The 202,062-nt window shown below is 38.8% G+C and overlaps 4 protein-coding genes and 1 long non-coding RNA gene across 9 annotated transcripts; 2 read left to right on the plus strand and 3 right to left on the minus strand.

Moving 5' to 3' along the window:
• The first annotated feature begins 398 nt into the window (after positions 1-398).
• LOC124216468 (putative leucine-rich repeat-containing protein DDB_G0290503) lies at positions 399-145,794 on the plus strand. Its single transcript, XM_069135272.1, has 12 exons — positions 399-488; positions 1,676-1,761; positions 20,068-21,087; positions 88,715-88,772; positions 130,574-130,646; positions 137,915-138,120; positions 140,186-140,370; positions 141,835-142,030; positions 142,113-142,462; positions 144,357-144,525; positions 145,128-145,289; positions 145,558-145,794. Exons 2-12 carry the CDS (start codon positions 1,679-1,681, stop codon positions 145,657-145,659), a joined length of 2,604 nt encoding a protein of 867 aa, XP_068991373.1. The 5' UTR covers positions 399-488; positions 1,676-1,678; the 3' UTR covers positions 145,660-145,794.
• Positions 119,412-124,479, minus strand: LOC124216470 (glucose dehydrogenase [FAD, quinone]-like). Its single transcript, XM_046621017.2, has 7 exons — positions 124,271-124,479; positions 123,753-123,995; positions 123,489-123,617; positions 122,860-123,416; positions 122,280-122,742; positions 121,802-122,172; positions 119,412-120,879 (listed from the first exon to the last, which is right to left on the minus strand). Exons 2-7 carry the CDS (start codon positions 123,961-123,963, stop codon positions 120,781-120,783), a joined length of 1,830 nt encoding a protein of 609 aa, XP_046476973.1. The 5' UTR covers positions 123,964-123,995; positions 124,271-124,479; the 3' UTR covers positions 119,412-120,780.
• Positions 145,795-146,163: 369 nt separating the features above from the next.
• Positions 146,164-152,691, minus strand: LOC124216471 (uncharacterized). The gene is made up of 3 exons (XM_046621018.2): positions 152,642-152,691; positions 149,369-149,709; positions 146,164-149,286 (listed from the first exon to the last, which is right to left on the minus strand). The coding sequence occupies exons 1-3, from the start codon at positions 152,644-152,646 to the stop codon at positions 148,241-148,243; spliced, it is 1,392 nt and encodes a 463-aa protein (XP_046476974.1). The 5' UTR covers positions 152,647-152,691; the 3' UTR covers positions 146,164-148,240.
• A 3,158-nt stretch (positions 152,692-155,849) lies between these two features.
• LOC124216784 (lachesin) lies at positions 155,850-189,332 on the minus strand. Of its 2 annotated transcripts, none has more exons than XM_046621727.2 (9): positions 188,946-189,332; positions 177,249-177,367; positions 170,859-171,126; positions 166,963-167,133; positions 164,908-165,057; positions 162,468-162,594; positions 159,726-159,874; positions 158,665-158,724; positions 155,850-156,491 (listed from the first exon to the last, which is right to left on the minus strand). In XM_046621727.2, the coding sequence occupies exons 1-9, from the start codon at positions 189,013-189,015 to the stop codon at positions 156,370-156,372; spliced, it is 1,236 nt and encodes a 411-aa protein (XP_046477683.1). In that variant the 5' UTR covers positions 189,016-189,332; the 3' UTR covers positions 155,850-156,369. The 2 variants fall into 2 exon arrangements, with proteins under 2 accessions (XP_046477683.1, XP_046477682.1); XM_046621726.2 differs by having other exon boundaries at positions 162,468-162,606.
• A 3,407-nt stretch (positions 189,333-192,739) lies between these two features.
• LOC138190791 (uncharacterized) lies at positions 192,740-196,727 on the plus strand. 4 transcript variants are annotated; one of them, XR_011176862.1, is made up of 6 exons: positions 192,740-192,922; positions 193,389-193,810; positions 194,168-194,553; positions 194,747-194,875; positions 195,104-195,200; positions 195,617-196,727. It is a non-coding gene; the product is annotated as an uncharacterized lncRNA (long non-coding RNA). The 4 variants fall into 4 exon arrangements; XR_011176863.1 differs by having other exon boundaries at positions 193,389-193,574; XR_011176861.1 differs by having other exon boundaries at positions 193,389-194,553.
• The last annotated feature ends 5,335 nt before the right edge of the window (positions 196,728-202,062 follow it).

Genomic DNA, 202,062 nt, shown 5'->3' on the forward strand with positions numbered 1-202,062 from the left:
CTTCGATTCTGTTGACATAACTTTGACAAAGGCGTTGACAAAGTCTCGGAGACGCGGAGCGCGCGCAGCTTGCAACTTTACGATTTTGGGACCATTAAACGCTGATAAATCTTCGACATACTATTTCAAGATGCTGACTCCCGTTCGCTTTACATGTCGCGTTTACACCGCTGCATCACAGCGTCTCTCCGCAGCTTCGCTGCTTGTCAAAACACCGAGGACGATCTTCGTGCGCGCTCGTGTTTGTCACTCAAGCGTTCCGGGGCAAACAAACGTCTCCTAGGCCAGGCCTTACCGCCAGTGACATGTCCGTATCATCGCCCTGCTTTCAGGCAACTATATTTATAGCCCACCGTGTGAAAACCACGCGTTTGTAAAGGTGCCATCTCGGATTGAACGACAAGGATCAACTCACGATTATACAACCTACACTTCAACGAAGTCAATGATTCGGGGCTGCGTAAATACATCGCGACAAGTTCAATTAGGTTTGAATACATTATGTCTGGTTTTTTTCTTACGTAGTACAAGTAATTCTAAATTAAAGATTAAAGATTCGTTTGCAAAAATGTGACGTTGGTGAAAACTTGGAAAACGAAATGTTTTAAAAAGTAAAGTAATTCTACCAAAATATAAGTAAACGGAATCCTAAAAATTCTATTCGAATAAACATAGTCATATTCTTTCTTTGACTGCGCCATTTTTTTTTTTTTTCGCCTTTACTATATAAATTAGAATTCGTGAACAGTTGTTTGTTTTCGCAAGTTTACGCAACAACAGTTTGTTTGAATTAGGTTCGATTTTAATTCCAAGCGCCGTTTGATTAGTCGGAAATTGTTAAATGCCAGAAAAAATTCTGTTTCAAATTTTCTATACCCAGGCACAGAAACGAGAAATTTTTTTAAATGCAGCACGCCCATTAAACTGCGGTAAGTTTATAGGATCAATAGGATAAGAAAATAAATTGAATATGAGTCATTTTACCTGATGATTTTGCCGCACTTGTAGTTTATGCGAGTTGCTTACATTCATAGAGTGGATGACAAGATCAGACGGACCGGGTATTTTCAAATTGCCATAACCTTTTATGTCAATGTCTAACTCTAAAGAACAAAGCTCTTCGATTTTACACTGTGTTTCACGATTTCACCAAACGGCAAAGGGTCTGAAGTGAAATATGGGCCTGTATCTTGGACCATACTAGTTTCAATTCTTTCGTGATATTCATCTAATTTTTTTTTAGTTCCAAACACAATGTAACGATATTTTAGACGTACTTGTCAGGCTAAACTTGAACAATATTGCACAATTTATTTATTTAGTATGATCAGGATAAAATTGGACCAACATTTTATATTAATATCATTTTACAAACAAAATTATCCGATAGAAATTGGAAAACTGAACGATAACTTCTGAAACCGAGAAAAAAATGTCACTTCACGAATCCATGAAGTATAAGGATGACTTTTAAAGTTATTTGCAACACACTTTTCAGATTTTCAATTTATGTTTAGTCATTTATTATTTGCAGTTTAGTGGGGTAATGATTTTCAGTCCAAGGTGCAACATTCTCCTCTATATAATAGATATAGAGATGTGTCGAAACTCGTGAAGAATTGGTGAAACATTTCAAACGAGTTTATACTTCTTTTACGACTTGTTGTGATTTTAGGTGATGGCTCACGGCAAATCCCATTGTCAGCTGGCGGTGGAATCTCCACGGACAATAACGAAGAGAATCGAGAGTTACGTTACTAGGTGGGTGGAATTCGATGTACATACACGAACTTCTATAGCAATCCATACCGCATCACAACCGTGATATAACGGTGCCTGTGAAGCGTTTTTCTCGACCTGGCGCGTTCAATAAATACGGGATCAGGTACTGTGGTGCGATACAGGTTGCTACACACCTACTTGAACAGCGGGGAGCAAAACGCGTGTGCAAATCGTGAGTACCGGTCCACCAACGGCGATATGCGTGTAGAATCGTAAGATAATTGAACGGTTAATTTGCTGAAATTATCAACTCAGCAGCGAGTCCGTCCAGGTCGCACATATCATCCTGGCAAACGTTGTTGAAATGGGTCGAGGATCGCCTGGTGAATGTTTGCCGTGTTGAGAAGGAAAGCACGAGCTTTGACCCGTCGCACTCTGGCTTCGTGCAGCCTTTGGTTGACCATTTTCAAAGACCAAATCTGCTTGCCCGGCTGATTGCCGGCCGAAGAGGGCGAAAGGATTTTAATTATCGAAGTTTGTTCGATGCAAACAGCTTCTCATCCGCACATGAAAGCTCCGTGAGATTCTACATAATTTGACTGGGTACACGAATACAATTTTTCAGTATTTCATCTTTTTCAACTCCCGCTTTTTTATACAACCACCGTAGAGAGGTTATCGTTCGAAGCTACAGCATTGGTATGCATCGCGTGGTATCCCGTTGGTTTGAAGACATGTGTGTCATATTTCGATTCACTTTCTCCTCAACTTCTTCTGCAGAGTGTCGGTTATCGGAATTAATTCGGATGAAGTACCGTTCGGATAGTTGAAGATTCAGTGAGGCAAAAATACGTAAGAACATGATATTGACGCTTGAAAGTCGAAGGATTGAACGTTGAACTCGTTCATAGTGCGAATTAAGAAAGAAAATGTAACACGTTTGGATAATCGACTTTCTATTGTAGTATGATTTTTGTACAAAAAGAAAAGCAGGATTCGTTAATTGATTGGCACATTCAGGGTCCCTCTTGATCCGCATGTTACTAATAGCCGTGAACGAGACAAGTAAGATCACCTTAGCACAGAATCGTAAAGCTGATGGACAAGTAAGAATGAGTCTAACGGTTGGGCGGATGTCATCCAATTTAGAGTGAGATTTTTTATTTAGAAATTGGAATCCACGAAAGCGCGTGCATGGTATTTTTGGATAATTCAAATGACGCTTCGTGTGTCGAGCAAATGAAAATAGACTCTTTGACACGAAACGCTTATTACGGCTTGGATACCGTTGTCCAAAAAATGCGTCTCTTTATTTTTGTCCGAGCAATACCTACGCCAAAGCTTTCGATGTCACTCGTTGCCCGCGTCACCTCAGTGACAAATGACGACGTTGTCGTCCGTTTGTTCAAATTACTCTAGACATTCCACGCTCCCTTTTGGGGCTTTGAAATATTACGCCTCAAGTGACTGTTTTAACCGTTTCGTAGCTACTCGATTTACTTCAGTTCTAAGAGCGCGGGACAAACGGCTGCTCAACTTGTCTACGACGCAATGTAATACACGGTGTTTACGTTTAATCGTTATCATTAATTAGCACAAGGTGAAAAAGCGAATCTAATTTGTTGTATTGCATCCTAAATTTAGATTCACTCAGATTCTTTTTTCTTTCTGACTGAATGAGCAAAGCGTTTCACAATTTCACTTCATATGTTTTACATTTATAACTCTCACATAATTCCCAGCATACATAGTATGCTTCGGTCAAAAAGTTTCAATGGTTGGTAAAACAAATTAGTTCAATTAGGCTAAAAAAAAATCTATACTGAAAAGCCCGGAAAGAAAGCCTTGTATCGTTGATCCACGATAGTCGATGAAATTCAACCAGCAAAATATGATCTTGTTTTAATCAAACGTCCTTTGGTTCGACAAGTATAGATGATCAAAATGATTTTTCGATCCACTACGTAATGCAGGTCGTTGAACTAAAAATTCTCGTTAACTGAACATCGTTCTGTGTAAATCAACTTCATAGTCATTTATTTAGGAGAACTATTGTTTATTTAGTTGGTGCGACGTATAGTTCGTTGAATTAACGTGATATTTACTTCGAGACCGGTTAGCATTGGCAGTAAATTATTTAATGTTGTTCAAATTTCTCGCTGATAATTGATATGCACTTGTCGAATACGATTGGATTCCGGTACAATGTTGTCAAAAGTTCTAATATAGCGAGGCGATGTTTTTCCCTTGATGTCAAGTAATTCAGAATCAATTACAGACACGTCAGTGTGCCAAAAAAGACGAAGGGAAAGCATGCTTAGTCTAGCGAGACGTTCCTCAAGTCCTAAAATCATTAATCACCTACTTTTTAGGCCTGAACGGGCCCGAACGCTCTTCGCGCCTGCTTTCAGAATGAGGGTCGCTGAAATGCCTCGTCACCAACGACTCATGACAAGGGCTGTTTATTGTTCGGTAAACAGCGAATCAATGCCTTTCGAGAACAAATCAGCTGCCATGATCACTCTCGAAACCTGATGCAGATTTATTGCTATGTATGGTTAAAATAACGTTTGCACAACTTTCTAATAAAATTAAATTAAATTCATTCGATTTGCTATCAATAATTATTTTCTAATGCAGATCAAAGTATGATTCAATTTATTCATCGTCAGCACTCAAAGAACCTAGCTTAATGATGTACAAATCTTTTACAAATGAATTTTTTTCTGAAGTACTCTACTGAAATTCGACGGTTGCCTAAAAGTCAGACGGTATTTGAGTAGTAACTACTTAACATTGAAGTATACATTTTGTCAAATGACTAATCAAATCCGGAAAGGTTTCCGCTTGCTTGACATTCGTAGATCTTGCGAAATTCATTTTTCTCTATCGGATGAATAAATTCACTATTCTTTCACTTCGCGATTAAGATATTCTAGTGTCGTTCGGAATAATGAAGTCCATGAACGTAAATACTATCTTTTAATTGCAGAAATGCATATTCGTGCATACTCGAAGGATGTTCAAAATTTTGTTCGCTGCTCAATAACTACAAATAGGTATTTTATGCAATATTTAAGAAGGTAATGGAAAAAAGTTACTACATGGTTCGCACGATTCACGCTGTTTTGCTCATTTCAAACAAAAAACAAATATAATAATAAAAAAATACACAAATATTCTGAAGTTGTATGAGTTTGATTGTAGCTTACACGAAAATGAGTAAGAAATATTGACAGTTAAAAAAAAATGGCGTAATTCCGAAAATCATGTATACTTTTTTACTACTTTGCTGACAATTTAAGACCTGAAAAAGTAAAAAAAAAATATGTATGGGGTATTCCACGTTGAATCAATGAGTCAAAAACAGTCGGTAATTTTTCTTATCGTATAAGTACTTTCTGTAAAACACTCGTGACTTGTTCCAAAAAAAATAAATAAAATTCCCAATTGTTCGCGAGTTATGATTTTTTCAAGCCGACAATTACTTCCTTACGGAATATCTTGAAAAAATTCACAAGAATTTCATGATCAAAGACAAAGATATTCCAATAAAACTCAGAGTTACAAGACGTTTTTTTTTTCATTTTTTCTGATATATGAATTTTTTTTTCCCATAACGCATTGTTAACGAGCATTTCATGAATTTGAAACATCAATCAGTGATTATCGTACGTACGCGTGGAGGGTGAAGTATATATAGTAGCTGCTCAAAAACAACGTGCATTGCTTATACACAACAATATTAGAATTGGACTCGACCAGCAAGTTATGAAAATTTTATCCCCAATTACCATTGTGAACAAACAATTCCCAGTACGAACATTTCTCCAAAGGATGCATTAATAGTCTAGGAATTACACTAATTCATTATAAAAATGGCGAGGGGTGATGGTTAAATTTACTAGGAATATTTTTTCGTGTAAATTCTCATATCCTGTAATGAATTCAATTAATCCTCCATGAGGTAAAGTCGATAAAGGTATCTTATAACTTTTTAATTTATATGCCTGTAGTAGACACACAGTTTGAGCAAGCCGTTTTTGTCGTAAAAAATTTATTGTTTCGATCGCACTGCAGTAATTTCGACTTCATACAAATGTTTAGATAATCATGATATAAACGTTATCTGCAGGCTTCACCGCCCAAGCGCATAACTATGAGAAGATAACGTACCTACTGTACCTGAAGTTTGTATCCTCTTTTTCTAAAATCATGAATCTAAATTTACCAGCTATCGCCGCACTTTTATTACAGGGTCAAAGAGCATAATTCCTGGAAATTTTTCCAGATAAACTCGACCGTTGAAGCTTGCAGTTAGCTTTCGAAACGTCAAAAAAAGAAATTCCACCCGAACAGTTTTGCATTAACTTCTTAGTTTCTAGAAAGCAAACATTATTCGTTAGAAAATTCATTCATCTTTGATAACTGCGGCAAGCTAATTTTTGTTGTTAAAACATTTAAAAACTCATACATCTGTCAGAATTTTGGTAGAAATTTTCACATTCAGCAGATCATTCATATTTTATGAGAGGAGGTTTGGTGAAAAAGAATTACCGGCTTCTGAAAGATGGACATGAAATGTCTGTGCTGTTTGATGACCTTCACTCATAACCATTGATCGTCTCGGAATCTAAGGAAATTCGTATCTTCTGTTCAAACACATTTGTCAAACGCTGAATCCAAATGTGAGTGAGATGAATTATATAACTAGTTTTTACCACTGAAGACTTACATTCAATTGACAAGTATTATGTAGATCACAAGTCATTGTGTAGATTGTTAACAATCGGTAAGTTGACGGGATGGAGTATTTCCAATTCATAAAAGTAGTCCTAGAACACTGCCATTGGCATCATCAACTCCATGAAAATCAATCAACTTGTTCCGGATATAAACGTACGCAAAAATCGACTTAAGTCGCTTATTGATCCGTGAATTGATGAAGCATTGATCACTCGGTATATCTTTCTGTTGAATAGGAACGTTGCATACACATGTAGGGATACTTTGCAACTGATAGACTTTTCGGTAGTTTTCACATGGGTTTTAAACTTGCGTGGGTTCAGAACCGGCCGAAAAGTCATGGTGTACCTCCAGCAATAGGTGAAGGTGGGATAGAGTGGCATTAGTTTACACTAATCGAGAATCTCTACTAACTTGCTAACTGGCTAACTGCTAACTGCTGGGGATAAGGACTGAAATAACAGAGACGCATTAGCGACGACTCGCGAGGATCAAAGTGAGAGAAGTGAACAGAGTGAGCGAGAGAGACGGCCACAGAAAATAAGAGAAAATAAGAATAAAAACAGAAAAAAACTGACAGAAATAGGAAAGCCACCCAAGCCGACTACCGGCTCGGATGAATCCATGGAGAATGAAGTTGAACCTTCTAACCAAACTTAACTGGTCCTTTTTGCTGGCTGACACATATACGTGTACGCACACACATGGATCCATTCGCTCGAGCGTGTGTCGGGTGCTTTTTGCCCACCCGGTCGTCAACGCCATTTACTACATATAATTAGCCTGTATTGTGTTACTCACGCCTCGGTTATCGCTCTAATAAACAGTTCGTCAACTTTGTTACGTTATTACTCGGAGAATTATTCGCCGTTGGTTCCAAAATTTTTTTAGCGACCGTAGGTCTCATCCTGGTAAACCTTTTTTCAAAACAGGACAACTCAAGCTCCAAGCAAAGTGAATTGGCCCTGTAGATTCATCCGACAGACTTGGTCACGAATAAAATACATTTGCAGTTTGATTAGATTCAACGAGCAATACGTTGAGCTGGTTGGGTAGATTCGGTGTTCGTAGCCTTGTTTATTTTGGCACTACTCGCTGTATCACTCGAACTCGGCGGCACGCGTTCCGCGTTTGACACTGTATCGAGTGAAATAAAACTGAGATTCAAACTTTTCAAAATTGATCCTCTTCCGACGCGTGGCGTAAGGAAATATTAAATCGAAATACTCCATTAATTATCATCCCTACGGCTATACTTTACGATACGAGACATACGTGAGCTTGGAAATGCAGAGCTTGCAGTCCTACCGGCTGGCACACCGTGATTAAGTGAAATGTAGTCAATTGCCAACGACTTATTTACACTAATAGGAAGCTGTAAAATTAGAGGATAGAAACAAGTCTCCGAAGTTTTTAGTATAAAAAGAGAAGAAAAACAGATCCGGCTGCGTCACGTCGAGGACCACGAGCTCTGGTAGCGCGAATGTGAGATTTTTAGGCAGCGTAGGATGTAGCCAGAAAAGACTGCGGTATTATGTCCAAGATACGTTCATTCCAGGAGGGGTATTCGGTGTCCTCAGAAACCGGTGTCCTTTTCTTCGGACGATGACGATGCACGACTCTCGGGGACGTCAGTCACGACCGGGTCCTCCTCGTCGACGCCTATGTCAAAGACGCACACACGTACGCGCGGGCGCTCGCTTCAAATTACTTTTACATTGTCCCCGGTCGAGTGATACTCCGCTAACTAATCTTTTGTGCCACGCGGCGATCGGAGGAATTTCTTTTGAAACGACAGAAGCAGAAAAAAACACCGTCTATGCCGACCACACGGTCCTCTTTCGCTTCTTGGTTTACCAAATAACAACGCCGATTGATCAACGGACGCGACTTAGTCGCTGCTCCACGCATACAACACCGATTTGGCGTTGGGTCTCGGTTGCATTAAATGGAAAAAAATTGAGATACCTGCAGGACCCCTTCGTCTGTGATGATACGGATGGCCAATTCCTAAAGCGTAGATTATCATGGACTGTTGATGTCAATGCTGTTTTTAATGAACAGCCGGTAGGCGGTAAGAGTGGCGGGCTCGGATGGACGAAAACACAATCGTCTAACCGTAATCGTGGTTCAATCTCAAAGTACACGTTGACCGGAACTTAGTGTTGATACTGGTCATTTAGAAACAGCTTAGGATGACAAACTTTTATGTAAAAATGTTCATCGGTTTTTCAGTAGAGATAGAAAATGCGTCAGAAGTATTATCCGTGTATGCAGTGCGTACACTCAATTGCGGTCATGGAATCCATTGCAAAATCTAAACTGACCTAAGATGTAAATGGTTACAATTTTGAGGCACTTGGCTCCTTTGATTTATACATTTTCAAAGGCCGGAGAAGCATCCGGAAAAATACAGCGAACACGGAGAAAAGAAGGCAAGCACTGGTCTTCTCTGTTTTTAGAGCAAATTCTGTATTTTACGATGTATATGTTACCAAAAAACCAGATGCGTTCCTCTTTTTCTGCAGTTTTTAGTACAATCTGATCTTTTGTTCTCTCCGTGAATGACCTCAATTTCAGAGGAGTTTTATTAAAGTCACATTGGATGAATTTATACAATTGAAAGGCAATTCAGTGCTAAGTTTATTATCGATACATGGCGTTATACTTATGCGATATATTGAACATTATTTTTGAAAGTGTATTGATAGACACATAACCAATTAACCATATATAATTTACAAAGTTCTGACACATTTTTGTAATATATTGTGTATTTTTTTCTTGTGTGTTCAACTCGCTCGGAGCATTTTCAAGTCCGTTCGAGAAATGCGGATTTGTAGGGTGTCTTTGTCATGAGTGTAATCAAGTCGCTGAAAACTCATTCATATCAGGTTATTATTAAATGTTGAGAAGAACTGACAGGCATACATGGAACTTCACGATATGGATGAATGTGAATTGATTGAACATTTAGAGAAACGGTATCTGACAATGGCTGCTTCAGTGGTCTCAGGAATCGTCATGACTGTTGCGTACTTGTGTCACCGAGAGAAAAGATGTTTCGGATTGACAAAATATTATATTCAGACAAGTTTAATTTATTTGTGTCAAGAATTTGTTACCTCTTATTCTCTATTTATGCAGGATACAAAAAGAGTTTTTATCGATGCTTCGCTAGATGATTCTTCAGCTTAAAATCGATAAATATTGCTGCCGTGTATTGTCGACTCAAAATTTACGCCCTTGTTAATATTTAAAGACAGTTCTGGAAAAATTGTGTACACATTATCTTGAAAAATTTTTGTTGTTAAGGTAAACAAAAATCAAAGAAGCTTACAAGTGAACCAGTCTGATCCAGAAAGATTTGTTGAAGTTGAAAAACAAACCGTAAAAATCACACCTTCCTTACAAATCGGATATTTATCCGATTACAGAATTATATGAAGATTTCATTGGTCAATATCTAGTGACTGACAAATACGTATTCAAATTTCAACCATTAATATCTTTAAAGTTGGTGAAATTATTTTAGGATGAATTTGTAATTGATTTTCTAAACTCGCATACTTTAAATGATTATATTTTCAACTTAAAAGGTCTCTTTAAATATTAAAAATTCACTTGCGACACATGGCTATCTGACAGGTTCGATTCGTTTCGAGGAATAGGATTTTATGCGTCAACTAAAAACGTTCAAATATGACCTTAAATTATATACATCAGCTTCAAGAGCAGATTAGCGTTGACGTTATATCTGAAGTGAATCTCTACTGACCACAAACTAAATGATCATAGTTTCGTTCCCTGTATTTTTCGTTCACGCGTTTCGTTATCCAACTTTTTCATCGAGTTATCAGCTCCCGCTTGCCTTGTTTTCTCAGACATGTACATCGACTCTCTGACCTAATATCAAATGGTGTCGTAGTCCTGGCCGTGTCACCTCTCAGAGGATGGACGCCTACTTGGAGTCTGTGAGTAACGAAGAAATTGCTGTTTATTACCGCAACTTGAATAGTTCGTTACGGTTGAACTGATCCGGTGCTATGCGTTGGACTAACGATGCATTGATAAGTTACAGCGACTGTCTCTCATATTCGCTATATACTCTCCACTCGTCCCGATGAACGTTATCGCGTATATCATTTGACCTTTACCCATGTCAGTTGTCCACATTGGAGAGAAGGTAAAACTGACTTCATGAAGATGTTTGAATTGAATTAAGTGAACCTACATCCTGATTTGCAGTGCCTAAAAAAGTGTTGCAGTATTGGTTACATCGGTTCAAATACGAAACTGAACTTGACGTTTAATAGAAGTCATAATACTCTGATCAGTTATTCACTTCTGTTCGACTAGGTCCGAATAACTGTAATGTTATACATTAAATTCTATTGTGATGCACAAGCGTAAAATGTGATTAGCTCCGCGATTTGATCGCTCTTTGCAGAGACAGTTTTTCGAGGTTGTTGAATCGTAAGACTACTTACATCGTTTTTTTCCCACGTCACAGAAGCCGAATTGATCTGTGAGTGTGTAATTGGCAAAGTTCATACCCAGTACGAAAAGTAAATTGCAGAAGGGAAGCTAAACTTGGAACAGCATTGGGACCTACCTACTTAAAGCAAGTAAAAGGTTGGAGAGGAAGGTCGAGCGAAGTGGTACATCTTGAGGGTCGATTTAAGGTGGTGTGTTTTCCGGTAATAAAGCCAGCTTGACCCGCGAAGTGGGTTTTGTCCTCCGCCGATAATGGGCACACTTCATCAACGTCTTTCGCCTCGCTCTTCCTGTGGGATACACGGACGTGACGTAAGAACCAAGACTAGGACCTCGTGGGAGGCCATCTGTTTCGTCATTACCGGTGAGCAGTAAACCACCTTCCTCCTATCGTGTCTTGTCCACTCCCCGGGTGATACATTAGATTGCCCCATTTCTCGGACGTGTGCCGAGAAAATCGTCCGCGAAAATCGAGTGATTTGTCCAGAAGGTGTTAACAGCGGCTGCTTCGTCCTCGCTTTCCTTTTGTTCGAAGGAATACGTCCCCCCTCAGAAAATGCTCTGACAGAACGTCGTGAAAAATATTCGTCACGCTCGGAAAAGACACTTTTATGTTTTATAAGAAAATTTGAAAAAATTTTTACACGTCAGAAACGGTATTTTTCCGTAAAAAATCCTACCTCATGTAATTAGTAGCTTGTCGTTGAAGTTTCGAATGTCGTTTTGTTTCGTTCAATCAGATTTTTGCCTCATTGTGAGAATAATTCTTCAAATGAACACAACGAGCTACGCATGAGCTAATAACGAACAATTAGATCGTTTTAATAAAAACAGCTAATTATTACAGTTTCGAAAATAAATATTGAATCATAGTATGGAATCCGCAGTTCAATCAAGAAAAAATGATCTCAGCACTCTTAGTTCCAGTGCGGATGTGGATATTCGACCGTTAAATATCTATGGATACGAGTAAGGACGTGAAAATTACTTTTCTGGATTGAAATTATACAGACGGAAAAGTTTCATCGTTTCGTAACCTGTAGTGGGTGGGTGTGAGTCTTAAGACCACGTACGTAACATGATTTCAAGGAACCCCTCCGAAGAGCTTGTTGAGCGAAGAATCAGTAGGGAATCTTCAGAAGCTGTGAACCTGTCAATGAGGTTCGATTCGTGGAGGCCTGGGCGCAAAAGAGCAAAGATGGCTCCCCGCCCTCCAAGTCCCTGGAGTCAACGGTGCATCTCCAACGTCTGGAACCCGTCCCTAACCTCAGAAGCCTGGATCGCCCCATCGGCGTGACTTGCACCTTAATTCCTGCTTAGGGGATCCGTCACACACGCATCACGCACACCAACACGGGCACACATCGGGAAGTTTATCTAACGCCACGTGAGCGCGTACGATCATCGAGGCATCGGACTTCCAAACCGGAGCTGCTTAGAGCAGTTGAACGATTCGTAGTTAGTTGTGTTTCGTATGGAACTATACCTAACGGTGATGATATTCGTATTTACACCGACATAACCATGGTGAGAAGAAAAACAATCACCGCGGAGGGAAGTGGTTGACACGTTGAACAATGAGAACCTTACATGGTCCACGGAGCCATCTAGAACGACAATTTCGTGACTAAACTGGAGCGGCTCGACCATGAAGGATTTGCTGGAGGGCTGCACTTTCGTAGCATTAGGCTCAGGGTTCCATTGCCACATTTACAATCGTTAGCTACTTGAATGTGGTTGGAGATCGTTTAGTGTAATTATGGCCCTTGTCGCGACCAGGCGCCTTCTCCGCAGTTGTAATTCGACTGTTTATTTTTCAACGCCCGGCCGGTGGGAACCACTGCTGATGGATACTCGATGGATGACTCTTCACCATTTCCTTTGACGGCGGCTTCGACTTCTGACGTTGACGGCACCGAGCTCACTCCGCGCGCCGCTCTGATCCTAGCAACGTTCTCCTAACCCTTTGCCTCCTCGCTACCAGAAATGGTGGGTGTATTGTACTCACCTTCTCACCTCCTTCCTCACCCTTCCCTTCGCGTGTTTAATAAGCTCGGAGGACGAGTGTTCGTTGGTTATTTACGCGCCTAGCTGCATTACCTGGCTGTTAGCACCGCGGGGACAAGGATGCAATCAGCGCTGTCCGTACCGGCTCGTAAACTTATAAGTGAGCACAGGTTGAACGTGACATTACCAAAGGAGCTGCGAAGTAGATCAGCCAGAGTGAAAAGCGCATTAAAGGTCGTTGGAATCAGTCGAGGCAATCAAATCTTATTAATAAACCAGCGTAGACGTCCGATGGAAGATACGGTCCCCTGTTGAGCAAGGCGGCTTGTCCTTATAGAGCGTCATTAGTCGACTCTAATTACTAGGAGACGAAGATCGTTGTCGCGAATGGAATAGAATAGAATTTAATGGTGGAGAGCACGGCGCTCCTTGCTCGGACGACACGCCGGATCATTCATCATCTGAGACGCAATTATTGTTATTAATATTGGTGGCAAGCGATTTTATCTGCTCTCTTGACTCGGTACCAAGGCCTGAGTATTCCTATTCTTATTATTCACTTTAGCCAACAGTACGTAGGTCTGCCGTGATATTAAACTGACTGACACTTCTCTAGTAATGAGCCAATTCGATCTGCACTTACATACATACATATATGCATACATATATATTATATATACCTACATATATAGACATAATATATGTGTATATATATATTGTGGATAATAATCCTTTCCACTATGCTTTATTTATATTCGTGATATAAATGAAGCGTGGGGAAGGATCGTGTAATTGGTGAGGTTATCGAGGTATTCTGTTCCTGGCAGACCATTTTTGGACGCATAGTTACAAAATTCGGTGTCAGTATCGAATTCGGTTCCTAGCTATCGATTGAAGAACTAATTCGCAATTGTAAACCTTGACATTGAAGAATTTGAGAGGTATTGGAATTTCAAATATTGCGGAAAACATTTTTTTCACAATGTTTATTTCAATATAATGCGAGTTCTAATCGCTCGAAAATCAAAAAATAAGTAATACGACTTAATCATCAGAATGTCACTTTTCCAGTGGTGTTAATACGAATCGTCTTCAAATATCACTTACAATTAATCTTTATATGCACAAAAATATTTTTGCATCAAGTTCTCATTGAATATCCCTCCACCTACGAGATCATTTTCTGTAGATGTTTGTTTAAAGAACCGGGTACTCAAAGTTTTTTTTCGTTTTTCTTTCTCATTTCTATCTTTTATTTGACATTTTTCAAATCAGCGATAAAAGTAACGTTTGTTTGATTACAGTTATAAGATTATTTCGCATTGCCGGTTAATGTCATTAGATCTTCAACTCCTCCAAACAGTGCTGAACTCATACAAACTTACGTGCAGCGCAGACAAATTTTATTACGAGAAGAAATTATTTCAACGAAACATTAGATGGTTGAAATTTGAATGTCAACTCTATGTAAAGAAAAGGAGGAAACTAGAGTTAAGTAAGGCAGGTCTGAAAATTAATGACAAAAAATATTCTTGCAACATTTTATTTCAATCATCAATTTCGATTTAACATTTTTTTTGCCAATTGCAATTAATGACATAATTCGTCCTCTACGCTCCTACGATAATAATAATAATTATCACCAACACCTGCTATACCTAATAGGGTAAATCCACATGAGCCGTTAGGCTTGTGCGGTACAAGGGAACTTAGCTCACCGATTCGGTGCCTGAACGAAGTGACTCGTCTTATAATTTTCGCGAATTATTGCTCAAGTCCTTATCGTCAACCCGGTGATTTCCTGCGGGAGTTTTTCGATTTCACAGTCTCTCACACTAGGTATGATACGATTACGGTCACTATTTTGCAAAGTTTTTTACGACAAAAATTGTACTGCAAGGGGCTTTACGAAAAGCACCACTCTTTGACGTTACTTGAAATCGTATTTGGACACATATGGAACATAATCGATTAAAACTGGGTGAAATCTTCTTATTTTATGCTTTAATATGAGTTTAAATTTTGAGTAAAACAAAAAATTATAAAGATTCACTGATGTGTCTCTTTTAAGGTGAAGGTACTCTTTATAATTCAATTTTAATGGTTAAAGCTTGCGTTAGAGTAACTTTTCATCGCGAGACAAAGAGAAGGAAAACATATTGGTTCATTCAGGGTTATGGCTGTTTAGCGAAGGAGGGAATACGGGAATCGTTACAACCTGTACGAAATTCACTCAAGAGACGCAGAATTTTGCGCGCTATTCGTACTACCTTCTTCATATTTTCTGTTCCTAAGATCTCTGGTACAGTGTAGTTACGTCGGTGCTCCATATTGCATACATAATCCTTTTGCGATAATTGAAACGTTTGATGGCTCGTCGTATTGTTAATTTGGGTTGTCATTGTCCCATTCTTATTCAGTAACGCAGGTTCTTATGCCCCATTGCAGTACGTATGAAGATTATTAATAGTCGGTGTGATATGACTTGTATTTTTTAAAAGTTAGGTTACGTCAGAAGGATGAAATAATCCTGGATGTCGAAGTTTACTTAGTACAACAATAAATTATTACCATAGCTGACTGATTTGTTACTTTTCAATGTTACGCCGTGACCTAATGACAGAACTCAGTTCTTCATTTCACTATCATTATTCGCATCACGAGAGGTTCGATGCTTTGTGCCAATGTGTTTCCGAAAAGGTCTGATCACAAGCGTTAACGGACTGTATCATGGTGTTCGGTTAAAAATCCGTAACAAATTCGAGAATATTTCCAGAACATTTTTAGGTTATTCAAAGGCAGTGAAAATAGAATATTTACAGGACACAAGAAAAATTGACGGATATTTTCCGGACCGCTGGACGCCGTTTGCATAACTACGTCGTGTAGCAAAGCCGTCTCGTGTACAGTATAAAGATGCAATAGTTGGACTTCGGATGCGTTTGAGTTTGTAATCCGTCACCTGAGACTAAATTACTTAGCTTACGTATTCTGAGAAGCCTAGGTTCCCGAGGCTTTTACAGGGACGAAATGGCTAGAGAGCTAGCAAAACAATAACATTAATTCAGTTCAGTGTTCGGCGAGCAGGTAAGGAAGCTACGGAAGGGCCTCGCAGCTATCTCGCGGTCAGCCAAAGGTCTCCCAGAGTAATCTCCGGCGGTCAACGGTCAAAATGTTGGCATAAAGCGCGTAACAGAAGTCGAGTCACCAAGGAAATCCATCCCATTCCCACTGTCCCAAGTACGTTGCGGCTTGTCCCTAGACGGGGCTGCGGTTGACGTTCGGACCCTTCAGGCAGCCCATTTGTAATTTTAATAAGCCGTATTATGAAGATGTACGCCTGGGTTCAATTTCTCCTCTACAGTCATGCCGAAACTGCCCTCCTCGGTAACGAATTACTCAACTCGACCATGTTCCCATTTCCGTGTGTGCGTCCGAGACGATTGTCTTAAAGGAAATGTGTCCTGTCAGAATTCCGTAGGGTGTATGATTGAAGATTTGAGGGTATCGTGTAATTAGTAGTTCTGGGACGGCGCGTTCGTCACACGTGAAATTTCGTTCCACTTTTCTTTTTTTTTTTTATATCCCTGTTCGCGTCGTGACAGAGAATGATGACGTGACAATTTTATGACCGATGGCTGGGACACGCGGAGGAACAAAGCGGCTGCAAGCACTAGCCATGTGCACACATACTGGACTATAAAAAGTTTATAGCAATCGTTAAAGTGGTTTCATTGGAGTTAGTCAGCTACGGAATGAATTTTTCGACATTATGTGTTTGAACTTGACAAACAGGAGCATCGTTCTCAATGCCAATGTCGGCTATTTTTGATTTTTGACCGAGAGGAATTTGGCAATGAGACAATGAATGATAAAACGTCTGCAACTGGGAAAAGCAGTAGGTTAATAAAAATTTGCGACAACACTTTTTAGAAATATTTTCCGTATCATATAATTTCTGTGTATTATTATAAAATACTGTTTGGATTTGGAAGTAAACTCAGTCCACGTCAAGGCCTTTGCTTCCGAATCCATGTATCAGAGACGAGCTGACCACCCGGCCATAACAACTCTCTAACGACCACCAACATCTATCGCACGACAACAATCGGTAATCCGGCTTTTGAACAACGAAACACAGCTCAGATATGATTCTGTATTCGGTGGTCGGCGAGTGCGGTTGTACGATCTGGAGCTACACTAGATTTGATATCCGCGTTTACCATTCTATTCAATCCCGGCTATCTTTTGGTTACCCTTGTTTTCAATTACAAGCTTGTCATTCCCTTTCGACTGTGAGTTCAACCCAGATAATTTACGTTATTTTCATTTAGTTGCATTATTTCTGTCCACTTTCATTTGGTTTTAGAGCCCAGTTCTCTCCTTGGAGTTAAGAGCCCGGTGCTCTCGATGCGTGTTATTACTTACACTAAAGCTTATCTTGCTATTATCATAATAAGTATTATATTCACCCTTCAATACAATGTAATTCCAGTCTCAATCGTTGCCATGCCAACACCAGAAATAAAATTTATCTTCTATCCAAACAGACAAATACGTATAATAAAAGCAGTACGAGTTCTAACATAAAAATTCCTTCAATGTCAAACTAAATATGGTCAGTGTGGAAATTTTCTTGAACAAAAGGAGAGATCACTAATTTAAAACTTGAAAGTATTATTATACTACGTTTCTAATTTACTTGCTATATTCAATAATATCTTCTAACAATAAATAATTGATGGGGCTAAAAATCATATTGATAATACTTTCTGCAACGGAACAATCATAAGCCTGGGTGCAAGTGATTTCTAACGAGGACAAATTGGTGTAGCTGAGCATAAGAAAATCTGAATAAGGGGGTCGTGAAACTTCTCGGTCTTGGTTCGGTAGGACACCACTCCGGTCCCAATTTGTGGAGAGGGGTCGCACCATTTAATTGCCACCTTGTACATTTATTATTTTATTTAATTAGAATCTTGAGGGTGTCGTGAACAAATGCGGGAACCTATTTAATGAATTCCTCGCAGGACGTCGCTAGGCGTCAGAAGGCGTCACGGAGCAGTCGCCCTCAACGACGCCCTCGCCCGCAGATTAAGACAGTAATCTGCGAAATTTTTTTTCACAACGACGGGCCTTTCACAGCTAACTAATTGCCATAAATCTGGGGGATTATACTCGTGACTAACCTAAGCCAAACATCTAATAGGCTATTACAGAAATTTGTTAAAGTTTGCTAACAAGTCTTCTGTCTCGGGTGAATATTGGACCGTTGATGGAATTTTGAAGAAGAAACAAGACTGGATACTTTTTCAGATTTTACATTGATTGAAAGGTTAGTGATTGTCCGTCTTTCGGGCTAATACGTCACACGGGAATACGTCTACGCATTTGCCTGTTATTCGACAGGTCGAATCCATTTTCCAAATATTTCACTGCGCGATGACAATGAACGTAAGGATGATGGTGGTGGGTGTGGGTTGCGACGAAGTCCACCGGCCAGGCTCATCGCGCGAGGAGCTCAAGGAAGCCGAAATAAATTACCGCGTACCAGAGAGGTGCATATTTAATTTGAGCAATTAATGCCGTCTTGTAAAACATGCCGCTGGGGTAGCAGCCCTCCGCCTTAACCCCTACTTTCGTCTCCACCCCGAGCGTAATGAGCCCGATAAATCAACTGCTTCCGCACTCGAAAGTTCGAATAACTCTAGAATTCTGTAGCTTCTGTAACTTTGAAGATGAGATGGAGATAGTTTCATCGCATAATGTACCAGAGTGGAAAAACAGCAAAAAGGTCTCGGATGTCAATCAAATACTTGCTCTTAGATTATTTGAGACGCGCTGATGTTTCTGAGATCCTCGAAATTAAAAAAAACGTGGGTCACGCCCTTCTGGTTCTTAGCCTTGATATAAATTCTCTGTTAATACTATTGATGAGTGTTGATTTTACAATGGATATCAAACATCTCAAAAACACAACGACTTGTTATCGAACAGTTTCAGCCCGAAAGAAGACCTTCTTCAACGACTGGAAACAATTTTTAAAGTAACCACAAATTTTGTTTCTAAATAAAATTCGTGACTGCATATAAATTTTCGACGATGTCGATGTAAGTTAAATCCATTCCAATTTTTGGGTGCCGAGCATACTGTACAAAGAGTTAAGAGATTAGGCATAAAAAATAAAATGAAAAGGTATGAAAATTAAAAACAACGCTAATTTCCACAATTTTGGGAGAGGACCCGAACCCGTAGGCTACTTATCAGGTTCTTTTGGAGCCTCCATGATAAAGGATTTCAAAATTGAACGCTAATTTCCGCTAAGCAGTAAGATTGATTTTACGTATTATTTTCTTGGGTAGAAAATGCGCAGTAACAAGCGTTACATCGATCAGTAATACCTATAGCAAAGCTTGTTTGGATTTAACGGATGTTCTGTTGACAACCTTTATCCGGAATGGCTTGCTCTGATTGCGATAGCAAATGTAAACACCACCTTGTTGTATTGCAAGAAATACTTTACACGTATTGCTTTTATATCTGGTAAAATTTGCGCTCAAGTAATTATCTGAGTATATACATTTTTATATACGTAAATGAATTTAAGTGAGACGTGAAATTTTTCAGATACCTTAGTTCACGTGTAAACGAAAAAGGTGGTTTTCATTCATTGCCACGGTTTTTTGTCGAATTTTTCATCGAAATTCTTACATTTTCTTTAAAGTAATTTACTTGAAACACGTATTCATTGGTATTTTCCTTTTTTGCTTCAGATCTCAAACAGACATCTGGATAAGATACGAGACTTGAAAGTTGATTCGGAAATAGAAAAATATTACATAGAATTCAAGGTTTTCTGTGGCTTATGCGTTAGGTATTCAATGATGAGTTTCACTCAGGCTTTAAAATGTTCAAATGAGTTGAGATTTTTTGATACTCAGGGCAAGTTAAACAGGATATAATCTTCAGTTCGAACTTGAGTTTCGTAGATAGTGAAATAGTGCGCAGGACTTCAGCTAGTCTTTAATCGATGTCTCATTACACATGATATTGCTTAATCCTCAGTGTGAATCTTCGACCTGCTTCTGTTTTCAGAGGTGCCAGAGAAGAAGAGCGCAGGGCCCAGAAGGCACTTCTTCTTTTGAAGGCTCGGGACCAGCAGATCCTGCTTCTCGAGAATCGAGTAGCGCAGTTGGAAAATGCCGCTGCCGATATGCACGCGATCGCTTCTCATGTTCAGACGAACACTCCACAGACATCGGGCGATACCTCGTACCTTAGCATCGCGCAAGGCTCTTCGACTAGTTTAGATTCTCAAGAAAATTCAGACAATGTTGTTCGTGGACAAAATTCGGAAGCAAATCTGAACCAGTTGATTAGTGACAAGCTTGAATTGACAGAATCGAAGACCGGCGGACGGCATCCAGTCCTTGTACCAGAGTTGAAACTCTCCATGCTACCTCCATCTGACTCTGACAACGAACTTTTCTCTACACCTGTCTTGTCGAAGCCTCGGGAAAACGATGTCGGGACAGATGACAAAGGTTCCCAGAATCTGGTCGCCTGTTCTGTCTCCGAAGACACGCTGCACGTTCTCGTCAACGAACCTTCAAAGTCCATCGATGCCTTTTCAAAGTACATCTTGGCCGCCACCCCGTTGGAAGGTAAAATCGGGGACGATATTCGACATGTGAAACCGACAGGGACCATGCAACCTGAAAACGCGTTTCCACAGACCTGCAATATAAATGTGGACCAGAAAATTTTTCCCGAAATGTCTGAACGCGTTCCGCAGAACAGCAACTGTTCGCTTCAGACTTTGCTGATAGCTGCTGCAGCCCGTTCACAGTCAAAGGAAACTGTTTTCTTGAAACAATGTGAGAGTAACGTCAAGCTTGACAACACAGTGACGGAACAATCAGGTCGTGGGATGGACGGGTCAACTGCTAGCTTCGCCAAATCCAAGTCTTCCTGCTCCACAAAGCTGTCACCATCCGTCCCTTGGGTCAGGATGAAACGGCAATTGCGGAGAAAGTCTCGTGGCCACGAACGCGGATTCTGTACCAAGACGGAGGTCGTGTCTCGAGCAGCGGATATCAGGCGGCAGAGAATTGGGTGAGCAAATACCTTCGATTATTATCCTGTTGACGAATTTGGGTATTATTATATTCCAAAATAGTCACGATGAGCAAAAGCGTTCGGTTATGCGGTACCAAGAGTTACTCCTGAATAGGTAGCTTAAGGGGGCTTTCCAGTGTGACAGCCCGAAAAATCGCTGTTTTTCGCGATTTTTTTTTTTAAAGAAAAAATAATCTAATCGGTCTGGTTTTTTTTTTGTATATTAATTGGGTATTGAAGAATACAAAACAATTTTTTAAAGATCGATTTATTTATTAATTAGTATCTATAAAAATGATGAAACAATTGTTGCAGAAAATGCACTTGGATGTGGTGGCCACATTGGGGGTCACAATTTTGATCTGAGACAAAAAACACAAAAAGATTATTGATCGGTATATAATTGGCTTTCGTGCTATGGAAGCTTTTTTCTTTTTTTTTTTTTTTGCAAAAATGGCGCCGGTTTGAACAAAAAGTATCGATTTTAGCATTTTTTTTTGGCAGTTTTTTTTACAAAAAAATAGGAAGATGTCAAAAAAAAAAAAAAAGCTTCCATAGCACGATAAACAATGACGTTAAGAATATTGTGTAAAAAATTCAACTCGATAGCTTTAAAACTCTGCCTTCCAAGTTGGCCACCGTTTTGAAAAATGCTGTTTCGAGAAAAACGCGTTCAAAGTTTCAAGTGAGGAAATTTTAGGTAAATCGTTTACTTACGGTCAATCAGCGATGCCAGGTCCATACAATATCCCTTCTGCTTCTTCGAAAAGATCGTGCTCAATGGATTGTTCAATCCGACGAGCTGTCCTCGCCTCTTTGCTATCCAGGGACGCCCGGCGGTTTGCTTGGGTGATGCGCGCATTCTTGTATTTAGCGGCGAAATCTGCGGCGCTCGGCCCTATCGTGCATCCCATCGTCTCCAAAATTTTTAAAATTGGGTCGTAACCTTCATTGAAGGTGCACACAGCACACTGCGTAGCGATTTCTACTATCTGCTTGCCGCAGAATACGTGCTTTGGGGCTAGTTGCCACACACAGTGATTGAAGCTCTCGTTATTATTTTGAGTGTTCGCGCCCGTACATCGTTCTAAGAGATCCTCCGTTGTTAGATCATCGTAAATCGGTTTTAAAACTTGTTGTACGTCTTCGTCGAGTGCTGGTGGATGGGTGTACTCCTCTCCTGTGGCCTCGGCCTTGCGCCATTCGCACCACGAATCTTCTCCCGGAGGGCAATACTCATGCTGAGGATTTTCATCAGTTGAGCTTTTGTGATGAAATGTAGCCCATATGGCTTTCCTCATATTTTCCCACGGAATTGGAATTTCGACGAACTGCCAAGCCATAATATTCCGAGAGATTTGTCAATAATTTTAACGTCAATTGCGCTCTTTTCGGTTCAACAGCAGTGTTTTTTGTTTGATTTTTTTTAGTTTTCGGAGAACTCGAACGAGATCCTTTTTTTTTCGGTTCACTCTCCATTGCCTTGTCTTCGATTTGATTTTTGGCCTTTTTTAGTTGAACTAACCTTTTTCTTGCTTCGTTTCCCCTTTTATATACTCGCTTTTTCACGTGCAAAACGCATTCCTTTTTTTTTACCGTCAAATCGTCACCGTACGGCTTGGCTTCTAATAACATCTTGAATGTTTTTGTATCGCCGTCTCCTATATAGAAACCGTATTTCGCGTTGTGCAATTCTTCTGATCTCTTGAATACTTCGATTATACCGTCGACTTCCATTTTTCCCGCGCTGCCTTCGTGATTGACGTTGCATTCGGATTCATGCGTCTCAGACCACGCCTCGTACTCGGTTGTTCCCTCTTGTCCTTTCCAGAATACACAAGCCTTGCAGAAGCTTGATTTGACAGCAACATCCAAAACTTTGTTGGTATATTTTCCAATCACGGACACGATACCCATGCGCGACGTGAAACCGCGTTTCGACCACGATCCATCACCGGACACCGTCAGAATATCGCCCCGATTTTCTGCTTCCAAAGTTTTTTCCTTCTCTTCGGTACCTGCTTTTTTCACGACGGCCTCGTATATTGATTTCGCTGCAATCTGCAGGATTTTTACGATTCCATAATAGGTGTTATTATTGAAGTTTGCAGTTAAATCCATCAAGGCGATAAAATTTCTAATGCCATTTATGCCGATGCCGACCAATCGCATGACAAAGCAGAAACGACGATTGATTTCATAAGCATTTTTTATCAAAGGACAAGAATCTATCTCGGCCGGATCTGGACACGAACACTGAACACAAATTTTAAAGCCCAATCCGCGAATCGATTTTTTAAAAAACTTCACGTCGCTATTACACTTTTTGCACTTCAACAGTTCCTGAAGAGCGCCGAAAACCAAAAAGAACTCCAAAATCACGTAGCTAAACGTTTGATCGATTCGGACTTCAAACTCTGGACTCTTTTTCAAGATTTTTGCTGCCGAAGTGCTCGCAAACGTTAGATTCGTTTCGATATCGTGTCGATTTGTTCCCTTGAAACCACCGGATCTTTTTCGTCTATTTCGCGGATGTCCGCTTCTCGAGCCTTTTCTATCCTGCCACGCACATTCCTCTTTCGTACATCTATCCATTTTGAATGTCGAAATCGAACTGAACGACGAGCAGGTAGGACGTACATGAACTTGGCTCGCTAATTATCGAAAATATGAAATCGGACTATTGCATAATTTGCCGTCAATTAGCCGGAAATTAGTCACGCCTTATTATTTTGTCGCACCCAATTAAAAAAAAAAAAGCGGATGGCGTGCTAAATTCTAAAGACATCCGGTTTTGTATTTGAAAATTGAGTGCGACAAAAACAAAAATTCGACGACTAATTTGCGGCTTATTTGCGGCAAATTATCAACCTAATCAGAATCACTCATGGTGCTCGCTGTGCGTTATTTTGGTAGTTGGCGGGCTAAATTCTTGAAAAATCAGAACGCCATCCGCTTTTGTTTTTGAAAATTGAGTGCGACAAAAACAAAAGTTCGACGACTAATTTGCGGCTTATTTCTGGCAAATTATCAACCAAGTCAGAATTACGAATGATGCTCGCTGTGCGTTATTTTGGTGGATGGCGCGCTAAGTTTTTGAAAAGTTAGCACGCCATCCGTTTTTTTTTTTTCAAAATTGAGTGCGACAAAAAAATAAATTGCGCGACTAATTTACGACTAATTAACGGCAAATTATGCAATAGTCCGAATTCACATTTTCGACAATTGGCGAGCCAAGTTCATGTACGTGCAGGTAGGAACGAGACAATAGAAATAACAGTCGCACGGGCAGACGGCCGACGCGGCAGCTGTAGCGCTCCGTTGCCTTCTACCAAGAAATGCTGTACAGTAACCGAAATAATCTGAATTTCGGCATGAAAATTTCAGGGAATATTCGGAAGAGTGTATACTATTCGATAAAGCAAAAAAAAAAAAATCGATTTTTTGAAAATTTCACACTGGAAAGCTCCCTTAATCGTAAGCTCGAGAAAAGTTTTGAACCTGTGTTCAATTACAAAATACTAACTTGTCAATAATCGAGTAAATAAGGCGCTCCGGTCAAAATGGGCAGAGATTTCGTAGCACTCCTATGAGGCATTTTACAATCAGATATTTACAAGAAATTTCTACTTTTCACACGTGTATAAAACAGAGCAATGTGAAATAATTAGGTCGAATTTTATTATCTTGATTGCAAATGGTGATCCCAAGAGTAAATGGAGCATTCCGTGTGTAATCGCAGTGACCAAAATCGTCAGCCCTTCAAAACCAGTTCTAGCTTGGTGAAATGTTTTTATTTATTGATAAGAGGACGCGCGATTTTTCGTAAATTCCATATATTCCATAGTAAAAAACATTTGAGGCTCAATTTAACATAATTCGAAAACTAGAAATCAGACAAAAGAGAAGTTGGCAATAAAAAAGTTCTTATTACATGAATGTATTCCAAAGTCATGATATCGAAAACAATGCGGCGACTCTTGAAAGTTGATAATAAATCAAGGATATTTCAGCTTTTCAGATTTATCGAAAACCGAATACTTTATTGGCTGCTAATGTCTAAATGTCTTCAAATAAAAATCCACGAAATATCACACATACTCTCGGCAACCATTAAAAACATTTCACAAAATTTGAACCGGTTCTGAGATGGTGAGAGTTTTGCTCAGGTTGATTACACGTGAAATATCCCACGTAATGTACGAACTCTAGCATGAGTGACGTCATACCGTAGCCTTTTACAACCTGTCGAATTCGTTCCAGGTTTATGTCAAATAGAAAAAGTAAAATGAGATAAAAAAGTAAAAACAATCTGATTATTTTCAACCTAGTAAAGTATGAAATGAGAAAAAAAATGGCACTTAAAACTTCTTTATTGCAACAAAATTGCCGACTTCATCTCGAGGCCTATTCATGGCGTATAATCGGTCCATAAATGGTTTTAGCATCTAGATTAACGGGATTTCCTGATCCCAACCCAAACATTGTTCTCAGTTACTGTTATATAATATAATTGTTATTCCTTATTTTGAGGATTGTATTTGCTAATATTGGAATATCTAGGCATGAAGATAAATATGATACCAAACTTCCGAGCGTCATATCAATGGCGCGTAATGCATTCCGTGCGTCTTTTTGTGCTAGATTTCGCTTATATGGAGCCAGCAGGCGACTGTCGGTGTTCTGTCATCGACCTAAAAAATCTGTAGCTGCAAGTATCACTTTTTTGTAGCTTACGGTTCGAGTAAATAAGAAATTTTTATCTTCTATCTGTCTGACTGCATCTGATAGCGGAAAACTGTAGAACAATATGCAGTACATGTATTATATCCAGCAATTATCGTTAAAAAGGTGACTGAAATTAGCATCAGTGTACCGGATTTAAACATTCGGCAATACGTTTAAATCCTTGGTAAATTGTAAGGTAAGTTTACTCTCGCTCTCTTTCTCTCTCACGGAAATTTTGTTCGTTTTCTTTTTAATAATTAGTTGTACAATTCCGGTTAGGGAACGATTTCCAAGATTGAACAATTTGATATGGTGACACAATTTCTAAATAAGTTCGGATTATGATACCAAATAGTAATTACTGCCTACAAGAATTCAATTGAAATGGTATAGAATTCTCTCTTGTATGAATAAAAAGATTCAATTCAACTCTACAAGGAAATTCCGAAACTATTTCGATTGACGTGAGATTTTAGTTAATAATACGGATACGTGGAACACGTAGTACCTTGCCTGGTCGGGATCGATTATATTTAGTACATTCTTATCAGTTCAAGTACAAATTTACAAACGAATCTACAGATGATATGATTCAACGTTTATTTTCCAATCTGAGACGTTGCATAAATATGTTGCGTGAATAATTATCTGACTATAAAATTCATTCGTCCGACGTGATCCACTGAGTTCCAAAAACTGTGGATCTTTGAGAGTTCAGTGTACGTCACGTAAGAAACGAACAGATTGAAGAGAGATCAAAGTAACGAATTGCACGTCTAACAGGCATTTGAAGTTAGTGAAGTTTCCCACATGGAGACGCATATGATAATTGCTTTTTGCCTCGCAATATCGTCGGCAATGGGTTATAAGACTAGTTTAATCCCATGGTTGAAAGAGGCACGACAATCGGGGTATAAGCTTGCTCTTAAAATGACCGGGTCAATGTTATAAATTTGGTCAGCGATCCGGAATGTAAAGAATCTCTGACAACTTAATAGTCGGAAGTTACGATCCTTGCTTCTTCTGGGTAAGTCTTACGGTTCTCCTATCCACGACGTGGACGAAGAAGGCGAGGATGATTGCCCTCGTCCCTCGGCACGTTCGGACAATTTTTCTTGACGCGTAGGTTATACTGTAACACCGCGTACCATAGATAGAACACCGATGCCGATAGACGGCTCGCGAGTATCGCTACGAACGGCAATACGGTCTCCGGACTTGAAATGAAAATGCATGTAATTAGCTGAAATTGATGTTAGCCGCGGAGGGGCTGCGATTTTAATCGGCCGTCGTATGATAATTACGCGAGCGAAGGACCTCGCGACCCCAACCGGATAAATCATCTTTCACACCGTATATGGCCTCGCGGAGAGCAGAGCTACGATTCCCAACTATTCATTTACTTCGTATTAATCAACGTGTGAAATTGATTATAGAGTGGTGTCAGTACTCCCAACAAGGAGGGAGGGGCTTTGCATATTTTCAGTTATCGCGTTTACCGCGAGCCTCCTTTCTGCAGGGCGAATGCGTAACCGATCTCGAAGTCGACCTTCCGACAGATGTGAACGTGTTGCTTGATCGGTAGCCGTAGTGCGGTGGGAGAAACTTCTCGTATAATCCATTTCAGCCGTCTCTCGCTGACTTTACCGATCGACTCCTCGCGTGGTTGTCGAAATTTTCTTACGAAATCGCTCTGTCTCGAACGGGTACCATTACCAAGCGTGGTTTTCATCAATCGTACAACAGAGCCTGTAACGCACCTACTGTACACACTCGGAACTACTCTGCCTCTGGTACCCGAATGGTTCGACGAATCCGAAGTCTGACAAGTTTAGGAACTGGTAAGCGGCGTCGATTTTAATTTCGCAGCGTGAAATCGGTGCTGCACTATGACGCCTACAAAAGCCGAGTCAATAAATCTGTCAATATTAATCCAAGCCTAATTGATTCCATTAGCGGCGATTCTCTAGGCTCGTCGTATCGTACGGGCAGCCTGCCGCCGATCAGGCAGGCAATGATCGGCATTAACCACGCGGCAAGGTACGGACTTGCGTGCTGAAGAAGGCCGGGTCTTCGCGCGGGTCTTTGACGGGAACAAAGGTCAGAGGCTAGCTCCCTGTTCGATCCTACCGTTGTTCTTCCACCGAGATCCTATCTGCGGTTCTCCCGGTCGTCCGTAAGGTCCGTTCACGATGTTGTTGGGCATCGACTGTCTCCTCAAATTCCTGGTGATAACTTTTCGAATGCTGCAGAAGTTTGTCTCGTAATGCAACGTTTCGTTCGCGTTAAAGGATTACGTACAGATCGATGGAGAATATTTTTGAAAGCGCCGTATTCCTGGAAAGAAATTTTATTGGTAAGCTGTCTCATCGGAACCTTAGTTCAGTACTCCTTCCAATCTCGATCCATCAAGAGTTCAGGATCTATCAGATGTCAATTTGAATTATGGCAAAGTATTCGTGTGGAGTTTTCGTGTCGTCGAAAGATCAATTCTGCCACAGCTTTGCAGAATAATTTCTAGACGTTGCTGCTACAAAGTCTTGAACTATTCTCATTTTCACCGTAAGTAAAAAATACCATTCTGGGTACCTACACGATGAAAATCTGTTTCGTATCTGCAAGCGGACAATCTTGTATGTGTTGCTACTCCTTTTGAACGTAATTATCTACCATATTTTCTGGCGATTATTGCTATGACTCGACGAACGTCGAATAATGTAATATCAATTTCTCATTTAACCGAAAAAATGTGATGGATAACACAATTTCATCGGGGGGATTAAAAACTACCAGAAAATAAGAAAAATAATTAAAAACTCCTGGAATCGGATAAGTCCCCGGTAAGGCAACCATAAACCCCAGATTATATTCCTACAGGATCGTCGATTACTTTTTTCATTGTATAGTAATAATGTCCCTTTCAATTTATATGCGATCTCGCCCCAAATGCGTAAGATACATTTGTGTATCTATCGGAAACAGGAATGTACCCAAATACATACTTTGAAAATAGTAATAGCAGTAACACAACGAATCAATATATCGATTTTCATAATTTCATAGTAGCTCAAACAAAATGAAATCTCTCTCGAGTCTTTTCATTTCCTTGAATCTCTTTTGTGAGTAGAATTCTTCCTCAAACCACAGTATCAACTCGACGATCGTTGAAAATCAAAGCGATTAGATTCATCGTCTCAGACATAACGCCGCGAAGATCGGCAGTTGTGAAAGAGAGTGATGCGAAGAGAAGCAACCTTGATGACAAGGTGACAACGAAGGACGTAGGGTTCGTACTTTTGGCGGAGGGTCGGAAAGAGTTTCTTCAAGCTCGGGGATGCTGGAGGAGAATATCGCGGTAGTAACGATGCAGTTTATGGTGTGGCGTCGTGAATTTATCGCGTCCAATTAGCCCAGGCGCGAGTCAGCAGCGATGAGACGTTTCGAGAAGGAAGGAAAGTGGACAGAATGACAAACTTAACGGGGTCGTAAAGTGCGGCAAAGCGCATCCGGCACGGCCAACACCACGAGTGACTGGCAGCTCTTCGCCGGCGAGTTGATGGCGATTCGAAGAGCGCTGACTGCCGCCGTGCCGGCGCGACATCCGAATAATCGCAATTATAAGAAGGAATCGGATCGCTGCGGGTGACGGGCATTACCAGCCAACCAACCAAACACAGTGCTGTGATTTCTCGTCGAGCCAAGGACCCGAAGGTAAGGGCTGATTCATCGGGCCCGCCACTCGTCGGCACTTGAGGGCATTCGCACCGATCGACGAACGAGATCGTCGGACATTATCGTCGGGGACCGATGCGTCGCATCGCGGTGCGGTGACAGCCGTTAATTAAAAGCTTCGCCTTGGTTCCTTTGATCTCATGGGATCGTTGCGTCCTTAATAACACCGCAGGTAGCTGGGTAGGTAGCAAATACACACAATTGCTATCACGCCAGATTACCCGCAATCCCGTTGCCTCGATCCTCTCATAAGAATACCGCGTCGACTTTGTGTCACACCCTGAAGCTTTTATCGCCTGTACACGGTGCCCGGTGTGGATTTGCATACTTGCCCCTGGTGCGTGCACGCAGTCTCTTCCTGCGCCTTTTCGTCGCTTTCTCTTCTTCTTCTCTCTCCTCGATCGGGCAGGGATTCGGCGGGCAGACATCGAGTTGATTGCAGTCGGCAATCTTCGATCGACGGTCGGCGATGACACCCATTGGTGAAGTAGCAAATTTTAAACCTTAGTTGGAGATATAAATTTGAAAAACTCGTGATTTCGAAAAATTAACGACGGAGCCAGAAATCGAACCTGGTATCTAGAGATGCTTGACCGAAGACTTACTCCACTAGACCACCTAGCCGCCCTGACTCTGTTGTCGTTAATTCCTCTCGTCACCAGTGAGTTCAAATTAGGTACGCTGGATTTGAAATAAATGACGGAAGTGCACAAGATCGAAATTTCAATTTTAGATTATTCTTAGGAGTAGGGGGAGGGGGAAGGTGGCAGAGTAAAATTGTTAAAATTATTTACTTTAAACAGTAATATTGCTTACATTTATCCAAATAACATTGTAGTGGAATCACTTCCGATATGTATATTTTTGGGAAATTTCATTCTTGCAAAGTGTATAATTTCTACAATATTTCATATTTTGGCTGGAATTTGTTGTGCACATTTGGTGAGCTATTCCGAATAACCAAACAAGTCAAACTTGTTTTTTGGTTAGTTTGGTTAGTCGAAAAGTGTTGATGAAAAATCTGCCAAGCTTCTACGGCAGTTACTTCTCATAAGTAATTGTAAATATATTTAGCAAGCATAGCAAAATATAGCTGCAGAACAATGGATATTTTTGGAAGCTGTTCCTGAGAGTTGAAATAAATGTCTCATTTATAGGCGAGTGCATGAAATATCAACTCTTTAATAAGATTCGAATTTTAAAATTTTCCATTCCAAGTCATCAACATTGAATGGATGAACTGAAGGAAACGCATTGAAATAAGCGGAAAAGAATACTATATTTTTTTGAAAAGTTTTCGGAAACTGGAAAAACGTTACGTTAATAATTTTTTCCCCGTGTGGAGCACAGTTCCTTGCATAGAATCGCAGAATTTTTTGACATGGTTCGAAGAATTGTCAGCCAAGAGCAATCGAATACCACATAACCTGTACAATCACGTACATTGACAGAAACGATTGTTATTAGACTTGACCGAATATTTCTTTGCATCATCGAGAATTTTGAAACCAAGAACAAAGAAATACTTTTTTTCCTTCGTATCCTTATCGTTGTATTGACAGAATATGAGAGAGTGTATGACGTGGAATAATTAGAAAAACGACGTTATTATCATCATTCGTGAATATCAAAAAGAACAGAAAGTGAAGATCTATCTATTAACGAAATGATACATTAGTGACTTTTACGACATCCCGCGTGACGTTCAAATTTGGGTTATCGCGTGCGTGATCGTAAGATCGTGACTAGCACGATCACTAATCGGTGTTTAATTAAGTTCTAAATAAACGGCTACTAGGTAGCAAGTGAAGATATGTCTGAATAGAATGTCCTGGACCGGACGACAACCGTTAGGTCGGTACATCCTGTATATAATGATCTTGTGAATATAGGCACGTGCATTATGGCTATAAAAGTGGTTACGACAGTATCAGATCTCTCCTTTTCTCTCTCTCCGCTACGGTAATCAAACTTTCGTCACTCTCAAGTGGTCTCCAGGACAAAACATAACACACATGATATAATTTATTCTGAGGATATAACGAGAGGCATGCACTTGGAAGACGTGAAGTTACACCGTCAGAAGGCAAACGCCATTCAATAGATCTTAACACTTCCAATTCGACTACACACTGGGTTTGTTGCACTATACTTTTAAAAACACGAGCGTCCCGGCGAGAACTATCGACGGAGGTTACGTTGTACCATAATTTCACATCAGCGCAGTCATTGGGACCATACGCTCCAAATTAAATATCATTTTCCGCATCTGCAATCCAGATGAGAATCCAAAGCCAAGCACGTTTCAACGTTGCGCAATACGTGAGAGCCAATCTTTACCCTGCTTGCCTTGCGCAGGCAATTGCGATGCTACGTGTTCGGAAAATGGTGTTGGACAATCGCTGTGTTTAACAATAAGGTAACGATTGAAGTAACACGAAGGTATAACAGCCGAGTGGCAAATACGCCAATGAACGTGCGAGGAGGTAACTCGAACCTGCAGGAGAGTAGGTACAGTGGCTTCCCGCGGAGATGACAACCGGCCAGGGAACTAATCCCAGGACCCGACGCGTTTAGTTCATCACATTGGTCCGCCCCTTCGCTGTGCCGTGGTTCTAATCTAATATAAGTTCATGCCAGCCTGACTCCACCCGAGATAAACGTATACGAAGCCGAGCATGCAGGGACAATAGCTTTGCCAGGTATAATAATACGCCAGCGAAACAAAAGCGATTACCTCGAACGATATCTTGCTGTGGAGTGGCTGCTGTAAGAGGACCTCTTTCCAGAGATTCGAGATAATAGCCGCTCCACGTTACAGTCCAACCGTGGCAGGTGTGCCACCTGACAAATCGAGGTTAGGGTTCGGTGATATTCGTACGACACGGTTATTTACCATACGCGTAGCGAGAAGAGTTCTTATTCCTTTCAATTTGAGACCACGATACGGCGTCTCCAATATCGGTTTACGTAACAGGCGTCTGCTGGGCATTTAGGATGAGAAATGTGCGTCTTGTGAGTTGGTAAAATAATCAGCAATGATTGATTAGACAGAATGAAGTGCGATCTTACTTCAATCTCTGAGACAAAATAGTCTTAATATTTATTAGTTTATTTTTCAATCGACATAATTACAATCCATTTACGGTATAACTAGTACAAGCTTCGAGTATCAAAACTTTCTCGTTTGTGGCCGAGAGAAAAACAGCGCTTCTACCTCCTCGCAGCTGCGTGCCTTACTCCGAGCTTGCATGTTTTGACTGTAAAGTACGTTAGTAATATTTGTATGAGTTATTATGCATAAACATTTACTCGGTAGATCTTTAGCTTGAATCTAGCGATGGGGAACAAATATATAATATTATAAACATAAAATAAATTGAAATAGGAGAAGTACTTATGCTCAACAAAATTACATCGTTGTCACACTGGGGTCTGGGAGACCCCGGCCTCACTTTAGACTCGCTACTCAGTGGCTTGCCGGCAACTGATCGCACCGACCCATGTCACTACTGAGGAGACCCCAAACTTTTTTTTACGTCATAGTCCCAAGGTCACTCTCTTCCCATTATTCAAGGCCCAGCTTATAAAATTACTCTGTGGTCTCACAGAATCAACAAAATTTTTTTCACTCATCCAAACGTATTCATGCTTGAAATAAAAACACTGGTGATAAAATCATTTTGTTGAAGGCACTACAATTTTTCTCCGAGTGTAACAGCACAATTTTATCACTTGTACAATGTTATTGCGTCGTAGTTTCCCACTTTTTATGGTATTGTGAATCTTCATTATTCACTCATCAAATTACGAAGCAGAGAAAAGCAAGTTTATCCGGCCTTACAAAACATGGATTGAATTTGATCTCTAGAATCATATTCGTTAGAAAAATGAACTATTCCACACAAGTTTTGGGACATATAAATTTCTAAAAAAAAAAGTATAACCGACCTATAACTCAGAGACAATTTTTTATCAAACGCACCTCGTAGTTTGAGAACAGCCATACGACTTGAATGAGCACGTGAACTCGATTCTACGCATGAAAAGTTGTGCTTTGTTGTCACTATCTAAGAGCTATAAATGATGCTGCTGGCTTATCCCAGCCTAACCAATATTATACCGAGAAGTGTTCTCTGTTTCGTTAACGAATTCGTTGTACGTTGCCATTTGTATCTTTGTAAGAGTCACGGAGGCTGCATCGGCTCCTTCGGACCCTGAACCATCGGGCAAGTAATCGTTTGATTTGTTCACTACACCGTGGCCGGTGAACTAATTTTAGTTTTGTCAGAACGTCATGTCTCGCATGGACCGGGTCGCCTCGGGTCACCTGTCGACTCTTCACCTCTCCAGTCTTCTCTCCTGTTTCTTCCGAGGTTTTATTAATGCCACGTCACATCGTGTGCCTCGTCCCCGGCCTCTCCCCCTATGGCGCTGGTACCATGTCTGTCCACGACTACTTCTGCAACTACCATTGCCCGTAGCATTGGCGCAGAATGTGTTTAAAATCAAGTATACCCGTACCAATCGAAGATAAACGGGCAGGGTTCTCCGTCAATATAATATTAGAGGTTGAAACTGCCCAAGTCAGTCGGCGTTGACTTTTTTCGAGAAATCACCAGCGAAAAATGGTTCTTGGGGTTCACCATGTAATTCACGAGCTTTTGTCAACTTGTTGTTAGTGTAACTCGTTTTCTTTGATGAGCGTAAAATGTGATTGGTCGTCTGTTTTGAGGTTCAATGAAATGTAAAATGAATTCTCTTGCGATAAACCCTGATAACATCAGATGCCTATACGTACGTGAGATTTAATCATAGGCGATAGATTCATTCCTATCCTCTGCACGATGTAGGACATGAGTTGTAGCGACATCTCAAACCTTGCATACAGTAACAAGGAGTTCTTTATGACATTGTAATATTAAAAAACGCCAACAGAGAATAAAATTTGATTGATTTCAAGATTAGCAAATCGATATCGCAACATCCCAGACAGCTGTTGTCTATGCACCGTTACCGACACCCGCAGGCGCTACAACCATGTAAGATCCGCTAAATGGCTATAATCATAACTATGGCAGGTTCAAAATAGTAATTTAAAACGCATGGCCACTTATATTCGGAGCAATGAAGCGGTATGCTTGTGACAATTGGTTAGGGATCCAGGCGACTAATCGTAATTTTGATATAGAGCAGACTGTAAAGATCATGGCACGGAAAAATTCTTCAAAGTTCGCTTGTTCGTAAAACGTAACGGAGGTTAAGTATCCACGTGAGTCTGACAAAGGTCAAGCTTAGAAGCGATCCCGACGTACACTTTCAGCTCTCTTTAACGTTTTCAACGGTGATATAAATACGACAGAACCATTGCGGATAACCGGTATGGTCTGCGGTGGATTTGTGATAACGAATTTCATTCCCAGATAATTTAGGTACTCGTATTTATTCCCGTATAGCTGACAATAAGTTACAATAATCATTCAAGTATAAGCTTCCTCGTAAATCAAGTTCTAGACATATTTAGACCTCAACTTGCAATGAGATCAAAAAACTCTAATAGGATCCGCGTGTCTTTGTAGCACAGTCAACTTCTTTTGAGGATGTATCCCTGAAAGTGGCATGTTCCCTTCGTTTTCGTTTCCTTCACATACTCATATAGTCAGTTCATTGTGGAACATTGGAATTCGTATTAGCTTCTATCTCTGCTCCCGCAAGCACTCACCGAGCTTGACAACCGTGAGGATCGTTTTTCTGTGGAAGGAACAAACGACACTCGGTCCTTGCAGGATCAGTGATGTCTGTCACTCGACCAATTTTCTAAGTCGGTAAACAAATACTGCCTCACCGCATCGTATCTGACAGAGATGAACGAGCGGTAAGGTTCGGCGCGTCATTCTCTTCGCTAAATCTCGTATCGGTACATTTGCCTCGGCCATGGTGAAAGGACAAGGCGATATACTGTCCATAACTCCATACAAGATTTTAAATAAAAAGTCTTGCATTAAACACAACGTTTTTATCCGAATAGCATTTGATCTGAAAAACATTGTAGCAGTGCCAATAAGCCGCGACCTCATTCATCTCATTCGAAAAAACCACCGAACTTTTGGAAAGTCTTGGCCATAAGATATCTGGTTGTCAAATACAAGCATTTGAATTTTCCAACGGTTTCAACGATTATTATCGCGAAAAGTTTCTCGCGAATCGCGTTACGTTCGCCCAACGCACGAGCAACTGTACTGACCCCCCTTGCCCCCCTTACCAGGGTGAAGTTTCGTTTCGTGTCAACCTGGTGAAAAAGCTAATTTTGTGAAACACCTCACTCCTACGGAACGAGTGTGGACAAAAATCCAACATCAGTCTTACACGAAGCCTCAATTCGACAACCTGATACGAATTGTACCTTGACGACAAATAAAAATTCCGAAGACTCCATTCTCCCGATACCTGCAAGGACTCAGGCATGGTTTCGTTTCTAAGCCAATTCATTGGCTGTACTTCTGAGCTCACCAAACAAAAACCGACAACGCCATGAAATAATTACCACATACACTTATTGTGTATACCTTATTTGTATTTATCTTGGAGTGTTGGAAAGTGCTGTCTTACCCTGCAGACGCTACGACGGTTCAGAAAATCGAAGCGTACGCCAATGACGCAAGCAGCTTGTGCCTCTCTTGAGAGAAACGTGTACCTCTTGATTGACCCATCGTTAAAGTTGGCTCATTTTGCGGGCACCGCACATCGAGACGGTCAGGTGTCGAACGTTACGTCCGAGTAGTTATCTTTGTCACGAATTATTTGTCGAAACTCAGGTATTATTATTTTATACGGTACACAAGGGCTGCGCCAAGTCCATCGCTAGTAGTTATCTTGATTTAATAACTGTTAATGTCAGCCCAGTCAATCACTGGGTACGCCCAGTCCTTGGCTGCTGTCAGGTAACACGCAACGCCATCAGCTTGAACATACCTTGATTTTCTATAACCTGATCAGCTCGTAGCAGTTATGGTAGTCCCTAGATCCTTATTATTTTATCGAATCACATCGTGAAGTATGGAGGACAAACATTAAAATGACGAACCTACATGTCAAATCGCAGCCCTAAGCACTTCCAAGTGTTCGTTCAAGTTTTTTGTTTTTCACTTTAGTTGACTCTCGCAAGTAAAGTCAAATCGAGTAAAGAAAAACGATTTCTTAAACGAACACTCGTTACTCCTGCTTCAGTCAACTTCGCCCAGGTGGCAACGATTTCTTCTCATTCCTTTATCACCAATCATCTGGTCTCTTCGAGCGGGTGAGGCGCTTTGGACACTCGGACGCATTGGTGACCCGACACCACGCTCGACTGCGTGTACCGAACGCTACCTTGAAGTGACACCGGGTACAATGGGAACAAAGCAGCCACGTCCTCGTTGAGTCCTGACTGCAGGGTTTTGTTTCATTCCTCATACTTACGACACCCGTCTTGTGTGTCGTGCATTTTCAATCTTGCGATTTCATCTTGTTCGTTCCTCTCCACCTTATTTCTCCTCTTCGCTGTGATCCAACGATTCCACTGTTCTCTTCTCAGTCTAGATGATAAATATGAAAATAGTTTTGCGTAAGTCATAATTATTTCTATGAATTTTACGAAATTCAAGAAAAATGATATCCGCACAGATTTGGATCCTCAAAAATAAATCAACGTCTTGCCTCCGAGGCAACGATTTTGAAGAAAATTTTGAGACGTCTTAAAATTTGATAAAATATTAAGCAATACTAAAATATCCTGTTAATTGCGTTACCGAATTTGAACCCGTGTATTTTCCAGGATTTGAATTGTGTCATTGTAAAACTTACCGTATTGTATGATATAAATTTTGTTCTCTCTCGTTGTATTCTTATCTACATTTTAAATCTCGATTATCCATTTCAGTAATATATTCCGTAGTGTCGAGTTCGTTTTTATTTAGCTTATCTGATTTACCATCGCATCGAGTGTGTTGAGCGTGAATAATTCTAGTTCGTACCTACAAATCAAATTTCTATACAAGCAACAGAATTTCAACTTTTATGACCCACTGTTATTTCATTGTAAAATCTAACGTACGTATCTTGTATCATATTTTTCTGGTATTGGTAACTTGCTATATTTTCTGAGTCATAGCTCCAGTCTTTCCGTTGCATTCTGCGTCGTGGACAACGTGGTATATTTGAAATCCGTGTTACCATCTTTCTGGCACTGCTAGTACAGTACAATAATGGCTTACCTAGTCTGACTGCATCTCTGTTTTCTCTACTAATTCTTTTCGTTTGTATGTATTTCTTTTACTCCCCGCTCCCTCGTGCCCCTCTACCAACTACTCACAGTTCTTTTTAGTCAGTATTCAAACTTTCTATATCCAATTTTATTTTATTTTGTGGTACTTCGTCCTGGCGATTGAATTTCGTGTCGTTAGCACTTAGCGCCTACCTAAAAAGAAAGTTTTATATTTTTCGGTTGTACCTCTTTGCGCAATCGATTCCTCTAGCAGAAGTACGTCGATATAGTGCATCAAAAAATTGATTGAATTATTGTTTTAAATCGGCCAAATTTTTACTCAAAAAATACAAAAGGGGTCGTTGCTTTTTTGCGATTTTCAGAGTACGGAAACTTCTCGTGTCAGAATAGTTTTTGCAGGACTCTTTTTCCACTAATTGGACCCTCAGGAGTAGAAAAAAGACATCAAAAAGGGCGTGGGACTAACAGCAGCGGAATCACAACTGTCTGGTGTCGAACATTATGATCCCGTGCTTTCTCTTGTTCTCATTTTGTTGGTTTCGTTGTAATTATTTTACTTTGTTGATTCTGTTTTTTCTTTTCTTTCGAGTGTGTACGCTTGTGTATCCGTATATGCCTTGATCTCTGTAAGATTCGCGTGACCGTTGCAACACATCTACTTCAGCTCCGTAATGGTAGAATTGAAATGAATGTGAAAAGTAAAGAACTAGATGAAATAAAGTAAAAGGTTTGTAGTGCCTGGTACTTGGAAGGCCTTTTTATAGAGAAGAAAAAATGCATGACTACACCGCCTCTAATAAATTTGCGATTTTCAATAAAAACATTACAGTGCAACGAATACTCGGCAAATCTGAATTTGTTTATCGTTCTCACCATTCAGCTGACAATGACGTCTTACGGAGTTAAACTGCTTACCCACGACTTTGATTGATAAACGCGCAACGCATTACAGTTTCACGGCACTCGATGACCGTGAACTAGACAAAATTGATCCGGTTGCCGCGGAAGGCGTCATTGAAGTTGTGCATGACAATCTTACCGAAGGCTAGTTTGCATATAAGTGTAGCCAAGGTAAAAATATATCCTGGGAACAGAATCCCGTTATTACGAATCAGATCTTCTGTTAATTCAAATGACTTATCAATCCGAACCAAAACGTTGAATTTCAGTGAAAGGCACGGCGGGATTCTACGGGTTAATGATACTACATTCATTCTGAAGTTCACGGACCGGTGATATGGCTTGCCAGTCGATGTTTAGACGTTACTCAATCTAGAAACTATGTGATATGAGTCAAGTTCCAAATTTCGGAATCAACTTTGAAAGACGTCTTCACATAGGAGGTTGACTATTAGAAAGACGTATCACTGAAAATAATGAAGGAAGACCATACAGTCTGTACCAACGTGTTTTTGACCACATTTCAAAATCACACGCGTATTCACCACATTGAATGTGGCAGTGGGTGAGATCATCTATACTAAGAAAAAAGAGCTGTCAAACGAAAAGAATAATTCTTTACTTCCGAACAATATTTGAACAATTCACCGATTCGCGCAATTACACATCAGTTGAAATAAGAATAGTAATGAATTAACTTACATGTTTTTGAGTCGTACAGGTTTTGAGTGAGTAATAGTGTATGGTGTAACCAGTAACGAAAATTTTGACTCGCACCGCAATTCGCACTTGTTCAGATATCGCCCTTCCACATGTGTCACACATGATATTTTGTGCAACATTTACGCCGAAAGATTCATTTAAAAAAACATCAGAGGTGCCATTGACAGCGCGTGATATTAAGAATATCTGTTTTCAACATGGGCTTGAACGGTTCGATTTTCAAAGTCTGTGGAGCGTGCGTAAGGTGCCCTATTTCCAAACAGTGCGATATAACGACGTAGGCGCATGCGCGAAATTGAAATACTTAATTTTACGTACTAGGGCTTTCTTTGGCGCGTTCACACCAATTCTACGCGCTGTCAGTGGCTCCTTTACTGCTTCTCAAATCAAACTTCCCTTCACATGTTATAAAAAAATAGGGTTTGCCACACCTGATCAGGCTACATTCACACTGGTACTCGTACGATTGTAGCACTCGGATGTATTCGTGTGAATGCAGTACTCGCTTTTGCGGCTCCCGTCTGCAAACGTCATACTCATAAGAAATCGCCTACTTTCCGCACTTGTATCACAAGATACCATTTAAAGAAAAAAAAAAATTTACACTGAATAGGATGACTTTGTGTAGGATAATATTGGGTGTGAATAAATTTGTACAAGATTTTTCCATGTGAAATAATTTCGTGTAGGATCGAGCTAAGGAGCATCGGCGCTTACCTACTACTGAAAACCAGTAACCTAAATTTAAAAAACAAGGCAACTAGCCGCTAGTACCATATAAAAGTATTGGGTTTCTACGAGAGCTTGATTTCTTTATTTGGGTCAAAATATTTTCTAGCGTAGGTTCCCCGCTTCCCAATTCGACCTCATGTCACTCCGAGATTGTTTCATGCTCGTTCAAATAGATAATTTACAGAATGTGTCTGCGGCAATGCGGCTGTCTCGTGATCATCGACGCGAAAAGAAATCTTGAATCTCCATGGTGTACGCCCGGTCGTTGACACAGGAGTTTCTATGGTATTGCACGGGTCCGACCAGCTCTGTCATTTGTATGATAAAGCGATTGGACTGCCGTGCGAGTACTGCGAGTACACTGTCTTTAGATTTTGTCAATTTACAGTTCATTAGAAGATACGTGTAAACGTCGTTCCGTTGATGGGGCGTTCGCGAAGGACGAAGAGTAAGGAGCTGAAAAGTTAGAACGCAAAGCATTTAGGTGCACGATATCTTAACGACCAATTGCGAAGCGTTTTGTTAGCTAAGTCAAGGCGAGGAAAACGCCGCCAAGCTAGGTATTTTTGAGTAATTACCTGTATCACGCGATGCAGAAGGTGTGAGCTCGTTGCAACAACGTGTGATCTCTCGGTGAAAGTACGCTGCACGCGGGTGTCGGTGTATGTAACAAGACGGAGGTAACGTTACCTGCAGGCAGTGTTGCAACCTTTAAGCCTTGAAATAGTGAATCCTGCCAAGCCTTGAAAGCCTGAAATCCACCCGCAACTGACGGTCGTTAAGCAAAAGTTGGAAACTGTCGGTAGTTTGATGGCCGGTTGACTACAATGAGTCATTATCCTTTGATAGAGTCTCGCCGAGGACGTATAATGGCCGGTTGTTTCATCGACTTTTCACAACTATTCATCAGTGATCTAATTGACCAGTATGATACGCCGAAGAAAGTCTACCGTTCTACGCTGTGTTCAAGCCTCTTATCACCTTGCTTCGATTTTCATGTCAGTTTTCATGTGCACCAGGCCATACGTGACTTTTCATAATGTGTTTCTGAAGTGTCGATCCTTACAGTCACTGAAAAAAATAGAAAATCACTTTTAGGAATATTTCATAACATGCAATAAAGAAAAAAAAAAAAACTGAAAACACATCTCACGAAGTCGGCCATGTGTGTTCGAATCAATGAATCACATGAATTATTTACACTGGACAGAAGATGAACATAATAGAAAAAATTGATCGTAATTGTCACCAACTAATTAAAATAAAACCTTATTACAAACAAAAAAATATAACAATTTATGTCCATGTTCATGTTAATACAGAGAAGAAATGTTTAGTTAAAATCAGAAAGTGAACATATTTTTCTTGCGGTACCTATAGATAGAGATTTGATTTGAATAACGGACCCTGTGTTGTCAGTCAAAAGTTTCTTGGATTAGCCACTGGAGTCGGGCGCTACAATCGGGCAGAAACGAGGCTCTGGTTTTCAGATTTTCAGTCGAGTTCTAGACACGGTGACGGCCAGAAGTGCTCGAGACAGTTAAGTAGACATCGGTATCCAACCAATAGCGATACGAGGGGGGAGTCCGTCATTTTTGAGTTGAATACGAGTATGCGCGGATACACATTAGAGCCGCCTGGTTCTCTGCGGCGTGGACACCGAGTTGTTTGTGTTACCACGTAGGGATCCCGGCGTCTGATTATCAGCAGATTGCACGTATCGAATCGACCATTGTTCCGGATTGTTGTCATCGTTGAAATAAAGCTTTAACGGCTCCCGCGGTTAAATATGGAGGAGTTTTTGGTTCGAGGCGGGTGTACATATGTGTGCTGGAGCCCCTGACATGACGCCACGATTGATGAGTTACTGGCGGCGGTGTGGACTTAACAATGTCCATGAGACCGCGTTGGAGCTCCCGCGTGAAGCGTTTCGAATTTGTGGCTATGACTACTATGAATACTATGAATACTATGAACCTGTTGAGTCGGTGACGCAAAAAGTCCTTGGTGACCTGACTCCTCAGCGGAGGCGTCATTGGCTGTCGTGTCCCGGTAGTGTCCGGAAGAGTAATGTTGCGAAAATTATAATCCGATGACTAGATTGCCCCGCACGGCCATTTCATCCTATCGTCAGAATCGTATTCTTGGAGGAATTGGAACTGCTACATTGAGCAAGCATTTGAATGAGCTAGGCAATAGATATGAGTATATTGAGTATATCTAAAGCTAGGCGCAACGATTTCTTTGAAAGATCTTCACATGATTTGAAATAATAAAGTTTCTGGCTTAAAAAATTTTTGCTCGATCTTGCGTGAGCTTGATTCCTGCATAGAGTTCTCTTGATTAGATAACTGTCTGAGTTTGCAGAGAATACTGTAGTTTGACCCACTATGTTCAGTAGTGACAGTTATATAGTAGTATGATAAGGTACAAAAAAAATGTTTAAATTCACCTGATAAAGTCATTATTTTAACGCATTTACTAGAAAAAAGCTAAATTCTATTAAAGTATTCGGTTTCAACGTGTGCAATTTAAATTACTGAGTAAGTATGTGAAATTATTTCTAATAATGAACCATTTATTATCATAGGTGAAAATCCATGTAAGCTACTCTGCCAGTATGGGTGGTGTTGAGTACCTACCATTTGGTAAAACGATCAAACAGTAAGACGTATGGCTTGAATATAGTATAATTTAAAAAAAAGCTCAATATTCTATCCCAGCAAACACACTCTAATTTTGTGTGATCGCAAATTGGAAAAAACCTTACGAATGGAAAGAAGCCTTTCAACATTTTTCGAAATCCAATGATGGTTTGCACTTGTACTACATTTTCGAATATAGAGAAAGTATTCAATTATGTGGTTGTGTGGTCACGTCCGAAATTGACTATGGAACAATGTGAGCCCTGAACCCACATTACGCGTAAGAATTTCACCCCAAGGTGGGTGAGTATGTATGATTGCGACTCGGTGGATAGTGAGACAATTGGTTACCCGCAACTCACACCGTTCGAGAATCAAGTCTTGGCACGACGGGATCGTTGGATGCTTCTGCATGAGAGCCATGGTGCCGATAACGATGTCACGAGTTTGCGTGGCTGGCGACGACGCGCAACGTCATGTGGACTCCTCGGCGAGATCTGGAGCAGGTCCAGGGCGGCCCGGGAGCACCCAGGAGCGGCCTTCTGTGTTGTGGTCATCCCGGCGTCACGCGCTGTCGAACACAACGCAATCCCTCCCAAGCAGAACGTAACCTATACGTGTTGGCGCAAATTGATTATCTCGGGGCTTCGCGACGCTCTATTACTCGATATATCCCGTGGGTAATGGCAGTGTCCAGATGACGGGAATCCGGGATACTTGAATTCCCGCTTCTACGGATTTTAAGTTGTCGAAATTCGGATACTTGGCCAAAGACTGTGTCTCGAAACATTCTCACAGCAAGGACCCCGCAGAATCCTTATGGAAGTTGGGTCGCGGTCGAATTGGCCCGGTTTTCAGTATGTTGTGGTACATATCCTCCCGATCAAAAGTTCTTATGGATACAAGTCCCGAAAATGAATAGTTTCCGTGGTACAAGGTTCGAAGGAAAGATGTCCAGATTTTTTTGATGAATTATAAAGCTTCAAGGTGACTTGAGATCAAATATATCACTCTAAAATTGTACAACCGATTCGCAGAGATTCCGTACACGCGTGAAAAACAAAACAAGTCTATTATTGCACGTCTCGTTCTTCACGCGAAATCTGACGTTGTACCTCCTTCCAATAAGCCAGCGAGTTCATGAATGAAATCAATGCATTGATTGAATCAATCACAGCGTTCTATCTTTGAAAATCAACCGTGTGACGTTTTGAGTGTATAAATGTCAAACAATCTGGACACCTTTCTTCGTAAGCCTTTATCTCGGAAACGACTGATTATTGGGACGTGTGTTCATGAGAACTTTTCATCGGGAGGATATACGCTATAAAATACTGAAAATCCAGCCAATTTGACCGGGAGCTAATTTCTACAAGGATTCTGCGGGGTCCTTTATTGCACAAAATATTCATCAAGTTTTCTTGAAAATATGATAAAATTTGACATAGTTGTATACTGTATCGATCTTGGTCTCACAAGCAAGTTTCCCTGAATGAAGGATAGTGTGTTTTTAAGGATATCGAGTATTCAGTCATCTTCTGTTACGGAGGTTGAATTTTAGCCGCAGTGCAGGCAGAGTAAAAAATGAACATAAAATTGTCTCAGTGGGCCGATTGCCAGTTCTGATAAGTGCCCCGGTACTGGCGACTATTTCTGGACAGTGCGACCACGGCGGCTGTTTCGGATGACTGCGTCGACAACGGCGGTCTTTTGTGCCGTCCTCTATCTTGATGACACGCGGCAAAAACTGTCAATGCCGATGTATCGGCTTTCAGGCATACGTTGGAAGTAAAAATGTTTCACGGCCATGGTATTTAGGTACCAATATTCTTTTGGGTACCCTTCACAAACAATCAGTTTCGCAACTTTATTTCAAGCATTGGAGAGTGTTGAAAATATAGCGGCAAATTTCATCTCCTTCATCAACTTCTCATTCGACGGGATTCAATTAAAGTACGTAAGTGATAATTTCAGAAGTAGATTGTCAAACTGACTACGGTATTTTATCTGCTTGATGATATCATTATCATTTCCACTATTCCCGTTTTCACTTGACTGCTTGACGAGTATATTTTTTCGTACTTTGATAAAACGCATACGTATTTCACGCATTTCTGAATGTAGATTTGTCCGATCGCTTCTCAGAAGACCCTCTATTTGAGGGCCCAAATGTCGAATAATAGTCTTCTCTACTCACCGATCTGTGGTATCAACAAGAAGTACACGAACACGTGTTTCTTACGATTCTAGAGAGCGAATGTGTGATTGTACGCCGTCAAGTTAAAATGAAACGTTTTTCTATAGGCGTGTTTTTTTACTACAAGTGTATTACACGAAGCACTCTACTTTGGATGACAGATAACTGCTTTTTGTCTGTCGGCCATTTCCGTACTTGAGATGTAATTTCGATACAAGAACTCAGCTATTACGCTGTTCAATATTTGTCGATGAAAGTGGCGCTGTCATGATACAAGAAGTGATTACCGTCATCTCGATTCAGTCTCGCGTTAGGTACTGTCCTTAATATTCTACGGTATTCGCGCCCTTTATTAAGGTAGTTGCATCGATTATTATTTAATTATTTCTGAAGTTCTATGCATTTATTTTGTTCGTGACGGAAAAATCATGATCTTAGCTTACTCTGCTGAACAAAAACTTATTAAACGGTACTTACGACACTTGTTAATGTCTACCGCATTCCGATGATATAGGTTTCCTCTGAAAGTCCCGTCATTCTTCATAACTGTACATATAATTGACATAAGAACCATTTCACAAATTTTTTTTTATATTATTTTTTTCTTACAAGAGTACATTTTTCTTCAAGTTCCTGCAATAACTCAATGACACAAAAAATCAGTCGGTCACGATCCAGACAATGAATCGAAGCTGTTTGGACCTGCTGTCAAAAATAATAAGGACATTCGACAAGCGTAAGCAAACTGCTCGTACAACGATTGATCTCGGGTTAATCAATCCGTCCTTACGTAACACTTCAGCAACGGTTTTCGTCTCCAACCGCTATAGAAAGTACATCCATGCTATAGCTATAATGGGTCCGAGTCTCCGTGCAAGGGTTGGCGGCCTGGCGGTAGAGCCCGTGTCCGCCGTGCTTGGGTCACATTTTGTAACGGCACTTGGGGTCAGGCGCACTGAGAGATCAGAGTCTGGTATCTCAGCTTGTGACTTCTCATGCTGATACCATTTCAGTTTCGCAAGTAAGCCGGTCCCTGGTGCCTTAGATCTTAAGGCTGTAAATTAATGACTCCGGTAACCGCGCTTGACAGGGTTGTGGTAAGACTTCGAAGATTTTTTCACCAAAGCAGAATAATGATGCCTTTCCAGATATCCTGGGTAGCGTATTATTTCGACTACGTAATAAGCGGAGTAAAGTGGATTTTCTGTCGTGTGAAGAGACCGTGACATGAATTTAGCCGTTACATGAGTCCGACCTTTCATAATAGTGATGCGTATCGAACTGGCAGTTTGATTAAAAGAGGTGTCGGATCCCATTATTACTGTCCGCATGACGGCCGATATCAGTGTTGGACGTATCCGTAATTCATTATCTACGAATTACGAATTACCATTTAAACTTACAGTGGCACGAGATCCCTGACAAGCAACAAAAGTAATTGCATTAGAGTTTTTTGCAAGTTCCTGCAGTGGAAGCAGCGATGTAAGCGTCTGAAAACCAAGTGATCATTAAGAATATGAATTTTTCAAAAATTTGTCACTGTAGAGCTATTTTGAATGGAAATCAGGCAAAAACTTCTCACAACATCTTGAGCATGGTATATCTGAGAACAAATTAACAAAACAATCTAAAGGAATCAGGATTAAAAGTTGGTACCGTTAGCATGGAAAGCCGCAAATACACGTGATTCGGGAACGACAGTTCAGTTGGTGTAGCAGATGATTACCGAAGATCTTGCTGTATTTGGTTAGCCTTATCTTGAAAGATCTTATCAAGCTATCCAAGTAGTACTCGGTGGATTGAACCGAGAATGTTCCATAATATGCAACACAAGACTTCAGTCTGAATGCTTTACCTGGCATACAATGCGGATCAAGCGAATGGTATCTAGCCTGGAAAGTAGAACATTTCTGAATATCGACGAGCCCTGACTCCAAAAAGCATGGTGGGGCACTGTTAAGGTTCTATCATCAGCTGAAGGGTCAGGATTTGGCATAGCAGACATCTGTGGTAGTTGTTCGTGGTAATTAGAATAGCTGTTATAAAGCTCGGACGTGGATGAGCTTGCAGTGGTATTTACGCCGTGGCGAGGACTACTTCCAAGAGTTGAGCCGGTGGGTCGACGGCGATAAGTCGTTCACAGCATCGCACTTAGTCGTAAAGAGTCGAAGTAGAGGGCTCGTACGGTTATGCCTGGAAAAGTGCAACCCTTCTGCGGCGTGGCTTTTAAAAACTTTCCACCGCCTCCCGGGTGCTATACGGGCATGAGGCTTTATACATACATTTTCATGATACAAGCTTGATTAAGAGTTCTTGCTGTTAAAAATGTATGCAATTAGCGCTCTCCGGCTCAACCGTGAGCTGATGCTTCTTACGGGGTAGTTTGAATGATGCCGCAACAGCTTCAGCAACCCCATCCTACGCAGGAGTGACAAACTTACGATCCAGCGGGTGTCATTAATATCAACGAGATGGCTGGGGTGAGATGATCTGCGAGCCAAGGATGCTGTAACACAGTCTGGTATGAGTAACAGCCAGAGGGGTGATACTCGGAGAATCGATACGTATACAACTTCTGCTGTACCTTAGGATCCTTCGTCGAGAGGGAGGGGAAGAGTTAAAACTGTAAAGAACCCCGTTAAACTCGCAGCATCTTCTTCGCGGCATATAGTCGCCCGATAGTTGTAAGAGATGAGGCGAGGCGTATAATCCTGTTAGAAGAATTTTGCCAATTTAATTTGATCACGGTTCTCGTACGTGCATTATGGTTCTCGGAAAACTTAACCTTGTCAAATCAAATCGCCGTTGATTCCCACACCGATAATCATCTGACCTTTTCGCTCTTCGCTCTGTTCAGGCACTGAATCTATAGAATCGGTGGAGCTGCTTCGCTGAAATGTGACATCATGCAATGATATAAATCAGTGTCACACTTCTAGCTTTGAGGCTAATGATGACGCAAATAATGTCAGAGGTCTTTCTTCCAGTGAGATACGCATACAGGATTGTCACTGCTTGCGTGCGGCATGTCGATTGTCGTATTCGATGTTCACCAAGTTAACAAAAGTTGCGTGCACACGTATCTTGTACCTACACATACGTGGAAGTGTGTGTTACTACTCATAGCACAACACAACAGGGCAACCCCAATTTCGCAGGAGACTGTTAATCTCGGATGGCATTCGTCATTTGTCTCTGAAGATAAGTGATGGTCTAGGAGGTAGCAGTGGAATACTGGTCAGGCGGGGAGAGACGAAGCTGAAGACGTGTGGGTGAAAGGCGATGGAAAATCGTTGCCCAACTCTCAATCGTGCTCGAGTCTTGCAATTATGTAACCGCTGTGTCATTGCGCTGAAGTAATTCCATTAGCTAATGAAGCACGAACTCGAAGCGAATCTAGAAACAACGTGCTTGTAAGACTGATCAACGACTGGTCTAGACTTAAACCTCGTCATTTATGCATATGCCACATCACATGTACGTACAAACGTCCCACATTGGTCGGAAACGATCCGATACGCGCGCATAATGTTCGAATGTCAATATCTCTGTAGCGGGATATAGGAGGATAAGTGGTTAATTTGGTTGACCTTGGTGCGGCCAGTTTAAGGACTTCCCATTGGGATGCGTTACGAACTTATGGAGAATTGTGAAATGAAATTTTTTCATTTTATTTCAATCACAAATATCTCTCAAACTAGGTGGTAAAAAATTCACATCTCTATATTCTTTATCGAAACTTTTTTTTCCCTCAAGATTACATTTTGCTGAAAATAATATGAGCTGTAGATGCATTTTTAAATTGAAATTGAATGTGTGTAATGCACTCGAACGCGTTCGCGAGAATGAGATGTTCTGCTAGAATTTTTTTTTTCCTCCTGATAAATTAACTTTAGTGTGAGGAGGGCCCTCCTCAAAGGGCCGAAACGTCAAAGATACGTATTCTTATTGATGACCGTTGACATCGAGTAACCCCTTTTCCGTTCTGCTAGAAGTCACTGCTAGTCATAATCGAAGTTAATGGAATTTACACAATATATTTTTAGTAAAAATCAAAAGTTTGAGTCTACAGTAAAGATGGGTGTGTACTTATTTTGTTAGAGAATTTAACTATACGAAATGTTCTGTGTAAGGACGCTGAAATGATTATTATCAACTACTTACCGGCAGTATGAACTAATCTAAAACTATAAGTTCACGAATTCTTCCAAGTTTCATAAGCAATATCTCAATTTTAGAAAGTGATTTTTAAAAATAGAAATCAATTTTTCGAATATTCTTGCATCTACCAAACTCAAGTACATACACTGAGACGAAAAAGTTACTTGTTGTAACAGTTTTTGTTTTTTCCTAAATCCCTTCCTTCAATCTGACGCAAAAATGTATTCCGAGTGAAAAAAAGCCTTGTTTGTTTTTGAAAAATGAAAAGTGCAGTTCCGTGTTTCAAGCTAGTATTCATTTGAGAAATTCATTGGATTTAGAAAAATGTTTTTTATATTTAACAAAGCCGACTGTCCTTCAAAACAAATACTCTTTTCTAATTACATCCGAATCGAAGAGTCACTAAATGGGTTTGGTTAGGTACTCGCATCGCAATTTAAGTTGCTCGCTATCGGGCGGATAATGTTTCCACAAAAAGAACACAAAATATAAATAAAATGTAAATAGCTACAATGATAATACGGTTAACTATGGAATGAATCATCATTTGAAATCATCTGTTTCAGTTGAATATTCACACAGCGCATGCGTGCCAGCGTTACCGACGGCCAATACGTACGTCACAAAATATTCTGACCACACGCTGCGAAGTGATTGCGACTCGAGGTACCGCATCGCGAACTAAATTAATCTCGAGACGAATGATACTTCAAGATTCTCTGTCATCCTCAAGTCCTCGGTTTACGGAGGCGAATAGCTGGCTTGACAAAGACCCGTCACCGATGTCCAACGTGACAAGCGGTCAAGGGCAGCAACGGTCCATCCGATCTCTTTCTAAACGTTCTTTTTGGTTCCCCAGTTTTTACCTCACGTTTGAGATTTAATCGGGGCCGTGTTTATTCCCCGATAGTATCGGAGCCTGCGATGTCGCCTCTCCAGAGCCGTCAAGAAGCCTTGACGGGAGGTTGCCGGATTCTCTCACCCCCTACAGCGCCAGATTCATCGGGCCGCAAGGAAGGTGACAGCTGTCAACTGAAGAGAGAGATAGGGGGGCCCGGGGGGGTCTCATGCGACGCAAGCTCCGAGTGGGCGGATAAAACCGAGCCAAACGACGGACGGTGCATACGGGGGGCAACCTCTTGCGTACCTGTGCAACGCGCACACATTCAACGAGCCAGCACGTGTGGTTATTCCACAGGATCCATGTGTACAGAGATTCTACCGACACAGCAATCCTCCAGATCGCCTTGACCCGCAGGGCGTGCGATGCGCTCATGGCTATGGCGCCCGAAGCATTCGACGACGACAAGAATCAAGGCGGTGTGATCAAATTTGGTTCACAACTGGCGAACGATTGATCCTCGAGTTCTCGATTTTTCGCTACCTTGTACCATTTTTAATCTCCTAGCTTGCGGAATATCTCAAAGAGTCCTAGAACAGCGACTAAGTCTGGTCCAGTCGGGAAGAAGGGAGTTCGTCACGTTATATTCGCGAACAACTCGCGTGATATCTCAGGAGAGGTCGGATAGACACGACGAACAATTCAGCGCCGATCCATTCCTGAAGCGCGGATGGTGGCTATCTTGACGTTTGAATCGCTCGAGACAGACGTCTGCAGGGGATTCCTTGCACCGTACCGTGGCAATTCACAATAATGACAGAACCGTAATGCCGCGGTTGGACGCTTCCTGTTCGAATTGCCTTTGGGACAATGGGAGCACTCGCTCGTGCGATGGCCATTAATGATTGCACTGTCTCGACTGGTGGCCCGACGAGGCTTCAGGAAGTGTCACTCCGTCACGAGGGCCTTTTTTCACAAGTTCCTTTTATATTTCACTTCGGTACCTAACTCTACTTCGACATTCTACAGACCGACGGCGCTGCACGTTCGCGAGTGAGACCTCGCAGCGGGTGTTCCTCGCAAGAAAATCCTTCGCTATTTACTAAACGCGACCGCTTGCATGCTCACTTATACTACGATATTATTCCGCAAGTTTCTCTGTGCATAATCACTCACTACAACAATTGAGGCGATACGACTATTCGGGATTCCTAGGAATTAAAATCTACGTGACACAATTTATACTGTACAAGCCGAATATTCACATATAGAAAAAAGTTTTTTCGATTGCGGTAAAATTTTTTAAAATCCAAAACATTTTTGCACTAAAATGAAATGAATGTGTCTTTTCAAATTACAAGTTTTTATATTCAAGGATATCATAAGCAAGTATCAAACATTTATGTGAGATCACTGGTCTCACTCTTTTTTGGATGTTATGGTGTAACTTTTACGAGCCATTGGAGTATCACGGATCACTCAAAGCCTAACTTGTTGTAGCGTTCTAAGTCGTACGATAGTCTTTCAAATTCATGTCAATAACGTATTACGTGTACCACAATTTCTGATCGTATCTTCCCGTGTCTCTCTTGTGACTTGAATAGATAACAGGGTAATACTCTGAGGAAACAATATTCATCACGGATCATCTTGATAATAATTTCGTTGATTTTTAGGCAGTCAGAGTTATTAATGAGAGATCGGCACACGATTTGTTTGTTTCCTCACATAACTTCGCATTGTACTAGGTATTGTTATATTTTGCTATTGTTAGATTCATTGTTAGAAATGTTCGATTTGATTTTGAAAATTGTTTCGTTATATGGAGAGAGATAAGTAGAGTGAAAATGGTCATTGAATATATTTTACTGCAGAAAGTAGAACTGTCAGGTGCAGAGTAAGTACGTTCATAAATTCAAGCGGCTACGTAGTCGTGGGAACGTGACACTTTCATACACTCGGTTTCACTGGATTACAAGTCAGGACTCACTGCGCGTGATATTTGTAAGATCAGTGACATCACGGCTGAGTGGGTCTTTCAAGTCGCGAGATGATCAATTTTACGTTCACTTAAGTCGAACGCGATCAAGCTTTCCTACCGGAAATTTTGCTGTTCTGAGCTTCCGATTGATCGTCGCCGATCAACATTAGCACACTTTTATATGTATAACATCGATGCGACAAGCCGTATTAAAAATTACCTACCGTGCATATATGGCACTATTTTCTTGGCGCCAACTTCAGCCCTGTACAGTGATCCCTTGCCGATCGACGTCGGTTCGTTTTCTAGCCCGAAAAGGATATCGCCCGGGGATTGACGTTTCTCGTCGCTGTCACCGACCTTTGGTGAATATGTAAATTTTGGTCTTTACTCAGCGCCGCATCAGAAGCCACTAATCTTAATTCGCTTATCGGGTTACCAAGGGTCTTGGCGATGAAGATGTTTTCGCCGAAAGATAATCCGGTAGGTATGGTAATTCAAAACCCACCAACAGGAGAACGATATCGTTGGCCGTGGATATTATTATAAAGTATATACGGCTGGGTAAGTAAGGTTGTTGACCAGACCGTGGATAGCGAGAGATCCGCACTTGATAGCGCCATTACTTTGGGAGCGGCACTGCTTGACCACCAGATCTCGGGACTAGCAGAGATCCCAAGTCACCTAACGTCTTTTACGATGGTCGAGCACCTCCTAAGAACTTACGTTACACTAGTTCTTCCAAGAAACTAAGAGTGATATTTTTGCACTATCTGTTTTCCGGGTCAGTCTCCCAAATCGTCATTATTAGATAGTTCGAATCTGTGCTCAAGAGACGGGTGATAAGACATTCGGCCAAACCCTATCATTTTTTTGAACAGGACAAAGATTGATATTCACGATTGGCTCTTATCTCGAATATCTGTTATTGTGCTCTTACATTGTCTAAGGATTTCACAGTGGCCTGCAAAATTATAACCTGCTTATCTTGAAATATCCTGACATCTATTTTCGAAGAAATCTTTTAGCTAGGCTCTGATCTAGTAGAGGCAGAAAAATGCAACAGTGTAAATCATAACTCATGACATTCGTATGTATAATTCTTCATCATTTTTCAGATGAATTTTGACGTGGACTTCAATCACTGTCATAAGAATTTGAGCAACCTGAAAATATTTAACTCGATACCGCATTAGATTTTAAGATCTGAGGTACACGAGAAGAAATTCTGTTCTAGTTACAACCGTTGCACTGGAACTGATACTTTCTTTCATATTAAAATTACTCGATTTCCTGTGACAACATCTTCGTTACGTAGTAGGCTCAACTGCCGATCTGGCAGGTTCGAAAATTATATTTTTATCGATAGCAACAATGAGCTACCGGGGATTATAGTAATCCAACAATAGTTATCGTGTAGCCGGCTGTCGAGAATTTCGGCATAATTCGATAAGTACGTTGCAGATGTAGAGCTCCTTTATCTAATCATCGTCCATTGAACTGATGTCTATATGATGGTTGGCGGCAATCAGAGTAACTCTACTAATTACATCGCGGCTTCCTGCCACGAGCCAACGAGTACCCGGAGGCTGCTTCGCCGCACCGACCGCAAAAGATGTCTCTAGGCGATCGCGTGCGCTCTTCTGCTAACGTCTCGAGTTTCTTTATTGGACGGTAAGCCGGTGACACCGAACCGCATAACCGTATAGTGCCCTCGACCTGATCCTCTTCCTAGGACCGCTTCTACGGTAACCGAGAGAGTGCACCGTATACCTGTATTTCTACATTCGCGTCCGTCTCTGCACATGTGCGTGTGCAAGATATATGCCTCAACTAGCGCCTGAGTTAAAGTAAGGACGCGGTGCAGGCAGAGAGCAAGTTGCAGGGAGCACGGGCAACAACGGGATCTTCCTCGTATAATAAAACCATTTTTGGAGTTTGCATGTCGCGAACACCCACTTGGAGACATTCCGCTGACGAATGAGATTTGATAAAACGTGTAGCCCCACACAGCGGAAATCTAACAACAGAAGAACCCACTGTACGTGACCGGGCTGAATGTTCTGCGTGCAATACGAGATACGAGTTTAACCGAGGTATGTGACTGTGTAACGCGCGGTACCTAACAGAAGGAAGACGATCAACTAGATTTGTTACACGTGAGAAAAGTAATGAATCCTTAGGAGGAAATTCACCCTTGATGGCCTTTAAGTAAAGGTAGAAAGTGATGGGCGAGACTTTTTATGGATTGAACTTGTCCGGTAAGGTTACCTCGTGTGTTCACGTTCCGTTGAAACTTGCGATTCACTTCTGAAACAACATGTCAGAGGAATTCAACCATTGGTGCACTTCCTTGTTGCTGATGCAGGTATTTCTTGCGTTTTGTACCTGGATGGTAATATAAATTTATTCCTCGTATCGGTTTTAACGACTACAGAAAAGGAAATACTCACAATTAGAATTTTGTTATGGAATGTCTACCTACTGTCCGCAGCATCTGCATCTGTAGGTATGATATACGATTCATCGTAGCGTATTGGAATCCGTTCCTATACTACTTTGAAAGGCGTGGTTTGAACCCCCCATCTCACGACAAGACCTGGCAACTATCATAAATACCAAGATTCGGGGTTGAATTCAAAACATGTTGCGATATTCTACCTTTGCTCTGCATGTTTTTCACATGAATCTCACCGACGTGCCAATTATTTTTTGATGCCTTTTTCTGAGGAGCGTATATGTCGGTACCGTGACAATAAACGTCACTATATAATGACAGTCTCGCGATAATTGCCTGATGTCGCTTCCGCATGCTATCAATCTGTTTAGCGTGTGACAATTTTTGACTCGCAAACGATACGCACGATGCTATTAATTTGCCCCGTTTTCAAATATCTTCCGCAAGTGATCGAACCGGTTTGGTAGCTGATTATTATGGTATTCAATTTTTCTTCGAGTCAGATGTAAATAACTTTGATCATTCACGTAATTTATTCAGCATCTACGTATTCGTAACTAATTGACGCAAGAAAGCGCACGAAAAATCATTACATATGTGGCGGGAATCGCAGCTGTACATCCACTCATAGCTTTCCAATGCTGCCCCACTATCAGGCAGTAGGAAGCTATTTCCACCCGTTCAGGTCACGCCTGGACGGCACCTTCACACGATCGCCGCAGCGAAAACTAGCAAACTGGTTTAAACTTCAGGTTGATTGACAACACAACCATCCTTTTAAGACATACCATTGGCATCGACATTTAGTAAGGAAATAGATCATTACTAGAAACAACGAGAGTCAATCAGAGCTCTCACAGCATATTTCGTCCTACTTACCAAAGTGCTTCAGAACGTTGTATCGTTCTTAATTTCACGGGTATATATAAACGTTTTGGCTGTTAAATATTGACTTCAGTATCGGAGACGCACATTTTTGTACGTGTCGTGCCAACCATCGCGTAAAATGGTGGTGATGAAAAAAAATTAGCTTTCATTAATACCCTCAATACATCAACGCTTTGAATAATCTTTCATTTTGGATAGTACATGAATGGAAAAATGGTTCGACCCACAGAAACGATCACCTTTCGAATATCAAGTTGATATGAAATTGGATCGAATAGGAGGGACCTTGGCAAAGAGGAAGGGATATACGGTTTTCAGAGATCTCCCACTTTGCAGTGAAAGCATTGTTTTATTGGCTACTTCAATAATGAAACATTTTGGCTAACCATGAGTGAATAGGCATACAAGAATGTCATTTGAATAGTAATGATCATGATTTTTATCTGAGCATCCCACCTGACCCTGGACTCCCTTATATCATTCGCTTGACGCAAGAAAAAAAACTTCATGTAATTTACAACACAATATATTTGAATCAACAAGAATTTAGTTGATACTAGTAAATTATTCACTTGCTAGTGGACTGCTGATGGTTCACTTCCATCAAATAAATTGTTTTTCTGCGTAGTAGGTATAAATGGCGTTTTCGTTATAATTTTTGGAAGCGATCACCGCTGCATTTCGTAAAATAATCGGATAAACCGAGAATTTGTGATTAACTATCATTATCCTAAGTTCAGAAGCTATCACCTCTTATGATCACCGTGATAAATTTTCCGCCTTACAATCATGAATACGAATTATTCATCGCCACTATAAACAATAAGCTGATTTCTCCGTCGAACAAATTTGAATTTAAAGTATCATTCCTCGGTTTGTATACATTATCGTAATGCATCAATAACTAGTGAATATGTTGCATGTAGACTTATGGAGGTGAGCGTGTGCGATGTGCACTTTCTCAGCGCAACATCGAGTTATATGTATACTGATAAGCTCAAGCCACATCACACGCGGATTTTCTCGTCGTCTGACAAACGTCCCTGTGTCGACGTTCATAAAACAGGGATACGGTGTGAAAACGAAGTGTTGACCTCTGTAATCGTAGGATTATGTGGCAATTAATTACGCAGATGTGACATCCGTGGGATTTTCGTATCTTCATCGTTTGAATCGGCCTAGTCATCAGTCGTGCAACCTAACATAGCTCAACATAAGAAAGAGGTTCTCCATCCATGGATGACATACAAGTAAAGTGTTTTCGAAGTATTATTGATTTCCAATAAATATAAGCCAAAAATTTTCGTTTCTTGTTCAATTAATCAAAGAGGTTTTTTTATGCCGCACTATCAGAAAGTAAATCGCGTTCGTCTAGAACCACGTCTTCATCCTTATAGATGATTTTAATCGGTTCTGTCTATTCGTACGTAATTGTTCATTGCTTAAAAAACCATGAAAAATATCATTCTAAGACGCATTTTAACGTTGCAGTTGACTTAAAGACTGACTCAAAAGTGTATCAGGTGACGACTTAGGAGGACAGAGCTTAAAGTTGATATTTTGTCTTCCAATATTGCTTGTGTTTACTGCTGATCGAGTCTGACTTGCAGGATAATTTTCGTATCGATAGTCTTCGGTTTTCGTATTCATACTCAAACTTGAGTCGACTACATTTCTTATGACAATCAGAAACTACCCTGAACCAAGACATTTTCTTGTTCCACATAGTTCTTTGTACAGTCGTGCAAACTGACGCAAAGTTCATTATAAACATCCAGCGAATTGCGCATTCACTGTGAACGTTGAGAATCTTCGTAGGTATCTCAATTAATTATATCGACTCGTTGCTCATCAGCAATAGTAGGCACGTAAACGAATGCACATTGACTAGATACAATAGTTTGCCTTGGCCTAACACTCTCAACAATATACTAATCCGCTTCATTTACTCTGTTGTGTGATTTATCTGCATCAAGCCGTCGCGTCGTGTTATTAGCCTTGCATAAAAATTAACCTGTTCGCCTATCTCTCGTAATTCTACCATTCAATCACAACTGCGCACCCGCCTTCTCATTCCTCTTCACTGCTGTTTCTGCCTTTTACCATCTGTTGTTTCTTTCTTCTTTTTCTTTTTAACTTCAATTTTGCTTTCAGGTCATTTGCATACGGATATATTGGAATTTATTTTTTGCCTCGTATCAGAACAATCTTTCATAGTAAACTCACATTTTCGACCTCTGTCCAACACTTTCTAAGAGACGTAAAGTGTCCAGTGATTTCACACGTCCAATAAAATTATAATACGTAGTTGGTATGAGTTTATGACAGATCTATCCGCCAAGAAGCCGCATATATGTAAGTAAGTCTGTGGAGCGAGATCTACCATGATTCATAAATCAATCAACGTAGTATGTGTAGCTCCTATTTTTCTTACATGATTCATTTCAATATTCTTAGAAATCAATACTGTATATATTTAATTATGGTATGTAGTCATATCTAGAACATGTGATTGCCCAATCGCTGCAAAGTAACCGTAACTCGTGTACTCGGTGATGCAATATTCGTTGCACATGATTTCAATTTCTTGAATTAACTTGGAAAAATTTCTTTTTAATAATATAGACGACGTTTTTGCAGGAGTAAAAACTACTGGGTTTGTTGTAAATGAGAAATTTGATTTTTATATTGGTAGGTTCAAATTTTTTGTATTCTCCATTGTAGTACGTAGATTTGTTGAATTTCGTTTTCGGATGATGATAAATAGATGGTCATCTAATTTACACAGATTTCAATGCCCAGCAAGGATATGAATGAATAAAAACCATCAACATCGAGGTCTGAAAATAATAATGTAGTTATTTGACTTGATTTCGTTCCCGAAATCTCATCTGAACTTGAGAAAAATTAAAAATTGTGTACTCTACTAAAGAAAGTTCAACCGGAATAATTAGTTCTAACTATATCCTTACCAAAATCGGTGGAGCTATTTTTAACCTATTCTAAAAACGAAATTTGTTTTTCGTACGGCAACAACTAGAAAACAGATAGACAGGTTCGTATGCAACATTTAATTTGGGAGCAGGAGCCCTTTTTCAAAGTTGTCAAATCCTTAGTTGATTCTTTCTGTTCGTTTTTAATACCATCATCGTATTGTTTTGTAAATTTCAATAAATAAGGACTCATTGTGTTCGCAAATGGATTATTTAGAGTTTACGTTCCGTGTGATGAATTCTCAACATCCTTAAGTAGTCACTTGAGTCCATTTTTTATATTAAATTGTAAGGTGTTTTTGGAATAGGTCATTATTCTACGCATCATCCATGAGTATTTGAATGACATTTAACAAATTTTCAAACGCAATAAAAATAAGCGTAAATAAACACTGTACACAATGTGAAAAATGTGATGAAAAAAAAATGGTTCATGGTTTCTATAATTTCGGTTGGTCTGCTCATTTGAGAGGAGGAACCAAAAAGCATTTTTAATCCGTATGCGTTTGGAAGCTATAGCAAGTACCAGAATGAATAAAAAAAGAGAACTAAAACGATAGTGTTATTTTAAAAATTATAATTCGACTGATATCGAAATTCTGTGATTTATATTTCAGCATGAAGTGCTACAAAAATGATTTTAAAAGAAATATATTTCGCTTTGAACGTAGCAGTGCTGAAGACGTGTACACAAATTTAACTTGATCGATCATTAGATTTTTGAGACATCATGGACATCAATTTGAAAAATCTGGTTCTGAGAAAAACTCATCAAAAATTTTGACACGACTTCGATAAGACTTGAACCAAATTATCGACAGGCACTTATCGGATACTGACGTTTTTTTTTTTTCTCTAGACTGTAAATCCAATATTGCTTGTGTGAGGTGGTATACGGTATTTCAGTCGGCGTCGGCCGACGAAGCAGGTAGGTAACCTCTGTCACCGTATTCCCGTTTAGTGCATCTTCGCCGTTCCGCGAGCATTCACCCACGCCGCCTCATTAGAAGCCCTCCTCTCCCGATGGATGTATACCAAGCGCTCGATCCCTGGAGTCCCCGAGTTACACAGAGGTACCGCGGTAGGGATGTGAGCTTGTATTAGCCGTACGTACAATACGCAGAAGTCGTCGTAGTCCTCCTCTCGTAGTCCATGGTTTTTCATTTTGGCATGTCCCTGAATCGAGCCGCAAATCTGGCACTTGGTATTGACCAACACATGCGGTAGAACAAACGGCGTAGGTCGAATTTATGGACGAGGGAGTGAGTCACGGCTCGAAATCCGCCGGGTGAACCTTGGTGTGACAGAACAGTGGGATAATACGCGAACCACCGAGGGAGAAAGAGCACCGCCGTCGACAAACAGCGATCCGATCGCCTCGCCCACAAATGGTAGCGCGAGCGACTCTAAAGACGTAGAAAAACGAGTGAAAGACTGCGCGACCTTTACAGAATTACCTGTTAACAGCTTGTAGTTTTGTTATCGACGTTCACCCCAACTTTTGATCCTCCGCCGCTTCTTACTCACGCGAAGGACTAACCTGGGTGTGTGACGACTGAATATTTACATCATATCTATACGGTATATTTACGAAGATAGTACAGACTTCACGCCTTGCTTATCGATTGCAAGTAATGCAATCCTTGAATTGAGATTGATATTCATGAAGTCGGAGAAAAGACAGGCAAGAAAAAAAATCGCGAACTTCGGAACACTTCATGAAAGAGAAAAAAACGTTTATCCTGTAGTACTTGAAAGCTTAAGAAATCATAGTTTTGTAAAGACTTCAGTGACGAATGGAACACAAATTTGAATCGAAATTACAAGTCAATATACGTTTTAAATGAGCTGACCGACGACTCAAGTTTCGTAAATTGACGTAGAATCGAATTGGGTATCGTTTCTTTCACAATTAGTACGGTACCTTTATATGATAATGATTCACAGTATTGGACAAAAGAACAAGGTACTCGACGGACAAACTTTAAATTACAAAAATTTGTTCTTCAGAATCTTGTTCTATGTTGATGACGCAGCAAAAAAAAAAAAATCGATATTCCTGGCTGCTGAATGCAAACTCGACGAAATCATGACCAATTATGCTGACAACACATTGCTCGAGTATATTCTTTTTTTTTTAATGAGAACCTCCGTATTATTAAATTTAGAGAAGGCATAATTTAATGTAATGAATTTTAAAAAATTCCGACAACATATCAAATGTTGAGAGAAATGCGCAGGATATAAAATATACGCACATCTACGCGCTTTATCATGAAGAATCTCTACACTTGGGATCGGGTTCGTTTTTGAAGGGTGCCATTTTGTGATGGGCATTTCGAGGGTTTCAAATAAAATTTATCCCGGTTTTGGAGTGGACTTCGAGTCAACACAAAAATACATTTTGGATACGTATCAAATATATGGAACTAGCATATTGTGTTACAAGTGGGCGAAGTGGGTGATTTCCAACGAGTGCGAAGCATGTAGCGTGAACCGAAGACAAGTGCTGCGTTCACTAGAATACGAGTGCAAAGTTGGCAACTCAAGCCAAAGGCGAGTGCTACAATCGCACAAGTTAAATAACGTCCATATGCACGTGTGAGACACACCATTTTTTGCAACACCTGTGAAGGTAAGGTTGATTTGAGAAATACCGAAGGTGCCACTGAAAGCGTGTAGAATTAAGGTTCTCAAAGTATTCAAAGACAGGTATTTTTTTGTCGCAGGAAAAACGGTTTGAAGGGGTGGAAATGACCCCCAAAGACGTGCACCCAACGGGATAAATTAATAACGAGCTTGAGGTATTTGAATGAAACTAATACTGAAGTGTCTATTGATGGATGAAACATTTCAGCGTTGGTTTCATTCAAATATATCAATCGCTTCAATCCGAATCTGAAAAACCACCCGATTGTTCACCCATCCTTAGGAGTGATTTTCACCTACTCAGACCGTTTTTATACCGGTAAAAAAAAATACGTACATTTTCATTTTTAACGTTCTACAACATACATGTGTTGCGACGAAATCGGAGGCGGGCACCAAACTGATATTTCTTGTAAGTTTTCTGAGATGTGCAAACTGACGAGAATAACAACACATAATATGAATGATGCGTCGAAAGACTTTTTTGTTCTATATGTATTTATTTTCACTGTCGTAACTTGATGTTTTTTTTCTTTATACTCCCTCCATAAGCGGCCATACCATACTTGTGCGCGGGGAGTATTTTTGTGCTATTTCGTCACATGCTTTTTTCCACGTTCTTCATTAATCATATTGTGGGTTTTGTTTGTCGCGTAACCAATTTCTAGTATTCTCTGGTAAACGTCTTGTTACGACTAGGCTCTAGCCGAAAATCTGCTGGGGTCTGAGATTGAGGTGAAAGGTGGGTTACGGGGGTTGAACTGTACTTCAGGACCTTTTGAGGAGGGAAAACAATGCAGGAGACAGGGAGGAGGACCTAGGAGTCCAGGGGCAGCGGGGTCCGGGAGCGTGAGCTCGGGGTGAATCTCCACCCAGGGTAGTTCGACGGGGACCGCAATGATACGTCAGGCCCGAAGTTTTGCTTAAATTTTATTCCCAAGTTTTCCTGATATCCGAAGCCACGTCTATTCACAGTTTTGTGTGAAATGCTCTAGTCTGGATGATGAAGTGGACTAATACGAGTCTTCCGTAAAAAATTGTGAACGTCAAAACGCTTTTGAGGCCACGATTTTGGGGACCGTCTGGATTATTTCCTTACATACCCGAGAGCCCCCGCATAGTAAATGCCCAGTATCGTGATTTTGGGAAAAGCACTCTAGTTATGTACCTAGTTCGATAGCGAACAATTTTTTTGTCTGTACCCTGTTGTTGTTTCTTTTCGGAAATATCAGTTATCGTCTTCTCTTGCTTTTTTAATTTGTTCGTGGTTGAATATTCGTTGTTCGATAGCGTTTCCGTTTTTTCTTAACCCATACGCTGCATACCTTCTCTGTATAATACTGGTGTCACCCCGGGATCGCTGAAGACTCCATGTCGAAAATCATTGCATAGAAACGGAGATATCGATTCAACTAACTTGAAAAAATGTTGACTAGAAGAGTAGCTGTAAGTGGACACTACCGATTTGAACCAAAATTTAATCATAGGTAGTCCTCAGTGTACTGATCAAAACACTGTATGACATTCGGGTAGTAAGCGCCTTGGGATCAGCTGAACAAATAAAAAACCCTCATTTTTTATATTACTTTTTACATTGATAACAATGGTACTGAATGAAAAGTGTAATGTTCCCCAAAATTTTACAATAACGTATCGGACTCGAGTGAAGATTTTATTATCGCGATGGATTCAACAAGGAATAGTTTTTTAAAATTGTTTCCCAATAATTGATTGATTTTTTTTTCTATTTAATTTATTTTTGGGTGAGCTTGTTTCCATGTGTTGAATATGTTACTCTGAAATTTCAAAAAAAAAGAATTTTTTTTCATTTATTCAGTATGGAATGATTTTGACGAATCGATATAGGTAAATATTCTTTTGTTGCCCTGGTCGATACTGCGAATGATACTTTCTGTTACTGTACAGACCGCATCTTGAATGCTAAGATTTTTTCCAGAGTCACACTGATTTTCTAGTTATGTCCAATTTCATGAAAACATTACAACAAGTAGATTGGCATCTTCTTAAATATGAATACAGTGATAGTTTCCTTTTGAGTGATAAATAATCATCACAAAATGGCCTGAATCGTGTACGTATAAGTAATATTTGCTAGATAAAATCAATCTCTCCAAACAGAGGCAATTATTAACAATCTTCATTTCCAGCGGAATTGTGTTGTTATCATAACAGTATCTCGCTACTGCGGAAACGATGATATATTTTTCAGAGTTACAGTATCTTTTACCATCGTAGTTTGTGGTGGACGACTGCCATGTCCCTTAGTGGTCGATTAATCATTCGTAGCAAAGTAATGATCAAATACTTGCGATGGGTTTATAATTTCTGCGGTTATCCTTCTGGGTAACATTTACACGGGACCCCGTACACTGACAAAAATTTAATTTTCTATAGTAACTAGAAAAATTCAGCAATACAGGCATCGTTAAAAAAAACTGTTTCAATATTGTTGGAATTACGAAAAACGAGGTACGCGTAACCATTTTGCGCTATTGTCGATCCTTTTTTGGCAATTGCAACGTAAAATCAGTTTGTTCGGTTTACTCTACTCTTTTAGTTAAACAAGACCTTAAGATCAATTTATTGTTGCACAAGCATTAAATTTTCCCAACAGTTACAAGATAATATAACAACAGTGATCGTAATGAGAAAGAATAGTAAGAGATACTAGACTTTCTGGTAATAACTATGAAACCAATTTTCATTTTGGACCCCTGAACTATATTTTTCGATTGTGATAAAAAACGAAAATAGTTAAGGACTAAGCGGTAACCGGAAGTAAAAATTTCTCTCAGCTTAGGTACGGCAGGTGTATCAACTTTTGGCATCCATATTCAAGTATTATCTGGTCCATTGCCAGGTCACCAGGGTTACGCGTCCGGCTTTCTCTGCGTTTGTCCATCCAACCTGATCAACAGTTTTATTCTATCGCGTTACGCTACATGTACGTAGGTGTGCGACAGAGTCTGGAATCAAATCTAGTGAATCATATCCTCGACAACGTAAGCGTAATTACATACGCATGAGCAAATAACTCTTCGGTCAATTTTGAAAATTGTGAGGATATTTCCGAACTGCATCCAAGCTCGACTCGAGGAGAATTTGTATTGGAAGTTCTGTTCAACTTTTTAAATTAACAGCTGAATACTTTCAATTCTAGTTACTGAAAATTTATTGGATGTTTTCGTGACTTTAGTCTAAAAAATTAAAGCTTCGCAGATTTCTGTAAAGATTATGTTACCGTAGGAAAAATCCTCCATAAAAATTCAGAACGTCACGATCAAACGTATACCGAGTTGACATGGAATACCCCATGTACCTAAAGACACAACATGCACGCATAGAAGTAAATATTCCAAGGTTATAAAAATAGTACTTCATCGACTAAGAGGTTACAGAGAACCGGGATCTTGGCAGGAATATGGCAACTAATAACATATGAACCTACCGTAGATGCTTAGGTATGCCAGACCTATTACAGATCGTAGAATCTTGGTAATTATAAGTCGCACTTCCTGACCTAAGTAAGAGAAGTCGTGCGTTCGTATAAATACACGTATTTCAGCTGTAGAGTTGGGAATGTATCTCTATAACGTTTGCATCTGCATATTATATGCAGTATGCACAAAAAGTAGGGGTAAAAGGATACTTAGTATCCACAGCGCGCGTGCCAGCATCGCAGTTCCGTTACAGACCTCGCGCATCTCAGCCACCAGCCTGAATATCCCACCTCGACATTTTATCGCTATGGAAATTCGTGGCTGTTGAGCATCACGGGCCAATTTGACAGAAATCATGTTTTTTCTACCGTCCTTACTCGTCGATTCGAGTATTAGCTGGAAATTAGCCGATGTCAGAATCTGATCGAAATTTGAGCTCAAGAGGACAAGCGATTTGAACGTTGGAAGTATTTTTCTAAGGTTGCTTTGAAACATCCAATGCGCATTAGGTTTTAGATAATAGGCCTAAGAATATGTGCAATAAAGCGCAGAATGATTGGATAAAACTTGATATTCTCTAGCACAATTTTTAAAGAGTAGAAAATTAATAGGAAAAAAATGGGGTAATCGCAGTCAAGATATCTAACTTTCACGAAGTTGATATCGACATTGATTATGGCTATTAAAAGTTTGGTGGAATTTAAAAAATTGTAGAAGGCAGTAAATGTGCATTGTGAAAGGTCGATTTATTTGACATAGATTTAATTTAAATACAATATCTGGATGAAACAAACATCATTGGAGCATGGAAGTCACTCGTCGGTGCCCATCACGATTTTTAGGTAGTTGAGCAGTGCGCAAAAATTTACCTTCTCATGTAGGTTCAAAAAAGTAGTTATTTGAGAGAACAGCTCAATTGATACATTGAGTACTTATCTCTAAATGCGCAAAATTGCTACTTGCGCTGTTTCTAACGTAACCCCGGAAATAAGATGTTCGTGTCAAAGCCAATGAGATAAACGATGTAGACAACAAATTGCCTAGATGAGCTGTTTTCGAAAGCACCATTGAGATAAGCTGCTTTTATTAGCAGGTACGTCTTCTTTGACTTTAATGAAAAATTAAAAATATCTGACCTATCTCTATCCTCTGGCTATCAATGCAATATTAGGCAACTACTGAAATAATTAGTTATATGCATGAAAAATTGTATGTAAAAGAAAGAAAATCTGTAAGCTTTATCGAAGTGCAATTTATACTAACGACTTAACGTCCCGTTACTTAATCTGTGTAAGTAAAGTTGCAGACTACTTATTCTTTTCTTTTTCGTATACATGTATGTATCCTATTTTTGATGACTTTAAAAATTTCGTTCATTTTTCAACTTCGTCGGCCATGCTTACTGCAAGTTGAAAAAAGGGTTGGTTCAATGCGCTGGTGGAAGGCAGGTGATCAGTCGTTGGCATTTGCTAATGGTAATCCGAAAACATTACCTCCTTTATCTTGGCCTGCCTCCTTTGTCGGACTGACATGCGACGCCAGGGGCAAACTGGAGGGATACAAATGTACAATACGGGTATCTACAGGGAAGTACGTTATACAAAACAACTCGCGGTATTCCACAAGTGCATCCACCCACCCACCCGTGCCCTCTACCTACCTGCTTATCTAAAAAAAGCGATATATTACGCGCGCACGTCGTGACATCTCACCTGCGCCTTGCCGCGCCGCTTCCTCGTGGGTGGATCGCCCAAGGGAATTACCGGACGAACAAGAGGTACGTTGAAATTGTTCATCTGAAAGAGCTCGTTCTCTCATCAACAAGGGTGGTAGACGTCGGTGTACCTGCCTGTAAGCGGTTTCATATTCGCGAGGTACGTGTACAGGTATGCTTGTGCACCAACAGCTGAGAATCATCGTCACAAATGGACGTAGAGGGATAAGGAGAAGTGGATGTTCAGTGTTTAGGAGCAGCAAATCACCCTCCCAATGTTCTCCGAAGCTTACGTAAAGAGTGTGTTTGCCACGCATTTTGCAACTGTTAAACAGATTGAAACAAGTCACCAGCAGTTGTCTTCATAGTTTGATTATCAAAAATTCTCTTCGTAAGTGCCGAAAGGCAATTCGTATTGTGGATAATAACGAATGAATTAACTCTGTTCGATGGCAGTGCTGAGTAGAAGGTGGAAGAAGGCTTGATCACGGTGGAAGTATTAGATGGTGTACTAATGACGTGTGCATCACGCCCACTTTTGCACTTACCGGTGATAGGATACGTCAAGTGACGATGCTAGGTGAAAAAAGTATCAAACTAATTGAGCGCTAATGGAGAGGGGACCGTGTCAAATTTCTTTGAATTGAAACTATTTGACTTTGGATTATTCACTACTGCAGTTCAACAGCAGACAACATTCGATTTGAATCTCCCATACTTTTGCACTCTGCGACGACATTGGGCAGGTGTATGCGTATGCAGGGTGAACCAAGACTATTGCTTCATAGGCTATCGATATATACCTCGTGAATCTGTGACAACCGTTTGAAATTAGTCAATTCGGTAGCATCTAATGGCCAATCGTTATTGTTCGATTCCGATCAGTATGCATTAGGGTGGTTCTTAAAGAGGTCATTTTTGAATTTCGGCTGTCCCCGACTCCCAATCTGCTTCAAAATTATACAAAAATAATTTCCTAATTTGGTCAGATTTTTACTGCAACTCTAACCCATCCCCCCTACAAGATCGATTACCCCATTTCAAATAAACGTGTTTCAGACACATGTTCGGTGTATATTTTATTATAAGGGTAATAATGTTCAACAAAATCTGTAACTGTGGAACTTTTGGTGAGTATTAGTAATAGCACTAATGACCCACTGAAACTTCACAGTTACAGTTTATTTTGAAAATTATTACTCTTATACTAAAATATATACTGAGAATGTGTCCGAAACACATGTATTTTAAATGGGGAAATCTATCCTGTTGGCAGGAGGGGTTAGAGTTGGCGTAAAAATCTGAAAAAATGAGAGAATTGTTTTTGATTTATGTTCAGCCGATTTGGGGGATGGGATCGTTAAAATTCAAAAATAAGTATCTCTGAGGTACCATCTAGTTTGCCTTGAAGCGGTTGTGTGTCAAGGGATAGGATTGTTTAATCGCTCCGTGGTTGAGTCAATGGTCTTTCCTCGGGTTTTTCTTATGTTGATCAGGTTAGCGAAAAAGTCCTGTGGACGGTGCCTGCATGTTAAATTTTAACACAGGTTAGTTGGATGGTTTGTTTGTCATATAATATGTAAATATGAATTTCAGCCGGAGCACCTAGGGTGTAAAAACCTTGCGCCAGGTACACTGAAGTTACGAACACTTCTCAAATTTCCTATCTATGTTGAAATCCATGAAAAGAGTTAGGAAAAATAATGTTTTCGTGGTGTAAGAAAAATTATAAAATCAAGCAATCAAACCTAAATTACTATATAGACAGCCCTCTCCGTAAAACTTGGAATGGACGCAAATAACAAAGAACTAGTGACAGAACAAAAAATTCACAGTGACTTGTACTCATGCGATTGCAGTTCGATATTCGCAACGCAATACAGCTAAAGTCGAAAGCAAACTGTCTTCTTTTACAGATCATACACGGTATGTTTCACAGGTTTAATAGCACAGAGCAACGGTATTCACTCCAGCTATCGAGAGTCGGTGAGGCTGCACCTGTGACGTTTAATTACCACCACGCACTTGAAAGAATTAGCGGCGCGGAGTAAGTAGATTCATTAAGCCTTGAAGTCTGTGCCTCGGGAATTCCGGCTCTAAGTTCCTCGGACCGGTAGCCGATAGGCCGAGGCTTGAAGACATTAGTTTACGTCCCGAGACATCGTGGGACACATTTACCATCGGTAAGAGACGCGGCTAGGCTGCTTAGCCGTTGCCTTGCTTTTGCCGTGGGCAGTAACATCAGAGAAAATAGATAGTTAAAATGGAGTTAGCGGTAGCGGCTGTAATTAACCTGGCGATAGTTCTCCTGATCTTACTTTGCATCCCAAGAAATATACCTGCAGAGGAAGAAACATCGGAGAACTCGGTACCATCGTCGCCGCCATATCTGTATTTGGAACGAAAGACTGTGGAAGTGCAACAAAGTTGAAAATTGTGCTCTTCCGCGACATTGCAGAAAAGTTAAAAAATTTAATTTAGGCAATATCGGTCGGCTGTAGTTTAGATGTGATTGCATGCACTCGGAGTGAGGCATTCTTCATTTCCTGAAAATATTTTATTCATTTATCGAGTCGATGTATCATCCGTTGTAGGAGCTCAACTGAGGAAATTTTCAAGGAGTAGTACTTTCAGGTTCACAATCTGACAAGTAGAAGCATTGTAACATTCTGGAATTTTATTCGTTTCAGATTCAAAATTTGTACAAACGAGCCACTGAGAGATGCGAATTCAAATCAAGTTTCTTATGAACTTGAATTCACTTTTAAATATTGTGAATTTTATTACAGATCGTGTTAAACACGAAAAATGTAAATGCGGGAAAAAACAACGAGCATTGCGGAAAGATGCCAAATTAAAGGTTGTGTGTTTATGGGGTTATAAAGTCAAATGGTATCACTTTTCTTTTAACATCATTGAAATTTATTCATATGAACGCATTTTTGTATCTGCTGTTCCTGGGTTTATTATGTCAAGGTATTGACGTTGGTCTACTAAAATCAACATATAGAAAAAGTGAGTCAATTGCTAAATAAAAAGAGAATCTGTTTCTGTGATTTTGTAGAAAATAACCATCTAAATGGAATGAGCCACTGTGGAATGGCATCAAACGAGTGTTTTAGTTTCGTCATCATTTTGAAGCGATTCGAAATGAAGTATCGGTATTTAAACGTTTGTACATAATTTCGTTTACCTATTTTTGAATTTCTGATCACATCTTCGTAGCTCACCAATGATTCCCTTGTAGTAAAACTAATAAGAAGTTTCTATATGCAAATAACCAACCTCTTTAGGGAATAAACGATCATTTGAATGACATTCTTCCATTCGTGATAACTTATAATTGTCATAAATATTCTACTTTCCATCCTGCAAACAAAATAAAATGCTATCTCCCAAAATAACGCTCTGCAATAGATACATTAATTAAAAATAATGTACAGTTCTATGCATAATATTCATTGATGATGAGTTATGTTTTATGCTTCGATCAATGGTACAGGAGTTTTGTACCGTATTGAACAATAATCATGTGAATTCAATATAATGGAACCAAATGCACAGCTCTCACTCAAAACATCGAAGACACTTTGTTCCGATTTGAATGACAGAAAACATAAACATCACTGAGAAATTAGACGAAATAAGACCATAGAGTGTTATCTTATAACCGAGCCCTACTTTATATGTTACACTCAGGGAGTCTGTCACTGAATTTTTTTCTGCATGCATCAATAAAATCTAACTCTCGGTGGATTTAAAATTTATATACCATTTGTAATTAGATACCTTCGAGGTTGGAAGTTATTATTTAACCTAACGTCATTGAGCGACATTACCCTTCGAATGGATTTAAAAAAATCATCGAGGTCTCAATCAAGAAAAGGCTTTCTTAAGACGAGGACATGCAAGGGTGCGTCGGAGCTTTCGAAATGCCGTTGAAGAAGGCGGATATGCACTTGCCGTAGCGCGAGGTCACTTTCGAGTCAGCTGCTACCTGCATCAGGTCCAGTCACGCGGCCAGGGTGGGGACCCTGTACCCTCTTTCTCTTCACTATCGCAGCACGGCGTCGCACAGTACCCGGTACCAAGGCGTGGTGGGTGCTGGCCCCCTGGTCGAGCCGTGTGAACGATGTGACATATGCAGTGTCGTTTCCTTCAATGACTTTAATGCCGCGCGAGGCGCGGGATACCTGCGTATGTAACATGGGGGGTCGATGACACAGGTGCACACGATTTCAGTGCGCCGTTGAATATCGTAGCCAAGAGAGTCCGAGAGAGTTCGCTATGCCGCTGCCGTTCCGACGATGGGTTGGCAACCTTTGCTAATTGGCGCGGCGTGACTCTCGAAAATGCCTGCCATTAATTCCGTCGTCTGCAACGAGACTCTCGGTCTCTTCCAGGTTTAGCGGCAGCACGTAACTCCTGCAAAACTCGACAACTTGGTGAAATGTTAGGTTTCAAGAAATAATCCGATTTATGCACATGCTGATGTACAAGAAATATGATCGTTTTGAATGGTTTAGTGCTTCGACCCTCACAGGCCATCCCTTCGTCTACGTAGAGCAGTTAAGTATTCATTTTTTTGTTTTCTACTTCACCGACAGCAATTTTATTCACAATGAAGCACTGAAATCAACTTGAAAAATTACATAATCCGTGCCAGATTTATGTTGGATAGTTTTTTCAACGGCTGCGAACGTATTTGGGAAAACTGTGGTCACGAACATGTCACACCTATCGGCATGCGGAAGCTTACAAAGAACGAGTGACCACTGGTTGAGCTCTGTTTGGAAAGCTGCTACTTATCATGATGGCTGATGGACAATCTGATCGAGCATTGTTTTTGCAGGCCACCCTACTAGTCAGTGAGTGAGCATATATACTGACAATGAGAATATATAGTGTAGCAGTGTGGCAGTTGCAGTCGCTGAAATTTGGTATAACGTCATAGCTGTGTGAAAAAACGTTCTTTAAAGTTGCAGCTTGGCCGCTCAATCATGCATCATGTCACGATCAACGTCGCATCATCACGGGCTCAATGATGAGTCTATTGGGTTCAGTGGTCAAGGTGTTCAGTGAGCTTTCATACATGTTGGCCTATATGTCCACGCAGAGGTGAGCGTTGATCGTATGGAAGCGACACTATAGCAGTGTGCAGCTTCGCCGCAAAAAGGCTCAATTCTGCGTAATGGTACGCGCATTATGTCAACCGTTACCGACAACCACTTATTACCCGGTACCCTGATGAAAACGTATTTTACATAATGCCAGATAATCGAGTAAAGAGACAGGTTTGGGACAGATGCGAGTCTGCGCGCTGTCCTCATCTATCTGCCGCTCTTCTCGCAGTTCCTTGGCTCGATCAGTGGACGTGTAAATTAATAATCTATTAGGCTGCTTCTTCCTGCGCCCTTTCTCAACCTCTCTTCTTCTTTGCCTCTCCAAAATCAACTCACTTGCGAGCGTGAGGTCGTCGAAAGGCCCAGGGGGCACGGTGGAAGATTCAGTGATGCAGTATCGGTTGGTTGTATCCAACGATCACGGGCTCTGTTGCCACGTTTGCGGTCGGCGAGCGATTTGGACGACCATCTGTACCACGACAAGCTCCATGAATTGTTTTTGATTTTGATTTGAAAAGATTACAGACCGCATGGTAAGTAACTGCATCACTTAGCTAAAAGACCCGCGCAAGGAATACCAAGTGCCTCATCTTCTTGGCATGCCTTGCGGCGCGTCTAAGAAATGGCTAAATGATCACGTGCGCTGGTTCTATCTTCGACCTCTCCGGAAGAAGTCTCGATTAATTGATCGTTGAACCGCTCATGTCAAATGTCACCTCCGCCAAACAACGAGGCATATACCAATGCGATATTGGAAGGGATGAAAGCTGAAATGACTGGATAGTCCAATATTTATCATAGATTTTAGTGGATTTCACACAGATGCTGATACTACACTTGGCTGAATAGCGAGACTTGCCGCAACATAAAAAGTAAAGACTAGTTGACCCAGCAAAAAAATAATTACTCATAGATAAAACGCCTTACTCGTCAGTAACATCTTTGCCATTGCCAACCAAAAGCGTTACTACAGGATGTTTTAGAACATTGGTAACAAATTTTGAGAGGTTGTAAGGGCTGCCAATACAAACAATTCGTAATCATTAACCGATGGACCGCCTGATCCCATTTCGGTGGTACAGGCCATCGGGTTGCAAACGGATACCACAATCCCCGATTGATCGCATTGAAAATGTGGAAACAGAGGTGAGTCTAATGGAAAAATTTTGTCGTAGTAAAGACATACTGTAACTATCTTTGAATTGTATTCCGCTTTTCTGTACATCAAATGAATATCGAAAAGCTTCGCAAAAGTGTAATTCACCATATTTACGAGATTACAACTAAACAACACGTGGCCTGATGTTATGTGAGTTGCCAACAACCAGCATTCGTTGTTTCGCAACACCTTCGATGGGCTGTATCGCCGAAATGGAGTCACGCCAACCATGAGTTGTTAATCTCAAATACATCCAACTTGAATAATAAGAAAACAGGTGGGTATTAATTTTTATCCAAACTGGACAACTCTCAAGCTTAGTTCAGACGATTTTGCTGTATTTTCAATGTCTCTGGAAAGAAAGGATCTTTCGGTTCAAACGTTCCGATAGCTTGGGATATCTGTACTGTGTGCAGGCTACGCAATATCTATTTTCAGTGTTGTAAGTTTGGGATTCCGTTTCCGTGAGACCAATATTCTCAACCTGACATCTCACGAGAACAAGACCGTTTCGATACTTGCTGACCGGGAGTATTTTTTGATTAAACCCAATGAAGCTCTCGTTTATCGATGGCCACCATGCCCACAGGTAAACGACCCGAAGGTGGGATCCGGGACCCTCGCATAAAACCTGGATATCCGACGACTATCAGCATGTAGACATGCATTATATACGAGAATCGTTGTTCTGTACGTCGGAACTTGGATGCCTGTAGAGTATCGCCACTACCAGCAGTTATCCGCACAGTTATTCGAACGTCGTCAGCGCTTCATCAGCATGCAAATCGGCGTCGAAGAGGGCTGCGAGTTCAAACTTGAGATTCATGTTATGGAGCAGTGGGGTCAGTTGAACTCGTACGCCACATGTGGTTGCACGGGATCACGCATGTCGATCACGTTCGGTGGAATCATTATCATTGATCATCTTCCAACGTCGAACGCCAAGCCTCACCGCTATTCGATCCAATCCTCTAATTGCTGTACGCAGCTTCGATTTCTAGGCCAAAATAATAACCCTTCGATGTGAAACACCTGTTTACCGTTGAGAGAGAGAGAGAGAGAGAGAGAGAGAGAGAGAGAGAATTTATGTTCTAGCAAAAAGAGCCCCAACAGCAATATCGGTAAGAGGGCATTTTCACCTCTTTTGATTTTTTTTTAAATCGATGAATGCTCTGGCCACTCTAACAGAGAGTCTCACGTAAATTTTTTTGACTTTTCACTGCTAATACCCACATGCTAAATGTTTCACCTGATTTTTTCTAGAAATTAACAACGAAATGGTGTGCTTCGAACATTTCTTGGGAGGTAAGACATCGTTCGACTCAAACGTCCACGAAAGATGGAAAACATTGGTATCACGATGAACGATTACCTTTTTGAGAAAAATTGCGTTTCGTATTTCTCTATTGTTTAGAGTGACAGGACGTTTAGGACGGCTAGGTGGTCTAGTGGATAAGTCTCCGGCAAAGCATCTCTAGATACCAGGTTCGATTCCTGGCTCCGTCGTTAATTTTTCAAGCCACCTGAAAGTTTCGAATTTACATTCTCTGTAGAATGACAGGGTATGTTTCTCTTTTGGATTTGGAACAGGAACCGCGGGTATCTTAATGGGTATGATACTGAAAGATCTGGAAATTAGCGTAAGACTCTCTCTTTCAGAGTATGTGACAATATACTTCATAGTATCTAGAAAATTAAAACGAGGTCGTGACCCGAAAAATGGGTTTGGTTGATGTGGAATCCCCCGTATATGTGCAAATAAGAATCTCAACAGACCCAGGTTTTAATCATTTTCATTCGTTGCTGTATCGGTATGCGTACTGCACAATGAAGACGCGTCAAGCAGCATAGTATTGTTAATCAAATTGATAGTTGGCTTCACTGTGCTGGTTACCAAAGATGTATACTAGTGACGTGTAAATTATCGCTGCAAGTGGAGGTTAAAGGTACTGAGTATTGAGGATTTTATGGTGACGGTACACATTTATGCACTCAACTTATAACTATGAAAATTTTTGAGGTTGCATACATCGCAGAGATTCTTCGTCTATGACGATTGATCGCCCTGATGGACAGTCGCTTTCGTATTTTAACGCGTGCGCATTAATCTTGAGCAGACGACGAAACATGCAGTCGTTATAGATCCATTCCGTAAACGCATACTACTAGTTTACAACAGATTGAACGAACTTACGAATCTACGAAGAGAACCACTGGCAATGACTTGAAGTGAAACCATCGCAAGAAGGTGGAGCAATGCAACGTAAGTAAATGCAATCCGGCTGTGCGAAGTGCATTCGGTGTTGGTATCGTAGGCTATTCAGAAGATAGCCGGACAGCACAGCTGCAGTCCAGTAGGCGTTCACACTAGAAACGCAGCAATTGCCACACATGATCCTAGCTAGCCGACTACCTGATTCAGACCCAACTCAATGTTACCACCGGCCTCGGTTATATCCGTACATATCTTACAATCAGCTGCGTCGACGCAGCTCCTTCTCGGTTACATCTAAAACAAGAACTTTAGTAACGATTCTCAACGACTCAAAGAAACTGATTTTTAATTTTCAATAATCCAAATCCAGCCAAATCCTCCACACACGTACATCCCAAGTGTAGACAAACAGCTGGTGCACTAATTCGACACAGCAGCTGTACTTAGGGTATCGAAATATTTCCGAGACTGCGCGATACTCTTTGCGCAAGATCACTTCAGCAGTAATCGGTGCGAAAGTGGACTCGACGCTGACGATTCCTATGAGCAGATAGCCGATGCCTAAGATCAGTAATAAGCCTCTGACGCCGTCATACTTGTGGTCAGGATTGTCCAATGATGCTGGATCGCCATGAACATCGTCGGCATCCGTCTGTATTCATTTGGTTATTGTTTGACAGGATCAGCATTTATCTTTCCGACATTAATACCAACGTGGAAAATCTGTGAGTACCATCTAGCGAAAATTAAATTTTTCAAAAGATATTCTCAATTAAAATTGAAGAAAAACTTGAAATTTCAATTGAGAATAACTTTTGAAAAATTAAATTGAGGCAAAAATATTAAGAGATCTTTTTTGTAGAACATTAAATTTCCTTTAAGAATCTGTCGTGATCTTTTTTATACATTCATTGATTCGTTAGTCACGAAATTCCAAATTAAAAAAGTCAAATCGAGAAATTATATCAATTTATTAAGCTTAATTACTCGGAAACGGCTTGTCTGACAAAAATCTATAATCAGACCTTTTTTTTAGGGAATTTAATTTTATAAAGGGATAAGTGAACATAAATTTTTTCACTTCAATATTTCGACAGTTCTGACGTAAAACATCAAATTATTACTAAAAATCAAAAATAGCGATGATAGACCTCTTAAAGTTAATATTAAGGGCTTAAAATTTCATGAAATTTTTTTTTTGCCATACTGAATGATATTCTCAATATATTTTTCAAAAAAAAAAATAGTCAATTTTTTTGGCCCAGTCTACTATACACACGCTCGTAATTCTTACACATGATTTCGTGTGCCATGAATGGAAGGATCTCAATTAAAGCTAATCAGAGAAGCTATGGGATTCCTCGAAATCAATACCACTCCGACATGAGTATCCTGCATACTCGAGTATCCAAAATCTGGCAATCCCAACCAACCGTTTCGCATTTCAGAGATGATAAAAATCTAGTAGCTCATAGGCACAAGTATTCCAATGTAAAAAGAAATGATTGCTCACATCTTACTATTAAATGCATAGGTAACCTGTAGCTAATCTGATCAAATATCCAAGCAGAATTCGCAGACTCGAGTGCCCGGTGAATTACTTTCGTTAAATGCTGCCGAGGGGTTCGAACGAGTCGCCGTTGCGGACCGCTGCATCGGATCCGCGACCCCCGTCCACGTTCCCCTGAAGATAAAACGCGCTTACGATCTAGGCGCGTCGAGCCTTTCGCCGTTTATTATTGCGGATCGACGACGGTACCTGCGTAGGCTCGGGCATCACACAGACACAGGTGGGACCGCGGAGTGGTTTTAACGCCGGCGGGTAACCAAGATCCACCTGCCCGTCGCCCCATCGCCCGGTTGCTCTGCTGCTCGCCCACGCACGAAGCGATATCAGTAGAACTCGACCGAGGCTCGACGATTGTGATGCGGTGACGCCGCAGGCTGGATTTTTTCTCCTGTCTACATACACCGTACGCCGTATATAATACGTATGCATGCAACATATTCATGTGCCTATTAATATTACATATGTACATACGTGCGCGCGCTCGCGTGTGTGTGTGTGCGTGTGTGTCTACGTATGTAAACTCTACATAATTGCCGTACCTGCCGCAGCCCGCTTATACGAGTCATAGGACTCTGGTATCAGTTGTGATATCAACGATAGAACTGATTTCAGGGTATGAGGAGTGCCTCGCTCTCTGTAGGTATATACTTAATACATTCCATTCTCGTTTCTCTCCTGAATCTATCGGACGCTAGCTGTGTATGAAATTTTTCGGCCGAGAAATTTTGATTATCTTTTTTTTGATTTCCGATTTCTTTTCTAATTATGTGAAAAAATTATCGAAACATTAGTGACGGTTAATTTTGCATACATACACTCGAATAATGATATTATGCAGAGTGTTAACAAGTAAATGTGTCAGACTTGAACATGTGATCAAGTTTGCGTAAATTGGTCAGTCATTTGAGATAGGCAACCCATGGTTACACGCAGCGCGTTCGGATGCTACAAGACATCAAAGGTCGTGGGTCAAGCGTTTAGCACGTTGGTAATCCACTGCACGTACCCATATTTAAAAAGTAGTACGCATGCAGTTTGAAACTTGAAGGCTTTGGGTTCTGCTTTAGATAACTGTCTGATTGCTTTTTCTTGTTTCATTTGTTCAAACTTTCGAGAATATGCGATCATCAACAGTTAAAGATCCACCATATTGCGGTAAGCGTCGTGAAATAAAACCGGTAAGTGAAACTCTTGGGCATTTCATGTACCTAAGCTTGCGTAGAACTCTATGCATTTATCGGGAAACATTGGAAACCTGTGTGTTTCAGGTGTGATCAGCCGAGATATGCGATCCAAGGTGTTTAATTGATTGGACATATTGGATAGAAGCCCCATTCGCAACAATTTCGATCGGTTGAACAACGTTTAGCTGACTCAGATAGAATAGGCTGCCAAAGATCATTGCCTTGGTTTTCCTTAGATTCAACTTTAATCCACTATCAGAGACTCAAACCGTAATGGCATTAGCATCGCTTGTTATGTGATTTAGGCCCTCTCTAACCTCACGAGGTAAGACATCAAGATAAATTTGTGAATCGCTAGTAAAAAATAAATGATTAAAGTATTTTGGAACAGAGAAAATTTCATCAATGAATAGGAGAAGAAGTAATGGTCCTGATGTAGATCCCTGAGGAAGTCGAGAATAAATTTTCTTGAACTTTGAGCACTTCCTATTTTGATCTAACAGTAAAACTGCTTGAGATCTATCAGTGAGGTACGAGGAAAGCTATTTTATTAGTTCTCCCGAGAAGTTGAGGATTTTCAATTTGGTAAAAAGTTTAGAATCGTTGATCAGATTAAAGACTGTTGCAAAATCGATGAATATTACTACGACGACAGATTTCTTTTCTATGTTAAGGCGGACAGCGTCGGTTAATTTTCAAAGAGCTAATGATTCCTACCAGCAGATTGTGTCGGATCCAGTAGATTATTAATGTTCAGGTATAACATAATTTGTTTGTATAGTATTTTTTGAAAATCTTTATCTAGAATCATACCTTAGGGGTGAGATGGCCGATGTGGTATGTTGATAGCTCTTGTAATTATATGCAATTACGAAGATTCAAATTCCTTGTACCGTACTCTTCATTGCCTAACACAGTTTTTGTACAAAGTTCGCGCGGTAAAGGTTTCGATTTTGTAAGCGAATGATTTTTTATGACATTTTCCGCTTAAGGGGAGCATCTCTCTCAAAATTAACCCATCAAAGCTTACTAGCAGAATGTAGGTATTTAGGTGTTCTCAGGTCATGCGTGAAGTTTTCATTTTACATTCTTGCTCTGGTATTCGTGGTCGATTACTACTGGCGCTTTCTACTGGCCGCTGAGCGCTGGTGAATGGTTGTCGACTACTGGTGATTTCCATAAATATTCATAAGACTTATCGATTGATATCATCTGTGATTCATCTATTAACAAGTATGCATTGATCTCAAAGTTAGGTAATCACGGATTGTTCTACAACGATTTTGGAAAGCATTCGTCACACGTAGATTAACGGAAATTCTGTTTGAATTTGACGTAGCTGGTAAGTGGCCTACCGTTGGTGCCATCGCCCTACGAAGGTGTCCAGATTCGTCTGTAAGTCCTTTCTCGGTGCCTTAGTATGGCTTAGTCACGAATACGGTCAAAACAGCTGGGATGAGAGTGCGAGTTGATCTGGGTCGGCCAGTGTCCTCAGGATTGCAGAAGAGTGAAAGTGCCGTTTGGAACCGACCGACAGAAGCATGCCGCTCCCACACTGCCTATCACCGAGACTACTGGACGCTATTTTTTTCCAAAGGGAAAAGGAAATATACAATCAATGAGTAAAGCATGGAAAATGCTTAAATACGTTGAACCAAGTGTGACAAATTAAAACAGCTGCCACCTTGGAAGATCTTGAAATCTGCACGCAATTGAAATAGAAATCAAAATTCATTTTCTCGTAGACTTCCAAAATTTCACACACCGTTATTCGAATCACTTTCAATTCGATAATTTCATATCTCTGATGAGAATTCTGCTAGAAGAGTAAATCGTCAAGGAGGTACGAAAAAAAGAATATCTTTCAATCTTCGCCATGAGTAGGAAACCGGGAATATTGTGATTTCAAAATTGTCTTTTATAGTTTTTCGAGATCAGTATTAAATGCTTTTCTTACCCATTAATAACGAGTGTGAAAATTGTGAGAAAACGAAAAGAGTTTCACTCTAGTCAGCATTTAGGAATTCTTAACACGCGAAACGTAGTGGGTAGTAGTGTGTCAGAAGTCACAACCTCTTCACGTGATGGAATTCAAGTATGCAATGCGTACTTGTGATGCGTTACACAATCATAACTTTATTTTGCATAAGCTTGCTCAGTTCTCATATTATATTGTTTATACCTCTACACTATAATATTATGCTGTTCGTGTTTAAATCACATGCACTGAGGTTAAAAGAATTGAATACGAGCCTATCGAATTTCTGTTAGCAGAGCACATGGAGCATCGGTATACAAAATTGATGAATTCATGCCTGAATGGAGTAAAAATTGACAGAAACAAATGAGTATTTATTACTCAGTTTCGTATAGATCAGACAGACAAATTGCACTGATTTTGGGTTTGTAACGGGGGGTTTTGAAATATTGAAAATAATCGGAATTGCGAGGTATTTTTTTTTTTGTTTCAGTCGGTATTATTTTTCTGATTTTAAGCATCGATTCGGGTAATGCAATAGATTTTTGAGAAACGTCTGTATTCTCACTTCAGCATCTACATTTTCTGAATTTCTCTATCTAAGATCGAATTATTTGACGAAGAAGAGTAAGAATAAGGAAAAGAAGGAGTGGAACGAGAAGTTCAAGATCTCTCGTAAGATTCCGCAGCAAAAAGCGGAAGACAAATGTGGGTGAACGCAATGTCCGCTTATAAGATTGTTTATTCTGGGAAAGAGGAAGTGTCATATTTGTTTATGCAAAGTAAGAATTGTTTTGCTATAATGTGAACCAGCGATCATGACAAGCCTGATTTATATTGCGGACGTCTTTATTGCATTGTCTACCAAAGAATCGCAACAAATAAAGCAATCAGGTATAGAAACACGGCTCAAGGAACGTGCAAGGATTGTTCTATTCGAAGCAGCCGCATACAGATATTCATCACGCCTATATAAACGTGGATTTCGATGCACAATAGAAAATCAAATCGTACAGTTATCCCACCGCAGTCATTGCATCGAAGCGCATCTGACATGTAAGTTTGCTTCCTTAAACTACATCGCGTGTCTAATGGAATAAGGTCGGTGCAGCTAAAAATGCGACTACAGTGGTCGAAGGGTGTGTAGTGTTTTTATTTTTACCATTCGCTCTGAAAACGATCGAAATGTGTAATTTAATTGGAATCAAGTGCTCGTAAATATCAAGGCAAAAGGTCGCATTTGGGCAGATACAAGCTTTTTTTATTAGTAAGTATACGTGAAAAAAACAAGATCAAAACGAAAGATTGTACGAATTTTTTTTTCTCTGCAAACGTTCTTAAACCGTCTAGATGCATAAATGAGTCGAAATCTGTAAAAATTTGAAGATCTTGGAAAAGATTGTACAAAGATAGAAACAAAAGGTCGCAATCGCCAATTTTTGTTTCTTCTATGCAAACGCTTTGAAGACTACTAGAATGCTTGAAATATTGAAAATAATAAAGTTATACAGTGAAGACATCGATTTTCCGAGCGTCAATTATCCAAATCGTTAATTATCGGAATAATACGAATAACAATAATAATTTTTGGAAGTTACGCCCTTATGCAATCACTGTAGAAAATCAGTTTTTCAATTTTCATCAGGACCAAAAGGTCATATTTACCGGCACATACGACCCTTTGCGTTTAGTTAATGAATTTATACTTAAGCCTGAGCAAAGTGAGAAAAAAAAAAATATTTTTCGCAGGTACGCTCTTATAGAATTAGACGACGCCGCGACTTAAGTTTTTATGGTTAAATCAGCAGCGGAAGGTCGTATCTACTAGTAAATACGAGAATTCGCTCTTATTAAACTCTTATTCAATTTCAATGTTTATGAACATATTTTCATGATTTAACTCTAGGTGGGTTGAAAAAAAAATAAACACCCTTTTGCTTTTCTCAACAGTAAAAGGTCGTAAGACGGTGTTCATTCCCTATGCCATTAGACACGCGACATGTATCAGGGTAATGATTAAATTCTTGTGCTTTCATAAGTAAATAGATCAAATTTAATAAATGGAACGAATATATTCACTTATGCTAGTGGATACTAAAAAAAAAAAAAAAAAATATTAAAAATATAAGGAAAAACAATTAACCAAGCGCCACCAAAAATCCTGTTACTCAAACGGTGAAATTCAAAAAGCTTTCCGGCAGGTTTTGGAATTGAGACAGAAGCCTGCGGTTTCGGTTACATTTCGTGAAAATTTATTTCGTCAGATTTTGGACTATATGAAAAACCGAATATGCGAACACGGCAAAGAAATTTAAGGTCTTCGATCCGATGAAAGAGAAGTGCGCTCCGAAATCTTGGAAAGGTTAACATTGAAATGGTAAGGGACCGGGGTTCTAGAACACCATGGGACATGCCGGGGTATTGAGAGTCTCACGACCCTGAGGTCTCAAGCGAGTGAAGCCATGTACGGGGCGACACTCTGCTGGGAAACCACGTTCTACGTAATAACAACCCGACTGCAATTTGCTGTTAATAACTTGATAAACGCTTCAGACCGGGAATGCGAGACACCTGGCTGACCTCAGCGGCATGCCAAGCCGCGAAATCGCACGACCACCTTTTAATTAAATACCAAATCGAAATTAAATGAACAGTTTTGTTCTGACGAAAGCGCGTTGATATACGATTAAAATCTTTTAGTATGTCAACAGCTGCGTGAGCTGATTGATTTGTCACTACATCCCCTTCTTACTTTCCAATATGCAGGGTACGCTAAAAGTAACGGTAGCCCTGGGTGACTTTGACCGGATGGAGAGATGAGAATGAAATTTGGAGGAAATTTATGGGATCAAAAAATGAACCTTTTGGAAGGGTGGACAATTTCCCGCCACACCTAGAGGGGTGGATGTGAGGGGCAGGATGAGAAGCTTGAGCAAGAGAGAGAGAGAGTCAAATGACGGCTTGTTTGAAAGATTTTTTCAAGCAGAATACGCTCACCGATTTAAGATTCATCAATGCCGTCAATCCGAAATAATGGTCGTATAAAAAACCATATTTTGGAAGTCTAGACGCCCCCTCTCCCAGACTTAAGCTAGATTTATTAAGAATTTCCAAAACATTTGCCTAACCGCAATACTTTTGAATCAAAACATGCTTTTTGCGCGCGATTTCCCGAAGCTAGCGGTGAGGAGTGAAGGTGCAAACACTCTCATCCGAACCATCGAAGGGGGAGCACAGGCCAAGTGCGATCGTTGGATCGCGTTTGAACCATCAATTACTTGTCGAATCCACTTCCTTACTTTATGTCAGTAAAGTGACTGTGTGCGTTTTTGGTGAAGCAAAAGGTTTGATTTCATTACAGGAAGTCCCATATTAATTATAATAATGAGAGATTCGCTCGCGGGCTTGGAGGCTGGTTCGTGGTGGTGATATGTCGAGGAACGGTAAATGGACACATTTGTCAAAAGAACGGTGCGATCTTAGATGTTCAGAAATCCTATTAAACAAATAAGTCTAGAATTCTTTCTCGGGAATTCTTCATTTTCCGTCAAGTTAACGCATGGTTTTCTCGGTTACATTCTTGTTTGAATTCGAGTCTTTTAGATATGGTCATGAGAAGATTGAAACTGATTTCCATTCGCGAAAAGTTACAGCAGACAGAACAATCTTCTCTATTTTTCAGGAACATCAATTGGCCGAGTCGACCTCGTGCAATCCGGAAAGAGTAGCTGATCTAGCAGGTGGAGCAAATCGAAGACTGTTGGTGGTCCAGACCGCGGAAACGATCAGAGAACTGGACCAAGATATCAAATAGATTATTGGAGGAGCAAATAATAAAGAGCGGTAGCAGTAAAGAGTCGAAGACATCTCATTAGGGCGTCATAAGATAGTATTAGGCCTCTCGGCGCTCCGTTACTTCAGTTGCTAGTCTGCGGTTACCGCGCACTTGCTGATGTCCAATCGCTAAATTACGCCTCGTAATTTATATATTATACTTGAATTTCCGGGATGTCGCAAGCCGCCTATTATACTGCAACGGTGTTATTCACTCCTCGGTTGCCAAAGAAGAATTATCCATCGTCATCTTTCGAAGCTTCTGAAAAAAACTATCCAAAAATGAAGGAATCAAAAATGTCGAATCATCCCAAGAATGACGATATCGCGTAAGATGTTGATTTTCCGTTGGTTGAAATTAACACTGCTGTAAATCTTGCACGTTAGTCTTCTTGGTAGTTGGTCGCTTTATTGTAAGCATGCACATGGGCATTCGTTTCACGGGACTTTGCATGGTCTCTGTTCTCAGGAAGAGGTAATTTTCTAAATTTGCATACAGCATCGTTATACCGCATATGGCTACTAAATTGCTCGTATACGGTCGTCAGAGACAAAATTAAGTTGCGGTTGCGTGTCTTGCCTCGCGACCGTAATTCCCGATCTGTGTTCTGATAGTCGCGCCTAAGTATAGCACTCGATCCTCACATTGTGGTGGAAATTTGAGGTATCGTTGTTAATTGAAGGATATCGTGTAGGGGCGCTCCTCTTACAGGTTTAATAGGAAGGCGACAATTAAACGGCGGTTATTACAATGGGGTGAAATAGGGAAAAGGACGGCTGTTTTTTCCATGTCACGTTTAATCATTTCACGGTTCTTACCGAAATAAATTAGACGCAGGATACGCACGTTGGTTGGAACCGCTAGAGTATATTTGAAAGTATATCAGTTTCCAAAAAAAAAAAAAAAACAGGTTTTTAATTTTAAACAGGTCAATAGATGTATAAATCTGAAATTATTGTGATGTCACGATGAAATGACGGAATGATGAGGGCATAAAAAATTGTCATGTCCCGTTTTCTTTGACCGTATGCTTCTATCGAGAGCAAAAATTCATAAGAGTCGAAGGACTCTGACACGATTCGTAGACAATTTTATACAAATTATGCTATAAAAAGAACGAAACAATGCAATAGGAAACAATTTCGTTAGAAATAAAGGAATATCTTATTAATAAAAAATAATATTAACGACAAAAGATTCGGATCGTATATCTTAGAAATGTATAGGAATATATAGCTGTGCAGATTCTGATAAATAAAATGGAGCGATGTGAGCCATTGTTCGTAATTGATTAAGTCTTTGACAGAATGCAAGGAAAGTCTCATAAGTATAATTTCTAGATGTTATCAGCTCAGCAATGACGTCCTCTTCGTACCGCGAAAATGAGTTCATTGCTTTGGCCTTAATTGTAAATGCATGTAAAGTGTCTAATTACCAAGGATCCTTCGCACGCCTGGCGAAGAAATTGCACGGTAACAAGCGGTTACAAAAAACAAAAAAATGGAACGTAAACGAATCTCATTTCGCATGCCACATTTTGTCGTATTTATACATCCTGCCGACGGCTTACGGGCAACAAGCCCGTTTATTATGAACACAAAAAATCCGTGATCGTTTCTCCTCCCCCTTGTGGCTCTTCCATCACCCATCCTGCACATTGTATCAATCACGACGCGTTTTCGCCGCCTTGTCATTAATGCGTAATTGAATGTTGCCATTTATTTCCTGAATGTGAATCTTTGACTTGCCCAGTAATTGAAAATCACATCATATGACGTTTAAAATAACGACTTAAACTTGTATCTCACATCGCAGTTTATGCCACGTTTTAAACATAAAATTAAAATGAAGTATTCCATCCATTCGTTCGTAGCAAGATCTCTCTTTTCAGGATTCAGAATATTACACTGAAAGAAATTTTATTGCAATATTTGGTTTCCCGTATAGCATTTTAGCAACAAACGAGGTACAATCGTAAACATTCCTAGAATAATAGGACATTATACTATTTCTATATATATTAATATTATCTTGACAAGCAAGAATTACTATATGATCTTTGAAAAATTGTTATAAATGTTGTGCATTTAGTTACTCACTATTGTACTTTTCACGACTGTACCGCGATTGTCCCTAAAATGCTATATTTTATTGTACTTTTGTGTATGGGGGAAAAGCAAATATTGCAATAAAATTTCTTTCAGGGTAGAATAAGGGCGGTTGAAAATAGAAATTGAATTTATCCGCTTTTTTGCTCTCAAATGCTGGTGTTTCATAAAAAAGTGTCAGGTCTGACAGGCTGCTCTTTAAATTTTTATTTCCTATTCATTTAACAAGGGAAAATTTCACTTTTCGTTAAGTGTTAACTAACTCGTAATCTGTTTAAACGTTTTTAAATTCATGCATAGATCCTTGAAGCTGATTCTTCACGCTTTCCAAACCTCTGTAACAAAGAATAGTTATCATCATTAGGGCACACATTAAAGTAATCTAAAAACTACCAATTTTTACCGACAAAGAGAAAATCCACAGTGTTTTATTGATGATAACTATACTTTGCTATAAAGTTTTGAAAAGCTTAAAGAACCAGATTCAAGGATTAAAAAATATTGAATACCGAAAGAGAAAAACTTTTTCTTCGAACCACCCTAATGGATAATTAATTAAATGCCACTCGACGTGTGCTGAAAAAATATTCAAATTCAACACTTCCAGTTTAAAGATTGCATTAGCTGTCAAATTCGAGAAAATTGACATCATTCACGATTCTAAACAAGCAGCCTAACTCGTATAAAAAATCACAATATTTCTGCTGGCTTCCTTGACGTTTCTTTGGAGTGGCATTAGAATGGTATTCAAAACGAAAAAAAAAAAATGACGTCAAATATAACGAAAGATATATTTTAAACACACGATATGCATGAGCAATAAAATAAATATAATGAAATTTGTGTTACTTTGAACTTACGTGAGATATCTATGCTGTGCAAATTTAAGATATATTAAAAATATATGCAGTCAATGCCGCTAAAATAATGAGGCGTAAGATGCAATTTATATAATTTGTTCTGTTGTTTCTTTACGTATGTCATCAAATATGTGTACCTACATGTAATCTATGACCGACGTGTGTATCGAAGCATCGTGACGGTTGTAACTTTTCACTTCGCACATTATAAACATAATAATGCACCTCAGGTATAAGTAATTTCAGTGTAAGGGGCAGATTGTTACACTGATGCCGCAGGTGCTAGCGCACAGCGCATGGTGCATCGTCCTTAAACCTAACAAGACACAACTTTATTACTGAGTTCCTTGTTACCGGCATCCCGTCGTAAAAAAGAAAGCTCAACTTGCGAAAGTGCAATCGATCCAACTGTACCGAACCATCCAGCCGCTGGTTTCACTTTACTTAGAAATCCCAACATTCTCTCACTATTTCATTACCAACAATAATATTGCACATTTCTTTTCGCAAATATAGTTTCATGTCGAAATTGACGAGTCGGAAAGTACGCGCATTACATTGTCGTAAACATTTATACCTCGCATATTTTTCCATCCTATTAATTTGAAGTTTCACTGTCGAATTCAGTGCTGATTTGCACCTTGCTGCGATTACTGATCAACTAATTAGTCGTCAGACAAGTAAAAATAATTTCTAACACTATTAACGGTGTGACCCTTGCGAGGATCCTGTAGAATATTGATGTGTATGCGCTTTCCTTCGATCGAGATAATAAATATTTCAATTGTTCTGAAGAGGACTTCTCCAAAAGAGCTGACACGTAAGAATAGTTGTGATTCGATTACTCCGAACTGTCTCTTCTTTTTAAACTGAGATGAATTCAGCTTGATCCGTAAAAAGCTAATTTCATTCTGGTTATATTTATCAAGTCAGTCGCAAAGCTCGAAGTTGTATGATTAGTTTTCACGTAAAACAGAACCTTGGATTGAAGTTATAAATGCATTTCTCGCTTACCGGAATATATTACGTGGGCACTGATTTTCTGTTATTCGAAAAAAAAAAAAAATTTTCTAAACATCAGCGCCGTAAGGTTGCATAAAAGATAAATAGAACACAACTCGTGCGACTCAGCTGTACCATTTTATCAAGTTTCAAGTTCTTTATCTGTAAATTTTTTCAAAATCTCAAAGCTCGAGATAAAACACTATATATTATCAAATTGTTCAAGCCTTCCATACGGTCTAACTACTCTTATGAATGAACAGTAGATTGCTGAACAATTGCAAATTTCGTCTTGACAACTGGAAATATTGTTTTATAGCCTTGCATCTTTTCGGAAAATTCTTTGACAACAAGTATGATTTGTAAGACTTGAGTGGCATGCAAAGGACATTGATATACCTGCTGCATAAGGAGAGATTCTTGCTTATATTAATGGGGCTCTGAATTTTAACTTTCACATACAATTCGCAAGATTATTTGAAGGCATCTTTTTTTTGCGCCTCTCGTTTTCATCTAACCAATTATAGAAAATTTTGAACAACTTGTGACACTTTATTTATCAAATATAAATTGCTGTGAGACAATAATTGCTAGGCTGTAAATCATTTATTTTGATTAGAAGTTTTCGAGAGAAAAAAATTAAAATAAATAAACAGTCTAAACTCCTGTTGAAAACAATGGCGGGGGACTTTCGAATGTATACACAAAAGTGAAGACTCTATAAAGATGCTACTATTGATTTGCATATTCCTTTTTTGAAAGAAATACAATATAAAAAATGAAAATTTTCACCCCTGATTCAATAAGGGAACAAATCTTTCTTGATTTATAAGTAATTCATTAGAATATTTAGAACATTCTGAATTAGAACTGACACATATTATTGTGCACAGGATTTTCTACTGTGTCAGTTGAATTCATTTCTCATAGTTCCAATTGTCAAATCAAAGAGTCAACACTTAGAACCCATTTGCCTCGAGTGAGAATCACCCATCTATTCCAACGTTGTTTGTGCTTCTCAAAGTCGTTATAGATTTCAAATATCATAAGACAAAAAATACTAAAATTTGATCGACCTTGACCGACCATCTCTTGAAATTTTGGCTCCGACCTGTTTCGAGCTCGGTAAAATGAAATTAGGGAATAACAATTTCTTATTCCAAAATTACAGTACGGACGGATTTCCAAATGTGTCAAATTTTAGCTTGTAGCGAATCTTATTGTTTATAAAATACATCATCGATTTCCATCAATTCGTTCTCGCGATGTCTTTGATCAATACATTGCTTTTTAAATACCCTGAAAGACTTTGGACTGATTGATTATCGAATTTCATCGGTTCTGTACTTGCTTGATTTTTGTTAGTGCACTTTTCGAAAGTAAACGTACAAGTTAGAATGTGTGACTAAATTATTATGGACTCAACACATTTGAAGTTTCGCCCGAACAACTTTTTTTACTACTCCTTAATATGATGCATATTTTTCTACATGTGATTTTATGAATATAATTATTTTATTTCAGGATCGATTCCACGTCAAAAAGTCTTTCTGCAGTCGACGGTACCTTTCTAGAATTAGCCGTAAGTACTAAAATTTGATTCTCCATATCTATACATACCAATATGTGCAATTATAGTTCACTAGCGCTTATGTCTAATATGACACAAGCATGCAAAACACGGAGTATGGATGGTAGCTCATGTACTAAAACTGATAGCGCATCTATCTGACGATTCCTGGCACCCGAAGAGTGGGTAGCGATAGAATCCCAGGCTGTGGTAAACACGAGCAAGCTCAACCTGTTCTCACCTACGCTGCACTTATGTATTCGCGACGACAGAATTTATTGTCAACTCCGGGCAAACCTATCGTGCGAAATACCCTGGCCGATGGTCCTCCAGAGAAAAAACCATCATTGAACTTGCTGCTCCTTCACCGAGCGTTCTCATGGGCTTGTATCTATGCGATCAACAAGGCACCATGGCGAAATCGTGATTTTCGTAGAGATACATTAATGCGACGCATGTCTCGTAGATTTATCGAATGAAATTTCAATGGTGGAATTGCATAAATGTTCTCGATAATGAGACAATGAAAATCATATTGCATGCTATTCGTCAGCTCCTAATTATGTACATAAATTACTTACCGGGCACGTGATTAGTTGGGTTAACGATTCTCAGACTTGGCTGTGTTAACGGTCGTCAAAGTGAGAAAATTTTTGAAAGTTAAGGGGGTACAATTGAAGAGAGAGAAAACAATGAGTTCCGTGCGTACTAAAGTGTAGAACCATGGTTCATAACCATAAGAAATAAAATTTCCGATGAAGCGATCTTGGTTTTCAGAATGTCAGCTCACAACCAGTTACCGTACACTAATCTATACTAAACGATCCTTGAAAATGGAGTTGGGACGCGTACTCATATGCTATATCAGACGAGTTTCAAAATTTTAACTCACGATTACTGACGAGCACATTTTGCCATCAAAGAGTCGAGGATCAAACCGATATTATCAGGCATTCGAATCCTATATTACAGTACTTTATTACCAAGAGAGCACACTTGTCGAAACGTCGACATATGGTCGACAAATTGAGGCTTGTGTAATGTAACGAAAAATTTGAGTTGCAGTTGGCAGGAAGACGATAAAACGATGACTCTTCGCCTGAGTTGTGGTACTGACTGGTAATAAGCCAAAAGTCGAAACAATATCAATCGTACATTGACGAATGTTCTCAAAAACATTAAGATCAAGACAACACCTATGCAACATCTAGCGGACACTTGTGAACATATGTTTGACATGCAGTCATCTATTGGCTTCAAATACCGGATCAATTGACTTCGTTTTATACTGGTAATGAGTCAAATATGAATCAACCGTCTGTAACTTGGATATGTACATTCGCAATCTTAAGATATAAGTAACGATTTTTTGATACGAAGCATTATGGAAATAGTTTCATACATGCGTTAATGGTAAAGTATGAATGCGAAAAACAGATCCAAGTTATATAAATGAATGATTCTTTACAGAAGAATCAAGGTGACTTATTTTCACTTTAGTCTTGCCACTATCTGCCCTCAGTTGTAGCATTAGGACAGTTTAAAATGACTGAATTTGTGCGATCGCAAACGGCTATTCATAGCTTAGGAACAAAGGCTCAAAGAATTATTACAAATATCAGAAAAGATACTCTTGCGTAGTATGATCAAAGTTGAAATAAAAAATGAAAAAAAAAAACAAAGAAACATGAGAGCGGTTGTGGTCTGGGAAATGTTCGAGTTCTGGTGGATTCCTCCACACGTACTCTACTGTGGTGACAGCATTCCTGTACCAGAAGTGTCCATTTTGCCAATTGATGTTCTCGTGCTGGGAGCGAAAGACCGGAACAGCATGCAGCACGACTGTTCGAGTCTCATGGAGCTGATCAAGGATTCAGTTGATATAAGTTGCATCAGCGGTTACATCACCGGGTATCTACACCTTGGAGCAACACGACGAGCGACTGGCACAGGAGTCTGAGGGGTGCGCGTCAGGACACGGATTGGCCATTAGATGCACCAGAGTTCCATCAGAGTACTGTTGGAGATTCCACAACTGGCGCAGTAATGCCAAAGCTGAGAAGTATATTCCAACGCTTCCTGCATTCACTTGCAGTTCCAGCTCCGGAGCTGCAATGCCCAAGTGCATTAGACTATGAGATGGAGAAAGGTCGGCTGGAGTTGCATCGCGGTTCAATATCATGGATGCTGAAGATGGTCTTGACAAAGGTCAACTATGCCGAGGCCATGCCAAGCCGAGTTACCACGGTGGTCTACGCATGAGACTCGCTTTCCCATTTAATCGTCGGATACGAACTCTACGGGTTAAATTCCCACTCGTTATCCTACCGCTAGTCGAGAAAATCACCGGTCGATTTTATCATGGTGTCGTATTCCGACCTCCGGTTCACGTGTGACTCACGATTAGGCCGATTACCGCGAGGGGTTATTCACTCATAGATTGGGTGACGTGCGATTGGAATCGTTTCAAGCAATTTCGACTATTTTCAAGTGACTGCTTTTCAAACTGGATGCGATTTCAACAAGTGAAAGGACGTACGATCTTATTAGATTTCAAGCGATTACAACTGGTTATGAGTGATTTTAAGCGATTGTTTTGCAATTTAAGTTGTGAGTTCCACAATTGCATACACGTGCAATTTCACGCAATTACACATAATTTTGAGCAATTTTAAATGATTTTAAGTGGTTTCCAAGTGCCTGATTTTTAAAGTGGTTTGTGATTTCAACAAGTGAATACTCCCTCGGATTACCGTAATTATCAATCGCTGATGTAAGTCAAAGTGAAGCTGCTAGTTGTATTACACATTGCATAAGTTCCGTTACTTGATTGTCTGGTCGCATGATGAAGAATTTCGTATTTTGTACAAATTTTATTACTTGCACATGCTCCAACGTATATGACAAGCACAGCAAAATCTATTTTCGCACAGTTGCAGCTTACCGATTCAAAAAGTCTCCTAGGTATAGATTTCAAATTTTTTTTATGTCTACGTTAAAATTCGTTCGGTCAGAGGTTTTCAACTCATCGATATAAATGGGATGCTTGCGCTGAGATAAGTGATTTCAGAAATTCCACTTTTTTAATACATTACAAGCATTTATAGATTTAGATAGTTGATTTCAGTCATTTTCATAGTCGAGTTAACCGTTTTCACCGGCAAGTGTTATGTAATGTAATTTATATGCACATAGGGTTAGTTACTTTCCAATTACATTCGATATGTACTTAACACGAAATCTCACTAAATTGTCCTGCTGGTATATAATTATTTTTAATCAGACACTTGTTTCAGTGTCCAGTAAGGTTCCTTAGGTTTCACCGTACAAAATGCCCCCTTTATTAAGGTGGATGAAATAAGGGAACGTCTCGAAACAATCCAATTTCAGTACGCCTCGCTTGTTTGAATTCACTCAGAGCAAAAATGTTTCGAGTTTGTCTGAAAAAAAAGATTTGACTCGAGTATGAACCTATTAGGTAATTGACTTGGCGTTAACGATAAACTTTTATCTGTTTCAATTACAGTTTGTTCTGAATGAAAAAATTTTCTTACATAAGTTCGTACTCAAACAGACCTTCATCTCAATGCGTTGCGTGCGATACAAAATCTTCTATGATACCTTGCGGGTCATATTCATAAAACTGTCATTGGTGATTCAAAATTTTTTTTAAATCGGAACAATTCTAAAATTGCTATTAGAATAAAATGATAAATTCTTTTCCGCTAGATTAAAAGATATTTTTATTGGCATGAAGAAGATCACGAAGGATAACAATACATGCGTGAGGAAAATTTCCTGGCAAATTGAAATTTATTTATACTTATCTCAAAAGTGCAGATATTGATCAACCATTCATTTGTTTATTTATTTAACGTAAAATGTCAACTCTACCCAACACCTATCAATTTCTTCGAAAGTTGATTCCACGTGGATTGCCTTACGCGTAATGTGAAGAAAATGCCTTTAAAACAAAACGTGGATAATTGAATGACAGCTATACTGTAGAAAGAAAATAGCCATTTTACAGAAAATGTACGTGGTATAATAGAGAAGACAGACATTACGTATATGGGCAGTAAAAAGAATTGTCGTCAGAAATGGAAGTCGACAAAAGTAAAACAAACGACAAAGTCAATATACGAACTGGCTAAATATTGCATTATTGAATAGGGAAAAAGAATACAGATATAAAAGTACAAAATTATTAAAACTAGAAAAAAACTAATATGATGCACGGAGGAAAAAATAGTGCAGCAAATGGGAAAAAAAAGATGGAACTGCTCATTAAAAGTTCAATATTTCGAGTCCGAAAAACACCCTCAAAAGTTCCAGCAGAATCTGTGATCCGGAAGTCTGATATTCTCCTTGTTAGTTAAAAATTACTTTCATGTCCAATATAATTGACTTTCTCAAGTACGGATCAAAAGATGCACTTTTGATGCCGACGCTTCTGTAACTTGACCACAGCAAGAATCACAGGTGCTGGAGACACGTACGTATAAATTCAATTATAAACTTGTAAGTTTTTGCCGACTCTTCTTACCGGCGGTATGTTGTCATCGTCGAACAAGGTGTTGGGAGAAAGAAGTGCTCTAAGATAGGTGGCTGTTGGCGGTCATCCGAGTGATCGCAAGTCGTGACCAGAACTACTAATGCACTGGCTTGTATCGCAAAAAGCTCGTAGCTGTTAAACCGGGTCCAGTTCTCGTTCTCGCCAAGGACATTGAAAGGTGGTTGAATCCTGAAAGATTTTCTAAGTACCGGAGTGCATGCTGCTTTACCGGGACCTCAAGCGATTCGCCGTTGGATCGAGAGGTCTCCCCAAAAAAGCATGGTGTGATATAGATATCAAAACATCATACGCGTTTCCGCGAGTTTAGAGACTTTAACACACTCGCTACGTCCCATCAACGTTCGTTACGAAAAGTGTGTCGGATATTGTATCGTTTGACTTCACTGGTCAAGAAAATTTTGTAACAATGAAGGTTGTTGCTAATTTTGAAATTCCTATCTACCCTCATTATAAAAGCGTATTTATTTTGATTCGATCAGGTCTGGTTTTTGTGTTCAGCTACTAGCAGTAAAATTGAATGCTTATCGTTTTGTCTCATATTTTTTGATTCAGGGTGTTTTCTTATTTATTGTAACTAATTACCTGGTATTTATAGTGAATACCAAAAAACCGTGAATCAAAAAAAAAAAAAATACGTCAAAACGATGAGCATTCAATTTTACTGGTAGTAGCTGTAACACAAAAACTAGATCTGATCGAATTGAAATAAATATGGTTTCATAATGAGAGTAGATAGGTATTTCAAAATGAGTAAGTACCTTCCTTGTTACAAAATTACGTTGACCAGTGTACTGCAACACAGTATGTAATCTCATTTTTGTTTATAAAAACTGTATTTTTGGGTAAACCAAAAAAATCATATTACAATGAAATCATTCGTGTCTAAGATATTTTAATTTCAATTATATTATACTAAATCGTGTTCCTAACATAATCAGTTGAAAGTTTTCATGTTACACGTGAAAAGTGAATTTTTGTTAACCAGTGTTTTCGATTTTATTTCGTGCACCCTGCTACTGAATTTCAATTTACTTCCTTTTTCTTGAATAAATAAATTTGACTACACGTAAATTGATACCGCTTTTTTGAAGATGTGAGCTGCACTAACGGTTATTCTCGATTATCTGAAGAGGTCGATCACCACTATCATGAGAGTGCATCGGAGTAAGCGAGAAAAACCAATGATCGATCCTCTTTAAGTCTACAATTAGAGTCTTTACAAAATCAGTTTAATTTACCTAAGGATAACGTGATTTCGGTGTCTTGAACAAATCCTCGTGTCTCCTGGCTAACATGGAGCCTTGATCTGGTCCAAAGTGCGTGACATGATTTTGTCGAAGTAAAACGTCATTTCAAAATTCACTGTAGTATTATTTCTATTCGATATATATGTCAATAAGTGGTAACTCGATTTTTACTACGCAAAGTTTACGGTCAAACCGAACTCTTACAACATGACGTATAATATAATAAGTGTCATAAAATCAGTTAGAAAATTTCAAAAATTTCAGTGAACTTGCAACGAAAATATGAAAATTTGGAAATATTGAGTGTATTTGTTTGCAAAAGGTGCTTCTTCAACTACGGCACAATGAGTTTTGAGTAGGATTTACTCGCAAGCAAACTGCCTAAAATTCATGAAAGCTTACCATGGACTTGTTCTTATTAAAATTAATCCACAAGAGTTTTTGGAGAATTATGAGAATCCATTCACACCGGCATGGCGGCACAGTAAAAAGATTTATAAAATTCACCAAATACGACAAAAAAGAAAAACGTTCTTCGATCGAGAAAAATGTAATTTTGTTGAAATAGAAAAATGATCCAAATAGTAATTCGGTTTATCGAATGAAATCACAGTTATTCTCATCGAAAAAATATTAATTTCGCCACGTTTAGTAAATTTGAGAAAATTTTTGTGCCTGTATCGAAACCTCAATATCTACTTTTGAGAAATTAAAGTATAACGGAATCTGTTGAGGCGCTGATCAGAGAGTGACAGAGATCGTGAGAATTTACCACAACTAGTTCCACCACAGTTGCAACACTCTCCGGACTATCTTCAACAAATTTCCACACATGTCGAGGTATGCCAGTGCAGGCTTTCAGACTCTTGTGCTTTCGCAATCGTGGAGTTCGGCAATCCGGGTGGCGGCAGGCCTGCGAGGCTAGCAGATAATTCCAGTCGAAGGGCTCTTAGAGGAGTCCTGCACGCGAGAACGAACTCCTGGTGGCCGCTTTTCAGCGTTATCTCGGTCCGGCGACGTCACCCAGACTTCTGCTCGCAATGAATTCCGCACACGCAGGCCTTTTACCGCGAGTCCCCGCGTCTTCGGGTGATATATATCGAACCTTGGCGACAATCATCAGTTCACGTGTTAGCCAAGCCAATTACAAGGATTATGGGTATACGCAGACCCGACCGCGTACGATACTATCCACTTTTCGATACCGCCGCGCTGGCGCATTTATCTCGAACGATACTTACACCGGTCTTTCGTTCATTAGTACTATCCGAGTTTCACACCGAAAATAAAGGCTCGACGTCGCTCCGACCCCCCCACACGCCAAGGCAAATGTTTCGTAAATTTTCGAGCCACAGCTTTTTTGCTTCAAATTTTCGTTTATAACGTGTAGAAGGAACTCTTTGACGACTGTTTAAATTTTCTACGGCACCCGCATGTAATACGCCGTGTGTTACGGATGATAATTTATCGCTTTTATTATAATAATAGTCTGCGCCGAGGATGTATTTTCGAGTCCCAGTGGACGCCTTGAGCGGCCTTTCATCTCGCACTCCATCTGACTTGGAGGTATTTGATATTGACTTCTCAAGGCAGCGCTTTGAACTCTAGGCGCACCAGAACTCGTTGCCCCCGCTACCGCGGACCGACCCGAGTATCCCCCGGCCCTTAGTATGTTTAATTAAAAAGCTCAGACCTGGTTCAGGACCCGAACCCGAGGCGGGCTCGACGTCAACGAGAGGCAGGTATTGGTCAGAGGAGAAACTCAAGATTAGCGATGCTTCCGTAGGTACGGTACGCGTTTGAACGGTGTTCGTGTGCGTGAACGCGTTATTTTTGCATTTACACCGGTGAAGTCAAGTATAAATAACACCTCGTGGCTGGCATGTGAGTTAATTGTTGCGATTCGATATGCTTGACGGTTTCAGAGCTTCTTTGACTGAGAACAGAGCCTTGGATAGTGCGATTGTGATCCCCCTTTGATCGTTATGGTAAATGGAAATAGTTTTTTGAGTATATATAAGCATAGTTCAGGCTTCTACTTTTCGTTAATGATTTTTTGCGGACAAAGACGGGAGATCGTCGACAGCAAAGTAATGATAATAATATCAACAATAATAATCACACCAATCCCGCGATAACTTTTCAGTCAGTGACCATTGTTACGCGTGCTACACACCATATGTTTTTTTAATTGTGTATGATAGCCGGTCCATGAATTTTCCAATATTTATTCAATTCGGAGGGGTGAGAATTTTGAACTCCTTGATTTGCAACATGTAACGTTGTACGCGCTACAGTACGCCTAGGTGGGATATAAAATTTGCAATTCGTTTATTCAGTCGAACAATACCATGAATTTTGCGATAAAATGGAATAACTGCAAATTGAAATCGAAGAAGGATATATTTTCGACATTGAAATACGAAATGTTAAATCGACGAATTATAAATTCAATGAATGAATCTTGAATATACACTGATCACGATTATTAAGGGGGCCACCCGTTTTAATTTTAAGAGAACCCAGCAATTTGAAATTTACACAACTCTGCAAAAAATTGAGACCAGAAACTTTTTAAAAACCATTTTGTAGCTTGAAACGTCAAATTGAAGATGGGTTTCACAAGTCTTGTGCACATCAGTTTTTCTTCAAGCAACACACTACTTTGAAGTAATATGTTTCAAATTTGCAAATTTGAGTTCAAAGGTCTGCACGGAACATGATAATTTTTTTTATTGATTTCGGAGACAGCTGTTTTAAAGTGAAACGTATCCCGTTCGAAACACTTTCTTCAAACCTGCTGTACAATTTTTTTTCTAACTTATTAATCGTTTAATGAGAAAGTGCTCTAAAAACCGTGAGTTATCATCTTTTCAATCAAATATGCAAACATCGAATCCAATCACTTTCGCAAGTGGGTCTGCTGCAAAGAGTACTCTCGAAATTTGAAATTAGTAACATCTTAAAAATTAGAGTGTTCTCTTCAAAATCCTATCTTCCAATTGGTTCCAAGATGTTTTATTTTTAGCCATAAATCTACTTTTAACAAGAAACACACGATTGCAATATTACCACGTGAACTTGCACAATGGATACTTTACATTCTGTGTATTATTGCGATCTCTGGCACAAGCATGGCTTAGAAAATTACACCTAGAGGTGAAAATATGCATTAGAGTGAGTAGGTCACGGAGTACATGAACGAATGTAAACAATTTTTGTAAAAATACATTTTGTGTCTGTAATTTTAAAATATAAAATGAAACTTTCATTACAAGAAACATCTGAAATATCAATGTTTCGACACAAACAAGCATATAGTCCAAGTCAGCTGTTAGTGATACGACCTACTCGCTGAGATGTTGAATTTCGCCACCAGATAGCGTATTCGAAGGCCAGAGTTCCCAATACAAAATTATCCATTATCCCCCTCTTCGATCAATCTCATTCGTAAACACCGCATTGTGGTGCTCTTACTCGCTCGATCTTCGAACTTTCTATCGTGCTGGAATACACCTGTTTGTTTTTGCGGTGTGTTCCCTTTTCTGTAAACACCGAGGATTAGCAGTCTCGCGAGTGCTGCGAAATTGTCATTCAGAAAAAGTTCAGGCCTGAGCAGTGAATGGTGATTTTTCGTTGTTCGGCGGTTTTCGGTAACTAATTCTTTACTCTGATTTTCCCTTTCAACGTGGTTTGCATTCGGTCCAACATCGTTTCGCGTAACTGTGTGTGATTCAAATAAATTGTGAAATTCTTGTGCAACAAAGTCTCGTGTTTCCTTGCAGATGAAGGCCGTGAAATGGTGACAGGAAAAGAGAAGCGATTTGTTACTGGTATGATCATTATTTTCAAATAGTAATTAATCAAAATCACTAAAATTAAGTCGTACCGTCTCGCGTAAGCGAATCTATTTTCAGAGGATGGTAAAACAAACTGTTACAGTAGCTCGTTGTGTTTATTGGACAGCTGATAGTTCTCCATACGTAAGAATAGATTCTTTGTTACGTTATTCTTCCCAACGTCACTCCGTCGAGAAAAATTATTGTTTTCAAATTTGTCAAAGAATTTCTCGAAATCCCTGAAAGCACCACAACAAAATGAATCAGTATAGAAGTATGAAAATATTACACAAGCCGTACATATTTCTACGAGTACTAACACGTTTCACTACGAAATCGGTGAATGTGACTTTACAAATTGTAGGTATTTTTCGAAAAAAACCGATACAGCGTGTAGGTATTTGTCTCATCAATGTTTATCTAAAAAAAATCGATCATCGTCGTAAACCCTCGTTCATCCGAGGTATCGAGTTTACTTTTGCGCCGTTTACCGTAGAACGTGCTTCTTTTTGTTTTCGCAGTAATGATAATGATAACAATAATAATCAGGTAACCACGAGAGAATTCATTTATACCCATTCGGCTTCTGCCAGGTTCTATTCTTTATTTATGGACAAGCTCATTATTCCTGTGCACGTAAGCATATGAAAAATCCTCCTCCCTTCCCCCTTCCCCAACCTTCCATTTTCCATCCTGTTCAAACCCTCCTTCCTCCCAACGACCACAACCCGCCAACCGGCCAACGCGTCTCGCCTTTTAAATTAGCAAGCTTTGGGTACTCTGGGAGTTTTGGGCAGACGCGAATTCACTGCCTTCCGCGAAGTTTTAAAAATGTTTTCGTTATTCCTTTTTTAAAATCTTGTTTCACTTTTTTTTTCTTTATTTATTATTTTTTTTTTTTTTCGTTTTTTATTCCTCTTCTTTTCTTTTACATGCTCCTTCCGTTTTAACTGCTGGGTATTCATAAAGGGACGAAGCTTAGCCCTGGCAAATATACCTGCCAGAGCGCGACTCGACTCACATCCGTGTGTTCGTCTGCTCTCATTATTAATATATTCACCCCGCAACGAAGTAGCTCGCTCCTCTTCAGCGTTAAATGAAAAGGTCAAGTTAAACCAGCGCGCAGCGGAAGAAAGCGCATAGATGCGATTGTCATAGCCACTGTGTCAATTTTTTCTTCTATGTATCACAAGAGTTTCGCGAACACAACCTAGACTTGCGTATCGAACGTTTTTACTGTTTATGCTTGTGGCGACTAACTCTGTCACGTAATTAACCCCGAGTTTTTGAATTTGTCGATTAAACCGAACGTGTACCGGCTTATCGTCAATCATTTTGTGAAAGAGATACGAGTTGCCTGTAGAGTCATTAAACTATAGACTACAGACTATAATCTGTACTTGGATAGTTGATAAGTCAAGCAGTTTCCGAGAGAAAAAATTTTAAAAATTTTCCGATTTTTTCACGTCTTATTCAAATGGAAAATGGAAAAAATGAAACAGGTACCTCTAAATATCAATATTGAAAGCTCATATTTGTTCTGCTTAAAATTTTGATGCGCGTTTAAAAAAAAAACAAATTTCATTTGCATTTGCACACCTTATTTTACGCATATATATAGACTGCAAATGCACGCTGATTACGTCAGACAAATTCTGTACCGGATTTCCTGAATTGATGAATCAATAGCTGTATATGATCCGGTACAGAAATTAGACTGTTGCCTCCGTCCTTGAATCGTACTTTTCAACAATGCGATCGAGATCTCGATCTGCGTTGTTAAAAAGTACGATCCAACGACAGAGGCAACAGTCTAATTTCGCAGATGAAGAAAAGTTGATACTATCAAAGAACCGGAAACGTGGATCGTTGAAGCGCCTTTCCCTTGAATCAAGACTGTTCATAATCCGTGTAAACAAAGTGAGCTAACAGCCGCGAGGGTGAGGGCGACAGGTTTAAACAAGATTACGAAACGATTGAAAAAATTTTCATCCACCAGCCCCTATCGAGCACAGCTGAAGCGCGTGGCCAGATGGAGGGACGGGGACGAGGACCTCGACGGGTGCGGATGGGAGGGAAGGTAACAGATCGGAGATTAGCCCCAGGTCGCTTCTTTGTGCCGCAATGAAAACAACCGTCTCAAAGAACCGGGATGAACACAATTCTAATTACCCACCTCAAATATCATTTCTCTGCGGCCTTCGCCGGTATTCTTAATGAAATGTCTCTTATCAACTCCAGGCGCCGGTTCGTTGTCTGGAAAAGGGAATACGGGAAAGGGAAAGTTCCGGAAAGGTAACCATTGCCCGCTTATAAGTACCGACAGTGTGTGTGTGATCAAGCACAGCACGAAGCTCAAGTCTAAATTCAACTTGTACGCGGTAGGAAAAATAAGGAGTATGATTCATCGCGCGATAACTTGTTCAACGAAACATGCGGCGCTCTTTTGATTTCTTGTTAATAACTCTGTAGTAGCGTTCGTTCATTTATATAACCATCCCGTTCAGAGTTGGTTCCATAGATCTCCGTCCCAGGAAACACACTTGACTCTTTTGCATGACTGTGACGTCACATTGTGAATTATTTTTATATAAAATTGACATCATGGGGTGCCTTCTATGTACCATTCCACAGGTTCGATGCTGCTGCAAAGTAACACAGATATCATATTATTACACAGCGAGGGAAGCTTAATTGGTAAATGTAATGAACGTCACTGAGTGTTAACCTGGCACTTTTCGCAGAATTAATATTGATGTCATGTATCGCAGATGTCACATTGTTATATCACTAAAACTGCACGATTTTTTACAATTTGAACAATTTCTCTGCGATGTTTATGAACAGCGGTGATTACCGTTCTGACGGATAAAGAAGTAATTGCAAATTTTTTTGCAAAACAATGTGAGACAGTAAGGAATCTGACAGGCGCTGGGTGTGGATGCATTTGAAAGAATAAGCCTGTAAGCAAATTTTCGACCGTTAGAAGTGTACTTTTTATAAAAGGAATTAAGAATTCCATTTTACCTCCAATAACATGCCGAAGATTTTTTTCAAAAAATTAGTAATAATTCTGTGCCTGAAGATACGAATTTTGAGACCTTCTTGGAAATGGTGATTCTAATCTCAATAATTAATATTTTGTTTCTATCAATAAAAAATTATCAGCCAATAATTGTCAAGGCTTCAAAAAATATCAACAGCAGTATCGCGTGATTTGCTTATCTTTCCTCGTCTGCACACCACATACGGCACATATGTAACACAAAAACGATGCAATACAAAATCATCACTCATGTCGTTGTTATTTTCATCATAGTTGCGATTATCATCAGAATTTGAGTACGGGGGATAGCGGCATAGCAGTTATGGACTAGCCAAGTATCTAAATTTGAATATAACAACGTTATAGCCAGAATCGAACCTACACTCGCGGCAAAGTGCGCATAAAATGGTCACCGATACATATCTATGCAGCAGGGAACCGTTTCCGTGAACCGATGTATTCGAGCTCTCGGAGACACGTTTACTCTACGAACTGTAATAATTTACATATGCGCATACATGTCGTATTATACGCTTGATCTCACCATGACAAAATTCTTTCGAAGAAGTACAAGCATTTGTTTTTATTTGTCAAAGAATTTCTCGTCTATTTGGTCCGTCCCTCTTCTCCCCGCTCTCCTCCCTAAGCCGGCAATTTCTCGTTTGCTCCAAGGACTATCATCCTGTTCGTACGGGATGTCTAGTGGTTTCGATTGAAAATTCTGAACTCAGAATACGCCGCTCAAGCTCGTGCTCTTTCCGTACGATATACCAGCGCGTGCAGTTCAACGAGTTGCATTAAATGCAAACGTGCAAGCGGTCGGATGCGAATGGCGAATGATCGTGGCGGTCGTTTGGCTTTTCGATGGAACATGAAGGCACGCATTTGTGCAAACCAACTACGGTATGCCGATGTCTGATGTCTTCCACAAAGAGACTGGATACCTCGCCTCGACCGTACCTAATACATACCTGCTACTGTATTACCCAGGGCTAAAAAACAACGCAAGCGGCGTAACTGCATCGTATCTCGATTGTTATTCCAATTAATTTTTTCGTTTGACGGCGATCTTATTCTGCCAGGTCAAACGTTGAGTCGGTTGCGCGTATTGTAGATATGGAAGTTCGTTTGACCGCAAAGTCGCTCGCGAAGGCAAATGCGGGGCTGATTTGCGCGATCTATCGTTTACCGCGTGGAATAGTTGAAATTTTGGTGAGCTGGTGCGCTTTCGGCATTCGGTGTCCGGTCAAAGCAGCCGCAAAAACTAAAATATCTGTGGGGAAAATTACTGCTGGAACCGCGGTAAGTACAAACATTGTGTCAAATAGTTTCCTCATTTTGTTCAAGCGCGGTTTGGCACGAAGTAGAGTATAAGAAAAGAAAAAAGTGGTATCAAAGCGAACTTCGTAGACCGTAATCGGTCGAAATATGTCATACAGTTGGAAACTATGCGTACGTGACGGGACAAGGGAAGAAAGAATGAGCCAAACTCCACAGGTACTATAATATGTGCGACATGCCGCTTTGAGAGCCATGGAAAAAGAAGGTCTGGAGAACAAACACATGACTCTCACACGGGTGAAACGTGATCGCTCTTTGTCACTCGGACGTGTCGCAGGCAACAGTCACACCGAACTAATCGATCCTTTTCTTCGCCGGTCTGGTAATAAGAAGAGCCCGTCTCTCCGTGGCACAGAAAATAATGTATTGCCTCGGGCGTGGAACTTTCGCGTGATTTCGTATGATAGCTGCTTTCAAGGGCGAACATGTACGATAATGTACATGTAATGAAAAATTTACTCATGTAATGTTTGCACGAACTGAGATTCTTTTGGAAATTTATTTCACATTTTTCTCTCCAATCGTTTTTTGCATTTATAAAGTTTTAAAGACGAAAACAGCATGACATTTTTGACGATCGTAGACGATCGTTCGAGGCCAAATCCGGAAGTGAAGACCATTTTTTTTTCTTTTTAACAATCGTTTGACTAACATAAAAGAAAATAAAAATTCCCAAATTTTTCTTTATTCGGTATTTTTAATGGAAATTATACATGTAACCGATCATTTTAGGCCAAATCTGGCAGTGAAAACTATTTTTCTAATATTTATTTGACCGATATCTGAAAACTAAAAATTCCCAAATTTGCTTAATTTAGTATTTTGATTGGTTCATTTCATTAATTTTTTTACATGTATAATGCAAAATTCGCTCGGTGCATAAAAATGAATAATTATGTTACAAAACTAGGGTAAAGGTTGTACTCGGATCCTTGAAAAACTGTCCCACCGCTGTCACACGACGTACAGCGTATCGTAAAACGCTTTCACGATTCGATGGTAAAAGCATTTACCCATGTTCGGATTCACCCCAATGACATTCCCCGTCTCGTTGAGGATTATAAATTATTTAATCAAGGCTGAGGCGGCTCCCGCAGAAGTAGGCAAAAAGAAAATATTTTCCCCACCATAACAGGAGGCGTGATGGCGTAGTACAGAGGGTAATAGCTATCGAGAGGGAGAGAGATGGAGGGTAAGGGGAGAGAGTGGCCCCTGGCAGTAATAAGACGGCGGCATAGTTTTAACTTCTCTTTTATGTTGGCATTTTCCGCGGTGCTGCTTTGTGCGAATGAAAGCTCAAATTGCCGGAGCGCCTTCGGGGAGACATTGAGACACGATGAAGACGCCTCGACTCACCCCCCCGCCTATCGTACCAGCCCTACATTTTCTTTGACCCTCTGATCTCTTCAGCCGTCTTAAGTTTTGCGTTCCGCTGCGTGAGTATTGATTCGTGCATACCAAGCGGAGAAAACTAAACGGGTGTAGCAGTTGTGTTTACAATTCTGCATACACTTTTGCCAATATCCACACACGCTCAATAATAATTGATCGTAGATTACTTTTACGTTATGTGCGCGCGTGTCTGGCCAATCGTATTAAAGTGAAATTCGATTCAGCTGCGTCTGACTACATGGCCACAAATATGTCAAATTTGGAAACAAAATTCACGTATAAACGACTATTTACTTATTTATTTATTTATTTACCTATTAGCTTAAACATGGGCATAGTTCCATTACAGGTAGAATAGGAATATCCACCAAACAGGCTTCGTATGTTACAGAAGTCTGAAGCCAATACTAAAACTTAGAATAAGGCTTTTTAAAATGTTAGAGAAACACGTGAAATATTAAAAATCACTTCGATTTTCAGGTGATTTCTAATTATTTCGATTCTTTGTATCCCGTTTGATTGAACGAAAATTTTGTATCAGAATAAATTGCAATTTTTTACCTGATTTTAAGACCTATCAGAATATTGATAGATGAGCTGCACTGCAATCAGTTTCTACTGTTCCATTCGTCATAAAATGTCTGTAACTTGCTTACAATATGTTTGAATTTTTGTGAACAATCTTGAATGCGTTTGGTTCTGAGAACACACAGGTAAAGTAATGCCACACGTAATATACACACAAAATCATTGAATTCGAATTGGATCAATGAAAAAAAATTCATCCTACGGGTAAACTTCGTAGGCTTAGACAATTGTTGAAAAAAATTTTACATCGTAAGATTCATGCCAAGCAACTTCACGAATTGTACAGGCATAGAGATCTATTCCACTTTATTATCCATGTAAGGATTCAAGTTTGTTGTACAAGTCGAGTTCAAAATACCTACAACTGCAAGTCATGTAGATCCCTATGCGTATACAATTCGTTGAGTTTTTTTTTAAATAAACCTTACGCTGCAATGTTTTTTTCGTAAATATTTCCCCACGTATCAACATACGTAACGCAGTCTTTAAAATGTCAACTGCCATTAGACCAATTATGAAGTCGAAATATTGATGAAAAAGTTTAACTTAGAATTGGCGGAAAGTCGGCCAGGTACCTGTTCACCTGAGATGTGACGATGATTGTCAATAAGCCAAAAGACGAAGCGGTGCTAATCATATGTCAACGAAAGTGTTCAAAAATGTGAAGATGTAGACAACGCCGTAACAAAAATTAAATATATGTTTCACTCGGGGGATCATGGTCTCAACATCGTTTGAAATAATTTCATCATTTCCAAAATTACAGTGAAACCGATAATATTAAAATAAAATTCTGCACGAGTAATCATTGGTAGTCCAGAGAAATCATTTAGGATTACGGGAATCTCTTTTTAATCTCAAGAAATCATACGAAATCTTAGAAATCGTAAAAAATCACCTAATCATAGTTAAATTATTTGCCAAGTAATCTCTCGTGAACCACTTTATAAAATGTAAGTAAACATTAAATATGTAATCATGGTGTCAATTTTTGCTCCAGTGAAACATCCCATGGCGTATAGATCTGGCCATAGCGAACGTAGTAAAAACAAAGAAAAAAAATAAATAAATAATGGGGAAATTTTTGAAATTTCAAAAGTTCGCTCGACGTGATTTCGATGACACAATCAATCAATTTACAGTCCATTTTCATACTGTTGTGAACATTCTTGAACAAATGGTCGACATGTAGTCAACTAGTGGTTTCAAGTGCGCCCTCTTTATCAGTCTTCGATCAGTTGACTTCATTTTCTGCCGGAAATGACTCAAATATCACTCAACCGCGTTTTACCTGGGAAGTAACCTTGATTTACGCGGTGTAAGTGTCACCTTCGGTTCTTTTTGCAAATCAAAGTTTCCACGTAGGTGTCGGAAAAAATATTGCGTGTGACACTTGCGGAAGGATGATTTGAGATACGACCTATTTTCCGCGCTTGCTAAACAATACACACTATTTTTTTGATGTATGTACATCAATCGAGTTCATGGACCAGATCAAAAAACGCAGGAAAAAGTAAGACTAACCCTGTGGCGGCGATGGTGGGAAAAAGCCGAGCGTACGATATCAGATTAAACGGTTGATCAAGGGTACAGTCCACCTTACGCAGTGTAACGCATTCGAAAATTGTCGTTCCAACGTGATACGGAATGAACTGCGCGCGAGAACGGGCAAAATAGAAAGACAGATGAGACACCAAGAGAATAAGATGGAGCAAGCGAAGAGAAGATGAGTCGGTGTGCAGTGTGTACAGTGCGGTTTTAGATGCATTATCGAATGTTTTATTCATAAGCGTGGAACAAAGCCCGGTGTTCATTCTGAGGACATCCCGCCTCTGGAGAGCGTAGCGGTAGCAAAGCATACGAAACCCAACAGCTAGCGCAGCCGTTTGTTCACGTGTATAGATGGCAAGTGGATGATTTCCCTGACTCCGTGTTGGTGCAAAACAGCGGGATATGTTTTAAACGCGGATCTCGCTAAGAACCGGGTCAACCACTTGTGGGTCGTTGAAATTGGCCTAATAAAAATGTTTCATCACTTCTAGAGGAGCTTTGGGGAATCTTCATAAGGTAGATAGACTGACACGTACGCGGTAGCTGTGCGATGGCAGTATCTTTGTCACTTTGTGACTCGCGATCTAGAGACGAACTCGGCTTGGCAACACTTCAATAAAATTAGAAAGCTCCCAAACGATGGCCGGTTCGTTACATCATCTTTCACTGAAATGACTTTGAAATCATACATTCGGTACCCTAATCACGACGCGGCTGTCATTGCTCGTAATATTTCAGTTATTCGAATGAGAATTGACTCGATAATCCACAATATATGTATTATTTTTTCATACCCAGCTAGAACTGCTTCGTAAAAATGGTGGTTTGAGACGAAGGAGTGTATCGTGCAAATTGTCAAAGCGATCTAGAATATATTTAGAAAAAAAGTGGTCAAATAAGCAGGTCAAGTAAAATATTGGGGTTATGGAATGACCGAGGAGTCAACTTTGATTAAACAGTACATGCACTTTAAAAATTCGGCCGGCCTAATACGAGTAATTAGAAAAAAAAATAAAATAAGAATATACTTGTCGTAGTGTGTTCCTGCACCGTGGTTAAATGCTCCACACACAAACCAAGAGTTTCCTCTGAGTTCGGACACCCTACATCCTGCGGCAAGCCCACACCGACATACGTGGTGTTCGTGCAGCTCGGTTTTGGGAGGGAGACGTTGCAGTATGAGCGCCAGTAGTAGCTCAGGTATGCGGTATGCGCTTGTGGTGGGTATGGCACAGGATGTGGAGTGTCCGAACTCAGGGGAAATTCTGGGTATATTAATAAGGGAAAGAAAACAGTGACAATGAGAGACTCGATAAGTTGCGGAACGATGGGACGAAATGGAGGTTACCTCCTGCCTCGTTGATTGTCATATCGCATCTTCAGGACTGTAGGGATCGTAAGTGGGTGGGTAAATCGGTGTGATTTACGAGATTCACCACCAGGCCAGTGTTGGGTCGAGCTCCAGAGACGTTTGCCGATAACGTCAGAGCCACATAAGTCATCGCGACTTTCCTGCAGAGGGTTCTTATAAACCAGATACGCGCGTTGTGACTACCGGCCTCGCACTGCTTGCAAGCCATATACTATTCTTAATCTTCTTTTGACCCCCATTATTGAACAGACAGTCCAATTATTACGGTGGCAATAGAGAAGGATTTGGAATCAACTTGTTAAAGTAGAAGTCAGCCCACTTAATGTATTGTGATCAGAGTCCACATAATACTCCAATTAATGGATATTTTTTAAAACCCATATGGGACTGTCTCAAAAATAATATTTACCAAATTGTCCGCTTAAAGTTCACCGATGAATCCCATCATGCGATGGATGTTGATGAATTATTTTACATCAAACTGATTGTTGTTTGATAAAAAGTCTGTGCAAGCCGAAGTGTTGTGACGGCGAAGAACTTATGAGAGAACAATAATTACCAGTACAGTAGCACCTGCTACATGCTATTTTGCGTTCAGTATGGACTCGCTCCGAGTTATGTATTATGTATTTTCTGTCCACCTCCTCGCAGCTCCATTTAGACATCTTGACAATTATCTTTCCACTTGCTAAGAAGCATGTAATATTCATGACAACGACGGCAGACGGTGCGCATCCACCGGGTGGTGTACAATACGAGAGATTCCGAGATTGTGCGTTCACCGTGACACTAATGCCGGGAAGGAAACGGTACTAATTGGGACTGAATTAATATCGAGGACCCAGAATGATACGGTCTAATCTGTCCTCAATCACGCCTCGTCTCGAGTACTCCGGGATATATACCTTCCAGTACGATTAATACGCTGCGAATGAACTATCCACCAGATCATGTATTCAGGGATAATTTCAGTAGAATTAGTTCGGTTAACAACAAGTTTGCCGCATTCCTCCAATCGCTTGGTTGTTAACTCAATTGTTTTCTGAACTTCACAATTCGTATGACTTTTCATTTCTGGCTGTACGGTTTTGTTCATACTCATTGTTATTTGAACTGACGTGAATCTTGTGAAAACTTTTGCATTTTTACTGAACAGCCAGAAGAAAAGGATCTTCCGCATATCGCATCATAGGGACTAGGACAATAATGAAGAGATTTCTGTACACTTTCAGCAGTTGATTCTGAAAACACTGCTCGATCATTATGTTTGAGAGGTTCAAACAGTGTGGAAGTGCCGCATTTAGTTGCAGGACGCTACACGTACTTGTCCGTAAAAGTCTCGGGATCCGTTACATCAGGACTTCAAGGGTTGAAATTTCTTAAATTTTAGTGTGATATTGGGAAGTTCGAAAATTGAGTTTGCCCATTTCAGTCTTGGGTCACCGGGGTTCTTCAAGCCTTTTGCCTGGAAGGCATTTTTCGGACATAAATCAATGTGCCGTGTTAGAGACGCTGGATATACTACCAGGACGAACCCGAGGTTTGATATGGTGTTTCGAGGGTGCGTATTAACGGAATCTTCGGGTATAATTATGAAAGACCGCAGGATAATCAACATTCTGATGAGAAACCAAAATTTTACCAAGGCTAACATCCACACTACCTGTGGTCGACAGTCCCGCAAGGCAGTGACGAGTTTCGAGATAACCTGGCCCGAGCTAACGGATACTTTTTCAAGAACTTGGACCGGCACTCAGTCATCCATGACGAGCTTCATGTGCTTGAGAAATGAATGCACCCCTTTTGAGGTGAACTCTCCGAGGGCGAAAGATGAAAACAATGTGACTAGCGACTTTGACCACTCCCAACTTTGCCCGAAATTGTTCGTTGCTTCTCGAACACGACGGATACGGCCCTGATCATGTAAACGTCTAGATAAATGGAAATTCGCTGCTTCGTAAGTTAAGGATAACTCGAGAACTAACGAATTCGGGCATCCTGGACTTGACAGATGGGTGAGTTATGTTCGAGCCCCTGAAACAACCGCTAATTTCACCAGACGATGACGAGACTACGGCGATAATAACACCATGGGTCATCTCTCGCATTAAAATGCACCAATAACAATGCTTAAGGCCAGAGTCTGTGATTATACGTGGATAAATCTTGCCGCGGTAGCTATACGGTTCTTCCGGTGATTGGCTAGACAACGGACGAGTCTAATGCTAGCTTCGCATTCCTTGTGGTGATCTTCATCATGCTTTCATGAACCCTTGTGACTCGCCGAAAAGTGTATCAGGCCGATGGCAAACGAATTTGCAGGGTATTATTGTTCGCTGACAATGAGTAGTTTAAATATGTTAAACCAAATTAACACTAACAATGATGAAGAAGAATACAAAAGCTACAATAGAAGAAAATGCTTCGCGATCGAGGTACCTAAAATGTCCGGGCCGTTTGAAAAACTTCTGCGGATTAGAGATATTTTTGAATATATGGCTTAAATTTGAACGTATCGAAAAACAAGTCGACTTAGAACAATATTTTCGTAACTCATCATCAGCGATATGTTAAACATTTCGATTTGACCAGTTTTTTCTTTCTTTATATGAGTATTTTACGATAATCAGTGGTATTTCAAACTCTTCAATTTCTGAGTTACTAGCACGAAGTATACTGAACATGTCTGTTCTTCGTCAAATTCAGGGAAAGTAGTTATAAGTCTGCGGTATTTTTGTATTTTTTCTATCCTCGCGGATTTCCGTTTTTAACTTTCCGCAACTTTTTTACGGTAAGAAGAAAAAGGAGGGACGTTATTACAATTACCATAACAATTAAAAATTGAGTTTCTAGGTCTAGAGAATCACTTCCGACAATTTTCAGATAAACGGTGATGAATTTTGAAATTGAATTTTGGAAAGCAAATGAACGGATTTCGGTGATTTTCAACCAAGGCAATTTTACAGGGTAAGAAACTTGGAAAGTCTTCAATACGAAGATAAGAAAACTGGATACTGAATTTTGCATAGAGAAAAAGGAACTTTCAGATTCCATTATCTTTTTCAAAAAAGACGCGGTTACTTATGATTCGGCAAATTTCTCTACCGAAGGGCGTTTCAACAACTGTCAAAGCGACGTTTCGAATCATCGAGACAATAACGACGTGGACACTGTCATGTATATGATCCATTCGTTGTTGGTTATTCCTTTATTTCAAGAAACCTCTTGAATAAGCACACAGAGATAGCAAAGTTCGTTTTTTCGCGCTCTATTTTAGGTTGAAAAGACAAGTTTAATATTTCCATGGCGTTCCCTAGGGCGCGTCGAGGCGCTCCTGATGTAGCTCGAACATAGGAGGTGAAACTTTAATACAATTTCATTTGCATCTCGCTGACAAACCTCGAGCTTCTCCGGCAGTTCTTTACTGCTTCTGAAAGCGTACAATTTATAATCGCAACACCCTGGAAATGTTTTGTTCCATTACAAGACGAAAGTGAACCCCAACTCCGTCGGCACTCCGTCAACCACGTCTTGGGAAACTAATCAATTTTGGCGGTGAAAAGCACGTCTCGGCAACAAATTATCACTCTCTCGTCTCACGACGTGAATTTTTAAAGGCTCGGTACCAGGGGGTTTTCAGATTTAAAGTGCATGCGTCAGCATTTCTTCCCGGGCTTTTCTGTCCGCCAAAGGGTGATAAGAGGGAATGAGGGATCAAAGCCAAGGCATACGCGGGGGTAAACGAACAATCGTGCGACGAAAAATAACTGTTTTTACGTTATTCATCACTGTTCTGAAACGTCCGAAGCAGGCTTTCATCCCTCTGTGTCTCCTGAAACGGTGCGGTAACAAAGTAAAAAAAATGTGCCTACAATATGGACGAAACAAAACACTTTCCTCGACCAATTAGCCTCCCCTGGAAATGGCGAAAAATGGGGTAGTTCATAGAGAAAGGTATGCAAAACATTAGATCAACAAAAGTGCTTGAAGACATTGAGAAACACTTGCAATTGAACAAATCATTAGCTTGATATTGATGGTTGCGTTATCGCGATGTTGAATTCCTTGAATAGAAACTTTCGAAAATTTCAAGGCATTGGGTAATTTAACTGTTAAAAAAAATATCCTTTTTTTTTTAATTACGAGAGATCAAATGAAAACAAACATGAAGTAAACGAAACGTCGACGAGATTTTTTTTCTTGCCAATTTTCGAAGACAATTGTATATTTGGTAAATAATTCACGGACAGGACCGACGGTGCAGCGGCGGATGATGCTTCGCATTTCGTTTCCCGGAGGAAATTAGGAAACCCGGTGCCTCCCGTTTCCAGCGACCTGCGCCAAGGCAAAGTCACAAATGTAATATTCACGGAATAATATACTCGTAGGTACGGACTTCAGTGTTTCCCGAATCACTTTGTTTTTCTCATTTGACTTTCCGATTCCACCATACGGGAGAAATGTATCTCGTTTTCAGCTCGAAATTAAAGTACTTTAATTAAAACGACAAATTTGCGTAGTCTGCGTACCTCAGCTGTACTGTTTCTGCATGAAATGCTCTAAATATCTGTTAATTACATCTCGGAAAATAATAGGGGTATATATATAAATAGCGCGAATATCTCAGTGAAAAAAAGACGTAGACAAATGTTTTGAACGCGGAAGTGAGACATTTAGCTCAATTCTTAGTCCAAAAATTTAAGCAATCAAAGTACTTGATAAAAATTTCACAACTCACAAGAATAAGACAAAATGATCATGGTTTCGTAAGTCACAGTTTGGCTTATCTTGTTGATCAATTGACAATCGCAGGCTAAGGTACTGAAAACGGGCTGCGCGGTCAAGGTATGAACATTTTATCATTCAAGCATCGATATGGTTAAGCAAGGACGACCTGCACTGTCCGGTCTTGATAAATAAAATTTATTTCCAAACAGCTCTAACAACTCCTTGCGACGTACGTGGTCCCAGAGTTCTCTGGTAACAATGCTATCTCGGGTAAAAAAAATTGAGACGTCAACCTCTGCTTTTGTGAGCACTTAAACAGCTATCTAGTTACAACTGTATCAGGTTTTCCGCCATCCGATGGCTGGCAGATACAACGGAGGCAAAATCGAGGGTAATCAGAACCCCGTGAGCTTTGTCTGGTACGATAATTAATGCTTGTCACTGTCTCATGTGCATGTATAATGCATTACGATACTACTTCTGCAGCAACGCTAGTCAAGAAGGACAAATTGACTGGGAAGAGAAACTATTAGATCTTATCAAGGGGTCAATTTTTCATTGCACACGAACACCGCAGTCATAAATGGATAGGTACGTGGAAAAGTCAAATCGCCAAACACTTGGATTTACTCTTACTTTTTATACGTTACTTGTTCTCAAATCCAGCATACTAATGCGGATTGAAATGAGTTTCAGATGCTCACTTATAATCACGAATGTCAAAATCCAGCGGCGAAATTTAAAAAAATTATTTTTGTAACTTATAATTATCGAAAATTTGTATTGCTAACGCATACCTTACGAATCTTTTTATTCCTTCTGTTATAAGCGCAAAGAGAGATTTTGTCGCTTGAATTTCAAAAATTTCTATTCCCACCACGGGAAACCACCGTTAATGGAACTTTCCTTTTTTTCGTTTACTTTTTTAGCTTAAAACTCATTTACTCCATTAACCGACATCAGACAATATCTAATGACGGTGATTCTGTTTACCCGTGATACAAGAGCCATAGTCTGTTCGTGTACTCTTCATCGCCATGGTAATCGTATAGGCGGTTCTCGAAGGATGAGGACAAGAACTGGGCTAAGGTATAACAAATACCATATTTTACGTCATAACAAGTACCATTTATCTAAAAATCATTCGATGCTACGAACCAGGTGATTTCCAGATCTACAATAGCCTCGTTCCCCATCAGATTTTTCAACCAGACACACATAACACCCTATAAAAAAATGCACGTGACGTGGATCGTCTGTTATCCTTTTTCTCAAAATATTACACATAACCTTCAATCTTTTCACCATTAGGTCAGACCAGGAAAATACAAGATCAGCAACGTTCTGTAAAGGCGGATAAGTTTCATGTCGAATCAGCGAGCATTTCATCTTTCCAAAAAAAAGTCTTGACCATTGACACAGTGTGACAAATTTCCATTTCACGATGCTTTCTTAAGCTCAAGCGGGAGTTCTCAAAAATGGAACGAATTTATGGATCAAATTAACTTTTTTCTGCCTATAACTCACGAAATTTAAAATATTTTTGCTCCATCCTTCAAAATGAATATACGCAGAATCGCCATAAGCGATGGAAAAATATTACAAATTAAGTTCGCAACAACCTTAAACCCGATAATTGAGAGGAAAGAATCAGCGGCGACACTTGCCAGAGTTGCCTGGGCCATCACCTTTGGGTGATCGCGATCTCGGAAGTGATAACAACTCCCCGTACTCAGAGGTCCAGCCCACGTAACTCGATTCCCAGAACGTCATTGGTTTAGAAATTTTAATAACGTGACCACCGATAGGCCGAAGACCTACGCATGTGCGGAGAAATGTCATCAGCATAGCGCGACACGCACTCTGGTGACACTCTCGCCCTCCTCTCGAAGAGTAGGGTGGACTTGCCTTGTCGTTCGACGCATGCGTCCTGTGGAGAGAAACGGAGGAGACAACGTTCAAGGGTCAGTTTGCACTTGCAGATGTTTGAGAAGAAGGCTTAGACCGCTGGGCTGCATTTCCATCAGAGAGCAGACACCGCCAAGAGAATACAAAATGCAGCGTTTTCATAGCTTGAATAAATCTTGCAGGCAGGATTTAGGAGACAGCGAGAAAACTAAGAGAGCGACCCGCGGGTGACCCGGGAGCTCCTCTCTTCCAAGGATCGATACGAACGGCGCGCGCTGTGTTCTCTTCTGCCATTGGTCATTCCACAAAGCTAGACCTTCCCGGTTCCTATTTATGCTCGTGTGCACCTGGAAGTTGCCTCCTCTATACATGTACATCCTGCACCTTTTGCTGCCTTTCAGAGATCTTAGCATCTCGCCGTTGTCGAGCTCATTGTCAGACGCCTCAATCAACGCCAGAGCTGATTTTGGGAACTGTCCAGAACTTCTCCTGATCGCGGTATGGATTTATGTCCATGAAACGACTGACTGTGTCACAGGGAAGAATTCTACTTGAAAGATGAGTTTTATGGCTTGGCTAATCGCATTCTTAATCAGTGTTGTACAACCGTTGCATTGTCCTCAATTTCTTGAAAAGTCACGCGGTACAAAAGATCCCACGATGACTGTCAACGCATAGACGACGACGAGGCTGAAGTCTCGTTGTAACGTGGACGGAAGTGACTGCTGAATATGGATGAGTCGAGCATCGGACACACTCTCATGCTCACGTCGGGGACATAATTGCCTTAATTAACGCTAATATGTTAAATCGCGGATGGTTTCCTTCTTCCATCACCTCACTAACGCTCGCTCAAGGTATCCGAACCTCTTATTCTAATAATGGATGCAAGAGAACAAGAGCGGCAACTCTTGGCATGACCATTAATAATCGCAGGAGTATCGATGATAGGAGTAATTTTGTCTTCAGCTTTACGAATGTGACCTGAATTTTCAAATCATGATTATATATTGATTGAGTACTCTTTTCTACGATTCAACTTTGAGGTGTAAACAGCTTAATTTCTTATTCTATAGCGTGTCTTCGGAATGATTATTAAAAAAATGAGGGCATAAATTTTGAGTTAGTTTCCTAGAATATGAGGCCTGAAAAAAAAACCCACTACTGAAGAATAACGGTCACTGACGCACTCGATGTAAAGTGAAATGATGATTGCCGTAGCCACTGTTTTCTAAACATTACATACCTCATTTCTCTACAGAATTGTCATTTCTTTCACATTGCAGTTCAATGTATCAAACATACTTGTTACAGCGATCTGTACGGTATTACAATATTTTTCGCATAAGGAATGTAGTCGTTTACGAAAACGCCGTATACGGAGCGATGAACTAAAACTTTTACATCGTTTTTCATAACCTAGTTCTTTTTGCAAGGTGTATAAAAGTACTCGTTGTTCAGTTGTAACACGTTTGCTAATAGTCCCGTAACACTCTATACAAACCAAATTGCCATTATTACCCTGCAAGAAATAAGTCTCCTTCAAAATGTTGTAGATGGGGCAGTGCCTTAATAATTTTGTAGCATTACCTACTTCGGGAAAACTTGAAGCAGTTTGTGTAGTGGGAAGGGATTCCAGCATTGTAAAAATGTGATCGTTAGTTCATAATATGTCGTTTGCAGTATCGTAGAAATTAGTATATTACATGTATGTCCAGCGATCACGGTAATACATGGCATTTTTCACTTCAAAATTTGACGAAGAAATCCTACAAACTTTTCTCTGTGCACGTTGCAAAATGGAGATACATAAATTCATGAGCAAGCAACAACCAGTGACGCCATGCTAGCTTCCGTGCAGCGGAGAACGGCAATCGTATTCATGAACCGACACGGTAATTAGGGACACTAGCTCACCTTACAACCGGAAGTCCCCTTCAGAATCCTCCCTCGGCAAGAATATTGCCGGAAATACTTATGAATTTCATTTGTTTCGTACAAAGGAATAGTATCAAATGTTTCAGTCTTAAAGTCGTTTATGACGCTTCGTTACTTCGCATGGCTGTAACGGCAGATTTCTCTTAGGCTGGGTCTAACGAAAAATTAATTGTTCAGCGATTCTCCGTATTTACCTTTAGCCGCTCATTCGTTGTTGTATGATGTCGAAGAAAAATAATGTATGTACCTGAAGTCCGAATTATCGGAGCCGATCAAAAATTCAATTAGCTGCTACTACTGAGATTCGACGATAAATTTTTGAATGGTGAATGAAATTTGGGTGGTTACCTGAGTGTACGAAATTTGTTGTAATGACTGAGGCGTTGATACGTTTTTTTATCATTGTTCCAAGCTTGATGTACCGAAATTACAAGTACGTGATAAAACATACAAATAGAAGTGAATATAGGACTCGTCTTTGCCAACTCCATCGGCAACCACTAAAGAAAACGTACGCGATTAGAAACGAAGTGAATGCCAAGTCCTTACGCAAAAGTACTTCCTAAGTCTAACAATCATTTCGTAACTTTGTCGTGGTATGAAGATGTAACCGACTCAACTCTACCAAAACATCTTTAAATTTTAATTCGTTTATTGGTGCCGTTGTTGATAAAAGACTGCTTACAGAACAACGACGCTGGTCACGGTTTGGAAACCCCTAGTCGACACTGTCAACAATTTGACACGAGCCAGAGACTGAAATCAATCTCGATGCAAATCCAACGCGAATTGAAAACTCGCCTTTTCATTCTTTTGATGTATTGTAGTTTTATTTTCTGCGAAAGTCTGCTTGGGATTGGCTGACTTTCAGACAGCTTCTGAATGAGTGACCCCGATTTGAACCTCACTAGGAAGCTCGTGATCAGGTGACGTGAAGTCAAACTTTATTGGCTGGTATTTACACCTTACTTTCCTCGTTATCCAATTTTCATCATGCTTGCACATCAGTGAATGTAAATTAATATATTTCTCAAAATTTCGTTGTATACGATAGTGACTAAAAATTCATATATTGCGTCGTGTTAACTTAATTTTACTGAATTTGCTTTGTTCTAAACTCCGTGACTGCAATTCTTTTGAACTTCTAGTTCATACCAGGTTTCATTGGACATCAGTTAAATATCTCAACATTATTTGAATTTGAAATTTATCCTTGACAAATAAATAATTATTCTCCCAGAGCTCATGAATCCAATGAATTGAAACTGTATTAGATTAAATTCTTCCCTATCTGACGATCGGATTTAAGCAAACTCAAACAGTTGCTTGAATTTTGTTCAGATCTCACACGAGGTGATTTTGTCACGTTAGTTAATAGTCTTGGATAAAATAATAATTCAACTAGAAAGAGTGCAGCTATCTTGTCCGAATCCTCGACGTTTGCTCGGATAAAAGAATGATACGTGTAGGAATATTAAGTGATCAAGCAAAGGTTTATTATCGATAGTGAAGCACCCAGTCACTTAGTATGGTGAAAATTTGACAGTAGTGAAGGATTAAATCTTAAACAGGTGTATTCAGTAATTCAGATGTGTCAGTTCTGCCCTAACTATGATAAATCGATTCATATGCAAGTAGTACGATAAAAATATAGCATGATTAAAAAAAAAAAAAAATGCATCAAAATAACTTCACAACAATCATGCAAATTGATTGTAATGGGATTTCTTGGTCTAGATGGTCACGTGGGTTGGTTGTCTCCTCTGGAGCTCGGCGAACGATCTTTTCGTTCCGGCGCGTACTTCTCACATGGTACGGTGGTTGCCTTATCCCAGGCGTCTGGTAATCGGCTGCTTTCGATTGGATTTCTCTATCGATAGTGGTCTTTGCTTGACGGTACTTCCAGTAATTGAATTGGCTTGGGTACGGATGAAAATTACTATAAAAAAGTATTGTTTTTATCGCTTGTTTTGTTTAAAGTGCTGCAATACTTTTCAACTACGTTTGGGAATCCATGACAACGGTGGGAAAGGTGTACCGCCAATATGTGAAAAGCCTCATTGATGCTTCCACACATTTAGTATTGGTACAGACTGGGCCGTGCCAAAATGACCTAAAGCCGTGGGAATCAGTCGAGGGTGAAATCAGTGGATCGGCTGATATACCATTGGCGTTCATTCCAAATCGGCTCTAATTGAACCGTGTTTAATATAGACCACTCGAATAATCGTGTTCACATAGTACGACTGGAGCTTACAGTAATTGCTATCACCGGAAAATATATGCATACGAATCACCTGGCGTACAATTCGCCAAATAACCCAGTTGTTATCCGAGCGATCCAGCTCGTTAACGGTGAAGTCGACGGAGTACATAACATAGTCATGAAAGTTCTTCTCCACTCCAAGCAGATACTTAATGATTTTGACCCACTTTGACTCGAGGTGCTCTTAGGGCCAGGAGCACGATTTCGGGTGACCGTATAGCTCCTACAGAGATAACAACTTCGCGGGATGCAAAAAGTGTTTGGCCCTTGTCGTTCTAAAGCAAACTGATTTGCCGGTTACAAATAACAATCACAGGTGGAGATTGTATACTCGCGAATATCAACATCGATCGCAAGTTATACTCTTGGGTGGAGGTGCCAGAGTATACAATTTCAGTTTTCTGTTCGCCGCAGATTTCCCGCGTATATATTTTATATTATGTAGATATTTGTTCATGTGCGGTTAAGACTTCGGTAAGTAAACAAGCTAAACAAGCACAACAGTTTTTTATTTTAACAGCCTGCAGGTGTTGTGAGACGGGTTGGGTCTGACTTTTAGTTGTGTACGAAAACGTTTACTCGTCACATAATTTGTATGCAAGGAAAATGGTATTATGCACGATTACTCCAAATGCATACTGAATTTTTCTCTCTTGGTTAGGCGCTTATCGAGAGGAAAAGACCTTTCGTAATAAAAGGGTGCCATTTACCTTTCGTTGATTTTGGTTATTCAGACTGTGGGCGGTTCTGCGTGTTCGGCGGGAAATTAGAGAATGTCTTTTTGTGAACTTAATTAGGATCGGTTGCGAATTAATTAGTTGTGGAGACAAAGTTTAGAAGACAATAACAAAATGTTCAATAAATTAAAATAATTATATTTGGAACACAATAACAAAAGGTTAATTCAAATATTTGGTTCAACATAAAAATTATAATGGAACGAGTTTTAAAAGAAATAATATAGTTTCGCAAGAACTGAATGCGACGTTGGAAGAAATAGCGCAAGACAAAATTCTACCAAATTACAGGTTTAACTTTGCTGAACAAATACGGAGAAAATTTTGAAAAACTGTACTAATCACATGCAAAAACTGAAGTGACTCGTTAGAAGGATCTTTTTCAAGTTGAAGTGTCTTATTGAACCAAGTTTCCTCTAAAGTTTGGGAAAATTTGACGAACTCCCTGATTGACTCCCCGCAATTTCCGTCGAGCCGGACCAATGAAGAAGTAAAAGCGTTTTGCGCCTTTTAATTTGTTCATTCATTTCGACCCCCTGGGCCCAGGGTAGTGGGACAGTTATGCCCGCTACCACTCTTTCCACGGGTATACGTAAGAATCCTCTCTTGCCTTTTGTTTATACTTATTCTATGATGTGCCTACCCACCCAAGACAAATATCTCTACATCAGTGATTTATTGCATGCATGTGCACGTCAGATGTTATATCCTAAAAAATAACTTCCGGTATTTTCAGGTATTTATTTAATATTTGGTAAATATTTAAAAGATCCCTCTGACGCATGCATAGAAGGCGGTTTACGTAGGTTATCAATAAGATGACTTCGTTTTACAGTGAAGGAAGGATAACGGACAAAGCGCGCAAGCGGTTTGAAGTAGAGATAATCAAAAAAATTTCCGCAAACGGATAAAGAAAATGAAACATTGCATAAGATAAAGACAAAGTATGAAACAATTCCGAATAAACTGTAGAGTATAATCAATATCTAGGGGCGGTGGGCTTTTTTTACGGTAATTTTATCACGGTAAGAAGTTGTAGTTACAAGAATTGCGGTAACGTGAGCAAGAAAAGTGTGCCAGTCCCCAAAGTAGTGAATATCAGAGCAAATGCAATAGTAATTTTCATTCGTAAAGGTCTCAGGAACAACGTGTTTCTGTCGAATTATTTCGTTGAAGTTATGCAGCAAAGCTTTTGTAATTCGGTGACAATAATTATTTTACGCCTGTGATAATTGTTCAAATATTAAAATTGAGATTTCTAACGAATTGAATAAGCCAAAGTTGAGAGATTCGTATTTCATTCACTCTCGTCAAAGTTATTGCCGTGGTTTATTTTTATTTTTTAGCACAATTCCAACGTGAACTTGCGGCAAATGCAAGAGATTTTATTACGATCGAAGTGGGGCTGGTTTAAAAATGTCTAAATCAAGCTATTTTCATTGGGTCACATTCGTTTTTGCTTCACATTTGGTACCGCTACGGACAAGTTTCCTACGAAGAAGAGATTTCACTTTTCCAATCTTTCTTGATGAGGTCAGCGGCATACTCTCCAATCATGACGCAAGTTGCTTGAGTATTTGCGGTGGGCACCTATAAAAACATGTATATCATGCACTGTTACTCCTGCTTATGTAATGATCTTCTTGCCACACATGAGTTGTAATAGTTATTTATGCTACTTATCCCACACGTAGAATACAATATTTTTTACAAAAACTGATCTGGAAGTCGAATTTCAGAGGAATATAATAATTTTGAAACTTAAATTACTATAGCGGCATCAGATGGCGTTTGAGTAGTTTCTAGTAAAGTGAAAAAGATAGAGTGAGTTTAATACAGACTGTACTCGTGTGGTTATATTTCTATAGTAGTATAGTTTAGGCGGAATCTGTGCAGTTATCTGATACTTAACCGAGCATGTGCGTTTATGAAACATATATAGTCAAGTATGCGATTATTGTATATTTCGGAGATGACATACAGCGCTCGAAAAGTCAACTTCCAGAGCAGGTGTTGTAAAACGTTAATTTTCCACACCATATAAATCACCGCGCACCGTTACGCACGCGCATTACGTCGTATAGAATGATGTGTGCCACTGCAGATGCGCACTAAAAAGCACTGTGCACAGCTACACATGAGCACTTGAAGCAAACTGAGTGAGGCTAGTTCTGATACACAGCTGACGCTGCAGACAATTATAGGCACGTGTTACGGGCACCAAAACTGGTTTTCGACGCGTTCATGATGAAAAATACTGTATGCAAGTAGTGACGAAACCAGGAAATGGAGATTCGAGTGCGAGCTCTGCATTTTTCTCCGTTTCGCCTCCGACTTGTGCTCGCGTGCAGACTCATCACCATTCCCTAGTTCTCGTCACTTGTTGCATAAAGTGCTATCATCCAGAACAAGCAGATAGAGTTCACTATTTAGGTTTCTATTTCGCCTATCATTTCTTTGCAAAGACAAAGTTCACGCATCACACCACGAATTAAATCATTTCGGCAATTACCTGAGGCATGATGGATGCGTCTGCAACGCGTAGTCCCTCTATTCCGTAAACTCGTAGCCGAGGATCGACAACTGCAAGTGGGTCTGATGGGGGACCCATTTTGCAGGTGCCTGCATTATGATTTGCCCCATGTGCCAAGTAATGAACGGCACACTCCCAGTAATTTGCACTTGGAAAAGTGTATTTGGAGCATTCCTCAACAAGTGGTGTGATCAAGGTCATGTTATAGGCTTTCGCGGCCGTTGTTTCAACAAACTTCAGAGCAGTTTCGATGACTTTTACAATACCAGCAACGTCAGCAGGGTTGTTTAAATAGTTTCCCCAGATAGAAGGATATTCAAGTGGAGCACTTGAAGCCAGACTGATTTGCCCTGTGAAAGAAAACAACTGCAGTTGCTTGATGGGCTCCATATAGTCTTCAATTCCTCAATTATAGGTAGGAGAAGTATATTGCTTGAATCGAAAGCTTCAGACATACCTCTGCTTCTGGGGTAATAGTACCCTGCCAAAAGCAGAATTTGGCGGTTACCATCGCTTTGAAGGGCGCCGATTTCACCAGGCGCGCAAGCGGCCTGATAACCGTCGAAGATTATCTGCATGTCTGGAAGGTCGGGCGTTGTGATTTTGGATGGTAAAAAACCCACCACCTGAGCTGTTCCAATGCTAGACAAGGGTCCAGTCCGGAAACCTAGATATTCAGCAAGAGCGGCCCAGTTGTTGTCGTAGACATCAGGCTCATTGATGGTGAATGTAAGCGGCACTGAAAGATGGTCATGGAAATTCTTGCCAACGCCGTCTAAATCTTTGACCACGTCAATTCCCTGCGATTTCAAATCTTCCTCTGGCCCAACTCCAGAGAGGAGTAGAATGTGGGGAGACCGAATATTACCTGCGGAGATGATGACTTCCTTGGTTGAGCGTATCGTATGGAATTTGCCGTCCTGCGGACAATTCATCGGAATCAGTTCATTCGTCAATAGCATTTGAAATAAAAAAATCATACGTGGTCACATTAATTAATTTTTATTCCCTAGCTTGATGGCTTATCGTTGATTTACTTTGTAATATTCAACGCCAACTGCTTTTCCATTTTCGATTATGACCCTCGTGCAGATGGAGTTCAAAGTGATGTGAAGATTACTACGGTGTCTGATTGGCCGCAGATACGCAGCGGCGCTGCTGCGTCTGGCACCGTTGTGAACCGTTCCTTGAATTACAGCAAAGCCAAGGTTATCTTTTCCGTTGAGGTCGTTGTTGTAGCCAAAACCTGCTTCTTTGGCTGCAGTGAGTAGTACATTTACGAAAGATGGTTGGTAAGGAAATCTTTCGACAAAAAGTGGCCCATCCGTGCCGTGATACTCTCGACCAACACTATCGATGTCACCGTTATTCTCGGATTTCTTGAAAAACGGTAAGACTTCTTTCCATGACCATCCCTCGTTACCCATTTCAGCCCATTGATCGAATATGAACGGGCTGCCGCGCAGGTACATCATTGCATTGTGCACCATGTTTCCACCTAGTACTTTGGCAGATTCAATCGCACAGGAGTTGTTCAAGTCAAGACAGGCGTAACTCTCGTTTGTTGTCTGGTATCCCCAATCGATAGGTGATTCTACCAAACAAAGCTCTCACGAATTACTTGAAATTTTTCAGACAGTATTTCTATATTTGCCTGTACACCTACGGATCATCGTGTTGTGAAAACCAGGGACAGATGCACCAGGTGGCTCATCAGGGCCAGCCTCAACAAGGATAACTTTCCAGGATGGATTTTCACTCAGTCTTGCAGCCACGACAGAGCCGGTTGCACCACCTATAAATAAAAGAACTGAGGTTTATTTTGCAATTGTACTTGGTTCCCTCATCTTGTTCGTTGACTCCGGTAACGTTCACGCGTACCGAAATCTCTCCTCCAAGTATAAATCGTTTATTTCATAAAGTAACTCACCACCGACTACGATGAAGTCGTACTCGGGATCTGGTGTTTGGATAGGCGTGATGCGCTCGCACGTTTGAGCTATGTTTTGCTTTTTGTATATGAAGGCGTCAAGAACCGACATAAAATAATAGTATAATGTGACGTTATTGCACAAGCTTGTCAAGCTCGGTCCTAGTTGGCCCACATTGCAAGTTCCCGATGCGGCGTGGCTGTGCTCCATTTCTCTTGCGGACGAGTCGGATTGAAAGTTAACTAGGGTTGGCAAGGATAAAAATGAGTAGTATAATTTACAATTGTCGGACTGCACGAAAATCTAACTATAATTGCAGTATCACCAAATGTTTCTAGTGAAATGAATTGTGTTTGAAAGATGGAACAACAAACAGATCATTGTCAGTTTCATATGGTCAACAGATGTGGCCTTTTGGCTGGTAAAACTCAATGCCTTGCTTGGCCCTTTCTCTAAAATCTTAATTTATAAATAATTTGTACAACCTGCGTGAATTTTAGTTTATTTCCATAATTACCTTGTGTCTTATATTCATGCAAACGAGATTTTCGCCGCAATCACTGTATTTTTGGACAACTGTTTCAATCCTCAGACTGAACAAGTTTGCCACCTCAACCACTTGCGATTACTCTTAACGTTAAGATTCGAGAATTGCAAACTATTCTCACAATTTGTGTTGGTAAAACTCTTTCAGAGTTTTAATGTACGAGGATATCAAATATTTTACTGTCACTTATTGGAATGTGCCGACGTTTTATATACCTCGGAACTTACGAAACAACGGGGGGCGTACTGTTATTCATAAACATTTATACGACTTGGCAAAGAATAACTCCATTGGCCAAGAGTATAATACAAACATTGTAATGCTATCAGTCTGATACTACCACGCCGATAACTGAATCGTATACATGATGGAGCAACCTCAACTCAAACCGAATATACCCGACGCAAACCGGAGCGATCGCCGAGAGGACCACTAGGACCGCAGGCAATGACAACGCGACGTGACGCCGAAGACGTACAAACGACAACGAAGATAGTCGAATGGAACGAACGACACCCCATAACCGCTCGTAACCAGTCCGAATTCGGTATAAATAGAGGTGCTTCGCGGGTGTGTTGCCAGTAGGCAGTAAAGCACTTCGTTGAGTCAAGATCGGTATTAGGTTCGTTAGGAAGATTTAAAGTTTCAGATTGGATTCAAATTTTTCAGATGGATTAGCGCTAGATTTAGTCTTCACCGAATTTGAACTCAACATCTTTGCATGGGGCATTAGATTCAAATAGGAGCAGTATCTAGGAATACTGTAAAACTTTATTTTATATTAATTTTTGTACGATTATATCGAGTAGTTGATTAATTTTCTTTATCTTCTTCGCTACTTTATTTGACCATTGAAATTATAAATTAAATGACTCTGTTTCTTTAACCGGGAACATCATAGCTTTAATTGCACTATTGCATGTCGTCCGATCAACGTAGGATGATTCTTTAAAGTGAACGGCTCTGTCCTCACAAATTCCGAGTCCGAAAACAATATTGGGGTATCTCAAATCTGACACACAGTCATGGCTTAGAAACCTCTTTTCTGAGGGTAATCGTTGCATTCCAAATTAATAGCAGATATTTGCATGTCAGGTGTCTTATCTGGTTGAATGAGGGAAGCGGATCTGGCTTTAAGGGGTTAGGTGGGTTTCAAAATTTCAAAAAATCGAATTTTTTTTTTTTTGCTCATCTTATAATTGAATATGTTGAGAATATTCCTTTAAAATTTCAAAACGATCCGAGTCATATTCTAAGAGATATAGCCTTTGGATGTTTCACCCATCAGGCTATAACCGAGCGTGACGCAGGTATATGGAGGCAGATATATCGAGGCAGCTGCTTAGCTATTGTTCGTTTATTTTTGTGATGCGAATACTAGGCTTAGGACTTGCCGGATGTAAAAAATTCTGTGGTTTGATGGATATAAGTTCCTCATTCTTGAATGCATCAACGTACAATTTTTATGTTGATAAAATACATGAGTGCGTCATAACTGTTGCCGAATCAATTTTGTTGTCTGCTGCAAATCAAGAAAAAAAATTAACGTGTGATGAAAATAATGTTGAAGATACGACAGATGTTACCGTGTCAGGTGATGGCACGTGGAAAAAACATGGGTTTGCATCATTATACGGTGTAAGTACTATTATTTACATGTTATTTGAATGTAAATCTTCAATCGCGTTTTTCTCGAAACTACATTTTTGAAATCGGTAGTCACGATTTCTCGAAAACTTATGAACCGATCTCTTTCAAATTTTGCACACTTCTTCAAAATAACATTATCTCGTACTTGAACGAAGGATTTTTTTTTTTTATTCCAAGTAATTTTTCAAGGCCATGAAGGGTACAAATTTTACTCAAAATAAGGGTTTTTTCTTTTCAACGCCGCCAAAAATGTAATTTTTGTTTTTTTTTTTTTTTCCTTCGTCCAAGTACGAGTTTTAAACATCTACTAACAGAAAATTTTTGGTTTTTGCATTTCAGATGAATCTGTCATGAGTTATCCTGACTACGCCGAGAGAACTTTTTTTTGAGGGGTCATAGCAGACGACGTGTCCACGCCTTAATTTTCAATATTTTTCAATCAAAATTTCACAAACTACTTACAAAATATGTATCTTTTATGTGTTAAATTGATGGAATGAAATATTCTGTTGATTAAGTAAAAAAAAATTCATAAAAATGTACCTGTTTTGAGCTTTTGAAACCCACCTAACCCCTTAAAACCCCAAGTTCGCAACTAGTGATAGGGAAACACTGGCTTAAAAAGCCCGTGTTTTCAAAAATTGCAACTCTGGCTTCAAAAACCTGAGTAAGCGAAACTTCTAGCTCATAGCACAGGGTGTTTTGGGTCGGCGAGATCGATCCAGACTTTCACTTATAAGAGGAGGCCGTATTTCTTTGATCAATCACTAATTGCCAGTTTTATTAAAAGCGGTAAAACTACCCACAATAACGCACGATTATTCATACGAGCAAATAAAGGCTCTTGAAAATCGTACACGTTACAACATATAGTTTACATTTCTGACGGAGATGACTGAGGTGGAGAAGTACAAAAAAACAAAACATCCAAAAAACATCCTTCGAGAATATCCAAAATTGGTTTTTGTTCTTCTTTAAAGTATGGCTTGTCTTTGCTAAAGATGAGAAGCATATAATATATGCTTGTATCAAATATATTGCAAGTTAAAAAGAAATTTTGTCAAGTTACCATCCAATTCTCTTTTTAAGATTGTCACATCTTTGTATTACATATTTTTTTCCAAACTCATCTTCTCGAATAATTTTTCTCTATATATGTATAACCAACCATATTTATATGCAAATAACATTACATCAACATTTGTCGATGTCTTCGGAACAATATTACGAGCTGCAAGAAAACATCAATGTAGAACGTGATTGCGGGACAAGTTTTGATACGTATGGCCGTCTATTACCTTTACAGCTCAGATGAAATTTATGTGTTCATAAACTCATGAAATAATGCTTGTTATGCGGTATTTTATAATTTTTCAAGGCTTATTTGACGGATGGAGATTGTCGAGTTGACGGATAGAAAGCAAAAGAAAGTCTTGCTATTTTTACTATAGCATATCAAGTGGTATATTTCCAGTATGATGAATGATTATTATTATATATAACCATTTGTTGACTAATAAATTGATTAATAATAGCTGATAAACGTTTCAGTTGATGGTATGATAATTTTCCGGAAGTTTGGTACTTAAGATAAATAATTTGTACTTTCTTCCGCATCTTCCTGCCTTGTCCCGTACATAGAAAAACATTACAAACGATATGGCACCAAATTTATTTAGTTCTAGTACCTCATCATATAAAATTCTATATATACACACCTTTGCCAGAATTTATAAATAATAAGTAAATCAAATCTGAGATCCAACCAGTTTTGGCATCTGATATCCTGCGACTAATGATGGTCACGGATTGACTATGTAGGTATTTTATCCGTAAGCGTTGGTAAGCATCCGTGAACAGCTGATCCGTCCGCGACTCATGGGGCGGTGAATGATAGATCGCCATAACGGCCAGGCTTCGATCAACGTATGCCTTAAGTACATGTACATATGGATACCTCTCCACAACTTCCCACCAATCACAATACCGGTGTCTTTGAGAAAATAAGTCGAACTCGTTGATCGACGATCTCGGTATTCGTTAACGGTGACGCCATAAAAGATTTCTTTCAGTCAAATTTTATTTTTAACTCTGATTTATTCAATTTGGAACCACATCTTTTAAAGTTTCTGGAGTTAAATAGTGGGAATGACACAGTAAATTGTATTTCATCTATTTTTTACGAATGGAAGCCGAGTTGCAAATATTGGCTAAAGTTCTGCGATACTATTCGAAATGACATATAATGTCGACTTTGCAACTGTGAGGAAATTGGAAAAAGAGGTTTTGGTTCTTATATTTGATTGAATCTGATCAGTGAACCTATATTCATATGTACGAGTATAGTGTACTTTACAGTAGACTTGAGTATGACTTGAGAGATTCAAACTTTGCATACGCTTAATGACATCAGTGAACATTATTTCTAGAATCATTGTTCTAAAACTCAACCGAATGCATTCACTGATGAGGATGCCAATATTTCCAAGACACAAGTACAATTATTTAAAGTACCTTTTTACAAAGTTACAAAGATGGTTGCAATTCGCCAAAAGTGATTGAACTTCAAAGAAGAAGAGACCGTGGCTGAGTAAGAACGACCTCCACGTCAATCGGTCTGATATTTAATCTGTGAGTTATGTCTGATAAGTATCAAGTCAATCCCAAATATAACTCTAAAACTTTTCTTGATGAAGAGCTAGCAAATGAAATGTTCTTTTTTGGTTCTTATTTGTTTTTCCTGATCCAGTAGATCAATGTTTCAAAACAGAATACAGTTTAATAAAGTATTTGGGACAAACCAAGAGAAAAATTGGAAATCAAATCCCACACGTGTGACTACGTTAAAAATAATTTCAATCAATGCCATTTCTTTATGAGTTACGGAAAAGAAGCAGCTGAAGTAATTATTTCACATGCAATTCTAACGTATCTTTACAATTCTTTTTTTTTTTAAGTTCATCGAACAAGTACAAGTAACGATAGTGAAAACGTGTGATATTTCAAAATTCGTAATATCTCCAACATAAAGTCGTACGAAACAAATGTACTGATTGTGGGACATCCCACTGCTAGAATAATGGCCATAGTCCTGACGAAAAAAATCAAGAGTATGATGGATTTGAAAAAAAAAATGTAATTATCATTTATTTTAATTCGTTGAAATTCGGATAACTACTGAATAAGTGTGATCTAATTTTTTGACTACGATCTATTTCTTCCCTCAGATAAGAAAAAAAATCTGCTGTGAAAATACGTTCGAATCGCGTGTAAAGAAATTATGAGAGTTGTCTCTTTTAGGCACCTCAGCAGAAAAAAATAACGAATATTGGAACTATTTGTCAATGTCTTTACACGTGTGGAATTTGACTCTCAATCTTTACTCTATTTTGTCCCTAATATATTCTTGACCGGTACTTTTTTTTCGGATAAATCGGTTTGTTGGATTTGAAGAAAAAATAATAAACAAGAAATAACATTTGGTTTAATAGCTCTTTATCAGAAGTTGAAGGGTTCATTTTCGTAACAATTTACCACTTATCAGAGGTAACTTATAACCTAAAAACAGACCAATCCGTGGGAGGCTGCACACCCGTTCCTACTCGACTTTGGCATTTCAATCAGCTTCTTAGACTGAGATATTCGTTTCATAGAATTACCAAGTAATGTAGAAAAATTCAAGCTAGCACCTGACTTGCTGTAATAATAATGGCTGATTGTAACAATTGATTTTAAAATACGAACATTTAATAATATTTAATAATAATGGGCTTATGGATCCGCTCAGCTACTGATACGCACATTTGAATAGTCAGTTTGCCGCAACTTTTCATAGCCAGCAATATAAAGAATGAATTCAATTCGTTTAAATATTGTGACGCTTCCCCTTTTCTGTATTCCATACGCGATGAATTATTGAACGTGAAAATATATATTAGCTATATTTTCAGGACTGATCTTGGCTTTATCCACCATTGAGTATACTTGCAAAGACGCAGTCTGCAGGGAAGGTTGTTAGTTTTGATTAAGGCCGTACCATTATAGTATCATAGCTGCTCAGGGTTGTAAATTACTAAGTGCGAATGTCGTTATGTTAATACCTGCTTCGTAAGAATTAGCTTTTTTAATATCACAGTGGCTCACTAACAAGAAAGAGTCCGTGCGAGTCGACGAAAACGGCGACGAAAAATCCGTAGCCAGGCACACCCCATTCGAGGCTAAAAGGATTTGGCAATAAACAACGGTGAGTCTCGAAATTACGCGGGGCCTTCCCAATCTACATAAAAATCCCCTTGCCCTAGACACTCGCTTGGGCTTGGGATTCTCATACCCCGGACAAGGAGGTAAGAAGGGTGGGGTGGCCAATGGTTAACGATGTACCAGCAAAGAGAAAAGAGGCAAAAAGATGAGGGAGCAGAAAAAAGGACAAAAATTAAAACAGCATAAAAAAATGTCATTGCTTGAACGACAACGTTGGGACTTTCTCTCAAAAATGAGACTCGTTATACGTATCGCTTGATTCTTACTATAAAAGAGCTTTCGCCTCAGTTCATGTATTATAACGAACGTCCTACATTCCGAGTCTCATAATTCTTATCGCAATCTTCGCTTTTTTTTCTCCAGAATCGGAACGGCAAAGGAACCGGGGTTATTTTCCAGGATGAAGAAGCAAAATTGGGTTCAACATCTTATTCCGGTAAGTGTATCTACTTATTGTAGCGTTTGCGTCAGTGTTAACAGTGATTTACGGTAAGATTGCGGCAGCGACCTTCGACCACGAAGGGCCCGTGAAGCAGGTAAGCGGTTCGCGGTTAAAAACTCTAAAACATTCGGTCATTTATCATCAGGGCGTCCCGCGGCGCCTCGGGGGAGAGTTACTATAATCCAACGGACAGACGGCCGAGCTAATCGTTGGTTAACTATCGTGTATTATCTACAATAATTTTACGTCACGAAGGATTCGGTGAGATTTTCCTTTCTTTCTTTATTCTTTTCTTTCTTTTTTTTTTTACATTCTCTATAATATATTGTACTTTTCGGGAGACAAGTGTATTATCTGCACTTTCACCTTCATTGTCCCGGCAATGGATTGATCAACGATGAATGAATAAGAGTGAGAGAAACATATCGTAAGACGATAAATCTTTATATCAGTAAACGTCAGTTGCCCGAACAATTATTATTACATTATTTTTCATTGTCCACTTGCCAGGAAAACTTACTTCAATTTTATTACACCTGTGTGAAGTTCGTCCGCATAGCATGCGTGATTTCGACGAGGATACGAAGTTTGTAAAAGCACTTTCTCATCTGCGACGTTTTAGAGATGAGTTAATCTGGCAATATCATTTAATTATTAATTATTATTGACCGATTACATTGTATTTCATAGGCTCTTCACTTACCATTTATAAAATCCACTTTGATGTACTCGGAGCAAGATTTTTGCAGCTGCGATTCGTTTTAGGAATTTCATTACTTTTTGTAGAAATTGATAACTTCGACAGGTAGGATTGGTTTCATACCAAAATCATGGTTATCCTAACAATGGTATGATTTCATCGTAGAATCCAGTGCGCTCGAAGGCGACAAAACGATTCTTAACAATACTCTAAATTAACACGATCTAAGGCCACATAGATAACAGATAGCGATCAGAAAAAAGAACCTTTACTCATTGTCAGCGAGCATGCGAAGAATAATCTGTTTATGAAATCACAAAACAGTTAAAAAAAAAAACAAAAAAACAAATGGGGAATCCAAACCAGCAGTCATGTATTTTATCGAAATGTTTTTGGAAGTGAAAACATAATATACCTGATAAAAAATAACCTGCCCACCAAATTTTTGATGTTTCACGGAAACCTTGCTAGTAGTGATGAACAACATTCCAGCAAGTCTGGTAATTCGATAAAATCGTACGCAAAGAGAAAGAAATGAAAAGAACGACAAAAGGCCGCATCTTATTGGTTCTGAATGCACAGGTATACAAACATGATACTATACGGAAAAACTTGTGGCCGTTATACTGCTTATTGAGGGAATACAGATAATTGTAATCAAGAAACTCGCTAGAATTTCGCGCCGAGTACTTAAGAAAAAAAAGGGGGGAATTCACGCGTGAGTTGACGCAGTTTATTTACCGTAAAAAAAAAGCTTTTGGCCTATAAGAAAATAGTATATTGTGCAATGAGCGAGTAAAAGTGTCGATTTTGAGTGAGTACAGATATGACACGAACTTAGAATCGAGGGAATTGGACGCATTTCTCAATTAATTTACGATTATGGTAACAAATGTGAGAGGTAGTTACGAGGTTAGGGGAGCTCCCCGACTAATACAAAAATGCTGATTCCAACAAAAAAAAAAAAAAAACAATGGTGTATCTTTTCAAACTTAAATTTTACAACAATTTTAAATCTTGTATAGAAGAATAATAGATTTCTCTTTTATATTCTACTTCACTCTCTGTATTTGTATAATTCATTTCTTTTTCCGGAGTTTTATTTACTTGTTTAATTTATTATATATACATTCGCGAAACGCGTGTTACAAGGAGCCTCTGTATGGAGGCTATTCGCTGTATTAGTGGGCAAAACCATCTTTTGCTCTCTAGCGGAAAAATGGTTAACACGTCATTCATTGAGGAACAGCTTGGTTTTGTTCATTTTCAGCATGCGGCAAAGATCACATATTTTTACGTTTGAGTTGGGAAAAAATATTAGCTATATATTTAAACTCTCAAGCTGATATTAGTGTACCGAAGCAAAACGTGAGCAAGTTTCTTGCTTGTCTGTATAGAAAATCGCCAGGAGTACCGAATGTTGCGGGCGTGGATTCGGGTGGCTGGGAGTTCCACACGCTTAGTGATGGACCGAATTTTGAAAACAGTAGTAAATTTATTAGCAAACAGCTGAGTGAGACCGGACACTTAGTGTCACAGCAAAGACTCACGCAGAAATCGTTAGCGCTTGACATTATTTAGTCTGCCAGGCATCTCGGTGATACCTGGTTTATCGTGAAAGCAAGATTGCATGGGTGCACTTTAATCGTATTAAAAAATCAATCACAAAACAATCAAAAAAAAAAATGTACAAAACAATCGTGACGAATACCATGTTCCACCAATCCCTACTACTGAGAAGATATTGGTTTGTATCCAACCGAGTATTTATTCTCGCTCAATTCACCGCTTACCGGGCTGAGCATAGCACCTTAGGAGCAACGTAAAAGTTGATAAGTGTAAGTGTTGACAATCAATTCTCTCAGTCGTGAATAAACGGGGCTAAAATCAATAGCAATTATTGATCCAATATTACTCAAGTTCGCAAAATTGTTGATTGAAGCATTGAAATTCCAAAAGATAAAGGTCGCATTCATGCAATAAGCTACATAATCTTAAATTGTTGAAGATAAAGCGTGTCCATTGTCAAAGCTAAAGCTTCAAATAATAAAAGCACCTATACAACTTTTGTTATATTCCTGTTTAACTTACATACTGTTCAGAAATAAGCTCACGATAACAAGTAAAGGTTATTTTGCTTAAGAATTAAATTTCGTAGATTTCTGGTCACCGAAATTTTTTTCGGTATTTTTATCAGGTAACTGGGTTTTCTTCTTTTTTACAAAAAATCTATTCTCCGGGTTTCATTCTTGATGTACCTCTGATGTAACACAAAGAGTTTTCAAATGTATTTTAAAAATTTTCAAGAATTCGTCATACTTCTATAGCTTAATAGGTCGTTAAGAAAACCATTAATAATTACGGTGGTGCCAATTCAGGGTGGGGGGTCTTCTGTAAAAGTTATGAGAGAATTAGCCATTACAAGGGTACACTACAACTTTGCTTTTGCAATTGGGAAACCACCCACATCTGGAAAAACTAAATTTCCAATATTGAACAAGCTGCATTTGTCCGATGTTGAAAATCTAATAAGTCATTTCTTGCGTGATTATTAAAATTTTTCAATTCTCTTGCATGTAAAATACTCGTATACGTCGCGTAAAAGTTCCCACATCAAACAAACGAGAATGCTATACTTAGATATACTTTCAATGAAACTGGAAAATAAGTTTACCAATTGTAAGAGTAAAGATAAAAAGCTCGTATGACACGTGACTTTTCGCGGTCGAGTTGGGTGCTTCTGAGATTTGGATACGTACTTTTAACGAATGAGATTTCTTATCAGCAGATAGCCTGAACGATATTCAAAAAGCGCTCCAAGGCATGAGGCGGTCGAGTCGGATCCACTGGTGGACAAACAGGCTGGCATATGCCAAAGGTTATAGTACCAAAGTACACTACCCGTGTCCGTGTTAGTGGTCCGCTTATAACGCTCCAAATTACAGAGTGGCGTCCAAGAGCGAGGTCCATCAATCATTGGGATCATAGGACCCCGGACCTGGTAACGCCTCAACGTTTAAGTCGTTAGCAATTTCCTGCACGGGACCCATTTTCGAACCCAAATTCCATATGGTCGTATAATATCCTATAGTGTACCACGAATTGGATTTAAATAATATTCACTTAAGAATCAAACAACTTGCGACATGAATGAACGTTAAATTTGAGACGAATCTCTAAATGTGATTTACCTTAGATTATCGATGAAAATCTTTTCTTTGAGAATCTTGGGAATCACCGTTTGATTCAGAATACAACTGGGTTTCTGATTTATGATTCGGCAATTACCGTCAGTCGAATTGGATGATTTTGGGCTCCGTGGGTCGGTCTGCGTGTCTGGTGTAATTTCTATTTTCTCCAACAGCGCACCTTTCGAGAGGCTAGTGACGTTATGGAAATGTGCTTGTTCTACTGGCGGAAAATTAATTTAAATCCCAAGACTGATAGAAAAGCGGATCTTCCAGAAATTGTCTACTCGTACTTCGAAATTATTCATTTCTACTCCCACTTTGAAATCGTTTGGTTCTACTCTAGCTTTTTTTACTGACGGTAAGCGCGGTGGTGAATCCGAGTCAAAATTATTTTCTTCAGTATTTGCTTTCGTGTCGTTTTTGCTGGGAACTGGCATGGGCAGTTCATTATAGATTTCTCTATAATCTTTTATGCTTTTAATGGATTCTTGATTAGAAAATTTAACTTTTTTCCGTTTGCTCTCGATCTTATAACGTTTTCGAGATCCTATTTCTTGGCTCCACGAGAAAGTTTTAGTAAAAGTGTATGCATTTCCGAAGTCCACCAATGCCAAATAGGACACCTGGTGATATGCTGATATAGGTTTGATCATTTGTTGGATATCGTATACAATAAAGAATTGAACAATCTTGCTAGTGCTTCAGCAAAAAATTAAGAGTGACGCATCCTTAAACAAGGTAATGGTTCTATACTAAGGAGGGCCTATTGCACGACATATGTGCCATAGTCACTTCGTGTAAAGTAAACGTGCCGAATATTGACTTAGAAGAGGATACATAAAATCCGTAGCAAACCGCACGTTATAAAATATACAGGGTGTTCGGTAACCGAAAGCTCAAATAACTTCAAAGAATCAAGTTCTCACGAAAAGTGTTGAATACGAAAGTTTTCAGACTTTTAAGGAGGAGTACTTGACCATGACCTTAAATTTCGCCTTCACTTCAGCCTATATAAATATGTGGATCAGTTTAACCATCGAAACAAGCAATTTTTTTTGCATTTTCGAATGTGAAATGAATTACGTATTTAAAACCTCAAAATTCTCTCTCCTTTTTCTACCCCATCGCTCTAATGCCCTTGAAAGGTCGCATAATTCGTATGCTGAGGTAAGGTGGAGCTACTGATTCAAGGCTCGTCCGCTACGTGGCAGCAGCTCACACAAGGTAAAACTAGAAATATCTACCGAGGCAGTGTCGATATGCAAGGATACTGTATCCACAAGCTCGAATGCCGCCCCATGTGATTTAGTTTTAACATTATTGTTACACCAGTTTTTCCATATTGCATGATCTGCTATGACGATAAAACAATTCAACTAAAAACATAGTTCTGCTATGGCAGAAACATTTTCTAATGAAGTATTTCACTGGCCCTGATCTCTATAGTCAGTCGAAATGTAGTTTGAGTAGAAAAAGTCGTCATATAAAGCTCCTTCAATTCTGCTTCTCAGGATTCAAAGCTAATGGTTTCAAAATGTTCAATGTTCATAAAAAATGTCTGTACACATATGAGACACATCAAGCAGGAAATTTGCATTCGGCATTGTAGCTCGAGAGAGATTTTCAGTTATTAATCTGGATTTTACAGTACAGTACAGTTTTTTTTTGAATTCTACCTACTCCTGTGAAATTCTTCAATATTATTATACAGCTTGAATACTAGTGAAACCACAGGACATTGAATGTAGTACCTCTTATTGTTGTTGGTATTTTTACTACCAATCGTGATGTGCACTGGAGCTAAGAGCTAAGAGCACAAGAACATTAGGTACTGAATATCCCTATCAGCTGTAGTACCAAGAACTCGAATCCTCGGAAATTCTAACCAAAAAGTCAACAGCCTTAAACATGCTAAGCCGCGAATTGTTGGAAACTTTGAGCGCAGATTCCTTCATTTTTTCAGCCTTCTACTTTTGATTGGCGATAAGGAAATGTTTACTAGTGTCCAACCACGATTTTGATCATTCTTTGATATGTTACTCCCCTTAAAAAAGAAGATACGTGTTTTTTGCATCGGTAAAACAAAGTTGTTTGATGACGAAACGGCCCTTTGAATTGGGAACGTTAAAGGAGTATTTCTTGAATTTCACACATTTGCGGTTGGACAAAATAGTTGGGCACGTGTACTCGTGTACCACAAGCTTCATGGTGTATAATTCAGATTAATTATCCGTGTGTCTGGAAATTTGGTCTGTCCGGAAATTCCTCTGTCTGGCAGTCATGTGTTTGAACATTAGCATGCCTCATGCTTAATGTACTTGCCATGACATCTGAACGAGTTACTCGTTAGAAAAAAAAAATTTTTTTCATGAAACACACTGTTTTTTGTATTTTTTGGACTTTTTTAATTTGATTTCATTAGTCAAAAATTAAAGTGTGCAACAATTTTGCTATCTTCAGCTACGTTATTCACGTTACGAATCCAATACGTCATACCTCAAATTACAAAAAGATTCAGCCCATAAAACGAGATCACAACTGGTTGTTTACTCAGTAACGTTATACTCTTGGAGCGTAAAGAGAAAGATGCTAGTTATGCAAACTTGTCAGGCTCGCACCAACGCTTACTAAATTATTCTGCTTACGTGCTCGACGTGATAATATTATTGGAAAGGATGATGCATGCAGAGAATTATACGCAAAATGAAATCTTATCGAATGTGATGTGACATCACGTGATAAAAAGGCATATAATGAACTTAAGTAAATAAAAATGTAAATCTAAGATTCTAAATTAAGAACGCAATACAAAAATTATAAATAAAGTTATTAGTGAGAAATTTTTGTCCGAAATATTTGAGCTCTCATACATAGAAATTAAATCGAGTTGAAAAGCTAATATTTCACAAATCATCACCTGTTATGACGTAAAATGAGATATAAGAACAGCCCACAAATTCATTTTGTATTACCGAAAACGGTTTATATAAGCTGATTATAAAGCAGATGGCTGTATTTTGAACTTGTATGTTTCTATGGACTATTTTTCAAGTAAAGGTATATAGCAAAAAAGGCTATACGTCACGGGCCACTCGATATATTTTAGGTGCGATGCGATATCGACTTGATTTGCTTTTAAAGTTTTGAGTACAGCAAACCACAATACCTATGTGATTCCCATTGACAATTCGTGAAGCACCGACTGGGTTTCGCGTGCAGGGATGGAGTCCCTATATAGTATACGATTTCATGCTTATACGTCAACAGAATACGCGTCACATTAGATTTATAGAGGATATCATGTCCTGTGGAAGGATCAAGATCGTACTACAACCCTTAACATGAAGCTCATACGCTTGGTAATTTTTCAGATCACCACGCTGCCCTGTCGAAAATACACGTAACCACAAACTCCGCTCCAGTCGAAATCAACAAGCACCAGCAGCCGGGATGTTTGTCAGATACCAATGTCTTCGTAGGGACATTAGAGGGTAGGAAATTCTCCAAGCATTGGAGCAGCAATGACAAACAAACATCGCAGTGGCTTAAAGAGGATGTTTTCAATCGTGGATGCGAGGTAGGATTAACTGAGAGATAATTTAATTAACACCGGGTAACATATGTTGCAAAACTATTTCAATTTTGGACCATTTCTGTGATTCATTTCTGTGGATTATTCTTTGCCCCTGTGCAAATGCGGGTATTTCTATTGAACAACTTAAGACGCCTAAAGCCGCATAATGATGGTTACTAATAGATCCCTCCTTTATCCCATACAAGTTCATCGCTTATAGAAATATATCTGAGAGTGTACGATAGCTTTAATTGTGATTATTATCACTATTATCTGGCTTCCCTGCCTTCCGTGACGAACTGCAAGAAAACATGTTTTTCAACCCACTGCTGGGCTCTTTGTATCCTGAACAGTCACGACTCTTGAAACCTTGTTCACTAACGATAGTTCTTCATCTACCGAGTTGACGTTTTATAAGCCAAGTGTTGTCTACTGCATTGTGGCTCAGCCTGTGGGATAAGACTACTTATTATTTGAATTTCACTACCTCAGATTTGGCGTTGCCACAAACCGTTCGGTCGATATTTCGACTCTTCTTAAGGGGGTGCTCGATTTCAACGCTGTCGTATATGTATATCTCCAAATATCGGAGTCCGCGTATCTGAAACGAAAAAAAAACTTAGCGGCCCCATTTCATCCGCATTTCTGAACAAAAAGACTCGAGCATATTTTCATTTAACGCAGAAATAAAGAGATGGCTTGAATTCTACGGATTTACTTTTGCGTTTTCGTAGAATCCGTGCAATTTCTTTATTTCTGCGTCGGATGAAAATGTGTTTGATTGCTTTTGTTCAAAATCGTGTATAAAATGGCGCTGTTAAGCCTTTATTGCGTTTGCGATACGCGGACTTCGATATCTGGAAACGTATACGCGAATGTCGAAATCGATCAGGGCACTCCCTTAACATTATTGTACCAGAGCGGTCATGAAAACAAATTAATTATCGATAGATATAACCCGGAAAATAGAAAGAATGTACTCTCGAGATGGTTGGGGCCACACCCCCGGCTGGGGGAGGGGGGGTGACTGAATATTTGCTTGGTTTAAGTAAAAAACCCCAAAGACACGGCGCAAGGTTCAAGGGGCGGTTCTGAAAGACAGAACGCAAGGAAGCCCGTGTCACTCAAGTAATCGCATTCAAGGCTCGGGTTACCTTGATGAATATGCCAGAAGAATGAGCTCGCATGAATACACTATCAAAATGTGATAAACCCGCGACAAATCTGTTTCGCATGCAGAGGGCGCCACCAGCGTTCGAAGCGATCGAGCTGAAAACCAGAGCTCGAGAAATCAGTTCACGACTAACACCCAAAGTGACAAGTCGCCCGGAACAACAAAATTGATGTTCCACTCGACCCTGATCAGAGGTGAACATCAGGCATACCTGATTTGTGCATGCCTGTTCAAGGCCTAATCCGCTGCAAGTCAGAAAAACTCTGCTAGGGCGAATCTGATCTGACCCTGACCAAATATTAAACATTGCAAGTACTGCGCGCAGCTGATGGCCTCGTGGAAGTCTTTGGCGCTCGCGTGCTAAAAGTATCAGTTAACTTCTGATGACCCGAGGCCATCTAACTTCCAAGTTCCCAATCGTGCCAACTAATATTACATCTAACATTGTTTGCGTGGATATTTTGCTACAGATATCAGCTATTTACTTGCGGTAGCCTCCTTTTTGCATCCATAAAAACAAGATAATTCGTTATATAATTCCAAAAATGACTTAACTGATAGATCGTTTTTTAAAGTCTGACCAGGTAGTGCCTTGACCACTCCTGATCCAGTTCTGATCAATGCCTGGTCAGGGTTTTATTGAGGAACTTGATCATTGCCGGGTCAGGCCCCCTTGAAGGAATTCTATGCCACATTCGTCACTAGGGCCCGATCAGACAGCCTGTTCAGAACCTGATCGGGCATTAAGGGAAGCCTGATGAGGTCTAGGCTAGTATGACACAGCTTACTATAGGTCATTTGCATGAAATGATCCTGCAAATGACATATGTTACAATAGTATAACTATCGAAAAAGAAAAGTCAAACAATACCTAATCGGTTTCAACGTGTATAGATGAACGTGACGAATCGGTGGGACCATATGGAACAGTATTGTATGGAACCTGCGGAAGATGTGTCTCCCTTAAAGAAAAAATACGGAGAAATGATTCGGAACCTTGAAGGAAAGTTGAATCACTTGAAGCTGGAACTCGAAATGGCTCACAAAGAGAAAAATAATCTTCATAATCAATTTGAAAGGTTCATTTTTAAATTTTTACAAATAGGGGAAAGCATCGGTATTTTTCAAAACTGTCCAAGTATGACAGGTTTTTTCACTAATTTCAATATTGCCATTAGTAGTGAACGGCTGTTACACTATTAAAGCCATTATCGTGGATAGTTATTTTGTCAAAATACAGTTTTAATTAGAACAGTAATTAAGCATTTCAAATAACAATATGTTGAATTTACTTGATATTGGAATTTGTGGAGATATCTCACTGAAGAAAATAATCCAGTAGTTTTATCAAATTGCGATTCGTATTTTCGTAACAGATCATTAAAAACTAAAGTAATTAAAAGATTCATAACCAGCCATCGAGAATTAAATAATGCTGCGCTGCCACTCACAAATATTAACCTTCTGAAACTTGAGGGTACGGCAGCCTTATCCCCGTTAAATTATTGTGAATTTTCATAATTTGTTTTACTAATTAATAATCCAGCATTTCAGTGTCAATTATAAGTTAATAAAACCAGAGGTTTCCTTTTATCAATTAAACATCTACAAAAATTGTTAATTTTTTGTTAATGAACACATCGTTATTCTGAATACTTGCAATTATTGTTCTGCTCAAAATTATATTCTGACAAATCGATTATCGATTATATTGGCTTACATGACTTATTATCCGATTACCGGCTTCAGTTTACTCCACGTTCACTCGTAAACGTGACTCATTATCAAATTCATTTGAATTTTGTTTGAAAGCGTTCAATTATTTCAAAAGTTCAATGTTCGCATCGCATATATTTACTTAACCACCGTGGGAATCATAAAACTGGTTCATAACGTGTTCTTCTTTACTCGCATCGATTTCTCTATAATATTGATTAGACTCCCAAAAATCCATGATTATCAGTGTAGTGTTCTTGTTCCCACTTCACACTTCTCAACATTCACGCTATGGCATTTATCCCTTCTATCCGAAAGCGCCTTAATTTTGTTATATGTTTTTCTTCATTTTGTTAGACAAAACAATCTTTTGCAAATCTTGTTCACACTTTACTGTCTTCTCTCATTTCCAGAACATTGATTCTACACTCTGCTTTCTACACTACTCATCTACTCCTTCTCTACTCGTCAAACCAAACACCTTGTTACAAATTGCAAAGTATATAATAATCGTGAAACTCATGTTCTAATAATCGAACTCAACCTTTATTTATATCCTACTTTACAATTTCTCGATTATTTCTACACGTAAAAGTGGAGAACAACTTGTAGAAACGATCCCAAGATTCGTAACCAGCTTTGATAGTCTCCTTGTCAGGCAGTTTTGAAGTTTGCAATTTTCACTTTACTTAATTGTGACAAACGAATTATTGTATCCGCAAAGAATTCACTTGCGAAATTTAATATAATTCTGCTTTGAAATTACGATCAAGTTGTTTTTCTTAAAAAGCTAATCAACCTCGTTTGAATAATTGACATTTTGCTAGGGCGATACGTGATAAGAAAATAGAAGCGACGAGGGAAAATGCTGTCCAGGAGAAAATTGTCCAGATTTGTAGTTCTGTCCTCGAAAATTTTAAACCACATGCCTTCAATGCAAAGCAATCGAGTGGATGCGCTCGGTTTAAGAGTAACAAGTCTTACAAACTTTATGGAAAGCTGACAAAAAAACTTCATCGAAAAGTAATTTTGTTCATTCCGATTTCTCAAGTATCCAATTTATTGTGTATTTCATTAGTTGCTTAAGAATGATATTACTATACAGCTTAGGTCCGCTCTTGCTGTGTCTGATAAACTAAGAGATGAGTTAGAGAAAACCAAGGAAGTTCTCAGTGAAAAAACAATACAGCACGACCTCTTGAGCCAGCGTTTTACCAAACTCAAGCAACAATTGGAAATTACTGAACTCAATTTGAGAGATCTGAATGATAAAAACTCTTTCTTGCGCAAAAAATTTGAAGACACCAGAAAATGGATGGAGATAAAAATTGGGAAAGACCTTCACGAACGAAACAATGTCATGCAACTCAAAAATATGCCTAAAAGCAGAGTTATCATCAACTTGAAGAATAAGACCGATGAAGACGTCGGTACGAAAACTCAATTTGGAAGCAAGTAAGTCAAATTTTTGGATGTTACGACTCAACGGTATAAGAGTAATGTTAAAACATTGTTCCATCTTACAAGTGTCACTAAGTTGTTTCACATTCACGGTAAACTCAATAGAAATGTTTTAGCAGAGTATTTGAAAATAATTCGGTCCCGTTATTTCATTTTCGTAAAAATCATACTTTCAAAAGTACATGAGCAATTGAATTTCGAGGTTTTTGTTGTATCTGTATAATGCATATGGATATACTTTGGCATAAGTGACGTTACACAGTGTCTTTTCTTAACCTATTGTATCTGCTTTAACTTCGCTCTAAATGAAAAATGAGAAAGTATGCCTTTGACAGTGTACTGCAATGCATTGCGATCTCGTTGTTCCAATGTAAAATATATATCATCATTTCATTCGTTATTAAGACTGCGAAACATTCGAACAAATTAAGGGTACTCGGGCACGGTGAAGTGGACTCTTGCGTTGTCTTGTTTGGTACCATGAAATTGCGGGAATATATGCACCGTAAAACAATTGAAAAATATATTTCGAAAGATTATTGTTTCTCACATTTTCAATTTTGCATTGACTTTTTGAATTTTCGATCAGTGAATTCGGACCTTACATTTAATCCAATCGAATAATTTCGGGCTCTGTGGGTGGTAAATGGATTTGGAAGGAATTGTGAAAAAATTTCTTATTTTCTTTAAAAGTACACCGTTAGAGAACTGAGTAACGTTGAGAAAGGTGTGTTAATTCAGGATAGTTCATTCTACTCTAGATAGTTTCATGTACAACAATATGTATGGTAATATCGACTATTTGTGAAATCTTTTTTCTTATTTTCCCCGCACAATTACCACAGTTACCAAAATATTGTAATGTCAACGATATTACGATTTATTACTAGAAATCAAGTTAAATTGACTATAAATTTTCAACCATGCGGAAATCAACAATGTACCTCCCAATTTTTTTTTTCAGAATGTAATTCTAATCCGTAATGCGATATTCAATTGCATACGACGATCCATGTTGTAACGTAACCGGTACCAATCTTCCTTCAACGAAGTTCACGTCCGTTCCTTTGTACCGTGTCACATTGCGCCAAGTCCATCATAATCCCCGCTTAACCCATTTCGTCCGAAATGTCCAAAATTTGCACACGACTTTCGGCGATGTAACTTTTGATCAAAACGTCACTTGAAAAAAAAAAAAAAAACATAAGTCGATAGCTTTTGATCTCTTCTTCCGAATGGTATGGGCAAAATCAGCCTACGATTTTTTGGAAAAAAGTTATGACCATTTTTTCGAAAAAAGAGCTGATTTTTTTCATGTTTTTTTCGCAAAAATCGTATATTTTGACAATGAAAAAAGCAATACCGACCATTGTAAAAGGCACTAATCGCGTATTTTTGATCACCCCTTTCATATCGCGTTAGAATTTTCTTGATAAACAAAATGTCGGATCCAATATGGCGCCTCAAAGTTACGATTCTTCATTGTCTTGCTCAAATCTTGATTATTTCACTGTGATTAACCGGTGTTTTCAAGCCTTGATCCAATTGTTGTGACCAAAACTCTTTCAGCTTCTCTTTGAAAGCAAAATTCATTATTGAGTCAAATATTTGCCGAATCTCACACCCATCTTTACACCCATGAGTTCTAGTGTATTACCGATTGTGAGCTACGTTCTTCGTCCTTTTAGTCGAAGCATTGGAATATCGGTAGATATGAATACAACAATTGGATCAAGACTTGAAAAAACCTGGGCTCAATGTTATTTTACTAATTCTGGTCTCTCAAGCTCGGTCCATCTGTAACAGAAGTGTTTTTATTTCATAATTGGCAACGCATGCTTGAAAAGTGACGTTCAGCTGTAATAAGCCCCGGAATTGAATTTTCCAGATTAGCACGCTCTGAGTCGACGAACACGAATGAAAGATCTTCACTGAACACTTATAAAGCACAAGTAGCAAATTTGGTCAAAGAAAAAGAGCAAGCAATATCTAAAAATAAAGAACTTGAGATTGACTTGACTCAGCTAAGGAATGCCAACGCTCATTTGAAAGTTAAGGTACATGCACCTACAAAATTATTTGGCAACAGATAATTTGTATCAATATATGTTTGGTTCTTCATACGAGTGATTCCACTCAAGTTTGGCAGAAAAAAATCAAAATTTTTTCAACAAGTATCGACAATATATACAGAATGTTGTCTCCTTCGGTTCGTGACCACAACGGAATGTCCAGAGATTCGATTGGTTGACGATAAACAGCAGGGGTCTAGTAACTGAGAGAGTAAATTTTGTATCCTATTAATTGCTTCGTGTTCATCTTCTTGAACTAACAATTTCTTGCCATATAACAGTAAATCATGTATAAAGAAAATTAGGTAAATGATAATGATATTGCCTCATAAATCTGATTGATTCTACAACATTTATTTCACCTTGGTAGCGCTATAACTATATACGCGAAAGAATTACCTGATGGCTGGGATCAGGATGCAATATTCGTATTTGCAATTATTAGCCAGATCTATGTTAGTTTTATTAATCAAATTCGGAAGAAACGGGTGCACCAAATATAATTTGTGAGATTGAATTTAGTGCACGTTAATTATAATGCTAAAACAATTTAGGATAATTTGTGTACCAAGAATTTGTGTATCCAGGGGCTTCTGAAACAATTGAATAATCACGAAGAAGACTTGGAAGTGCGAGCTGAGTTTGATGATGACGCCAGTCGTAATGAGGCCCTTAAGACTGCGTGTTCAATTTTAAAAATGACACCAGAAGAATTATCTGGATTCATGAAAGGTCGACCTGTCAAAAAGGTGATCAAACGTACTGTGAATTTTGGACCTTTGGCACACGAGACTACTACGTACACGATTCGAGTATTCTGTGAAACTCACTTCTCAGTACCAGCAATTGGGCTGCTGAACTTACGTTTGAGGTCTCGACTGCCATTTCTGAAAAAAATCTGAATAGGCAACCTATCATTTATTTAATTATTAAAATTATTAATAGCAATTCGTTCTATTAAAACAAATACACGGTAAATACTGCGGAATAAATACTGTTATGCTGCTTGCTTTTTAGATCAACACCTGGCTTGCAGAATTCCACAAAATAACGTCGAGAGGTGATTTTTCAGGAGATTTGGCAGAACATTTACTTGAAGAAGTTTTCGGTAGTGCATGATCGGCACATGAATACAAACCAACAAATTTGGAAAATCACTTGTCCAGTGCACTTTCGTGAAGAAAAAAAAATTGACCAAATGGAATTTTTAAACCAACTGATCAAAGAAATTTTCAAGGTCCAGTTTTGCCTATATGAATTGTGTATATTTTGCAGGTTTGACATGAAATCAACACTCTTACTTGAATACTGTTTTTAAATAAAATTGTATGACGAATATTATTGTGTCATTGGAATAAGGTTGTTGGCGAATTCCATTTCCCGATCACACGTGAGACTATGACATACCTCCAAGATGGTTGTTCAGAGATCGTGGCAATGCGAATCAAAAATGGAAATTGACGAATCCAATATTCATTAAAATCTTAAACTAGTCGAATCACGAGAGTTGAAGTTGAGCAGCTACTGATTCGTTTGATTAGAAACATTAGAAGACTATGGAATTGAAAAACTTACTAAACTTGCTTTTCAGTAGTTCCGTGATGAATTTATTAGGTCTACATCTTGGTAAACTTGGTGAGATATAATGTAAGTTGTTTTGAAAACTATAACCCAAAGATCTTGTCCTATAATTGGACTCACAATAATCGCATGCATGTTATTCATACTTTGAAATGACTTCTGTGATGCATTGCGATCGCCAGCTGGGATGATCAATATTTATAATCGCCTTTGAAATAAAAAATATTATTATTTACTGAAAAATCAAATCACAATAGAGAGCGGTGCACAATGAATCAACATATCTATGCGTGTCAACATGGAACTACAGGTTACGCATCCGTTGACTGCGTGCACATGTATACTGTAGACACTCAATTCTGCATTCTGTTTTCTGACACATTCAAAACACTTTTCATTATTAGCATGTGGATATTATAACTTCATAATTTTCTTCGAATCTACATCGATACACCTTGTACGGCAAGAGCTGCGATCATAAATTTTTTGGAGGTAAATCGAAATCCATACCAGCTACAACAGAACTTTAATTCACTCGAAAAATCGTATATATTACACTCGTTTTTTATAACAATTTGTAAACATTTGTCAGGAGATTTTAGCATTGTATTATAGACAATCCTTCGAAACCTTGGAAAAACGTCTAACATCTTCAAATTTCTTATAATATATTCTTTACTTCACACACAGCTCTTCAACTGTGAGTCACACATCATTTTCAAACGTTTGTTACACCTCTTTTTTCTCATTCATACGTATATTCCTTCACCTATCCTATAATTTGTTAATTCTTTTGACGTTGGCGACTCTTCTCAAGTTCGCGATATTTGAGTAATTAGGTTGTTAGGTAATTGCCGTTGACTTTCCATGAATAATAATAATAATAATAATAATAATAATAACAACGTCGACGACGAAGATAATGATAATAATAGAAACCATTTAACCATTACTATTTTATACGCATTACAGTATTGCAATATGGAAGCAGTCATATTTATTTTACTTTGACCAAGAGAACTTGATTAACTGGTCGTTTAAGGTAACTTGAAGACACATACACACGGAATAAAAACCTGTTGGATTTACATGCGTGACGGTAATTATATCGAAAGCAATTTTTTCGAGTAAAAGTTACCTCAATTGCGGTATTCGACAAGTTGAAACTACATCCGCGAATGTGACTTTAACTGTTACGGTGTTCTGGTCGGGTCGGCGGTCAGGCTCGGGATACCCCGTGTGGAAATGGTCATGCCTCTTTCCACCAAATCATCTTCTCGAATTTGACCAGGGTTGATTTCACGAAAGAAGCGGTATTTGAGCGAGGTATAAAACAAAAACAAACACGATTTAGTTATACTAAGAAAATAAACAAACTATTCAACTGGTCGGGGGTATCTCCTCAAAACAAAAACTAACAAAACGGGGTACAATTAGCTTGGTTCTAACTGTCCTCGAGCTCTACTTATATCCAAGTACGCAGAGCGGTACTTATGAATAATTAGATGTACAGTTGGGGACAATGAATCTGAGACGGCTAATTTTTTACACTAGACAGTTATGTTGGCAATACAGAGAAATCTACAGCGCTACAGTCGGCCGAGCGCAAAGCAAAGTCAATCTCAATAAACATAATGTAACCCATGACCGTGTCAATCCAACAAGTCATTATCCCCGCGGTATTCTAAGGTTTGATTCGACGGTCACGGGTTATGTTAATTTTATTCAGATCGACTTTGTTTCGTGCTCGACCGACTATGGTGCTGTAGGTTTCTCTGTCTTGCCAAAATAACTGTCTAGTGTAAAAAATCAGCCGTCTCAGATTCATTGTACCCAAGTGCACAGAGTGAATACTTAACGGCTGTACACTCCGTCGTCTGCTAGAGTTCAATGTGCATGCGGTAGACTCCGAGAACGGCTATTTGTTAGGGCGACCAACTACCGGAAATGTGAAATTTACACATGACAGTTCACCGCAATGTATTTAACCAAAAAATTCCAACAGGTATTTTCTCCGTATTATAGGTATTAGAATTCCCTAATCACCATTTTCACCCCGTTATCAAATGATCGACTTTTGATGAAAATGGTTATCGTGAAATAGTTGAACGTCCTACACCTATTTGCTGCTTTCGCGACGCTCGGTATTTGGATTATCCGAATTCAAAGCGGCCTGAATCTTAGCGTTCACCTCATACCCATTGTCATCATTATTCTGACCAAAGATCCGACGTCCTGGAATTCTCTTGTCATCCTTGATATGGAGTTTGGTCCCAATTTCCACTGGCCATGGCAATGTAGACTCGGATCTATCGAAAACCCGGCTATAAACTTTTCGGTCCAGACTCCCACCTTCAAGCTCTGGATATCGGAGTTCTTCTCTCAGCGATGCATGATCCATATACTGGTCATCGTTCATCTCCGATCGGTATAGAGCATCGTACGGCCGTCTGTAAGCATATCTTTGGTACGGTCGGTAGGCTTCGTAAGGATAGGATATCCTGTAACGATAATTGTTATTGTCTACGTGTCCTGGTGCCCGACTGTACGATGTAGAGCTAGCGACAGCTTCGGGTGGCGAACGCACGACATCGTCATAGAGATGGCGATTGTTTCTAATATCAACGGGCTTTCGAGCGACTTCGGGAAGGTGTGCGTAGTAAACTATTCTCTTGGGCTTCGACTGAATGTGAGCTCTTCCGTATGGACTGACATCTTCTTCGTTGTATCGGTTGTAGTAGTGGGTACTACTGGCAGGTCTCCGCTCATCAATGCTTCGATCGGACCCAAAGCGGTCCGGGTAATAATATCGTGGAATCGTCACGTCGAAATCACGCTGCCTGACCTTTTCCCGAAACAATGGTACGTAGTCCTGATACGATCTAGCGAGTTCTGGCATTGCTCTCGATTCTCGGCTTTCGGAAAAGTCACGCCGGTGTCCGGTAACAAAGTCAGTTTTCGGTACGTGGTGACCAGATGACCCGTGTATGTCCTTTCCAAAGGGGGTTTGATCAGCGTTAGAATGCCGACGAAGCTCGATGGAGATTGGTTGCTTTGACCACGTTTCAGGGGAGTTAAGTCGAGCTTCTCGGACGCTTTTTGAACTGGACACCTTTTCCAAATTTGGTTCAGCGTCTCTGCGGACCCTTGGCTTCTTCATAAGACCTAAGAGCGGAACAGTGAAATAGTGTATTATCGATTTTTTAACAACTCTCTTTACGCGTGAGTATTAGAATGATTAAACAACCTTCAAAGCGGGTAAATTCCTCAACATCTTTCATCTCACGGCGGTTGCGTGGAAAATCTTCAAAGGATAGATCCTCGATATACTTTTCTGGGTCTGCCTCGAACTCTTCTAACCCACGTCTGTTTCTACGATGATCGATTGCCTCGTGTGGATTCACGGGTGCTGCAAAGTGTCCAACTCCGCTCACGCTGCGAATTTCAAGAGCCGAGCCGGACCACGAAGGATGATTTGATAAGTGATACGTGGAAGTCGGCGATATATCATAAGCCTCGCCCACTGCTGCAGTGCTCACGTGCAATGCGAGTATGTACCCAACCCAAAAGGTTAGCAGCATTTCCGTCCTATTTAAAAATGTAGGTGTTGGTATTTAGTCGATTACGATAAAATTAAGAAATTTCAAAAATGACATTCTATAAGAGAGAAAAAAAAATTAAATGATAATCCGTTTTTCTTTATAAATAGTATAATATGAGCTGAAAATTTAGCGTAGGGTGTGAACCACCCCAAATAACCACCACGGGTCAAGTAGCTGACTTTTGTGAGTACAATGAGTACCAATCCGATACTGCATAAATTCTGTGTGAAATTTTTACCGAAACAAACAATGGACGGGAAGACAAGTATGGCATATCCGGCCAATCCGTGAACAGATCGGATTGGCCTCGATCCCTGGTGCTCGCACATGACACTGCTCCCCCCCTTCCGCCGCCACTATGCTTTGAATAGTAACGGAGTAACTGATTTTCTCTGACAAGTATAGTTCTTGCGCGTTTCCGCGGTATTATACAAATATCCGGTTCTGTGAATCTACCCAGAACGACATTGTGTAGTCATTTATATCAGTCACATCAGTAGACATTTTCTGAAGCTCATGCCATGTCCTCTCTCCATTTCACTTTGTGAAACTCTCTTTCCTTCTTTACTTCTCTCTCTCTCTCTCTCTTTCGCTCTTTTTGTCACTCACTCACTCATTCTGCTGTACCTATATCTAAACGTATAATGTATTTTTCTGTCTCTCTTTCACGTATGAAAGTTTTTAAACTTTGGAAGCTTGATTTTGAGCGAACCTAAAATTGATTAGGTTTAATACTATGTAATTGTTATCTGTTCGTATAAGTTACTAAATTATTGATACATTGTAAGGAGAGCTATAAGAGGTAATGAGAATTACGCATACGGGTTATTTTGTTGAAGCTCGTAAAATTTTCAGCTCGAAAAGTTGCCAATTTCTTACTCGATACAGAATATTTTATGAGCATATTAAAGAGGAAGTCTAGTCTGACAGGTAAAGAAAGAAGTTTTTTTTGAGGTTCGAAAAACACGTATAAAGTTTTATTTTCGAATTCGATATTCTTTATGTTCCTAGAATCGTGGACTCATTGCTTATGAGTCGTGGGTAGCGTAAGAATATTAAAACGTCGAGTTTCGTAACTGTGTTTGCACAGTGAAAACATATAAATCTGATGTGTTATCATCGAAACCAAACAATTTTTCGCAAAGAATGTTCTTTACTGTTGTTACCGTGATCGTTGAAAAATTTCCAACATTTGCCTGTATGGAATTTTCAATACTATTTGTTAGTGAGACGTTCAAAGAAAGCATGAACCCTAATTTCTCTTCAATTAGTAAGTTCTGTACTCTGTTCTATAATAACATAAATAATTTACATTTATAGAGTCCTATGTATTATGGGATAATCATACTATTTTCTTACAGTATTGTCCTATGTTAAAACAATTTCAACGTACGCATGCCAAGATGTAAAAGCAGTGCAGAAAAATCAATGACTCTGTGAAATATTTACAGATTGCTGACAATGAGAGACCACAGACGTAACGTGATTGAAAAGTTTTGATAATGACGCGTTTGTGCGTAAACTTGTTTAAGCTCTTAATAATCTTATTTTCTAATACGCTATTATGTAATCCCCGAATGGTTCACTCACAGAAATTGTTTCTGAGCTTGATGAATCTTTTTATAAGGATAGAATATAATCTGCGGATACTCAATCCTCCTTGTTGCCACTTTGGAGTTGACGTTTTGCTTAGCTGAATGAAAAAAGGGCTATGCTACTGGTTTGCAGTTACTCCTGGTTCAACGTACCATAAGGATTTCCTGTTACATTATATTCGCGTGGGTGACCTGACAGCGAAGCGGAAAATTATCAAACCAGAAGAACCGTAGGTGAGGTAATTTCATTAAATTTTACCAAAATCGTCCTTTGATGAACATTGAGATGTATTAGAAATTTGTGCACGTGGATACGAATCACGACAGTGAGAAATTCTTGGGAATATTCCGACAAATGTTGTAACTGATTATTTTAAATGTGATGAATTTTCAACACAATTCCTAGGGAAAGGGGAATTACTGGAAAAACTGAATTTTCGCTACATCTGTCAGAATTTTGCAAGTATAGTCAAACTTTTCAACAACTACGCGACGGGTGGGTGAAACCAACTATTAAAATTTTTGCTACTTGAAAAGTCAAGAAGACACAAGGCGCGAGGATTCTTCCATTTTACTCAGAACATGTGAGACAGAAGGGCTAAATTTACAACAAATTGCAGCCACAAAGAAGTATAATTTTTTTAGTACTAAGAAAAAAATTGAAACAAAATGAGAATAAGGCATTCAGCTTCAAACAATCGGCAAGTAATTATTGAAACGATTTATCTTAAGGCCGGATTAATTGATTTTCTTTACGTTCACCGCAGAAATGATTTTACCATTCGTGAGACTACCAGCTCCAAGACAATCGGCTAATATCATGATAAGGTAAAACTTATCAACTTACACAAGGTGGAAATAAACTGTATATTTTACGTTCACCTTCTTATAGGACAGGCTTGAGGTTATCAGTTTGAATTTTAATATTTCTTGAAAATGTTAGGATGTTAATTACGCCTAATATTTCTTTATCATCGACCACGTTCATAAGTTATTTCGCATTAATAATATAGTGTCAAAAATTAAAAATTCGATTATTCATGAGTTGAAAATACAAGGCAATCTTATCTTACACTAGTAAAGATAGTGGATAAGTAGTACGGAAAAAACATTTATACACAAAGCAGATTCTGTGGAAATATAATCCCTAAGTTCTTGCGCACGACAATTTTCGACGGTGAATTAAACGAAATCTGACAAAGTGAACTTTTTTGAATAAAAGGAATACTGATTTACGATTTATTGGAAAATTAACAGTTTAATTATTAAATCCTATTCATCATTAGACCGTGCAAATAATTAGGCATATTAATTATATTATACCTCATTATGCTTCCCTGCTATTCACGTACGATGTTGGCGGCACGGTGTGATGATTTTGACTGAGGCAGACGACCTGACCTGCTTACGTTCTGGTCGAAGTGTTTCAGGTACAGTGCACTGAACCCCGCTACCACGAAGGACATAAAAACCTTTTTCATTAGCTTTCGACACTTCCGCGTTATGCTGGGTAAATTTTTAATAAGCTAATTTGATTTGTGAGTGAACCCAATTGATTGACAATTACAAAATACAATTGTAATCAGCATCATAATTTTGGCGAATTTCAACACGAATTTTTTTATATATCACAAATCATATCTGTAATTAGCAACGAAATTTTGTCTACTTAAACATCACAATTGTACTTTTCATCCAACTTTCTTCTCATAACAAATTACACTTGCAATGAGTATTAAATTTCTTCCTAATTACGAGTAGAAATTGTAATTGGTATTTATTTTTCGCCTGGTTACAATTTTCAAGTACAATTGACGCACATTTTCGAACTCATTACAATTCTCAACTGAAATCACGGACTTTTCGTCGAGTTGATTGCAATCGTCAACTATAAATGGGGATACCGGCATACTTGTAATTACAAACTTTGTGCGACAGCAACGACCGATAGTCGAGTAAATCTTTCGCCCGGAGTAACATTCTTTACCTAATTTTACTTCATTCCATGGTATTTCATTACGTTGATTCAATTTCGTTTCATTGGAAATTCCTACCTGGCGATCTACATTTATTCCATGAATTTTTTTCTGTAGTCCCTCTTATTTTGTGTAATTTGTTTTTTTCATTTTTTTTTTTTTTTTAATTCACAGCGTTGGGTATGTTTGCTGGCTTACCCTTTAGAATATATTACCTTTCCAGACGGTACAAAAACATTGTATTCTCTAGTTAAAAGAATCAACGTTCACGAGTAGTGCCGACGTGGGTTTATTTCAGTTGTGAATTTAATTTAAAAAGTCTAGAAGATAGTAAATTTGTAAATTGAAAACAAAACACATCTTATCAGTCATTGGTGTGAAATCAGTTGGTAACATGGGGAATTGAAGATTTTTGGCTTTCTTTGGCAATTGAAATCCAAATGAAATGATGAAATGGAAATGCACTTCATATCTCCGTTGTTAACAGATCTCTGGTACTTCCCTTGTCAGTAAGAGGTCAACATGGCTTCATGTAGCGATTGTAAGTAACCTACAACGAAACGTTATGCACTTTCATTCTCTGTCAGTAGAACGTCAATACAGCTCTCGTTAACGGTCCAAATTTGAAACAAATGGTGATGCTATTCGACTGTTCATCGGTCAGAGGTAAAGACCCGAATGAAAGGTGAGGTTATTTGAATTCTCGTAGGTCAGCTGTCGGTAAGCGCAGTTTGACCACCCTGGGTCCAAGAAAGGAGGTAAGGTAGGAAACGTTAGTACGAAAAAGCTCACACATACATATGTATGATGTACATTACAATTTTCTTTGACTGTATTTGATAAATCTTAATAACTATGCTTTGCGATCTGAAGCTATGCTTAAAATGGGTGAGTAGTGAGATTTGGGTGGTATAAATATGCAGGTCAAGACACATTTTCATACGACGGAAAATTTTTTGCATGGAAGATTACTGCGAACTGGAACATGAATTATTTTATTCGTGCAATTCGGCTTGGATGGTTATTATCCGACCTATTGAATAAACTTTTCTTTGAACTTCAGCAGTGTCTGTCTCTCTGAGAATACTACCTACTTTGCAAAGTTTATGAAATTATGCTCTGTTTTAGAGATAACTCATATGCTGACATATTATGCTAGAAAGTGCTGGCCCCCTGGGACTAATTTTTAGCGGTGGTTTTCTACTACGAATCCTGACATCAAGCAGTAGAGTAGTTTTGGTTGATGGCCAGGAGTTTGGATTGGGTGGAATTCTCGTCGTTATTTATTTAATAAATTAGGCAACTATAAACCTAAAGCCACTATCAAAAAGGGCTTACCATCTCCGGATTGACGATGTGAAAAGATTAATTCTTGTACTTAACAGGTTTATCTATTGTGCATAATCACAGGAACAAGTATTTTTATATTGTCACTGCGGAGATGAGCTTCCCAAATAATAGCGGCCCTCAAACCGTATGGCTAAGATTAATATTTCAAATATGAACAGACGATTCACAGATAAAAATATTATCAATCAAAAGTTCACAGAGATGTGGCAGGGATCCCATAACACAACGCGAAAACAATCCTAGGGTAGTTTGATGAGTTTCGATGGAAAGGTGACTCGGAAGGCTGTCTTTACGCAACCCAGTCGTTGCTTTTCACAAGCCTGCCACCAAGAGGATATCAAACAATTTTCCGTGTAGCCCGTCAACGGGTACCTTGGTGGAAATACGTTTCTGTGATCCTGTACCAGGCTGGTAAAAAACGGATCCCTGTCTACTTTATTGGCAAAGTACAAACAAACCGAAGCGCATACCTTCTTCTGAGAACATTCGTCATTGCCAGTTGCTTTCTTGATTTAGACTGGAATTTGTTCAAGAGTTTTCCTTCAGGTTAACTTGGTCGGTGTGCCACGATGAAACTCAACTTGGCTGAGGGGGGCATTTAACATAAGCATTCTGCCCACCTTTGGTGTGATATTGCTTAACCACGCTGCTAGTTCGTCGATTCACTTGTGTAGATCAATTTTGGACTCACCTGCAAGAGAGGTTCGTGATCTGAATCTCGTGGCAATAAACTGCACGACAATGCGATGATTGGGTTGTCCGAGTAGGTGATTTGTTCACAAAATTTATAATATTATTGTCGTTTACTGTGATAATCCATACGCACTTGTCTGATTGTAAATTTAAAAATATACGTCTACTTCCATATGATCCATTTCCTAAAATTTGTACAACAAATTAGTGCGAGCCTTCCTCTTCATAAATCTTCGTCTTTTGTTTTCCAAACGAAGCCGGTCGTACGTTACACTCAATTTGCTTATTGCTATTATTAAAAAAATCAATCAGGATTTTGACAGGTGTTCGAACCGGGTAAAATTTATGTGACACAACCACTGATCAAGTCGTAAAAGAAAATCCTCTCTCCGTTTATTCGTTACAGAAATGAATTTTCAAAAGAGTTAATTTCCCAGGATTCAGGAGTAGAATAGCTTCTTTTCAAAAACGTACATAGTTCAAAATAAATTCTTAAAATAATACTTCCCATATTTGTTTTGTTTTTTTTTCTTTTATTTTCTTGCAAAATTACAATATGATTCATAGTCCGTACTGTACGACTAGAATAACGTAATAGTTTGGTTAACCGATCTGTGCATATTTGGTTTATTAAAGCCACGTTCAACAAGAATATTTGTACAATCGAAAGTTATGAATCATATTGCCGTTACGGTGGGTTCTTGTGTATATTTAGTAAATCATCATTCACATGTTTAGTTATCATTTTTTCACGTAAGTCCGTTGAACGTCGATGTTCACATAAATTTCTGTACACAATATTTGGATGATCTAGTGATTCACATCAACGTTAATTTTGTTCGTTCCACTTCACGCTGTACTATTAAATTTGACGTTGTAAAACTACGTCTTTGTTTGGCATGACAATTCATTTGTCCGTGTATTTTCCTATTACTATATTAACAATTGTCATTTTGGCACTTGTCAATCAGGTGATGTATTGTTCACCGTTGATTCACTATCGGTTTCCGGTTTTCAATGCCACGTACACATTTAATAGCGCCTGAACATTTGTAATATGAACCATAACACAAAGCTGAGTCTACGCGAAAAGTCTGTGCGCAAACACAATCCACTTTGAAGTGCACCCGAGCCACGCGCAGCTTCCGCTGAACCTGAAACACATCGAACAAATTATGAGAAATTACTAAATTATCCGGAGCTAGACAATGCATTACTGCGTGAAGCATTGAATCATTTTAATACTTTGCTCACTTCACAAAATCTCACCCAGCAACGAAACATAAAAAATGCAGTATTGTGTATCAGTAATGTTTAGCCACTCCGAAATTTTCAACTTCGTTACACGTATTCATGAAATGTAGGGTATAAAAATCGGTCCGACATTCTCATTCTTATCCCACGTTTCTCTGATATTTATATCTTGAATTTTATCCCTGCTACCTGAGAGTATTTTTATTTTACTATAAATAAACAGATTAAACAAACCCCACACATATTCTACAGGTATCTCTGCACTTTGACTCTACTTTCTACATAATAGTGTAAAATACATAATATATACGTAAAGTTTGTTCAAAAGATACAAACGTTTGCGAGTATACGTTTCATATTTCAAATAACATCTGCTCTTATACGTTTCAGACATGGTCGCCTGATATGAAGTGAAAATAAAAGTGAAGTGAATAATCTAGCCTTGTTGTCGAACAAATTTTCGCAATTCTCCAATGTCCTTCCTTCACGGACAGGAAAATTGTGGAAGATGATAATTTTCCGTCAAAAGAAATTTCTTTTCATAATGTGGAGTTATCATTGGAGACGAAATTGTTTTGTGGCTTTTATTTATGTCATTAATTTCCAGTATGTTCATGATTCAAACACATTTGGAATATTAATAGAAATTATAGAATTTCGATAGAATTATTATTTTTAACCAAGGTTCTCATATTGCACCTCATTTTCTCTGCAAGACCGGTTAAGTAAAGTGAAAAAATAACGTCTACCGCTTCATAGAATATATCTAGTAACATTATTTTAATTTTTGTGTGACTAATATTTTAACGACGGGGAATAAATTTTACTTGAGATGAGATTTGGGAAGTCATGTTATAATTTCATTACTTTGCGCAATGAGACAGGACTCCGATTATTTCAAGTAAATCATTAAACAAGTTTATATTCATGTAAATCATTTTTCTGATTGTCAGGATGATGAGCCCAATGTGATTTCATGCAAATTTTGTAAACCTTCTCATTGATATTTTTACAAACTGCAAAAGTAATTTTACGCATTGGGTCTGTCAATTTCAAATACAAGTCTGCAACAGAAATTATGCTGACGGTCATTACTAACTCGCAGAGAACAATGAAAAATAACGAATGAACTACGCAGCGAAAATAATGAAGAAGATACAGAAATTTTCTATTTCAATATGTGTACAAATAGGTAGAGAAATCTAGACGCATTCGGTCGTATTTTATTATTAGTTGTTGAAAATAATTATCTTATAAATCAGTTGATCATCAGGTAATTGTGATTTTTGGTATTATACATGCATTACACAAATTTACCAGTAAAATCTTCTTCATAAACCAAAAGAAACTCTTTCAGGCAGCTTACGAAGTTTGTTCATAGTTAAAAACGTTATACTGAACAGCTATGTGATAGTGTTCGTAATGCGTTAATATTTGATTATCCTTCGTTTAAAAAAAGTATACAAACGTCCATGACCGAGGATAATAGGAAAGCATCGATACAGCATTCAGATAATTAATTATCGCGCTCTCTGTTCCAGATTATAATCAAAAACAAACAAAAAACATTTAACCTAATGACAAACAGTTGAACATCAACTTAAGAGTTCTAGGTAAGATTTTTGAATTTCGACGAAGATACCCCGCCAACCTGTCGGTTGTAACCGGTCGAGGGAGAATCCGTTAAGGGGAATATTTATCTAACCGCTTTCGACCAAGTAAGATAAAAATAAATTACTTCTGTTAATACAGTGCTATCCCTATCTTTCTTTCTCTGCCTTTAAATATTGTCATTAAATTTATAAAAGGTACATCGGGTCATCCAGCGTCCCCGACCTTGAGCGGGGTCCGAATAGCCGGCCAATGATTATTATAAAAAGAAATATGGTTTACTGATTTTAGAGAAATCAGTTGGCGCCCAGGTTAATTATCTATTCATTTGATTAAAATAGGATTCAGTTCTGTCTCATGAGCCCCGACAGCTCTGACCCAGCCACGTCGGTGGAACTTTTCGGCTAAAAGAAAATTGTTCTGTCTCAATATAAATAAATTAACTCTTAAATAAGTACTAACCTCCATAGATCGCGATCTCATCGTTGCCCCGTCTACCGATATCAACAAATATCTTGATTTCTGAAACAAGCAATAAAAATGTAAGTACGAAATACATAAATCCAATCAGAAGTAGGAGTATACTAGTTAGATTAACAACAGAAAATTTGCCTAATATGAAACAACAGTTCTATCGAACAGTCCTATGGCTACGCTGATTTCATAATCCATCGGGTGTTTGGTGGAAAAATTAAAGTAATATGCAGACCAAATAAGTTTCGTGAACCAGTTACATTTTCATTAATTGTTCATGTTAAAGAAAAGGACATTTGGAAAGCTGATGGAGTTTTTAATTTATACTCATGCGTGAATTGGAGTTTTGGATAAAAAATATTGAAAACATTCACAAATGTAGTTAATTGTTGGTTATCGACACATGTAAATATATCATCGACATGTCTCTGGCAGAAGATAACTCTAAACGTTGCACCATTGAGAACTTTTTTTCCTGAATGTTCCATGAATAAATCTGCTATAATTAGGCTGATAGGAGAACACGTCACTGTACCGATTATCTGTACATAGAAACTCCCATGACGTAAAACGTAGGTGTTCTTCATGCAAAGTTCAACTACAGAGACGAATTGAGTTTTGCCCAAGAATTAGTTGTAAGGGACTAGTTAGGAATTATGTTAATTTGCTTTTGCTTGCAATTATGTTGATACGATAAAAGGTAAGTTTTCGGCGGTAACAATTATATAAAAATAAATGAAAAAATGGATTAATTCAAAAATTAAGCCACGTGCAAAAAATCGCTATTGTTATCGAATCTGGAGCGAAATAAACGAACACGACACTCACCCACATCGGTAATAAGACGGATGGCATACGTAAGTATTCTACATGATCATAGACTGAATTGATGCGAGCGGAGAATATTTCACAAGGCAAGTCAAGTGTTTGAAACATTTCAGTTTTGGGTGGAAAAAAACAAAAACTTTTTATTAAGACGTGCATATTGGACGAAGGATTGTGGCTGGTTACTAAAAAAAGAATTCTTCAAGTTTCTTTGTGAAGCTTACCATAAAGTCTCAAAGTGCCTTCGGCTTTACCAAGGCTATTGGTTGATACACAATTGTAAGTACCAACATCTTCCTGAGTGAACCCCCTGATGAGCAACCACATCAGTACTCTGTAACCGGATCGATCTTCTCTTATGTTGTACTTCGGCCTGTATAATGATAAAATAATAGTCGATATTAGTACGGTTTCACGATGATAGTCAAGTAACGGTATGAAGTGACAGAGTTGTATTGGAAAATTTAATGCAGTTGCGCTCAATTTTGGACGGTGTCAAACACATCTCTTAATACACGGCTAAGGTGTTTCAGTTGGACTAAGAAACCGTACGATAAGTCAAAAAATGTGTAATTCCATACTGGTTCGAAAAAGCAAATACCGCAGTGAAAAGATGATTGTTGGCGACACGTACCGATACATAGACAGAAAACAATAGCTGAAACTAGTGCTTTATGAACTATAATTTCTTAATCGGCCGTTAGCACAGACCCATTATTGCCCCATGTGATTATTAAGTTATAATCCGACGTTTAACGCGATGTCAACCTGAGAACGTGTGAAAAATTAAGAAGTGTACTCGATAGCACTACAGTTTGGACGAACATTACTTGAAACCATATGTAATAACAGAGAGGTATGGCAAGGCGAGGGGGTGAACGACCGCTATAGATCAGCTAGATATTAGCAAAGGGACAGAATGTATTATAATACTGCGACGTGTGTGTGATTGGATCCAAGTACGCTAATCGCACGCACACTACGGCGCGTGATCAACAAGGCAATACAGTCCAAAGTTCTAAAAATTCCCGTGAGAGGGAGCGAGACGAAAATTTGGAGAAGAATCCAAAATCAGATCAGTATTAGTCGAAACTCGGAAGAGATAACACGTGAGTTTTGTTGACAGTAGCTCGTTATGTGTGCAAGAGTGATTCAGTGAACTGTGTGAACGTGAGGCTATCAACTCGACGAATCGAGGCTCATACCGATCGATTTGATTATTAAATAACGTTGGATCGTGTTTCCAATGTAATTGTGATCGGGTGATTAAATGCGAGAGCAGAACCGGGTAGAGCCGGTTGGGGAATCTCGCGCGGGTCTTCCCGAGACCTCACGATTGAGATTTGTACCCTTGTTAAAGTTCGCGGATCGAAAACACTTGAAAATAAATAACGAATCACACAAAATTGGTGTAGCCAATTGTGGAATCTCTCAGCAAGGATACATCGTCAAGTAGGACCTCGCTGTTACGCGTAGTGACATCAAAAAATTCCAAAAGCAACGTACTTGGTGAGTATATTCAACAGCTATGTATAATGTAATGACACTCGTTTCTGTCCTACGTCTTGTATCAAAAATCAGCATAACCAGCAAACAACGGAATTTAATATAACAGAATTTTCGTGCAAAAGTTATTCAATTTTGACACCAAAGTTTGGCCAGTAATAAATCCGGATCCTATCAAAAAAATGTCTCGGTGAAAAAATCTCACGTGAAATATGCGAAAGACGTGAATACCTACAAAAATTTCCTTTTTTTTTTTAAACGTTTTACCACTAGACTCTATCCGGGGACCTGCTGGGGTTGAGGATTGAAGGAAAAGGTGAGTAATGGGGGTTGGAATATATTCCAGGATCTTTTAAGGAGGGGAAACAAGGGAAGAGATAGTGTGGAGGACCCAACGTAGATGTTTCTCCGAGAAAGGAGTAACGAGATCCGGAAGCGCGAACTCGTGGCGAATCTGCACCCAAGGTAGTTTAACGGGGACCGCAATGGTAAGTCGGGCCTGGCCTTCCGCCAGAAGTTTTATTCCTAACCTCTCCCGCGGTATCTTAAGCCACATCCACATATACCATTGTCCGAAATTTTCTGCTTTAAACGACGAGGTCGACTAATGCGAGTTTCTCTTGAAGGGCCATCGTGACATGCGTTTCTCTAAATTCCTGAAGGCACTGCACGTGGATGTAACACTTGGGGCCTTGCTCGCTTGCTATTCAAGGGTCGTGAAACGCCAGGACTAGTCCAACCAGACGACTAAGGACTCGAAAAATGAATACACTATTTTACAATTGGTACTTGAAACTTGACGATGGATAGCAAATGTTTGATTGGTCAAAATATGTAACACTGCCAGTGCGGAAGGCGGCAGAGCGCATAGACACGCCATTACTGTTTTACCGGTAGTACTGTCATTTTTACGATATTTTTAGAGGCATTATTTCACATGTGAAGAAAATCTCAAGACCTCAATGTACACACGAAGCAGAATATCTATATCTTCAAAGAATTGAGCTGTCTTAGTCACCTTTCAATGATTGGCCAGTTCGGATGGTCGAATAAGCTTGACCGTCAGGCCACGCTACTAGTTAATTAACCTCGTAGGCCGTTTGAACCAGTCGAGTCAGCTAAGCTTGTGGCTGATTGTCCGAATAAACAGCTTTGACCGATTCAGTGTGAGGCGTGACTGGCAGGTAATCAATTGACAATAAGCAAACCATTTCCATTGGTTACCCTGATCAAATTATGCACTTCTAGTCTGTTCTGTTTATTTTGAACTTGTTGGACAATATTTTTATCGATACAATATAGCATAACAGAGCTTGGAGATTGCGAGGTGACGCATTACTTTTTCGAGGAAAGTTTTACATTTTACTCCAACCACTTCAAACATCAGTTATATTTATATTTATATGATATACCGGGTTTCTTGAATTGCGAACTTTTGGTATCGAATTCATTGTACTCACCCATCCAGTAACATTTCCCCGCGATGCTTCAGCCAATAATTTATCGTGTTGGGAAACGCTTCCACGTAGCATTCTAGCTGAACATCAGTTCCCAATGGTGCTCCAAGCAATTGATTTGGGACTTTAACTGCAGGTGCGACTGTGCGATATCCGAATTTGAAAGAAGGAACAGAAGACACAACAGTTTTAAAAATTTGTCGTACTTTGGTGAAAAAACAAAATAAATTTGTAATTTAGAAAATTTTGACAAGTTGATGTCGCCTTGTGGCAACGCTTGTGACTACGTAAGACCTTTGACATACCCCGAGTAGTCCTCAAAGGGTAGTGGACTCTCCGCCACAGAAAGTTACTCAAAGGTAAATTTCAGGCCTGCTACTAAGTAGTTCAGTTTAACCGGATCAATCGACCAACGTGGTTAATCAACCAATAGTTCAATTGTTTAACCAGCCAAGTACGGTCAACCGTTCAAAATGTTTCGACAGTGTAATCAGTTAATTTTTTAATCGGTTTAAAATGGATATATGTAAAAATGAATCGTCCGGTTGACCAATAGGGTTTGAACCATTGTAAACGAATAACTATTTTTGGTCAGTCAACTGGTTGAACCATTGGCTGAATACATAGGTCCATCTTGATCAGTTGAGATGATTGAATTGAACAGCCCAAGTAAGTTCTGCTATTTCTGAAAATATATCTCTGTTTGACCGACATGGAAAGTATCGGACCTCCAGAGAACTGATGTTGTTTTAACTTCAAAGGGTGTTTCTTTGGCTGCAATTGCAAAGCTGTTCTATAAATAGTTCTACCTATCTGGTATTTGTTCGCTAACTGACGATACATCAAATTGTTAAAAATTTGCATTTTATCATGCTTTGGTATCCGTTAGTATTGGAATTTATGAGATCTCGTTGTCGAAACTTGAATTGAGGACAACGGAAATTGATATTCAACGCAAAAATATACCACAGGCTCTATTCATTGTGACGTTATACTTATCAAAGTGCCGATATAATCAATTTCGATTGGACCCAAGAGACATCTATTTATTAAAATTAAATATGACAGGCCTCACATCTCAGGCCAATGAAAAAACCCTAGAAGCTTGAGCAGAATCAATGATACAGAGGTCCGATACCTTCATAATGAGCAGTAAGCGTGAACTTCGTAAACGGAAGGTAGTGAATGCTTTTATGCAAAATTAGATTATTCTCATAATTTTTTCTTAAACTTTATCATTATATGAAATTGGTGATGATAAGTATGAAAATGCACCCAAGAAATATGTACGTTGAGAGGACTGAATCCTAGTGCTTGAAAAAATTAGCCTTACGTGAGTTTACTCGACTTTTTTTTTGCTGAGGTACAAATATCATTCGCTTGTGATTACTTTGTTGTAGCGAAACGAAATTTCCCAGTAAATGCTTGGAAAGTTTGATTTTGGAAGTGCGAGATATCTACGGTCGCTTGAGTGTATATGTTTGTGTATGTCAGAAACCAGGAAGCCATGTTGGCGGGGCCCGAATGATCTACATTCACAATTAGAGGATCAGAACAACAAAGGTTTATTGGCTTTCACTTCCTTAGCTGCATGACTTACACTAGCTAATTGTAAGTTATTCGTACGCGGGGTTACTAATTCAAGCCTATTTACGAGATTTGATTTCATTTTTTTCGTAAGACGTCGGTTCGATTTGAAATTTCTTGTGATATGGTCGTTTATGTGTCAAAAAGTGCGCTTCAGTCAGCTGGGCAAGTTTAATTATCATATGAATTAATAGCAATTGAATAATTTGCTAAATTTAATCTCAAAGACCGTATGACAGAGAATAAAAAGGTGCAAGGTCGGTACGATATTTATTAAGCCATCGCTGAGTAAAGCCCTCGTCTAAAAATAGCACGATCATTTTACAAAAAAAATCCGATTCAATTCGAAGTTTTGAGAAAAAACTGGACCAGCTTTTGCTAGTGGTGTTAAGTAATCTTCGTGACCCTATACTCAAACTCTTGGAATGATGTTTTCATATTACTACACAGTACAACGTGTCAGACATTTTTTTTTTTTGATTTCTATGGTAGAAGTGGTGATGAATTATTTATACGTATCTATTGTCAGGTTAATGTGCTACTTATGGTCCAAGCAGACTATATTGATATTTTCATAAATGAAATGGTTTTTTGCCGGATTGCATCTTCATTGTTTGCAATTTGAGATAGCATACCACAACGTTGAAATCTCTATCTGAATTTGGTAGCGTACCATTTGAGAGATGGTCTAAATCTTTCGAATCTTATTTAAATTTTATCACAACAATGTAGTGCATTAATTTAATTAAAATTAAATATTGCCATAATACGAAAATCGCAGTAATTCATTACATCAAATCTTTCAGAGTCTGTTCAGCGGTAATATCGATTTTATATAAGGAGAATTTATACTCACAATTAACTGCCAAAGTCACCCGTTTGCTTACTGCTGGGGGAACGTCGTTACTCGCAATGCAGAGGTACGCTCCCATTTGCTTTCTTTCGACCCGATGCAATTGCAACACTGATCCGTTGAACGTATCGTGTCTTATTAGATTCGCCACCCCTGCAACATAGGACAGTGAGGTTTCAAACAAATTTCCTGAGTAATCTTGTAACTGAAAAATTTATTCCTGAATACTATCATCTTTATCTGCCGACTACTTTACGTAGACCTGCGGGGATTAATTTTGGCCATGAAAGCTCAACTAGAAAACTGTTCATTCTAACAGTAGATTACTCGGCATGCCCGTAAACTAGGTGTTTTTAGGCGAAGATAATAATTTCACGTACGATTTGAAGTTGAGCTGAAGGCGAGCCGAAACCAAGTACTGAAATTATTATTCGAGCCAAAAACTGCTTACAGGCGAGCCTCATACTTTATTTTTTCGGTAAAACATGAAAAGTCAATTTAAAGCCAGTCGAGATTTGAACGTGGGATCGAGCAACAGAAGTCAGAACTGAAGTATAAAGTATCTTTATACATCTGTTTCAATGTGCACTTTCAACTGCGCATCGGAACTGTCGTATAAAGAGTTTATAAGGCAGTTCCGATGATTTTATGAAAAAGTCACTTTGATTTTATGAAAACAGGCGTCAAAAAGTCAAGGCGCATATCACCCACATCGTATTTGTATCTGGATATTGAGCGACGCAACGCCACAGAAGCAGTTCCGTGTACCTTGCTGAAGGTAGAGCATTTTGACAAAATTTTCACGAAGTTCTTAACGAAGATGCAATAGTGTTAAAACAATTCCTTGTCAGCCTGTCTCAGAGGGGGTACATACATTTAGCAGGATAATAAAAAGCGTGGTAAATTTTAAGAATTTTGTTGAGTGTTAATTTTTTTTTTTTTTTTTCTTTTGTGGAAAATCATTGTAAACATTTGAAATGATGGATTTTCATTCACAAATTCTGTAAGTTTTATTCGAAAGTGGTTTAAACCGATGATGTGGTAGCTATTCACGGTTTGGCGTATTTTTGAAAACAGCTGCGTGGCGCCCAATATAACTCAATGTCTAATTGACCCATTGAACTGAAATTTTGTGCAAATATTCATACAAAATACAATGATCTATTATTTATAGATTGATTCTTTTCTTTTACACGCAATGGTTAATTTTTTTATAAATTGAAGAAGATTATATCATTTTGAATGATTACATGTTATCCATAAATTATTACTAATTGATCCATGACATAAGCACAAAGACCATTTGCAATAGATTATTTGTGTATTTTTATGCGACACATTTTTCACCTTTATCAAGAGTGCCATAATCAAATTATACGATTCACTAACTTCTTCTGTAATTTTTGAGTTACTGATTAACTCCGGTTTTGGTAATGCATAAACCCATGAAGTTTTTGGTTTTCCCGCCTGCTGATGAGTCGGTCGTCCCGCAATTGGACACGCGCACGTATTCTGAATTGATCGTTTACGTTACACATGTATAACCGTTTCACTCGTGTTGTCCATTCGATCGCATTTACCTTGTTAACACTTTACGCTTGCAAATTGTAATGTTCTATGCACAATATGAACGAAGGAGAAATATTTGAATACTGAGATTTATTTCTTCACCTTCATAACCCTTCATGCCGGTGACTCACGGTCGACTGACTGTCGGCCACTCTTACCTAGCAGATACATTTTAAATTTCATATCTCTTATGTATAGTCCACTCTATTAGTTTAGTACAGATTTTTAATACATTGTAACAAGAAACATTGAGTGTATTTGTTCAACTTTATACCTCATCGTGTCATTTGGCGTGAAACTTCGTATTTCAATACTTCGTGATCTCGAGGATGAGGTTTAAACTATCATTTTTTACTGCACAGTGGCTGCTTCACTGCCTCTCGTTATTTACATTTCTTTTTGTAGTATCATTTCAATGTATGCCGTGTAGGCCAATCAGCCTCGAAATAGAAGTAAGAAGATTGTTACATGAGATGAATGACCACATACCTGAAGATGTTGATGACGATGATCTCGTTAGAACAGGTTCACCATCTTCTCGCCTCCATGACACCCTGGGAGTTGGACGACCGGTTGCGCGACATGTCAAGGTAGCATTGTCACCCTCTGAGACAGCTAGATCAGCACTTGTCTCACCACCATAGACAATATCAGGTGGTACTATATTGAACACGAATAAAAAGAAGTTAATCATGTATCTCAGTGCGGGTGAGCTCATCTCAAATCCTAAACTAATAATTTCAACCACATTTACATTACAGTTTTTGTAAGTTGCTAATGCATGCATCGCATACATTATTTGATGCGATCGGTCAGAGCAAAATCGTTGAGCTTTCAATGTGCATCTGTCCTACATGTTTACCTAAAACCGAGGCATTCGTTACGTTGGCGGTATGAATATAAGAGAACGAGAAAATTGCATCAAGGAAAATAATTATAGCTGATCGAACTAGAGATACCTCGACTCCGGTATCAACTACCCAAAGACAACCTAACCCGTTAATGGAACCTTGAGGATAGAAAACTGTCCGACGACACTTACAGTCCAAAAATCATGAGCACAATCCTACTTTTGGTATCAATGTCACTAGGGGCAATCAGGAATTGCGTTAGAAGCTTCCAAAAAGAGTTCCCCGACATGTGAGTGAAAACGAATCAAAGACAAATTGGTTGAGAAGAATTTTGTAAAATACGGAAGATTCAGAATGCGTGGTCTACTATCGAAGTGTGGAAAAGGACTGTTTATATGATAATAATAAAGAGCTGCTTGAGGAACAGTGCAATACAAAACAGCAGGTAAAGTAACTGATGAGAGGGTGTACAAGGAGTGTGAAGACAAAATTTCTTGACAACCACTCACACATTATAACACTTTTGAAATCAGCTGGTCAAATTTTGATTATTCTCCAGAGACTAAATCTTACGGAAATTCTGTTTTGACTGATTCTTTCACAGTTAGGTTATTGATAAAATAACAAAGAATTGGATCTGCGTTGTGCTGTCACATTCAATACATTACCTAATTTATTTGTCCATCTTAACGAAAATTCTGATTTATTGTTTTTTCAGGTGTTTTATAAGAACTGAGAAGGCATACATGGTAAGCCAAATCAGAGTCAAGAGGGCGTTATTGTGTAATTGTAGCTTTTTCGTTTATTTATTTTATCTTTTTTTACCATTATATTTGAATCGCTTATTTTAACACAATTCGCTGGGTCATAATTTTAAGTTCTTGAACCGTCTCTACCTCGAGCGGTACGTATAATATATGCGATGAAAATTTAGTGAATTCGCATCTTTTTTCCTAGACCAATGTCTCCAGACAAGATATCTGAAACTGTTGTCTAAAATGACGGTAGAAATTGTTTTGAATTATTCAAACCAGTTTCTGAATTGACAGATTGATTCGCAAAAAGTGATACAAGGAATCTACAACAAAATTCTTCAATAATCGATGGTTGGTTCAACTGTAAGAAAACATCTACTGAAATGAAGATTTTTCGTGATATTACTAGAACACACAATTTGAGGCACACGTGTGTAATTTCATTCAGTAAACTGTATAATTTTACTTCTCCGAAGGATAGGTATATTTCAACTACTTTTCATTTTGTGTAAATCAAAACCAAGTCCTACTATTTTTCATTTCCTTTTCATTCTGTATGGTTAGATTTCCTGTGATTTGATTGATTCACTGTGCTTTAATATCCTTATTACCACTGTCGAGTCTTAGGGTTCTAATATAATATTACACAAGTACAACTTTCATTTTAAACAATAAACTGAAGTACAGGAAAACAAACTGACAGTACAGAGAAACAAAGTAAAACTGCAAAGGTAAAGGTTACATTAGATGAAATAAAATGATAATAATTACGCAACTAGAAATTGGAATTGAATTGACAAGTAATTAGGGACTGTAACAAAATAAAAACAGCACAACACAGAGCACGCAGAGATAGAGAGACCAGTCAGGACAGATTGGAATCAGACGCACATACTTAGCGATTAGGGGATGATTAAATAGAACCAGTTTGAAAATCTCGATAGACTTGAATTCCCTTAACTCGGCGGAAAAGGATTCCCATAGACGCGACCCTGTAACCGTGAAGGATTTTCCGTATGCTTCGCCGACCGATCGTGGAGGAAGACTGCAAGTTTCCGATCCGCGAAGAAAGACTTCTGAGATGAGCTGAAACTCTAGAGCAATAAAATCAAGGAAAGCAGAGTGCCCGGAAGATTGATCCTGTGATCATGAACAGATCACCAACTGAGCCATCTGCGAGAAGTCGTAATATGTACTCTCTCCTAGCCACACACACACACACACACACAGAGTTGCCGGACGACAAAATGCACCTGGTTACAGATGGAATTCACCTGAAAGGATCAGGCCAGCCTGTTGGGTACCCATCAAAACGAATATCCGGGAGCTCAAGAAACTTGAGTCTGTCGATTAAAGGCAAGCTACCCAGAAAGATAGCTTGGATCTTAACAATGTTTAATTTCAGGGCGTTGGTCGTGGCCCAATCTAAAACAGCGTCGATGTCTCTGTTAATACTCCAGAAAGCATCTGCCAAGTCTCATACAGTTATCTGGAAATAAATTTGCAGGTCGTCCGCATAGATGAGATGGTCTGAGAAACGAAGATACTGAAGAAGTCGTTGATACAAAGAATTATAGCTGCCTATCCATTTCGTAGCGCCCAGAAAAAAGCCCAGAACATAAAGCTTGTCCAGCAGTATGAAATGATTGGTCAGTAAACTAGTAAGAATTCCCATCTGGCTGTAAGAATTGGTGACGGATCGGATTTTATCGGTAAATTTTGATGAGTGACACGAAGGAGACTTGATCGGTAGATCGCTCAAAATTGCACCTAGCAGTGGGAATCGAAAAACAGATCACATTTTATTGATTAATATTAATTATCAAACAGAGCAGGTACGGTCTGTAAAAGAGATCAGTAAGGTAAGAATTATCGGTACAACAGAGGTGATCTGGCCGGTCAACTATGGATCGTGATCGGGATCGACTCTCTTTTTGGTCTTGAAACGGCTCTTTGTACCTATATATTATAATGATCGAAATGGAACTTGACTTGATGAAAATTAAGGTGAAAATGTTTTTTTCAAGAACATGTGTAAAGTACACTTGGTAAAAGTTAGGATAGAATTCAACTTTGTGAAAGATGAAATAGAAGTTCACTCCAAGGAGAATGGAGTGAAGGTTTATTTTATAGAGGATGAAATAGAAATGATTGACTGTAATTCGTTGGAAATTTTTAGTATTGAATCATATTGCTTAGTACAATTAAATGTTCTCACTTTGGTGCAGAATACTATTCGGTTGCCGTATTTTGTTACGCGCAGTAAATTTTTGTTCAAAATCAATAGGAGTCGAGATCAAAATCACGGAAACGTGTTTTCGCTATCTAAATTTCATGTTCAATTAGGATTCAGAATCGTCACTTTTTCAAATGAAACTGTTGAAAACTTATTTTTCGCGGTTGAATTTCTGTCGCAATCATTAAGAGTTAAGATTATGATAGCAGTATTCCAGTTTTCAAAGTAGCGGCGTACGTTCGTAATGACAGGGACTCTTGGTCATCCAAATTTCACCAAAAACTATAGAGTCATTTTTAGACATGAGACAAGTTTACAATTTTGACCCCATAAATGGATTTTGGGTAACGTGCAACTGACATATGATGCTTTGAGGTTTCTTTTCGAGTTTCCATGAAGTTCGAAGCCAAAGTAAGTTTTAAATATTAGCCAGAAGCTGCATATTATTGGTGTATGAAACTTTGACCCAATCTACGATTTTTGATCGATTATTGATTCCTAATTTTTCTGTGCGTACAACATGCAATAATGAAAATCACTTACCCAGGATATCCAAACAACCTTCTTCCGATCTCATCGGACTTGTGTTAATTTGACACATGTAACAATCTCTATCAGATTCCTTAAGATGACGTATGTGGAGTCGCCAAGTACCAATATTTGTATCTTCTAACGATTGGTTCGTCACAAAATTGGTTGTGCCGCTATTGCCGCTACCACTTTCATAGGAAACGGATATTCGCGCATTGTGCGTAACTGTTCGTGTGTGAACAGAAAGTATCGTACGATCTGAAGTACGTAGCCAGCCCACCTGAAACATTTCATTACTTGGGATGTACTTTATATCTACCAACTCGACTTACGTCTAGATATTCGTGGATCTATTTGCTTCATTACTAACAAAGTCACGATCTTAAGATCGTGCATTTAGGTTCGTTCTCTGCTTTTACATAAAGGAAGAATCGGGAAGACAAGGAAGAGGACTCGGATAAGAAGTTTATTTGAATGATAGATCTGTTTGAAAATCTATATTCACGTTTTCTGTGCTCCTAAAAGGAACACAATTAATTATTCAAAGGCCAACGAAGCTGATTGCGATGAATCGTAAGATTTCTATTAACTATTTGTAATGGCTAATACATTCACTTAATTCTAATAATTCAGTTATCACATTGAACAATAATTATCAAATACTCAACGCATAAAATCAATGAAAGGTGTTACACATATAATGAATAATACTTAATCACCATCACATTGAGCAATAAATCTGAAAATCTTGGACATTTTGTAGAGAAAATCAAACCTTATGCAAGTCACTGCTATAATAAACACAGTGCTACAAGTAAACGTTATACATATAAACGCGCGAAAAAGATACGAACACTTCGCAACGTGTGAGTGCAATTACACGTGACAGCGCAATTGCATCACACGAAGTATTTAAACAAATAATGGGAATTTTGTTATTTTACGAGTTGAATTAGTCCGATTTGCGCGATTTTTTCGTGTTGTATTGATAAACTTGACTGAAAAGTTGCTGTACTGTGGTAGCCATATTGAATATTTAGTCTACTGTCAGCTGTCAAAAAAATTACATGTGTTTTGATAAGATCGGTCACTTTGAAAATGGACCAGAGAATTTGTATTGAATTTTACTACAAGAATGGAATCAAATGCAGTAAAGTTTCACAAATTTTAAATAATGCTTTTGGGTGATTGTGATTCGGCGATCATTCATAACCGTTTCTTTCACTTTTTCCATGTTTTAATCGGCTCGTGATGTGCTGGGGCATCCTGGGCGCTCATCATCTTCAACGTCTTGACGTGAATCTTGGGAACGCTCACATCACTCGTAAGCCCTTGTTTTACTTATAACAGACTCATCAAAGGCAATATTTAACATTTATAAAACTGTGCGGCATTTTCTTCAATTCTTATAGCAAGATTTAACGAAAATTCTCTGTTCTATTTTCGAAATCACCGTGCCTACCAAAACACATGTAACTTTTGTGAAAGGCAACGAGCGACTAAATATCCAATATGCCTATCTCATCGTCAGTATAGAAACTTTCAGCCAAGTTCACCAACACAACAACAAAAGAAGCACGAGAGTTGGACTAATACAACACGCAAAGTTACAAAATTCCCGTTATTTTTTTTAACACATTTCGTATGTTCGAAATTGATAGATATAAATTAGTATACTTATCAAAAAGACTATAAGAAATTCAAATATGCATGTTTCTCTAGAAATAACTCGACTTGAGTTAAGTCATTACTGTAGCCCGAGTCTCATCTACCTTGTTATCGATCGGGTGACTATGTGACTTCACTCACGATTAGTTTATCTACGCTATAGTCGTTCCCGATAATAATCTTGGCGGTCTCCATCATCTTTCTGCTATAGGTATTTGATTCAATACTGATCACGCTAATTCTTTGTGTAATTAATTTTAGATGAAACGTCCTGTTGGTGGACAAGTGGAAGATTGGTATTTCCATAGAGCTTTCCTTTCAAGAATCTATACATATGACACTTTTTCTACTACTCAAGGTATGTTACTGAAAAAAGGGTCATGGCCTCGTCGTTGTTACAAAACTGAATTACGATAGGTTTATTCTAACTACAATTCCTATTTATACAAATGGATGTTGAAATATAAATTTCTTTTTGAATAGGGTCCCCACTTGGCTCGAAACGTCAACGATTCGCCATATATCATTCACAGCTCCATATCCAAGAAAAAATCAATCCACCACTTGGGGTAAAAAAAAAAAAAAAAAACAAGATTTGAATGTAATGTATTCTTGGTAGTATCTCGATGAATCAATATTACTATACTTCGTTTTAACTATGAATCTCACCAATTTCCTTAAAAAACTAGCTAACATACTTGCTACATTTGTCATACTATGATATCACATTTTGATTAATCTGGTTAATACTTCTGTTGGTGTAAATGTTATGTAACACTGGTCTATGAGCGTTGGTTTTTTTTATTTTTTTTTTGTTTTTCATCTATATCTATACCGGTATAACATCACGAATTAAGTGTCTTGATAGATAAAATTGACATCACGGGATGTTCTCTAATTCACGTTACTGAATGCTATCCTCGTACTTTTCGCAGAATTAATGTGATTATGATATATCACAGATGTCTCATTGTTACATCACTTATACTGGACCATTGTCACGCGACAACCGCGATGCGTTGAGCAGAAATAACAATTTCTTACATTTTAAATACCTTTCAGGCAAATGAAAAGGGATTGCAAATTAATCTTGAAAACGTCGTACAACGAACCGGTATCTGAAAGGTGCTGGAAGGTGTGCATTTATACGTTCCGATGGTATTTGAGCTTATGTGGGCACGTGCGAGATGTTTCACTGCATCAACGTTTCACATCGTGTTTCACATGAGAAAGACAATGTGGAATATACATATACTAAAAATGTCAAACATGATATACGCTGTCGCTCGTGCTGACTGACTTCGTTTTCTCACCGCACAACATGGGTACATACAAGTAAATCAAGGTGAGTGCAAAGCAAAGATTTATGTATTGTTCCCGTTAGACGTAATTTGCTTCAAGCAACAATAATATTAGTACGAATGGAATTAAAACAAATGGAGGGAGTAGAGTCTTTTTAGGTCGTCGGAGTAAAATCCGGGCTTTTCAATAAGTTGAACAGGCTATGTAATTGCAGTAGAATGCCACTAAATAATTGCGACAAATATGTTTTTCAAAACTACCTAATCAACTTTATTGCATCGTAACGGAGTGTTATAAAATATTTCAACCGGTAATTAAAACTCGTACGTTTTACAGAAACGATGAGTTATATCCACCAATCAATAAAACGAAAAGCAGCAGATTGATCACCAATAACAATGTGTACTGTCAATGAGATATTGTGACGAATAATCCAATCGCGACAATCCCATGACGATTGCGTTTTCCTGATGATCGGCAAAGCCTATAAGACATAATAAAAATCGTTGATATTAATGGATCTTTCAATTCCACGATCTGCTAGATCAAAATCGCACAGCTAAACGGTCAGGGATTTCAAAGTCACTCCAGGTGCGCTAGTGCTGGACGATATATTCAAGTGAAAGGTGCAGCATGATTTGATAAAAATTTACGGTACATTTTACTGATGTACCGTCTTCGGTCCTCAATAATCTTTGGGAATCATTCGCAAGGTGTAAACACGTTTACAGCATCGATCGCGTCGCGTTTCAATTTTCCTTTCACATTTTTCGTAAGTCAAGCATTCCTGCTCTAAGTATCAACGTATTGATACTGGAAATATTTTTCCACGAGATAACTTAATAGCGGCGCAATTGTTGAGTAACTGCAGATCATGTTTGTATATACTGTAAGTTTGATAGCAATTTTTTAGAGACTTGACACATTCCATGCAACCTATTCAATATTTTCTCTTTTATTGTCTTAATTTATATTTGCTTGTCAATTTTGGATTAAAAAGGTTAAGTCTATGTTGATAGAATTATAAATAATCTCATATTCATACTATTTCTTGCATACCTAACATCACAGTCAGATAATAAATGAAACAGCATACACGTGTGTTTTATAACCAACGCATTCTTTCATGCGCTGGTAGGCTAAGGATTCTAAACGCCTATAAATACATCCAGCGTATTTCACTTTTGAATTAGTTCGAACGGTTTATTTATCAGTTCAGAACATTTATTCCCAAGTTAACATACAGGTGTCCGTTCTTGAAAATCCACGGCCAACGGTTATAATTCACACTCGATATACACGACCTTCTCAAATTTATATTTTTCTCTTCCGCTTTCAAGCAAAATTTGCTTCATACTAAACAATAGTTCGTTAAAATGTACCCACTGTTTAAAAATTTTTCGCGATATTTTCGAACACGCACCAACTTTTGCACATGTGCAACAGTAAAACCTTTCCGGCAACAAGTGGTATCTCCTTCGGAATACGATGTTCCTAGAACTAAAATAAGCCTCTCAAGAAGAGTCGGAGTGTGCGTAACTTTTCCACTTCCCTTGTTGCAAGAGTTTGATCCTAAGGAAGAATAAGAAAATTTGAAAAGAACTGGTTTAGGGGTAAGTTTTGCGCATTGGTCCGAATGACAAGAATTTTAGGAGGACCAAGTAAATATCGGGATTCGAAAAAGGTAGCAAGGTTGAATAGGGTTCCCTGAGTAGAGTTTGTTCAGGCTTAACTTAAAGAGGACTGGCTTGACCGACTTCGACGAAATTTTAGTGATACATAAAGTATTTGGTAGAAGAATTTCAAGAATCGTTTGAAACTTCTACTACTTCTACTACTAAAAACAATTAAAGATCAAGTAAAGAAATCAAAATCCAATGAACATTAGACACAGTTTTGTTGAATATCTGTCGACTTCCGGTTACGGAACGACGATAGCCTGAAGTACGAAACAATTTAGAATTTTCCATTAATTTTTATAAAATTTGGTACACGACTTTTCGTTTTCAATTTAGATGTATCTGTTTTTCTCTGGGTATCGTACGCCGCCTGAAAATTTTTTGCGGACGACTGGGCGCTCCGACTTTTTCTCTTCGAACATCCAACAAACTAAACCAAACTATTGAGGAATAAAAACGCGATTATCCAATCGTCCTTGTTGCAAGAAACTCCAAGCATTTTTGTTTATCTAGCTACTTTATATTAAAATCTTTATCCGTTGAAATAGAATCACACTTGAATTTCGATCATTATACTTTCCTGTTCCAATCAATAAAATGACTCGTGAACACTAAATTTCTGATGTCTAGTGAATAAACGGTTCGTTGTTCATTTCATAAATGTAAGTTGAATATTTCAACCCTTTCAACAATAAATTACCCAGAGTATTTGGAAAAATTTTCAAAATTTATTCCATATCCGCATAAGCTTGGCTGAACACACTTATTCGCCCACACAGGCGGCGGGGTTGAAGTTCCGAAAGCGCCAAGTTTCGAATTTTTTTGTGGTGAAACTCATAGTAAAGAAATCAAACCTTGAGAAAACATTAAACTTTCGAATGGTCCGAAGGCTGACGCTTAAAGTTCCAAATGTGCAAAAATGAGAAAATTAAAAAATGTGATACATAGAAATTCTGAATGATCGAAGATTTTCAGTTCCGTAAATTTTTGGCTTGATGAAATTTCACTTCTGTGATCTTCCTGTGTTTTGGATTTTCGATAGTCTTACGTTCCAAATCCTGGTCATTTTTATTTTCGGTTCTTCTGATTTTTTACACCAACTCGTTGAGTAAACTACGCTACGTTAGTATGTTATAATTTTAAGAATTTTACTCCATCGAAACTTTATTTTTCGGATCTTTGCTCTATCGTAACTTGAATTTTCGTAATCTTGCATTTCGAAACTTGTATCATTCGGCTTTCGATCAATCGACATTTTTTTTTTTCATTTAGTTTTTTTATACTTGCAACAGAGTGCTGCTCCAAGTTATCACAATTATATTACAATCTAGTCAACTTTCATTTTAGTCACAACATGACAAAGTTTTTTCAATGTTAGCTTGTAATCTGGGTCTTCACAGGCTAGAGCAGCGTACAACAATTAATGAGGATCCAAGGAAATTGTGAAGAACGAAACAAGTAGAAAAGTGTAGATCTTGCGTATATCAGCTGTATCTGTGATTAACTTATGGCCTGGCCTTGGACTTTGCCTAACATACTGTATTCATCTTAGTAATACGGAAAATATTTTAGGCAGCGTGTGAAACAATTATTATTTCTTTTTATGATACAGTGAATCATTTTAAGTCATTTTTTCGGCTATTGGTATTGTTGTCACAATAGTGACTATAATTTTGAGTTCCTCTCACGCCATCTCTTCTTCTTCACCAACAATTACTTCGGATCGTTAATCATTATACTAATTTACGCTTACCTTATATTTGTCAATGTTGCGTATACTGCAAGTGAAGAACGCGTCACGACCAGTCGGTGCAGTTTGATTGCCGACTGGAGCAACAAACATGGGTCCAACGTTGGATGGCGGAAGAGTAACTGCAATTGAACGAAAAGTTCTGCTAAATGAATCATGTTTTTCATTAGTGGATCAGCACGACAATTCCTCGACTCTCAAAATTTCTGCCATCAGTCGATACAAAGTCAAATGATCAACACTTTCGTGCATTGAGCACCAATTGCAGAGTGAGTCGATGTAGCAATACGCAAAATAACATGTCCAGATCTATCTGGTAAACATCTCATGTTATGAATTATTCAATTAATTCAAAACGCTGAGAATAATGGCTGCCTTGTGTCAGAGACGCGGGTATTTTTCCAATACCTGCTTGGAAAGTTCGATTTTTAAAACTTTTGGAGCGTGCGTAAAGTGCCTCATTTCCAAACAGTGCGGTAAAACGCTGTTTGCGCATGCATAAAACTGAAGTGCTCGATTTGACACACCGGGTTAGGGTTTTTTGCGAGCCTGTGTCCTGTGCATCCTGTGCATCCGATTTTAAAGCTAGTGGATTTTTAAAATTCAATATGGTGGATCCAATACGGCGGACAACAATTTCAAATTCGATCTAATCCAGAGAAATTATTCTGCCTAGGAGTTTTTGAAGTCGCTGATTACGAATATAAAATCAGATTTTGAAAATTCAGTATGGCGAATCCAATCAAGGGACCCCGAAAAACGCTGCGTAGAGTTTTTTAACCGGATTTCATCAAATTTGAAATCCTTGTCCACTGTATTGGATCCACCATCTTGAATTTTCAAAATCTAATTTCAGATTCGTAATCAGGTATCCCAAAAACCACGGAATGTTATCTTTTTATAAAAGTTGACTCAGCACGATAATATGTGACTCGAAGGAGTCAAAAATTTGGAAAAGTTTACTTCGGACGTTGACTTTGCATATTATTTAAAAATTGTCCGCCCTGATTTCGGTTTTTTTTAACAACGCTTATCAATAATTTGAATGATTACGATTCGGAAATTCATCGTCAAAATTAGGGTTTTTGGAAAGCATTTAACGTAATAACGACATCGGTAACCGATGTTTATACGTATAATTGAATTCACTTGACCGAACATCACAATGCTACGATAAACGTATAATATCCAAACTGAGAATATATTTTTAGTATAATTTTTTATATAATATGTATAATAAACGCCATTCGCCACCTTTAACATGCAGAACAATGGATTTTGCTCAAGACTTACCGTACTTTATGAAATGTTAAAATCTGTCACCGAACTAATTGCATTATTATCGTGAGTATTTTTAGCTAATTAAGTAATCGTAACTTGTACCCATCAAATGATTTTGCTCGTTTTATATACATACCTATTTCATTTACCCATTTTCATTTTACGTACCTGTGTTTTCTCATGAAAAAACGCAGGACAACTGAATAAGATAAATCACACACTTTTGCGAAAGATGATATTTATTAGGTATTTTCATCCAAGTCAGCAATTACAATACTTACATCGCAGGAGTATAAATATTTGCTTCAACAATGTCTCTGGGACATAACAGCAGTATTTTATGCCAATTCGTCTGTTATTATTGAGGCAAATATTCTTATATGCTTGCGATGTGAATGTTGTGAAAACTGCCTGGGATCTAATATTTGTACACAGTCTATTACACATACTTATACTCACAAGAGCATAGAAGTACAATTATTACTAAACTTAAGAAAATATGAACAAATGAAAAAATTGTACTATATACGTGTGATAAGGCAACAAATCAAACATAAAAGAAATGTACTATATAACGATTAATTATTATATCTTAATGAGAAAAATCGTTATCTCATATCTTCTCGGGACTTGGTAAAAAATCTCAATTTTTGCAAAAAGTGGAATAAAAAGTATCGGCGTTTTATTTTCTGGTACAACTCTTCGTACTCTGAGACGCGTTGTACATCAAATCTATTTCTAGAGTCTGGAAAAATGAGCTCACACAGACTAAATATTTGAAATGATATTCCTATTCGCACTGAATTTTGGTAACCGTGCATTTCATAAGTATTAGCACTATTAACCAAGCATATTCGATGCTCATTTGACGTCAGAAGTTCTTCGAGATTTGCAAATTCTTCCATTGAATCAATCGGTAACGTCGGAAAAACCACTGGCTGTTGTATAACGTCCCTTTAATTACTTTCTGCCTTGATACGATTTTCCTCAGCATAAGTTGATTCTGGTTGACGGAAAACTTATATAGATACCTTTCAGATATCGTATAGTTTGCTCGTAGAAGGTCCTCGTTGGATTTCGGAATACAACTACAGGTGAAACTTCACATACCGAAGTTGAGAGCATAGTTTGTGACTTTGATAGATTATATTCAGGTATCGACCTCGTCAAACTGTGAGCTGAAGGGCGAACTGATATTTTATATTTGCAGAAAAGATGCCAGGTGATGCATTGGATATGTTGATATTCAGTCGTGGATTCGAGGTGTTCGAATTGTGGGTTGACGGACGATTTTCATCATCTGTTGACGTATCATCCGAAGTATCTGAAGGCATTGACTCTCTTTCATAACAATGCCGTGTGGAATTTTTACCAATGGTCCAAACCGTGCCATCTTTTTCGGATATACTGTCTTTTGTAATGTGCGTCGTTGTTTTTTGCAGTGAGTAAAAACTTTCTGTTGGAGAAATATTCGTGAAAAATTGTATTATTATGTATTTTTAATTTAGAAATATCGTTTTGCCTACACACCACAGTAAACAACAGGAAATCCGTAATATTTATGACTGTCACAGGTCCAAAAACTTTTACATCACCTGATTGCTAAATTTTATTGACATTTCTGAAATTGTAATTTTTTTTAGAGCGTAGGATGAATCAGAAACAAGCAGATTTTCGAATTTCTTGGATCAATTTCTTATATATAAACAACAATCGTAAGCACACACATGTTATAGTTAGGTATCTATCACATAGTGATTATCAAAATTCGCAAAAAAATTCAAATTTATTTTTCTTATCGAGTTTCTCTTGAGCCTTATTTTTCATGTTCTGCCATTTTTAGAATGATTAAGTATATATATACGTACGTTTAAAAGAGAATTAATGCATTGGAAATACGGTTTCTTTTGGGTAAAAGATGAATCCAGTTTTAAAAAATATCGCCATTCATCGTCATATAATGGATTAATAACAGTTTACAAGAAATGTTAAGAAAAAAAAATACTTTTGTCAGAAATAATCACATGAACGACTAAAATCATGTTATATATTTATGATTTGCTAATTTCGTGATCACAGGCTTATTAAACAGGTTTAATATGTTGTTGTGAACAGATTTTTGCAATTTTATTTTGCCGTGTATACCCGTAAGAAAACTGCATTTGTGTTGACTAACGCAAATCTCACTATTTATATTCTCTGGTGTAGTATCGGGATAACAGTAAAGCTATCTCTGAATGGCAAATAAATGCTCGATTTTATGAATTTTTATGTCAAGATCTCGCTTATATTTGAAGGAGTACCCACAATTTTATATTCTCTCTCAACATTAACAATCAATTTCACAGCAACTATTTCTTTATTATCGACTACTACGTATCCGGCTATTTTATCGATTCATTGAATCTGCTGGTTCTAATGGTTGACATTTCTGCGAATTGTTTATAGATTTGAATTCGGGAATGCTTTTTTTTCTTAGAAACTAGTTTTATGTACACAATTCAGTTCTTCAAATCTATTACCAAATTGCTGCAATGGAAACCGTTTCAACTGATTAAGTCGCTTCAAATAGCTCAAATAATTAAACAGGCCAAGAACCGATAGAAAGATGTTTGCACCACGATGGATTCAACCACATTAAAACTTTTATGAAACCCATTACAGTGCTTATGCAGTCTGTACTTAATCCTCCCTCCGTACCCTGAATCTTCTAGGAAACTGTCAAAATTTTAATTAAATATTTTTTCTTCATTTTTGGTAACGTATCAATTTGGATTAACACAAATTTTGAAGTGTTTACGTCTGTTCAATAATAACAGAAAACTGAAAAAATTTTAGGTTAGCAGATTGGATTTAAAGGCATTATGACATCGTCAGAGAAGGGGAAAAATACGGTACTAAAACGAATTAAAAATACTAAATACTAAAAACGAAATGGATGGACCTTGGCCACTATTGTAGTTATCGTTTACATTCGTTTCTTGACCATTTCTATTTTCTTATCGTTACTCTCATTTGTATCTTCATTTTCATTCTTATTATCAGCTTTATTCCCATCGCAACTATCGCAATATGAACTTTTATATCATTGTCAACAATATCAGCGTTACAAATTAACAAACAAATTTACACTGTCAAAAATTTTCGTGTAAATTTCTTGCAGCTTGGAATCAATACGGGTTCGTGAAAATTTAACTTAAATTTGTGCAAGTTTTACTCAATTTCATAAGAATTCACTCCAATTTTACTTATCGTTGAAATAACAACATTCGCCCGAACGTGTCTCAGTGCAAATATTGTCACAAATGCGTATGGGCCCAAATTGACTTAGCAAATTTTACACCCAAGGTACTCCGAATTCTCAACCGTGTACAGTCACAAATAAATAACAGTAATAAAGTATGTACAGTACTCGCACGTTATAAGTCTGTATTTGAGACCGCAGGGGTAACATTACTAAGAATTGAGGTTTCCCGACTGCTGCATGCGGTGGCATTGTGGCGCACTAATTGCCTTTCTACCATGGTGGCCACGATCAGGGAAAACCGGGAAATGTTGAAGGCAAAAAAGATTGGTCAGGGAATCGTGGAAATGTTGGGGAATTTCAAATTTGGTGAAAAAAAAGAAAAAAAAAAAGATATGACCAAACGTGTGATGAAATGGCTGCAAATGAAATTAAAAAATTCTCGTATTATAATTTTAAAACAGTTTGGGCAAACCACACGCGACAGAAGTGAAACTTTTCGGCAGCACAAACAGTGCCGCGCAGCGTACGTAATACGTATACAATATACATATGTGCATTAGGGTGGTCCATATTTAGGGCTCGGAGGAATTTTTCATCAAACAACCCCCAGATCGGCTCCGAAAAATTTCAAAATTATTACCCCTTTTTTTCAGATTTTTATCCCAACTCTAACCCCTGCCTGTAAAAGGGTGGATTTCCCCGTTTAAATTACACGTGTTTCGGCCATGTTCTCAGTATGTATTTTGCCGTAAGACTAAATATGTTCAAAAAAATCTGTAACCAGCGAGTTTCTTTGTCCTACCACCACAAAAATAAAAAAAAAATAAAAAATTGTATTGCACTATTGGGTTCAAATAAACATTTTTGCGATCTTCGATTTTTTCGATTTGACGATTTTTTAAATACAATTATCCGAACGTGACAGAATTCGCTCCAAATAGCAAATTCCGTTGGACGTTGTAGCGTCCAATAGCTTGCTAAATGACTTTCTGTCCGGAGGGGAAGCGGCTTGTAACACCCGAAGATTATACAACAAATTTACCAAAAAACAACCGCTTTTGCTCTAAACGAAGTTTGAAATAAATCATGCGCCATGAATACCATTCACACTTCTGTAATAAATTTTCTATTAGTGTATTTTTTAGGTTTTAATTGGTAGTAGGTTAATTCTGCGTCAGTTTCGGGTGAATTTGACCACTTTCCCATCTTGTTGTAGCAAGCAACACAGGTCCAATGAATAAGGTATTTGCTGACAGTAACGTTCCTATTATCCATGCAGCCCATCTCCTCTGCACGGAGCCTCATGTGTGCGGTATGTTCCCGTAATTAAGCTGTATACAGGATGTGAAAAGTGGACAAACTCACCTTAAACATATGATGTCTGAATTCATGGTCTAAATAAAGTGTCCCTACATCTAAATCTCTTACGGATTAACGTGAGAAGTCGCATTGCTTCGGGCGAATGACATATTTTCGATAGCAAATATCGATATTTTCAAAATGATCTTACCTTTCCGAAGATATAAGAATCAGTGTACAAACTTGACAGGATGCTGAAGTGTATAAAGAAATTATCACAAAATTACTGAAATATTTCCGGACATATTAATAGAATACATTTTCAAACTGAAAACAGAAGTTGATAATGTAAAAAATGAATATGAGTATCAATACCCAGTGAACACATGACCTCCATATGACGTCATAGATAGGTCACATAGAGATCATCGACTTTTTACATAGATATGACATAAAAATGACTTTATTGATGACTCTGATATGATGTCATGTAGTACGACATCATTATGACATAGTGCTGACATAAAATTTGACTTTTATATGACGTTATGATTGTGACTTAAATATTACGTAAATATTATGTCTTATCCCTATCACATGTGTGACGTCGCATCAAAGTCATAAATTTATATATTATTTACGTAAGAAATAAATCATACAATTACATAAATTACAAGTCATATTCTGACGTCAAAAGGATATCATAATACCGTCATATTCTTACGTAAGAAACAACTCATACTTTTACGTAAAATTGATGTACGATGAACGTCATACTTAAGCATCAGCTTCCGGTCATTCTTTTACATACGAGTGACATAATACTCATGTCACGACGGTATAAAAAAAAACGATCAACGATACTTTTCTATTTATGTTCTATGTTGTATCATGTATTGATTTAATAATTCATAAGTGGAATTTCATATGACATTTCTTAATTTTTACTTTTACATTTAGTGTCCAAATTCAACTTACCGCAAATTCTCTTTAAATGCAAACATTAAATATATTTTTAACATTGAAAATATTAGGATATTGTCATAAATAAAATATATAAACTAATTTCAAAATTAATTATTATATTGTAATAGAGGTACAGTAACAAAATAATCACTATTTATAAATGAAAAATATAAACATTTTGACTTTACAAGTTCTGTTGTAACAGTTATATTATTATAAGCATTCTTAAATACTTTTTATCACTATGACATCAGAGTTATGTCATCGAGACGTCAGGTAAGTTATAATCATGTCAGCCAGACGTCACAATTTTGTAAGCAACTTTACATCACTATTTTACCTCAAATTTAAGTCATCTTGACGTCAGCTAAATAACAAGTACGTCAGCTGGACGTCATATTTTTGTAAGCTTCCGGTACCGACTGTACTTCTCTATGACATCAGAGTTATGTCATTTTGACGTCAGTTAAGTCATAATGATGTCAATTGGAGGTCATATTTACGTCATTTATCTTACGTAAGAATCTTACGTCAGGAAGTGGGAAATTATGAGTCATATGTGACTCATATATGACTCACATCTTACGTAAATCATGACGTGACATGACGTCATTCTGACATCAGTTTGACATAATTGTGTTCACTGGGTAATAAATAGATGATAATGAATCGGATACTGCCTGATATTGAATTGGTTACGATTTGTTTGTACGAGAACTTGTCTTACCAGATTTGATATTGTCCAAACTTGATATTACTTTCTTGCCTCATTTATTGACGTGGAAATCACATTAACTTCACATTCCGATTTTTGATACAGTAACCACTTTACGTCAAAATCCCTTCGGGAATAGAATAATGTATCACTTGACGTGCTACTTAAAAACCAAACATGTGAATAACAGACGTGAGGGCCGTTGTCCATATTGCAAAAAAATCGCATTAATGTTAAAGTGCTACCTGTTTGCTTCTCGGGTTTTTCGAATTTATTTTTATACTCCGAAGGTCCAAGGTGTTCACTAGTTCCTATGCGTTTTCGATACCTTTTACACCTTTTGCAACCTTCGATGGTATCGACTTCTCTTACAACCAACAGCAGAGTATCACTGCACACGTTTGCATAGGTCGTCACTCAAAGCCTTGAATTTACAATAGATTCGATTTCGAGCAGCTTCAGATCGGTTGCATCCCTAATTTGGTTTCTGCATTCTCAATTCGGTTTTCAGCGTCTCTCGACTCGACATCAATGGTTTGTGTAAAATTCGCACGAACTCTATAGTGGACCAACTGGGACATGCAGAAAATGTTAAATTCAACATTGTTTTCTTTAACACTGTAGTTTTCACAAATTTTATTTGAAAAAAAATAAATGTAAGTACAACCCAACTCGGTCACAGTAAAAACTTGACATAAAACTTTGTTGAATTGTTCGTCATTCGGGGTTGCCGTCAAAGTGGAAAAAATGTATCCCCATGCGCGTTTTAATATCTAATTCAACGCGAAATTTTTCAATGGTAGCGACTCCTTCATACGCAGAGGAAAATAATTGAAATCAAACACATCAAATTTGACACTGAAGGTTAAATAAAAGCGATAAGGGATTGAAACTTGTTGGAAGTTTTTTTTTTTTTTTCTTCACATGACCTATATATTGTTTTGAATAAGCATCAAGAAGCTTCCTGAGGTATACTTACATGCGTTTTGGCTAGAGCTTTTGCAGAGGAAACGAAAATATATCTTTCATACTCCCTAAGAAATCCAATTTAATTTTGTTAAGTAATAAACTTTTTTTATTTTCACTGCGACGGACCACCTTCCAAGTTTCCTTGAGAGTATTACGTCCTCCAGACCTTGAATTCTTTCCTCACACTCTTACAGCTACCTTGTATCCTGCATCCTCTTCTCGTCATCACCTCACTGCCTCGGTTCTCATACCGCATCAGCAGAATGCTCCCTCTTCTCCTAAACTGCAACTAACCAGTCCCTTGCATGCGTCCCCCCATATATTCACACTCGCAAGTCATCTTCCATTCAGCCAACATCAAAATTCGCATCTCTGCCCTTTTTCCTCCGCCATATTGCGATACTCCGGCCACGTGCACTTTCATTCTATGTTAATTTTGGGCGCCAATTGCTTTCTGTAATAATAATTAAAAAACGAAGCGGAAACTAACATGATCATTCTCAGGACGTTTGGAATAAACCGTGGGTTGTCTTAGGCTAAGTAAATACACGTAGGCAATGAATCAGCGAGACAAAGCAGGCAATTACATGTGACAGGAAATTAGTATTTGTTTATTCAGGAAGTTGATGGAATAAAAAGGTATACATATATTGGTGGGAGTAATGATATTGGGTGGTTAGGAATTAGCACAATTTTTAATGTATTATATATGAGAAAGAGTGCATCTGGAGTAACGTCATTTCCATTACCGGATAGTTATACACAAATATAATCAATAAACCTGCGCTATCGGATAGTTACACAAGGATTAATAATAGGAACCTACACTTCCAGAATCCAGATGGTTACGCGCATTCGTACTAGTGTCCGACCGAAGGTCAGATTTTGGCTAAAGCTGGAGCCGATTGTTTAGCCCTAGCCTCAACCTTTGCCCAAAACCGAAGCCGACGATTCAACTTTAGTAAGAACTTCTATAACACTGGCTAAGAACGATAATAATATCGATGCAAATTGCGTAGAATCATTTGGTATTACGCATGATAGTAGTAATAAAAGAAGTACTCGGTAAGATTTATATATTTATTTCTTTATTGCAATGAAATGAGATGACGGTGCCTGACTCGGCACGCAACTCGCCCGCGCTTCTACAAATTCGACCGTTTTCGACAACTGATAAAAAAGTTTGGCTTTGGCCAAACCTTCGGCTGATTTTTGGCTGAAGCCGAAGATGCGGCCAACGGTACTTTTTTTGGTCGAAGGTGGGTGAAGCCGAAGGTTCGGCCGGACATTGATACGTACCTACTAGCATAAAGAATAAACCTCAACTGTCGGATGGCTGCACAAACATGCTACGATAGTGAACATCCACGGACACCATTGCTGATTTAAATCGTAAGGTCAAAGTTTCCAATGGACAGAAATACCGACGTACGATCCGCGATGCTTCACCTCTTCATCTCGTTATGTAAAAGCAGGTATGATTCGCTGACGTGACCGATTAATTAACCTCTGGTTATTTATAATAATATTTCCTATTTGTTTACGGGACGGTAGCGAGGGAATCGGTGCCACGCGGCGGATCGAGTGAAGCTCGGAGCTGACAGCCGTAATCCGGCAAGACCATGTAGCGCTGTTTTGGCCTGGGAATCCATTTGTTTGCTGATCGGCAGAATAAATGGACGAAATTATATGAATAGAGCATTGGAATTCCGACACGTTACAGCATCTTCTCATTGTACTCTCCATTTCCCTTCTAGTCAATCAATTATATACTCAAACATTCAACTCCTCAATAGAAGTGCCTCTCATTTCCTCTTATCCTTCGTACGTGCGCGTAGTTAACGGGTTACGAACCCGAAATAGGCCGTAATAACATCAAGGCCGGGTGTGGATTCGGTCATCGATAGTTACTCGTGATCCGAATTATCCACCCCGCAACAAGAGAGCCAAATAAAACATCACGTCAAAATCTGCATCTCATCATACAGTGTCTCATCTCACAATGCCTGGGCGGTAGAGCGCTCTACGAAATTTTTAAGCTCATTGAAAATCGAAGATGACTTATCATAAAATGAAAACAAAATCACAATCTTGACTGTCCTCCGTACACTGGATTGTTTTTTCTATTCATAGCAACTCTTTAAGAAAGTCCTGAAACGAAAAACTCGTAAAGAAGAAAGAGAAAATTTACTCCGTAACTAAGGAAGCAAAGAATGATACTCGTATTAAAATTTGGTTTCCACGTTTACCGGAAATCACGATTGAAATGTCATAAACGCGTTTTATTTAAACGTAAATGCAATTATACACGTGCTGACCTGCATGAGCATTTAGTGGCACCTATGAGAGATGCAGTTTTACTTTTATTTATTATGTAACAATTTAAAGGTGTGTAAAGGATGTAGTAATGAAGATTCAATTCAACATTTCGAGCACTTTATTTAAATCAAGGTTGTGTTAATTTTTAGGAGTTCCCCGAATAAGATGTAGCTACAATAGTCGTGGAAAAATCATTAGCATATTCATTGGTAAATAAGTGCGCTCGTAAATAGCTCTCATTAAATATCCTAAAATCATTTCTACTACCATCGCCGACTGTACTCTAACTTTGATAAAATTTCACTTTATTAGAGATAGCGAGATTCAAGCCCACCTTAAAACCACGTGGAAAGTCCCATATTCACGAGCTGATCCCAGATCAGCTTTATCTGCCATCTACCACCCCCGGAACAAAATAACTGTCCGAAAAAAGTGATTTTTCAGATACGCCGGAAAGAATCCGGTACGTGAAAATTGATATAAATGTTTAGAGTAGTGTTTTAGGTTTCAGATGTGATTTGAATATGAAATAGACATTTTGCAAACACACCCAGTTCACATGATTGCATCTCCCGAATCCACTGCAGTAGAGAGTGAAATTTATCGAATAAATTCCTATTTCATGTAAGCCACCAGTAGTGAAAACCATCGCCAAGTAGAATTCGTTAAATTGTAAATTAATTGTCACAGGCTCGTTTCCACCTGGTAATATTGTAACCTTGCCGTATTCAGTTTCAGAACTAACTAACTCCGTCAAAACTTGACTTGAAAAATGACGCAATTTTGTGAAGATCCGAGTGAGAAAATAGAGTCTGAACAATGGAAAAGAATCTTCAAAGCTCATGACATCTAGATAATCAATTTCAATTAATAATAAGCTAGAAGTTTCAGACCGAAATACTACCTTTATATCCAACAGCAGTGACAGTTGTAACGACACACAGAACCAAAAACATGCGCAGCTTAGAATTCATCACTGTATTTTCCCTCCCGTAATTTCCAATCACCAAGTTTGCATTCGTTATTATACTGTCAGTGATTGTCGTTTTTTGTTGCCTGTTAGCCACGACTCACCACCGGATTTTCACTTAAAGTCTCGCGTTCCAAAGTTTAATGAACGAATAAAACACGGTGACACAAGGTTCGATATGAAAAGCACTGAACTACGATGGCGTATGTCAGTTCTTCTTAAAAAAAATTTTAGGCTTCGTTTTTCTAATTCACGTTCTCGGTTGCGCGGTACGGCATAAGATACATTATGTATGTCTTTTAACAACTCATCCCGCAGAGTCCCGGGTCGCTACTACCGCTGCCTGGGATCTTTCACTATACCTCGACAATCCCGTATAGAAAAGCCTCCCCCAGAGGCATGTGAACGACGGCGCAGGCGTCCCGGGCGTTCTTGGCTGTTGCCCGGGCACTGCTTCGCATTCACAAATCTCTCCTGCGCTGTAACAAGTTTCGCCACATGCACATGAATTTTCACATGTACAATTCCACGTTAGGAGAACACACTATACGCTCCGGGTTGTCCATCCAATAACAACACCAAACTAAAAGACGCGACGAAACGGGGAGGAGATAGGGTGTTGCGGTAATCACATGAGTTTCATATTTCTCTAAGCCCTACTGTCTTCGTCATCGTTTCTTGTAAGATGATGTGATGCTCGTAAGGAAAAAAGCCTCCTACTACACAAGCAAGTGACCCTATAATTTTGAATTAAGATCTAAAATCGTTTGCTACGCAATGCCATATTCTTTGTGGACGATATTTTCGAACACCTGTACTTTATGTGAAAAATCCACTCCAAAGTATCAAAATTTCGTATGAGTGATGTTAAACTAACAACCCTTAACTTCTTCATAGAGTAACGCTTATATCACACGGACTGTTAATAACCTGTACAGGACCAACATAATATCTGCCACAGGCTACTATAACCTGTGTGTCACACACGGAGATTTAAGTTACAGAGTAGAGATGTAACAGATATAACACACATGCGTACACCGAGAGAAGGATGTGGTAAAAATTATCCTCATCCCTTAATTTAGGGTCGAGATGAGCCATTAAAAATTCTATCGTCACTGTGGTCACAACAATGTCAGATATGTATCACTGATTAAAATAACAGCATGTCTCAGTTATAGCCAAGAATGAGTAAGAGTTAATAAGAACGCAATTTCCACATATTTCTGCTTTTTTGGAGTAGTGTATCATTGATTACGAACAATGCAATTCGATTCATCATATCCTTTGATTTGTAAGGTACGTAAGGGGGGCTTAAACACATAACCGTTACATGACCTAGCCATACACCCCAGACACGTTCCAGTAATTCTCCTAAAACGTTACCAACGACCTGCAGACGTACCACTTGATTATGATTTAGTCTCACATCCTTGTTTCTCAATGCCCCTGAATAATAGATGAATTTTACTTTCTCTACTTATAGGTACATACGGATTGATACTGAGTAAACCACTTTTATATACGGTTTTAAAAATTCTTAGTATAATTTGTGTGACGTTTGAAACCCTTCCCATTTGGTTACTAATCTCTGTAGACATTGAAATTATATATTTGAAACAATTATTGCTTCTTAGCCGCTTTTGTAAAATCCAATGTTTATGTCAATGTCATTTTACAGTTATATTTAATGTGCTACCTACTCTAGGTCCAAGGGCAGGAGTGTGAGGCTGAATAAGAAGACCCAAGATGATAGTCACACACATGAATTTTTGATAAATTGGTTTGGAAGCTCAATACGTAGAAGGTGCAGCAAAAGATCTGAGTTTATAAAAATCAGCCAATCAGTTAATCGGTCAATTACTCAATTAGTCAATCAGTTTAAATTAAAACTCATGAAGCTCAGTATCTGAGATCAACACAAATTTAAGCGAAAAATAGATTTCTTGAAGTTTATTGCAAAATTTTATAAAGACCACTAATGAAAGTTCGTCTTCTATTTGACTCAGAGGATTGATCTTTGATAACTAAAATTCATAGTAAAACATTCAAAGTGATAAGTGTGTGACAAAAAAAAAAAACAAGCTTTGATTATGTACTCTGAGAGAACACCGAGCTTTGACTTTTATTGAGAAATACCATTTTTATATTCACACATTAGTCGACACATAGGGCGGTCTCTGAGTCAAAGATCTCCCTTACCCTCCAAGTGAGTTCCGAACGTTCACGAATTTTCGTTTCATGATTGATTTTTGGTAACCTATAAAAACTATTCTTGGAAGTGTCAAATAAGTCATGTGCTTGAGCACAGTTACGCAGTGATAAGAATTCGTTACGAAGTAAAGTGTGGATGATCGCGAGCTTATTCCAGCAATCACTTTGCTCTCTTCGTTTCATCGTCGCGAATTATTATGACTCCTGCGAGAAAAACGTGTAATACTAAACTTCCATCGAAGGTAATAGACCTCAACTAAGTGAACCTCGTCGGCAGCCTGAAAAGTCTACCTACCAAAAGAATGTCTAACATGACGAGGCTAAGACTCGTAAAAACTGAAAAATCCAGAGAGATTAGCCTTACAGGCCGAAGTGGCTCGGTGTTAGCGGAGTGGAATGACTTGGACTCAAATCCCCGGCTTATCAATTGGGTCCTAAACTGCAACTTGCAAAAATATCAGACGGGTAACGCAATCGAGGCGCCGGGTTGCTGGTCGGTGGTTTGGATTCAGGTCAGGCTACACCTAGACAAGGTTTTCGACAGTTTCTTCCGTAACTTCTAAACCGGTGATTCGGAAGTTAACCTGGCTATTTCTGCAATTTAATAAGACATGTTGCACACTCAGAAATGCAAAAAAGACATGTTGAAGAGCCGAGGGGCAGCTGCTGAGAAAATTTGAGACATAACCTTGATTTTCGGCTGTAACTGTCATTCTTTTGCTCGCAGCGTATTCAAATGATGCGCAATTAATTTCTGGAGCGAAATTCCGTAGATGAAATGCATTAAGAAATTGAAAACAGCATGGTTCAAAGTCAACAAGATTTCCAAAACATCGGAACAATTAGTCTCACGTTTTTTTTTAACGGAAAATATTTGGTTTCAGAATAGATTTCTACGAACCATTTCTAACCAATTGAAACCCCAAAAACTCAGAAAACCCATCAAAACGAGCTTGGGATCAACAGCAGAGAAATGACGAATAAAATTCTTTGTTTTTCGGCTGAAATTCTCTACATGTTGCTCGCAGCATATTGGGACTGCGCTTAAGGTGGTTCCTCCGCTCAGAGACTTATTACGTGGGTGCTATCCATAGGCCCAATGTTAAATTAGAAATTTGCACACAATTCTCACTAAATCGATACGAATATGAACTGTGAATGTGTTATGAATAATATTGTACTCGGTATTTATGAATTAGACAAAGAAAAGTTATGATAAAAAATTGGTATTGTTTTATGCGTTGATACGTTCCTCGGAAGTGAGCAATGCGGCAGCATTGTCATCTTCCTTCTCCGTTTGAACACCTGATCAAACTCTGTTCAGTTTGTATGCGTTGTTTGCGTCGTAACAATTGTAAAAGTAAAATTATATTTAACGTGGAAAAAAACATGTTATTTTATACTAGACGCCATTCAATGAGTATGTTTGCGACCCCCCCCCCCCCTCGGGGCGCGAAATCTCATGACACTGTCATCCTTCCCTATGCACGTCTCATGAAGCTAATACGTTGACTGTGGAATGCAAAGACAGCTGTCGAACTGGGCTTTGGTGTGACAACCGAAAATCGTCGTGCGCTTGCGCTCCCTGAGGTGTTCCGAAGGTAGAGTTGAGAACTTATTGCAGTACATCAGAGAGTTACCGATTTCGACATGATACTGGCTGCATTCACCTTCCAAGTAACACAGTCTTCGCAATGGTATGTCCAAGCCCTTAGTCTGTGTGTACTTACCGTCTTGTCAAAGATACAAGAAATTGAGAAGGGGAATAAATTTCTTCCGAAATTAGTAGCAAAACAGTGGTTTAATTAAAGTATAGGTACCCAAGAAAAGAATGTATACATAGATCATAATATAATAATGAATCAGAGACCAAAAAGTATATATGCGGTTCATGTACGATATTGATATACATATATGATCCATTTACGATTGATACGTGATGCATACTATAAATTTTATAATTTTCCAGGAGATAAACTAGATTATCTACAATAATACGGCTACAATATGAAAATAGAAGAATTATTCATTTTGAAATAGGATTCTATTCGACACGCGCTCCATGTATTCCATAACATTAATATTCATACTTATTCCAACAACTTTTCATTTGCTCTCTCGATCTTGAATTTTCGTAGGCATAGAATCGAAACGCTGTTTTAGGTAGTCGCAAGTGAAATATCTACGTTGGGTGGAGAAGCAGAATTGTTTTCGAAAAGTGTTCGTATGGAAGAAGATTCGGAGTAACTGTAATACATCACGGATGCGCTCATTTTGATCGAGATGAAATGGATGCTCCGTGTATGAGATAGTATTTAACGCAGTGTCCTGATTTGAAGGACTAAAGAGGTAACTGTTGGCGATTTTTTAGTTGATAGGGAGAGAAATAACGAAGCTTCTTAAGACTTCGAGTTTATTTTAACACACATAATTGAAAGGTGCAAATAAAAATTTTTATCATCCAACTGTCGCACAACGGCATCGTTATTATTAGCTGACCCGTTAACTGAAGAATATATTTTGAGTCAGTGGCTGACCATCGAAGCGCCGAGCCGCTTGAGTCTGGAATCGGCAGGAAAGATAAAGTGCGTATGTCTTGTCTGAAATGTAAAAACTAAAATCATCATACATCATACATCATACATTAGACCTGTCCTTAAGAAGGCCAAAATCGAACTTTAATGGTCTTACCCCTCAAATTGGTTCGAAATAATTAAAAAAAAATGTCCAAATTTTTAAAAATATTTCCCTCAATATTTACCCCCGCCTAGGAAGTCTTACTTTTTCCCATAAGAAAAGCATTGGTTTTTCGGGATTTTTAATCGTTTTTTTACCGCTGCCGTAATTATCAGCTAAAAAATTGCAAATGCTCAAAAAATGTTGACAGTTATGTTACCTTTGAAAATGAAAATGAGTGAACTCATGAGAATCGTGCTCGGCAGATTTCGAGTACCGGGTTCTCTACCTCCTGGATCCTGCGCTCCGGGTCCGCTTCCTGGTGCAACTCGAGTTCCAAGACAAGCGCCCCGTAGTTCTTGCTGTCCAGGTCCTTGACCTGGTGACTTTTGACCTTCGGGACTAACTTTCCGTAGTCCTGGCTGTCCAGGTCGTCTGCCTGGTGGATTTTGACATCCGGGACAAGCGCTCCGTGGTTTTGGCTGTCCAGGTTCTGGACGTGTTGACTTTGGACTTTGAGGACTAATTTTCAAGTACACAAGTTTGATTATTGAGAACGTCATGATTTGTACTATCAAATCAGTATGCATGCTTCAGATAACATTTTGAATCCGAAAAACAACGTAGGACTAGGATCAACAAATTGCAATTGGTGAGTAGTTGTCCTGGTATTAACAGAAATATATGACAATAACGTCGTTCAATTAGAGCTAAAATTGCTGTGCGTAGTGTTTCAAATCTGTATTTTTTGACGGAATTTATTGTCATAAAATTGTAATACGTTATCCTTACATGCACGTGTAAACGTAATTTGTAACATTATATAAAAAAAATCTTACGGGCAGATTGGCGGTGGTCGGAGGTGGTAAAAGGTGCTGGGAGGTGGTAGGAGGTGGTGGGGGATAGTAGGAAGTGGTCGGGGTCGTTGGAGGTGGTCGGAGGTAGACGAGGAAGAGGACGAGGACTTGTGCTCGGTGAGTTTAACATTTTTATAATATTTGATGGCAAATGTAATTATGTTTCATCTAAAATATTTCAAACTTGTCATGTTTACAATAAATTATTTCAATTCATTTTTTGTGCAAGCACATATTTAGTAGCTCATGAAATTTATTACGTATTAATAGATTATTTAATTATATTAATCCTTACATAATACTTTTGATGTGTTCTTGTACTGAAAATATTTATTACTATTCCAGTTATAACCCGAGGTGGTTAGCAGTGGTCGTCGGGGGTGGTTGGCGGTGGTTGGAGGTGGTCGAGCTGGACGAGGTGGAGGACGAGGATTCGTGCTCGGTGAGTTTAAGATTTTTACAATATTTGATGAAGTAGAATCAGCATCAGGAGTAGGATCAGGGGAAGATGTAGAAATAGGAGTAGAAGTAGGAGTAGTGGTAGGAATAGGACCCGGAGTAGGAATATGAGTAGAAGTAGGAATAGTAGGAGTTGGAGTGGGATTAGAAGTAGGAGTAGGAGTAGGAGCAGAAGTAGGTAGGGCGGGTTGGGTCGTGTGAGGGGAGGGGAGGGGTGGGAAGGGGATATTATCATATCAAGTTATCAGTAATAAGCAATTGCGGGTAAAATATTAGCTTACTTTTGTGAGTACTTATGAATATAGCCTCTATGAATATTCATTGTTGATATATAAGGTCTGGCAACGTACCTACTTTCTGTAAGAGATGTTGAAGATTTTTAAAATAATCATGTTTCAGTTCTGTGCCCCACCTAGTGATCCACTAGTACATATCCTCCGACGTGACATCGCTGTGCTACGTATAAAGAAGAAAAGATTGATTAAGATGCAAATTGCTCCTCTCTTCTTGCCATTGTGCTTTCAGCCATTGTTGTGCCGTGTGTTTAAAATTTAGGACATTATATAATATAGAATAACAGGTACAGCTACGAATATAACACTACAATAAATCTTATAGAAATGAGCTCTCATTGAGATTTCTCTGTATTTATAACTCGACGCGAGAAGGCAAAAATCAATGTAATGCCATCTGTAAGGTAATTTGACTCGTGTTTGCACAACGAGAACTCGTGGGGCATTTTGCGGTGAAATTTGAAAAATTGTTGTACAAGAAATTAAATGACTATAAAAATGGAGAAATAATATTATCTCTAATAGTGAATGTAGCTGATACAGCTTTAACCGTATATTGATTATGTTGATGATCTATTGTGACAAGATCGGAATTAGATAAGCTCTCTAAATACTCTTTTCTAGACTATTAATTTATATCATGTATATGTAAATGTATATTTCTTCAGTTTATACAATCACTGCACTAGGATTACTCTTGCCATGTTTTATGGTGCGCTTGTGTAATTTGTATATTATTAACCTTACGTTTTACTCTATTTGCGACAAGTTATGAGTGTTTCGAATTTCTTGGCAATAATTTATGTACATGTATGTGTATATATGTATATGTATACTTATGCATGTGTATATATATATGTACACATATTTAAAACTAGATTCTTACAATAAACACAGAGGTTTTAGTATATTCACATACGGATTTCTGTGTATAGGTATACTTAAATTAGAATATCCTTATCTCTAATACGGAGTTCTTTGTAATTCGCATTTGTTCTTGTAACCCAATGTCCTATATACGATGGCAAAAATCGAGATCCAACTTAACTGAGTCTCAAAGCCCTGTTGACATAAAAGCAGCTATTCGATAGAAATTATAGTTTATAGTTTACACAGCCCATTACATGATATTTCATTATAAATAAATATGTTTCAATGTATTTAGGAATAATTTATCAAATATACAGAAGTCATGTGCAAATAATAAATGAATTGATTCGACCGCAGTTTGATGTATTCATTAGAGCTTTAATAATAAATTTAAGCTTTGTTACTTCTTTTATTTTATTATGGATAATCGAAAACATTTCCGACTAATCGTGCTGTGGAAGCATGGGGATTAAACCAAATGTAGCAAAAGATTAGAAACAGTGTATGTAGAGTACGGGTATTTTTCTAATAATGCAAATAGAATAGAATACCACGCCTTGCGAATTAGCTTTCCAGTCAGAGATGAATGATGAATTTTAAGGACTGCATTATCGTCGTTGAATACTCTATGCCTCATGGGAAAAGAAAATCTGTAACGACAAACTTGATGCACCGGATCATCGTCGACTTTAACTTTTGAAATGTCCTACCATTTCCGAACACCTCCAACCATCCTATTTACCTATATTACCAGATTAGCTATGATATGAAAAGAGAAGAATTATTCATTTCGAAATGGGATTCTATTCGAGGCGCGCTCGACGTATTCCATGACATTAGTATTCATAATTATTCCAACAACTTTTCATTTGCTCTCTCGATCTTGAATTTTCATAGGCATAGAATCGGAACGTTGTTTTAGCTGGTCACAAGTGAAGTATCTGCGTTGGGTGGAGGAGCAGAATTGTTTTTCGAAAAGTATTCGGATGGAAAAAAATTCAGAGTAACTGTAATACATCACGGATGCGTTAATTTTGAACGAGATGAAACGGATGCTTCGTATATGAGACAGTATTTAACGCTGCGTAGTGATTTAAAGACCTAGAAAGGTGATAGGGAGAGAAAGAACGACGCTTCTTAACATTTCGAGTGTATTTTAACACACATTTGAAAGATACGAGCGAAATTTTTCATCATCCAACTGTCGCAGAACGGCAGCGTTATTAGCCGAGCCGTTCACTGAAGAATATATCCTCAGTCAACGGCTGACCATCAGAGGGCCTGGCCGCTTGAGTCTGGAATCGGCAGGAGAGATGAAGTGTGTATTTCTTGTATGAAACGTGAAAACTAAAAGCATTATACATCATATCATATCATCATACATCGTACACCATACATCATACACCATACATCATACATCATACATCGTACATCATACATCGTACATCATACATCATCATACATAGTATCAAAGTTCGAAACCATAGTTTGGATGTCGGACGTTCAGAAAGTGACGTCACCAATTCGAAATCAGCTAGTCGAATTCCTCAGTCTGGAAACAACCGCGCAGTAGAGCGGACGGATGAGAGTCGCGCTCCGCAAATTTCGAGTACCGGGTTCTCAACCTCCCGGATCCCGCGCTTCGGCTCCGCTACGTCTTTCGAGTACCGGGTTCTCAACCTCCCGGATCCCGCGCTTCGGGTCCGCTACGCGGTGAAACTCGACTTCCAGGATAAGCTCTCCGTGGTTCCTGGTTCATGTTTGCAATAAATTATTTCAATTCGTTTTTCGCGCAACCCCAAATTCGGTAGCCGTCAGTCCGCTAATAAAATTTCTCGACTTCCAGGATAAGCGCTCCGTGGTTCCTGGTTCATGTTTACAATAAATTATTTCAATTCGTTTTTCGCGCAACCCCAAATTCGGTAGCCGTCAGTCCGCTAATAAAATTTCCCGACTTCCAGGATAAGCGCTCCGTGGTTCCTGGTTCATGTTTACAATAAATTATTTCAATTCAATTTTCGCGCAACCCCAAATTCGGTAGCCGTCAGTCCGCTAATAAAATTTCTCGACTTCCAGGATAAGCGCTCCGTGGTTCCTGGTTCATGTTTACAATAAATTATTTCAATTCGTTTTTCGCGCAACCCCAAATTCGGTAGCCGTCAGTCCGCTAATAAAATTTCTCGACTTCCAGGATAAGCGCTCCGTGGTTCCTGGTTCATGTTTACAATAAATTATTTCAATTCGTTTTTCGCGCAACCCCAAATTCGGTAGCCGTCAGTCCGCTAATAAAATTTCTCGACTTCCAGGATAAGCGCTCCGTGGTTCCTGGTTCATGTTTACAATAAATTATTTCAATTCGTTTTTCGCGCAACCCCAAATTCGGTAGCCGTCAGTCCGCTAATAAAATTTCTCGACTTCCAGGATAAGCGCTCCGTGGTTCCTGATTCATGTTTACAATAAATTATTTCAATTCGTTTTTCGCGCAACCCCAAATTCGGTAGCCGTCAGTCCGCTAATAAAATTTCTATAACTTTATAATCTTCTTATAATCTTTCTGGTAGATTATATCGATAAAAAAATTATATCAAACCTTACACATTATTTTTGATTTGTTCTCATGCCGAAAATATTTATTAGTATTCGAGGTATAACTCGAGGTGGTTGGCGGTGGTCGTTGGGGGTGGTTAGGGGTGGTTGCGGGTAATCTCGGTGATTCAGGAAGAGGTGGACGAGGATTTGTGCTCGGTGAGTAAAACACTTTTATAATATTTGATGGCAATTATAATTATATTTTATCTAAAATATTTCAAACTAGTCATGTTACATTAAATTATTTCAATTCATTTTCCGCGCAAGCACATATTCAGTAGCTATGAATAAGCTTATACAATTTATTATATTATTAATTAATTAATTAATCAATTCCTCAATTATAATAATCCTTACACAATATTTTCGATGTGTTCTTATACTGAAAATATTTATTACTATTCAAGGTATAACCTGAGGTGGTTGAAGGTGGTCGGAGGTGGACGAGGAGGAGGACGAGGAGGACGAGGATTTGTGCTGGGTGAGTAAAACACTTTTATAATATTTGATGGCAATTGTAATTATATTTCATCTGAAATATTACAAACTTGTCACGTTTACAATAAATTATTTCAATTCATTTTTCGTGCAAGCACATATTCAGTAGCTATGAATAATCTTGTACAATTTATTATATTATTAATTAATTAATCAATATTCTTATAATATTTGATGGCAATTGTAATTATATTTCATCTGAAATATTACAAACTTGTCACGTTTACAATAAATTATTTCAATTCATTTTTCGTGCAAGCACATATTCAGTAGCTATGAATAATCTTGTACAACTAATTATATTATTAATTAATTGATTAATTACATTAATCCTTACACAATATTTTTGATGTGTTCCTATACTAAAAATATTCATTACTATTCCAGGTATTACCCGAGGTGGTCGGAGGTGGACCAGGAGGAGGACGAGCTGGACGAGGAGGAGGACCAGGTGGACGAGGAGGAGGACGAGGTGGACGAGGAGGAGGCGGGGTGGGTCGTGGGAGAGGACCTCTCCTCTCCTCAGAGGAGGGGAGGGGGAGGGGCGGGGGGAGGGGGAGAGGACCTCTCCTCTCCTCAAAGGAGGGGAGGGGGAGGGGCGGGGAAGGGGGAGAGGTGGGCGGGGAGGGGGAAGGGAAGGGGAGAGGTGGGTGGCGGGGAGGGGGAGGGGGAGGGGGAGGGGGGGAAGGGGAGGGGGAGGGAGGGAGGGCGGGAGGGAGGGAGGGAGGGCGAGTGGGAGGGCGGGGGGGGGGGGGGGGGGGGGGCGTTCTGCTCTATTAATTCTAACGGGCTCGCATTGACATCCGTCCTCCACTCTCCCCCCCCCCCGCCCTCCCGCCCTCCCTCCCCCTCCCCTCCCCCTCCCCCTCCCCCTCCCCCTCCCCCTCCCCCTCCCCCCTCCCCCTCCCCCTCCCCCTTCCCCTCCCCCTCCCCCTCCCCGCCACCCACCTCTCCCCTTCCCTTCCCCCTCCCCGCCCACCTCTCCCCCTTCCCCGCCCCTCCCCCTCCCCTCCTCTGAGGAGAGGAGAGGTCCTCTCCCACGACCCACCCCGCCTCCTCCTCGTCCACCTCGTCCTCCTCCTCGTCCACCTGGTCCTCCTCCTCGTCCAGCTCGTCCTCCTCCTGGTCCACCTCCGACCACCTCGGGTAATACCTGGAATAGTAATGAATATTTTTAGTATAGGAACACATCAAAAATATTGTGTAAGGATTAATGTAATTAATCAATTAATTAATAATATAATTAGTTGTACAAGATTATTCATAGCTACTGAATATGTGCTTGCACGAAAAATGAATTGAAATAATTTATTGTAAACGTGACAAGTTTGTAATATTTCAGATGAAATATAATTACAATTGCCATCAAATATTATAAGAATATTGATTAATTAATTAATAATATAATAAATTGTACAAGATTATTCATAGCTACTGAATATGTGCTTGCACGAAAAATGAATTGAAATAATTTATTGTAAACGTGACAAGTTTGTAATATTTCAGATGAAATATAATTACAATTGCCATCAAATATTATAAAAGTGTTTTACTCACCCAGCACAAATCCTCGTCCTCCTCGTCCTCCTCCTCGTCCACCTCCGACCACCTTCAACCACCTCAGGTTATACCTTGAATAGTAATAAATATTTTCAGTATAAGAACACATCGAAAATATTGTGTAAGGATTATTATAATTGAGGAATTGATTAATTAATTAATTATTAATATAATGAATTGTATAAGCTTATTCATAGCTACTGAATATGTGCTTGCGCGGAAAATGAATTGAAATAATTTAATGTAACATGACTAGTTTGAAATATTTTAGATAAAATATAATTATAATTGCCATCAAATATTATAAAAGTGTTTTACTCACCGAGCACAAATCCTCGTCCACCTCTTCCTGAATCACCGAGATTACCCGCAACCACCCCTAACCACCCCCAACGACCACCGCCAACCACCTCGAGTTATACCTCGAATACTAATAAATATTTTCGGCATGAGAACAAATCAAAAATAATGTGTAAGGTTTGATATAATTTTTTTATCGATATAATCTACCAGAAAGATTATAAGAAGATTATGAAGTTATAGAAATTTTATTAGCGGACTGACGGCTACCGAATTTGGGGTTGCGCGAAAAACGAATTGAAATAATTTATTGTAAACATGAACCAGGAACCACGGAGCGCTTATCCTGGAAGTCGAGAAATTTTATTAGCGGACTGACGGCTACCGAATTTGGGGTTGCGCGAAAAACGAATTGAAATAATTTATTGTAAACATGAACCAGGAACCACGGAGCGCTTATCCTGGAAGTCGAGAAATTTTATTAGCGGACTGACGGCTACCGAATTTGGGGTTGCGCGAAAAACGAATTGAAATAATTTATTGTAAACATGAACCAGGAACCACGGAGCGCTTATCCTGGAAGTCGAGAAATTTTATTAGCGGACTGACGGCTACCGAATTTGGGGTTGCGCGAAAAACGAATTGAAATAATTTATTGTAAACATGAACCAGGCACCACGGAGCGCTTATCCTGGAAGTCGAGAAATTTTATTAGCGGACTGACGGCTACCGAAT

This window comes from Neodiprion pinetum, chromosome 4 (assembly GCF_021155775.2).
Source record: "Neodiprion pinetum isolate iyNeoPine1 chromosome 4, iyNeoPine1.2, whole genome shotgun sequence".
Taxonomy (NCBI): domain Eukaryota; kingdom Metazoa; phylum Arthropoda; class Insecta; order Hymenoptera; family Diprionidae; genus Neodiprion; species Neodiprion pinetum.

What these genes read in the sequence shown, in the direction of transcription:
- LOC124216471 (XM_046621018.2), bottom strand. An exon ending in GGAATTTACCCGCTTTGAAG is followed by an intron (nt 149,287 to 149,368) that starts GTTGTTTAATCA and finishes TTCCGCTCTTAG; the next exon opens with GTCTTATGAAGAAGCCAAGG.
- LOC124216470 (XM_046621017.2), bottom strand. Translation starts at nt 123,963, where the DNA reads ATGGAGCACAGCCACGCCGCATCGGGAACTTGCAATGTGGGCCAACTA. An exon ending in TTTTCACAACACGATGATCC is followed by an intron (nt 123,417 to 123,488) that starts GTAGGTGTACAG and finishes TTTGTTTGGTAG; the next exon opens with AATCACCTATCGATTGGGGA. An exon ending in TTGGCGTTGAATATTACAAA is followed by an intron (nt 122,743 to 122,859) that starts GTAAATCAACGA and finishes AATTGTCCGCAG; the next exon opens with GACGGCAAATTCCATACGAT.
- LOC124216468 (XM_069135272.1), top strand. Translation starts at nt 1,679, where the DNA reads ATGGCTCACGGCAAATCCCATTGTCAGCTGGCGGTGGAATCTCCACGG. An exon ending in ATCGAGAGTTACGTTACTAG is followed by an intron (nt 1,762 to 20,067) that starts GTGGGTGGAATT and finishes TTCTGTTTTCAG; the next exon opens with AGGTGCCAGAGAAGAAGAGC. An exon ending in GGGTTCAACATCTTATTCCG is followed by an intron (nt 130,647 to 137,914) that starts GTAAGTGTATCT and finishes GTAATTTTTCAG; the next exon opens with ATCACCACGCTGCCCTGTCG.
- LOC124216784 (XM_046621726.2), bottom strand. Translation starts at nt 189,015, where the DNA reads ATGAATTCTAAGCTGCGCATGTTTTTGGTTCTGTGTGTCGTTACAACT. An exon ending in GGTGACTTTGGCAGTTAATT is followed by an intron (nt 162,607 to 164,907) that starts GTGAGTATAAAT and finishes GATATCGCACAG; the next exon opens with TCGCACCTGCAGTTAAAGTC. An exon ending in TGAGATCGCGATCTATGGAG is followed by an intron (nt 156,492 to 158,664) that starts GTTAGTACTTAT and finishes GATGTGTTTCAG; the next exon opens with GTTCAGCGGAAGCTGCGCGT.